Below are 234,632 nucleotides of genomic sequence, written 5' to 3'. Positions count from 1 at the left end.
CACCCCTAGGGGGTGCGTGCACCCACAGGTTAAGAAGAGGCACTGATTTAAGGTAGTAAACGTATAGTCAAATTTATATTTATGAAAAAAATATGAATAGGTTTTACCCTTTCTGGCAATAAAACAGGTGTTAAGATGTTCAAACACCAAAAAGAAACCTTTTGCAAGGAATCAAATTCTAGATTTGAAGCTTTCGTGACTGCAATGATTCATATTCTTAGGTTTTTTCGGTAAAGTCACGTAGGTAAAAACATTAAAAAGTAAAAAAAAATGTTTTTACCTACGTGACTTTACCGAAAAAACCTAAGAATAAGGAATCAAATACTGCTTTAACCACACACATTACTTGTGAACATGCAAACAAAACATGCTCTGATAATACTGTTATCCATTGCCCCCCTTCGCACGTGAAGGGCTCACAAGTGGCATCATCACATCTATCCCTCTACTTAAGGAACGAAACAGGAGGATTTCGCCACAAATCTGGCTGTCCGCCTGATAATGCTAGTTGTAATTATTGGTGAAACGTCGTACTCTGATTGTAAATGTTGTAGAGTTGCTCTCCAACACACCAGTGTGCTGCACTAGTAACACCTTAGTATGTTCTGTTTAGGTGACAGAACATACGACACATTTATATTTACGCGATCTAACCCAAAAAAACCCTATATTATGGATGATATTGGTCGCGAAAGCCTGCTGCGTGTTAAACTGTCTTTGAAACCTATTGGTCTACACCAGAGACAGTCTTTAGGGGCCGTCCATAAATGACGTCACGCACCTAGGGGGGGGGGGGGTCAGACATTTGTGACGAGGGGGGGGGGGTGTTTGAGAAATGTGACGTCAAATAAAAATGCGCAACTTTAAATAAATATAGACAACACGTTCTACTTAATTAAATAGACTTTTTAATAAATGTTTTCTCCTACAACATCAGAGTGCAGCGTCACATTAAATACGCACTACAATGACAACAGTTTAAAGCGATTTGAAGCATGTTTAATATTTTTTTGGGGGGGAAGAGCTTTGTGACGTCATATTTGAGGGAGGGGTCTGACTTTTTGTGACGCCGTGTCCAAAATCGCGTGACGTCATTTATGGACGGCCCCTAAATTGTGGCCTAGTGTCAGACCCAGAGAACAACGCCAAAATGCGAACAGTACAAAGACAATGCCACGTATCAGAGCATCTGTAGCTCGGCGTGAGCAGCTACACAACGGGATACTTTTTTGCCAGTATACAATCAAAAACAAATATTTAGCAAGCAGCAACAGAGCGTTTAGTACCCGCAGATGTGGCCCAAGGGACAATGATACATTTATCCCACCACCCCTCCCCCATCCCTCCCCCACCCTTCCCCATCCCTCCCCACCCCTCCCCCACATCTCCCCACCTCTCCCCCACCCCTCCCCTACCCCTCCTCACCCCCCCCCACCTCTCCCCACCCCTCCCCCACCTCTCCACCCCTCCCCCATCCCTCCCTCCCCCACCTCACCCCCGCCCACCTCTATCCACCCCTCCCCCACCCCTCCTCACCTCCCCACTTCTCCCCACCCCTCCCCCACCCCTCCCCTCCCCCACCCCTCCCCCATCCCTCCCACCTGCTTATTAAATGACCGCGGTCCCTTAAGTCAGGAATTCTCCCTTTTGAGAAAACGCGAGCCGACCAAAATCTTCATCGCTCCTTTTACAAAACGCGTCTATGGTTTATTTGCCTCGTATAACAGGGCCTCGCTAGAGAATGCCAAAGTAAAAATATTTCCTTTACAACATTTAATTTCCGCAGATAGATATTAAAACCTCTAAAGTGTCATCCGTCGTCTCGGGGTAAGCGCGCGCATTCGTTTTGTTGTTTGGTGCCAATGCCATACGCGCCAGATTGATGGCCCTCTGTTAAAGCGGTCGTGAACTTTACTGTTTAATAACAGTCACGTACGTGTAACTAGTTTGGTTAATCCACTGCTAGATGACCCCCACCCCCCCCATCATCGTGCCATACGCGCCAGATTGCTGGCTCTCGAGACGCGTACTTTTTGTTTTTTCGGTAATGTCACGTTGGTAAAAAAATTCAAATAAATTAAATCACGCGTCCTTTAGGTGGGGACAACTTAGCGAAAGCACACCGCTTAAGTGTGTCTCCACCTCAAGAAGGGACGCTTGTGTTGCGCCCGAAACGTCGTGATTTATTTAATTTTTTTTACCGACGTGACTTTACCGAAAAAAACAAATAGTATGAATCCTTGCATTCACGAAAACTTCTATTAAAGCGGTCGTGAATTGTAATATTCACGTAATAGAATCACCGACGTGAAACTCGTTTGTCAATTCACTGATAGATGAACCCCCACACAACCATCCTCCGATATCAAAAATCAATATTTATACTGGAGGAATCCGATGAGCTATAAAGCTCTTTTGCGCAGATGGCTGATGCTGACGTAGATCAACAACTATTTTTTATTTACATTGAGGTGGTTGAGGCAAAGTCATTTGTACCTTCGCCGCTAATGTTCACCGATAGTAATGCACATGAACTTGTTTTTTTCATGTTTAAACCCACTGCATGATAAAGGTTGTTTACACGCTTTTATTTAACTCTGTTGTTGTCGTATCCTCAAATCTTGTAACTTACTTTTAACCGACTTATTTTGAACCATATTTCACAATGGTCACAACGGATTTCTACGGTGCCACGGTGGCGAGATGTTATCTCTGTCGCCTGGTGTCCAGGAGGTCATGGGTTTGATTCTGACCCTGACGCCTGGTTATACATGGTGTTTCAAAAAGATGGACCCAATTTCAAAGATATAGCGATTTCAAATCGGGTCCATCCTTTTCAAACACCCTGTATATTTGGAGTTTTGCGTGTCTCTCTCCGTGGTCGCGTGGATTTTTTTCCGGGTCCTCCGGTTTTCCCCCTTCATTTAGAATCGACATCACGCGTTTAGAGTATTTGGCTGCTATACATTTCCACGTGATAAGCCACTTGAGCTACCATTTGTGGCCAGGTCGCTTCTGAAATAGAGCAGTGTAGCGCAGTGGGCCTTTGTAAGATAAAAAATATATAGTTCAGTAAATAGTTTAGTTTATATATCGTTATTAATCGTGTTTAACTCTTGTGATTTGAAATTTATCTTGGAGCAGGCGCACATGTTCATGGGACTTAAAGCATCATGAGGTTGTGTATGGTATTGTTTGTTTAGCAAACCTGATTCTTTTGATGAGTCCCCCAAGATTGAAACCGGTTCAGAGTTTTCTTACTTAAACAAATGCTGCTCTATGATATTGGTCTCAGCAAAGCCAATTAGCTGATGAATTCAACATGTTTGTGTAAATGTGGAAACATGACCGATGCTTATGTTTAATATACAAGACGTGTGAACATGGCCATCTTGTATTGGGAGCTCATCTCGGAAGACTTTTCATCATTGCCATCAGCCAGCATCGTTCCATTGCTCAATGAACGACTTCCCAAACTGTCGCCATCAATGCACATCATGGTGGATGATCTTATATGAAACTAAATATGATGTAATTTGTGATGTAATGAGAAGGCACAATTGGTGGGTGGCTGAGGAATAGATCAGTATCAGGGTAGGACCAGGGCCGGATGAAGGTTTTGTAGGCCCCTGGGCTACAGGTACTGTGAGGCCCCCAGTAATATTTTCAAAAGGAAAACAAAGTTAATAGAAGAGAACATTTATTTTTACAAGGATAACAACAAATAAAATTTGGGCTGCAGCCCCTAAAGCCCATGCCTTAATCCGACCCTGGGTAGGACCTATAACTCAGTTATGAAACTCTTGAGTTTTTGTGTCAGACCCATAATGTTATCTTACCCATTAAGTATGATCAACAATTAAAAAGATGATCCAGCATGTGTGAAATAGGGAGCTTGGTCAAAAGCCATTCCATGTTAAGTCTCTATGATTTCTCCATGCATTTTCTTCAGAATGGCATGCGCAGTGGCCACCCCGGTGCTGGAGCCTAGTGGGGACTTCCCGGCGTGGCTGGAGGCACAGGGCGTGAACGCGGAGGTGGCCCGGGCCATGCACTCAGAGCTGGGCATCCGGGACTACGGGGTCCTGCGCGCCTGCGTCGGGGACGGCCTCGTGCGGGCCGAGCTGCTGGCCACGGCGCGCGACCGCCTGCCCTTCGGCTTCTACGCCGTGCTGCGGCAGGTGGTGAAGGCCCTGCAGGGTACCGAGCCCCATGATGCTGGGATTCCGCGCTGGGACGACGCAGCTTCCTTTCCCAGCGACGTGTCACTGGGAGGCCTGGTGGAGGTGTTGCTTGCGCTGTTCAGCGGCTTGAGCCGGGAGCTGCTGTTGTCCGTGCAGAGGCTCGATGAAATAGACAATCCTAAATATGTAGTGGCTTCTTCATTGCCAAGTGCTCCCAGACCTGAAGATGGGACATTGGAATTGGACCATGGTAATAAAAGCATCATCATATCAAAAATATTTTAACTTATTCTCCAAAGATTGCATTGCATGCTCTGTAACAGCACAACTTAACTATTACCAGGTGTTGAATTAACGTTTTTTGAGACATGTACGATATGATGGATACAAATAAATTGTTACAAACATGTATTCTACTCACGAAAAGGATAAACAAGTATAAGTAAACAATATGGTGGCCTTCATTAATTTACTGCTGAATGAAGTTCTCTTCATGTTATGTCTGTCACAGGAATCGTTTATCATGGTAGTCTCACTTGAGCCACACAGCTGCACTTTGTTATCACCCGCCTATCTCTGCCAACTTCCCCTTTCTCACACTACTCCCCTTCACTCACTCTCCGTTCCAGCAGCCAACATTTTTTATCAAAACCCCTTGTCAACCTTAATCGGTGGGGGGAGGCATCTATTTTTCTCCTTTGCTGCTCCCAATGTCTGGAACTCCCTTTCCCCAGTGTTCCGTGCTATCAACTCCCCCGCCTCTATTTAAGTCCAGATTTAAGACCTTCCATTTATCCTCTTCTTATGACTGACTTACCTGTCTGTAATTTTGTATTATTATTTTGTGATATTCTATTGGCAGTGGCGCACAAGCACTATCACAAAAGACTCGACACATTTGTGAATAACACTGCCTCAAACGGAAAACTATATAACAGGTCATATTTCAGGCAACTACCATTATTTATGTGATGTGAAGGAGGGCCATTGCCTGAAACGTCATGATTGTATATGCTAGGACCAAGGACGATTGCCCAAAATGTCACCTATTATATACTTTTCCTGCTTTGAGATTGCAGTACAAGAGACATCCATGGCTAAAAATGCAATCCTGGATTTAAAATGTTTCTCAGGAAGTTATACATGTTGAGTAGCATATTGCAGTGGTTTCATATGTTATTATGTTGTGGCTTTTAAATGTGTGCAGATGAGCCAGACCTGAGATCAATTCCAGCCATGGATGAAACCAAACCCAACAATTCAGTGGTGCAGATTAAAATGGAGCCTTTGGAAGGTAGATTACAGATTTCTATGATTCCACAAATGCTCGGCACATTTGTCATGTGTAGTGAATTTGGATGTCTTGTTGCACTGTTTGCAAACGAATATAGGATGCTTATGAATATTTATCCTGATGGTATTTATGTCCTGCCTTTGACCGAAGCATCTGGAATTCATACGATTATGCCAAATTTATGAAGCTAAGTAGGGGTGATTGTAAGAATCTTAGAGTAAAAAGGACATCCATGGCTTCATGTAGAATTCTTGTCTCAAACTGTCTCTCGTGAAACTGTACATGTTGAGTATATGCAGAAGTTTTTACATATGGCATTATTGTGGCTTTGAATTTGTGCAGATGAGCGAGAAGAGAGATTGACTCCAACCATGGATGACACCAAGCCCAACATTGCAGTGGTCCAAATTAAAACGGAGCTTCTGGAAGGTAGAGTTCATGAAGGCCTCAATTTGATGTGCCTGTTGTTTGACATATGTCACCACCCTGGTCAGTGTAGGTTGGTAAAGGGGGGGTGGCCCACGATCGGTTCAGATATCACTGGCCTTTTTAGGTGATCTGTGGCCAATAATCGATCTCAGGTTGTCGAATTTTCTGGCGCGGTTGTCTCAACCATTGCGCCACAGGGTTTTAGAATAGCACGATACATTGTTTTGGCAGATTTTATATTTGCCACGTAACAGTGAGCTAGTGCTGTTTTTCTGCAGAAGGTGCATGTCTCTTGAATGGCTGTCCTGAGCTCATCGTCCAGAAAGCGAAAACTCCACCAGATTTGAGAACAAACCTTGCACGCACAGCCGCCGCCCACCCCTTTGCGTGGCCACAACCGAACGGCATTATAACGGACGGTGAGGAAATGGCTGCAATACCTTCCTTCCAAACACTAATGCAGCAAAAAGATTAAAAATGCATGCGCAACTTAACGATGACCACGTTTTCAGCTGCTTATCAGGCAGTTTTCCTAAATCCTGCCTTGATAGTGCAGGTCTTCTAGTAAAAAGGACATCTGTGGGTACAAACAGATTTCTGGTTTTAATTTGTTATGTCATGAAACTACGTGTTGAGTGTATGCAATGGTTGTATGTATGATGTTGTGGATTTGAATTGTGCAGGTGAGCCAGGAGAGAGGACATCACCAACAATGGATGACACCATATCTAACTTTGCATCCGTACACATTGAAATGGAGCCTTTGGATGGTACAGTGCAACTTTTCCATGATTCCATTAAGCCCTCAACATGACGTGGGGGTTGATATATTAGCCTGGTCAGTGTGGGTTAATGAAATGGGTTGATGTGGGATCAGTTCAGATATCACCCACCTTTTATGTTAGCTGTGGTCAAAAATCAAAACTGAGATTGCTGGATTTATAGTGCACTTGCCTCAATCACATCACTGCTGGGTTTTAGGTTATATTTATACGTTATTACAGATGTTATATTTACCATGTGATGGTAAACTGGTGCGGTTTTTCTGCTTCAGGTGAATGTCACATGGACGGCCGCCCTGAGATCGTCCATAGGACGACATCACCACCAGATTTGAAACGAAATCTTGTGCACACAGCCGCTGCCCGCACATATGCGTGGCCAAAACCTGATGCTGAAATGCACGGCGAAGAAATCGCTGTCATTCCTTCTTCCCAAACACTGACGCAGCAACAGCAACTTGCATTTGCTCAGAGGGAGACAATTGTGAACGCTGTCTCAACGAACAACAGTGCGATGTCTTCCGTCCTCGAGGATGAGACGTTCAAGTTTAATCTCAAAGTGACTCAGCCAGAGGTTGCAGCTGAAAAGCGTCACCGGTGCGAACTGTGCGGCAAGACCTACTCGCTGGCGTTCAACTTGAAGCGCCACACGTACGTGCACACGGGCGCGTGGCCCTGCCGCTGCAAAGTGTGCGGGCACGGCGTGTTGCGCGCTAGCGACCTAAAGGAGCACATGCGCGTGCACACGGGCGAGCGGCCTTTCTGCTGCAACGCGTGCGGGCAGTGCTTCACGCGGGCCTGGCACCTGAGGTCTCACGAGCGCACGCACACAGGCGAGAAGCCGCACCGCTGTGGCTTGTGCGGCAAGGAGTTCACGCGATCCAACGGACTGCGGTTGCACCAACGCAAGCACGCGGGCGACAAAAAGTAGGGTGGCAGAGATGGGTAGGACAACGTGTGCTTTTCCGAGCCGACGACGATGCGGCGTTTTTTAAATTTTTAAAGAGGAGCGTTCGTTTTAACCAAGATGAGAACCAATCCTTGGGACGAGGCCATTCATGTTGGAATGCTTGTCTCTTATTTTGAAGAGGTGGTTCCTTTTGATACATGGGACATCGGAAAGGTAACCAAAAGACGTCCGTAGATTTAGAAAGAGTGGGAAGGGTTTTGTTTTGATGGGTTCAAACTTGTTTACAAATAAATGCCATTTTTTTATTACATGTAGCCATGGTACACAATCGCAATATTATGACGACATTCATAGCCACTTTTTTTTTTCAATGTCTTACGCAAACGTATCTAAATAACGTAAAACCATCACTGACTGGTACATGAATCTAACGTGTCTGCACAATATGTACCATGTAGAATTTTCACAAGTTGCTGTTTTATGGTATTGTGCTATGAAAAATATTAGTTCATCATCGTCGTCAGTCATGATCGTATAGTTGATACAGATCATCGAATTGTACAAAATTATTGTAAAGTGTTTGGTTATAATTGCAGTTGCAGAATAAAATTACATTTAAGTATATCGACCTTTCTGGACCAGTGACTTTTGTTTCAATAAGGCCAAAACCAATGGTTGGTTATGACTTAAATTTGTCAAACAAATGCTTGTTGTGGTGGTTGTGATGGTGGTGGCTGTGATGGTGGTGGCTGCGATGGTTGTGTTTGGTGGTTGAGTTGGTGGTGATGTGGTAGTAATAGCTGCAGAGAAGGTAAAATTTGAAATGAAAATTTGAAAATTAACTTAAATTTCGCTATACATTCCTCACACTCGTAATTCGATCAATATTTTGATGTAGAGTTTCCTTTAAAACCATCTCTTATTGGTATTTACATTATACTGTACCGTAATGTGCAATACCAGATTGAAACATGCGTTTGTATTATTTGGCTGCTGTACATTTCCACGTGATATGCCACTTTGTTGAGCCATAATTTATGACCAGGACACTTTTAAAATATAAGTTAATAGCTCAGTGGGCTTTACCTGGTAAGATAAAAAAATATATAGTTACATTTAATTTGTATGTATATTTTTACGTGATTTGTTTACCTTTCCTATACTTTGCACTCCTATCGTGTTTTTGTATTGTACAGTATGTTGTAACGTTCTGACCTGCCCCTACTGGACATCTGTGAAAAAAAGAGCTTTATAGCTCATCGGATTTCTCCTCCAGTATAAATAAATTTTCTAGAGTTTGCATGTTCTCCCCGTGGTTCGCGTGGATTTTTCTCCGGGTCCTCCTGTTTTTCCCTCCACGTTTAGAATCAACATCGCGCGTTTAGAGTTATTTGGCTACTGATATAAATTTCCACACGATCAGCCACTTCGTCGAGCTATCATTCGTGTTAGCCAGGTTCGCTTCTGCATACCTGTCAACCCGTACGGTTTACCTGTATTCTTGCACAGGGAAATTGAGTTTTCAGGTCCACACGGCGTACAGCCGTTTCAATACGGGCAACAAAAATCTACTTAGTGACATCGTTTTGTCTATTTGTGTTTCTCCCTTGTGATGGGACTTTGCAGGATGACCGTTGAGATTGATAAGGGCACGGGGTGACCAATAAGGTCTGAATTGGTCATTAATAATCAGGTAGGCACCGATAAGGTGTTGACAGATATACTTCTGAAAAATAGCTCCATAGAGCTCAGTGGGGGAGCCTTAATACCTGGAAAAATAAAAATGAGAATTATCCTATGGAATCGCCAGCGCCATCGATTCCTTTGTGGCAGTGAAGTCAAATCAGAATCGATACCCAGCTGGTTGACTTACGTGGGTAGCGTGAGGTTTACTGTACCGTTTACAGTAGGGTAACAACCATCATCTGCTTTAACACAGCTCACGGTTGATTTTTTTCCCCCGTGTGCCTCTGATAACTCCATCAATAACCGTAAACGCAGTAGAGAATTCCCCGGTGGGGTTAAGGTAATGCAGGGGTGGGGAACGTCCGGCCCGCGGGCCGTATGAGGCCCACGAATTAATTTGGTGTGGCCCTGCCAAGCCAACCGCAGGTGGGACTCGAAATTCAATAAATCTCAGGAGCAAACCTGGAAAAGCAGTTGCGAGTAGCAGCAACATCATCAATAGCCAGCTAACATCACCACGCCTCGCCCAAAGAGAAGCAGTTCCAGCCATCGCATTAGGGGTGAGTTAATTAAATGTTTGACCAAATGTAACAGGCTAATTTTTTAAGTTGATAATTTTGTATGGCCCGCCGATGATGTTATAAATATCCAAATGGCCCTTGGTAGAAAAAAAGGTTCCCTACCCCTCTTAACTACATTATAAATAGTGATTATTAACCACGTTATTATGTTTTATTTTTATTATTTTATTACTTCCCTTCTACGTGACTTTACCGAAAGAACCAAGAACACGTTATACCAGCAGCTATTCTGCATTGTAAGAGGTGTGAATGCGATAGCAACTGCAATAGCCCAGCTCGACTGCAATATTGTTAGAAGAATCGAAACGGTGTGTAACAGTACAATGCTGCTGTCACTAACAATACTGGAGCAGCTATAAAACATTGTGTATGTTGAACTTTTTTCGCGCCGTACGTAGCCAACCGTGTTAATCGGAGGTGCAGCGTTGAGTCTATGGGCGGTAGATATGTATTTTGAACTTCTTACGCGCCGTACTATCAGACCGTGCTAAGGGGCCATCCATAAATGACGTCACGCACCTAGGGGGGGGGGTTGAGAAAATTGACGTCACATCAAAATGTGCAGCTTTAAATAAATATAGACAACACGTTCTACTTAATTAAATAGACGTTTTAATAAATGTTTTTTCCTACAAAATCAGAGTGCAGCTCCACATTAAATACCCACTACAATGACAATAGTTTAAAGCGATTTGAAGCATGTTTTATTTTTTGGGGGGGGTGGGGGGGGCAGAGCTTTGTGACGTCATATTTGAGGGGGGGTCTGACTCTTTGTGACGCCGTGTGACGATGGGGGGGGGGGGGGTCAAAAATCGTCCAAAATCGCGTGACGTCATTTATGGACGGCCCCTAATCGGAGGTGCAGAGTGGAGTCTATGGGCAGTGTTAGCCTATGGGCGGTATATATGTATATTGAACTTCTTTCGCACCGTGCATAGCCAACCGTGTTAATCGGAGGTGCAGCGTTGAGTCTATGAGCGTTGTTTGTCTCAGGGCAGTGTGTATGTTGAAGGAATAACTGGGACAAGATGTTGGGGATGAGAGGATGATGATGAGAGGGACGGGAAAATAGCTTCATAACTTCGGATTTCTCAAGAATAAACAAATTCTGATAATTCTAGATTTGAAGTTTTCGTGAAGAGTATAGATTCTGATAAATGGAAGAGAGAAGGAAGGGAGTGAAAAGAAATGAGCTGCACGAAGCGACGTTTGTTTTCACAGGAGGCGGGGAGAATGCATTCAGAATGGGGGTGGCCACGCAGAAGTCACGTGGTTTACAGGAGGCTTGAGCTGATTTAGATTATTTTCAGTTCAATATGTATTAATGTCTTGGCTGTTCAATACACTCGCACTTGCCCATACAGTTACAATAGCTGCGTCGCGTGTTCACGTACGTGTAAGGCACAGTGTTTAATGACACAGACTAGGAGAGCAATTAACACGTTCATCTTCTTGGTTCTTTCGGTAAAGTCACGTAGAGGGAAGTAATAAAATAATAAAAATAAAACATAATAAAACAATTCTCACGACGTTTCGGCTACAACGCAAGCAGCCGTCTTCAGATGAAGAATGAGACACTGCCAAGCTAGGAGCTTATATATAAGCTGAGTTGGAGGTGGAAGAAGAAGAGAGCCTTAACAAAAGAATGTGCATATCAAGAGGAATTTAGCATATTCATGGGAAATGCGTAGGAGGTGGGCGGGGGGGTTTCAAAGTCATATTATGCCCATGCATTATGCAGGATCAGCAGCACCAAAGGGAGGGGGGGTAGCATTAACAAAGGGAGGGCATGTTAATAGTATGTAGAAGCAATGAAACATGTGAATGGGAAAACGGTGGCAGGAGATCCGCAGCGGAGCAAATAATGCATTCCCTGTGGAGAGCACAAGATACACAGTTAATGCCAGTGAGTGGACTGCGGTCTGAAAGTCACCATAAACGTGAACAACAATCAGTTAAGATCCGAAGTGGTTTATTACGTCCTTCCAATGATTGCTGAGCCAGAATCCATCTTCTCGGTTGAAATTGTCTCTGTGTTTGTATATGTGGATCGCCTCATGAACGAATCTCTCATGGTAGCCAGATGGCTTGCAGAGAACCTCTGTCTTGGAGAAGTCAATGTCATGTGAACCCACTGTATTGTAACAGTGATCTGCCACGGCTGAGGTGTTTGTCCTACCGTGTTTCAGGTCAGCTTTATGTTCACGGATGCGGTCCGAGACTTGTCGTTTGGTTTCTCCAATGTAACTGCTACCACAGAGGCAACTTAGTTTGTAGACGTACGTGTTTGAGTTCACTGGCAATGTGTTCCTGGTCGGAGATGCATTGGGCTCTATGGTATAGAGTCTTGATGAGGGAGTTCTTCTGGGATGGATGGTGGTGGGAATCCGGTTTTAGGTAGACATCCGTATGGGTGGCTTTCCTGTAGACAGAATGGCTCATTGAACCATCAGGTCTCCTTTTAATTAGGACATCCAAAAAGGGTAGCTTGCCATTTTTTTCGACTTCCATGGTGAATCTGATGGCTGGGTGTATGGAATTGATGTGGTCGAGAAATTGGTCTAGAGCAGGAAGTCGAAAAAGATGGCAAGCTACCCTTTTTGGATGTCCTAATTAAAAGGAGACCTGATGGTTCAATGAGCCATACTGTCTACAGGAAAGCCACCCATACGGATGCCTACCTAAAACCGGATTCCCACCACCATCCATCCCAGAAGAACTCCCTCATCAAGACTCTATACCATAGAGCCCAATGCATCTCCGACCAGGAACACATTGCCAGTGAACTCAAACACGCACGTACGCCAAGCTCTTAAGGCTAATGGTTACTCCGACTACACAATCCGCAAGGCCATCACTCCAACCGTCAAGAAGGATCCTGCTGAGGAGCCTTTCAAAACCATCACCTTACCCTACATTGCTGGGGTCACAAAAAAGATCTCCAAAATCCTGATTAAACACAAGATTCAGGTACGATTCAACACAGTACATAAAATCCGTGATCTGGTTCCGTCTGTAAAAGACGTGGTTCCAGACATACAGTACCCTGGCGTCTACAAACTAAGTTGCCTCTGTGGTAGCAGTTACATTGGAGAAACCAAACGACATGTCTCGGACCGCATCCGTGAACATAAAGCTGACCTGAAACACGGTAGGACAAACACCTCAGCCGTGGCAGATCACTGTTACAATACAGTGGGTTCACATGACATTGACTTCTCCAAGACAGAGGTTCTCTGCAAGCCATCTGGCTACCATGAGAGATTCGTTCATGAGGCGATCCACATATACAAACACAGAGACAATTTCAACCGAGAAGATGGATTCTGGCTCAGCAATCATTGGAAGGACGTAATAAACCACTTCGGATCTTAACTGATTGTTGTTCACGTTTATGGTGACTTTCAGACCGCAGTCCACTCACTGGCATTAACTGTGTATCTTGTGCTCTCCACAGGGAATGCATTATTTGCTCCGCTGCGGATCTCCTGCCACCGTTTTCCCATTCACATGTTTCATTGCTTCTACATACTATTAACATGCCCTCCCTTTGTTAATGCTACCCCCCCCCTCCCTTTGGTGCTGCTGATCCTGCATAATGCATGGGCATAATATGACTTTGAAACCCCCCCGCCCACCTCCTACGCATTTCCCATGAATATGCTAAATTCCTCTTGATATGCACATTCTTTTGTTAAGGCTCTCTTCTTCTTCCACCTCCAACTCAGCTTATATATAAGCTCCTAGCTTGGCAGTGTCTCATTCTTCACCTGAAGACGGCTGCTTGCGTTGTAGCCGAAATGTCATGAGAATTGTTTTATTATGTTTTATTTTTATTATTTTATTACTTCCCTTCTACGTGACTTTACCGAAAGAACCAAGAAGATGAATCCCTGCAGTCACGAAAGCTTTAAATCGAAATTTAATTGACACGTTCCTTCAGAGTGGGCAGGTAGGAACTTGGTTGGACAACGCATTCGTGCGATCCGTGTCACGCGGCGCAAGCTGCGTGGGGCGGCGCGTCACGTGGTGCTGAGCCCGCGCGAAGCGCTCTATGAAATACAAATCAAGGGCGTGGCTATGCACGACAGACAAATAATCCCTGGTGGGCAGTGTGGAACTGTTGTTCCTACCTGTATAAAGTTGGATACAAAGCCGCATTAGGTACAATTCATATTTTTTCCCCTGACCGTGGGATAGATTTAACACTGGCCAAAGTCGACTTTAACACGGATCCTTTCCTTTTTAAAAGGTACAGTGACTCTATATCTCTGGCCTCTACATGTGCTGTGCCCAAAACCTCGCCTGTTGTTAAACAACAAAATGTTATTCACGCAGTGTTATTGACGAACGTCTGAAGTCTGTTTTGTTATTTGTGCATGTGCACCACTGGCATTGCGGTACAGTTTCGCCCATTAACTTGTTTCATGTATTTTTTAAAGGCCGTCGCTCAACGTTATCGGACGTCCGTCGCAGGCCCAAGGCGGCCAAGAGCTGTGGAAAGTATGCCCCATTGCGCGGCGTTGGGCTGCAGCAACAGCTCCAGGAAAGTCTTTGAGGACAAGGTCTCCTTCTTCAGGTTCCCATACACGGACCCAGGCCTCTTGAGGCGCTGGTGCCTCAACATCGGCCGAAAGAGCTGGTGGCCGAGCCGCTTCTCCCGCCTGTGCTCCGACCACTTCACGCCGGACTGCTTCGAGGCCAAGTTCTACGACGACAGGATCCGAGCCATCGACGAGAAGGACCCGGTCAAGCATCCGAGCTCCAAGACGCTCAAGAGGGGCTCCGTGCCCACACTCTTCCTGAAAGCCCATGCCCGAGCTGTGGACCACAGACACCGAAGGAGACCCTTGCGCGAGTGTGTGCCCTCAAAGGTGAACGGTGCCGGTCTGTTTGGATTTAATGGGCAGAGTAGGGAGAGGTTCCCACCCTAAATTCCAGTTGGCAGATGCTCCCTTTCCCTTGCAGATGCGGAGAGAAAGAAGCAGGATTAGGCACTCATGTCCCGAGCCCCAACCCTAGCCATGAACCCCTGACCCCTCAACTCTTACCCCTAAACCATGAACCTTAATCCTTATCCCTAAAACCTAATCCTCTAAACCCTAACCCTTAACACTAAACCATACATTTAAACCCCTGAATTCTGAATCTTTACCACTGACACTTCTAACATTAAGCCCTAACCCCAAAATGTTCATCACCGATCCCCAAGAAAGGGCTGTGATTGAATACAAATAAAATCTTTGTATACAAATTTGCATGGACAAAAGTGCCGTAAATGCTGTTTCTTTAGCAAATACAAGGCCAGTAGCTTGTGAAAATGTATAAACAAATTAACGCATCGTAAAAGTTGTACAATTTATTTCTGCCCAGCCCATGAAAATGGCGTGCGCGGTCGCTGTACCATTGTTGGACACGACCGGGGATTTTGCGGCATGGCTGGAGGCGCAGGGCGTGAACGCAGAGGTGGCCCGGGCCATGGACTCGGAGCTGGGAATCCGGGACTACGGGGTCCTGCGCGCCTGCGTCGGGGACGGCCTCGTGCGGGCCGAGCTGCTGGCCACGGCGCGCGACCGCCTGCCCTTCGGCTTCTACGCCGTGCTGCGGCAGGTGGTGAAGGCCCTGCAGGGTGCCGAACCCCACGACGTTGGGACGCCGCGCTGGGATGACGACACCACTGCTGTCTCCTCTGGCGACGTAACGCTGGGAGGCCTGGTAGACGTGCTGCTTGCGCTGTTCGGCAGCTTGAGCCGAGATCTGCTGTTGTGTGCACAGAAGCTAAGAGCCATGGATGATCAACAAGATAAAGCAGATTCTCCTTTATCTGCAGGAGCTAAAAGCCCTGAAGACATACCAGAAATGGATCAATGCAACGAGAATGGTATAAAATCCAATAAAAGAATGTTTTTTCAACTCCGAGTTTCACATAAATAAATTATTCTAGCTTGCTTACATTCTCACATTATAGACTGCAACAGTTTAAGACAAAATGCACGCCCTTAGCTAACCATGGTTCATATTTTAGTGTCTGCATGTTCTTGAGCATTTGGTAACCTTAAACTCGTGATGGAAGTTCCAAGTTACTATGGTGAGAGAACATGTATCTGTATATGCTGGCTACTAATGTCTTTCCACTGAGATGCATAGTAGTGCAAGTATGACTATAAAATATATTTCATGAGGTACAAACTGAATTTTGGTTGTTTCAAAACAATTTATTGGAAATATACATGTTAAGCATATCCATTGCAAATACATATGTTGCTGTTGCTGCTGTTATGGCTTCTAATATGTATAGATGAGCCTGAAGTGAGCTCGGCCCCATCCATGGAAGACAGAAAAATCAATTTCACATCGGACCAGATTAAAATGGAACCCTTTGAAGGTATACATTTCATATGATTTAACAGCCACTCAATTTGACATGGAGTTGGTTTGGTTGGTTCAACTAAGTTGCTAACAACTGGGTAAATAAATGGTGCCCAAATTACTTGTGTCTGCATGTCATACGTTCAACATTTGTCGTGTTATTTTCTAGAGTCCGTTGCCGAGTTTTCCGATGCTGTTCTACTTCCTCAACCATCAGAACGTGAGCCGGCAGAGCACACTTCAAGCGAGCCTCTCGGTAAGTGTGAGCCATAGGACAACTCAAACCAAGAAAACGTGTGTATATATATGCGGACGTGTACAACCCTTTTAGTCAATCTACTGCTGGATGAGGGCCTCCCAACATGCGAGTCATGGGGATTTATTTGCTCGTACGTCACCGTGCTGGTCAGTGCTGGTTGGTGAAGGTGGGGAGCATAGCCATGGGAGGATATAAGTATGGTACAACAATAGATGTTGCTGTCCTGCCCTCTGCTGTCCATTATGTAGCCCTCCCTGTATGTCTATGGTCCCTGACTTCACCTGTCCACACTGACCAGCATGGTGAAGTATGGTCAAATAGCCCCCACAACCGACATGGCGTGGGGCGGCCCTCATCAGCCAGGAAGACGCAGCCTCGGTACGTATCTACAATATATTTATTTATGTATTTATGTTTTTGCTTGCATCTTTTAAGTTTAGAACATTTTAAACGAAAACTTTTAACAGGCATACGTACTGGTACCTTGTGCGATCCTCTGCTTACTTATCCCTGCATTTCATTCGCTGAAGGGTCTCTGCCAACTTTAGCCTCTCGAGATGGTGGGAATATTTATGTCTGATGGTGATTATGATCGCCTTGGTGTCGTGGAAATGTGTCACTTGTCAAATAAAAAGCTTGCGTGCCAGACTTGTCATGAGTAACCCTTGTGCTTATTTAACAGGTATAATACCACATTTATGATGAACAAACTAAATATTTATCATAATCTTGAAAAATATATATATTTTTTTCCATAAACCATTGTATGTAGACCTGCATTCATTATGCGACACTCATATTCATTAGCATGTGAACAGTGCCCCATTTGGAGACCTTTAAAATAGATTAATTTGGGATCATTCTTTCCAGCTTATCCCAAATTCTGGCTTCGAAAGGTTTTCCTGTCCGTCACAGAGAGAGAGTTCTAGACAGAGTTCGAGACATAGATATCGAGGAAAGTGTGGCAAACGATGTTCGCTTAAACATATTGCCTATATGGCCTCTTGTTGCAGCAGCCCCTTTTGCCCACTTCAGCAATTGTTTCTTGCTGTGGTTGTCCCACTTGATGACGGACGCTTGTGTTGCGTCCGAAACGTCGTGATTTTATTTATTTTATTTTATACCTACGTGACTTTACCGAAAGTACCAAAGAGTATGGATCCCTGCAGTCACGAAAACTTCAAATTTAGATTAACATATTTTTATGTTTGGAATGATGTGTCTTCTGCTGAAGGTCTTTTGGACGAATCGCCCGAGCTCATAATCTCCAACTTGACCACAATGCCAGATACAAGAACAAATCTTACTTGCACAGCCGACACCCGCCCTTATCCATGGCCGTACCCATCTTTAGGTGAAACTAACAGTGAAGAAGATACAACTGCCACCACCTCTATCACTATTAACACTTCTCAGCCAGTGACACAGCAGCAACGCTTGTTTGTGTTGAGTGACCCAATCAGGAGAACGGTCTCAGCAAACCACAGCCAGAAGCCTTTTGCTGATGAGAGCGAGATGTACGGGTTTCAACTTGCGAAATCTGATCTAGAGAGGCCCCGGCTAGAAAGCACTGGAGAAAAGCCGTACCGCTGTGAGGTGTGCGGGCAGACTTACTCGCAGATTTGTGGCCTGAAGCGCCATCTGCGCATGCACACAGGCGAGAAACTCCACCGCTGCGAGGTGTGCGGGCGCGGATTCCCGCAGTCGAGCAGCCTCAAGGTCCACCTGCGCACGCACACGGGCGAGAAGCCGTTCCACTGCGACGTTTGCGGAATGCGCTTCTCGCAGAAAAGTCACGTGAAGACCCACCAGCGCAAGCACATGGGGGACACGGTCTAACAGCGGTGTAACAGCGGCGCAACGCGTTCAATGGAATCTTTTGAGTGTCTTGCCTGGTCGATGAATTGCCTGGTACTTAGTCCATCCCGTGTCACCGATTCATTTGCGCAGACTGATGCTTGTTCACCCAGGAATGGCTCATTGAGTCTCGATACTTTTTAAGGAGGGTCCTGCCAAGTTTTGACAGCAGCGGGTGGTGATGCTATGTGTAAACCCAATTGAGTCATTTGGAGAGAATTTTTAAGCATTGACATGTATTTTGGCTAATACCAGTTATATTGTATGGTTTTTTTAAGCTATGGGAGGAAACTGGTTAACCCAGAGGAAACATATGCAAAACAGGGAGAGAACAAGCAAACCCCACACAGAAAAGCGCATGCGTTAGCACTCGAATCCAGTCGCTTCTTGTGAGACACGACTGTTACCAGTATACCGTCCTGCTGCCAATTGTCTCCAATGTCACTTGGAGCTCTTGCCACGTAAAATCTGTAAATGTGATATCGCTCTGCGCTCTTTGGTTCCATCGCATCAACGGTATCATTTTTTATTTACAATGTTTCCAGGTCCCTTAAAAAGGGCCGTTCAGCTTTTTTCTCCAATGCCGTGCGGAATTCAAGGCCCAGCCAGTGCAGGCAGCAATCCTTGATGATGAATGCGATGATTGGTGTGTAGACAGACCTGTTGGTCTGTAGACAGACCTTGTTGGCATGTATTGGCATCTGTGACACTATCGCTTGAAGAGAAGTTGCACCGTCACAAATCATGTTCAATTGACGTTTCTCTGAGGTCTGCTCACCAGAATGTTTACAACAATTAGGAGCATGATATGGAGTCCTAAGTGTTCAGTCTTCTTGGAGCTGCTTGTTTGGGCCATTATATCTAGATGTTTATTGCGCCGAAAATACGCAACAGGAACATTTTTATGTTTTCATTTAACTTGTGGGTGACGTGTGTCCGAGTTCAATGCATTACATCTCACCTTATGCCGTAGCTATCCAGTGTGCAGGCGGTGCGACTGTACGGGGGCTTAGAGGCCGGAGGTGCCTCGGTGAAATTTGGTAAAGGGGAGAAATTGGACAGGGGCCCTAATTACGTTTCTTGCACACCAGGGCCAATGCCAACCCAAACTGAAAAGGTCTCCAGTATTTGTGAGACCTCAACACTTGTGAAGGAGTTTGAGGCCCATTTGGGCTACTCTCAATTAACGTAGCGTTTCATGGACTCCACAAAGATGCACTTCAGGAAATCATAAAGGTCTTCCGAAGAGCTTTTACTGCCAAATTGAGATGGTAGCATGGCACCAGACGTCTTTAAAGTAAGATGTATTATTCCTCTCTTGGCATATAAACAACACAATTCGGAGAAATCACTCTGCTTTAAGGTAAATGAGTAGCAAGTTCACATTGTGACATTCCAAGCTGAAGATGCTGCCTGATGAACATTAATGTAAATATTGAAAGCGTGAAATATATTTAAAAGGATATAAATTAATGAGGGATGAATTTAAAATGTCGGCTTAACACAATGGATTTATGGTGCGAAATAAAGACTGGTACTATTAAATGTTCTATGTTTTACTGTATTCTGCAATAATATCCTTGTGATTTTATTGGTATTGTATTTGGTATGTATTAATTCTACAGCTGCCACCGCAATTGCTGCACAATTCGGTGGACTATTATCACTTTTTGCCAAGCAATTTTTGCAAGAATATACATACTTGTAAAATGTCATATCCTTTTTGACTGATGAGAAAATCTTACGGTTATATTGTGTAAAATGTAATTTTAAATAAATTAGATTCCTGTTACTTGTCAATGTTTTATTTTTGGTTGCACATAAAGCTTTGTTGATCACAGTGGTGAGTCCTATATGGGCAGTTCAATGCAAATCTTAAGGCCGAGTGATACATTGAGTCAAGCTTCTTCAGTACAGTACTTGGGGCTGATTTATACACGATGTCACAGTAATCAAGTGGAGGCAGTATGGTAGCTTTTATCAATTCCAAACGGAACACAGGGGGGGAAGCAGTGCTTGTGTCGATATAGAAAACCTATTTTATTTTTTGTCTTTTTCCCAATATAATCAATGTGATCTTCAAAATTCAGTTTTGAATCCAGGATGACCCCAAGATACTTATAGATCTTGACTTGCTCTATTTGATCATTATTTAAGGAATGTAATTGGGGGAAAATTAACTAAACAATCGCTACCACTACGTTCTGATTATTGCTAAGCGCGCTATAGTCTTTCCGTTATTGAGGCATGACTTTGTTGCGTAAAATGTACCCCCTCCCAAGTGAAAACGAGGCAAATATGAGTACTGTACCGATTTTGTATAACATCACTAGCCCCGCCCACTTCTTTATGACCCTTGGGCTACACCCATTTAAAACTTTTAAATCAGTCTGTCTCAACAGCAGACTATGCTTTCCTAGCTAATGACGGACGTTTGTGTTGCGCCCGAAACGTCGTGACTTATTTTATGTTATACCTACGTGACTTTACCGAAAGAACCAAAGGGTAGTAATAGTCTAAATACATCTTCTGATTCTGGCTTTGGTGGACAGGTAGCGGTCACGTGGGTCTGCATCCGGGCTATTGTGAGGCGTCGAGTTGGCGGGAGGCAAGAAGAAGCTGGTTGCAATCCATACTCGTAGGTTTTTTTTTATTGTAATCCGTCGAAATCCTCGCACAAAAGGTACTGTAATTGTAACATCGCACGTTTGTTAATGATAAAAGGTGAAACGGGTCAATATTTACGTGGAGGTTTTTAAAAATCGATTTAGTTGTCATTCTGCGTTGTTTGGGCCTAGTTGGCATGAGGTGAGCCTAAGTTGGGCCTAGTAAACGCGTGGAATTTGCACTTTGTTAATATCGCCGGATTTCATTCGAAAGCAGGAATTATAAAGTTAAAAGATATGAATGTGTGCGATCGTAATTTGTTCATAAATGTTGACTCGCAAATATGGTGAGATGATTTATCGATTGATATCGGCAGGTGTGTTCTTTTTCGTTTGGGGAGTTTAATTCTGGGATTTCTAAGGGAAGTTACGGTTGAGAAGTGTTTATGTTGTATACTAAACTAGCTTTACTACTTGGCTTCGCCCGGGACTTAATTCACCACGCCCGGCCGCCTTTGTCTCCCCAGTGGCGATGTTCACCCACCACACCAGTTAATTGTTTGAGGCTGAGTCGACCTAGGGGAGGCCCAGGACCGGTTCAAATAATCGTCACCGGCCGTGAGCGTAGCGATAACCACTACACTACAATGCGTTACGCTTCCACATGCGCGGGTCACACGACAGATTGACGTCACTGCTCACTTGCTGTGCAAAAAATATATGCATTATTGAGCTCCCCCCCCAAATGCATGTCGGGAAGTACGCTAAACATTTTTCGATTTAAAGCTTTCGTGACTGCAGGGATTCATCTTCTTGGTTCTTTCGGTAAAGTCACGTAGAAGGGAAGTAATAAAATAATAAAAATAAAACAATAAAATAATTCTCACGACGTTTCGGCCACAACGCAAGCAGCCGTCCTCAGGTGAAGACCAGGTCTGTCGGGGAGACAGCGTCTGAATGACGCTGGCTTCAGACGCTGTCTCCCCGACAGACCTGGTCTTCACCTGAGGACGGCTGCTTGCGTTGTGGCCGAAACGTCGTGAGAATTATTTTATTGTTTTATTTTTATTATTTTATTACTTCCCTTCTACGTGACTTTACCGAAAGAACCAAGAAGATACGCTAAACATTTTGAACAGACACATTCACGACTTTGCCTGTTTTATATATATGGAGATATTAATGTTGATTCGTAATTATAGCTTAATAATTATTAAGAGCTTATGAGTGAATCGGTTAAAATTCCTAACTGTAGATTGTGTTTATCAGAAAATTTATTAGACTGGAGGAATCCGATGAGCTATAAAGCTCTTTCACAGATGTCCAGTAGGTTCACAGATGTCAAGTAGAGTTACGGGATTACATTGAGAGTTAAGGGATTTGGTTAATATTCGTGGTGGTTGATACAGCTTTTGTTGTTGTACATGTAAATTTATCAGTGTGAACGTTAATGGGGATAATTCCTCTTCCGATAAATATAGCACTTGTTGCTGAGAATCAGGTAACCGATTAATAGTGAACAAGAGTCGGTGAACGGCGAAAATGGAGAGTTGTCAAGGTTGGGTCGTCAGGTTATAAACCACGTTTCAGGCTTTTGACGCAGTTTCCGGTGATGTCTGCCCCATTCCCGGTTGAATTAAAGGCGTCCAGATTTCATTTCTACACCAGCTGTGTACACAGGCTCCGGGAGAGCGAGAGCTGCGTAAGTGGCGAAATATAAACAGGGGAGAACCATCCCTGTGCGTTCAAAGATCACGGCCAAGACAAGTGAGGCATAGTTGGGCATGGGTTTCATTCACAAACGTGCTTTTAAATAACATTTTTTAATTAAACTAAACAAACTCTCGATTTAAAGCTTTCGTGACTGCAGGGATTCATCTTCTTGGTTCTTTTGGTAAAGTCACGTAAAAGGGAGATAATAAAATAATAAAACATAAAAACAGGACCCTGCGGGGTGGGCTGGTAGGAACGAATAACCAAAGAATATAAACAATGTATTATTACACTTGTTAAGCCAGGAAAGCCCCACTGAGTCAAAAGGTATTTGTAGGGTCCTGCCAAGTGTTTGCAGTAGGGGGCGATGTTGCTACACCTAATCGGACGATACGAAGGGAGAGATTGAGGCCTAGTTCTAGGCTTTAGGCCTAGCTGTAGGCTTTAGGGCGCTGTGAGTTAATTTTTAATTTAAATGTTTTAATGATTTATGTAAAAGCTTTAAATTTAAATGTTTCTATTTAAAAACATGAGGGAATGTAACATTGTTAAACATAACTCCCTTTCACACACGCGGGGGTACGATACGAAGGGAGAGTTTCAGGCCTAGTTCTAGGCTTTAGGCCTAGCTGTAGGCTTTAGGGCACTGTGAGTTTTTTTTATTTCAAAGTTTTAATTAAAAGCTATCTCAGGGAATTATTAGGGTGCTGTGAGTTTTTTTTATTTAATTTCAAAGTTTTAATTAAAAGCTATCAGGGAATTATAAGGGAATGTTACACGTGTTTAGCCAGGAATGCCTCATTAATTTAAATGTTTTAATTAAAAGCTATCTGAGGGAATTATAAGGGAATGTTACACTTGTTTAGCCAGGATAGCGTCACTGAGTCTAAAGGTTTTTGTAGGGTCATGCCAAGTGTTTGCAGTAGGGGGCGATGTTGCTACCAGGATAGCGTCACTGAGTCTAAAGGTTTTTGTAGGGTCATGCCAAGTGTTTGCAGTAGGGGGCGATGTTGCTACACGGACGGACGGACGGACAAACGGACGGACGATATAATCTATTGGTGTCTGGTCCACTTCGTTCCTACCAGTATAATACAATTCTCACGACGTTTCGGCCACAACGCAAGCAGCTGTCCTCAGGTGAAGAACAGGTCTGTCAGCAGACCTGTTGTATTATTTTATTATGTTTTCTTTTTATTATTTTATTATCTCCCTTCTACGTGACTTTACCGAAAGAACCAAGAAGGTAAACAAACTCGCCGCATAAAACAAATGTAACCGTATATCTTTTACCCATCCCACCTAGATGGCGTACGCAGTGACCACCCCGCTGCTGGAGACGAGCGGGGACTTCACAGCGTGGCTGGAGGCGCAGGGCCTGAACGCGGAGGTGGCCCGGGCCATGGACTCCGAGCTGGGCATCCGGGACTTCAGGGTCCTGCGCGCCTGCGTCAGGGACGACCTCGTGCGTGCCGAGCTGCTGGCCACGGCACGCGACCGCCTGCCCTTCGGCTTCTACGCCGTGCTGCGGCAGGTGGTGAAGGATTTGCAGGGTGCCGAGCCCCACGATGACGCTGGGACGCTGCGCAGGAACGACGCCGCGGCCTCCTCTCCCAGCGACGTGACGCTGGGAGGCCTGGTGGAGGTGCTGCTCGCGCTGTTGAGCGGCTTGAGCCGGGAGCTGCTGCAGTCCGTGCAGAGGTTGGATAACGGGGACAATCGGAAACTCCAAGTGGATTCTTCTTTATCAGCAGCTCGTGTTGCTTTTGAAGATGGGCCAGCAGAAATGGATCAATCTGAACAAAATGGTAATGCTAAATTGTACCCCCTTTTTATTGCTTTGCATTGTGGATAATGTAATGTTACTTTACAAACAAAATGGTACTGATAATACTTTGTACCCCTTGATAATCAGCCAATGATACAGCTGTAATTTATTATTTTATATTTTGGGTGTATACAGTAGATTTCTATATGATTTATGTCTTATATATGATTCATATGTGGTTTTGGAATGGTGCAGTGGAGTCGGAAGCAACCTTAATTCAAGCCTCGGATGACACCAACTTCACCATGACTACGAACCAAATAAAAATGGAACCCCCTCAAGGTACAATTTTTTACTTGTTTCAATAATTGCAGGATTTTTTAGATGTACTTAATTTGTAGGTACAGTCCAGTTTATAACAACTAGCGCTTTATTTTGTGCCAAAAATATTTTTGCGTTTGTGTCTGGATGCTATTTCGGCCCATTGTTTTTTTCAGTTACGATTTCCAATTTTGTAAACCCTTTCCTGCTTCTTTGAGCACTGGAGCAAGAATCAGGAGAGTTAAAATGGTTAAGTGCTGATTGCTGATGTTATAACACAAATCTGGTATTGGAAGATCACGAAGTGCAAATACCACCTCCTTGATCCTCTGCTAATGCATTGGTTTGAACCATCCTTGTGCAATTCATTTTTCTCACGTGCAGTAGGAATGATGTGTCAAGGGTTCAATATAAAGTCATGCCTCCAATGAGTTTATAGTAAATTGTGTGTTGCCAGCTGCTAGATTAGTTGCATTGAATATGTATACAATAAAAGCTCATCACAAATAGATAGGTTTTATATATATAAAACACATTTTAAAACACTTATTGCATCCCAACAAGGCCATTATCTGATGTTGCTTAGCCTGATATATATATGCACGAATGCAAGATATATTTCATTACAGGACTTTTGTTATTAAAAGGTTTGTTCACATTAGCCCTCCTGTTCATTATGACTAATTAAATCGGTCGTAATTGGCCAACTGCTCGGCCTGCTGAATGCGATGTCCACGTAAAGAAAAAAAAACTCATTAAACTTCTTTTACACATTCCAAAATTACAATTAGGAATGCTGAAATGTCACCCTGAATCAACGCCCGAGTGATGATTCCAATAAATGACTTCACAAAGCGAATTTTACTTATGTAAGAAATGCAGGATACACTTTGAATTTTTTTTTATCCTCAAAAGGATTATTCACAATAATGGTCTTAATTTTTTATATTACATTTAAAATAGCTAGTAGGCATTTTAAGCTAACCTTGATTTTTTTAAAGATTACTTGGTATAATACAGGGTGCTTCAGAAAATGTTTTACACTTCTGATAATTTTCAACAATACCACAAGAAATGTGCCTCCGGGATTCTGGAGACCACCTGGAGAAGATTCCAGGCATGTGTTGACAATGATGGCGAACAAATGGAGACTCTTTGACTTTTTGAATCTATTAACATACATTTGTTATCATGTTAGAGTGTATTATCCGTTCTTTTTCCATTAAAACGACAGTCCCATATAAGTGTTAAAAAATTGAATCAATCTGTACAATAAATATGTATAGTTTAAATGTGGGCTCTCGCTTTAACTGTTTGCCTTTAACCCACACATTTAAGTTGTGTTACTTTCCACAATCAGTAATAACACTGTACATTAGTGTAAATAATGGAAGTGTCTAAATGTATATGTACAATGTATTAAACTGGTTTGTTTTCTAATGAAGGTGTGCATCTCTTGGACGACCTCCCTGAACTTGAAATCGAGAACGTGACCTCACTCTGCCATGCAAGAGAAAATCTTACGTCCCCAGCAAATAATGGATCCTATTCACAGCAGACAGCAGCTGAAATACACGGTGAAGAAACGGACGCTTCTGATTCTGTTGATGAGAAGCCGTTTCCATCAACAATGCAGCGTCGCTCGATTTTGCGGAGAGACACGACCGGGACGGGGGTCTCAGAAAGCCAGAATCCCTCCGTGAACGTGGGCAAGCAGACGTACAGCTGCAAGGTGTGCAGCATGAAATTCTCCAAAAACGACGATGTGAAAATCCACATGCGTACGCATACGGGCAAACGGCCTTACAGCTGTGACGTGTGCGGGAAGCGCTTTACCGCAAGTGGCCAGATGATATGCCACCAACGAATGCACACGAGCGAGAACACGCACTGCTGCACGGTGTGCGGGGGGCGCTTCTTGAACAAGATCAGCCTAAAAAAACACCGGTGCAAGAGTGAATGTAGCAATAATAGCACCGTTGGACGAAGAAAACGCGATTCCGTTCTGTGAAGAGACCCATGCAAACGAGTGGTGAACATGCCTGAGAGAATGACTATCGTGGAGAGAGCAAGTGATGAGATAAGCTGATTTGTTGGAGCAAGACATTGCACCACAGTGGATTAAGTGGTGTTGGATTATTTATGTAGTAGCATTGCATGTGAACTCGTGTTTGAGCTCTCACTTTAAAACAGCACATTGGTAAAATATTGGTGGGAAAAATATACTTTTGTATTTTGAAAAAAACCACTGATGAGTTTTGTCAATATTCCTGCAGGGTACTTTATTGGTTTAGAACAGAGCCATTTCTGTTAAATCGAGTTTGAAAACATCTAAAATATTTCAGTAAAGTAATATTAATGTGTATATTTTTTGCATGACTGGAAGGGAAACGCTATTTTTAAATCCTTTATATTAAGTTCGCTTGCTTGCTTGCGTGCTTTCGTGCTTGCTTGCTTGCTTGCGTGCTTGCTTGCTTGCTTAGGACCGTGCAAATCTTTCGCTCGTTTTTTAACCCACTTCCCGTGATCCAATCGAGCTGACATTTTCCACACAGACTCGTTGTGCCAGACAATTAATGTTCGTGAAAAAAAAAATTCCCAAAATTTTACACTTTTTAGGCAAAAAAAAACATAATTTCAACCGTGATGATGGGTACAAACTTAGTAATCATTGGAAAGATGTTATTAACCACGCAAAAAAGACTTAATTACACTTTTTTGGACCATCTTATCTGACAGGCACTATTTTACTTTACTTTACCGAGTGTTAACATCCCCAGTGTTTAACAGTAATCTCTTCATTGTTCAGCCAGCATTGGTATAAACATGGGCATTTTCGTTCTTTTCTATCATGTGTATCAGGCCTCCCCCCTCTCTGTTCTATGCGTTGGCGTGTGCAGCAGTTTGTCGCTTGCGCACAATCGCTTCCACGCCGTCGCCCACCCTTTTGGCCCCGCCCCCCTCCCTCCCGATACGTTCCATTCATTGGCTACCACATTCTGATGAGCTCCCCCCCCCCTCTCCTTCCCCCTCAACTCGCTTTTAAGGGATTACATCTTGAATCATTGCCTCACTTGATGCAGCTAATCTGGCTGTGCCGGTCCCACCTGATGACGGAGACTTGTGTTGCCTCCGAAACGTCGTGATCTTTATTTTATTTTTATTAATTTTGATCTTTTACCTACGTGACTTTACCGAAAAAACCTAAGAATAAAAAAAATATTTTACATATATTCAAATAGAACTCATTCATCGCTTTGGCTGAACGTCACAGTATAAGAGCCCAGAGCGTAACCCCTCCACAGGCTGTGGCGGAGTAGCGCAGTTGGTAGCGCCCTCGCTTCCCATGCCAAAGGTCGCGGGATCGATCCCCACGTCCTCCACAGGTGGATATATTTTTAAATCCTGTATATTAAGTTCGCTGCCACGTATATAAAGGATTTATAGTGAAAAACTTTGTTTTTACGGGTTATACTTATTTATTTAAGACACTAAATAAAACATTGTTTTACCGTTTGAAAGACTCGTAAAACTACGAGCCTGAACACATTGCAAATAAACTGAGGTTTTTACTATCATCTAATGCTATTTTGATGTCGAGGTGTTGTGATGATTTCCATCCCGTTATTGTTTGTAAATGAAGCCACCAAAATTAACACAACAGACATTCCACTAATCGTGCAGTATTCGGTGTCTGGAATATCACCTTGGTATGTATTTTCTTAATGATGAAAACTATGTTCCATACTATAATTGACATTTATACATTTAAATGCCTTATCCAAGATGACCTCGAGCACAGACTAAAGCAATAAATATCCCCTTTTAACCCATCGGCTGCACATCTTTATTGGGGTACATCATTTCAGCAGCATCGTTTCAAAACAAGTAAAACCCTGGACTGGTTTCGATATTGCGTCTGATCGGCAGAGCCAGGCTTGCTTGGGCCAATGCTGGTGAACGGCCGATATTACAGGCAAGATATGGACAGACAAGCTCTTCCAACTTGTCAGCTGGATCCCCTTTCATTACCAAGCCGCGTGAACTTTTTCCAGGACTGGGCTCTGTCAGGATACTCGCTTTTACGCAAAACAGTAGCCTGGTATTTTCTTAGTCAGAATGTTTGATGGGCATTCACTGTAGTCGAGCACTGGGAGGTAATGCACATTTATACAGGTAGGAACAACAGTTCCACACTGCCCACCAGGGATTATTTGTCGTGCATAGCCCTGCTCCACCAGAGCCCTCCCATTGGCTCTGGGGCGTCAACCAATGGGAGCGGTGGGTTGGGGGGAGTTAGTTGTGCGGGGGGGGGGGGGCACCGCCGCGACTCCGGCCAATGAGGAGACGGTCGATGTTTCATTCACAAAATGGAACTGGGGGAGGGTGGCTCCGTTCATAAAATGGAAGCCTTGAAAAGAAAAAAGCGGATCATTTTGCCTCGTGTTTCTTTCAACATTCCCAGCCTTAAGGTGATTCAGTTGGGGGTGGGAGGGGTGGGGCTGGGTGGGGAGGGTGGGGCTGGGTGGGGAGGGTGGGGCTGGTTGAGGGGTGGGGTTGGTCACCCCGTGGTGCCTTTATAAAACTCAACATTTAACCTACACACGACATGATACACTACACTTATACAGGTAGGAACAACAGCTTCAACACTGCCCACCAGGGATTATTTGCCTGTCGTGCACGAATGCGCTGTCCAACCAAGTGTGATGCCGCCGCCACGAAGCCGTTCGGCAGGCGCCCAAACCCCCGACTTCGCCACCACCAAGCAACGGAGCCAACCCCGCGTCCCCCTCACCTCACCTCACACGAACACACCCGCACGCATTTCCCCCCCCCCATAGAGCTCCGAGGGGAGGTCACCTGGCCGACCGGTTTTTATCCGAGAAACCCTTATCGGGGTTAACTCTCACGGTTTCCGGCGATCAGGGAATTGGACGGCCTCCCCCGTGCTACGTTGCGCCGCGGCGCTGCGACCAGCCGTAATATGGTGTGGTCGCGGCATGGGGCATTCGGCCACCGCGGTTGAGGTGCATTTTCCCCCCACACACACCCCCACGGGTCGACGGGGCAAGCAGGGGAGGGACGGGACAGCACGAATAGCGGGACCGCAGGAGCTGTTGCGCATAGTCATGGAGGGTTGGGATAATTACGCTTGAGCGCGCAGGCAGCATTGTTAGGGGAGTTTAAGGATAAGGCTATTAGTATAAATAATTGGGAGAGGGGAGGCGCGCGAGGAGCCATGCACAGCTTCCCACGACGGGCCTTTGTGATGGACACCGCCGCATGAACCTCGATGATGGGGGCCTGCGTGAGAAAAGGATTGATTGGAATTTGCGCCGTGCAGGTCGCTCATTGATTAGCGGAACAAAGGCACCGCGGAGCTGCCTGGCCCGGGCGAGGGGGGCGCGTGCCATTGTTTGGAGTTCACGCCGCGCGGACAAAGGATTAATTAGCATAGCAAAGGCGCACGGTGCGTGGGAAGGGGGTAGGGGTCCGGGAATCAGGACAAATGGGGAGCGCAAAGGGGAAATCGGACTCTTCTCTCCAGGCCAGCGGACCCGCAGCAGCTCCAGCCAGCGACCCGGACGTCCGTGCGACGCGTCGAGGTGCGCTGTTAGCACCGGGAGCAACGAACCACCGCGGGCACCAAACAGTGAGTGGGGGGGTGAAGTAGGGTAGCGTAAGCCGATAAATAGGGAATAGGTACAGGTTTGGGTGGAATAGGCCAGCCTCGTCGACTCACTGATTCAACATCAATTCGCAGGTAGCATATAATAAATCATTAATAGCGAAGCGTGGTCTCGCGTGATCTTGTTGAGCAGTGTGTCGCGTGGGGAGCTGCGTGTGTGTGCGTGCGACCACCCCGTGTGCGATACAGGTGCGCGATCATAACGTGAGTTGAGTTGGAGTGCGCGGAGCGGCGTGTGTGTGTGTGGGCGTGCGTACGTTCGCTCCGTGTGGGTTGCAGGCGCGCGATTAGGACAGGGAGGTATCGTAGTAGGGAGGGGCAGAATACTACTCGGTAATTAGCCATGCCGGCTACGCGGACCCGCGGGGGAGGGGAATCCTCGGGCGATGGTTCCCACGCCACGGGTGAGGAACCTAGCAGCGGGGGGGCGATTGATGATGCTAGCCCGGCCGTTAGCATTATCGAGGGAGGGATCTCGGGGGCTAGCGACCCTCACATATTGGTGTCAGAAACGGGACGATCCCCCGCACCCCCAAGGGAAAGAGGCCCCCCAACCCAGATTAAAATCAAATGCACATTTACGGGCAAAGGAATTCCAACATGGAAATCGTTTGCCCGCAGCATCAGGGGGGCGAAAAAGGTTAATGGGTGGTCAGATGAGGAGGCGTTGCAGCAGTTAGAGCTACATTTAGATGGACGGGCAGCTGACTTTGTGGAAGCTTTGCCCGCAAGCGTACAAACTCAGTGGGAAAAATTAATGTGCGAACTCGAACGGCGCTTCGGCGCCTATGACGAGGAGGATGCGCAGGCGGCCTTAGAGGCACGCCGCCGCCAGCCCGGCGAGGATCTGCGAGATTACGCCGAGGACGTACGCATGTTGACCCAGCTCGCGTACCCGGAGCACGAGGCGAAAGTAATTGAGAGCCTCGCCGCCGGGAATGTCCAGCGATATTTGGCACGCACCCTGTGGTGGCAGCCAAATATAGACGGTGCACGCCTCTCCTTTAACACACTTGTCGAGCGCGCGCGTAAATGCGAGAAGCTCTCTGGTGAGCGCGCGCAGCCTCGAGGGAGGGGACGAGAGTGCGCCGTAGCGAGCCTACTCTCGGACGAGGAGGAGGAGCTCGCCATCGCAGGAAGGGGACGGGCAAGGGAGCCCCAGAGACCCAGCGAGACTACCCCGGGGTGGGTAGCCGGGTTACAGACCGGCATTGGAGATATTGCTGGCCGGGTAGACCGAATGGACGGTAAGGTAACCCACGTAGGTGAGAGGGTAACCCAGGTACGCGAGGAAGCAAATAAAAATATGAAGACCCTCCAGTCTGAGATGGGTGAACTACGCTCGACAGTAGGGGGACTAGCTGGGAGGGTGTCCCAATTAGAGTCCGATTTGGGACAACTGCGTACTGGGGGAGGGAGAGGGAGCGGGCAGGGGGCCCACTACGGAGCTGCCCCCCCTCCCCGGGCATGTTATATGTGTGATCGCCGAGGGCATCTAGTGAGAGACTGTCCTGAAATCACCCGAGCTAGGCAGGCGCGGGGGTTAAACTCCAACGCCCCCTAGTGAGCGGACCAACTAGGGGTGCAATCGACGTGGTCCCGATACAAATAGACGATAATGAGAATAATGGCGAGCGAGTGATCTCCACACAGGTTCCAACAACAACGCCCACGGAAACGGTGACTCCTGGCGACTGGCTACGGGAGCTGGTGGCGGGGATCACGGGGGCCACATCGCTGGTGGAAGGGGAGGTAAACGGAGTGCGTACCCGAATTCTGCTGGACACGGGGGCGGTGGCCTCGCTCGTGAGCGCAGCGCACTGCAGCGCGATCGGGGTCGACGTGCATCACCTGCAGGCCCCGGACCGCGCGCTGCACACGGCGAGCGGAGCCGGAATGGGGCTGCTGGGGAGAGCCACCCTAGAGGTCCGCATAGGCAGTCAGGTGTGCACCCAGGAGTTCTACGTGTCGAGTGCGTTGTGTCACGAGTGTATCGCAGGTACCGACCTCTTAGAACGGCTGGGACTCAACGTGCAACCCCGCCAGCGATGCGCCACCATGGAGAGCAACGGCGAGCGGATACCGTTCCTGGGACGAGAACCAACGCGCCCCCGCTTCGCACCTGTGGCCGCTATCCTGGCGACGGCAGTCACCATCGGCCCGCTCACCGAGATGCTGGTGCCGGTGGCAACATCCCCCACCGACCCCGCGCTCCGACCATCAGGAGAGGTAATGCTAACTCCTCACCCGGAGTTGGCAAAACGGTATGGGGTCGTGGGATCCGCCACGTTGGTAAACGCAGATGGGGACCGATTGTTTATGCGGATGTTTAACCCCCACAGTACCCCAGCGATACTGCGGCGGCGTACCCCGATAGCCACCGTACACCCCCTGCACGCACGCCACTCTAACGACTCGGTGTTCGCACTCTGGGCTGAGGACCCCGGGCGTCCTGAGGGTGACCAGGACCTGGCCTGGCGAGTCGGCCCGACTCCCCGAGCCGAGGTCGTTCCCCTGCTCGACGCGTTACATGTACCATGGGCGGATTTACCTAAGGGAGAGGCCGATCGGCTGCGCGAGTTACTGCGGGAGTATGCCGACGTATTCAGTGAACACGACTCGGACGTGGGTCGGACCGATCTTGTTAAGCACCAAATTGACACCGGTGCAGCCCGACCCATCAAACTCCCTGCGTACCGAGTGGGCGCACCCGAACGCGCCCAAATCAAAGAGGCAGTTGGGGACATGCTTCGCGATAACATAATTCAGCCCTCGGCGAGCCCCTGGTCAGCCCCAGTGGTACTAGTGACGAAAAAGGATGGGTCAACCCGGTTCTGCGTCGATTACCGTAAACTAAATGCAGTCACGCTCGGCGATGCCTTCCCCATACCCCGCATCGACGACACCTTCGACAGCCTCGCTGGAGCGCGATATTTTTCCACCCTCGATCTCGCGTCCGGGTACTGGCAGGTGGAGATGGCGGAGGAGGATCGGCCGAAAACCGCATTCACCACCCCGATGGGGCTATTCGAGTTTCGAGTACTCCCGTTCGGACTCACCAATGCGCCCGCGACGTTCCAGCGGCTGATGGAGTTGGTGATGCGGGGCTTGCAATGGGAACAGTGCCTGATTTACTTGGACGATGTGATAGTGTTCAGTAGATCTTTGTCTGAGCATTGGTCCAGGCTTCGAGAGGTGTTCCAGCGACTGCGAGCGGCTCATCTCAAGCTCAAGCCACGTAAGTGTTACATCGCACAACGCGAGGTGGGGTACCTCGGGCATCGCGTCAGCGAGGCAGGTGTGCACACCGATCCGGAGAAGGTACGCGCCGTAGTGGAGTGGCCACGGCCAAGGAATCTGACGGAGATCAGATCATTTTTGGGGCTCGCCACCTATTATCGCCGATTTGTAAAGGGATTCAGCGAGATTGCACGCCCCCTCACCCAACTCACCTCCCCTAAGCACCCCTACCAGTGGACGGGGGCCTGCCAGACGGCCTTCACCACTCTCAAAGACCACCTCACCCACGCCCCCACCCTCGCTTTCCCCGATTTTACCACCGATTTTATTTTGGACACCGACGCCTGCAGCAGCGGGCTGGGCGCGGTGTTGTCACAGGTACAGGATGGGACGGAACGAGTCATCGCGTACGCCAGCCGGACCTTGAGTGGGGCCGAGCTGAACTATTGCGTGACCCGCCAAGAGTTGTACGCCGTGATATTCGCATGTAAGCAGTTCCGGCCGTATTTGTACGGCAGGAAATGTCGCGTACGCACTGACCATTATGCTCTGCAGTTCCTTCTTACATTCAAGGAGCCGCGGGGGCAGATGGCCCGCTGGTTGGCGCAGTTGCAGGAGTACAACCTGCAAATCGAGTATCGGGCTGGCCGGACGCATGCAAACGCGGACGCCTTGTCGAGGCGACCCACGGTGGACGCCGAGACAAGGGCGGAGGAGGCCTGCCCGTGCTTCACGGGGGGACGCTGCCGGCAGGCAACGGACCCCCGAGCGGCCGCGGCCACTGACCCCCCCCCAGCGAGAGAGAGTGCAGTGTGCGCCAGAGGCCCTCACAGGTGGCACCGAGGATCCCGTCGACCGCACGGCAAGCGCGGGACCCGCGGCTCGGGACCCGATCGGACGGATCCAGGAGGACGTCGGCTGCGCCTTCCCGGGCCTGAACGACGAGCAGCTGAGACAGACCCAGCAGCGAGATCCCGATCTGGCGGCAGTGGAGGCGGCACTGCGGGAGGAAAAGAGCGCCCTGCCAGGACCCTGGAGCGGTTTGTATGCCCGGTTGTGTGTGCAGAACGGAGTGGTACGGGAGTTAACCGAGGCAGGCCAGCCGGGGTGCATCTGTGTTCCTGCCCAGGTGCGACCCCAGCTGCTTCGGCTGGTGCATGACCACCCACTCGGGGGCCACGATGGGGAACGACGCACTCGAGAGACCCTGCGTCGCCAGTATCTCTGGCCCAAATTGGCACAAGACGTGGCGGCCTGGGTACAGGGCTGCCGCGCCTGTCAGCAGTGCGGGCCGAAACCGGCACGATACCAGGTACCCCTAAGGCCGTTCCGCGTCAGCCGCACAAATCAGCTGGTCGGGATCGATCTACAGGGGCCATTCCCACGATCCCATCGAGGCAACCGGTATATTCTAGTCGCAGTAGAGTATTTCACCCGCTACCCCGTGGCAGTGGCCATCCCTGATAAAACGGCCTTGGTGGTGGCCCGGGCATTCGTGGAACATTACGTACTCAAGCACGGGATCCCAGAACGAGTCCTCACCGACCAGGGTAGCGAGTTCGAGGCCGAGCTGTTCCAGGCACTGTGCCGAGAATTCGGAATCCAGAAGGACCGAACCACAGCGTACCACCCCCAGGCGAATGGTATGGTAGAACGCATGAATCAGACCCTAGCGGGGAAACTCAAACGTATGGCGGCTGCAAATCAACGGGATTGGGACGAACACCTCCCCTATGCCCTTTTCGCCTACGCCACCACCGTACACACGTCGACGGGGCAAACCCCGTTTTTAATGATGTTCGGCCGTGAGTCTCGTTTACCCGCAGATCTGCTATTCGGCGTCCCTTCCCCCCAGCCGGAGGAGGGAAGCCGCCCCGTGGAACACCTGTTGGAGACCCTGCGAGAAGCCCGAGGCCGAGCATACCCGCAAGGGGAAGCCGCGCATCGGCGGCAGGAACAGGGCACCCGACCCCGCATGGAACCCCCCTTATTCCTGACAGGTGCTAAGGTGTGGCTACACACCCCTCGCGTCGGGGCCGGGCAGGTGGGGAAACTGACGACCTACTGGCGGGGACCCTGGACCGTGGTGCGGCAGATATCCCCCTGGACGGTACTAATCTATGGCGGGGAGAGGGATCGAGAGACGGTGGTCAACGTCCGCCGCTTAAAACCGTGGAAAGCGGCCCCGGCGAGAGAGGACCCCGTCACCCGAAGGCCCCGAAATCCCGGAGTACCCGCACCCCTCGTGTTGGGGGGCCTCGCACACTACATGGGCCCCGCCGGGCCCCCGAGACGCCCCGATCCAGTCCGGAGAAGACGCGGACGACGGCCACTAAACCCTTCCGCTGCTGAGTTTGTGCCCCAGCCCACAGGTGCCGGAGGACGGGGAGAGCCGCTGGAGTGGAGGAGGAGACCGCCGCAGGAGCTACAGAGGACGGAACCACCCGCCCCGAGGCCAGCCACCAGGTCCGGACGGATCCCCCGGACCCCGCAACGTTTCCTCGTGGGCGCGGCCCAAGCGAGGTGCTCCAGTCAACCCGGGACGGGGACTGGCACCTCGGGGGGCTATGTGATGCCGCCGCCACGAAGCCGTTCGGCAGGCGCCCAAACCCCCGACTTCGCCACCACCAAGCAACGGAGCCAACCCCGCGTCCCCCTCACCTCACCTCACACGAACACACCCGCACGCATTTCCCCCCCCCCATAGAGCTCCGAGGGGAGGTCACCTGGCCGACCGGTTTTTATCCGAGAAACCCTTATCGGGGTTAACTCTCACGGTTTCCGGCGATCAGGGAATTGGACGGCCTCCCCCGTGCTACGTTGCGCCGCGGCGCTGCGACCAGCCGTAATATGGTGTGGTCGCGGCATGGGGCATTCGGCCACCGCGGTTGAGGTGCATTTTCCCCCCACACACACCCCCACGGGTCGACGGGGCAAGCAGGGGAGGGACGGGACAGCACGAATAGCGGGACCGCAGGAGCTGTTGCGCATAGTCATGGAGGGTTGGGATAATTACGCTTGAGCGCGCAGGCAGCATTGTTAGGGGAGTTTAAGGATAAGGCTATTAGTATAAATAATTGGGAGAGGGGAGGCGCGCGAGGAGCCATGCACAGCTTCCCACGACGGGCCTTTGTGATGGACACCGCCGCATGAACCTCGATGATGGGGGCCTGCGTGAGAAAAGGATTGATTGGAATTTGCGCCGTGCAGGTCGCTCATTGATTAGCGGAACAAAGGCACCGCGGAGCTGCCTGGCCCGGGCGAGGGGGGCGCGTGCCATTGTTTGGAGTTCACGCCGCGCGGACAAAGGATTAATTAGCATAGCAAAGGCGCACGGTGCGTGGGAAGGGGGTAGGGGTCCGGGAATCAGGACAAATGGGGAGCGCAAAGGGGAAATCGGACTCTTCTCTCCAGGCCAGCGGACCCGCAGCAGCTCCAGCCAGCGACCCGGACGTCCGTGCGACGCGTCGAGGTGCGCTGTTAGCACCGGGAGCAACGAACCACCGCGGGCACCAAACAGTGAGTGGGGGGGTGAAGTAGGGTAGCGTAAGCCGATAAATAGGGAATAGGTACAGGTTTGGGTGGAATAGGCCAGCCTCGTCGACTCACTGATTCAACATCAATTCGCAGGTAGCATATAATAAATCATTAATAGCGAAGCGTGGTCTCGCGTGATCTTGTTGAGCAGTGTGTCGCGTGGGGAGCTGCGTGTGTGTGCGTGCGACCACCCCGTGTGCGATACAGGTGCGCGATCATAACGTGAGTTGAGTTGGAGTGCGCGGAGCGGCGTGTGTGTGTGTGGGCGTGCGTACGTTCGCTCCGTGTGGGTTGCAGGCGCGCGATTAGGACAGGGAGGTATCGTAGTAGGGAGGGGCAGAATACTACTCGGTAATTAGCCATGCCGGCTACGCGGACCCGCGGGGGAGGGGAATCCTCGGGCGATGGTTCCCACGCCACGGGTGAGGAACCTAGCAGCGGGGGGGCGATTGATGATGCTAGCCCGGCCGTTAGCATTATCGAGGGAGGGATCTCGGGGGCTAGCGACCCTCACACAAGTTCCTACCTGCCCACTCCGAAGGAACGTGTTTTCGGACGTCTTTTTTGTTGCTACTGTACCCAACAAGCACCACTGATCTCCCTTGTAAAGTATCCGGAAAACTGGATAAACTGGACCATTCGAGTAATAGCCGCGGTTTGCGACGTTAAATCCCTCGCCTGGTATACAGGAGGTCGTGGCTTCGATCCCAACCCTGACGCCTGCTGTATATTTGGAGTTTGCGTGTTCTCTCTCTCCACGTGGTCGCGTGGATTTTTCTCCGGGTCCTCCGGTTTTCCCCTCCACGTTTAGAATCAACATCACGCGTTTTAGAGAGTATTTGACTACTGCTATATATTTTCACGTGAAAAGCCACTTCGTTGGCGCTATCGTTTGTGAGCCAGGTCGCTTCTGAAAAAAAAAGCGCTGCAACTCAGCAGGCTTTACCTGGTCAAATAAAAAAAAAGTTTAATATTGGGAAAAAAATAGTGTATTACTGTACTTTGGTACTTTAGTCAACTGAACTCTACTCGGATCGCCGCGGTCCCTTCCGTTGAGGCAATTAACATTTTTGTGGTCAAATCGCCACAGGCCCTACTCCGGCTTCCGCTATCGGCTTCAGTTTAATTTAAAGGGACATCAACAGTAACAACGTTAAGAAAAGCAACATCAACAACAGTAACAACAGCAGAAGCCAACAACAACAACAATAGTTCCTTTCACAAGATCAACGCGCTGAGCCAACAGCCATAATCACACCAGGTAAGAAAAGCCTGTCGTGACGACGGTCTTCCTTCATATGGCTGGAGGGAAAAGCAACCTTTGTTATTTAAACGTGTTATAAACAGGAGTTGAATGGCAAGTATTTTTCTCAACCAATCCCGAGTGCCAGTAGGCAGCGGCAGACGCTGTGTGGATCGCAGCTGTACCGCAGCTGTACCGCCAAGATTGTTTCGGAATCTTTATTTAGGCTGGACGAATCCGATGATCTGTGAAGCTCTTCTTCACAGATGTCCAGTGTGAGTTGTTCCACGGATGATCCTGTTTAGCCAGTTTCCAGGCTGTTTGGGCGCCGCGAAGGCGAGATGTTAATTCCCTCGCCTGGTATACAGGAGGTCGTGGGTTCGATCCTGACGCCTGCTGTATGTTTGGAGTTTGCGTGTCTCTCATCATCACGGTGGCTAGGGGATGTTAATTACCTCGCCTGGTATACAGGAGGTCGTGGGTTCGATCCTGACCCTGACGCCTGTTGTATATTTGGAGTTTGCGTGTCTCTCTCATCATCACGGTGGCTATGAGATGTTAACTACCTCGCCTGGTACACTGGAGGTCGTGGTCGTATGGATGTCTCCTAATCTTCCGGTTTCCCCCTCCACATTTAAAAAAACACGCGTTTCGAGAGTATTTTGGCTGCTATACATTTCCACGTGATTAGCCACTTCGTTGAGCTATCATTTGTGACCAGGTCCGCTTCTAAAAATTAGCTCTATAGCAAAGTGGGTCTTACTGAGTAAAATGTTTTTTTTAAGTTTAGCAGACAAATATTCAAATCTTCTTGGTTCTTTCGGTAAAGTCACGCAGAAGGGAAATAATAAAATAATAAAAATGAAACATTATAAAATACAATTCTCACGACGTTTCGGCCACAACGCAAGCAGCCGTCCTCAGGTGAAGAACAAGAAGATGAATCGCTGCAGTCACGAAAGCTTTAAATCGAAAGATTCAAATGTTGAATCGTGACCATTGAATTGTCTGTTAGGTGAATTGTTACGTATGCCTAATTATTATATTCTCCAGTTTCCACAATTTCTCTGCACGTCCCAATCAGAATGGCGTGTGCAGTGGCTTCCCCACTGCTTGAGCCGAGTGGGAACTTCCCGGCGTGGCTGAAGGCGCAGGGCGTGAACGCGGAGGTGGCCAGGGCCATGGATTCGGAGCTGGGCATCCGGGACTACGGGGTCCTGCACGCCTGCGTCGGGGACGGCCTCGTGCGTGCCGAGCTCCTGGCCACGGCACGCGACCGCCTGCCCTTCAGCTTCTACGCCGTGCTGCGGCAGGTGGTGAAGGACCTGCACGGTGCCGAGCCCCACGATGACGCTGGGACGCTGCGCAGGGACGACGCCGCTGCCTCCTCTCCCAGCGACGTGACTGGGAGGCCTGGTGGACGTGCTGCTTGCGCTGTTCAACGGCTTGAGTCGGGAGCTGCTGCTGTCTTTACAGAGGCTGGGCGACGTTAATAATTGGCAGTCTGTCGCTGCAGCTCCTTTATCAACAGCTGCTGTCACATCCGAAGATGTGGAAGTGAAAATGGATCATGTGGAATATGGTAAAAAAGGGCTCATTGCAAAATTGTCGATTTGTGTCCGACTTTACTATTGAATTCTTTATTTTAAAAATTATTGGCGAATTTATCTTGCAAAAATCTATCAGGTTTCATCATGTCCTTGGTAGACCTACAGCATACATGTTTTGTGCGGGCAGTAAATTTTATATATCTTGTTTTGACCTCGGATATGTGCAGTAACATCAAAAGACATCTCAACTCACAGCATGAATGACAACGCAAACAGCCTCACAGAAGACCAAATTAAAATGGAACCCTCCGAAGGTAAAGTTTGTACTCGATTCAACATTATGCACATGACTGGTGTTATTAACTGTAAAATATAATAATTCACAGGTGTTTGTCAAACTACCAATGGATGAAGGGCTCCCCACACTGTAAACAGGACCCATCGATTCTTAATTTTAATCATTGCTGTCCATTCCTGCAGAAGCTTCCAATATGTTGCGAAATGTTGGATATCATGTCAAACACCACACGGTACAACCCAAAAACACATCAGAACTATACTGCACAACTGCAAAAACCTAGATATTCGTATTAATTTTCAAGTGCAAGTTACATTTTTTTCCACAATCGCAGGAACCACATTGTGCGTACGTGTAAACAGTGAAAGTAAATGTGAAAATCTAATTCCGTATACTTAACATTCATCAAACTGGCTTGTTTGCTTCTGAAGGTGAACAACATCTCTGCGTCGGTCTCCCTCAACTCGTCATCCAGAACGTGACCTCATTCTCCAATTCAGGAGGAAACCTCATGTGCGCGGCAAATGATGGACCCTATGCGCCGCAGCAGACAGCAGCTGAAACACAGTGAAGAAGTTGCTGCTGCTGCTGCCGCCGCTTCTGTTGACGAGGAAACGTCTCGATCACTTGCGCAGAGAGACACGACCAGGAGGAGGATGTCGGCAATCTACAGTCAGATGCTCTCTGTCGACGAGGAAGAGTCCAACAAGCTTGAAATTAATAAACCCAATCCCGTAGTGTTGCCTTGGCCAAAATGCGTCGGAAATACGGCACACTGGTGTGAGCTGTGCGGGAAGAACTACTCAAAACCCTACGGCTTGAAGCAGCACCTGCGAATTCAAACGGGCGAGAAGTTGCATCGCTGCGAGGTTTGCAGGCGCACCTTCCTGAAGTTGAGCAGCCTGAAGATCCACGTGCGCAGTCACATGGGCGAGAAGCCCTACAGCTGCGACTTTTGTGGGAAGTGCTTCACCTCAAATTGGCAGATGACGACGCACCAGCGAACGCACACGGGCGTGAAACCGTACTGTTGCACGGTGTGCGGCTACGCCTTCAATCACCAAGACTCGCTGGTGATCCACTTTCGCACGCACACGGGTGAAAAGCCATACAGCTGCAGGGTGTGTGGGAAGGGCTTCGCCAAGGGCAGCGCCATGAAGAGCCACCTGCGCACGCACACGGGCGAGAAGCCGTACGGCTGCGCAGTGTGCGGAAAGCGCTTCTCGAAGAACAGCTCTCTGAAAAACCACCGCTGCAAGCAAGTGTGCAATGGCTTTTAAAGGCAGAATCTGAATAGGTATTGGAGGGATCCGATGAGCTATAAAGCTATTTTCACAGATGTTCAGTAGGGGCGGGTAAGAATATTATAGCAACAAACACTACAAATACATAGTAGTGCAAAGTACAAGAAAGGTAAAAAAATCACCTAGATACATACAAATGCAACTAAGCCATCTCCATCCTACCAGACAAAGCCCACTGAGGTTATTAACTTTTTTTTCAGAAGCGACCTGGCCACAAATGATAATCAACATCGCTTCACCCTTTTTATTTGGCATGAGTAAAAGTTATAAAGATGTTCAAATACTAGGCAGGCATCAAGTACGTCATGGTTGCACAGACACAATTGTGCTGAAAAACGCAAACAAAATATCGCTTTGATAATACATGCATTGCCATTCAAACTGATTGGTCTGTTGTCTCAAAAGCACACGTATGTATGTTGAACTTCTTTCACACCGTACGTAGCCAACCGTGTTGATCTTGAGGTGCGTGGAAGGACAACAAACGAAACACAAAAATCAGTTCTAAACAAATGCGTTTTCAATCGAGATCATTTGAAAGTACACATAGCTACAGTGGCTTCCTAATATTATTTTTTTAAAACATGTTTTTGCATTAAGCTGCTGGAGGAATGGCAAGGGAAATCTTCAGCCAAGCATGCTTTGGATTTAAAAACAGCTTCACTTTCTCCCAAGGGGTGTGTGTTTGTTATTCATCTATATCATTTCGGCAAATGTGTGGCTTGCCATGTTACAGCACCGGCATCTACCGTATTTTTTAAATGTATGCTTATTAATCAATAAAGTTGAATGTTATGAATACCTGTCAAAAAATGTTTTTTATGACAATCTTGTTCAGATAATAAAATAATAACTTACAGCGTTTTGTGAGTCCGCTGCTAGACGAAGCCCTCCCCATGCCGTGCCAGTCATGCGGGTTGTTTAACCATACTTCCCCAGGCTTGTCACTCGATAGGTGAAGGTATTGTGTGCTAATTGGAGGTGCGGGGGAAGGACCCGGTTGACGCTTGATCTACCTCTCGGCACGAACGTTAGCCCAGGCCATTAATTGAAGTATTGAATTATGAGACCTCAATTGCCAGTAGCAAGATATAGTGCACCTTTTGGCGTCATCTGGTCCAACACCATGTGAGACTAGGCTCTAAGAAAAGCAGTCTCGGGCGTGGACCAATCAATTTCAAGGACAGTTCATACATTATCAGAGTTGTCTTTTTGTTTGCATTTTGACCGCAAGTGTTGTGGTTAATGCAAACATGATCCCTTGTATAAAGGTGTCAGTTTTGTTGCCAGGTAAAAGGGTAAAAACCTATTACTACTGAAGTATCGAACTTTCTGAGTTCATATTGCAGTGCGCCAATCACTGCACCACCGCTCCTACAGTTAAAATAATCTTGAAATTATGCAATTGAGATACTTAAAAAAAGATCTCGTGTTTTTATACACCTCCAATATCTCAGGTCAACTGGGCTTATACTGTAAGGGGTCGTCCATAAATGACGTCACGCACCTAGGGGGGGGGGGTCAGACATTTGTGACGATGCGTGATGAGGGGGGGGATGAGAAATGTGACGTCACATCAAAATGCGCAACTTTAAATAAATATAGACAACACGTTCTACTTAATTAAATAGACTTTTTAATAAATGTTTTCTCCTACAACATCAGAGTGCAGCGCCACATTAAATACGCACTACAATGACAATAGTTTAAAGCGATTTGACGCATTTTTGGGGGGGGGGGGAGCAGAGCTTTGTGACGTCATATTTGAAGGGGGGGGTCTGACTTTTTGTGACGCCGTGTGACGAAGGGGGGGGGGTCAAAAATCGTCCCAAATCGCGTGACGTCATTTATGAACGGCCCCCTAAACATCGCAGCGGTCAAATCGCCGCGGACCCCTAATTCACGGCTCTCAACGAGGGCGCTCCGCTCGATCGTCGGCCCTCCTGCCAGAATGCGGCATTCAGATAAGCGAATAAAAAATTGTGTCGTTTTTAAAACAACAACAACGACGACGACGACATTCACGCGCTTAAACAACAACAGCACCAGCACCATTCATCGGCGCTAACGACTAGCGCACGAGGTGAGAGGGGGGGATTTGCGATTTGAGCCGAATTCGTGCGAGTAACAGTGCGCCTATAAACACAAGGTTTGTAAGGTCGTCAACTTATCATCATCATAACTCGGCGTCAGTAATACGTCAGACCCATTATCAGTGCTGCTGACCTTATTACGGACCGATTCAGATCTTGCTGATCACACCCTCGTTGTTGCCCCTTATACATCTCAACGTGCATCCTGCAAAGTCCCATCACAAGGAGAGAAACACAAACAAATAGACAAACCAATTAAATAAATTGCTTTATTGAAACGGCTGTACGCCGTATGGACCTGAAAACTCAATTTCCCTGTGCAAGAATACGGGGTAAACCGTATGGGTTGACAGTGTATAGTGTATTAAGTGTAGTGTATAGTAATGTAGTGTATAGTGTAGTATATAGTGTAGTGTATCGAATAGCCTGTCAACCTCTTATCAGTGCCCGACCTTATAACAGACCAATTCAGACCTTATTGGTCACCCCGTGCCGCTTATAAATCTCAACGTTCATCCTACAACGTCCCATCACAAGGGAGAAACTCAAATGTAGACACATTTTTTTCCGTATTGAAACGGCTGTACGCTGTATGGGGCCGTCCATAAATGACGTCACGCGATTTTGGACGATTTTTAACCCCCCCCCCCTTCGTCACAGCGTCAAAAAAAGTCAGACCCCCCCTCAAATATGACGTCACAAAGCTCTGCCCCCCCCCCTCCCCAAAAAAATAAAACATGCTTCAAATCGCTTTAAACTATTGTCATTGTAGTGCGTATTTAATGTGGCGCTGCACTCTGATGTTGTAGGAGGAAACATGTATTTAAAAGTATTTAATTAAGTACAACGTGTTGTCTATATTTATTTAAAGTTGCGCATTTGATGTGACGTCACATTCATCAACCCCCCCCCCCCTCGTCACACATCGTCACAAATGTCTGACCTCCCCCCCCACCCAGGTGCGTGACGTCATTTATGGACGGCCCCTATGGAATTGAAAACTCGATTTCCCTGTGCAAGAATACGAGTAAACCGCATGGGTTGACAGCGATGGCATCATCATCATCATAGCTCAGCGTCAGTAATTGTAGCTCATCAGAAGTCATCAGCATCATAACTAATTCGTAAATCAGTAATCGCCATAACTCATCATCCCTCATCATTTTAACTCTCATAATTTTAACTCATCATTAGTAATCGGGGTGGGCGATGAGATATCACGGTGTCACATGAAGGACCTGGATTTGATTTTTGACTGGGGCGCCTTTTTGCGTGGAGTTTGTCTGTTCTGTGTGGGTTACCTCCAGGTTCTCGGGGGTGGGGGGGGGTGTAACTGGCATTGGTCAAACGTCCAAATTTTGAAAAATAACCTGCAAATTACTCATTTTAAATGTACACATATCAACATCACCACCAATTAGCACGACTGGCTACGTACGGTGCGAAAGAAGTCCAAAATACATACTTCCCATAGACTAACACTGCCCTTATACTCACTTATACTCAACGCTGAACCTCCAATTAGCACAGTTGGCTACGTACGGTGCGAAAGAAATTCAACATTCATACATACAAAACTTGGGCAGGATCCTCCTGAAAAAGTCTTGAGGCTTTCATGGGTAAACAAAAAAACCAAGGTAAGCTAAACTCAACATAAGTAATCAGAAATCATAACTCATCATCAGTATCAATCATTAAGGATTCTAAATCGTTATTAATATTGTACAGTAAAACCTTGGTTTGCGAGTAACTTGATCTGCGGGTGTTTTGCAAGACGAGCAAATTTTTGAAATAAATATTAATTTAATAAACGAGCGAGTAGTACGTGTATAATTTTTGTCTGCCGAGCGTCACGTGATCACAACTGATATACGAGTGCTTTGATATACGAGTGCTTTGGATTACAAACACGTTTCCGGAACGAATTATGCTCGCAATCCAAGGTTTTACTGTACCAGCAAACATCAGTATTCTTCAAATGTATGTTGAACTTCTTTCGCACCGTAGGTACCCAAGTTCGCATCCTGTCATTAGTCGATTTAGTCCATCATCCGGGTCCGATTAAATGGGTACCACATTGTGAGATATCAACAGTGGGCAGCCTGTGAGAGAAACTGGCCCTCGCCATGGAAACGTGAAATTTTCACCAGTATCTCAGGATTCCAAACGGTGAAGTGCAGCGCCCCTACAGTTATCTTCATGAGGGAGACATTTTGACTCTGACTTGACTTTGGTGAAGCTGTTATATTTTACACTTTAATTTCATGATATCACAGTCTCCTATATTCAGTTATTTATCTGCAATTTTCATCAGGATGGCATGCGTAGTGGCCGCCCCAGTGCTGGAATCAAGTGGGGACTTCCCAGCGTGGTTGGAGGCGCAGGGCGTGAACGCAGAGGTGGCCCGGGCCATGGATTCGGAGCTGGGCATCCGGGACTACGGGGTCCTGCGTGCCTGTGTCGGGGACGGCCTCGTGCGGGCCGAGCTGTTGGCCACAGCGCGCGACCGCCTGCCCTTCGGCTTCTATGCCACGCTGCGGCAGGTGGTGAAGGCCCTGCAGGGCGCCGAGCCCCATGACAAGACTCCGCGCTGGGATGCTGCCGCCACTGCCATCTCTTCTGGTGATGTGACGCTGAGAGGCCTGGTGGACGTGCTGCTCGCACTGTTCAATGGTTTGGGCCGGGAGTTGTTGGTTTGTGTGCAGAGGCTGGGTGCTGTGGATGGTGGGAATATTACGGCGACCTCCCATTCGGCTACGGATGATGCCAGTCCCGACGACCTGATCGATGACATGAATCACCACGTGGAATATGGTAAGGTGATGGGGCCATTAAGTGTTCTGATTTCAAAATGCCTGTATTTAAACAAGGTATTTATACTCTGAAGTTTTTTTCAGGTTATACCACATGTTGTTCGGCATGATGTTTGACATTCCATAATAGAGTTTTTTTTGGGTGAGATCGCATAAATATCGAAATGTGTTGTTAACGGCACATTTATATATTTATATGATTAACGATACATTTATATATTTACGCGATCTAACCCAAAAAAACCTCTTATGGATGATATTGGTTGCGAAAGCCTACGTGTTTTACATTCTGCTTCACATGCTGGGAGCTTATTCAAGAAATGAATTCATTTCCAGAGGAAGCTTCCGGCACTGGAGAAAAATGTCGGACATGATGCCAAACATTGTGTGGTAGGGCCTAAAAACGCATCGGAGACCTATGTGCAACAACCGAGAAGACATTCAGAAGTTATTGATGCGGTGTTTTTGTTTCGAACAGAAGAGGCGGAGGAGACCTCAACTCGCGTTGTGGAGGATTCCAGCACGAACCTAACAATGCAGCAGATAAAAACAGAGCCCTTTGAAGGTGAGGCTTGAGTTTAAAATCATGGTTTAAACACCACAAGCTAATGTTGCAATGATGCGCAATCAGCCGCATACAAAATAAGTCCTAACCAAATTTCGATTTAAAGCTTTCGTGACTGCAGGGATTCATCTTCTTGGTTCTTTCGGTAAAGTCATGTAGAAGGGAAGTAATAAAATAATAAAAATAAAACATAATAAAATAAGATTATCTACGTGACTTTACCGAAAGAACAAAGAAGAAGTCCTAACCAAGTTAAAGTGAGCTCTGATATTTTTTTTGGCTCTAAAATCAAGTACTTGTACACCTCAGACTTTTTTTTTTTATCAAATCCAGTTTTCCCATGCCCCCACCGTGAATGTAAAGTGTGATTTGTAAGTACAAATAAGCCCATCTCTTCTCTTTTCGATGAACGTTCATTGCCCAATACTTTAGTGGTGTAGCGCAGTGGACATACGTGTGTATGTGTAATGCGAGCAAGGACAGGGTCACGTGAGTGTGGGCGGAGTCAGGGTCACGTGAGGAGGAGGAGTCAGGGTCACGTGAGGGGGAGGATATAAGGGGAGAACCGGAAGGGGATCGGGAGTGGAGACAGGATAGAGAAGGGAGAGGCCACGCGGAGTGCTGGCGAAGAGTGGTGCGATTGCCACGAGGCTGGAGTCACGGCACCGTCGGCCAGCGGTGTTCGTGGGGCAGCGGGGGTGTCTCCAGAGTGTGCGGGAGCACACGGAGCAGCAGAGTGGCTGCTGAGTGTGCGGAGTCACACGGAGCAGCAGGGTGGCTGCGGAGTGTGCGGAGCACACGGGCAGCGGTGTGGCTGCAGAGAGAGAGAGAGAGAGCGGAGGACTCAGACGACGTGCGGAGGCACGAGGCGGAGAAGGTGCGGGTCCGAGCGGAGACATCGTGGGGTGCGAGCAAGAACCCAAATAAAGGACACGGAGAACAACATCGCCTGAGAGTCTTTTATTACATATGTATATATGTGAACTTCTTTCGCACCGTACGTAACCAACCGTGCTAATCAGAGGTGCGGAGAAGGACAACAAACTAAACACAAAAAGCAGTTCTAAAGAAGTTAGCTATCAATCTAGATTATTTAAAAGTGCATAGCTCCAGTGGCTTCCTAATATCAGAAGGAAGACCGTTGCAGACGGCCACAAGAGATTCAATGGGTCCCCCCCCCCATCAAATTTCTCCCCCGCTTATTAATCCAGAACCTGGGCCCGCCTACGGTCTATGGATCTTGGTGCACATAGCCTGCACGCTGAACGATAGCTATACCACTGAGCCTATAATACCTTACAGTGTATTTTTCCATTTTAAGGCTGAGGTGTTGACGAATGTTGGCGAGAGCTTTCTGTGTTTGTGCTAGAGTACTGCTCCAAATGCAGTCTGTTAACTTTTCGTCTAAATGTCTAATCTTAATTTCATCTGCTCTGAGAGTTATAACAATTACAATGTCCTCTGCTGAAAAGCACCTTGGTTCTGTGCCATCACGGCGCACTCACCTCACAATCAGAAGGTCGCAAAATACACATTTTACCAGGATTGTACTCAGTCCATCGTCCTGTTGTGGTTGATACAATTTTGAACCACATAGTCTGGAGTTGACAACAGTGGCTGTCTCTGCAATAGGGTTGTGGCATTTTCACCACTGGATTAGGGCCGCGGAGATGTTCACGGCCACATGTTCAAGTGGGAATATAAATTGTACAGCACAACATTGCGTATTAGACTAGCTATGGACTTAGGTACAGATGGATATGTGAAACCTTGGATACGTGATTATCTATAGAAAATGACAGTTGCACAAGGAGCAAATACATTACTGGGTTAAAAAGAAGCACAAACTGCTTTAAACACGGGGAAACGATTTACTCTGCTTTTTAAGTACGTGCAATTGAATGTATGCGACATTACGAATGTGCGAAAAGTCAGATTGTGAATATATACAGAAAACGAAGGGGCTGTTTAAATAGTCAGAGCAGGTCCAATATGCGACATACTGTTGTATGTGTCGGGTTATGAAATTTTGATGAAAATAATAAAAATTAATAATTTTCAGAAAAATGCGCAAATTGCATTAATTATGTTAATGTGTGTATTAACATGCATAAATTATGATAATGTGTGTAATTATATGCATAAATTATGATAATCGCGGAGATAATCGTAGTAATTTATGCGGATGCTTGCGGTTATGTTAATGTGTGCAGTTGTGATAATTAGGCTTAGCTTCGTTTATCCAGAGTTATATCAATCAGGATAATACGATTATCATCGATTAAACGTTTACCGATTATCTTAGTGTGTGTTATGATATTTTAGGTCTCCATTTTCATATCTCATCGCAGGATACAGTTATCAAGAATAAGATAGTTTTGCATGGACTTGGAAAGAAGCACTCGAACAGTTGGTGATAAGCAATTTTAATTCTAAACAAGCACATGACACTCTCTTATGCGAAAGCAGGTATACGTCAATAAATTCATGGACAAGATTATGCAGTAACGAAATTGAATGACTAAAAATACTTCTTCATTGACGTGATTATGCAGTTAACGAAAATGAATGACTGAAACATTTCTTATTCATGTAACTCGACGGCAGCAACTGCTTTGCACGATCAGTTGATATTGAACGCACCACCTCGAAATGGCAACCCTTTCTGAAACGCAATGACAATTTTCTTATTCGTGTGCGTGCTGTGTGTGCGTTGTCCCCTCGTAATATTAATTGTGTCGTTAGCTTGTGTGGTGTAGGAGGATACAACCAGCGGCCAGAAGTTCTCTGGGTTGGGCGTGGCCGCTGCTGCTCCCTCGCTCAGCGTGTCGCTCGGCTTGTGCGCTCTCTCTCTCTACCGCTGGATGACGAGTTGGCACGACGCTCGGTGACGCCCGGTGACGTCCGAGTCGTGCTGCTCTTGCGCTCTCTCTCCCTCTGCTGGATGACGAGTTGGCACGACGCTCGGTGACGCCCGGTGACGTCCGAGTCGTGCTGCTCTTGCGCTCTCTCTCTCTCCACAGCCGTTTGACCAGGTTTTCTCCACTGCTTCGCGCTCTCTGCTTTGCACGCTTGGTCGACGCTTGGCGATCTCCGCCTTTCCTGCGGGTTGTTCGCTGGTCGTCACTCTGACGAGGAGCGATGCTTCGTTCGTGGCAGGGTGGACGTTGGCGTCTTTGTTGGCTTCACTCGCAGCTCGGCGACTCAGGGTAGCGATTTTTCTCAGGTGGTGCAGACCTCGGCTTGTAGCGGCACGTCGCTACCCCGCGAACCTCGTCATTCTGGATGACAAAAACTTCTTGACGATTTCTGGTGGGGCCCGTGGCCCGGACGATGTGGGGCTCAGAGCCCCTGGCGATCTGTGGTGGGGGCCAAGGCCCCTGACGATCTGAGTTGAATGGATTTTTCCCCGGCTTATATTTGGAAAATCCACTCAATCTTCCCGAGTTGTTTGAAGGCTGTCATATATCTTTCTGTGGGTTGAACACATCTGCGTCCGTGTGTTTCATGTGTTTATTAGTGAAGACACAGCTGTGTAACCCTTCTGGGAGGAGGGGTGTGGAATATTATTTGCTTACGTGTGCAAATCTTGCTGTTTGTGCTCAAAACGTGATCACCCTCTTCTCTCTTTTGCGAGAGAAAAACAAACTAAAACAGAGCGAGAATAAGCAGACATCCCCGCGTCCCCTCCTCGCGACCTTCCTAACCCTCCAAGTATTCATGGGCCATCTGTTTGTGCTGCGGGGAGACAAAGGCGGCCGTGTTTAACTCCAGCGTGAGCACCCTCTCGTCTCTCCGCGTCTCTTGCGAGAGAAAACAAACCATGTCAGCACGAACCCCCCCCCTTTGCGACCTCTCTGCTCCCTTCTTGCCCGCCCCGCGCGGGTCATTCCGAGGCCAGACCCCGCTGGAAGACAAGGGTGGCTGAGGAGATGTTTGTAATACATTAATGTGGTCCTGTGTGTTACATTTATTCTTGAATTATATATTGTGAGTTCCTTCGGTCTTAGTATCGTGGTTATCATTCGTCTATGTTTAATGAATTTCGTAATGATCCTCTTCACATTATTATTTTGGGCTTCGCCAAGTTTAGTTCTGCAGAGATTGGTGTTTTTATTCTGAGTTATTATTTTTTTTTTAATGTCCTGAGGTTAAATGTACTATGCACTTAAGCTTTCTGGAATTCGTACTCTTTAGTTTTTCGGAAGGTCGTGTAGATAGGAAACATATACTTCTAAATAATATGTATGCGGTGAATATAAGGGGATTACTAATAAAAAATTATTGTTTGTTGGTTAATTATCTATGTTAAGTTTCTACTTTTCGGTAAGGAAAACGTTAAGAAAACGCGAGTTTCAACCGTTGTTTGCTCTGCACCTTATCTGTACATCTCCAGATGTCTTTGGGAGGTTAGTCCATACATCTTTGTCCATCTGGATGTCTATGACCTCTCTGTCACCGACTTCTTACCAGTTTAATGGCCGTTTCACAGATTCCTGGTGTGTTTGTAGTGAGTTGTTTTCATTATTTAATTAAAAGGTATATATAGATATAATAAAAAGAGAAATCGTTTTTTTCTTAATTATTCTTAATATTAATAACGGAAAACAGGGCATAGATCCAACAATACTGTACCTATATTTTACGAAATACGTTGTAAAGCAGCATTGATGACAAGCGTTGTCTTTTCTCAGACAAGGCGGAACAGACCCCAGCCCACACGTTGGACAACTCAAGTCCCGATCAGACGATTGACAGAATAAAGACAGAAACACGTAAAGGTATTAGAGAGCCACTCGTATTGGTGTGTCGTACCGCATGCCTGCTACAGAACACAGCACCACAAACGCCGGTGCACGCACGGAGAGCGATACCGGTGTCAAAAGTTGTCCGTACAGAATTACACTTGAACATGTAAAGCATGTTGTCAATCCACTGCTGGATGGGAGCTTCTCCTTGCTACGTGGTTTTGTGAGGGATATTTGATCATACGGCACGCTGGTTAGTGTGGAGTGGTGATGGAATGGTGCACAGATGTGAAGGCATATAAATACAGTCCGACATTTTACTTTGTTGCACTGCCCTCTGCTGACCATCACGTAGCCCTACAGCAGCCTATATCAATCTGCTGTGCATGGTGTTTGCCCATACATGCACGACCCATGATCTCAACCCTGTTTGGCTTCTGAGATCTGATGAGATCCGGGTGATTTGGCCATAGGCTATGTTAACTACCTCGCTTGGTATACAGGAGGTCGTAGGTTCGATCCCGAACCTGACGTCTGTATATTTGGAGTTTGCATGTTCTCCCTGTGGTCGCGTGGACTTTTCTCCGGGTCCTCCATTTTTCCCTCCACATTTAGAAACATGCGTTTCGAGAATTTAGCTGCTAGAAATATCCACGTGATAAGCCACTTCGTTGAGCTTTCATTTGTGGCCAGGTTGCTTCTGCAAAAACGATATATAGCTCATTGGGCCTTACCTGTTAATGTAAAAATTGTTTGACTGTTGTGGCCCCCACCCTCCCACCCGTGATAGTGGTTGCGGGCTCCAAAAAAACGAGTGCTTCTCAATGTTCATTTGAGCATTTTATTGTAGCAAGGCGGAGAATATTACAATTAAAAGTCTGCTTTATGAACAACTATAATGCCATGCGGTTACCCAGGAAAGCTTTGCCGAGTCTCAAGACTGTTTTTACAGGGGGTGTCTTGCTATGTTTGGATAGTTGGCCAGTTCCACAAATACGTGTTTGGCTTCATGTGGGGAGAAACTCTGCAAAAACGCACCATGCATAAGAGGGGGTGACACTCAACACTGCTGTCTCCTGGCGAAACCTCTCAGCTCTTTTAAACGTACAATCAAATACTGTTGAGTGAGTGCCAATTTATATTCCTGCATTGATTAGCGCAAGGATCTTTCACATCCGAAACAATTTTTGTGCCTGGCAGATGAACGTCCCGTCGAAGCACGTCCAGGCAACTTCGCCGAAGGTGTGAACTCTGTGCGCGATGACACCACCGATGTCGCGACGACATCTGTGGGCGCCGTCGCCAGAAGCCACTCTCCAGGGCCGGCAGCAGTAGTGCCATTGCACGCTGAGCAGCCATCGGCGATCAGGCCTGGCAATGGGGAGGCGAGCTGCTGCAAGCTGTGCGGGCACACCTTCGCACGGCCGTGCGGCCTGACACGGCACCAGTGCTCCCATGAGAGGCCGCACTGCTGTGACGTTTGCGAGCTGCGCTTCTCGCAACACGCCCACCTCGAGAGCCACAGGCGCACGCACACGGGCGAGAAGCCATTTGGCTGCGACGCCTGCGGCAAGCGTTTCTCGCACAGCACCAATCTGAAGAACCACAAGAGGACGCACACGGGCGAGAGGCCCTACATATGCAATGTGTGCGGGCAGAGTTTCACGAAGAGCAGCACCCTCAAGAACCACCTGCACACGCACACGGGCGAGAAGCCCTATGCCTGCGCCGTGTGCAAAAAGGCGTTCTCGCAGAGCGCCACGCTCAAGACGCACATGCACACGCACACGGGCGAGAAGCCGTTCCGCTGCGAGATCTGCAACCAGGGCTTCACGCAGAATGCCACGCTCAAGACGCACCTACACGTGCACACAGGCGAGAAGCCGTTCCGGTGCAAGGTCTGCAACCAGGGTTTCACGCAAAGCTCCAAGCTGAAGGTTCACCTGCGCCTGCACACGGGCGAGAAGTCCTACCAATGCAAGATCTGCAACCAGGCCTTCACGCAGAGCTTCAACCTGAAGGTCCACCTGCACACGCACACGGGAGAGAAGCCATATCGCTGCAGCGTGTGCGACAAAGCTTTCGCGCAGAGCTCTACGCTGAAGACTCACCTGCGCCGGCATGCGGGAAAGAGCCCCTACCAGTGCGGCGTGTGTGACCGGGAGTTCTTGCTCAAGACTCACCTGAGTGCCCACCAGCAGAGTGCGCATGCGCGCGAGGGGGAAGTCCTGACGGTGCAGCCGATGTGACGGCAACCAGTGACGGACGGGCATGCCGTTTGTGGCTGCTGGTAGAAGGGGGATCTTCGTGTTGTGCTCCCACCAGCTTGCCTTGGCCGTCGTCTCCTGCGCCAGAACATTGACTGGACCCTGAACAGATCTCGCCTTGACGGGCATCGTTAATCAAATGAGAATCAAGGGTTTAGCTCGAGCGATGTGTTTTCGGATTGTATCGACAGGAACTCTTCAGGTCAGTTCCTGAGAAATTTCCCGGCGCGTGGAGTCGAACATCGCATCGAACAACACGCGATACAACCTGAAAAGACACCATAGAGTTATATAGCACAACCACAAAACTTTTGTAAAGTGTCTTTTTTGCTCTGTCAATTTTTTTTCATCACATTTAAGTCATTTGGTCTGTGAACTTTCTGGACCAACGTTTTCCAGTAGTTGCTAATCAGGCAAAGGCGAAGCGGGAAAATTACTCGACTGGTTTTAACTTCTCTGAGCTCCTCAGCAGTGTGAGGCAACAATTGCTGCTGGCTTGCATGATGTTGTAGGAGAGAGCTGTCCACTGACACCACAGGGTCAATGCTATATGATGTGATATACTGTGTGGGTTAAGATATATCTATCAATCGTTACAATGCGTTATACATTTTGGCACATTTCAGCTGTCATTTGTGATTGCCGAGGTCTTATCAACATGTGGCGGCCCATGTGACCATGGATTACGGTACCATAGACACCTTAAAAGAAAATAAAGTTAAACTTTGTGGCCAAATGACCCGATCACACTGTGGTGAAGCTCACCAGACTTTTCAAACTTGATGTTCGATTGGGATGGGCGCTATTTACTGGTGCTGTGGACATGAACTTGTAAGCACTACCAACCATCTGACTACGAGTTTATAGCATATTTAGACCATATTTAGTTAATATGCTATGAAATGCATGGTCACTTGTTAATAAGAGTGAGCCTATCTGTACCTGGTATGCCCTGCAGCTGCATTCAAGTTTAAAACACTAAAGTGCATCCTACACCTGTACACTAGGTACAGTCGCTACTGTTTAGTGTCTCTGGGCACTACTCAGTTAATGCCTACCCTCGTATTACCTAATACACGTGTGCATCTCAATTCAAATCGTCTCCATTGAGCAGCGCTCATCTCCCGTTATTGGCAACACTGAGCCAGTGTTAGAATAAAAGTGCTTTTATATAAGAGTGGGATAGTGCTTCGAGTGTTCACCATGCAAAACTGCAATATCACGTTGTCTTCAGCAGAGGGCGATACAGAATAAGTACTGTAGTATTTTTTTTTACTTTTTTTAAAACACGCTTTAATTAAATGTACTAATTAATGTACTATGGAAGAACTCCACGACTCTAGGAAGTGGCCCCGAAGCTTGCCATACCGTAAGGGACCGTGGTGATTTACAGCCAACGTCAGTTTACCGTGGACTATTAGACCCAAACCGAAACATAACATATACAAAATAATGTTTAAAAATTTGTTTATTTTTTTTATGATAGAGTATAGTATTGTCATCAGTATGACATAGGTATACCAAGTTTGCAGTCAATTCCACATTGGGAAGTGGGCTAAAATTGAGTTACAAGATTTGAGGATACAACAACAACAACGACAACAGACAGAGTGAGTTAAATAAAAGCGTGTAAAAATAAAAATGCACTCTGCTCCCGCCTATACTGTATGCGTCTCGCCTTCACCAAAAGCAAATTGACCAGTATGGTCAAGTCTGGTCGAAAAACCCCCACAGCCCACACGGCACGGAATGGCCCTCATCCAGCAGTGGATTGACAAAAGGGCTGGATAGGTAACGGGGACAATCTGTCCATGGGACAATCTGGGATCACACATTGGTGGTTATTTTATTAAACTTCGACTCTTCGGGGGATGGTGGTTTGAGCCGATTCAAATTGTGATTTTAACTCACGATGTTCCGATTGCAAATCATGTGCATTAACCACAGCACTTCCCGGCTCGGTAAATGTGGAATATTTAACTTACAAATACAAAATCAGTGTTACAATGTATTGTATCTGTACCCATGTATTAAATCCGGGCATGCTTTGTAATTTTTTGTTTTTTACTTTGTCATAATGTGCGTGTTTTACAGTCTGCTGCACACTTTGCGCTTTAGGGATTGTGGATTACCTTTTATTTAAGTGCTGCCTCTGACCAAATCACTCGGAATGTGCCTGATCTTGTTAGATATTGGAACCTAAGCAGAGCTAAGCCTGGGACACGCTTTGCCTCTACCGCAATGGACCACAAGCTTGCAACACTACATGCCTGATTGTTATTTGCAGGGCCTGACCTCGAATTAAACTTGCAACCTTGGCTTTGATTTTTTTTCATTGTGTGATGCACTTTATATGTGGGGCCTGAGTTACATGACAGTGGAAATTAAGATTTTGCTGCATTGTTGGTGTAACATCTGCAAAATTGATGGCAAGAAAATATCTTAGATGTGGCTGTGACGACAAACATGATCTCAATTTCTCTCTCTATCGCCACCTGCACACATCCCACACATTTGTATAATCATCTCTTGTATCCCATCAGGTTCACATAGATGCTTATTCTGCACTTGACCCGCAAGCTCTCCTATAGTTTGCACAGCACGGTGCTATGTGTTCTTGTCGTACCTGTTAATTTAACACTTGTCTACTTGTGTTGTATATAATGTAACAACAAAAAGTGCATGCCATTAAAGCTAACTGTAGACTTAAATTGGTGTGCACTATCTTATTGAGTGCAAGACCTGAAGCCAGATGGTATTTGGCTGCTATACATTTCCAAATGATAAGCCACTTCGTTGAGCTATCATTTGTGGCCAGGTCGCTTCTGCAAAAGAGCTATGTAGCTCAGTGGGCCTGACCTGGAACCAGCAAAAATTTTAGTTTTGAGTAATTTCCAGGTATTTTATCAGCATTGGTATGTTTGGCCAATTCCAGTTAAATGGTATATATTGTTATAAGCTATGGGAGGAAAAACGCGGAGGTAACCCACGCAGAAGAGAGGGGATAACATACAAACTCCACACAGCAACCAGAGTCGGAAATCGAAGCCAGGACCATTCTGTAAAGGCACACGTGGTATCACCGCACGACCCTGCCTCATATGGACTGGAATTGTCGTAACCTGGGAAAGCAATGAATGAGCTATGGATGCAATTATAATTTTGGTGGAAGACATTTTCACATTCAAACACGCAGGGCAGCTGGGAATTTCGGAAACCCATTGGGACCTTTGGTTTAACGAACGAGACGTCTCAACTCGAGCAAGGTGATTGTAAGCGGTCAACTTAATCTTCAGCCTTTGGTCTATCCACTGCTAGATGGAGGCCTCCCCACGTACGCTGTCGCCATATCTCACGATTTTGTGATGCAGCAATCCATCTAAAATGAGAACAAAATAACAACCTGGACACGAAGCTGGTGGCATCGCTCCATCTCCGCACTGGACGTTCTCCCCAAGTGTGTTCTCTCCTTTGGCTGTCATTTCGTCACCATTCTCGTCCATCGGCCATCAACCCCCTCTAGCAATGTCCATGGCCACTTAAATTTCGTAAACAGATGCATGGATTGATTCACCTTTGTTCCCAAAGTGCGCGTGTGTGTGTAAATATAGATATTTTCCATTATTATTGATCGTATTCGATTCAGGGTCACCAATAATAATGACCAGTTTGTGCCTCCCCTAGGTCGACTCGGCCATAATTGGGTACCTGGCATGGTGTGTAAACATCAGCACTGGGGAGACAAAGGCGGCCGGGCGTGGTTCGTGCCATACGCCAACACCTCTTGGGCAGTGCCAGCCTTCATAGGCGTGCTCTCTAACCAGCACTTGCCCAGCAATCTGTTTTTCAGTTTCATTTATGTAGTATAGCCCTGTGAGCCATTCGGCTTTTAAATCGGGTGCAACCGCAACAAACAAAAAACAAAAACATGAACAAGAAAACATCTTAAAGTGACTATGTGACTATGCGCAAACAGAAAAATCCAGGAAAAAAGTGCAAAGTCTTCCAGAAAAAGCACCGTACACCAACGCTGTGTGCAAAAATCCCAGTGGGATGCAAGTCAAACAACAACCACAAGACAACATAGATTAAAGCCATCAGTCTAACTCCGTACTACAACAAACAAACATGGCCAAACCAAAAAACTTTTCTAAATCACCAAAATAAAGCCATAAAAGCAATGTAACACTGATCATAGGAACTGTGACCGAAATTTCCATAAAAGCAATGTAACACTGATCATAGGAACTGTGACCGAAATTTTACAATAAACAACATAAACAACATGTACCACCAAAGGCTATACGGAGGTATGTGTATTTATGTGTAATAAAACATACTTAAGTTATGGTGATTTACAGCCAACGTGAGTTGAGCGTCGACAATTAGAGCCGTACAAAATATTTTTTTCTAATTTTTAATGATAGAATATAGTATTGTCATCAGTATGACATACCTATACCAAGTTTGCAGTTGATACGACATTGGGAATACGGTTGAAATTGAGTTACAATATTTTTGGATACAACACACAGGGTAAGTTAAATAAAAGCATGTAAAAAGTAAAAAAAATAGATTTTTTTAATGATAGAATATCGTGTTGTCATCAGTATGACATACCTATACCAAGTTTGCAGTCGATAGCACATTGGGAAGTGTGTAAAAATTTAGTTACAATATTTCTTTTTTGAGGATACAACAGACGAAGTAAGTTAAATAAAAGCGTGTAAAAATAGCTTTATAGCTCATCGGATTCCTCCAGTCGAAATATATATTCTGATTCTCTTTCTGTGTTACTTGACCATAACCTCACGACGCCGCATGGCTCACAGCGCTATACCTAATAAATAAAAACTTGAAAACTTGACGCCGGCCAAAGCGGTTTGGTGTAAACTTAAGGTTTGTGATGCAGGCAAACCAGCACTTTTTATGGGATAATAACAACACATATCTCTCTATTTTACAGTATTGACAATTTTTAATTTCGCGCGTTCGTTGTTACAATAGCACAAACAGTTCTCGTCGGGAAATACGATAAATTAATTAGAAATGCAATTGGGCGACTGCACCGATATTTTACACAACGCACGATACGATTATCGTGGACGCACTCTATATCGTGCGACGGCCACGATATATCGCGAATTGTGTTCAAATCGCCGCGGCCCCTAAACTCGCAGATTTTAATAAAGAAAAAAACATTTTTGCCGGTGCCCCTTGCGGGGAACGCGGAGCCGGAGTTTGTTGATGCGGCTCGCGCGATCCTTCGTCTTCTTCTTTCTTTACTCGCTTCGCAATTGAATCGCTCCCCCCTCTCTCCTCATACTTTACGAAAGCTCCGAGCGAAGGTGAACGACGACGACTACGGCGGTAAGAGGCGCGGTGGGCGGCCGTGTTGGGCGACGCGACGGGGAGGCCCGGGCGGGCGGGCGGGCCGCGTTCATCGTCGCCGATTCTAAATTAACGACGTCCAATTCTCGCCCCGATGGCCGGGATGTTGTTGTCTTTGTGTGTGTCTTTATGTGTTGCACCTGGATACTGCCCCGTGACTTCCTGCCAGCGGGCGTTCGACACTTCGCGTGGCCTCAAGGTGCACGTAGCCTGGCACAAGCGTCGTGGTGACGTCACCGCCACTTAGTGGCGAATGGCGGTTGTTGTTGTTGAGTTGTTTAGTGGGGAGCTGCACTACGAACCCGGCGACACGTGTTCGATCCCCGCTCACGGCCAACATCAGTGACGATTATCTGAACCGGTCCCTTGGCCTCCCCTAGGTCGACTCAGCCACAAATGAGTACCTGGTGTTGTGTGTAAACATCGCCACTGGGGAGACAAAGGCGGTTGGGCGTGGTGCTGGCCACCCACCCCCTCGAGTACCGTTGTGGCCTTCATAGGTGCTCGCTAACAGCACTTGCCCCAACAGTCTGCTAAGGCTGTTTGTGGGATCTTTGTCTATTTGTGTTGTATTTCGATTTAAAGCTTTCGTGACTGCAGGGATTCATCTTCTTGGTTCTTTCGGTAAAGTCACGTAGAAGGGAAGTAATAAAAAAATAAAAATAAAACATAATAAAACAATTCTCACGACGTTTCGGCCACAACGCATCGACAGACCTGGTTTTCACCTGATGACGGCTGCTTGCGTTGTGACCGAAACGTCGTGAGAATTGTTTTATTATGTTTTATTTTTATTATTTTATTACTTCCCTTCTACGTGACTTTACCGAAAGAACCAAGAAGACATTTGTGTTGTGTTCAAGGCGACACGACAACGCGAAACAGGTTGATTGACCGTGCAACTCATTATGTGGACCGCATAGTGAAACCCACAGAGATATGTTGAGTCTCGTAGAGATACGGAGCTACACGTGGATACGTAGAGATGCCTACATGAATGCGGAGATACATAGAAATACATTAAACACAAGCCACGGTGGTAGCGTGTTTGTGGACATGTATCCCAAACTATGGACCGTATCGTAAACCCACAGTAGTCTGCGGACCTTCACCGGAGGAAGAGGAACAGCAAAACGACACGAATGTTGTTTCTACTGAAGCCCTCTCGTCGTGTCAAGAGACCGCGACGTTGACATTTTTTTTAGCACCTGAACCATAATACAATTGGTCTTAGATGCTGCTGTTCCCTACCCCTAAACTACTAAACTATTTTACCAGGTAAGGCCCACTTAGCTATATAGCTTTTTTTCACAAGGGACCTGGCCACCAAATGATAGCTCAACGAAGTGCCCTAATCATGTGGAAATTTATAGCAGCCAAATACTCTACAACGCGTGATGTTGATTCTAAATGTGGAGGGAAAAATTGGAGGGCCCAGAGAAAAATCCAAGCCACCATGGGGGGAAAGATACCGCAAACTCCAAATATACACGAGGCGTCCGGGTTGGGATCGAATCCACGGCCATCCTGTATACCAGGCGAGGTAGTTAACATCCTGCCACCCTAACCTATAAACCATAACCCCTAGCCACTAACCTATACACCATAATCCATATCACCTAACTCTAAACCTGAATCATAAACCCCATATGCCTAAACTTTTTATCGGTAAACCTTAACACCTAACTCTAAAGCCCGAACGCGTAATCCATAATCCTACACAAACCCTGAAAAAGCGTCTTCCATTAATATTTTGTCAACAAATAAAGTCAGCGGAATTGAAAAGCACCTCTTAAAGGGTAGGCACAGAGCAGTAAAGGTCTGTGGTTAGAGGAAAATCTGGCCTGTGATTGGATATATGTATGCAGGGACAATGGTCACTCCAACTGGACAACCCAGGCTACCTACACGAAGCTATTACATCGAGCTACTTGACAGTCCAATGTTTATAATTTCCCACAGATTACCGCACAATGAACCTTAAATAGTTTCATCCACTTGATCCATCTACTTTCGACAAAACTCACCATTGTTGACTGAGTTTTTCTTGGTTATCAAGTAGTTTTTTCTACAAAACATCATATTGTCTAAGCTACGCGATCACTCAATTAGAGATGGCTGGGTGGCTCATGGGTCAGAGACATTGTCTTGGCACTGCTGAGATTCTGGATTTTATTCCGATTAAACCGTGTTCTTAAATGTAGCAAGTTGGCCTCAGCCCATTCACCAATTGCCCTTAAGTGGTCCTTAACCTTTACAGCAGCCTCCACCCCTTTGGTTCTCAATCGTTAAAAATATATAATGTTAATAAATACATCGGTTCGATTAAACAAAGTAGTTGTACTTGCGTGCCTGTGCTTAATTTGTGTTTTCGATTATATACCTTCTAAAAAATCTGGCCATGTCTCGCACCCACAAAAAGGGAATCTTGCACCCCCAGGGTGTGCGTGCACCCCAGGTTAAGAACCACTGAATTACCCCTTTAAAAAACTCATGATACTCGAGTTTGCTGTTTTATAAAATGTGGCTTATTCCATCTCTGAGAATTAAACATTTTCGTTTGACATGCCATGAACACTCTTTGCAGGGCATTTAAAAGGGGACACCATTAGTGTTGTTAGAGGTACCTACAGAAAGTACCGCGTGAATCGTGTAATTTTCTGTGGCCTTTCCATTCGGAAATGTAATATTGTAACATGATACTATTAGCACATTGAATATAATTTCGAAACGAACATTAAAACGCCTTAACAGTTTTTTGGAGATACATTTCGGATCATGGCCAGACAGGGATGAACAAATGGATACTGAATGTAACATTTCCAACACTGGCCCAATATATTGTGTGTAGTAAGCATGAGTTTCTTTTTGTAGAAACGTGATTTCAAGGAAACAGAAGCAGGAGCATGTCATACTTAAGTGTGATTCACAGGGACAAAAGGAACCACCCACTGCACATCTCCGTCAAGATGGCATGCTTGGTGGCTGCCCCGGTGCTGGAATCGATCAGGGACTTCCCAGCTTGGTTGGAGGCGCAAGGCGTGAACGAGGAGATGGCCCAGGCCATGGACTCGGAGCTGGGCATCCGGGACTACGGGGTCCTGCGCGCCTGCGTCGGGGATGGCCTCGTGCGGGCCGAGCTGCTGGCCACGGCGCGCGACCGTCTGCCCTTCGGCTTCTACGCCGTGCTGCGGCAGGTGGTGAAGGCCGTGCAGGGCGCTGAGCCCCACGAAGCTGTGACGCCACATTGGGACGCTTGTGCTGCCGCTACCGCCACCATTGCTACCTCCTCTGCCGGCGACGTGACGCTGGGAGGCCTGGTGGATGTGCTACTCGCGTTGTTCAGCGGGTTGAGCCGGGAGTTGTTGGTTTGTGTGAAGAAACTGGGTGCTGTGGACAGTGGGAATATTACAGCGACTTCCCATTCAGCCACAGATGATACTAGCCCTAACAACATGATGGATGACGTGGATCACCACGTGGAATATGGTAAGGCTATTCGGTGCATTAAGTATTCTGATTTGAAAATCCTGTATTGAAACAAGGTATTGATGTGTTTTTTTTTTTTTGAACAGAAGAGGCGGAGGAGACCAACATCCAAGATGTGGAGGATTCCAGTCTCAACTTAACAATGAAGGAAGTAAAAAATGAGCCTTATGGAGGTGAGCTCTTGTGTTTCAAGGTTCAAACACACAGGCGTTTCTCTGCTAAAACATTCACTGGAGTGGCACTCATCTGTGTTGGCAGTCCTGAACCAACCTTGAACATTCCATATACTCATGATGAGGCCAATCTTTTTAAAGGACAACCACACTTAATTTTCCACAAAACAGTACTCATGTTGGTGACCCTGGAGGGATAGTATGGTTGGAGTCAGCCTGTTGATTGTGAGTCAAGTGCCATATTTCTGGACTAATACACTCCAACGCTCAATGTGATACTTTAAAGTACTATTTTCTGGCTTTCCATTAAGAAGTAGGAAAGTAATAATTCTCATAAATATTGTGCTGTTATTTTTATTTGAATGTAGAACATTTCATAACCAGCAGTTGTGTTTATCTCCCCAGACAATGAGACGGAGACTCAATATCCAGAAGCGGGCGACTTTATTGACAGTCACTCGGTGTCCGACTTAAAGAGAGAAAAGGTCGGAGGTAGGTTTTGCAGAGCAGGACAACACAGATGATTTGTATAGTGGCAATGCTCATCTGTAGCTTCGTGACTTGTATGTACAGTTGGTGGATCACAGGAAATATATAACCTCTGTGAGACACTGAACTACATTACAGTGAGGTGCTTGTTGTAGGAAGCAGTAGAGCAAGTAGGCATCTGACAAATTTGTGCAGAGAGGGTTTTCTACAGACACTGCAGATTACTCATTTAAAATCTATACTAATAAGATCATCCTAATAAAATGTATGTATGAGACTCGGCGTGGTTTTCCTGCAGTAGTTAAAACAACGTGTTACTATTAGAGACTCAAATGCTGGTGAAGTGCGCTGTATGAAGTCGAGGCATGGAGTGAGATCAAGCGACGATTGGAAGCATCCAGCAGGCTGGCCTCATCACACCTGGCTGTGCTATATCTGGATGGACCCGGGGCTGTCTGCTGCAAAAGCGTGGACAGCTGGTGCAAGTGACAAAGCCATGGTGGAGGGCACTTACGACCCTTTGCTGGTCACGCACAAGCGTAGCAATAGTAGTGCAGGAACCACTGCTTTTAACATTTCCGTTGAAGAGCATCCGCCTTTAACATCTCAAATGTACGTTATCCTCCCACAGATGAACCCTTCCTCGGAGCCCATGCGGGGATTTCCGTCCAGCATTTGGCCTCTGTGCAGGGTGATGCTGACGTTTCTGCCATATCGCCGGGCATCAATCACACACACCATCCTCTCGCCGAGGTCGCTGGCATCCATAACTCGGTGCCAGACGTCCCATCGAACGCCGGGCACGGGCCATCCGCTGCAGGGCCACCTGCCCCTGGACGGATGCCATTCATCTGCAGGCTGTGCGGCCGCAACTACGCACGTGCCAGCATCCTCCGCCACCACCGCTGCCCACGCTGGCGGCATCGACTTGGTGACGCGCGGCTGGAGCGACCTCCCGCGGTGCTACCACCGCAGACGCAGACAGACCTGCACGGGCACGCCAAAGACAAGCCGTTCTCGTGCGACGCGTGCGGCAAGCGCTTCTCGAGCAACTCGAACTTGTGCAGCCACAGGCGCGTGCACACAGGCGAGAAGCCGTACCGCTGCCCGGTGTGCGACAAGTCGTTCTCGCAGAGCGGCACGCTGAAGAACCACATGAACACGCACATGGGTGAGAAGCCACACCGCTGCGACGTGTGCGACAAGCGCTTCACGCGCGTCTCCAATCTCAATGTGCATCGGCGCGTGCACACGGGCGAGAGGCCGTACCGCTGCACGACGTGCGGGGAGGGCTTCTCGCAGGGCGCCAAGCTGAAGGCGCATATGCTGACACACGGCACGGTGGGGTCGTCGGGGTCGGGATCGGGGTCAGAGAGTGGAGTGGGTGCTGAGACTTGTGAGGCCAGGGCACCTTGCAGCGCTTCAGCGTGAACAGCATGAGCTGTGTTGGGAAGACTCACACTTGAAGATGCGTGAATGAGAGTGCTGAGGGAGCCCAAGGTCTCTAGAAACGTAACAATTAGAGAGCTATTAAACCATCTAACCTATAAATGTCATTGTTTGTCTGTGTGTCTGTCTGTGCGGCCGAAACTTGCGAAGGATTAGGCTAGGCAAACCGTGGGGTTTACGTAAAAAAAAAATTGCCAGGTACCACGCTGTAAGCCCCCCCTGGTAAGCAAGCGCTATTTCCCATCCGTCAACTTTAAAGTAGTTTAATTAGTGATTTAGTGCTGTTTTCGTTTAATTATTTATTACACTGAGCGCGCTCGACCATACCAACTCACACACCTTCGGTGGGGGGGACGGCCCCTACCAAGGCAGGCGTTTGGTGGGGGTGAGGGGGACATTTTCTTTCGTGTTAAAAATGCCATAAAAATACACAACGTTGAGGTAAATTCCTCACTGTGTGGTGTCCTCTTCTCCCCCCCCCCCCCCGATGTGTGCAGTTACAACAATACAGTCAGTAGATGCTACCACTATAGGCCGTAGATATTACTGCAGAGTGTGTGGGGGGATCGTGGCTGGGGGGGGGGGGGTAGCAGCCGTCCTCAGGTGAAGAACACGCTGTCTTTCCAACAGACCTGTTCTTCACCTGAGGACGGCTGCTTGCGTTGTGGCCGAAACGTCGTGAGAATTGTATTTTATTATGTTTTATTTTTATTATTTTATTATTTCCCTTCTACGTGACTTTACCGAAAGAACCAAGAAGATGAATCCCTGCAGTCACGAAAGCTTTAAATCGAAAAGCACTCAAATCATTATTTTTGACCAAAAATATTACTTAATTTCGCGTGACATGCTCGCACGAGACTTCACGCGTTGTATGATGTTATGTCATGCAGATTTGACCAAAACTTTTTGCGAAATAAATACTTTTAAGAGGGCAAAGGCAAAGCGTTGCACAACCCACGCATATGCATGTTTTCTCTTGTCCATATGTATCAAAAAAAGTTTTAACTTGCAAAAATAGTTCCATTTTGTTTCATTAGGATTTTCTTTACCAATCCCTTCCAGCGGGCAAACGTCTAAGCAGACAAATCTCAGCCCAGTTTCAATCTCCTGTCTCATCTTTCCAACCTGTTAACCAATTGCAGCTAGGTTGGCACATCAGTTTAAAGCACTTAATAAGCACACGCCTTATGTCTTATTGTTGCATGTTATGTAATGAGTACGTGTACCGTATGCTACGGATTCAAAGAGGTTCTCCCCCCCCCCCCCCGCCGTATTTAAGGGCAACATTTTGGGGGGGGGGGTGCGTCTTTTCCTCCGATTGAAGTTCGTTTGGGTCAACATTTGTGTGACTTTATTGACACTGGGCACACGTTTAGGAAGCACATACTTTCCACCTTTTTTTCTAAATCCAAAAGAGTACGGGGACTACTGCAGATGAAGCGTTGTAATTGACTGCACGCTGTAAATTTGTAGACAACCTGCCGACTCAATATAAATGTAAGTTGAATACTATTGCGTACTGTCATTTATCTCTGTTGTATTTGTTTCTGCGTGGTGCTTGCACATACAAATTTAATGTAGCGCTGCACTCTGATGTTGTAGGAGAAAACATTTATTAAAAAGTCTTTAATTAAGTAGAACGTGTTGCCTACATTTATTTAAAGTTGCGCATTTTGATGTGACGTCACATTTCTCAACCCCCCCCCCTCGTCACACATCGTCACAAATGTCTGACCCCACCCCTAATTGCGTGACGTCATTTATGGACGGCCCCTTGTTGGCCCATTCCACGCTCGCCACAAGGCTGCTGGAGGGGCTTCTTTTTTCACCGCGCTCCCTTGAATCGTCGCGGTCAATTCGCCGCGGTGCCCGGGAAATGCCTCCATTCGGCCGCTGTCTTGATTCGCGAGGGCCGAAACAGGAGCGAGCGGCTCTCCAAATTTACTTCTCGGCTGCGTTTTCGCTGTTAATTTAAACAACAACAATAACAACAACACCCCAACCCGTGCCTCGATTAAAGCGGTCGCGACGCACGTCTTAAGGCGGCGGCGGCGGCTGCAAGTGGGCAGACTTCGCGGCGCGATTGATGATTTGTAGCGCGGTGAAAAAAAAAATCGTCGTCCGCCTTGTTGACGTCTTCGTTGCAAGAGCGTCGCCCTTTTAAACATCTCACGGGTGCGTTTTCCTCCTCTTGCACATACGACGCTTCCCTTCGTCGGATTCCACTCTGGTGGATTTCCGTCCAGCGGTTTGGCCTCTTGTGTAGGGCCATGCTCACGGTGTTTTTGCTTGTTACGTCTTCGGGGGGCATGGAGGAGGGGGGTGGTGGTGAAACGTCGGACACGCGGTTCGTCGTTAATGTCCACGCCGTTGTTGCTTAACGCATCTGGTTCCCGTCGGTAATGACAGCAACGTTCCGAAGCCTGGGCGCTGTGACCTTAACAGGCGGTGAGAGAGGGGGGGGGGGGCACGCCACACGTGGGCGAGATGTTGACGACCTCTCCTGGTGTACAAGGAGGAGGTCGTGGGTTTGGTTCGATCCCGAAAACACGAACCCGGTCCCGTGGATTTAATTCCTCCCCCCCCGGGTCCCTCCGGTTTGTTCCCCTCCACATTTAGAATCGGCGTGCGTTTGAAGAATATTTGGCTGCTACACATTTCCACTGCGTTTAGCTCATAATGTGTTAAAGCCAGGTCGCTTCTGAACAAAAAGAGCTGCTTTTTAGCTCAGTGGGGTCTTACGTAGCGAAACAAAAAAATAATTGTTTAGTTTCGATTGAAAGCTTTCGTGACTGCAGGGATTCATATCATTGGTTCTTTCGGTAAAGTCACGTAGAAGGGAAATGATAAAATAATAAAAAGAAAACAATTAAATTCTCACGACGTTTCGATTGCAACACAAACAATCATCATCCATTGTGAAAACCACAGCAAGAAAATTAAAAAAAAACAAAATAAAAAAACATTCTTGCTGTGGTTTTCACACCTGATGATGATTGTGTTGCAATCGAAACGTCGTGAGAATTTAATAGTTTTATTTTTATTATTTTATTATATCCCTTCTACGTGACTTTACCGAAAGAACCACGAATATAATTGTTTAGTTGTAGCGTTCACCGCTCGTTGCAGAGCCTCGCGGTTCGAATTCAGCGGCCCACCCGGGTTATTACTGCCCTAGCATTATCTATGTCATACCGAGTAGGGAGGGAGGGGGGTTGAAGATCCCGTGACGCCATTGGCAAGAGAAACGACATTGGCAAGCTAAAAACATGTAGAGAGGAGAATGCCGTACTCGCAAATAATTCCCTTGCGGTTGCGATCGGTGGCAATCATCGCCACCTACTGTGGAAACTTGGCAAAATAATATAAAAAAAAATTAGTCACGATACCCTGCGACTCTGCGAGACACTCATGGGTAAAACAACCGTTCACCACGTCGTGCCGAAATGCATCTAAATCTGGGCACAACGCCGAAGCGAAGTTGGGTTAAGCCTAAGGGGCCGTCCATAAATGACGTCACGCACCTTTGGGGGGGGGGGAGGTCAGAAATTTGTGACGATGTGTGACGATGGGGGGGGGGGGGGTGGCGAGAAATGTGACGTCCGTAAAAATGCGCAACTTGAAATAAATGTAGACCACGTTCTACTTAATTAAATAGATTTTTTAATAAATGTTTTGTCCTACAACATCAGAGTGCAGCGCCACATTAAATACGCACTACAATGACAATAGTTTTAAAGCGATTTAAAGCATGTTTTATATTTTTTAGGGGGGGGGGGGGAAGCAGAGCTTTGTGACGTCATATTTGAGGGGGGGGGGTCTGACTTTTTGTGACGAAGGGGGGGGGGGGGTCAAAAATTGTCCAAAATCGCGTGACGTCATTTATGGACGGCCCCTAACCGGAGTGGTTTGCAAGCACGGTTAAATAACTCCCAATGCCCACACGACACATCTAGCCATGGATTGACGAAGAACTGTATTTTATAGTAACCTATTTGCTGTCTTTTTATTCCAGGCGAATTATTTGGTGCACTGGTGACGGTCATTTAAAATGTTAAAACCTCAGGCCAAACGAGCGAAATGAGTGGAACCTGTCAATCAAACGGGGCGTAATTCGGTTTCCTTTCGCGTGTGACGCTAAAGCCAACACTCGCAGCTGATGAGCTAGTTTTTAAATAATCCTTGTATTTTACATTGTAAGGCAATGTAGTATAAGGGTTATTATATTGTGTGATATATAAAGTCGTGTCGATTGACTGGCAGACATGAATGTGTAATTCCCATGATTGAATATGGGTCAAAATATCTACATTTCTATGGCAGGGACAAGTTCACTCGTTTGAAAACACCAGTTTTGACTTTCCTTTCTTGCAGCACGATGTTGGTGGTGTTCGCCGGTGTTCTTCACTGATTTTCAGAGGGGGGCCCATTTTTGCCGATAAGAAGTCTGTAGGGGCCGCCACACATTTTAAACCATTTGGGGTTTGACAGCATAATGCGGTGTTTTCTCATTTGTGTATTGTCAGGTGGCCACAGTAAAGGCCACCAGGGGTCGCCAGTGGCCCGCGGGCCCTCCAATGAAAAGCCACTGGTGCTCACGATCAGCACGTGCTGACAGTGAAGAGTATTGAGGCTCTTTTGTTGTGGTGTAGGCGGGGGTCGCTCACGATGACCGGGTTCAAGGATATCGACGATTTACTTAAACGCAACTCTTCCCGTGACGGTCACCTCGACGCCTCCTCGCCTCAGCCGCAGGTCAGACACGGCAGGGCAGCAGTACAGCCCAAGCTCACGACACATCTTGAGAACCTGGGCTCAATCCCAGCCGCAGGCTGGATGTCCCACTTCTGGTGCACAGAATAAAAACAACTGATTCTGGGGATTATTTTTACATACACGTACAGCCCTTTTTGTCAATCCAATTTTGGATGAGGGGTATTCACATGCCATTCAGCTCGTGCCGGTTATTTGACTATACTTCACTATGCTGGTCAGTTTTGGTTGGTGAAGGAGGTGGAGGGGATCATCGATTTGGCTACAAAAAGGCAGAGTCATCATCACGATCCATTGGCAGATAGTCCACAGGTGTCCACTGCACATTTCGTCATTTGTTTCCACTTTCCTCTGTCTTGTGCCAATATGCATAAAGTAGTGACCACATCTTCCTGGCACCAATCTCTTACGTCGTCGTCGTCAAGCCATTCTTTGTCAGATCTTCCTCTCTTTCCGGTTCCTTCCATTTTTCCCGAACAACACACTTTTAATATTCCTGTTTTTCTTCATCCTACATATGTGTCCAAATAGTGTCAGTTGCCTTCTTATCACTGCCTGCATCAGTCACAGCAATGGATTTTGCTCTACTATCCTTTGATGGCCACCACATAACCCCACAGCCCTATGACAACCTGTTTAGGCATGGTGGTCGCCAATTAAAGCACAAGGCAGGCTTAACTCTGCTTATCTTCCAAGATCTGTCGAGTTCAGTTACATTAAATGTCATAGGCAAGTTTAAACACTGATCCCAAAATCAAATTGAAAGCATGACCTTGGAAACTGTATGTAAAGACGCCTGGGGGAGATGCATGCTTGGAATTTCACTGACGAGTTTCAAGATGCCGAAGGATTCTTGTAAGCTGATCACGATAATCGTTTGCAGGAGGGGTCATTTGTGCTGCTCACAGAAGACCAGACAGACGGAGGATTTCTCATCCATCACTTCCTTTCCTCCTACATAAAAGGTGGCCGATAGAAGTGTTGCTTCACTGACGCCTCACTTAACATAAACCGATCCAATATGCTCTTCATATGAATGGTCGTGAATAATTGCTTCTTATATAGTTCATTTTAGAACCGCATTGAATGTTCAATGGATTTTTTAGTTATTTATTATTTTTGTAAAGCACCCTGGGTTGCTTAGCTTGAAGAGCACTATGTAACAGAAACTTATCATCATCTGTCTGGGATTAATAAATGAGTACCACATTGTGGGAGGGCAGCAGTACTCATCTTCTAAAATATGATTGACTCTCATGGGAGAATACGCCGAGGCAGGGCGTAGCAGTATCCATCCTCCAGCCCCCATCCCTAGGGTCCCTCCTGGCAAAGCCCCCATTGCGAGCTCCTTGCTATCAAGCCTTGACAGTCACCGTCGATCTGGTGCAGCCACGAGGCCTATGGCCGATCCCTTAGCCTCCTCGACCCATGAGGATCTATCGAACAGAGAACCTGGTGGGCAGGATCAACCAATAATAATTTTGTACATTTAGTGTTCATATAATTACATAGCGATAAACTATCATGAAGGATGGTACTATGTTTCAAAGACATAGTCTGCAGTAGTTTCACAGTAGGAGTCAACGATGCTGTGTGTAATCCCAATTGAGTCATCTTGATGGAATGTTTCGAATTTGGACCGTGATGTTGGCAAATGGCCGATTCAATTCGAATGGCGTCATGGGATTTTTGACGTCCACTGTGAAGCAGACAGTGTGTTTTTTTACGGTTATAACACCCGAATTAATAACCAGGGCATCCTGGATTCAAATCGCAAACCTCTGAAGCAAGCAGAGAACGTGCTACCGCTGGGCCATGTAACGGCCAGATCCAAATTTAACGTGATGGGTTTTTTTGTGCAGTAATTTTTGATCAGGCTGAGAGCCATCAACTCGCAACATTTGAGAACCCAGTTTAACCATAGGCACAGTGGCCTGGATTCGAACCCAGGCTTCGAATCCCAGCGCTCAGATCTACGAGCCATGCAGCTTAATTGCTTACGTGTCCTCTCCTCACAGATGGCTGGAAAGTGTGTTTTATTGCGATGGCTCAATCTTTCCACCACTACGCGACAGTCGCGCAAAAACTGGTGAGTCCACTTGTTAACCACAACTCAAGGCCCCACATTCACCGCACTGGGTGGCTGATACCCCCTGCCTCTTCAAACACAGGTTCTCAACATCGTGTGGTCGATGCTCTACATGATTCCATTATCATTGGGAGCCTTAGTGAGCTGACTCAGAACGAGAGAAGTGCCTGCTCCCACATAAACACTTACTTGAATTAATTGATTACTTGCGTAACTCGCTGACACGGAGCAGGCACGCCTGAGACACGTGGCGACTGCTTCTTGGGCGCGCCGATTCCAGAGTTTAGGGACCGCGGCGTTTTGACCTACCCAAATAAATATTTTATTAATAAGCCATCCATACAAAATGTTAATTGCTTTAAAAGAGCCAATTAATTGATTAAATGATGTCGATTTTGATACAGGCATGCATTGTCACCGGATCTGAGTATGTGTGCAAAATTTGGAATTCATTGAACAGGAAGTAGATTACATTTTGATTACAAAACTTGACCACGACAAACATAGGAGTCAAGTTAAGAAAAACATCGGAAAGCTATAAAGCACAACCGCAAAAACCAACGTAGCAGTAGCAATCGATGCGTCGTTGCACCTCGACGCTTCGTTTCAACACAAACATTTAGAAATTGTTGCCCCCCTTTGATGTGACCCCTGACCTTGGGGCTGTGTGTTGCGAGCAGGGTGTGAACTTGGGCTTGGCGCGGCGCGACGGGCAGCTCGTGGTGCTGGAGGGGCTCACCGCGCTACGGGACCTCACCCTCGACCGAGCAGGGGAGCGTGCCGAGCCGGCTTTCCCCTGCAGTGTCCTGCGGTGAGCCCGATATAACCGCACCTTGTTACTCTGCGTTGAGATATCCCGCCTCTCCCTCGGGCTTTGCTTCTTAAACTCGAGTCCCCGCGACACACTGCAGCCAGCCTAAAACCTTAAGATACTAATTGAATCGGTCGGACAGCATTATCTTTTCATTGGCTGCGTAAAGTTGTAATGGAAGCTACTTGGCCGATTGTTATGCCCTCTGTTCTCTACGTTTGCAGAACGTGGACCCTTTTAAAGCAACGTCTGCACTGGTTGAAACCTTCAGGCTGGCCTGCCTATGTACCATCCTGGGTTTAACCAAGCTGAATTGTGTGAGGAGCTCAGTTCTTTGAAAGGTCTGAACACAGCCTCATTAGTGAGCTCCTCTGGGCTGTGTTGCCTGGACCATGTAGCCCAGCAACTGTATGCCCAAGCAGCTTCTCTTTAAATGGGTGCAGGCTTGTGGAGGATGCTAGTGGGGAGTTTGGAGGTAGTTACGCTCCAACAACAATAGAGTGCGGAGGAGTGCTGCTCATGACAAGGATCGCAGTGCCAGGTGGCAAAAATGCTGAGAGGTGGCATAGTGGGGAGCACAGGTGTTGCATCTGTCAATCATCTCAGGCAGACAACCCCGTTTGGGTTGTCTGCCTGAGATGTCTGACCCTTTTTGGGTTGACTGGCTGGGTCTGTCCCGTGACTTGCCAGTGAGCTTTCAAAGCTTCACATAGCTTGACACTAGCACTATGGTGACATCACGGCCACTTTGCGGTGAATGAGGCTGTTGTATGTGTTGTATGTGTGTGTGCGTGTTCAGCTCAGATTCTGAAAGCCTGCGGGATCTCTACACCTCCGTTAAGCACTGCCTGTCGTCTTCGGAGCCCGGGTCCCCGGTTCAACGCCCGGTCCTCATTGTGGACAGCGTGAACTCACTCTCCGCTCTCGGCTTCTCCGTGCCGGCCACGCTCGCATTCCTCCACTACTGCCGCGTGCTGCTCAACCACACACTGCACGTGAGCGCGCCTCTTTAGTTTACTAGTTCAGCATCGCCGCAATGTATGAATGGTGAACGGTGTGCAATCTCCTCCACTCCTCGCTTCACTTTGCTCAACAATACGGTGTTGTGCATTCTCTTCTATTCGCGCATTATCTATTGGTTGCAACTCGCAGAAGGCAGTGAGGTGGTGGTGTTTCTTTTATTGTGGTTGCTGTGTTGTTGTTTTTGCTGCTATAAATGTCCACATGATGAGCCGCTTCGTTGAGCTATCATTTGTGGCCGGGTCACTTATGAAAAAGAAGCTAATACCTCAGTGGGCTTTACCTCGTAAGATGAAAATAGTAATATTTTTATGTATATTTTAAAGTGATTTGTTTATCTTTGTCGTCAGGGTGGCTGCTGTGTGGTCGAAGTAATTCTGCGCGTTTGGCTGTGACAGGGCGATGTGGTGGTGCTTCTCTCGGCGGACTCGGACGTGGACGACGCCGATGGAGTCACGCTGCACCGCTCCGTCGCGCACCAAGCCCACACGGAGCTGTGTGCCCAGGCCCTGCCCAGCGGAGCCGCGCGCGACGTCGATGGCCTGGTGCGGTTTCTCGCTCCCGTACAACGCACGCGTGACGGTGACGGTGTGGTAGGGGGATGGTTTTGGAGGTGGTGGTGGTAGTGATTGTGCAGGTGATTGTGGAATGTGGTTGAGGTCGTCAGACTTGTCCAGCAGAGCCGTCCAGCAGAGCCGTGCGCGACGTCTCTAGTCTGGTGCAGCTCTTACTCTTCTACGACACAAACTACAGTGGCGAGATTTGAACTACCTCGCCTGGTATACAGGAGGGCGTAGGTTCGATCCCAACCCCGACGCCTGCTGTATATTTGGAATTTTTTTAATTTGTTGTGCTTATATAGCTGGTGCTGGTGTTTGTGGTGGTGGTGAACCAGCAAGGATATACAAACACCCTTTCTTTGCTGTAGGACGGTCGCACTGTTTGTATGTATGTTTACCTTCTTCCGCACCATACGTAGTCAACCATGCTAATCGAAGGTGCGGGGGAAGGACAACACACAAAACACAAAAAGCAGTTATAAAGAAATGAGTTTTCAATTTAGATTTAAAAGTTCATAGCTCCAGTGACTTCCTCAATCGGAAGGAAGAGCATTCCAGATGACCGCAAAAGCACATCTGAAAGCATGCGATGCAGTGATCGTCTTTGTTCAATAGTTAGCCAAAAGCCGCTGAAAGGATTACCAGAGTTTACGTGATGGTTTATGCTCCTTTACGAAAATAGCAAGATGTTGTGGTTAATTTCTGGCAAGCACTATGTGTGTAATGAGTGTGACCTTGTAATGTATGCGTTCAGCAACGACTAAAAATTGACCGAATGTGTCGTAGAGCCCTGATATGAAAATTGTAGGACGATATTTTTGCACGTGGCGATTAAACTACATAAGCCGTAGCATTGCGGTTCCCTAATAGAGGTTCTTTTTGGGTTAGATCGGGTAAATATAAATGTGTGGTTAAACCCACCACCACCCGACACAGCCAATTAGTTTGTCATGTAAACAAAACATGCCAATTCGTTGGTGTGTTGAAGAGTAAACCCACAACATTTGCAATTCCCACTTGGTCTCTTTCCAGCTGACAGTATGGACGCGCTTTCCAGACCAGGCCCTGCCCCGCGCCTCTACTAGGGGCCGCTACCGTTACAAACTTCACGAGCGAGGACTCACCCTGTCGCCTGCACTCGATTCGTGACGACCGCAGTGGAAAAAGCAGCAGCAGCCGTGGTGGTGGCACCGTGGCGGTGGCACCGTGGCGGTGGTCGTGTGGGCGGGGTGACGTCTTGTTATGAAGCCACGTCCTGCTGATGATTATCGTCAAAGACTATACTACCACCTTGGATTTATTGTTTTTTCTGCAGAACTCTCTGATGTTTTCAGGGTGTACCACGTGTTTTTCAGCATGGCGCCCTGCGTTTCGATCCTGCAGAAGCTCCCAAAATGTGGAGCACAACGTCGGACATCATGTCACACAACGCTCCAAAGATTCTTCAAACAGCAGTTATCATAGCTTAATTTCAGCCAGAAAATCACGTTCAGTAAACTTCTCACAATACTATCTACATTGTTCTTTAATCTTCACTACCTATGTTATTATCACCATCACTCTCATCATTACTACTATAACTATCATTCCCATCATCAAGTTCACTAACATCACCATTACTATATTCATCACTATGTCCATTGTCACCACTATCACTATAAAATCCACCACCATTATTATCATGATCACGAGCATCACCTGCTATATCACCACTTTTTTCACTTAACACATATTTTTGTTGGCAGTATCACGATTCACATTTGACATGTGGGTTTGACCATGTAATGATCTCCAAATATGTGTTGTGAAACCCTCCACCAACCAAACAATAAAAATGTTCACATGTATAAGTCTTTGTCACATCAGTTATTGTTTTTGGTCACCAGCAAGATGACAGGAAATATTCACGACAAAATGTGACAATAGGCATGATGCTTCATTTGTAAACATGCCAATCATCAAGTAAAATTACATAACTCAAAGTGTCTTCAATGCTGGAAGTTTCCCCCTAATGTTTGGCATATTTCCAAATGAAACATCCTTTTTATTGCTAAATTTGGTTGTGAAAATTACCATCATAATTTACCACCAATACCACCTTCAACACTTGCCACTAGGAAAAAGCATTCCCACTTACACTAAAGCACCATTACGACGATTATAGTCACCACCACTGCAGTAAACACTTCCATCACCAAAATTCGGATTTATGTTGAACGTCGTTTGCACCGTATTGTAGCCAACTGTGCTAATTGGAGGTGCAAGGAAGGACAAACTAAACATAAAAAGCAGTTCTAAAGAGATTAGTTTTCAATCTAGATTATTTAAAAGTGCATAGCTCCAGTGGCTTCCTTATATCGGAAGGAAGAACGTTCCAGACTGCTGCAGAAGCGCATCTGAAAGCACGCGATACAGTGACCGTCTTTGTACGATAGTTTACCTGGCAGGGTTGAATATTTCTCTTAACATGTGAGAAAACACTGAAGTGTGGACAGTCGGCCTTTTGAGGAGCTGCAGCTCAAACGCAAGTATGGGCTCGATGAGCTGAACTCACGGAATGATCCAACAGGCTTGTGACACCTGCTGGGATGTGATACATGCCTTGGTTCTGCTGGGGTCGGGAGATTAGGGGAGCGGATCGGTGGGTGTGTGTAAAAATATTGCCTTATGACATCACTGCCATACTGAGTCAAATTAATTTTTGTTTTCAGGAGGGTCCTGCAATTGGGATTTTATTTTAAGGATGTTTTTTTTGCCAATCAATGACTTTTTCATGTGGGAGGAAACTGGAGCACCCGGAGAAAACCCGCGTGTGCAAGGGGGTAACACTATCCCTGTACAGACGAAAAACATGGTGATCGGTAGACTTGCTGTACCGCCTTCTCATGGAGAGCCACTACGGTATGGCACCTCGACGCCCACGTGAACATTTGTGCGACCCACCGACCCTCGCCTCCACAGTAACAAGGTTACGGGCACGCATCGCCACAACCACTCAGCATGTCAAGGCAATGAGCCTCTTACATTCAGGCTCTGGGTTCAACCACGAAGTGGGAATGCCGGTGCTTCGCTCCCAGATGCCGAAGTGTCTGATGAGCAGGGCGTGGAGCCACGGTGGCGAGATGTTAACTACCTCGCATGGTACGCAAGAGGTTGTGGGTTCGATCCCGACCCTAATGCCTGCTGTATATTTGGAGTTTGTGGTGTCTCTCCCCATGGTCGCGTCAATTTTTGTATCCGGGTCCGGTTTTTTCCCTACATAGAATCAACACCACGCATTTGGAGTATTTGTCTGCTAGACACTTACACATTCTATGCCACTTCGTTGAGCTATCATTTGTGGCAGGTCACTTCTGAAAAAAGAGCTGTGTAGCTAAGAGGGCCTTACCTGGTTAAATACAAAATTGTTTATCGTTTTAATAGTATCATTTAATTAACCCCCCTCCCATCCACCTTACAGCCCAGATCTGTCACCCTTACATTTTCACGGGGACAAACTAAACGAGTGACGGAGAAACGAATGCCATGAAAGATGCCATGCCACCCAATTATGCACAACCCTGCCAAGCCAGAAACATGCTCCCTGGACAGAAGCTTTCTTCTTCACCCTGCTGTCCGGATATGGAACTGCCTTCCTGAACACATCGGTGAAATCACCGATTCTAGTCTTCAAGGCCTGGGATATCTCTTAACTTTACACACCTTTGTAGCGACAGTCTTTGAGCTACAGTGAACTAATGATTATGCCGATTTAGATGTATTTAATGTCTGATATGGCTATTGTTCACAATTGCACTCACTACAAAAATGTGTCAGGCTTTCAAATGACGGGCACACACGGGATATCTCATAACTCTAGCACACGTCTTTGAGCTGCTGTGAACCAATGATTACGCGTATTAGATAGATATATTTAATGTCTGATATGGCTATTGTTGACAACTTGCAACCCAGTGACAAAAAAAAATATGCTCCATAGAAATGAATGGCAATTTTTTTAAATAAAATATGTGTGTAGGTCAAAAACGCCGCGGTCCCTAAACTCTCGAATCGGCTCGCCCCAGAAGCAGGCGCCACGTATCTCAGGCGCGCCTGCTCCGTGTGAACGAGTTACGGACATCCTTCGTACCACGCACACAAAAGTTGAAGATTCATTTATAAAGTAAATCAATTAAAGTAAGCGTTGACGTGGGAGCAGGTGTCGCATCATTGACGTACTTCTCGAGGGTGAGTGAAACGAAGTTTTCTAAAAGAAAAGTTATTCTCAAAGGCGAGTTTTTAGGGGTACAGTAATCCCTCGCCACTTCGCTGTTCAATTTCGCGGCCTCAGTGCATCGCGGATTTTTCAAAAATATTCATCGAAAAATAAAAATTCAAAAATACTGCCATATCGGCAGCCGTATTGCGGAAAGCAGCGTTGTTTCATCGTGATGCGCGAGAGAAACGGTTTCCCAGGATGCCAGACAAAGAGAGAAACTCTCTCAGAGGCTTTGTACATACTGTACCCACGGGCACTCAGACAAGGCACGTGATTGGTTCCCGGCGCGAGATCGACGAATGAGAGCACGAGTGGATGTATCCCGTGAGCTGATTGGCTGCGCATCATCGCATCCTCTCCCAGCTTCTTCCCTTGTTGTACAGTGATCCCTCGCCACTTCGCGGTTCAAGTTTCGCGGCCTCAGTGCATCGCGGATTTTTCGAACTGATTTAAAGGCCTCATTATACCTGTGCAGTAACACCATCATCATCATCATTCATCATCACATTTATCGAACTGCACAGGTCTGTCATCGTCGTCATTGTCATCGTCGTCATTACTGGAGTCAAGTCTCAAGATATTACTGTCATTGGTGAGTGTAGAACACCATAATACGTATCGTATGAGAGAGAGAGAGAGAGTGAATGTATAATATTAAGGTTTTATAATTAAATAGATTTAAGTAAAATATATATATAAAGTATAAATATACATATTTTAAACATTCTGGTACCCACACACACATACGGAAATTCCAAGGGGGCCAATCCTACTTCGCGGATTTTCACCTATCGCGAGGGGTTCCGGTCCCCATTAACCGCGATAAACGAGGGATCACTGTATCTCACCACTCGTTCACGCTGTCAACTGTGTCTCGCGTATCTTAGTGTTGTGTTCGAAATTAACTTTTCGTTAAGCCCTTACAATGCCTCCTAAGCGCCGTGCCCCTGCGAAAGATTCCTCTAGTGAGCCCAAGAGGAAGAGGAAGATGATGACCATCAGTGAAAAGGTCAAACTTTTAGATATGTTAAAACAGGGCAGAAGTTATGCCGCGGTGGCACGCCATTATGGAGTGAATGAATCGACAGTGCGCTACATCAAAAAAGACGAAGCTGACATCCGCAAAACTGCTGCAATAAGCTTCAATAAAGAAGCGAAACGTGTGGTAACTCCGCGTAATAAGAGAATTGTGAAAATGGAAGCTGCATTAGCCTTGTGGGTTGCTGATTACAGGAAAAAAAACGTGAGTTTGGACACTAATATGATCAGGACAAAGGCCAAATCTCTCTATGATCAAACCTTGCCCGATGACGACGACAAAGGAGATGCTGAAGAAGCCGCTGAAGATGATCCTGACGAACTTCAAGCCAGTACTAGCTCTGCCACGAGTGATTCGCCTCCTCGAGGACGAGGCTTTACAGCCAGCAAAGGCTGGTTCGATAAATTTCAAAAGAGATACGGCCTCAAAAGCGTGCCTTTGTATGGTGAGGCTGCCTCTGCCGAGACCGATGCTGCTCGTCGTTACGTGGAGGATGAGTTTCCTAAGCTCATCAGTGATGACGGCTACCTCCCTGAGCAAGTTTTTAACATGGACGAGACAGGCCTCTTTTGGAAGAGGATGCCTTCTCGTACATTCCTCTTCAAGGATGAAGTGAAGAGGCCAGGCTTCAAGGCCCACAAGGACCGTGTCACTCTCATCATGTGTGGCAATGCTGCAGGCTTTATGCTTAAGCCAGGCCTTATTTTTAAGGCCAAAAATCCACGGGCCTTAAAAAACAAAAATAAGGCTCTGCTCCCCGTGTATTGGATGCATAACTCTAAGGCCTGGATAACGAAAGCCCTGACCCTCGAATGGTTCCTCCATTGCTTCATTCCCCAGGTGAAGCTGTATCTGGCTCAGAAGGGCCTCCCTTTTAAGGTCCTTCTCTTGATGGACTGTGCAGGAGGCCATGCAACAGACCTGCAATATGATGGGGTTCAGATCGAGTTTCTGCCCCCTAACACCACATCGCTAATTCAGCCGATGGATCAAGGTGTCATTCGTGCCTTTAAGGCACTCTACACTCGTTCCACGATGGAGGGCCTCATCGCGGCAGTTGACGACGAAGAAGGCTTCACCTTGAAAAAGTACTGGCGTAACTACAACATTGCGTCGTGCTTGACTAATATCCAGCAAGCATTGAAGGACATGAAAACTGAGACCATAAATTCTTGCTGGAAGAAATTATGGCCTAACGTGGTGCATGACTATGCAGGCTTCACTCCTGACGAAGTTCATCACTCGGCGGTGGAGAAGGCGGTGAGGCTGGCTCGCATCATCAGGGATGAAGGATTCGTCGACATGACGGAAGAAGACGTCAACGGCCTTATCGATGCCCACTCGGACCCACTGACAGATGAAGACCTCCTTGAGATGACGAAGTCTGCAAGTGAAGAAGAAAGCGAAGAAGAGCAAGATGAAGAAATTGAAGAGCGTGGCCTTACCCTGGAGAACCTGCAACAATTGTGCAACATGGCAAGGGCAATGCAACAATTTGCACAAGACATCGACGATAATATGGTTCGAGCTGTCGAGTTTAGCAACCGTGTTGACGGGGTTATGTCCTTGTACAAGGGCATTTTGCAGCAAAAGAAAAAACAACGACAGCAACTACCCATCACCATGTTCTTCTCCAAGGTAAAAACCCCAGTGAATAAAACCCCAGTGAATGAGAGAGAGAGAGAGTGAATGTATAATATTAAGGTTTTATAATTAAATAGATTTAAGTAAAATATATATAAAGTGTAAATATACATATTTTAAACATTCTGGTACCCACACACACATATACGGAAATTCCTAGGGGGCCAATCCTACTTTGCGGATTTTCACCTATCGCGAGGGGTTCTGGTCCCCATTAACCACGATAAACGAGGGATCACTGTAGTGCGTACTTGCGTTGAACGCCTTCAAAGTACAGTCATACCTCGGTATACAACCGCTTTGGAATACATCGAATTTGGTATAAGTCGTGTTTTGACGAGAAAAACATTTCTTGGGATACGACATCTCGCTTGGGATACGACGTCTCGCTTGGGATACGACGTCTCGCTTGGGATACGACATCTCACTTGGGATACGACGTCTCGCTCGGGATACGATGTCTTGCTTGGGATACGACGCGCTTGCTAGAGCTTGTATGGGTCGGGATGAGTCACCGCGTACTGGATACGACTAAAACAAAGCTCCTCAGTCTGCCTGTGTAGATCTCGTTCAGTGCACAACCCTTTCTAGAACTCTCCCGTGAATTGTCACGTGTTTTTTGTGTCATTTTAACGTGAATTTTCTTTTGCCAATTCATTCAAGATGGGCCCTAAGAAGGTTCGTGAGAAAAGCCAAGCTACAAAGAAAATGGTTAGGATCACTATTGACGTGAAAAAAGAGATCATAGAAAAGTATGAAAGGGGCATGCGCGTCACAGATCTCGCGGTGGCATACCGTATGCCGAGAACGACAATTTCGACGATTGTGAAAAAAAAAGAAGCCATCAAATCAGCGAACGTTGCAAAGGGGGTGAAATTTATATCAAAACAAAGATCACAGACATTAGAGAAAGTAGAAAAATTGTTATTAATATGGATAAACGAAAAACAGTTGCCCGGCGATAGTGTTTCAGAGGCTATAATTTGCGAGAAGGCTAAGATGTTGCATGCTGATCTTATAAAAGACATGCCAGGAACGAGTGAAGATGTTAGTGAAGTGTTTAAAGCCAGCCATGGCTGGTTTGATAATTTTAAGAAGAGGACTGGCATACATTGTGTCATGAGGCATGGGGAGGCGGCCAGTGTCAACAAAGACGATGCAAAGGAATTTGATACCGAGTTTGGGGAGTTTGTAGAGGCCGAGGGTTTTAGTGGAAGGGGACTCTCCTTCCCAAAAATAACATCTCCTCCCCTTCCTCACCACCATCCTCGTCGGCCATCAACTCCTCTCTGCAAGGTAAAGTGATGTTAAATTGTATTTTTATTTAGTTTTATTTATTTATGCATTTATTTTAATTTATGTATGCATTTTCGTAATAAGCAGTGTCTAAATTATTTTATACAACCCCGTTAATGTATAATATGCCGTATAAAATCAAATTTCTTATTCTCTGGAACGGATTATTTCCTTTCCCTTTATTTCTTATGGGAAAAATCCGTTTGGTATACGTCATTTTCGGTATGTTCTACCTTCTGGAACGAATTAACGACGTATACCGAGGTACCACTGTACAGTGGTGACACGTAGTCCTTGTGGTGAAGACATTCTCTGGTTTATGTTTTTGTTTGCACGTTCACCACAGGTACTGGTGTGCAGTTAATGCAGACACGGTTCCATGCGAACGTTTTCTGTTTGGTGTTTGAACATCTTCTTAACACCTGTTTTATTGCCAGAAAGGGTTAACCGTCTCGCGTGTGAATGAATTACCATTGTTAAAAAGTTGAAAACAGTACGTTGATATAAAGTCGTGGAGCACGGCATTTGAGTGAATTGTATGACGCAATGTATTGATTACTGTAAACCAAAGCAGGAGTTCCTCGTAAAGCCTGGCTCTGCCACTGGAACGTGGAATTACCATCGTTGGCTTTGGCCCACCATTAGAGATGAGCAACTCACCCCTATGTTCACTTGAGTAGCGAGACATTTATCCTTTGGTGAACCAAACTTATACAGCAGTGCCTTAATGCATCCATGCAACCACCCCATTTAGTTTACCATAAAGTATAAACAATTGACTTGGACACAGTCTCTCTTTGGATCCCACCAGGATATGGCGTGCGCGGTGGCCACCCCGGTGCTGGAGCCGAACGGGGACTTCCCGGCATGGCTGGAGGCGCAGGGCGTGAACACGGAGGTGGCCAGGGCCATGGACTCGGAGCTGGGCATCCGGGACTACGGGGTCCTGCGCGCCTGCGTCGGGGACGGCCTCGTGCGGGCCGAGCTGCTGGCCACGGCGCGCGACCGCCTGCCCTTCGGCTTCTACGCCGTGCTGCGGCAGGTGGTGAAAGCCCTGCGGGGTGCCGAGCCCCACGATGGCGCTGGGACGCCGTGCTGGGACGACGCCGCTGCCTCCTCTCCCGGCGACGTGACGCTGGGAGGCCTGGTGGAGGTCCTGCTCGCGCTGTTGAGTGGCTTGAGCCGGGAACTGCTGTTGTCCGTGCAGAGGTTGGATAACGGGGACTATCGGAAACGCCAAGTGGCTTCTTCCTTATCAGCAGCTCGTGTTGCTTCTGAAGATGAGCCAGCAGAAATGGATCAATTTGAACAAAATGGTAATGCAAAATTGTACCCTCTTTTCAGATTTGTTTTGCATCGTACAGTGCTTTTGATTATGTAATGTTACTTTACAAACTGTAAATGTAATTGATAATACTACGTCGTGCCCCTTGATAATCAGCCAATGATACAGCTGTAATTTATTATACGTTTTAGGGAAAAATGGAGTGGATTTATACATGTAAAATATTATTTATATGTTTCCGATGTGGTTTTGGAATGGTGCAGAGGAGTCGGAAGAAACCTTAATTCCAGCTTCGGATGACAACAACTCCACTATCACTGTGGACCAAATTAAAATGGAACCCCTTCAAGGTACAGTTTTTACTTGTTTTAACAATTGTAGCCAGCATTTCTTAGCTACGTTTTGTGCCAAAATTATTGTATCGTTTGTGTCTGGATGTTATTTAGGCCCATTGTTTTTTTAAGGCATGATTTCCAATTCTGTGACCCCTTTGCTGTTTCCTCAAGTACTGGAACAAGGATCAGGAGAGATGACTTTAAACGAGCTTCATGGTAAGTGCTGATTGCTGAGCTGGGAGCTGCTACTGTCCATGCAGAGGCTGGGACTTGGGGACGGCCAAGGGGTGTACACTGAGGGCTTCACCTGAAGCTGATCGGGATCGTGATGGAATGAAATCTGATATAAGTTTACGTGTTGAAAATGGTAACTTACTTTTGGACACAAGTCCATCAAACATTGATAATGAATGTGTCATCGTATTTAAGGTGGCCGTAGGGTTGCTACCTTTCCAGGCTTGACCCAGACGGTCTGGAAATCGGCATCTGTGTTTGGGTGGGAGGAATTAATTTGTAGCGAGATCAGGTATATTGCTGAACTTCATCGCATATACTGCACGGTTATGGTAGATCTAGGTTGTCTGAGAAATGCATCTGGGATTGTTCTGTGGAAAAGGTAGCCACCCTACCTAGGTGGCTGACTAGGTCAGCAGTCAGAATCTTCACCACTGGTTACAGGTACTAGATGGACTGTTGCATTGTGGGACTAATAAGGATGGCCTTCATTCAGCAGCAGACAGATCATGGCTTATGATGACGATATCAGCATTGATGACAGCTGTGTTTTTCATTTCAGACAAAATGGGAGTGACCTCGGCTTCAGTCGCAGACGACTCGATGGTGCAGATAAAAACGGAGGCCCCAGAAGGTAAATGTCCACATACATTCATCACAAATGGGCATTCACACATTAACAGTAGACTTGGAAGTAGCCAATCAAGCATGTTATTATGGTACTCCAGTGACATTTGTTGTTTTAACAATTGTAGCCGGCATTTCTTAGCTACATTCTGTGCCAAAATTATTGTATCGTTTGTGTCTGGATATTATTTAGGCCCATTGTTTTTTTCAGGTATGATTTCCAATTATGTAACCCCTTTGCTGTTTCCTCAAGCACTGGAGCAAGGATCAGGAGAGATGACTTTAAACGAGATTCATGGTAAGTGCTGATTGCTGAGCTGGGAGCTGCTGCTGTCCATGCAGATGTAGGGGTGTTACGGGAGGGAAACGGACAAGCACACAGGGGTGCCCACGTCCGCAAATGGTTACCATCCTGGGGGGCTGTGGGGGGATGCTGGGATCCCACACAGCCCCACCCCTCGGTGGCAAATTGGTATAAAAGGCGGGGAGTGAGAGGGCTCGTGGTCCAGTGTTGGGGAGCTAACGAGTGAAGAACCAGTGAAGACAGAAGACCTGCAGATAGGCCCTGGAAATCCTCTGACTCGCCGTCCTTCTCAGGACCGAGCAGCGCAAGCCAGTGGCGCGGCCCCAGAGCCTCAGAGCCGATGTTCTTCTAAGAGCCGAGTCTGTCTGGCTGGGTGTCGTGACCTGTGCCTTGACCAGGGCCGGGTCTCAGATAGCCTCCCTTATCACCCTTACCGGAGGACCTGGGAGCTGACCAGTTAGGCAGATAGCCTAAGGGTGTGTCCCAGTCCAGTACGGGTGAAGGGGCCGTTACCCCTTCAAGTGTTGTATACGTTGGCCTGTGCCGAGTGTAAAGTTATAAATAGTGTGCCTCGACTACACCGTCTCTGTCACTTGTGAACCCACTACACAGAGGCTGGGACTTGGGGACGGCCAAGGGGTGTGCACTGAGGGCTTCACATCTGAAGCTGATTGGGATCGTGATGGAATGAAATCTGATATAAGTTTACGTGTTGAAAATGGTAACTTACTCTTGGACACAAGTCCATCAAACATGGATAATGAATGTGTCATCGTATTCAAGGTGCCCGTAGGGTTGCGACCTTTCCAGGCTTGACTCAGACGGTCTGGAAATCGGCATCTGTGTTTGGGTGGGAGGAATTAATTTGTAGCGAGATCAGGTATATTGCTGAACTTCATCGCGTATACTGCACGGTTTTGATAGATCTATGTTGACTGAGGAATGCATCTGGGATTGGTCTGTAGAAAAGGTAGCCACCCTATTGAGGTGGCTGACTAGGACAGCAGTCAGAATCTTCACCACTGGTTACAGGTACTAGATGGACTGCTGCATTGTGGGACTAGTAAGGATGGCCTTCATCCAGCAGCAGATAGATCATGGCTTATGATGAAGATATCAGCATTGATGACAGCTGTGTTTTTCATTTTATTTCAGACAAAATGGAAGTGACCTCGGCTTCAGTCGCAGACGACTCGATGGTGCAGATAAAAACGGAGGCCCCAGAAGGTAAAGTGTCCACATACATTCATCACAAATGGGCATTCACACATTAACAGTAGACTTGGAACTAGCAGATCAAGCACGTTATTATGATACTCCAGTGACATCACTGTGTAATGTGTTGCTAGAACGCTATAATGGTTAAGCCTTTTTTTGCCTCTTTAATGAAGCTTTAAACTTGGACCATAGTCAATCCTAGGCACGTAGCTTCTGGGACGATAGCAAAACTGGAACATTATTAAAAAGTTGGCAAATAAAGAGGTGGCCAAGTGGCCTTTAAAGGTCAGTACTAACCTGGCACAGTTGGGAACCTGAGTTTAAATACAGGCAGCTTGCCTGTAATTAAACCGGTTTCTTAAGTGTAGTGAATTGAAAGGCTCAGCTTGGTCACCGATGATTGCACACTCAATAAAAACATTACACCAAACATAGTTCTGCACATGTTCTCAGTAGGAGGGTCTGTGAACAATTTGGTGACTTAAAGGGTACCATTGAGGTATCTGTTCAAGTGACTCATTATCAGCAGAGGGCAGTGCAGAAACATCCATTGTATGGTCCTGTACAGTGCTCCAACGTCTGTGCTCACTACCTTCAACTTGCACTTACCAGCGTGGCAAAGTACGGCCAAATAGCTCCCACGTCTCGCACGTATGGGCACGGTATAGGTAGGCAGTGATCAAGGCAGTGGATCGACAAAGGGTTGTAATCCACGTGTACCTAATCTGACTTATGTTCACCTAAATTCACACTGATGATTAGATTGATCGGTGGTTGCCGTTTTACGATTGCCATGGCCACCGTTCCTTTCAAGCAGAAGAGGCATTGGTGTCAACGCACTGAGACGTACATTGGAGCGACCGTGCCAAGTGCGAGGAGACGGGGGCCAGGGACTCTGTGGCCATTCCTGCCCTAGAGCAGCAGCTAGGTGAAGAGCGATGGGGAGGGAAGATGGGGGCGAGAGGGGAAAGTGAGAGGAAGTCAAATTGAATAATAATTTCATTTATATAGCGCCAAAATTTGTAAGATTTTAATGGTGCATGCAGATTAATTCGTTTGAACTCTTGAGATTAATCAAGAGTCGCGATGGACTGTCCACTCAAAAGCGGTAACCCCAAGCCTAATTTGAGTTCCGGACGGGGCATATATGAAACTCCACTCAGCTGTGAAGGCATTAGTTTTCATCACTTCCATTGATGGCATGGCAGATGAATACAGCACACAAGGAATACAAACCTTTAGCCTGTCAACTGAGGTATGATGGTTTTCTGGATGAGCTGATTTTGTAAGTCAGAAGTGGCAGTTTATAGTCTGCAAATGTAACTGTTTCCAAATATATTGAGTTAACGTCTTGTAATTGTATATTATTTGCATAAATCTAAAATTATTCCTTGCACACGTGATTTGACACATGCTTCGTAAGTATAAAGATCAATCTAAATAAATTGTTCCATTAATTGTCAAAGATTCGGGGACACAATTCAATAATCGATTAATTCCGTATTGTTTTTACGGTCTCAATTGTAAATCTCCATTAGATCAAAAAGCATAGTTTCTTTGACACATGATTTTAAATGGATTTCGTGAGTGCAAAAATCTATTTTTAATCAATGAATTGATGCATTGTGACATGCCTCGGGCAGAACGAGGGTGGACGATGATGTGGAGAAAGGCGTGGATCAGGATTTGTGCTTGAAAGCGCATTGGTGCCTCATCCTTATAGTGTCTTGAGATCCGATCATATTGAGATGCTTTACAAACCAATTTTTTGTACTCTGAAGTGAGACTTGTGGAAGCTTATGATGCATTCATTTTTTTTGCTTTTTTATATCTCCCTTGTATTCCTTTTTGCCAGTCGACTCATGTCAGACAGGAACATAAAATAGAGTACGATCCAAGATTGATAATTGTACTAGGAACCGCATCATTATCGATGTGTTATATAGTTGCATTTCATAGTTACACAGCAAGTGGCGATCCTTTGTTTATCTGCCACTTTACAATAATTTGGATTTTTCTGATGTACAAACACGATCTTCTTCTCAGACGAGGAGACTGTTGAACCCTCTTCGGGTTTCATCATCCGTCTCGTGATGCCGATGCAAGTCGACAGTCAAGTCGTAACCTCATCATCCCCACACGACGGAACCACACAAGGTCTGTCTGCTGGTAGCCACGTTTCCAGGACAGTTCCGTCAACGACAGCAACGATAACACCGCCGCCGCCACCGGTAATAACGGCGGTAACAACAATGACCGGCAACGGCACTCATATTGACCGCTGCTTTGCGGAAATGAAACCAGATATGCAAGAGCAGGTCGCTCAGCCCAGAGCTTCGATCATCGCACAACAGCCAGCCGCGTCCACCAGAGGCAACAAGCTGTACTTCTGCAACCTGTGCGGCCAGGGTTTCACACAGAACGCCATGCTCAATATCCACCTGCGCAAGCACACGTGCGAAAAGCTCTACATATGCGCCATGTGCGGCCGAGGTTTTTCCAGCAGCACCAACCTGAACATCCACGAGCGGACCCACACAGGCGAGAAACCATACCGCTGCGGTGTGTGTGGACAGGCGTTCACGCAGCCCAACAGCCTCAAACGACATCAGCGCATGCATACCGGCGAGAAGCCATACCGCTGCGGAGTGTGCGGCCAGGCATTCACGAGCAAGCCCAACATGATATACCATCAAGGCAAGCACCTGAGCCAGACACCACCACAACCTCTGCCACCGCAGTGATGCATGGTTGTGCATTGTGCTGATGCGTACCTTCAAACACGAAATGGGTTGTGTGTGACCTACGGTATTAATACTGAGACAGGGATTTCCATCACTACCAGGGGTGCTGCCCTATGCAAACTTTCCTTGGTTATCACCTCTACCTCCCTGTTCTATTTTCCAATTTAATCTGCTGTTGGTAAATTCATCAAGATGTGATTGCATTTAGATACTATGTAAATTGAAATCGTCATTTGCACTGCCTTTTTGGAAATGGCTGTGGTGGCGTGCATATAGTCAAAATATATTAATGAAATCATGTTTGGACATTGCAAAAACTGGATTTTTTTTCAGAAAGTTGAAAAAAAGCTATTTTTCTACATACCATGTTTCCTAGGATTTAGGGTATAGGAGTAAATGTCAGGGACAAGTTTTCTAATCGATTAAGTTATTTATTGGACAATTTTATAGCATGAGTTATGTGCGACTGGTTTTGTCAAATTATAAATCGTTGTTACAAACGTTTACAAGGAAAGTCACACATTGCTTCTCCCTAGATTATCTTTCAACCCACTTTCTTTGGCCAATGGTTTGGAAAAAAATCCCTTCATAAAAAAATCATTAATGGTTGCTGTTATCCTGAACTACAGTAATTTACGTAGTTTGCAACCCTTTGTAAATCAATTGCTGAATTAAGGCTTCCCCACACTGTATCAGGCAGGTTAGGTTAGCGTAGGAGGTGAAGGTCCCAGGACTGCTTCAGTTATCACACGCCACTAATGTTGGCCACGGCCGAGGATCGGAATTCGGGTCGCCAAGTTTAAAACACAAACACTGCATCATCTATTCCTCCAACCAGCAGGGCCAAATACAAGATAACCTGCCTTTGCCACCACACTTCTACTTTTGGTTGTCCACCATATCTTCACTCCAGTCACCCTATACTACAGCTCCACAGTAGAACTCCCCACAGTGCCACTCAAAACCTCCTCTCTATACCAAGGATGAGGGCCGTCGCTGCCAGGCATCGTTTCTCCGTGGCAGCCCCCGCCGTCTGAAATGCCATCTCCGCTACACATTCGCAGCACATGTACTGGTTAGAAATTGCCTGGCTTTAGTCACATGTAGCTTGGCTCCGCGCCTCAGTCACTCATGTCTGTAAAATATTTTGCGCAGTACAAATTTGGTTATTTATTCATTTATTTCAATTCCAATAGTAACAATTTTAATGATTACAACGATTTGCCATGATTCTGTTGCACTTTACATTACATTACCATTATTCTGATCTCAACAGCAAATATTTTACGATTGTCATAAGTTAGAAAAAAATTAAATTCGTCAACCAGATTCTACACTTAAAAAAAAATCCACATTGGATTAAAATAAAATGCAACCAAAAGTTAATTTTGAGGCATTCCAAGGCTTTGTTTGGAACTGAGCTTTATTAGACACTAAGGTGTCACTGCTGTACCATTTAACAAATCTTCATCAAGGCAACTTCATGCTGGGAGCATGAGCACCATTCACAGATTTTGTACGAATTTGCCTCGACTGCCAAGTGAATTGCTTTCATTTCAACTGGCATTGTCCTGTTAACTGCCCCTGTTACTGATAGTCTTGGGCTGGTTATCCTTTTAACAGAGCTGCTTTGCTCAGTGGGCCTTGCCAGCAGAAATAAAGTCTGACAGCCAGAAAAAAGCCCTGATTCACATTTTTATGCCTGGCTGTGGTTTAGTTGTGTCAAAGCAGAATGCTAGTCCACCAGATAAACATGCCCCCCCTGCTGACATGCATCACATGATTGTACTCCCTTTTACTGGTATCAATGAGTGTGGCTGTAGTACAACGCAGGGTTATCAATAAGAAAATTACATCTGTACAGCAGGGAGGCCCGTGTCTCTGTCAATCTTTCTCCGCGCATTTCACGGGACACTGCGCACGAACCCACTACATGCACACCTGTCTACCACACCATTGTGCCAAGAGGTGGCATCACTGTGGCAGCGCCATTCCCTCGTGCTTGCTTCGATGGTACTTCATGTTGCGCTTGTTCGTGAAGGCCTGTCCACATACATCACAGTGATAGGGCTTCTCACCCGTGTGCGTGCGCTGGTGCCGCTTGAGGCTGCTGAGATGTGAGAAGGTCTGCGCGCATATACTGCAGCAATACGGCTTCTCAACCATGTGTGTCCGCTCGTGGACATTCAGGCTGCTACTGTTTGAGAAGCACCTGCCGCATGTGATGCAGCGGAATGGCCTCGTGGCCATGTGTGTGCGCAGGTGCACGTTGAGGTGGGCTTCCGATGTGAAGGTTTGTACGCACATCTTGCAAGAGTAGGGCCTCTCCTCACCCCACTGAATGACCCCCTGACCACCACCACCACCACCACCGCCACCATCAAGAGGGTGGTACTGGGGGATTGGCATCATTGGAGGCCCCACGGTTTGCCGGCCTATGCCCGCCCATACCTCCTCACCAGCCTCCGTCATCTGCAGCGATGTGTGAGAGATGCAGCCCATGGTCGTGTTCATGGACTGGAAGCCAAGATCTGAAGGTCGTCCATTTATGTACATGTCTGCGTTTATCATGAGGGAGATACACATTGAACAAAGTTATTTTTTTTTACTTTATGAAATTTAAGGCAGCAGATGATAAGCATGTGCCGATGCGTCTCCGATGGTGTTACGAGCTGCATTAAAAGCGCGTCATTCCAAGTAGCCTCAGGCCATGACTCCTTGTAAAAAAGGTGTCAGTTTTGTTGCCAGATAAAAGGGTAAAAAATAATTATCATATTTTGCTACTGGCAAATGAGGTTCCAATGGTGTAAATGCTTACCCCGAGCTCTCATACTTTGATGGTGCATTGTCCTTGAGTTGTGCGCCTTTTGGCGTCATCTGGTCCAACACCACGTGAGACTAGGCTCTAAAGAAAGCTGTCTCGGGTGTGGACCAATCAATTTCAAGGACAGTGCATACATTATCAGCTATGTTTTTTGTTTGCATTCCGACTGCAGGTATTGTGGTCAATGCAAACATGACTCCTTGTAAAAAAGGTGTCAGTTTTGTTGCCAAATAAAATGGTAAAAAAACAATTATCAGATTTCAGAAATGTTTATGCGACATCTTCCACATGGCAATGTACTGCTCACACTGCCTGTGTTCTAAATATAAAAAAAATTTATCGAATGTTGCCAGTGAGAATAATTGGAGTATAACCTGGGATAAAAGTGAAGATTTTTTGTACTTTTTATAAAAATCTATATTTCAAATGGATTGTTTCTTACCATCTTGGTCTTCCAATTTTATTTTGTGCAACGGCTTGTTTCGACTGGAGTCTTCGGAAACCAAAGTTGCAACTTCTCCCGTGTATTCTGCACAGAGCCACATGTTCATAAATGGTTATTTGACGAAATACACAATAATTTGGCATTCTCTCCTCAATGTCGACTGAGATACATTGCACATTAAAAGCATTTTTTCCACTTGGAAATGTGTATGATGACCGAATTATTAAATACAGATATTGTGCAACTGTCGGTTACCTTTATTTTACCAAGTGAGAACCCACGAAGACTGCAATTATTATTTACAAGGGAAACGTGAGAAACAAAATACTTTTAAGCACTGAGCCAGTTAGTTTGTATACATATGTGAATTGTGTTATGCATGTACATATTGTAGCATACGTGTAGTGTTGTGGCTTTTTTGTATAGAAGGCTCCGCGCGCCTCGAGCTGTAGACAATTATGTTCAGGAAATATTGGGAGCATTATAAATTGCATTATTATTGTTCTAAAACAAGGTCAATAAGGTCATGCAGGAGGTTCTTGGGACAAGAGCTGGATTGATAGCTGAGTAGTTATGATTACAGTATATTATCCCCCCCCCTCCACTCCCGCATCCCTCTTGCTATAGGCATTGTCTATGGTGCCACCCCATTCAAGTCATGATCAACTGCATTGACTGGAGGTGGATATATGTTACTGGAGTTTATAATTTTTTTTAACTAAGTAAGAACTCAAAAGACCAGGAGAGTCATTTGCAAGATTGACATCTGAATCAGAATCTTTAGACTGGAGGAATCTGATGAGCTATGCAGCTCATTTTTCACAGATGTACAGCACAGCTGCAGACGTGGCTGTGAACCGTGACCACCAGAGATGCTCCTACATTGTGGTAATCGGCAAGACTTGAAACCACAGCATATGGCCATGATGCAAAGCTTACTTGGACCAGAAGACAGACAAATTAAAAAGCAGAGATGAGGCATCTTCAGGTAAAAAAAACTTCGGTTGCTTGGCTGGGCTCCTGATCTGTGTTTTGAGAGAGAGTGGTGGTAGATGCACCTCGACTCATCGCAAGTGCCGTGGTGACGTTACCACCACTTAGTGGTGAATGGCAGCTGCCATTGTGAGTGGTAGATGCAAATACATCACTTCCCACGAGTGTTTAACTATTTGTATTGGCTAAGTTGTCGCTTGGAGTGTTGCGACCTGCTGTCATGGACTGTCATACCTGATGGCAAGATGACACCATGACGATAACGTGTGTAATATACCATGTTTGTGTATAGTGTATTGTGACGATATAATAATTTGTTTAATCGTGTTGAAAGTGTGTCGCAAAGTGCAGTGAATGGGCCGAGACTGTCAAACTCGCCACGTGAGGATCATAGGTTATGAAATGACAGGTTGTTAGCTCTCATATAAACCCATGTCTCCATATTAAAAACAAGAATTTTAGTCTCAATGGGCTCTAATTTTGTTATATATATATAAATAAAGAACATTTACATATTGGTGTATGTGTGTACTTGAATTTGTGAGTGGCCATCCCATCATGAAGTTGTCCTTTAACCTGGCAAAGGGTGAAGCTGGGGCTGGAATCTACATCTGGGATCTGGACTGTAAACTCATCTGACCGCTCCATTTTCTTGGGTTCCAAATGCCTTATGGAATAACTGTGCACAATGCATTTGATTTGCTATTTGCATGGCACTATGCCCTAGTATATAAAATATAGGGCTGTAAATCATGTGCTACAAGACCTGCAACTTACTCAGCTGGTGAGATCTGTCGGGGCAGCAAGTGGACTCTGGACTCATATCTGTAAAATGTTGAAGATCATTCGTTTGTACTCATGGGTTTTTTTTGGGCACTCCAATTTCTTTCCACTTTACGAAAGAACTGGCCAAACGTGAACAAGAAGGACTCAGTGAGGCTTTCCCATGTACATTAAATTAGTATTAAAGGTAGATTGGTCCCTGCCATAGTGTAAAAAGTATCTACTCGGACAAAATTAGTCTCTACGTGACCTCTGCAAAAGATTACTAAGTGGTCTCATCTCTAACAGTCATCACACATATAATCCCATGAGGATTTTAGGGCATTACCTCTTTTCAGCAGGTGCTCACTGTGTATGGATAATTCATTCCTCTCCTCTGAGGGCAGCTCTTTATTGACTGCCAGGTCCTTGTATTCAACATCCGCTGTAGGTGGAGTGCAGTCAGCAACGCAAATTTCAGGGTTCTCCATGGCTCCCAGCCTCTGCACAGATAGCAGCAGCTCTCGGCTCAAGCCGCTGAACAGCGCGTGTAGCACGTCCACCAGGCCTCCCAGCGTCACGTCATCAGGAGAGGAAGCGGAGTCGTGGGGCTCGGCGCCCTGCAGGGCCTTCACCACCTGCCGTAGCACGGCATAGAAGCCGAAGGGGAGGCGGTCGCGTGCCGTGGCCAACAGCTCGGCCCGCACGAGGCCGTCCCTGATGCAGGCGCGCAGGACCCCGTAGTCCCGGATGCCCAGCTCCGAGTTCATGGCCTGGGCCACCTCCTCATTTACGCCCTGCGCCTCCAGCCATGCTGGGAAGTCACTGCTCGGCTCCAGCACCGCGGTGGTCACTGTGTACGCCATTCTGATGGGATGTAGTGGGCAGTTCCAACAAGAAAATACATGTAATGCCTCGGGTAATTATTTATTTTAAGCATCCCGTTTGGGAAATGCCATGAGATTCCAGATTTTGTTTAAGTGACCAACTGACTCTGGTTTTAGGCCAGTCTGTGCTGTAATCGAGCGAATTAGAGTTGGGACTATCGACCGACTACTTGACTATATTTTCATCTACTACGTTTTTGTAGTCAATTACTTAGGGACGTTTAACAATGGCAGCTGCCCCCACATTCTGCCTTCCGAAGGCAGAATACCCCTACAAGCCAAATCCAGTGTTGCACGGCTCGCTATGCCAAGCCAACACACGTGGGAGCAGAGGGGGAGCTTTTTACCCCAATTGCTATGTGATTATTCGGATGATCAAACCTAAATCAGTAATGAATCCTCCAAAATAACCCAGCCGATTCTCAGCTATAGACTGAATTGGCGTGAGCTGTGGATACGATTGTCTGGGTTACAATGATTTGGGGATGCTGGAAATGTAAATCTACGCTTGGTTAGAATCGACTCAATCTTTGTGAGTCACGAATGTGTGATGGGGAACCAATTAGGGGGAGGCGAGGCAATAAAGTGATTGGGATGTGGATGTTAGATTACACTATTTAAGGGAAGTGAACGAGTTGAGATCCTATCTTAATCTGGCTTTCTAGCTTCTGCCTGATCCCGCTGCTGCTTCACAGTAGATAAGCAACATCAAAAAAATCATCTGCCCTAACAGTATCTGGCCTTGGTCGCTGGACTCTTTGTCTTTACCAGTGTTCTTCACGAATTTTCAGAGGTGGTGGGGAGGGCACTTTCGCCTATAAGACATCAGTGTGAGGGTCGCCGCACATGTGAAACCATTGTCACCCCACCCCCTCGTCTGGTATAAATTAGGTAGAGTTGCAAGCCCTGCAATTGTTCTTGCTCACGCCGCTGCTGGCAGAAGGGCTTTAATTCTACGCTGGCGCAGACGATTTCTGAAGAGGTCAGAATCTGAATTATGTATTCAAATCGTCGGAATCCGATAAGCTTACAGAGATATTTATTCACGGATGTCCAGTAAGGTGGTTGACCCCACCACACACGACCTGTCCCAATGAACCGTAGCTTGCGGCGTGGGTCCCCATTCATACTGCAATGCTGGGTGGCCAGAGGCGGTGTGGGGGATGGGGATGAATGTGGTTCGGAAAGGTAAACCTCTTATTCCAATAGCCGCAAGCCTGGGTGTTCGAACCTTGATTGGCAAGTTCGGTGACCTTTAACCTATAAGGATGAATTCAGCATCACACGACGTCAAATTACACCGTCGACCAGCGACCACTTTACGGTTATATTGTCAATGAAGTCCAGTAAAGTGTAAGACAATGGGTTTTTTGATCGCACCATCCCCTCTGCCGCCCACCACCTAGCCCCGACGTCACCAAAGCGCAACTATCCCAGGCTCGAACCTGTCTGGCTTCAGGTGCCATCATTCCAACGGCAAAATGAATTAAGCCGAGTAAATATGTTAACGGGGGTTTTAAAAGAATATAAAATCAGATGCAAGTGAAAAAAATCGCTTACCTCGTGGAATGTCTTTTTTTGGGTTAAAAAAAAAATTGGTGTAAATATTTGTTGTTGTTGCTGCTGCTGCGGTAGCTTCCAACGCAATAGAATAAATCCCTAAAAGGAACCCCCCAAAGCCTTTAGGGCTCTGCGGAGAATCCTCGGCCTCCTCGTCTCGTGAACAGAGACGACGGCTCGGACTGCAATTGGTGGACTGGGGGCGTGACGTCATCGTGACGCGTGCGAAGAGCGGCGCCACCTTGCCTGGGGGTTGGTTGGAGGTTGGTGGGGGGAGGGGTGGAGGGGTTTTGGGGGGTTAAGGCGGGGGGGAGGTTGGAGGGGGCGGATGGAGACGGGGGCGGATGGAGACGGGGGCGGAGAGGGATGGAGGCGGAGGGGATGGAGGCGGGGGGGATGGAGGCGGGGGGGATGGAGGCGGTGGGGTGGAGGCGGTGGGGGGGTGGAGGCGGTGGGGGGGTGGAGGCGGTGGGGGGGTGGAGGGGGGGGGGGTGGAGGCGGTGGGGGGGGGCGGTGGGGGGGGGCGGAGGGGGGGGGGCGGAGGGGGGGGGGGGGGTGGAGGCAGTGGGGGGGTGGAGGCGGGGGGGGTGGAGGCGGTGGGGGGATGGAGGGGGAGGGGCGGAGGGGAGGCGGAGGGGGGGCGGAGGGGGGGTGGAGGCGGCGGGGGGGATGGAGGCGGGGGGGGTGGAGGCGGTGGGGGGATGGAGGGGCGGAGGGGAGGCGGAGGGGGAATGGAGGCGGAGGGGGGGGATGGAGGCGGAGGGGGAGATGGAAGCGGGGGGGGCTGGAGGCGGAAGGGTGGGGGGTGTGGGCTGAGGGGGTGGGGGATGGGGGCGAAGGGGGGGGATGGGGGCGGAGGGGGGGGGGCGGAGGGGGGGATGGGGGCGGCGGGGGGGGGATGGGGGCGGCGGGGGGGGGATGGGGGCGGGAGGGGGGGATGGAGGCGGAGGGGTGAGGGTGGGGGGTGGAGGGGGTTTAAGGCGGGGGGGATAGAGGCGGGGGAGGATGAAGGCGAGGGGGGTGATGGAGGCGGGGGGGGTGATGGAGGCGGAGGGAGGATGGAGGCGGGGAAGGTGATGGAGGCGGAGGGGGATGGAGGCGGGGGGATGGAGGCGAGGGGGGGGGCAAGATGAACAGTTGAATTTATGTGCCATTAAAAAGGGCCATTGTCCGAAACGTCACCTATTATATCTTTTTCCACAGTATTATTTACCAATGTGTTAATTGTGCTTGTGGGTTCGATCCCAACCCTCACACCTGCTGTAGATTTGGAGTTTGCATCTCTCTCTCCCTGTGATCGCATGGATTTTTCTCCGGGTCCTCCGGGTTTCCTCTCCACATTTAGAATCAACATCACGCGTTTAGAGTATTTGGCTACTGCTATATATTTCTACGTGATAAGCCACTTCGTTTTGCTATCGTTTGTGGCCAGATCGCTTCTGAAAAAGTGCTTTATGGCTCAGTGGGTCTTACCCGGTAAAATAAAAACAGTTTCGTAGTTTAAAATAAAGATTATTTAGGTCATGCCAATAAAAAAAACCCACTGCTCTCCAATATTGGGTGGCTCCTATGAGGCAGTCCTGTCCCATCACAAGAGAGAAACTCAAACAAATAGACAATACTTTTACTGGTAGGAACCTCCTGGTTACACCAGCCCACATGGGATTATTGTGTCCGTCCGTAGTGCAGGGAGGGGCTGGGTGGGGAGGGGAGGGTGGGGAGGGGCTGGGTGGGGAGGGTGGGAGGGGTGGGGCTGGGTGGGGAGGGGCTGGTCACCCCGTGGTGCCCTTATAAAACTCAACGTTTAACCTACTCACGCCGGCTTGTGCCCGCCCTCACAGTCGGGCATATTTGCGGAATACACCACGCCGCCGTTGACCCTGGCCATTGACCGAGCAACCCAACGTTCCTACCAGCTCCCTTCGCAGGAATGTGTTTTTTGCCCGTATTGAAACGGCTGTATGGACGTGAAAATGTAATGTACCTGTTACAAGAATACGGGTAAACCGTATGGGTTGACAGCTTTTGGGATGTGAGCATCTGCCTGCTGATGATCTGGGATTTTTGCACACAGTGTTGGTGTACGGTGCTTTTTCTGCAATATTTTGCTGTCTTTTCTTGGCTTTTCTGTTTGCACATAGTCACATTAAGATGTTTTCTTATTCATGTTTTAGTTTTTTGTTTGTTGCGGTTGCATCCGATTCAAGAGCCGAATGGCTCACAGGGCTATACCTAATAAATTAACTTGAACTTGATTGATGGTTACACGAGCATCTTCGAGGAGGAATGTCAAAGCCAGGAGCTGTGCGATGGTTATTTGGGTCTCGAATTAAGGCAGAATGTGGTGAAGGCAGAATGTGGTGATTTTTTTAATTTGTTGATATTTTTTATGCGCGACACCGCCAACGTTGCAGCAAAAAACAATTACAAGAGACCCTTGAATATCGCGGGGTTACTTTCATGGGAAGTGCCGCTTAAGTCTTGTCTAAATTAGTGGGTTTAGGTCATCATCATCGTCACGATCCATGGGCAGATTGGTCGCGATAGTCGATGGCTCGAAACCGCGAACGACGCACCCGCGATATTCAAAGGTCACCCCCTAGGGGCCGTCCATAAATGACGTCACGCACCTGGGGGGGGGGGGGGGTCAGACATTTGTGACGATGTGTGACGAAGGGGGGGGGGGGGTTTGAGAAATGTGACGTCACATCAAAATTCGCAACTTTAAAAAAGATATAGACTTCACGTTCTACTTAATTAAATAGACTTTTAATAAATGTTTTCTCGTACACCATAAGAGTACAGCGCCACATTAAATACGCACTACAATAACAAGAGTTTAAAGCGATTTGAAGCATTTTGATTTAAAGCTTTCGTGACTGCAGGAATTCATATTCTTTGTTCTTTCGAGTAAAGTCACGTAGAAGGGAAATAATACAATAAATGTGTATTATTATTATTATTTTATTTCCCTTCTACGTGACTTTACCGAAAGAACCAAGAATACGATTTGAAGCATGTTGTTTTTTGGGGGGGGGCAGAACATTGTGACGTCATATTTGAGAGGGGGGAGGTCTGACTTTTTGTGACGCCGTGTGACGAAAGGGGGGGGGGGTCAAAAATTGCGTGACGTCATTTATGGACGGCCCCCTACAGTAAAACACTGTTGCGGTGGCGTGGGTGGCGTGGTTCATATTCTTTTTTTTAAGTAAATTGCCACGGTCCCTTGGTATCCAATTCAATAGTAGGAGGGAGGAGGAAGAGACTGCGGGTGTCAGCATCACCGCGACCCCTGACCCGACCAGGAGGGGGGTCGACCCGAGCCTCATTCTGTTGCAGCCACCGGGCGACTCTAAACGACACCGTGAGGGAGGACGCCGTGGAGGTGAGGGGGGTGGTGGTGTGGAGAGTTTCTTCCTTTCTCGGGAAGAATCGTCAGCTGTTGGTGGTGGCGGTGGTGGCGGCGGCGGCGGTGGTGGTGGTGGCGAGGCGACGGGTTGGTGGTTTCCACTCCCATCGACCCACCCACTCACCCATTTAATTTGTGGGTTTTTTTTCAATCCCAGAGTTATCGTGGCAGGCACAGCTGTATCGGCTCTCCAAGGTCCTTCACCTACCCATAGGTAAGATTGTTAATGGGATCCGCCTCGATGTTTGGGGGTTAAAAAAGTCTTAATCGCGGCGTTATTGCAGCAACAACAACAACCCTCTCGCGCAGTCTCCCATGATCATAATCGTTCGCTATGGGTCCATCCACTGCTGGATGAAGCGGATGGCCACATCTCTACGATGCTTCGATGTTGTAACTAACAATACCCCCTCCACCCCGACCTCCCCCTTACCCCCACGACACCTTACACACATTTTTTTTTTTAAAACAACCACGAATTAATGGGTTTTAAATCAGCCCCGTGGGTAGTTGGGGGGGCCTTGTGAGATGGATATCGCTTTCGTGATTGCGTCCGTGGGTCAGCCCGTGTCCAATTGCGTTCGGTCGAAGACGTTAAACCTATAGGCGACTTGGGCAATAAAAATGTAAGATTATGAAATCGCACACGGTGCCGTTTTGATCGCAAGGCCTTTTCCTTCATGGTGACGTGCTCGGGGAGGGACGAGGCCCTTTCTGTACTGCAGCAGTGGATTGATCATGGCTGGTGCTGATGGTCGTACATGTACACGGCAGCAGCATTGCTAATCAGCTCTGCGGCTTATTGACGAGCTCCGCTGGTGTGCCTCTCATTTCAAAGTCAAGTCAGTCGTGCTGTCTCCCTGCCTCCACTGCGGTCGTTAATCTTCCAAAGTTTCTCACATGTTTTTGTGTCATGTCTGTGTGATACGTCTGTTCGTTGTTTCCCGTCATGTCTGTCGTTTCGTCATGTAGGTCCGTCTGGGCTCGTCTGTTTGTCAGGTCCGTCTACCGAGACGTCTGTGAAAAATGGCTTTATAGCTCATCCGGATGCCTCCCAGGACAAATAAAGATTCTGATTCAGTCATTCGGTCTGCCCTGTCTGTTCGTCAGTCCGTGTTCGTCTGTCCGGCTGTCTAGCTGTCTATTGAACTACTCTTGTTGCAGACCTCACCGTCTATCATCACAACTGATTACAACTTGCGGGGTGTGTTTTAAAAGTGTGCTGATAACAGCTTGGCACCGTCAGAATTCCGTTGCTGATGGTGATTACATACATCATGGGACCTCCTGCTCACCCCGAGCGAGCTCTCATTACTCTGATAGTGATTGTCTTTGTACTGTACGCCTTTTGGCGTCCTCTGGTCTAACACCTTTTGAGACTAGACTCCAAAGAAAGCTGTCTCTGGTGTGGACCAATCAGTTTCAAAGACAATGCATATATTATCAGAGTATGTTTTGTGTTTGCATTCTGACCACAAGTATTGTGGCTAATGCAGATATGATTCCTTGTAAAAGGTTTCAGTTTGGTGTTTTAACATCTTAACACCTGTTTTGTTGCCAGAAAAAAAGGGGAAAACCTATTCTCATCGATTACATACATGTCAACTCATATGGGTTACCCGTATTCTTGTACAGTACAGGGAAATTGAGTTTTCAGGTCGATATGGCGTACGGCCGTTTCAATACGGGCAAAAAAAACACGTGTTGTATATTTGTGTTTCTTCTTTGGCATGGGACTTTGTAGGATGAACGTTGAGATTTATATGGGCATGGGGTAAGTGGGTGACCAATACGGTCTGATTTGGTAGGCACTGATAAGGGGTTGACAGGTATGTTATTAGATTCACACAATATTATTCATTTTCCAGAAGGATGCATACACAAATATCCACACTACTTATTGCAGCTACTGCTGGTGTATCCTGTTGCCAGTGATTATTCTTGCATTTTTTTGCCTTCACGCGGATAATCAAATGATTGTCCTGTTTCCTCATATCCACAAACAAATGCGTATTGAGTCAGGGGTGCATATAATTTGAAGGGCAGTTGGTAGGAGGGCGGATAGGATCAGTTTCACTCTCATTGGCAAACGAGAAGCAGAGTACAATTCAAAAGGAGTGCCGATTTAACCTCCGATTAGTGCGGCTGGCTACGTGCGTTGCGACAGAAGTTGAACATACATATACATGTATGATGTGGGGTGATAATAATTTAACAGCAATACTATAGTGATAAACCTCAGCTTTTGTCAGTCTACACTGGTCAAGTAAAATTGTTGTTTAGAATAACATAACCGAATACAACCATATGTTGATCAATGTGGCTTGGCGAAAGTGGGGCCGCAAAGCCGGTTCGGATATCACTCCCCACTGATATTAGCCATGGCAGGGTATCGACTAGGGTGGCTGGGTACACAGTGCAGATCGCCTAACCACTGCTCCACTGCTGAACCTATTTTGAATGATCCTAGTTTTGTTTGGTGTGTGTAGAAAACTATAGTGAGTGGAGAAAACCACATGTATGAAAGGAGAGCATGCAAACGCGATATAGCAATGTTTGAAAGCTGACCTGGTTTGTTACTTAAAATAAATCCAATAACACTCAAATCGATGGCTATGTTTTATTATCGGATTTTCCTCCACACCCCATCAGGATGGCGTGTGCAGTGGCCACCCCGGTGCTGGAGCCAAGCGGGGACTTCCCGGCATGGCTGGAGGCACAGGGCGTGAACGCGGAGGTGGCCAGGGCCATGGACTCGGAGCTGGGCATCCGGGACTACGGGGTCCTGCGTGCCTGCGTCGGGGACGGCCTCGTGCGGGCCGAGCTGCTGGCCACAGCGCGCGACCGCCTGCCCTTCGGTTTCTACGCCGTGCTGCGGCAGGTGGTGAAGGCCCTGCAGGATGCCGAGCACCACGATGGGACACCGCGCTGGGACGACGCCGCCGCTGCATCCTCCCCTGGCGACGTGACCCTGGGAGGCTTGGTGGACGTGCTGCTCGCGCTGTTCAGCGGCTTGAGCCGGGAGCTGTTGTTGTCCGTGCAGAGGCTGGGGGCCATGGATGGCGCCGGTACATATGTTGAGCCCTCGAGTCCACCTGGGGAGGAAGTTCAACACCAGGATGACGTGACGGCGTGCAGCGCGGCAACGGAGTTGCTGGAAGCGAGCGAGTGTGAACCCCCACCTTACAGTGAGTTTGTACTTTTCTCATTTAATGTATTGAAGTCCTCACCCATCGTAATATACGTGTAGGTTTTCAGAACACACTGAAACGGTGGTGGCTATGCATTCCTGTAATCCAGCACAGTGGAGACAGGGTTGGTGGATCGAACTAATCTTGTGACACTTCCTGTGGGGGTGTGGAGGTGCCATATCCTGGCTCGCCAGGAGATGGCATACAGCAAAAATATGGACTCCATCAGTTCCATCTGTACGGGATAGATTGCTTCCCCCTCGTACACGTGACTTTTCTCCAGGGATCGAATGCACGACGTCCTGCATACCAGGCAAGGGAGTTAACATCTCGCCACTGTAGTGCCAAGAAAGATCCTAGAATGGACCTAGGAAGATCCTTGTTGAACCACGAGATAGACCCCCACTTAAATTACACTCTTACTGAAACCAAAAAGAGTGACGTAAGCGGGAGAGATCCTGACTGAAACTGAGAATAGACCCTCTATTCAACCTAGAGCGGTGTTTCTCAACTTCAATTCTCGTTACCCATCCTTTTTGTGGTTACCAGTATTTCTGTTCTCTCCCACTTTAGTCCTTTGCTAAATCGCATATCTTTTGCAGAAATTCCCTCAATCCCATTTTATCTTTGAGCGTTCTTCATTTCACTTTATAGACCCTTTCCAGTTGTCAAATCAGCATTTTTTTCTGCCTTTTTTGTCCCCTACATCCTTGCAGTCCTTTCTTCACCAAGCTGTCACATCATAGAATGTGCCAAACTCGCATATGTATATTATTGTGCACATTGATCTACTGCACACTGCATTGTACCTGATGGTTGGTAATCAAGGGCATGCTATGAAGGGCTATTTCCCAAAACGTCGCCTATTATAAACTTTTCTATTTAAGGCCACAGTGTTATTGACAAATGTATTCAGTTTTTTGTTCTTTGTACCAGTCGGGGTCGCAAGGACTGAACTTGAGAAACACTGCCCGAGAGAGAGAGGGACCCCTATTTAAATCAAGAGACTCCTACCAAAGGCACAGATATTGTAAAACTTGTAATTGAATGTGTCTTTCGGCAGATGAGACGGGGGAGAATCTGATACCGAACGTGGACTTCACCGGCTTGGAATGGTCGGGACACATCATTAAAATGGAGACTTGCGATCACGGTGAGGTGTTCCGTGTGCCTGCACAGATACCGTGTATATTGCAAGGGTGGACCTATAGCCATTGCACTGTGGAAGTCAACACAGGTGTCCTGACTTTGAGTGTGCATTTCCAGACGAGGTGGAAGAGGCTGTGGACGATGGTGACTTGATTTACAGAGAGCGCACACTGCAAATGGACCCATCTAATGGTATGATGGCTGTGCACTCGTGCAGTTCAATTGTCCTTTAACACCTCTTTTCCACTGGCACATCTGAGCTGCAACAGTGCATGTGAATCAGAATCTTTATTTATCCTGGAGAAATCCGATGAGCTATGAAGCTCTTTTTCACAGATGTCTGGTAGGAGCTGGTTAGAAAGTTATAACAACAAACAATACAATCAAAACGACCAGTACAAAGTTTATGTGACATCAGTCAGGGGCATGGCTGGCTTCTGCAGTGGAAAATCAATCAGGGGCCTCCTGGAGCTGTGCCGAGGTGGCACAGCATGGCCCTGGAACCTGGCTCGGTTAACCTCCCGAGGGTCAATTGAGGTTCAGCGTCTCGTGCGGCAAGCATGGCTCGCGTAGTTGTCATCGTCAAACTTGTCTCCCTGCTCAAATGAGCCGGTCTAGTGCCAGCAGTGAAAATTCCACATTCCTATGTTGGGCATCAATTGCTTCATGCGACGTCCACTGTTGACTTCCCACAAAAAGGCTCCTTTACACCTACTCTTAACAATCGGTGCCAGAGCAAAGCATGGACCAACTGACAGGATGGTATTGAATTTAATAATCAAGGTATTTAAATGGAGCATTTAAGTTAATTTGATATCAATAAAAAATACCTTGAATGATACCACCTGGTCCTCCTCCACCTCCACTATCAACTCCTCTTCATTCTCCACTTCTTCCATCCATCATCTCCTCTTCTACCTCCTTAAACTCCTCCGTCACCTCCGTCGTCATCTCCACTTTCTCCACCTCCAGGCCAAAGCTCCTCCTCGGCGGGCTTCATCATCAAGGACGTCACCTCGCTGCAGGACTCTGCCTGCCAGACGCTCACCAACCTCTCGGGCCGCTATCCCCGTGCCCGCCGATCAGCCCCACCACGACGCCGCTCCAAAGCCACCATCACCACCGCCACAACCACCACCATTGCCTCCTCATCCGCCACCACCTCCTCCTCCTTTACCTCCTCCGCCCCAGCATCATCGTCAACGACATCGGGACCCTTCTCTCCTCGCAGCAACACCGCTCTGCGTCCGATCGCCAAACGTTGCGCGCCCGTGCCAACGCACACATCAACGTCAGCGCCAGCTTCCACAAACTACCGGACGCCCGTGGCCTCTGTGCCCAAGTACAGGCCCATCAGGCCCAGGCCGATGGATCCGTCGAGGGAACGCTCGCGTCCATTTGACGCTGCTGCTGCCGCCGCCGCTGCCGCCGCCACCATCGCTAACGTCGCAGCCGGCCCAGCCCTCGCAGAGCAAGGCTCGCACCGTTACCAGGTGTGTGGGCGGCAGAACTTGGTTGTGCTGCCCAGGTACTCGTGCGGGGACAAGAAGCCCGAGGGGTAGGGTTGCCGGGGCCCCTTTTGTCGGCTCGCATGTGGGCTTGTTCCTTGGTTATCTAATTAGTTCGAATCTCTGCACGACCATTCCTATGGTCCATTTGGCAGAATGCCATTCGGGTACGGTCACGAAACTACTGGGACTGATTTCTATGGTTTGTATGACAGGGACTGCCGTTCGTATGTTTGAGTTGCAGTGATGCCATTACCCTGTACCCACAGCAGCGTGTGATTGTGCTTCTTTCATGATATACGCATGGCTTTAATTTCAGTTGGGCCTGTCCGGGTCCGTGACCCGGAATATATTTGCATACCCGGCACACCACATCCAGTATACCTCTTGCAATAGCTGTGATTGCTAGTCACGTCCATTTTTGGTCAGAAATTAAGTCCTGGATGTGATTCGTGGTTTGCCATATTTATCCAATATTCACTTCATTTTTTTTTTATTTTGCGGTGAGATGTATTGGCCACTAGCGGCAGCAGAGCTAACGTGAACCCATTACGTGCAAAGGTGTATGAATTAAAAAAAAAATGGATTCTTGCATGTACGATCCATTTCATGTATCATGCGTCCAGCTGCCGGTGGTAGTGATGGTGACAATGACGATTATGATGGTGATGTTTATTCGAGGATAAATTATGATGGGTTGAGTTGACTTTATTGAACCTATTTTTACAGTCACAACAGAGGACACGCGTATATGCAAGTAGGATTGGTAGTTCTGGAGATTGTGCCCTCTGGGGGCTGAGCTGACTGTTAAGTGTGATTTGACCTTGAAACCCTTCCCATTGTAAAATCAAGAGTTATTTTTTAATGTTGATGTTGGTTAACTCCATGAATACCTTTGTGAAATTTGACCAACCAATTTCCTTTTTTTATTTGATGCTATTTGGGTTATAATGAGGTCGCGTTTGTCTGCATTTGTTAACGCAAATGGCGGGTGAAGCTTTGAACACAAAGCTTCCCTATTGAGCCATTTAGAGCTTAAGTGCAGATTAGGGAGCACCTTAATAGAGGTTTTTTTGGATTAGATTTCGTAAATATAAATGTGTCAATAAACCCGCCACCACCCGACAGCCAACTAGTAAGGTTTGTCACGTAAGCAAAACGTGCCAATTCGTTACTAGTGCAGCACACCGGTGTGTTGGAGACAAACCCCACAACATTTACGATTTGAGTACGACGTTTCGCCAGTAATTACAACCAGCATCATCAGGCGACAGACAGATTTGGAGAAATGCTTCTGTTTTGTTCATAAATAGAGGGATAAATGTGATGTCGTCACCTGTGAGCCAATCAGGTGCGAATGCCAGGGGGGTTTAATGTCTGCATATAAATTACAATGGATATCCATTATCGGTTGGGTTAACGACACATTTTTATTTACGCGATCTAACCCAAAAAACCTCTTATGGATAATATTGATCACGAAAGCCTACGTGTTACACTCGGGAGCACCTATTAAGGCCAGCATGGCACACAGGGAAATGGCGGGGGTGTGGCCACCACTACACCAATCACCTATGTCTCCCCAATGCTGATATTCACATATACAACACTACCCGCTGACCATTTAATACTCATTTAGCTTAGGAGTGGCTAAGGCCAGGGTGAGATTCCAGTTGTCACTGACGTTTTCAGTGGCTGGGAATCGTACCCAGGTTGGAATCGCAGTGCCCTGTGCAAACTATTGCAATTAAGAGTGACACACGATAACAACCACAGCGACCATCTGCCACTAAGTGACGGTGATGTCACTTGTACGCTTATGGCAGCCTAGGTGGACTGTGATGCCATGTAACATGTCGAAAGCTCACTGGCAGGAGCTCATGGGACATTCCCAGGTTATATGGGTTAACTGACTGAGATGACTGACACACACAAGCTACGTTTCACAAATTTTTATTGTGTAGTTTGACATGTTTGGTTTTCTTGTTTGCTTCGCAAGTTGGAAGATAAAAAAAGTGTGACCGTAATTGTTGCAACATCAAAACGAACCTGTAACATATTACATGTGATAAATAACAATAAACTCAATCAATGGAGACCATTGGAGTGTAGCGATCTTAAATTTAAAGTGCACAAAAACGTTTTGACTCCTGAGCGAGTGAAGGAGACAATAATGAATTTAAGTTCTAAGTTTATTTTGTTTAACCACGTGAGAACTCTGAGACCAGGGTGAGTCTCATTTGCAAGAGTGACCTGGGGCATTAGCCAGTAGTGGGCGACAATTTATATGCTTAGTCTCAAGGTGTTTGCAGTGGAACTTTCGAATTTGGCAAAATGCTGACGCCAGCACGCAATAGCCTCTTGCAAATGATGTCAGGGGATCTTTAATGTCCACTGTGATGCAGACGGAATGTATCAAGATGGTTATTACACCCTCAGTCTGTTATCATTATATTACTCAAGAATAAGTCTTCGTTTCACCAGGTGAAAACAAATTGAGATTGGAAGTCTTTTTGTAAGGCTGACATGGATCAAGGACTGCTGACGGTGCATTGCATTTCAGACCTCCAAAACGTACACCATTAAAGAGGCCAACGAGAGGAATTCAGGTTGCACATGAGAACGAAACACAGCATGTGAAAGCATGCGGAACATACCACAGCGATTATCGTAACGGGCACATATCATCATGGTGTACTCTACTAACAAACACAACATTGTCATGAAAAAGTATACAATTTTAATCGAATGAGATCATGCGATGAGAAACAATTGAATTAAAACTTTCCGAGGACAAGACATGTATTAATTATATACAGTTGGGAAAACATCACCCAAGCAATGTTTTGGCTATTTTGTCAAGATGTGAATGTTGAGATAGGGTTGCATTTAGACGCTTTATAAAGCCAAAGAATATTGTACCAAATTTGCCCCTGTTAGGATAAGTGATGTGGGAGGCACTGCTCTTTTCAATTAACAGCCCTAAGCTAATTGTGGAAATTCCATATTCCCATTGCAGTAGCTTTTCTCTACATAGAACACTCACCATTGACTTTCCACAAAATGGCAATAATGTAACCTCCTTGCAGGATGATGATGATGGGCTGAGGGTGGCTGCCACCCCGGATTTGAATTTGTGAGCTGCGGATTATGAGTTGACCTCATTCAAATGTGTCCATTTGTGTACATTTTAATAGTACTATCAATGAGTGTCTCCTAGTCATGTGTACATTTGAATAGAACAATTAACAAAATCGATGTCTCCTAGTCATGTACCGATTAATCCCTCCAATGTTTGGATGAATTGTCACGAATCATGACACGAATAGATTCTATAATTCTCCTTTCAAAAATGGTAAAAAAATTATTGATTCTTTCACGCACGACTTGTTGCATACAAAGTTATCGTAAGAATCTATTTTAGTTTATGAATCAATGCATCCTTACACGTGTAGTTTCTCCCAAATTGAATTGGCCTATAGAAATGGATATTTGGTCCAGAGGACAAGTGATGAAGACAATGCTGATATTACATATTTGAAATGAAGACTAGGGTCATGTTGGAATTGGTAGCGAGAATGGTGGTGGCGATGACAACTTCGCAACAATCGTTGCAACAGCACTAAAAGATAATGACGATTATGACGATGATTGACAATCGTCGTGAAGATGATGATGATGACGATCATAACGACAGTGATGATGATCGTGATGATAACGGCGACACTGTTATTTCCGCAGGCGGTCGCCGCTAACTGCCAGAGCGCTGCGGGGACCCGGGCACCCCTGAACCTCCGCGCATTCCTGCAGAGGCGCGCGCCACACCTCTTTGAAGCGTGCCAGAGCACAGGCATGTTATCGCAGTCCTCGAGGAAGGAATTGGTCAAATTGGCCGTTTCCCACCTGGTCGAACGGCACGGCTTGTACGTATTCCTGAGCAGTTCGACAGTGTCGCGGTGTGGTGAGGTGTTGTCTCCCAATCAGACGGACGGACATATGCATACAGATATACAGACAGATAAACAGGCAGGCAGAGTTAGAGAAAGGCAAGAACGCTGGCAGGATTGACCAGACACGTATGCAGACATGCGGGCATGCAGGTAGTTATGCAGGCAATCACGCAGGCAATCACGCAGGCAGAAAGACAGACATACAGGCAGGTTAGCAGGCAGGCAAGCAGAGAGGCAGACGGGCAGAAGAGAAAAACAGACTGAGGAACGGTAGGCACACAAGTAGATTGGCATGCAGGCGTATATATAGAGACCTATAAACAGGTAGATGATCCAGCAGACAGACAAGGCACACACACAGACACATAGATAGAAATAACAGGTAGACTGTCACAGGCACACTGATTGGCAGGCATAAAGGCAGATGGCCAGATAGATAGCTAGACATACGGACATACGCTAGGCTGTTGCTACGTAGATATACTCATTGTTCGGGATAAACTATCTGTTGTGTTTCTGTGTTTGTTACACGTGTGTGTGTGTCCTCGTGTGCTGTGGCAACCGTAATAGTTGCTCACTAACACCATTTTTAAGTGAGGTTCGTGAGGCTGAAGAAGTCCTTGTCTTGGCAAATGTGCAGTTAGTGTGTGTGCGTTTGTGAGGAGTGGTGGTGTAGTGGTTCGTGCACAGCACTGCAAACCTGTAGACAGGCGTTCGATGCCCAGCCATGGATGACATCAGTGGCAAGTGGAATCTGAACCTGGTCTGGGTCTCCCCTAGGTGAACTTTGCTTTAAATAAGTAGCTGGTGCGGTGTGTAAACTTTAGCACTCGAGAGACAAAGACAGCAAGGCATGGCACTGGTCACCGCCTTCACGTACGCGATATGACCTTAATAGGTACTCGCTAACGGCATTCGACCACTCAACTAATAAGGCTATATAGTGATCTTTATGCAGTATATATGTGCGGTTATATATGCGAAAGCAAGATGTATGTGTGCATCTTTGCACGTATTGTGTATGTGTAGTCCTGGGCGGTAACCGGTTCGTGTAATTCGATTACCAAAGACCAGCACCAGTAGTCCTATATTATTACCAAATATAGATATGTAGACAATATGTCTCATAAAGCTGTCTCCACTTAAATAAAAGTAATGTTTACACAACCCATAGGTCCCACGGACTTCTGGAAGCGAAAGATTTTCAGCAGCGTTGATTCATTGCAAGCAAAACTCTGAACCAGTTTTAATATAAGTGTCTACAGAGACAATGTATGTCTCTGTACACACTGAGCATAGTGCTGTCATTTATGAATTTAAATCAACCTAGCATGCGTTGATTTAACGATCCGTGGATAGCCCTTTGTTATTATGCTGCAGGATTGGGCCTCCCCACACTGTGCTTCCCATAACATAGTCCCACAGCCTATAGTCACCTGCTTTGCACAGTGGTGAACCATCCCAAGTACTATCCAGGCTCAAGCCTGCTTAGATCTGTCAAGATCGGGCATGTTCCGAGTTGATTTTGCATTAGGTTGATTTAAACGAAGTAATTTTAAACATAGTCAAGTAATTAGGTTATGTTACTTTTAAAATTACAGATATGGAATTTTATTACGATATTTCTAAAATACTATAATCAGCAATAAGGGGCAAATTACATATGAGGTTAAACTCCCCTTAACATTGGCTTAAGTCCATGCTTAGTAAGGTAAATTAAAAACTCTCCAGCGTGCGACTGTGGTCATCCAGAACAGACCGTACAACATATAACAACGCAATGCACAGTCCACAAATACGAAGGAGACATCACAGCGATCCACTCCGCTACTACTGACCTGATTATCTGGCTTAACCACCTGAATGTAAAATTGTAGTTGTTGCTCTGCATCTACATAAGCCATACGCAAGAAGAAGAATACATTGCATTGTTTTAAGCATGGAATTGTGGGATAAAAGTCTTTGGAATCGATGTCCGGCCTGCATAACTTTACAGGAAGAACAGGATGGATACGGTATTTGTTTAATTTATTAGAAGAAAATCGCATTAGTTTATTGTATGGTTTGAAGCATAGCTAGCTACTAGGCTTGTTGCAATTCAATTTCAATTCAATGCATGGTCATTTATTGACACATTTTAGTCTCATTTATCGACACATTTTAATCTAATTTAAAGGTCTACTTTTCATCATTTGAATGGTTTATTCCGTCTAGTTATGTGTCCCCTTGGTTCAGTTAGTCTAGGTGTACATTACAAACATGTACAAATTGATACATGTGTTATGAAAACCTGAGCTCGAATACAAGTTTCAGCCGCACGTGATCAAACCGGATTCTCAAGTGTTGGGAATTGATGGTCTTAGTCCAGTCACTGTCAAATTGTTTGCTTTTTCACCTACTTTGGCTATCTCTGATAATAATTTGAAAAAAAAATCGATTTGAAAGTAATGCGAACAACATTTATCATTCACAGGGAATGTGGGAAAGTGAAGCAATACACCGCTCGGCGAGAGTTCCATGACATGATGCATAGAGCAGAATTGGGAATACAGTAAAACCTTGGATTGTGAGTAACTTGGTCTGCGAGTGTTTTGCAAGACGAGCAAATTTTTTGAATAAATATTAATTTGATACACGAGCGAGGTCTTGCAATACAAGTTGTACGTGTATACGCTTTGTCTGCCGAGCGTCACGTGATCACAATTGATATGAGTGCTTTGATATATGAGTGCTTTGGATTACAAACACGTTTCCGGAACGAATTATGCTCGCAATCCAAGGTTTTACTGTAGATTGTTGAGGGGAAATATTTTTTCGTAATAAAACCAATTTTAATACGTTAAGTATTACACTGCATGTATCAGGCATTGAGGCATGGTTTTGGGGGGGGGGGGGGCTTATCATGACGCCGCATGGGTCTTTCTGTGCTCCCCCAACTCCCTCTAGCTACCCAAGTTCCGTGGAGAAGACGAGCATCTCCCAGGAAATAATCGACATCTTCCCGTCCCAGAGACTGGACATCGGGGGCTCTAGTGTCACTGGCCATGTGAGTTTATTTACCTAATCTGCTGGTTATATTCTCGGGTAGATGAGTGAGTTAAGCAAGCAAGTGAGTGAGTGGGTATGTGACCGAGTATGTGGATATGTTATTGGTTGAGAATGTGAGCGATTATGTTGGTGGTTGAGTAAGTTGGTGAAAGGGTGGGTTGGTGAGTACGTATGTTGAACTTCTTTCTCACCGTATGTAGCCAACCGTGCTAATCGAGTAATTTTGTGCGTACGATTGTGAGCGAGTGTGTTGGCAAGTAACTGTGTAAGTGACTGAATTAGTGAGTAGGTGCGTAAGTATTGTGGGTGGGTAACAATGTGGTAAGTAAGTGGGTGAATAAGTTTGTGGTAAGAATGTGAGTGGAAAACATTACATTTATTGCAAAAGACATTGACCAAACAACCCCATGCAGCATCCTTCTGAAAATGAGTCTGACACTGAGTTAGGATTCAATAATCGTCGTTAATATTATTTCAGTACAGGGGTGGACAAACCACAGCTCAAAAAGCCGCATGCGGCTCTTGGATAGTTTAAAGTGTGGCTCAAGAGAGATACAATTGTATTACTTTTCAATGTAACCTCATTTGAAATAGAAAAAATCTGCAGAAGCAGGAGTGGTCCGGGGCACTTGCACCTGGCAACAGAGCCAAACATGATTACTCCTGGGGAGCTTTCACAGATGCACACCGGCCCCGCAATTGCTGCTCTCGGCCATAAGAAGATTTTTTGCATGTGGCATGTACAGCGAGGAAGTTTGGCCACCCCCGTTACAGCATAACAAATACGCACGATCCGCATCGAACAATCTTGCGCCCGTGTCTGCCACAGGAACATTTTTACGACCCTCAGGGCCACACGGGATTTGTAGAAGTCCGTCTGCGGAATCTGCGGCGCAAGCTGAACGCCGACCAGAAAAAATTCTCGAAAAGGCACAAGCGGAAACTGGAGGAGGGCGGGTGCGGCATGGCGGCGGCAATGGCCGTCAAGCGGAGCCGGACACTGCTGCTGGACCCAAGCGACGCCACGAGCGACCCAGAGCAAATCCCGCGAGATTTCCAGCGCCTGGTGGCCATTCCCGGTCTGGTGAGTTGAGTCAGATTGCGGATGGTGGTTGTGTTGGTGGGTGGGTGGGTGGGTGGCTGGGTGGTGTGGATAGTGGTTGGATGAGTTTTTGAATGAGTGGGTGATTTAGTGAGTAAGGTGAATGAATGGGTAAATATGTTAGATGAAATTGTGATATCGTGGGTTATTGAGTGTTGGGCGATTACGTGGGTTTGTATGTGAGTGTGAGTGAAAGAGGCGATGAGTGAGTGTGAATGGGTGGGTGAGGGTGGTGTGTGAATGAATGTGTATATGAGTGGGTGTGTTTATGCGTGAGAATGTGATGAATTTGGTCATGGAGTGATTAGGCAAGTATGGGTGTGTATTTGAGTATTTGAGTGAGGGTAGGTTGGTGGATGGGTCAGAATTCAGGTGGATAAGTGGGTGGATGGTTGTATAAATATGTAGGTAGGATGCATGTGTGAGTGGTTGGGTAGGTAACTGCATGTGACTGTATGGGTGAGTGTATTGGCAATGCCATCAATGTTTAGTGACAATTGCAATAGTCTAGAGATAATAATAATGACCCTAATTATTATTTGATTGATGACAACAACGACAATAATGGGGGGCACCTTTGACCCCGCTGACGAACATCGCGTTCAAGATCGCAAAATTGTCCCCCTCGCCCAGCTCGATGCGGAGTTTGACAAAATCTCATACGGGAAGGGACGCAACTTTGTGGAGCGGTGGGAGCACACGTACGTGCCTAAGCTGCGCCGGCTCGCCGTTCACGAGTCCGAGGACGTGAAGATCCTCCTCCGGGATGTGGAGGTGGCAGCTACCCCCGGTGAGCACGGTCCACACACACCCCCGCTCTATCAGCCACAGAGAGACGCGGCTGCAAGGCAGTCCCCTCGAAGGGAAGGCGCAAACAGAAACGAGTATGTACGTGTGTATTTTGAATTTATTTCACACCATACATAGCCAACCGTGCTAATCGGAGGTGCAGAGCAAAAAAAGGCGTGGATTTACATGATGCTTTATTACAGTGCAGGGGTGGACACACTTTGCACCTCCAATCAGCACGATTGGCTACATACGGTGCAAAAGAAGTTCAGCATACATACATACATGCTTTACAATGTACGTGCGTCCGCGAGAGTATTTAATTCTCAAAAACTAAATTACCTGGAACACACCCGATCTTGTCAAGATCTCGGAAGCTAAGCAGGCTAGCTTGGAATGGAGACCACCATGCACAGCAGGTTGTTATAGGGCACGGGGTTGCGTGGTGGGCAGCAGTGAGCAGTGCAGAAAAATCTATTGTAGTACGAAACAGTAATTTATTAACACAGAAGATGCATTCCTGCAAAGTGCTGCATTAAGCGCTGAATTATTGACTATATATATACACACTACGGGAATGAATAAATAAAAATTGCAAATTTGAATCACATTTGCACTTTTAAATAATCCTGCAGTTATCCCATGGCAGAGCAAATAACTGAGATGAGGGTATGCCGCATAATGTATCATTCCACGTACTGTATCATTCTGCATACAACATCATACAGCTTAGCCGCGCAGCTCAAGAAAGTAGTTCATTGTCGACTGCTCAGAAACTGCGTCATAACGGGGGGCGCGTTCCACTCTGTGTGAAAAGTGTAACCCCCATGGAAGAACCTCGTTATAGCAAAAGCGCATTTTAGGTAGGAACACACGTTAAGTGAGGATTTCACAGTGCTTCTATATTCCCACATCTATACTCTCTGCCATCACCAACATCACACTGACCAGTGTGGTGAAGTATGGTCATCCCCACAAACCCACATAATATGCAGAGGCCCTCATCCAGCGATGGACTGATACAGGGCTGTACATTTACTATATTAAAATGTTTGGCCAATTATTTTGCAATGAGTGTTTCATGTGTGTGGAGAAGCAAACCCGCATATGGTTGGGATAGCCCTCAACATCTTCCACAAACGGGTACCCACCCGCTTTCTGTAACGATTTTTACTCAGCAGTCTCACCAGCCCAATAGGTCAAGAGTTTCACAGCATGTGACGACAATCTACGCCTGATTCACCGACCCCACCTCCCTTTCCCGCATTCAAGGGCCCGTAAACATGTGCACGTCACCTGACTCCGTTTTCTTTTTGCTATCGTTGCCTCCATGTACGATTCCTTCTCATTCAGATGAAGTCTGCTTCACGATGCTCAAAATCTTGACACACCTGCTCCCCCCGACGATGGCCGGCCCAGCCAAGGGCTCCAAGTGCAGCATCAAATGTGCGCTTCCTTACCTCGTCGACTTTGCTCCGGTGAGTTATACGCCAGGAATAGAATGGGGGTTTTGGCGAAACCACCTGTGATTAAACTGGGTTCTCGGGTATAGACGTATGTACGTTGAACTTCTTTCGCACCATATGTAGCCAACTGTGCTCATCGGAGGAGCAGCAGGTTGATGGTCTCGGCTCGGTCACCAATGGCCGCAACGATAAAAATCGTGTTACATTTGGCAAAAAATCCATCTCTTGAGAGTGTTAAATACCGGTTTGGTTGTCATGCGGCACACATTCCTCTCTGTAGCGGGGATGCCTGGAAGAAAGCTGCACACTAATTTGTGGATAAGAGGTCACTATGAAGATATTTCAGGAGTGGTTCTGTAATATCTCTTTCCATGGGCCATTCTCTGACATGCGGGGGGTGCTGCGCTGCTCTGTGAGAATTTTGAATGAATTAATCTCATGACAATGTTTAATTTATGATAGCGTCGTTCATGCAAATTGCATCTCGCCACGCTGAGGAACCAACCAAGCTGGAAAGTAGCTATGACCCAGATGGTATAGGGGCAAAGCCTACCGAGGTATCGGGTCAATCATGCAGTGCAGCTCTACTAATAATTGTTCTAATCAAAGAATCACCTTAAAATGTAGGATTGGCTGCTGTGTTAGCTTGTAATATTTCCATCCGCCCAAGTGCGCTCTTCCGAGCTTGGCCACGTGTTGTGCGTATCTTCTGTCAAGGTTTTCGCCACACAATACTGCGGGGATTTACCTTAGTTCCTGAAGAACTGATGTGGGCATCTCCTTGGTTCTTTCGGTAAAGTCACGTAGAAGGGAAATAATAAAATAATAAAAATAAAACAATAAAATACAATTCCCACGACGTTTCGGCCACAACACAAGCAGCCGTCCTCGGGTGACGCTGTCTTTTCGACAGACCTGTTCTTCACTTGAGGACGGCTGCTTGCGTTGTGGCCGAAACGTCGTGAGAATTGTATTTTATTATGTTTTATTTTTATTATTTTATTATTTCCCTTCTACGTGACTTTACCGAAAGAACCAAGAAGATGAATCCCTGCAGTCACGAAAGCTTTAAATCGAAATGATGTGGGCATTTTCTGGAGTTGATGTTGATGCCTGCAGTAGAGGAGTAGAGTGTGGCAGAAGCTTGACAGAAGAAACCCCCAGCACATGGCCTGACCTGGAAGACCACACTTAGATTACGAGTGTCTGCGAAAACCAACTGACTAAACTTTATTTCAGTTCTACACTACAAATGTACATACCTGTTCTGTGCTGTATAAATGTATTTGACATTGTATAAACGTATACTGCATGCATATTTTAACATGTTTCTATAGGTCTTTGCCATGTTTGTGTCACTTGAAACCTGCCTTGTAAAGGAGATGTTCCATATGAAGGGATAAATCCGGGTTAAAATATTGAAATCGGCAAAATACCCACGTACGAATCGACAGGTGGGCACGAGCGCCAGTGCGCTGCTCGACGACGCTGCTGTCTTTCCTCCACGGACTCAGCCCTTCCTCGTCGGCCTTGGAGTCGGAGCGGTGGCGCCGGCGGCGGCGGTGGGATCTGGGCGTCCGAGCTACGCGATTGTGGCACGCGGCGCCGGCGTAGCGCTGCCGCTGCGGCAGTCGACACTGGTTGGAGCGCTGGACCAGCTCTTCAAGCTGCTCTGGGTGTGCGGGGTGCAGTACCCGGCGCAGGTGGCACCCGTCTATGGCTTCCTCGAGCACGTGTATGGCATGCCGGCACCGCGAGCACTCTGCAGGAGGAGCAAGGTGTTGGAGCTCGTCGGAAAGCTGCAGCTCATGTGAGCCTGAGGCGGAGCGATCGGCAAAGTGCGAACAAACGTACAGCGGTGGCCCGTGTCCAAAGGAATCCTTTGCATCGTTGTGCAGGAATGGACCCTCCGATGGTGGATGATACAAACACAGCAGTGCCCTGTATCAGTGTCTAGGAATGGCATGGCCCTCCAGTAGTGCCCGCTACACACATCAGTCGTCTATATCAATGTTCAGGAATGTATCGGCCTCCAGTGATGTCCGCAACACACTAAAATATCCTGTATCAATGTCGAGTAATGTTTGGACCTCCAGTGATGCCCACTCCGCAATGTTTCCTGTATCAGTGTCCAGGAATGTGTGAACCTCCAGTGATGTACACTACACACAGCAGTCCCCTGTGACAGTGTCCCAGAATATGTGGACCTACAATCGCATCCACTCCACACAACAGCGTCCTACATCAATGTTCAGGAGCATATGGACTTCCAGTGATGTATACAACACACAGCAGTGCTATGTGCTCTCCAGAATTGTATAGACTTCCAGTAGTGTCCACTACAAACATCAGTATCTTCTATCAATGTTCGGGAATGTATGGATCCCCAGTGACATACTACATGCAGTATTCCCCCAAATTAGCATCTAGTAATACATGGACTTCCAGTGGTGGTCACTATTTACACACACACACACAAGTCCTCCGAGTCGTCAGATGTGGACAGAATTTCATTGCTTTTGTATCAGTGTCGAGGAACGGATGGAACTTCATACGAACATTATGTGTAATGGTATCAATGTGCACATGAAACATGGAAGGTGAACCTATAACAACCCTATCTTCTATAATATTGTCCGATTAATAGAGCGCGGTGTAGAACTCGTGCAGCGAGTCACTCACAAGTCTAGAGCACACGGCACAAAGCCCAAGTGTCGCCCAAATGCTCTTTCATACAGATATATCTTCAGCCGTCTCTTGAAGACTAGGCGATCGCTCATTGCGTATTACCGCAAGGAAGCTTACTCCACAGACGCAGAGCGGAGATGGTCAAGCGACATTCGGCGAGCTCGGTTGCGAATGGTCTCCTGATGGTAGATCCTTTGCGCCTCTGCCACATTTTATGACGCAAGAATACATGATGCTGCCGTGATGGAATGGTTTGCAAATTGAACTTGTAATCTAGAGGTTGTGGGTTGGGTTTGTTGTGATCTCCCAACGTGGCAGGTAAAACAGTGAGCAGGTTTTTTAAATCTCCAAAAGGTGCGGCTACTCCGACCTCTTCCAAGGAATCTGACCAGGGTGAATGTGGACCAAATGCCCTCCTAGAGCAGTGGTTCTCAACCGGGTGTACGCGTACCCCTGGGGTGTACGTGGCAATGTCACAGGTGTGGTGTTTATAACTGTGTGAAATTATATCATACATGCGAGTCATTGGTGAATAATAATTTATGAATCTGCCAAGATAAAATAATACAAATAAATTCATATAACCTGGAATGATATAAAAGACCTTGCTAAACTCATTGATCGTAAGTAATGTGGGGTTTCAAAGGGTAACCCGCGAGCGCGAACAAATGGCGTCATCCATGCAGAGGGTCCGGTGATTTTTTTGTATTCGCTTGCAGTTAATAGCAAGTTGGGATACCTCACAAAATGGACAATTGGTGAAAATATGTTCATTATTCATACATTTCTCAACCATGTTGGGCCAGGAAAGGGGGTTACTCGGTTGAAACAAAATTCAACAAGGGGGGTAACAGCCAAAAAAAAGGTTGTGAACAACTGCTCTAGAAGGGCTCTAGAGCTCCCTCTAATGGAGGTCCTGCCAGCAGTGATGTGAGCAAGCAATTGCAGGGCTCCACCTTTACCTTATCTTTTACATTACTCTGTTACCAGGAACTCTCTTACTGTTGATTTGGTTGTATATCTGGAATGGATGTAATATATTTACGACGTTGTGTATCGTTATTATCCAACACTTGTTGCGGTGTACTTTATGCATAGCCAAGTTAAGAAAATCTCTCACGGGAGACATTCCAAACTCTCACGTATACTGATGGTTTTATGATATATTTGTGTATTTTGCATTGTTTGCTGTTTTATTCCCGTGTCATGTACATGCAAACTTAATGATTTGCATACATAAGGCATCATATTACAGGTTGCATATTGGTACCGTCATCTGGAGGCACCTGGTTTGATTCCAGGTCAAGGTGGTATAAACTCTCGAGTGCGAGTTTGTTATGGACAAGCACTTCTAAGTGCTGTACGCTCGTTACGTCTGTTTGACGGACTGCCTGCGAGGGGCAGCGGTATAACACGTGGGTATGTCCACCGCACGATATACTCCAACCCCTGTAATCGGTGTGGTGGATAAGACACATAACAATGGAGATTTACAAAACTGTGCTGTGCATCTGACTGGACCCTTTAAACATTGAGAAGACTGAGATTTCTAAGGATTATTTAACTAACATCGTCGTCATCTTCCTTCTGGGAAGGGTAAAATGTGCACCACTTGGTGCAGCAAAATCAATAGGGTGGGGGTTGTGTTTTCATTAAGGATTGTTCCTGGGAGAAAAATGTGGAATTTCCAACCTTCGCTGCAGAAATCGAAAGCTGTTGATTGGACCTCAACTGAAGGAAAGTGGGAATTCCACCACTGGCGAAAGGCCAGCACGAATTATAAAAAGCATATGTAAATATAGGGATACTTAGACTTATAACAGGTGTTGTATTGATTAACTTTCAGTTACGCTTCAAAATGTACCTGATGCAGTATGTACTCTTCATATAAATTGTCTAAATAAGTTGTCCATTCTGGTCATTCTGTAATCCTGGGTTTTGTTACTGGTAACATCGAGGGTCAGATGAGGCCCATGATGGTTCTTGGAAGTGACCCACCAAGCTATTGAGTGGCCAGAGATATGGTCACGGAGACAAAATGTAGATTCTAATCTTGGTTCTTTCGGTAAAGTCATGTAGATAGAAAATAAAATTAGAAATATTTTAATTCAAAATAAAACCAAAAAATCACGACGTTACGATCACAACACAAGCGGTCTTCATCAGGCGGATGAAGACCGCTTGTGTTGCGATTGAAACGTGTTTTTTTTTTGCTTTTATTTTTAACTTAATTTTCTATCTACGGGACTTTACCGAAAGAACCAAGAATATGAATTCCTGCAGTCACGAAAGTTTGAAGTCAAAATTTTAAATGTAGATTAGTGAACTGAAAGGGATTTAAATTAGATAAGAGATGACATTGCTACAGATATAAACACAAGGATTTGTAAGTTGAAAGATAAATGAGACCGACGAACATAAGGTACAGATTAGTACTCGGATGTAATGTCACATGGCATCATAACATCTTGATGTCATCAGTTTTAATAGCTGTCCTAGGTATACATTCTGATGTTTTCCAGTTGTCCTTCCAATATTTGAAGTGTTTGATTAACTTTGTCTAACGACCTTGTTTTTTCTCATTTAACCCAAACACAAGCTTTCAGACTTTTTATTAAATCATAACTTTTCCCTGCAGGTCATCTCCATCTGACAACGGTCATATTTTCTGTCATCAGCAAATATGAGATGCTTATGTTTCTCCATGAATATTTATGCCTTTTTCACGAATACAGTCAATAGAAAATTATTTCTTCTGTCGATGTTTATAACTTCCGTGAAAAGGTATCACCTAGATTTACTTTTGACACTACGCAGAAAATAGTAATTTGTGCATAGTGCAAATATATATAATAAAAACTGCTTCACACTTTCCATGGAAAACACTGCTCAATATTAATTCGAAATATAATTCTGAACAACACTTAAAGGCATATCCATCACACCGTTCAGTGAAGATCCTTGAATACAGAATGATGTAGGGGGAAGCGATCGGCAGATCCTGCTATCCACACACAGAGCTTCAGTTCGTACAGGTGTAGTGAGTTCCGGAGACACTTGTAGAGGCGACGCGTTTATTATAACGCACAACAGTAACGGACCTTCGTATACAGAATAGGGACTCAGCCTACGTCTAGCGTGCCTGACACCGGCTACGCTCTCAGGTCCTCTGGCTTCGAATTACCTCGGGGAGGCTAACCCGACCCAGCCAAGGTGCGGGTCTAGACCACTGGCTTCCTCGGACCTGGCCCTTACAAGGATGTCAGGCTGGGAGTCCCAGGGTCCCACCACTGGCCCGCACAGAGCCCCGGCTTTTACAAGGACTGCGGGGTTAGGGGGTCCAGGGTCCTAAGCTGGCTGGCCTTCTGTCGACTGGACCCCGAACTAGAGGCCGACCGAAACAGAATTTCTGGTTTCGGTCGAAACCGAAACCAGACCGAAAGAAAAAAATTTACTTTTGGCTGAAACCGAAAGTTTAACTTCACTTTCGGCCGAAACCGAAGCCGAAACCGAAAGTTTAACTACACTTTCGACCGAGACCGAAACAGAAAAATATATAACCGAAGTTACCGAACACAAGATTTATGAAATACTGTACTAGCTTTACTACCCGGCTTCACCCGGGACTTGGATTCACCACGGCCGGCCGCCTTTGTCTCTCCAGTGGCGATGTTGACACCACACCACTTACTCGTTTGAGGCTGGGTCGACCTAGGGGAGGCCCAGGACCGGTTCAAATAATCGTCACCGGCGATATATATCAGTTTCGGCCGAAACCGAAAGTGAAAAATTTACTTTTGGCCGAAACCAAAAGTTAAAAATTTACTTTCGGCCAAAACCGAAAGTATGCCGAAAGTTGGAAATTGGCCACTTACGGCATACTTTCGGTCGGCCTCTCCCCCGAACCTTTGGAGAGGTTCGCTTATATTCACCTTCCCCACCGAGGGGCGGGGCTGCGTGGGATTCTGGGGCAGCGGGGGATCCCAGAACACCCCACAGCCCCTCCTGCCTTTGGGCTGAGCAATGCAGCAACTCCCCTGCCGGTACGAGGTACCGCCCTTGGTGGGCCCTATTGACCACTGTAGGTAAGTGTGGCCCATCTCCGGCGCTACAACGAAGCGCGGATAGACGCAGATAATTGAACTTAGAAAATTTCAGCAGTTCCAGCTCCGCGCTCTTGACCTGTGAGCCACCCTCAATGAAAATTGTACATGCAGAACTCCGTTTGGTGTCTCCACATTTAAATTAAAAACAACTTTTAATCAGAGGTCTATTTGTTTTCCCGACAAAAACGATGCATCGACATATGTTGAAGCAAGCAAAATCTGGACTAGTTTAAACCTTCTGGGTCTCATCAGCAGTCAGGCTTGTTAAATACTGTAACCTCAACAGTGCCTCCCCCTCTTACATCCGTGACCTCCACCCATGACCTCCACGGCTCCACCCATGTCCCAACGCGAGTTCTTGGGTCGTCTGTGTGTTATTGTGTGCCGAAGTCGTACCTCTGTTCAATGGGTGACCAGGGTGGCCTTTTACTGTGGCCCTTAAACTGTGGAATTCACTCCCCATCCGATATCTGCTGAGTCCCTCGGTTTATTTAAATCCCGCGTTAAGATTTTTTTTTCTTAGAGGCCTTTTCTCTTTGTTAATTTGGTTGTGTGTTTTGGGAGTGTGGTGGGGGGGGGTATTTGTATCCGTGGTTAAATCAGGAGTTATTTACTTGCTTTTAGCTTTGTACAACCTTGCGACCTCTGGGTGAAACGCACTTTCTAAGTGTAAATTACGATTATTATATGCAAGGAGGCCACTGGAGCTTTGCACTTTTAAATCTAGATTTAAAACTAATTTATTTACAACTGCTTTGTGTTTAGTTTGCCGTCATTCCCCCTCAACATTAACACATTTGGCTACATATGGTGCAAAAGACGTTCAACATACATACAGGCAAGAACACTCCACCAAAACCATGGCCCTGTTCAACGCAGAAATAGCGTTATTAATATTACAGACTAATCAACTGAAGTCGTAGACCCGGCTCGTTCGTGTAGCCCCGACATTTCACTCGCTCACGGGCAGTGTTCCACGTCCGCACACTGGTGGAATCGCAGCATGGTAGAGCGCGTGAACGTCTTTCCGCACACGCCACAGTGGTACGGCCGCTCTCCCGTATGCGTGCGCTTGTGCGACCTCATGTGGCAGCTTTGCGAGAACGTCTTTCCGCACATGTTGCAGCGGTACGGCCGCTCGCCCGTGTGCGTGCGTAGGTGGCGCTTCAGGTTGGAGGTGTGGGAGTAGCTCCAGCCGCACAGCTCGCACTGGTACGGCTTCTCTTTGGTGTCCTCCAACTCAGCCGCCTTCGGGCGTTTTAACACGTACGGTCCATTCTTGTCGACGGAGGCGGCCCGGATTCCCGGGTTCGTTTTCCTGTTGCTCGATGCAAATGAGCGTTGATGCTTCGGTGGATGGGATTTTTTCTTGGCGGCAGTTTCTTCACCATATGTTTCAGCCGCCTCCTGCTGAGGCCACAGATAAGGTTGAGTGAACGCAGCGGTTGTGCCCGATGCTGGCAGTGAAGTCACGTTCTGGATCAAGATTCCGGGCTGGTCAGCCAAATGATGTTCACCTTTACCAGAAAGTCAATCAAGATGTCATCATGGCCAAAGCCGATGCCACCAATTAGATTTTGCAGCAGTAAAAAAAACTACAATGCATTTATGTATTTTCATAACGAACGCCGAGTACAGACTCCGGGGTCCCAAAGACACCAGATAGTCAGCAATAAATAGCATAATTTAAGCTGTAAAAGATAATTAGTTATTGAGCAAGGTTATAAGAACTTGGGAAATGCGACGATAGCAGTGGTATTCCAAAGACAAGCAGTGCAAGGAAAGAAGCAGAAAGAGCAGCATTTCCACAAGCAGTATGATGGCAAAAAACAGTGGTAGACCCAGTCCTCAATATTGGTGGAGGAATAAATGAATGAAGTTCGGAACTTAGTCGGAATGATACAATAAGTGATGAGGTCACCGACCATCGGTGAGTGACTGAATCAGTAAGTGCGCATATATATTGTCCATATACTTGTAAAAATCCTCTATAATATACACATACATGTAATGAGCTTGTTATGAGTGGGAAAAGTGAGGAGATGCAAGCCCAACATTTAAGATCCTATGTTAAAACTACACCTATTGATTAGAGATTGGTGGGTATATAATAGTTTGATTGAAACAAAGTCAGCTTTTCCATGGGTCCGGCTTGTTTTTTATAAATATGTAATCATAGTTCACATCCCTTTGTTAATCCACTGCTGGATTAACAAAGTGTTCTTCCCAAGTGTCATTCACTTGGGTTATGTGACTGTACATCACCACACTAGGTGCGAAACAAACTCAGGTCGTAGGGTTAATACTGGTAGGAACGAAGTGGACCAGCCACCAATAGATTATTTCGTCCGTCCGTCCGACCGTCCGTCCGTGTAGCAACATCGCCCCCTACTGCAAACACTTGGCATGACCCTACAAAAACCTTGACTCAGTGACGCTTTCCTGGCTAAACAAGTGTAACATTCCCTTATAATTCCCTCAGATAGCTTTTAATTAAAACATTTAAATTAATGAGGCTTTCCTGGCTAAACACGTGTAACATTCCCTTATAATTCCCTGAGATAGCTTTTAATTAAAACTTTGAAATTAAATAAAAAACTCACAGCGCCCTAAAGCCTACAGCTAGGCCTAAAGCCTAGAACTAGGCCTGAAACTCTCCCTTCGTATCGTACCCACGCGTGTGAAAGGGAGTTAATGTTTGACAATGTTACATTCCGTCATGTTTTTAAATAGAAACATTTTAATTTAAATCTTTTACATTAATAATTAAAACATTTCAATTAAAAATTAACTCAAAGCGCCCTAAAGCCTACAGCTAGGTCTAAAGCCTAGAACTAGGCCTCAATCTCTCCCTTCGTATCGTCCGATTAGGTGTAGCAACATCGCCCCCTACTGCAAACACTTGGCAGGACCCTACAAAAACCTTTTGACTCAGTGGGGCTTTCCTGGCTAAACAAGTGTAATAATACATTATGCTGATATTCTTTGGTTATTCGTTCCTACCAGCCCACCCCGCAGGGTCCTGTTTAAAGCGTTGCGCTAACCATCACTCTGGCCTCAAACCTACTCTCAATGAGAAAACATTTTCTGGGAGAGGCAATGCGGTGCGAACACAATCTCGCGATGATGCTGGTGCTGATCTGCATCGAGTCTCATGTACTTAAAGTCACCCTTTAAACTGCATCGGTGTTGCACGTCTGCAACCTAACTCGATCTCTTACCGAGTGGCTCGTTTGTAGTATGCGCTTCAGAGTTGCACTGCGACGGTTGAGGTATCAGCACGGGATTTGTGAAATCAGTGACGGCATCTGGAAAACGCGTCGGACAAGACCGAATGACGGTCAGACAATACATGCCACAAAAATGTTTCAGGCAATTTGCAGGCTGTCATTTGTCTAACCAAATCGCCTAGAATGCACCTGATCCTGTTAGATCTCAGAAGCTAAGCAGGCTCTTTGGACCTAGACAGTGGTTGGTTGTGGTTAACCACCATAACAGTTTTTTTTATATATACTACAGGGCTACGTGGTGGGCAGAAGACGGCAGTGCAGCCAAATCCATTGTTGTACTGCACTGTACTGCCACGTTTATTTTCCGCCCGTCATCAACCTGCACTGTGCAGCGTAAAGGGTGGTCAAATAATTACCATGATTCGCAGAGTGGGGAGGGGCCCTCATCCAGTTGTGGATGGGAAAAGAAGTACATGTACATTTCAGATACTTCATTGATGGAAGTCAGGGAGTCATAGGCAGAGAAGAGGAAGGTCTTGGAACTAGGTTCACAAAAGTTTCTACATATGGTGAATATGTTGCATATTTGATTAATCAAGCAAGGGCTGTACCTTGAAAGGGCTCCATTTTAAAAATGTTCACTGTCAAGTTATTTTTTGAGTCATCACCGACTGCATCTTCTATCTCTTCTGGCTCATCTGCAACAAACCCAAATGACACATCGACATGTTTTATATAGACAGTACGGTCGAAATTGATTGAGGGAGTGATTTTTTCTTAGAATGGAGTAAAATTCTAGAATGGCTGAAAAATTTGCCAGCACTTGGGAGAAAAATTCCAAACATCATGCGGTACAACCCCACATCACATTGGAAGGCTGCAAAATATGAATTTTAGCAAAAAATATAGTTTTGTCTGTGGTCAAGATTAAAATGATAAAATCATAACAATTTACGGCCCTTTGCCACTCCAGTGCTGGATGGTGCTCTACGTCAAATTTTTCAATGGGGCTGTTTAACCATACGTCACCTCGGTATAGACATCACTCGAAGCAATTTTGAGCCGTCACTGGAATGGCGAGTTTTGGGCTTGTTCTCTCCTGACATTGTCACTTAATTTTAAAATTGACAAATCACAAGAACATTACTTTATAATGGATGCTGCCATGGTGTAATGCTTGGCACACATGACTTGCCGGTTCGACTCGATTTGCGAGAGTGCGACAGCCGAGGTGATTGCGAGAGTTTATTAAATCACGATGCCTCTGTCATTAGAATGGGTACACCACAGTCCATTGGCAAGCTGCGTGCGGTGGGATAAAGTGTACCTTATCTCACCTCTGGTAAAATCTCTGGCCAGTGTGCAAGATTAGGACATGTTCTTGATGAGGGGTTCTCTAGAGTTCCCTCTAATGGAGCTCCTGCTAGCAGTGGCGTGAACAAGTACAGTAATCCCTCGCCACTTCGCGGTTCAAGTTTCGTGGCCTCAGTGCATCGCGGATTTTTCAAAAATATTAATCGAAAAATAAAAATTCAAAAATACCGCCATATCGGCAGCCGTATTGCGGAAAGCAGCGTTGTTTCATCGTGATGCGCGAGAGAAACGGTTTCCCAGGATGCCAGACAAAGAGAGAAACTCTCTCAGAGGCTTTGTACATACTGTACCCACGGGCACTCAGACAAGGCACGTGATTGGTTCCCGGCGCGAGATCGACGAATGAGAGCACGAGTGGATGTACAGTATCCCGTGAGCTGATTGGCTGCGTGAGAGAGAGTGAATGTATAATATTAAGGTTTTATAATTAAATAGATTTAAGTAAAATATATGTGAGTGAGTGTATAATATTAAGGTTTTATAATTAAATAGATTTAAGTAAAATATATATATAAAGTATAAATATACATATTTTAAACATTCTGGTACCCACACACACATATACGGAAATTCCTAGGGGGGCCAATCCTACTTCGTGGATTTTCACCTATCGCGAGGGGTTCCGGTCCCCATTAACCGCGATAAACGAGGGATCACTGTAATTGCAGTTTGCACCGTTATCAATTTTATCTGTAATATTAGTAGCCAGCATGTCCTTTTAGACATGAACGTCCATCCCTCCAGCCAGCATGAATAATTTTTTTTCCAATATAGCATGATTGTATGACAGTGTATCCCGTGCATTTGCACAGGATACACGTCCAGGGTGGAGGGTGCGTGGGGGGGGGGGTGTGACGTCAGCACACACACCCGGCTCAAAAGCTGTGGGTTACGGGTGACGTCACCACCGTGCCCGATCACTTGGCTGAGCGCCAGCCAGAAATCCCGGCAGGAAACCAAACAGAAAAGTGTTTCTTATGTAGTATGATATTATTACTGACAGGGTAATGTATAAATACCATGTAATAGATCATCTTCCATTTCAGTTGTCAATTCTTCTTTACTGAACACATCTGTGTCTAACGAAGCTTTAGGATATTGAACTCCATCCCAATCACTCAGCCTCTGCACGGACAACAGCAGCTCCCGGCTCAAGCCTTTGAACAGGGCGAGCAGCACGTCCACCAGGCCTCCCAGCGTCACGTCGCCAGGGGAGGAGGAGCCGGTGGCGTCGTCGTCCCAGCGCGGCGTCCCAGCGTCGTGGGGCTCGGCTTCCCGAAGGGCCTTCACCACCTGTCGCAGCACGGCGTAGAAGCCGAAGGGCAGGCGGTCGCGTGCCGTGGCCAGCAGCTCGGCTCGCACGAGGGTGTCCTCGACGCAGGCGCGCAGGACCCCGTAGTCCCGGATGCCCAGCTCCGAGTCCATGGCCCGGGCCACCTCCTCATTCACGCCCTGCGCCTCCAGCCACGCCGGGAAGTCCCCGCTCGGCTCCAGCAACGGGGTGGCCACTGCACATGCCATTCTGTACGATTCGTCTGTGGGGAGAAGATGTGGATATTCAATTTCATTGGTTTACATTCCGCAGTAGAAGCGGAACAAACCAAACCTCATGTGACCTCCAAATACTCCAAATGAATACAAAACCTACCTGTACTCCAATCCCATTACGACCTCCCCCATTCCAATCCCAGATAACTTCCAGAACCCGCTCACTATATTCAAGCCCTTTGATGGACTCGCCCCTGCCTATCTCTCCCATTTAATCTCCCTTTACTTCCCTCTCATCTCACTCTGCTCTCTCCACGCACCCTTAACCGCTCAACTCACCATACCCCCCTCCACACACACTCTCAGCTCCAATAACCAAGGATTTTTGTCCAAGTTCCCAGTCAATCTTTACCGAGTGGAAGGATGTGCCCACTTTCCTCTGCTGTCTCCATGATCTGGAACTCCCTAGTATGTATGTACCTATGTTGAACATCTTTGGTGCCGTATGTGGCCAACCGTGCTAATCAAAGGTGCGATTAGCACTGTCGAGTACAGAGAATCCTCTACTTAGGAACATTCGACTTACAAACTTTCAGAGATATGAGCCTGACCGTATATCCAGTTGCCTGTTCGGACTTAAGAGTCGTAAGTTCAACCGCTACGCAACAGATGGTGGTGGTGGCGGCATCTACATCTGCAGAACATTAAGAACTAGCGGCATCTACATCTACAGATTATACAACTTTTAAATCCATTCCCCGTGTTTAGCGTACACGTCGTACACCATTTTAGAATCGACTGGAGTCAAGTTGGACTTACGAACAAATCGACTTACGAACAGACCTCTGGGACCTATAACTCATTCGTAAGTAGGAGTCCCCGTACTCTCTGGCCCTGTTCCAAGATCAAGCGCCTATTTTTTTGCTGCACACGACTGACTGCCTCATAGTTCTTCTATTCACGATAAATATGCCTCCTTTCGCCCAGGATCTTCGTGTATCACTCCTTTTTGGGGGAAATGTCTTAAAATACGACTGCACGTGTACGATAACAAAATCACGGGGGGGGGGGGGGGGACGCGACCGATCTCGTGAGATCCGAAGCTGGAATGCGGTTGTCCTAGAATTCTACTTGTCCAGGTAACCACCAGGCATAACGCAGGTGTTATAGGCTGCGGAGGGGAGGGGGGGCACACGGTAGGCAGCAAAGAACAGGGCATTAAAAAAAGGTGTACTGTACTTTTATTATGCTGCCCGACATGTACGTTGAACTTCTTTCGCACCGTACGTGGCCAACCGCGCCTATCCGACGAAAGAGGCCCCCTCATCCAGCAGTGGAGTGATATGGCCGAATGAGCGTTTCAAAACATGATATAACTTCGTTTCAATCACCAAATATAAACCTTTTGCAAGGAATCAAGTCTGCATTTGACCATTCCTGTCAATCTCCTTATCAGTGCCCTCTCTTATTACGGACAAATTAAGATCTTATTGGTCACCCCGCGCCCTTAGGAATCTGAACATTTATCCTACAACGTCCCATTACAAAGGGAGAAACACATATAGACTTTATTCGCCCGTTATGAACCTGAATACTGTACTCGATGTCCCCTGTACAAGAATACGGGGTAAAAAAAAGCGTACAGTATCACCGCGTTTGCATTTCATAGACCCGATAGACCTCGGGCGGTTTGTATCTCGCAGACCGCATTGACTGACGTGCCAGCGGTCGCATCTCACGGGAGGGCATCGGCGGGCCCTGGCTCGGTGTCTCCACCACTCACGTCGCTCAGCCCCCGGGGAGAAGGACGAGAAGACGGGCGAGGCCCCTTGGTTTTTCTTCTTCCTGATTCCGCGCGAGTGAAGAAGGCCCCAGCGCGGAGCGCGAACGCAGCCTGCCCAGAGGCGGGACCCTGGAAATGAATGAGGCGGGGCCCCTTACCTCCCACCCCCCCACACACGCCCCGCCCACACGCCCCCCCCACACCGGCCACATGCCCCACCCCGTCACACACCCCGCCCACACGCCCCCCACCTCGCCCACACCCCCACCCCGTCACACGCCCCACCCCGTCACACGCCCCGCCCACACGCCCCCCACACCACCCACACGCCCCCCACCCCCCCCCACACCCCCATACGCCCCACACCCCCACCCCGCACAGGCTCCACCCCCCACACGCCCCCCCACCCCCCCACACCCCCATACGCCCCACACCCCCGCACAGGCTCCACCCCCCACACGCCCCACACCCCACACGTCAACAACAACCGCCATTCGCCACTAATTGGCGGTGACGTCACCACGACGCTTGTGCCAGGCCATGTGCACCTTGAGGCCACGTGAAGTGTCGAACGCCCGCTGGTAGGAGGTCACGGGGCAGACCCAGGTGCCACGGGTCGACTGACCGAGATGACCGAGATGACTGGCTGATGCACCCACCTGTGCCCCCTACTGTGCCAACTTGCTGTGCTTTAGCCACCCGGCGCTCCGCTCGTTGTTGTGAGCGTCGCTCCTCCGCCCTCCGTTGTTGTTGGAGGGCGACTGCCTCCAACTGCCCAGTAGCGTCCTTCAGAATGGATAATTATGTTGGTCATGATTGTGTTGATAGTGGTAATGGTGCTGATAGTGGTCGAGAAGCTGCTCTTAGCTCGTGTTGCGTGTTGTAAGTGATGGTAATTTGAAGATGGTAAATACGAGTGGGATGTTGGTTGTAGAGGTGACGGACACCCAGAAATGATAGTGATACTATTCGTAATGACTTTAGTCATGAAAATTGTGGTTGGAAGATGTTACCCACATGCCCGATTAGCATGGCTGACTGTACGGTGCGAAAGAAGTTCAACTTACATCCACGTCGTCGGTGATGATAATTGTGGCGATAGTGATGGTTGTAATGTAGTTAATTGTGCTGGAAATGATGATGGATGAGTTAACGGCAGTGACGATACTGCTAAAGGAAATGATATCAGCGATGGTGTTACTGGTGGCAACGGTGATGATCGTCATGACAATGATCATAGTGATCATAGTGGCAATATATACACACTACATTAAAGGCAAAACACGTGCATATTCATTATACTAAATACTGTACGTAAAATTATTACAAGCGCACGTACTGTAATGTAATTATCCATATGGGGGGGGAGGGGTTGTGTTGCATGTGTACGCTTATTAATAAAAGTTGACACATGTATGCACATGTATGTCTATTTCCATACGTGCAAATCCATATTTTAATATTATGTACCCTCATGGAATTACGCACATATTCAAGCACGCATTGTATACACACAACGCATCGTGTATATAATACACATTACATTTCTTAAGCACACGTAAAACTATTGCAGGTGCATGTACGTATTGCTGTGTAATATCTAGTGGGTGGGTTATGTTCTACTTAAACACAGGGGACCCACGAGTCCAGGCATTGTGTGACGTAACAATCCTCCTAGGGCCCACGTGGTCTTTCCACTCTGGGCAGTAACCCGCGTGCAGTGACGTCACCACTGACGTCACTAACCTGGCGCTTAACTTCGTAAGAAGGCACGCGGTTCGAGCTACAGCGCCACCTAGATACTCGCTCTTCCACTTGTGAATGGGAGTTTCTCTACGAGACATTTATCCAGGGTAAGTGATGGTAATGATGCTGAGGATGGTACAATGATGTTTGTCACGATCGTGTTGATTCTAGTGGTGAAGGTGCTATTGGTGTGGAAACTGCTCTTTATTCGTATTGTAAGTGATTAAGAGGTCGTATGTGGGTCTCTCTGCGCTTCTGTGGGTCTCTCTGGGTGTCTGTGAGTCTCTGTGTGTATCCGTGAGTATCTCTCGGTGTCTGTCCGTCTCTATGCTGTCTGTGGGTCTCTGCACTTCTGTGAGTCTCTGTGGTCATCTGTGGGTATTTGTTCGTGTCTGTGGGTCTCTGTGCGTGTCTATGGGTCTTTGTGGATGTATGTGGATGTATATATCTGTGTGTGGCTCTCTGCTCCTCTGAGAGTCTCTATGATCTTCAGTGAGGTCTCTGTATGCGTCCGTGTATGTCTCTGCGTAACTATGGGTCTCTGTGTGTGTTTTTGAGTCTCTGTGTGTCTGTGCGTTTCTATGAGTCTATCTGGGTGTTTGTGCGTCTATGTGCGTGTCTGTAGGTATCTGGGTTCCTGTGGGTCTGTTTGCGTGTCTGTGGATCCCTGTATGTGTCTGTGAGTCTCTCTGGGTGTCTTTGGGTCTCTATGTATGTATTTCGGTCTCCGTGTGTACCTGTGGGTCTCTGTGCGTGTCTCTAGGTCTCTGTATTGTCTGTGAGCCTCTTTGGGTGTCTTTAGGCCTCTCTGGGTGATTGTGGGTCTCTATGTGTGTCTGTGGGTCTCTGCTCCTGTGTGAATCTCGGTTATCGTCTGTCGGTCTCTGTGTGTGTCTGTGAGTCTCTGTGCACATTTGTGGGTCACTGTAGGTTCCTGTCAGTCTAAGTGCATCTGTGGGTTTCTGCGCGTGTGTGGGTTTCTCTGCGTGTCTGTGGGTCTACGCTCACAAGTGACAGAGCCAGATACTGGCTCTGCCACTTGTGAGCATATTGAATGTTATTAAATGTTATCCCATACTATACGTAAAATGATTACAAGCACATGTACTGTAATGTAATTATCCATATGGGAGGATGGGGGAGGGGTTGTGTTGCATGTGTACGCATATTAATAAAAGTTGACACATGTATGCACATGTATGACTATTTCCATACGTGCATATCCATATTTTAATACTATGTACCCTCATCGAATTACGTACATATTCAAGCACGCATTGTATACACACAACACATCGTGTATATAATACACGTTACATTTCTTAAGCACACGTAAAACTATTGCAGGTGCATGTACGTATTGCTGTGTAATATCTAGTGGGTGGGTTATGTTCTACTTAAACACAGGGGACCCACGAGTCCGCAGGGAAATGCACCAGGCATTGCGTGACGTAACAATCTTCCTAGGGCCCACGTGGTCTCCCACTCTGAGCAGTAACCCGCGTGCAGTGACGTCACCACTGACGTCACTAACCTGGCGCTTAACTTCGTAAGAAGGCACGCGGTTCGAGCTACAGCGCCACCTAGATACTCGCTCTTCCACTTGTGAGTGGGAGTTTCTCCGCGAGACATTTATACAAGGTAAGTGATGGTAATGATGTTGAGGATGGTACAATGTTTGTCACGATCGTGTTGATTCTAGTGGTGAAGGTGCTGATATTGGTGTGGAAACTGCTCTTTATTCGTATTGTAAGTGATGAAGAGGTCGTACGTGTGTCTCTCTGCGCTTCTGTGGGTCTCTCTGGGTGTCTGTGAGTCTGTGTGTATCTGTGGGTATTTCTGGGTATCTGTGGGTCTCTGCACTTCTGTGAGTCTCTGTGGTCATCTTTGGGTATTTGTTTGTGTCTGTGGGTCTCTGTATGTGTCTGTTTGTCTCTGTGCATGTTTGTAGGTGCCCGTTAGTGTCTGTGGATCTCTATGCGTGTCTGTGGGTCTCTGCATAATTATGGGTCTCTATGGGTGTGTATGGGTCTCTGTGTGTTTTTTTGAGTCTTTCTGTGTGTCTGTGTGTGTCTATGAGTCTATCTGGGTGATTGTGGTCTGTATGCGTGTCTGTGGATCTCTGTATGTGTCTGTGAGTCTCTGTGCGTGTCTGTGGGTCTCTCTGGGTGTCTGTGGGTCTCTATGCATCTATATGGGTCTCTGCTCCTCTGTCAGTCTCTGTGGTCATATATAGGTCTCTGTATGTGTCCGTGGGTCTTTGTGCGCGTCTGTGGGCCTCTGTGGATGTATGTGGGTCTATGTGCGTGTTTGTGGGTCCCTCTGGGTGCCTGTGGTTCTCGATGCGTGCCTGTGGGTCCATGTATTTGGTATCTGTGCATGTCTGTGCATCTCGCTAGGTCTCGATGCGTGTCTGTAGGGCTCTGCTCCGCTGTGAGTCTCTTTGATCGTCCGTCGTTCTCTGTGTGTCTGTGGTTCTCCATGCGGGTATGTGGGTTTCTGTGCATGTCTGTGCATCCCTGTGTGTGTCTTTCTGGGTGTTTGTGCTTTTATAAGCGTGTCTGTGAGTCTATACGCTTCTGTGAGTCTCTGTGGTGGTCTGTCGGTCTTTGTGCGTGTCTGTGGGTCTCTGTGCGCGTCTGCGGGTCTCTGTTCATGTCTGTGGGTCTCTCTGGGTGTCTGTGGCTCTCTAGGTGTGTCATTGAATCTTTAAGTGTGTATGTGCATCTCTGTACGTGTCTACGTGTCTATGAGTTTCTCTGGGTGTTGTGCTTCTCTATGCGTGTCTGTGGGTTTTTTCTCCTCTGTGAGTCTCTGTGGTCGTCTCTGTGTCTCTGTGCGTGTTTGTCAGTCTATGTGCGTGTACGTGGCTCTATGTGCGTGTATGTGAGTCTCTGTACGTGTCTGTGGGTCTCTGTGTGTGTTTGTGGGTCCATGTTTATGTATGTGCGTCTCTGCTCTTCTGTGAGTCTCTGTGGTCGTTCTGTGTGTCTGAGGGTCTTTGTGCCCATCTGTGGATTTCTGTGGGTGTCTGTGGATCTATGTGCGTGTCTGTGGGGTTCTGTGTGTATGTGAGTTTCTGTGCGCCTATTCGGGTCTTTGTGCTCATTTGTGGGTGTCTGTGTGTGTCTATGGGTCTCTGCATTTCTATGGATCGTTGAGTGTGCCTCTGGGTCTCTTTGGATGTCTGTAGGTCGCTGTGCGTGTCTGTGGGTCTCTTCGATGCCACGGTGTCAGATGTAGAACGTCCAGTTTGGTCTGAAGTCTTTGGGGTGGGGGGTACTAGCCCTGCACCCCCCTATGGACGGCCCGAGTATTGGGTGATAGAGGAGACAGTAGTGATAGGAACGCTCATAGGATAGTGGAGGTAGTAGTGACAGTGAGGATTGTATTGGTGATGATTCTGAGCAGAATGAGGATGCTGATCAATGTACGTATGCATGTTTAATTTCTTTCGCACTTTACGTAGCCAACCGTGCTCATCGGAGGTACGGAAATGTGACTGATGAAAGCAATTGTGATGATGTCATGATTTTGATGATTTCTTTAAAAATATATGTATAAGTTGATGCCACCTATTGATTAAAATGCATCAATGTTTATAACTCTATAATTGCATAACGATAAAGAGATATAACTTCTCCATAATACAGGGCTTTTTGGGTTAGTTCGTGTAAATATAAATGCGTCGTTGAATCTGCCACCACCTGACGCAGCCAATTAGTAAGGTTTGTCACGTAAACAAAACGTGCCAATTCGTTACTTTTTCAGCACACCGGAGTGTTGGAGAGTAAACCCACAACATTTACATTTCGAGTACGACGTTTCGCCAGTAATTACAACCAGCATCATACTTACGCGATATAATCCAAAAAAATCCTCTTATGGATAATATTGACTGCGAAAGCCTACGTGTTAAACAGATACATAGTGGATGTAACTGTTATCACAATTAATTGTAATCACTCTACTAAATTGGCTAAATCAATATAAATTTGAAAGTTTTTATGCATTATCTTCTTGGTTCGTTCGGTAAAGTCACGTAGAAGGGAAATAATAAAATAATAAAAATAAAACATAATAAAATAATTCCCACGACGTTTCGGCCACAACGCAAGCAGCCGTCCTCAGGTGAAGAACAGGTCTGTCGGAAAGACAGCGTCTGAATGGGCACCACCATGCTTGGCAGCGTATATTTAAGCTGGGTTGGAAGGGGGAAGGGGCGCCTTGACAAAATAATTTGCATATCAAGAGGAATTTAGCATATTTGAGGACGGCTGCTTGCGTTGTGACCGAAACGTCGTGAGAATTATTTTATGATGTTTTATTTTTATTATTTTATTATTTCCCTTCGACGTGACTTTACTGAAAGAACCAGAAGATGAATCCCTGCAGTCACGAAAGCTTTAAATCTTTTATGCATTAGTTATGTCCATGCATCTGTAACGAAGGGCCACTATATAACTCGTAAGAATGATCTATTATTAGGTACTTGTCGTATGCCCTTTAGAAAACGTCATGAAATGTTTCGTACAAGAATAAATATGAGTTTGCCGCAAAAATAAATAAATAAATAAATAAGGCTCGGGAATAACTTACTTAAAACAAAATTAATATACATCACAAGTTCGCGTAACGGCGGGAAACATATGAAAGACAAGCGGATGAGAGTGGGTTTGAGTTCTTTTGGAAAACTGAACTTGATTCTGATTAGAAACAAAGACATTCGCAACGAAAAAATGTGCAGCACGACCACCAGGAGATTGGCTCGTGTGCAGATGATAGTTGGATTGTTACATTGCAGGTTTGTGAGAGATGCTGTCAGCTTGGGGGAGGGCCTTCGTCCAACAATGGCACTTTATCATGGCTGCTGATGATTATATTACCGTACATTAGAACTGTGGTTTTTTATCTTGACTGCAGCCTTGCACCCCTTTGGTTCTAAATCGTGAAACAAAGTATAATTTAAAAAGAAATACCTAGGGTTGATAAAACAAAGGAGTTGTACTTACGTGTGCGTGCTTAATTTGTGTTTCGATGATTTGCCTTCTAAAAAAAAATCTATCTTGGATGTCTCGCACCCCCAGACATGGCATCTCGCACTCACAGGGGGTGCGTCGTGCGTGCACCCCAAGTGAAGAACCACCGCATTAGAGTGATGGCCATTGCATGCCATAACATTTTCGCATACTGTACCTCAACAACGAGTGTACTTTGCTCATCTCTGATGGAAGGCCTTAGCAAGTGATAAAAATTCAATATTCCTAGAGGACATTGACTTTTCACAAATTGATATTCATTTCATCATGAGCCTTTCAATGATGATGGGATGACTGTCAAATGTTTCCGATATTTGCATTCACAATTTGTTGAGAGGTCTGCGGCAGTGCCACTTGGACAAATTTCCTTTGCTACAGAGAAAATGAACCTCCAATGTACTGCAACCTGGTAAAATGAAGGACACTGATGCGTCTTCTTGGTTCTTTCGGTAAATTCACGTAGAATGGAAATAATAAAAATTAAAACATTATAAAATAATTCTCACGACGTTTCGGCCACAACGCAAGCAGCCGTCCTCAGGTGGAGAACAGGTCTGTCGAGGAGACAGAAACGTCGTGAGAATTATTTTATTATGTTTTATTTTTATTATTTTATTATTTCCATTCTACGTGACTTTACCGAAAGAACCGAGAAGATGAATCCCTGCAGTCACGAAAGCTTTAAATCGAAATTTAAGACACTGATGCGGTTTGAGGTTTTGACACGAGTTTTTGTGCTTTGTGACAGAATCATCTCTGGAGATGAACCGCAAGAGGAAATACGTAGAGGTACGTGTTCACCTAAAATTTAAACCGATATGAAGTCACTTGACGGTAACACTCCTTCCTGAAAGATGCACTTCACAATACAGACTCCCGCTTACTTTACAGGACGTAAATAATAGTTTCATGATATTTAAAGTGACATGCTCACCACACAGTAATAACAAGGCTACTCGCTCAATTCACAACATGGGTTCTATTCACAATTCACATACCTATGTGTACACAATGTGTTACATGATGCAGATGCGAAGAGATATGTATGTCTGCATGTCCGTGTTTTATCTCTGTGTGTCCATGTATCTGCGTTTGGCGCTCTGTCCTATGAACCTAGCAACCCCAGTTCGATTCCCACTCACGACCAATAAGTGGCGAATATCTGCACTGGTTAATGACCTCCCTTAACCTTGTGTGGTGTGTAAAGATCAGCATTGGGCAGACAAAGGTATCTGGGTATTTGTGTTAGCCAAACAATCGAATGTGCTGTGCCAAACTTGATAGTTGCTCACTAACAGTATTTGCCCCAACAGTCTGTTCGGCTATATGGGAGATCTTTGTCTTCGTCCGTAAACGTATGTGTACACGTATCTGTGGCTGCACCTCTGCGTGTGCACCTGTGTTCTTGTGCGTGAGCCTGTGCCACATCTTTGCATCTTTGCGTGTTTTCTGTGTCACTGTGATATCTGTGTGCACCTAGGCATGCTCACGTGTTTCTCTGTGTGTATATGTAATGCATTATTAACACAGCCACCTGCGATGGATGGAGTCAACTTCTCGGTGGCAGGGAGGAGCTGCACACCACAAGGTTCGAGTGCACTAAAATTCAGCATCATTAACCACGTGATTTACCTGCACACACACTCATCCAAAGGTTCACATAACCAGAGTCAACCCTTGAATGGTTCTGTACCTCCATTATAGACCGCACACATTTGAAGTTTTCATTATAATTCTTGATTGCTTTCTGATTGTAGTTGCATGTGCTTGTTAGACATGTATGTGTGCATGTGTAGTGGTGATACGCGCTGGGTGTATATGTCGTGTGCCAGCGCGTATGTACGGGTGTGTGTGTGGTGACGCGCGCTGACGGGGAGGAGCAGGCGTCAGTGCGCGGGTGGGGGTAGTGCTGCTGATTGGCTGTGTGCCGGTGACGCGCCCAGAGGGAGTGATCGGGTAGCAGCGCGGTGTGATTGGTCGGAGAGTGGAAACACGCGCTGAGCGGAACCGGATCGTGGGGATAGCGCGTGGGGATTGGGTAACGGAGGAGCGGTGCCGACGTTGAGGTCCGCACCCGCTCCGTCTCCCGGGAAGAAGGGGTATATAAGGTGATGCACAGAGGAGCAAGGGGCAGAAGTGGAACCATCTAAGAATGAAGAGGAAGGTGCAGAGATAGAGCCCGGAGAGGAGAGTAATGGAGAGTAGAAGCTGAGTGATGTATAGTGTGTAGCCAGCGAGATAGAACGGTCTACACGAGCTGAGTGATGTATAGTGTGTAGCCAGCGAGATAGAACGGTCTACACGAGCTGAGTAATGTATAGTGTGTAGCCAGCGAGATAGAACGGTCTACACGAGCTGAGTAATGTATAGTGTGTAGCCAGCGAGATAGAACGGTCTGCACGAGCCGAGTATGCATACGGTGTAGCCAGCGAGAGAGAACGGTCTGCACGAGCCGAGTATGCATACGGTGTAGCCAGCGAGAGAGAACGGTCTGCACGAGCCGAGTATGCATACGGTGTAGCCAGCGAGAGAGGAAGGTCTGCACGAGCCGAGTATGCATACGGTGTAGCCAGCGAGAGAGGTGCGAGGTCTACACGAGGCGAGTGGAGAGTGTAGCAGAGGCGCAGAGTCTACACGAGGCGAGAGAGGAGTGTAGCCGAGGCGCGGAGTCTACACGAGGCACAGAGAGCCGGCAGCACAGAATCCAGAGTCAAGAGAAGTGCGGTGTGAAGAAGAGAGGCCACGCGTTGTATTGTTACAAGTCAAGATTTAATAAAAGAAGTGTGTTCCCGTCAAGGAGTTTCCTGCCGTCATTTTCCAATACTTCATCTGGCGTCAGAAGTGAAACGGGCTTCCAAGTATGGAGACGAGGAAGACCCGTAGGACCCACGGGATTGACCGCGAGGAAGACCTGGACGACTCGGAGCCGCTGGTGGCGGGGGGTGAGGAAGAGGACTTGCCCACGCTGCAGGGTCCGTCGACGGCGCCGGCCGAGCGACCGGGGACAGACGCCGGGCTTCGTGAGGCGCACTCCCGACTGGCGGAGCTGCTGCTCGCCGCCGCGTCCATCTTGGCGGAGATCAGCTCGTCGGGAGGAGCGGGGACGGTGGGGGACATTTTACAAGGTCGCCCCGCAGATTCCCGCCAAAACGAATGGGGGATTCCCGCCATGGCGCCTGGGCCTACTTTTGGCGGGAACGGCGAGCGCCACGTGGTGGTGGGTTCCCAAGCGCGCGCATCGACTTCATCAGCGCGCGAGGGGGTCCGCCATCTTACGTCTGCTGCTGGAGCCGCCATCTTAGACACCGACGGACAGGCGGAGAGGAACCACGAGGCGGATGACTTCATTTTTCAGCAGCGCCTGCCCACGTTGTCAGCCTTCAAGGCGGAAGGCGGAGACTGGGGCCAATTTCAGCGAAGGTTTTTGGCGCATCAAGAGATGTCAGCGTGGTCCGATGCTACGGCGCTGCGGTCATTGCCCGCCATGCTGGACGACGATGCGCTCGCGGCCTTCAGGGCTGCACGGAAGTCGGACCGCTCCACGCTGAAGGATGCGCTGGGTTTGTTGGCCAGGGTCTACGGGCCTCCCTCTACATGCCGCCATCAGTTCTACGCAAGACGGAAAGCGGCCACGGAGACCGCGCTGGCCTATCGCACGGCGTTGCTGGCTCTTGCTGATGCTGCGTTCCCTCGGATGGACGAGGAGGGCCAAGACGCGATGGTTTTGGAGCAGCTGCTCAAGTTGGCGCAGGACCTGGGGGTCCCTATCAACACAGCTGACGACATTGATATTTCTTCTTTGAGAGTCGCCACGAGTATTCAAGCGCACGAGGCCCTACAACGGAAGCAAGGCGTTGGTTGCAACGCTGCTGTCGTCGCAGCCCCGGGATTGGTGGTCGCTGAACCCCAAGTCGTCAGCCCACGAGAGGAGGCGTTCGCCACGGGACGACCAGGGGACTGGAGGCCGGGGGCCCGGTCGCCTCTGCGATCGGCCCGAAAGTCGGAGCAACCAAGATCTACTCCGACCCTCGTCACGTGCTATAACTGCGGCCTCCGGGGCCACGTGGCGTCCGGGTGCCGCGCTCCGCGGCAGCGCGCCATGGGAGCTCGGCTGGACGACGACCGAGAGCCCAAGTCATCTCTACAATCCCCGGCAAGTCGCGGCACCTCACACGCTCGGCCTGTTTATTCGGCACACATGGGACGCCGCGTTGCGGCGGAGGAGGGCCGGTTAAGGTTCGGGGATTCGGTTCGGCGAGGGGGGTTCGGCCGGGACCAGGGAGACATTGAATGGGCGGAATTGGGGCATAGAATTGTGGCTGCTTCGGCGGGTTCGTCCGTTGTTACGGGATCTATTGATGGGGTTGAGATTAGGGTGTTAGTGGACACGGGGGCATCGGCAACTATTATATCGGACCTCATTTATAATATTCTTCCAGTCCAATGTCGTCCGCTGCTTCCAGTGGATGTGCCATTTTACGCCGCTAATGGGGGATCGTTGGGCATTATCGGTCAGGTTAGGGCGTCCATTTGCATTGGAGATATCAAATTGTCGGGGCCCGTTTTCGTTTCGTCTTCTTTGGCAGTTCCGTGTCTTTTGGGCACTGACTTTTTGGCTAAAATGCCCATTAAAATTCTTATCGATCAACGATGCATTGAACTGCCATCGGGTCGCCGGATTTCATTTTTGACGGGCCCTACTGACATTCGGACGGCGTGCGCTACGATACAAGCGGTGGCGACGCAGACAGTGCAAGTGCCCCCGGGTTCACAGATGTTGATTCCCCTCCGGTTGCGAAAACCATGGGTGAGGGAGGCTTCGGGACAGAGTATGCTTTTGGGTCCTTCTAACAAGGCTGTTGGGGGTCTTGATTTATCGGTGGCTCACACTTTGGTGCGGGCTGACAGGGATCCGTTTGTGATGGTTTTGAACGCGGGGTCGCGACCAGCTGTCATCCCGCAGGGCACCGTGCTGGCTCATGCGGCGCAGGTTCCTGGGGATGATGGGTTGGTTGCGCAGGTGGGCTCGAGCCCCGCGCGGAACGTTGAGCCAAGGGAAGACCTTGAGTGGGTCCATTCGTTATGTGCCGCCTCGGACGATTTGTCGGCGGCGCAGTTGGGTGCGCTGCGCGAGTTGCTCATTGAATTCTCTGATGTATTCAGTAAACATAAGTATGACATTGGGTGCACGGATTTGTTGCACCATCACATTGAAACGGGCGATGCGGCGCCGGTCAGGCTAAATCCCTTCCGACTGAGTCCCGTGGAGAAGGAACATGTTCAGTCGGCTGTTAACGATATGCTAGAAGCCGATATTATTTCACCCTCCTCTAGCCCGTGGGGAGCGCCTATTGTGCTGGTTAAGAAGCAGGACGGGTCCCTGCGATTCTGCGTTGATTTCCGTCGCCTGAATAAGATCTCTGTGGCTGACGCGTATCCGCTCCCCAGGATGGATGAGTCCCTCGATGCATTGTCTGGTGCGCGATATTTTTCGACTCTTGATTTGTTATCGGGGTTTTGGCACGAAGAGTCGAAACCTAAGACAGCATTTCGGACTCCAGGGGGGCTGTTCCAGTTTAACCGGTTACCCATGGGACTTCACTCCTCTCCAGCGACGTTTCAGCGACTTATGGAGCTGGTTTTGTCGGGCTTGCAGTGGGATACATGCTTGATTTATATGGACGATGTCATTGTTTTCAGTAAAACGTTTGAGGAACACCTCCGGCGATTGAGAGGGGTGTTCTTGCGAATGCGATCGGCTAAGTTGAAATTTAAACCGGCCAAATGTCACCTCCTTCGTAGGTCCGTTAGATACTTGGGTCACATTGTCGATTCTTCGGGGATCTCCACCGATCCCGCGAAGACGGATTGTGTCGGTTCGTGGCCGACACCTACGTCCGTTTCCGACGTGCGTAGTTTCATCGGGTTTGCTTCTTATTATCGGCGGTTCGTTGAGCACTTCGCCACTATTGCAAAACCCTTGCACGCTCTAACGGCGAAGGGAGTGAAGTTCAAATGGGGACCGGAGGAGGAGGCCGCGTTTCGCTCCCTCCGGGACGCCTTGGTGGGTGCCCCACCCTTGTGTTATCCCGATTTTGCCAGTCCCTTTTTGCTGGACACGGATGCTAGCAACACGGGCATTGGGGGGGTGCTATCCCAAGTCGTTGGGGGTGTCGAAAGAGTTGTCGCCTACGGTAGTAGGGTGTTGTCTCCGGCGGAGCAGCGCTACTGTGTCACCCGTCGCGAGCTGCTTGCCATTGTTTTTTTTGTGCAGCAGTTTAGGCCATATCTGTATGGTCGTCACTTTACAGTCCGAACGGACCACGCGGCGCTACAGTATTCATTGAGGGTCGCCCAGCCCTCGGGCCAGTTGTCGCGTTGGTTGGAAGTCCTCCAGGACTATCAGTTTACGACTACGTACCGTAAGGGGTTGCGACACACGAATGCCGATTGCTTGTCGCGGTTGTTGCCTTGTGATGAATGCGCGTGTTTGTCGGGATCGGCGCGCTGTAAACCGACGCTTGCGGGGGAGATGGGGGCACTGGCTGCGACAGCGGGCGCACCGAGTGGGGATGATTCCACTGCCTCTCAGGGTCGGGACTCGCTGCTCTCGCTGTCGCTCAGCGAATGGGGCCGCCTCCAGATGGCGGACAGCTCGCTGCTAGCATTGCGCCGCAAGGTTGGGGGTCCCGAGGGGGACCAGGAGCGTACCGGCTCCTATGTACTTGAGCGGGGCGTGTTATTGAAATGGGACAGTTTGTCCCGGCAGAACGCACTCGTGGTGCCTTCCGCTGTGAGGGGGAGGGTTGTCTTGGCGGCACACGAACGCCTCTTGCACTTGGGAGTTAACAAGACGCTTGCCCTGCTTCAGCGTGACTATTACTGGCCGGGAATGGGAAGTGATGTGGTGCATATTCTGAAGGGGTGCGTTGAGTGCGCCAGGCGTAAACCACCGGCCGTGGCAGCTAATCCACCGCTGCAATCTATTCAGGTCTCGCGTACCAACGAGCTCGTTGCACTCGATATTTTGGGGCCCTTCCCAGTCACGCCGAGAGGGAATAAATATTTGTTAGTGGGGGTCGAATACTTTACCCGATGGCCTATGGCGTGGCCTCTCGCTAACCAGTCGGCAGCGGCTGTGACGGATGCCTTCGTCCAGGGCTATGTCCTGGACAAGGGGGCTCCCGAACGCCTGCTGACCGACCAAGGTAAAAATTTTTCGAGTAAATTGTTGCAAGAGGTGTGCGATCTGTTGGGTACCAAGAAGGTGCGTACCTCCCCGTACCACCCGCAGACTGACGGGATGGTGGAGAGACTCCACAAAACCTTGACTTCCATGCTGTGCCAGCAGGTGTGCGAGGCACATGTAGATTGGGACCTGCAGGTCCCGGGAGTCCTTGCCGCGTATAGAATGGCCCCCCATGCAGCTACGGGGTTTTCCCCATTCTATTTGATGTACGGTCGGGAAGCTGACCCGCCAATAGAAACGCAACTTGGCCTGTCCGCTTCACGAACTAATTCTAATTTGGCAGAACATATTAAGTTTAATATTCATAAGCTGACAGAGGCGAGGGAGGCCGCACGGCTTAATTCGCGGGCTCGCCAAATTGCTAATGAACGGTTGCGGGCACGGAAGGTGTCCATGCACGAATGGAAACCAGGTGACAGGGCCTGGCTGCATTGCCCTCAGGCACCCTTGGCTACGTCGCCTAAATTGTTGAGACCGTGGAGGGGACCCGTGGAGGTTGTGCGCGTTGCACGGCCCCAGTGCGTTCAGATAAAGTGGGGAAAGCGCCGGTGGTACGTTCACCCCTCCCGACTGAAACCGTTCTCGCCTCCATATGGCCTCCCCTTGTGTCGTGATGGCCGGGCGTGTGACGTGACCGGCGACCCAGAGGGGGAAATGTCTCTGCCTGATCCACACGTATTGTCGCCTGATCTGCTCCCAGGTGTCTCGGAACTGACAGCTGCCGATCACCGGCGGCCGGATCTCCGCGGCGGGGCCGGCCCTTTCAGGCCCGTTCCGCGCCGTCTGGAGCGGCCGGAACCGCCGGACGGTCGTCAGTGTCCCGCCCCATACGATGGACCAGCCAGACGGACTCGCGCCAGGTCGTGCTACTTTGCATGACCTGCCTCGTGAGGAGTCGGGGCAGTTGGAGCGCCTCGTCACTGCGTGTAGTCGCAGGGACGTGGGGCGCGTTCGTTTCGAATTTGCTCGTATCGTGTTATTGTTGACTTTTCGCGTTCATTGTCAATCTGTACATAGTTATTCTTGTTGTTGTTGTTGTTGTGTTATGTTACGGGGCACACTCGGGGGGTTATGGGGTTTTTTTTTGTTGGTTGTCGTTTTATCGTCGTGGTTGGTTGTTGTTAGCAGCCGGGCCGGCTGCGAGCTATGTGGGAGGGGGTGATGTAGTGGTGATACGCGCTGGGTGTATATGTCGTGTGCCAGCGCGTATGTACGGGTGTGTGTGTGGTGACGCGCGCTGACGGGGAGGAGCAGGCGTCAGTGCGCGGGTGGGGGTAGTGCTGCTGATTGGCTGTGTGCCGGTGACGCGCCCAGAGGGAGTGATCGGGTAGCAGCGCGGTGTGATTGGTCGGAGAGTGGAAACACGCGCTGAGCGGAACCGGATCGTGGGGATAGCGCGTGGGGATTGGGTAACGGAGGAGCGGTGCCGACGTTGAGGTCCGCACCCGCTCCGTCTCCCGGGAAGAAGGGGTATATAAGGTGATGCACAGAGGAGCAAGGGGCAGAAGTGGAACCATCTAAGAATGAAGAGGAAGGTGCAGAGATAGAGCCCGGAGAGGAGAGTAATGGAGAGTAGAAGCTGAGTGATGTATAGTGTGTAGCCAGCGAGATAGAACGGTCTACACGAGCTGAGTGATGTATAGTGTGTAGCCAGCGAGATAGAACGGTCTACACGAGCTGAGTAATGTATAGTGTGTAGCCAGCGAGATAGAACGGTCTACACGAGCTGAGTAATGTATAGTGTGTAGCCAGCGAGATAGAACGGTCTGCACGAGCCGAGTATGCATACGGTGTAGCCAGCGAGAGAGAACGGTCTGCACGAGCCGAGTATGCATACGGTGTAGCCAGCGAGAGAGAACGGTCTGCACGAGCCGAGTATGCATACGGTGTAGCCAGCGAGAGAGGAAGGTCTGCACGAGCCGAGTATGCATACGGTGTAGCCAGCGAGAGAGGTGCGAGGTCTACACGAGGCGAGTGGAGAGTGTAGCCGAGGCGCGGAGTCTACACGAGGCACAGAGAGCCGGCAGCACAGAATCCAGAGTCAAGAGAAGTGCGGTGTGAAGAAGAGAGGCCACGCGTTGTATTGTTACAAGTCAAGATTTAATAAAAGAAGTGTGTTCCCGTCAAGGAGTTTCCTGCCGTCATTTTCCAATACTTCACATGCATGAATGCATGCGTTTATGTTTTTGTTCATGTGTCTGGGTGCAGAAACCTTGGCAAGATTCAAAAAGAGGATGACGATACTTGAACAGAATGAAATCCTGGAATACGATGAGATTTTTTATTTTAAGATTCGCGACACACGAAATGGGATTAATAATTATGGCTACGACGACTTAAATTACCACTACATTCCGGTAATACTCTCTTTCGTGGGTGCCGTGGGTGCGAGATATTAACTACCTTGTCTGTTATACAGGAGGTCGTGGGTTCGATCCCGACCCAGACGCCTGCTGTATATTTGGAGTTTGCATGTTTTTCCCTTGGTCGCGTGGATTTTTCTCTGGATCCTCCGTTTTTTTTCCCCTCCACATTTAGAAACATGCGTTTGGAGTATTTGGCTGCTATACATTTCCACGTGATAAGCCACTTCATTGGGGTATCATTTGTAGTCAGGCCGCTTCTGAAAAAGGTCTATATACCTCAGCGGGCCTTACCTGGTAAAATAAAAAAAACGAAATCTTTTTATTTTAATATGGTCCATGTTCATTCTAACTAGTCCACATCCCACTGAAACACATAAAACGACAGGAAATTGCCTGATGACACTGGCTGTAACGACCACAGAAACGTTGTACCAAGTTGTTAAGTGTTGTGAATTTCTTTCCAACATACTGGTGTGCTGAAGTAATCATAACATTGGCATGTTAGTGCACGTGACAACTGTATTGATTTGGCTGTGTTGGGGTGGAGGAGGGTGTACGACACACATTGGCATTTTATTCACGAGGCAAACTGACCCAAAATTCTATTATAAATTATAAAATTGGTTCGAAAGCCGATGTGTAAAATTCGTAAAATACATTATGAATGTGCATACATGACTGAAAACTGTTTTGGAAAATAGTTAGATTTGAATGGTGGCTCAGAGAAGTCTTGCCTATCAAATCACTCGTATAGAATCTCTGAGGTCTTGCATTTGAAATCTGGAAAATATTTTAAAAAATGACAATGTCTCCAGTGGAGTTGATGGCTTCAGCTGGTCCCCGATCAATACACACAATTAACGTCATTCTGCCAAGCTCTGAGCAAAATACTTCGAAACTTATCAGACGGAAGAAACTCTATGACTCACACTTTACATATCATGGGGAAGTGATATCCAGTTTGGGGTAGCAGGCATTTGGCAGATACATCACAAGTATCTCGGATATTGTTATTTGCGTTTGGATATACAGTAAATGTAAAAACAATAACCAAACGCGCACTGATTGAGCGATGCTTTAAAATTGAGTCATGATTTAGCACTAAATGAGGGCACTGATTGAATAGCTGAACTGAACTCTTCTTTAATCTTGTTCCAGGTTGTGAACGGACACCTGGCGTACCGTTACCAGATACTAAGTGTACTTGGCAAGGGGAAATTTGGCCAAGTGCTGCTTTGCCAGGACCATAAGACCAAAAGTAAAGTGGCTTTGAAAATGCTCCAGCACTCACGGTAAGAGTTGCATAGTGGCAATGACCACATTTATATATGGATGTGTAATAGAACAATACATTTTGAGAGAGCTAATGGGTGTTACGCTATGATATAAGCAGAGGCAACACTATACGGTCTAAATAGTAATCAGAAGCTGATGTTTTCCATATGAATTCAATAATAGATCGTGAATATTATCAAGCAACATCAGAAATAATATTTATGTTTTGTGATTGAGTGTTTGTGTATCGCCACGCCTCTAAACGTACAATACTGGTGAGTGGGTTGAAATATTTTAAAAGTTTCGCTCTTAAACAACTCTACAGAATAAGGCCTATTGCCTGAAACGTCCCCGACGATATGTCTTCCTCTTTCGGGCAATGTTATTGATCACTATGTTCGAGTTTGTTATATTTGCTTGTGCCCTCCTGCCACTGCATTGTCACATTACATCATGGGACCTCCTTTGCCAGTACCAAAATATGAGAACAGCTTTTCCCCTTTTTTTCTGGCAACAAAACAGGTCGGTTTCAGTTTGGTGTTTTAACATCTTAACACCTGTTTTGTTGCCAGAAGAAAAGGGGAAACCCTATTCTCATATTTTGGTACTGGCAAAGGAGATCCCATGATGTAGCTGCTCACCCCGAGCTCTCATTACTCTGATAGTGCTGTTGTCTTTGTGCTGTACGCCTATTGGCGTTCTCTGGTCTAACACCGTTTTGAGACTAGGCTCAAAAGAAAGCTGTCCCACTTATATTTGTTTCTCCACAGCACCAAAAACCCGAATGGGGACCACGAGGTGGATATAATGAATGCCCTGCAGTCCACCGATGAAGAAAATAACCACATCATCAGACTCCTCGACAAGTTCACATTCAGGGGGCATTTTACTATGGTCATGGAGCTCCTTGTGTGAGTATAATCACATCTGTCTAAAGCTGTCGCGTTCGTTTATTCACACGAGTTTTTAAATATGGACGACAGGTTATTGAGTTTGTTTTATGTACCAGCAATTTACTTTTTAGATTGTCTTGGTACTTTGTAGAATATTAGCAAGCCCCTGGAGCTATGCACTTTTACATCTAGATTGAAAATGTATTTATTCAGAACAGTTTTTTGTGCTTAGTTTGTTATGCTTCCCCTCCACGTCCGATTAACATGGTTGGCTATGTACGGGTGCGAAAGAAGTTCTACATACACATGTACAAAAGACACATGTGGCTCTTTAAAGATACACAGCACTGTTTACGATGCTCTCCTGCCTTACTGGATACATATTAGCTGAGTGACACCATTGTACAAAATGCAATACATTAACATGAGACGTTTTCATAATACAAGACTCCTCTTACTTATCAACAGTCGACTAACAAACTTTGAGATATGAATAAACCTGCCCGTATGTCCAGTTGCCTGTTCGAACTGAGAGTCGTATGTTCAACTGCCACAGAATAGATGGCGGGTGTGGTATCTCCATCTGCAGACCATGAAAAAGCAGTGGCATCTACAGGAGATTATACAACTTTTAAAGCCATTACCCTGTGTTTAGTGTACATTCCATACAACATGTTTGGAATTTGAGAAAAGGGTTTTCCCCATTTTCTGGCAACAAAACAGGTGTTAAGATGGTAAAACACCAAACTGAAACCTTTAACAAGGAATCATGTCTGCATTAACCACGTATACTTGTGGTCAGAATGCAAACTAAAAACATACTCTGATAGTATATGTATTGTCTTTGAAACTGATAGGTCCACACCAGAGACAGCTTTCCTTCGAGCCTTGTCTCAAACAGTGTTAGACCAGAAGACGCCAAAAGGCGTACAGCACAAAGACAACACACTATCCGAGTAATGAGAGCTCGGGTGAGCAGCTACATTATGGGACCTCCTTTGCCAGTACCAAAATAGGTTGGACTTACGAACACAAAGAAGATGAGAACTAACCATCGATCGTGTCATGTCTTGCAGTGGAGACCTGAGAAAGCAGCTCATGCTGAAATACGACAACGACTTTCCCATGTCAAGAATCAGGCTCTATTGTCAGTCCATCCTGAAGGCTCTTGTAAAGTTCAGGAAAGAGGCCATCATTCATGGGGACCTGAAGCCAGTAAGTGAACAACACCAACCTAATGCATCCCTTCATGAATTCATCTGTTTGTATGATTGCCTTCGTGTAGCTGTGGGTAAATATAACTCTCATAACTATTTCATGAATGTGTAGGGGTATCAGGGGAAGGATTTCCACCAATAGGAGGGTTAGCGGGAGGGGTAATCGAGGAGGCATAAGGGGAGAATGGAAGGGGCTTTTGGCGGGAACGAGATTGGGATGGCTGGGGACAGGTGTGGATGGGAGGAAATTATTAAAAGACGAACCCCCCTGCAATCTTGTGTCTGCTCTCCTTTACAAATGCACAGATAAAACTAAGACTTGCTTTAATTTAGGACATTTTGAAATCTCTTTGCTTGCTCTGAAGTACACTGCAGATTATTGGAAATTACATCCATAGCAATGACAATGTTCTGAGCAATAATTACGACTGCCAATGTTCTATAAAAGGTATAAAGGTGTATATAAATGAAGGAGTGAACCGCCAACCAATTCACAAAATGAAATCTTACCTTACAAACTCCATGTGGCCACTGCGCTGTCTGACATTGACATGCTAATCTCTCACAATACAATGGCCACCCCCTACAGCTCCGTAGTACCTCCCACCAGAGGTCGCAACCGGGTACCCGATACCCGTACCCTACCCGATACCCGGCTACCCGTACCCGGCCGGGTACGGGTACCCGTTTGCGACCCTGATGTGGCCGGGTACGGGTAGGCTGTGAGTCACTGGTGAGTAACTGTTTGTCACTCATTTTCCAACGTCTTGTCTCTTCTCACAATTCAAGTTCCTAGAATCAACCTACCCGCGCCTGCAACATGGCTTCATCCCAGAGGTCGCAATCAGGTACCCGATACCCGTACCCTACCCCGTACCCGACCGGGTACGGGGTAGGGTACGGCCGGGTACGGGTACCCGTTTGCGACCCTGGTGCGGCCACACATTGGTATTAGCTGCCCCGCCCATCTCTAAACCATTTGTAAACAGCTCTTTGATTGGTGTAGACCGACTGCAGGTTACAGAGACCTCTCCAACATTAACATTAGCTGCCCCGCCCATCTCTAACCCTTTGTAGTAGGTTCAAATTAGGTGTACACACACGCAACTAGGAGGCAACACTATTTATTAAACGGTAAATAATATAACACTCTACATGAGGTGGTGACCACCTTCCTCAACTCACTAACACTCTGGAACACGACACAGACTGGACCAGGCAGGCAACGGCCTGCCTGGCCCAGGACGACGACTCGGGACTTGACGACCGAAGATGTCTTCACCTTGGAGTACAGTACAACAGCAGCCTCGCTCTGCGTTCACACCCCGCTTATATTTGGTTTGGCGTGGCTGGCTCCGCCCCGGCGTGGCTGGCTCTCTTCAGGCCACGCCTCCCTTCCCAGGACACGCCTCACTTCCCCCACCTCTGGGAGGGTCCGGATCCCTCCACCACGCGACCCCCCAGGCACCCCCTTGGGGCCCCCAGCCTTCGTACGGGCCGACACAGTAGTGACCTTTCTCTGTCACTACATCACCCCCCCCTGTATAAACACACAGCCGTCCCCGGCTGTAACACAACTGTGAAACATCGAAAAGGTGTGCCTCCGAACCAACAACATCAATAAATGACCGGCGACCGATAAGAAATACAATCACGTAATATATACAGAATCGACGAGGGTAAAAGGGAACCGCATAGAAAACGGGGAATTAACAACAATTATACATGAAAACTGGCTAACCCACTTACGCTCCAGCACAGCCCCCCCCCCCCCCGTTAGAATCACGCATGCAATGACAGTCACCCGTTAGCACCCCCCCGCCTTTCCGACGTGGCGTCACAACTAGTAGCACGCGTCGGCCATATCGGGGGGGGAATTTCCATGTTACCACCCCACCGCCTTTCCGACGCGGCGTCACAACCAGTAGCACGCGTCGGCCATATCGGGGGGGGAATTTCCATGTTACCACCCCACCGCCTTTCCGACGTGGCGTCACAACTAGTAGCACGCGTCGGCCATATCGGGGGGGGAATTTCCATGTTACCACCCCACCGCCTTTCCGACGCGGCGTCACAACTAGTAGCACGCGTCGGCCATATCGGGGGGGGAATTTCCATGTTACCACCCCACCGCCTTTCCGACGCGGCGTCACAACCAGTAGCACGCGTCGGCCATATCGGGGGGGGAATTTCCATGTTACCACCCCACCGCCTTTCCGACGCGGCGTCACAACCAGCAGCACGCGTCGGCCATATCGGTGGGATTTTAACCCAGTCTCTCTCCAAGACTCGCATCGCAGCATATAGCTGTACCGACCAAGCCGAGACGACCCATCGTTCACTCACTGCACAACATGCACCCTAACAACCGAGGGATACAGTCTCAACGTAACAGGACAACTCCCCCTGAACCTTACGAATCTCCAGCCCACTGTTTCAACGCGCCTCGGAGGGTCTCAACCTCCGAGCCGTCAGGTCAAGCTGTCAGCCATAGCATGACGGGACCACACTCTCTGAGCCATGTGAGCGCACAGCCCACAAGGCTAGACAAGCCACAGAGTGTCTCGATCTCCGGGCTGTCAGGTCAAGCCGTCAGCCATTGCATGACGGGACCACACTCTCAGAGCCATGTGAGCGCACAGCCCACTAGGCTAGACATACCACGGAGTGTTTCAATCTCCGGGCTGTCAGGTCAAGCCGTCAGCCATTGCATGACGGGACCACACTCTCCGAGCCCTGTGAGCGCACAGCCCACTAGGCTAGACATGCCACGGAGTGTTTCAATCTCCGGGCTGTCAGGTCAAGCCGTCAGCCATTGCATGACGGGACCACACTCTCCGAGCCATGTGAGCGCACAGCCCACTAGGCTAGACATGCCACGGAGTGTTTCAATCTCCGGGCTGTCAGGTCAAGCCGTCAGCCATTGCATGACGGGACCACAACGTTCATGTTAGACACGCAACACTCACTGGGCCATCCTGGTCAGGACCTGCGCCCCAAGATAGGTGACAGCCAGCAGCACAATTCCAAATCCCTGGCCGCATGTCACCATCGCAATTTAACACCATCACAACACATACAATTTGAATTATGATCCCCCACAGAACTGATCCAATGCCGAACAGGTACGCACAATTTGTGACGATCCCGAATATTCAATGGGTCACAACAATACACCTCACATCCCGTATCCGTACACATCATCTCCGAGACTCGCATTGCAGCATGCAGCTGTACCAACCGAGTGGAGAGCAACGCAATTTGACGGCAATTAACGGAAACGCACCCCCGATCCATGTAGAACACAAGGAGCATTCTCGCACAAAAGACATCATCTGTGCAACAACGGACAGGAACCAACCAGTGAGTTTGAAACGAATCGAACCTGTCATTTCAAAATCTCCTTCAACATTAACCATGGGACTCAGGGCATTCGAATTTTGAGAGCAAAAAAACTATACACAAACCCCAAGAATCGCCAAATTGATTAATACAGTATATGCAGTATATGAAATTCGTACAGTGAATCATTTGGCGCAATGCTCCATCCAGTCCCCACATGGCAACACACACAATCAATACTCCAGACAATCCGTACATAGTAAATAATCACAAGCAAGTACCCAACATTCCATACACTGTTAACAATTCCAAGCAAAGCTCCATACGGTCTGTACCTTGGCAACAATGACGATCAAAGTTTCTTACAGTTACACGTGGCAATCACGAGCGAAACTCCATACAGTATACACAATAACAACGGCGATTTCGCAACAAAACGATGTAACAACACGAGTCATTAACACGGCAACATACAGGATATCAACGGAGCTCGGGACACCAACACGAATTAATCATTAACTACACCCAGAAGATACCGATCTCGACGCCGTATTTAACAACAACACTTGTTACAAGCAGAAACCCGCATGGTCGCCGCGTCACTTTATCACGCACACAACCGGACGAACACGCTCCGCAAACCAGCGAGTTAAAAAAAAACACACGCGATCGCAACCCGGCGCACATAAGATGGGTGAAGATTATTATTATTTTTCTTGGGGCCGGGTGCTTGTCATGTCACGACTCGCCTGGCAAACTGTGAATAGCGGAGGGCGGCAAGGTGGAGCACTGGAACGGCCCGAAGAATCTTTCATGGTGAACACGGCCTGCTCTTGCGAACCCATCCACCTCTCGCGCTCGAGCAGAAGGCTGGAACTCCCCCTCTGCAGGCGTTGATGTCGGCGGAAGCGGCATTTCGGCAGCAGGAGCGGCGTTTTGGCGGGAACCGCGCCCCGACCAGCCCTCGAGTTGGCGGGAACCGCGCCCCGACCAGCCCTCGAGTTGGCGGGAACCGCGCCCCGACCAGCACCTCGAGTTGGCGGGAACCGCGCCCCGACCAGCCCTCGAGTTGGCGGGAACCGCGCCCCGACCAGCCCTCGAGTTGGCGGGAGCGGCGTTTTGGCGGGAACCGCGCCCCGACCAGCCCTCGAGTTGGCGGGAGCGGCGTTTTTGCGGGAACCGCGCCCCGACCAGCCCTCGAGTTGGCGGCCCCACCGCGTGGCCCGCATGCCTGGGCCTCCCCCCGCCAGCCCCCGCAGAGACGACGGTGTCCTCTCCCCGCGGCTCCATCGCTCCGTTCCCGATGGCGGCGAAGCAGCGGTGCGATGACAGTCCCGCCGCTCCGCGTGCAGCGCCATCTCTCTCCCTCTGTCACCGGGGCTGCCATCCCCGGGGCTGTCCGAAGGATGGTCGTCACACCATCCCCGTCGTACGAAGGCGTCCAGATGAGTTTTGTCTTTGTTTTTCGTGTGCCCATTTTACTTCCCTAGGATAACACCTAGCAATATTTATATTTCCACAACTTCTGACGCCAAATGTAGTAGGTTCAAATTAGGTGCACACACACGCAACTAGGAGGCAACACTATTTATTAAACGGTAAATAATATAACACTCTACATGAGGTGGTGACCACCTTCCTCAACTCACTAACACTCTGGAACACGACACAGACTGGACCAGGCAGGCAACGGCCTGCCTGGCCCAGGACGACGACTCGGGACTTGACGACCGAAGATGTCTTCACCTTGGAGTACAGTACAACAGCAGCCTCGCTCTGCGTTCACACCCCGCTTATATTTGGTTTGGCGTGGCTGGCTCCGCCCCGGCGTGGCTGGCTCTCTTCAGGCCACGCCTCCCTTCCCAGGACACGCCTCACTTCCCCCACCTCTGGGAGGGTCCGGATCCCTCCACCACGCGACCCCCCAGGCACCCCCTTGGGGCCCCCAGCCTTCGTACGGGCCGACACAGTAGTGACCTTTCTCTGTCACTACACCTTTATAAACAGCCTGCCTTGGCAGATTTCACCCTCTTTTTTCACCTGAAGACGATTGCTTGTGTTGCGATCGAAACGTCGTTATATTGTTATTATTTTGATTATTTTTTCTATCTACGTGGCTTTACTGAAAGATCCAAAGAATATGAATACAAACTGCATACTTAAGAGCTGCATGTCAATAGGACTTTTAACAAAGAAACCACTCTTTGTTTTTTTTCTCTTCCAGGCAAACATTCTGATCAAGAACCATAAAACTGGCAATGTCAGGATCACTGACTTTGGCGTCAGTGTCAAACTTGTGTCTCCAAGTAAGTGAATTAACCTGGGTGTCTGTGTGTGTGTGGCGTAGTCAAACAGTGTTTAGCACTTCAGTATACTCGTAGTTAACCCAGTTTCAATTCCAACCATGTAAAACACTGCCAATTGGTATTGGAGCAGGGCATAGGCCTACCCTATGTAAAATTTGCCTAAAATATAACAATGGTTGGTGCAATTGTGCCCTGTCATGTATACCTTAAAAGTCGAAGAATATCATGGAGTGATGTTTACGTATTGGCGGTTCTGGACCAGTGGGGGAAATTCCACATTCCCCTGTCAGATGCCATTTTTAATTGGTACGACTACTTTTAACAACATATAAAATGGTAATTTTACCATCTCCCGACCAGGATTTCAACTTACAACTTCCCAAACTGTCAGTCGTCAAGTGCTTTAAGCACAGCACCACATGGCTGGTATATTGGCTTAAATGGTAGAGACGTGTCCTGTGCATGTGTGTGTTGTACTTTATCTGTGTGGACTGTCTAAACCAGTGTTCTTGACTAATTTTCAGAGGGGGGGGGGCACTTTTGCCAATAAGTCATTAGTGTGAGGGCCGCCACACATTGGAAACCATTGGGTGGTTTGACACCATGACGGGGTGTTGTCACTATTTGTGGAGTGTCTGGGGGCCGCACTAAAGGCCACCAGGGGCCGCCAGTGGCCCACGGGCCTTGCATTGAAGAACACTGGTCGAAGCAAACAGTAACACGCACCCCCCTGCGTGCTTGATTGTGCCAATCTGTGTGCGTGGTGAGCAGTTTTTCAACGCTTTGGAACGTGCCCATACATGGCGCCCGAGATGTTCCTCATGCTCCAGATTGGATGCTCGGTGGACATGTGGTCCTTGGGCTGCGTGATCGCCGAGCTCGTCTCTGGGTCCAAACTCTTCTTCGGCAATAGCGATCACATTGGCCGTGTCATCAAGGTACTATAAGCATGAGGGTGGCATACAGAATGTTGTGGGTTTTAATGTAAGGTTGAAATCTTTCAGTGGAGCTGTCTTTATCCTCTGGACCCTTTCCCTGGCAAAAACGGTGTCCTGCTGCCAGTACATTTATGTTGAATGGGCATCGTCTTCATGTGAACAGATACCATTTGGGCAAGCAGAATTACATTGGAGTTAATCGATCATCTCAAACAGATTGCCACTCTTAAGATACTTAGTTTTTATTGCTCATCGCAGAGGTCACATAGTCATTTTGAAGAGTAATGTTTGTTGATTAAATACAAAAAGTATATCTTTTTATGTAAAAACGTGTGCAAGACACGCAGATAAAATATCAATTTGAGAGATATTCAAGATATGATATCTGTATTTACACTGTGCTCACACTCAATGTATCTGAACTCAACTCTGTGCAGGTATTGGGCGTACCACCATTGTGGATGATCAACTCCTCAGGCAACCAACTCATTACCATTGGTGAGTAGAGGGGAGGTGTGATTGCTACTTTGGTTGCTATATTTGTCAGTTAAACACCACTCTCATGTGCTCGTAATCCTCAACAATAATTCCCTATTATGTGTTTTTTCTCCGTAAACAGACAACCAGGGCCGCCCCATTGTCAAAGGCAAGGCCATCGTCCCACACAGCATATCTCTTCAGACACTGCTCAAAACTAAAGACAAGGCGTTGCTCGACTTCATTCAAGGTTGCCTTGAGTAAGAGACATACTTATATTGTCTATGCATTGTCGTGGATAATTATTTTCGTGTCTATCATCAACACCGTCTGGAAAATTTGTACACAGCTGAGGGTGGAGTTTATTCAGCCCCTCTTAGTAAACTTCACTCTCAGCTGTGTGCACTTTGTCACATCAGAGCAATATTTAAAAACGTTGTGCCTTCTTACATTAATTAACTTTTTCCCATTCCGAGACGACTGCAAGTTTTAGGGCGGTACCTGTTCACCGCTGAATCCTGGAACACGCAAGCGGCTCAGCGTTAATTTTATTTAGAGAGGCGTAGTACCGCCGTTGTTTTTAAAGACATTGTACTCACTGCAGAGAACCGTAGTGACAAGACCGCACTCGACAATAGCCGGTGCCAAACTGTGCCATATGCCCTTCCATGTGGCTTTGTGGGAGCCTTGGTACCGATAAAGTTAATTTATATGTTCTTTCGATTCCGTTCTGATGACGTACACGTACAAAAAACGGAAGGGAAAAAGGTAAAAAAAATTAGGATATGGTGGGTAATGTATTGGGTGTGTCTTAGCCCCTCCCTATGAGTAGAATAAATGTTGGTGATAAACGGGCCCCTAACGATCCCCGTGTATATCTTGGCAGGTGGGATCCCGTACACCGGCTCACACCAGAGGAGGCTTTGGAGCACGACTGGGTGCAGGACAGGAAGATGGCCAAGAAAGATGCCGCGGTGCCAAGCGGCAACGTTCGACTCCACCACACTGCGGCACCACGAGAACAAAGCTCTTGGTCAAATGAGACCCATGAATCTTATGATACTCCAGGGGGATGCGGCACCTTATCGCCAACAAAATGCATGAGCCAGGAGCGTGATGGTGATCACGATGCTGGGTCAAGTCTTGAAGAATTTGTGACAGCCAGGAGCAAACAGTGAGTTTCCACATGCAATTGCACATATGAAGAATATTTGGGTTGGTTGTGCTATTATGCCACATCAAAACACCTACCTACTCAAATGAGCATTGGATAATTTTCACCTCCATCTCCAACTCTAACTCACTGGTGGAGATTGTACTCTCCTGTCTCTTTCAAACATTCACTGTTGATTTCCCAAGAGGTTATATTCATGCAGTACATTATTTAGAGGTAATACATCAGTGGCGGCTGGTGATATTTATTTTTGGGGGGGCGCATTTTTTTTATTTTATTGAGGGGGGCAAATAAATATAAAGCAGTACCAAAAACCATTTTGACTACTTGAATATAAATTTTGATGATCTTTATTTACATTTCAGACCAAAAGAAGTACCAAAAAGCATGTTTCCTACTTGAACATAAATGTTTCTCTTTTATATACATTTCAGACCAAAGTACCAAAAAGCATGTTTCCTACTTGAACATAAAAACGTTAGATTCATGCTATTATCAATATGGCTGCGGCTACTTTCATGACGTTTGCATTTGTCAGAGAGATGTTTGAGGTCTCTTACCCCCGTCGTTGTCCACAAAACTTCAGTGCCGACACTTTGAAATAAAAGACAGGGAGAACAAAAAAGAGAATTGCTCACATCACATCCAGCCAGCCACCTCCGTTTCTCATAACAAGCGCGGGTGAAGCTTCGTGTGTAGCTTCGTCCTCTGTCACTGGCCTGCTGCTGGATTTGTAAATCGGGTTGGTCCGGTCCGAGATCCTTTATCTTTTTTATTTCTTCCAGCGAAAGCCTTGTGAAAGGGTTTTTTTGTAAATAAATTACAGAATTTGGATGAACTGCTGCCATTGTTTACACAAAAAATTTGATCAGCCTAGCAAGTGTCGAAGTGGTGTCGCCTGCGCGCTCGCAGTAGTGGCCCAGAGCGTAAATTTGAATGACAGGTGACGAGAACCAATCAGATTGGATAAAATAACATGTATCCAATTCTGATTGGCCAGGGACGCAACGACTTGCGCCCCGAGGAGAATCTTTAAGAAAACAATTAGAGACCAGCTTCAGGTCACATGCTGTCCGAAAATTTAAAGTCTCACATAGACATCCATTTGTCCGGCGCCCCGCATGAAACACATTGAAAAACATAGAAAATAGTTGACCGATTAAAGCCAGTTTTTATTAAATGCTGATGCTTTTCTTACTACCAGCCAGCACATCGTATGAAAAAAATATTTTATTTATGTATTTTCATATAATTTTTGTATATGTATATTCTTGAATCTTGATGGGGGCGGCGCCCCTGCGCCCTCTATTGACGAGCCGCCACTGTAATACATGTACATCGTTAAGCCAAAGTACCATCAACAAGATTAATATTCTGTATCAAAAGAGACCAAAGATCTGCATTGGACAGGATGAGGATTCTATTTTGTAGCAGTTTCGATTTGGTATATGTTCTATAATGCATTTACATTCAACTCTTCAATCAACTTAACTTAAAAATACACAATTATCTCGAGAAAGTTCCATAATTATTTCATCACCCAAAAAACATCTTTCCCACCATCTTTTGTTTTATCGTGGAGGAGATGAATCCAAATAATTATTGTACTTGATCTGGCTGGTTGGTTCTCCCAATAGTGTTCCACTCCCTTGTCCCACTCATGCAGCATCTTAAGACACGACTGCAATTAGCTGCTTATATGAATTTAAGTTGTAAAATGTAACATTGGTTTTCAATATAGATTGGTCCCTGTCATGCGAATGTGCAATTTACACCACTGACCCCACTGCCCGTTTGGGGCGTGGAAATGCTTTGAATCTGGAGTTGCAATGCAGTAGGAAAGTATAAGCACCCCTAGCAATGAGTAAAGGCAGCCGACGCGTAACAATGGCACGCATGTCTATCTTCCAGGTTGGATTCTACTCTCTGCCCTGGCAAGGAAGATCAAGAGAATGCCGAGAATGAGGAGAAGGAGAAAGAAGTCATCGTAATTTCAAGGATGAAGCCAGGAAAGGGACATACACGGGGACTTGAGCGCGTGCGGCAGCGCTTACGGGCATTTATCCGCATCAACCGGAAGCGCTGCTGCTGCGGCTGTGATGTAGCCGAATAAAGACTGTTACAGAGCTGGTTTGCCTGTTTCGGACACAGATCTCTCCTATAGAATATTTTTTGGTATATTTTGGTACATTACAAATTTAACAAAAAAATGTTGTGCAAGTGCTGTTAACGAGCACCTATGAAGGTCTGCACAGAACAGTGGATGGGCTGCTAGAATCACACTGGACTGCCTTGGTCTCCCTTAGTAGCGATGTTTACACGTCACAGCAGGTACTCATTTAAAGCCATGGGTGGAAAAAACCCGATTTTTCCAGCGGGAGGCATCGGGTTTTTTCTTTAATACAATTAAACCCGATTTCGGGGAATTAAAACCTGGTTTAATGAATACGAAACTCTGATCCAAGGCTTAAGCTGCTTCCTCGTCGGTGCTGCTATCGTACTCGGGGCCGTCGGGCACGGGGCAGTCGTAGAATGCGGCGGGCAGGTTGGTCTTGATGAACACGAGCTTCTCCACAATCGTGGGCGCCAATGAGTTTCTTAGCTTGGAATGGATGAAGCCCATCGTTGAGAAGTGTGGTTCTGCAATTAGAACCAATTAAACCGGATTTCTCCCAATCTCTGATGATCGGGTTTAATATAAAAAGACAATTAAACCCGATTGTAAAAAAACCCGACTGTGCCACCCTTCACTATGGGAACCTCATTTGCCAGTACAAATATGATAATTGTTTTTTTACCCTTCTATCTGGCAACAAAACTGACACCTTTTTACAAGGAGTCATGTTTGCATAGACCGCAATACCTGCAGTCATAATACAAACAAAAGAACATAACTCTGATAATGTGCACTGTCCTTGAAGTTGATTGGTCCACACCCGAGACAGCTTTCCTTAGAGCCTAGTCTCACATGGGTTGGACCAGATGACGCCAAAAGGCGCACAACTCAAAGACAATGCACCATCAGAGTATGAGAGCTCGGGGCAAGCATCTACACTATGGGAATCTCATTTGCCAGTAAAAATATGATAATTGTTTTTTTACCCTTCTATCTGGCAACAAAACTGACACCTTTTTACAAGGAGTCATGTTTGCATAGACCGCAATACCTGCAGTCATAATACAAACAAAAGAACATAACTCTGATAATGTGCACTGTCCTTGAAGTTGATTGGTCCACACCCGAGACAGCTTTCCTTAGAGCCTAGTCTCACATGGGTTGGACCAGATGACGCCAAAAGGCGCACAACTCAAAGACAATGCACCATCAGAGTATGAGAGCTCGGGGCAAGCATCTACACTATAGGAACCTCATTTGCCAGTAAAAATATGATAATTGGTTTTTTACCCTTCTATCTGGCAACAAAACTGACACCTTTTTACAAGGAGTCATGTTTGCATAGACCACAATACCTGCAGTCATAATACAAACAAAAGACTGCAGGTATTGCGGTCTATGCAAACATGACTCCTTGTAAAAAAAGGTGTCAGTTTTGTTGCCAGATAGAAGGGTAAAAAACCAATTATCATATTTTTACTGGCAAATGAGATTCCCATAGTGTAGATGCTTGCCCCGAGCTCTCATACTCTGATGGTGCATTGTCTTTGAGTTGTGCGCCTTTTGGCGTCATCTGGTCCAACCCATGTGAGACTAGGCTCTAAGGAAAGCTGTCTCGGGTGTGGACCAATCAACTTCAAGGACAGTGCACATTATCAGAGTTATGTTCTTTTGTTTGTATTATGACTGCAGGTATTGCGGTCTATGCAAACATGACTCCTTGTAAAAAGGTGTCAGTTTTGTTGCCAGATAGAAGGGTAAAAAACCAATTATGTGCCACCCTTGTTTAAAGCTTAGTTGGCCTTGCGGAGGCCCAGGACCAATTAAGATAATCGTCACCAGCGTTGGACATAAGCGGGAATCGAATTGTGGTTGCGGCAGACTCCCCAGGGTACGAAAGCTCTTGGGTGCCCTGTCCCAAGCTAAACCACGCTGCACCTGAGTTTGGTCCCAGAATAGGTGATGCCCACCGCGGGATGTCTACAATTGAAGAGGAGGAGACGCAGACCCCAAGATGTGGCCATCTTGCAACCTACCCACCACGCCACTTGCACACATCCCACGCACACCACCCACACACGTCCCATCCACACACAACACCCCACGCACACATACCACACGCCCCACACACATCCATCCCATGCATACACACCCCACACACACACTATGCCTACACCCCACGCATACACACACCACACACACCACTCACACACCCCACGCATACACACCACATACACACACCACACTCCCCACACACACATACCACGCATACACACACCCCACACACATACCATGCACACACCCCACGCACACACCCCATGCACACACCACGCACACCACCCACACATGCCCCACCCACACACAACACACCACACACCACGCACACATACACCCCACGTATACACACACAAACCACACGCCCCACACACATACATCCTTATACACACACCCCACGCACACACCCAGACTAGCCCTTAGGTCAACTGCCACGCACAAATCGAACCTCTCCACCTGGGTTTTTATCCCGGCAACCTAATGTGTGACCTTTTTAACCCATATATAATAAGAACTGTATGTATATATATTAGTTTAGTTTCACCATGTATTGAATTTATAGAAAGATATTCTCACAGTGACAGTATTAATGCAGAAGATTTAAATGTGCAATACGTCTTGCTTTCACGCAAGTTTTAAAACAAGCATTGTGTTCAATAACGAACACCAGTAGCGGTACTATATTTTACACGGTGTATATTTTGTAAATATAATTTTTCATTTGGAGCAATGTTTTTTGGTATTCATGTTAATTGTTGTAACGTTTATTAAGATTGTTTACTTGCTTGTACCACACACACGCATACACCCCACACATGCACACACCACACAACCCCCACACACACACCACACACACACCACGCACACATACACCCCACGCATATGCACACCACACACCATGCACACATACACCACACACACAGAATGCACACACCACACAAACACCCCACAAATACACACACCATGCACGCACCCAGACTAGCGATTAGGGAAACTAGAACACACAAACCGAACCTCTCCACATGGGTTTTCATCCCGGCAACCTAGCCAGTGACCTGGCCATGGGTTTCCCCTGTGAGAGAGAATTGGCAAAGTTCAGGGTCAGATGGAGGCTCCCGGACCCTGTGGTAAAACATGGGTGAGTTTGACGCGAGACCACCTCCAGGAGAATCCGGGTGATTGTAAAAGCAATATGGAAAATAGTGTTTGACGGACTGTATGTGATGGTGCACCCAGAGACATGAGCACACAATGGGGGTAAGGTGGAAAGGGCAGGTGCCATTGTAATTCAACAATACAGTTTTTTTTCTGAGACGATCAGATAATGCGAGTGGAATAATGCATCGCGCATCTAAAATTATTCTTGATTATGACAATAAAAACCGTTAGAAGTGGAGCAGTGTGGCCCTGACATTGTGTGTGTGTGTTGAGTCGTGTGCGGAGCGGTAGTGTCGTGGTGAGCGACCCGATTTCAATTCCCCTCTCATGCCCAACACCAGTGATGATTATCTGAACCGGTTCTGGGCCTCCCCTAGGTCGACTCACCCTCAAATGAGTACCTGGTGCGGTGTGTAAACGTTGCCACTGGGGAGACAAAGGTGGCTGGTGTGTTTGCCACCCACCCCCTCGTGGCAACACGTTGACCTTCAGCCGCAGCGACTGCTCACAATCCTCTGATGTAAATAAATCCGAACTATGAACATGAAATGAATGCAAAATAGAGGTTTTTGTGTTAGATCGGGTAAAAATATAAATGTGTCGTTAAAACCCGCCACCACCTGACATAGCCAACTAGTAAATGTCACGTAAACAGAACGTGACCAATTCGTCACGAGTACAGCACACCGGTGTGTTGGTAGAGCCAATCCATAACATTTACAAACTGAGTACGACGTTTCACCAGTAATTACAACTAGCTTCATCAGGCGACAGCCATATTTGTGGAGAACTCTTACTGTTTCGTTCCTTATATAGAGGCAATCCCCCCCCCCCCCCCCCCCACAATGTGCAAGAGCGCAGAAGGGTGGTCAACACATCTACATTGTCACCCTCTCACCCGACAAGGGCAATGCCACTGTCATCATGGATAAAACCACTTACAACAACAAAATTCAGGACCTTCTTAATGATGGCAGCTATACCAAAATCAACAGAGATCCCACTAACCGCCTAGCTACAAAAACCAACAATATCATCACTAATTCCACTTCTCTAATCGATTCGACCAAGCAGCGTTCTCTAAAACCTTCGGCTGCTAGACCACCCAGATCATGGGTCGGCAACCAAAATAACAAGAAGAGCCATTTCTTTCCAATTCGGTACAAAATTCAGTATTTCAAGAGCCGCAATGCATCTGAGTACATGCTGTACATACGCACATATCGTCAAGAAGCAGCCCGTAAAGAGCCGCATGCGGCTCCGGAGCCGTAGGTTGCCGACCCCTGACCCAGATTAACTCACCCACCTACAAACTGGCCCGATTTATGTCTGAGACCCTGCTTCCTTTCACGGGCAAGACCACCTCAGCTGTACTTAAATCAGCTCACTTGGTTTCTCTAATCAAGGACATTTCACTGTCTCCAGATGATTTACTTGTCAGTTTCGATGTAGTCTCTCTGTTCACCAAGGTACCTATACCTGACACAATTGCAATCATTGAAGACTTGGTCCAACAGGGACTGAATCCAGATGTACCAACTTTGGTAAGGCACTGCCTTACCAACACTTACTTCACCTGGAATGGTACATTCTACAAACAAAAAATTAGGGTACCCCAATGGGTTCTCCCTTATCGCCAGTGGTAGCGAATGTTTTCATCGAGAAATTTGAGACAGATGCCATTCAGACATCCACCCTACGTCCTTCCTTGTGGAAGAGAATGCGTAGATGACACGTTCGTCATCTGGCCACATGGCCTGCCAGCACAACCAATTTCTCAACCACATCAATTCCATACACCCATCTATCAAATTCACCATGGAAGTTGAAAAGGATGGCAAGTTACCATTCCTGGATGTTTTGATCGAGAAGAGACCTGATGGCTCGTTGGGACACTCTGTCTACAGGAAATCCACCCACACGGATGCCTATCTAAAGCCTGACTCCCACCACCATCCAGCCCAGAAGAATTCCCTCCTCAAAACACTACACGATAGGGCCCGTTGCATCTCCGACCAGCACCACCTAGCTGGTGAGTTGGAGTACGTACGCTAAGCCCTCAGGATGAACGGGTATTCTGACCGTACCATCCGCAAAGCTGTCTCCCCAGCCATGGAGAGACAACCATCTGAGGATCCAACCAATACCATCACTTTGCCATACATAGCAGGGGTTACCAAAAAGATTTCCAAAATCTTAAACAAACACAAGATCCAGGTTAGTTTCAACACAGTACATAAAATTCGTAATTTGATCCCATCTGTAAAGGATGTGATTCCTGACATGCAATACCCTGGTGTCTACAAACTGAGTTGTGGTTGCGGCAATAGTTACATTGGGAAAACGAAACATGTCTCGAACCGCGTTCGTGAACACAAGGCAGATCCGAAACACGGTAGGACCAATACTTCTGCCGTTGCTGATCATTTTTTTAACGCTGTGGGCTCACGAAATTGGCTTTTCCAAGACTAAGGTACTCTGCAAACCTACCGGCTATCTTCAGAGATTTGTTCATGAAGCCATCCAGATATATTAACACAGACACAACTTCCACCGAGAAGATGGGTACAAACTAAGCAGTCATTGGAAGGACATTATTAACCAGGTAAAGTCTTAACTGACTGTGATGTTTCCATCCTACCTGCCTATGTCAGCTGTTATTTCCGACTCTCTGTGTCTTTCTCTCTCTCTGTGCATCTCTCTCCGATCTCTACTCCAGTACTCCAGTGACCCGGGTACTGCCGCAAGGTCCACTTTCTGCCCTGCCTCCTTCCCCCCCCCCCCCTTCTCTCTCCCCCCCTGCAGCCGATATCTCTAGAGCTGCCACGGTGGTCCAATTATTGTTCTACCTACGGGGAGTTTACCGAAAGAAGCAAAGAGTATGGATTCCTGCAGTTACGAAAGCTTCAAATCAAGAATATATATGCTTATAATGAGTCTGAGTGACAGGGGTGGTAAAAGTTGTTTTCTCTCTCTCCAGTCACCTGCTAAAATTCATTAGGCAGACTGAGTGGCACATCGTCTCTGCGTGGCGCACGGACTGAGTGTCAAATAGATGGGACAGTGAGCACAATTTCCAACTTAGGAATCCGGGTGTCATTTTGCAGTGCCCACATACCTTCCACCCCGCCAAATATTGTGTTGACATACAGTGGATCATCGATTATCCAGCTGCTTCCAACATTATCTGGCAGTCCCAGGGCCGATCCGGCTAAACTGCTTCAAAGGCTGTAACCCAAGGCCGTAATAATAATATATATTGGGGGGGGGGGGGGGGGGACACATCCCCCCCCCCCCAAATTCAAATATGCTCAAAATGTCGCCCCAATATATTGCTATAAAAAATGGCTATGCTATGTAAATAAAAACAACAATTTGCTAAACCTTGGCCACAATATCTGGACTTGTCTTCATATAACAATGCATCGATTTCTGTTTATATGATTATGGTTGTACTTTATCGATCCCTAGTCTATGCCATTATATACAATGAAACAAGGAAAGGTAAAAAAGTAAAAACAAAGCAATGCAATACAATACATTCTTAGACATTATTGTAAAAAATAAATAAAAAGTCCATCCCATGTGTTAGTTAATTTTTTTATATTTTAGGCAGGAAATTATATTTAGATATTTTTCTGGGTTGGGACCCCCAGACACCCTGGAAGATTTCGTCCCCCTTAATGTTGACTCCATGGCTACGGCCTTGCTGTAACCAGTCCGACAACAATAAAAAGTAGCTATGCTTGATTTCAGTGTCCAAGGGGCCGTCCATAAATGAAATCACGCGATTTTGGACGATTTATTGACCCCCCCCCCCTCCTTTGTCACACGGCGTCACAAAAAGTCAGACCCCCCCTCAAATATGACGTCATAAAGCTCTACCCCCCCCCCCCCAAATAAAACATGCTTCAAATCGCTTTAAACTATTGTCATTGTAGTGGGTATTTAATGTGGCGCTGCACTCAAATGTTATAGGAGAAAACATTTACTAAAAAGTATATTTAATTAAGTAGAACGTGTTGTCTATATTTATTTAAAGTTGCGCATTTTTATATGACGTCACATTTCTCACCACCCCCCACCCGTCATCACATATCGTCAAAATGTCTGACCCCCCCCCCCCCCCAGGTACGTGACGTCATTTATGGACGGCCCCAAAATCTATCAACGATTGAAACTGTTGCCCCGTGTTACGACGACCGGGACAATCGGCTGTTTGACGCGGTCCCTTAGCAGTCGTCACTCAACCCCCCCCCCACCGTTACTCGCCGTGCGCCCGAGGCCTACCTCTCTTTGCGTTCGCGTGGTTTTTTTCTTCTTCTTTTTCTTCTCTCTTCAATACAAAAATATTTAAAGAAAATAAAAACAAAATCCACGCAAGATTTGCACCTCCCCCACCCGCCAAACCGAAGCCAAGTTTCCGTCGGTAAGATTCTAGAGGTTAAAGAAACACAAAAGCAACAACGGAAACAGAATCGACGAGGGAGCCTTGCGATGTGTGCGTGCGTGCGCTGCACAGCATTTAAAGTATTAAACGTTTTTACATTTAAACAAAACCTTATGAATCGATACCGTAATTATAACCGATCGTTTAATGTGCGAAACTAACAAAACAATGGGACAATTATTATTTCATTGTATTTGCATACCGATCCAGCAGTGGATTGAACCACGTGTTCGTTTTTTTGTTTGTTAACAAAACGTGATTTTAAAACGAAATGTGTGTTACTGTACTGTACTTCTATGCTCTACGTCTGCGAAGCGAAGCGTGGTTGATGGGCGGCCGCCATGGGGGTAGTCGAGGGGAGTAACAACAACAAACAACAACACCGGTGGACTTTTGTTATCCGTTACATGTCTCGCCCCTGTGGTAGCTACGAGATGTTAACTACCTCGCCAGGTATACAGGAGGTCGTGGGTTCGATCCCGACCCTGACGCCTGCTGCTGTATATTTTGAGTTTGTGTGTCTCTCTCTCATCATCACGGTGGCTAGGAGATGTTAACTACCTCGCCAGGTATACAGTAGGTCGTGGGTTCGATCACGACCCTGATGGCTGTTGTATATTTGGAGTTTGCGTGTCTCTCATCATCATCATCATCACGGTGGCTATGAGATGTTAACCACCTCGCCTGGTATGCAGGAGGTCGTGGGTTGGATTGTATTGTCTCTCGTGGATTTTTCTTCGGGTGCTCCGGTTTCATTTAGAATGAACATCACGCGTTTAGAGTATTTGGCTGCTATAAATTTCCGCGTGATAGGCCACTTCGTTGAGCTATCGTATGTGGCCAGGTCGCTTCTGAAAAATGGGCTAGATAACTCAGTGGGCCTTACCTGCTAAAATACATAAATTAGATGCCCCTCTGCTTTCACCAACCCGCATTGACCAGCGTGGTGAAGTATGGTCAAATAACCTCTCACGACCCAGCACCGCATCGAGGAGGCTGTCATCCAGTAGTTGGTTGACAGAGGAGCGGCTTGTGTACGTACATTGATTTAATACTCGAGCTTTGAACCGTATAATTCACATTTGCTCAAACTACTATTCCTACGGGGTTGTGGAAGTGAATAGTACTCGGTGCTTTTATGAGACTGAAATACGTCGTGGGAATGTGGCTTTTCCTGCACTGGATCAGATCCGCCAAGGGCGATAAGCTCAAACCCACTGTCGTATGAATATGGTGACGCTGTCACTTTGATTCAATACAGTTGAAAAAAATCTATTCACATCACCTGTCTCCCCCCTCAGCGATTCAACGGATAGCCACAATTCGATTCAAGATTTAATGTACAGTTTTATATTTTCAGTAATTTCTTCTCAACGTTATCACAATTTTGCAGTCGCTGTTGTGTCATGATGCCAAAGCGTGCTTTAGAATTTCTCGTACAACAATGCAACCATTCGTGTTAGAAAACGGCCCTGAGAAGCAAGTATTACTGGTAGGAGGAACCTTCTGGTTACACCAGCCCACGGGATTATTGTGTCCATCCGTCGTGCAGGGGGGGGCTGGGTGGGGAGGGAGGGGCTGGGTGGGGAGGGAGGGGCTGGGGAGGGGCTGGGTGGGGAGGGTGGGGCTGGGTGGGGAGGGCCTGGGTGGGGAGGCTGGGGTGGGGTGGGGCTGGGTGGGGGCTGGGTGGGGGCTGGGTAGGGAGGGGCTGGTCACCCCGTGGTGCCCTTATAAAACTCAACGTATAACCTACTCACGCCGGCTTGTGCCCGCCCTCACAGTCGGGCATATTTGCCGAATACACCACGCCGCCGTTGACCCTGGCCATTGACCGAGCAACCCAACGTTCCTACCAGCTCCCTCCACAGGATTGTGTTAAAGAGCTACCTCTTACGTTCTCCTGAAGTAATCTCTGGTCAACACGGTAGAGGGCAACACTTCCCCACTCGCTTTATGCACGACAATCAAATTTAGCTGTATTAACCCTTTCCCGTTCCGAGACGTCTGCACTTTGCAGGCTGTGGGTGTCCCCTTCACCGCTGAATCTCTGAACGCGCAAGAGGCTCGGGGCTAATTTTACTTGGACATTCATAGTAGCGCCGTTGTTTTTAAAGACATTGTGCTCGCCGCAGAGAACTGTAGCGACACGACCGCACTCTACGATAGCTGGTGCCAAACTGTGCACGCGCCCTCTCACGTGTGCTTTTTGGGAGCCTCGGTATCGATAAAGTAATTTTTTTTCCGGTTTTGTTTAGATGGTATATACGTATATCATCGAAACGAGAGGGTTTAAGTGCATAAGCTAATTTGGTGTTGATGGTTTTTTGTGTAGTCATTGGTGACCTGAATGAGATGTTAACTCGCTACACTTGAGAACTCGGTTGAATAACGCCTGGCTGCACTGAATTCGAACCCAGGGTCTCTTGCAGTGCCAGATCAGTGCTCTGAACCTCTTATTTTTGTTGTCGGGTTCATAGTGTTTCTCATTTATTTGTTTCACTCATCTATCCTTTAGCCTAAATGTAACATAAGCATAACATTTGCCTATAACTGAAATCGGAAATTTGTGCAGTTGTAAATGAATGTTTTGTGGGCCTTTATAATACATTTTTATTGTTGAATCGGTGCATCACTACACTCTTTTGTTGTGACTAAACTAGTTTAACATGTAGGCTTTTGCGACCAATATCCAAAATAGAGGTTTTTTTTGGTTTAGATTGTGTAACCCAAAACCCCAAAAACCTCTTATGTAACTAAACTAGTTGGTCATTTTATATATGGAAATAAACTTTGAGCACTCTAGTCGACTTCAACTATTATTTCCGTTCCTTTGCGGGTCAATAAAGTAAAATGTGCATTTATATATCATCTCAAGGCGATGTACAGAAACAGTGGGACTATTAATTTTTTTAGAGGCTCGCAGTCAAAGGCCAAGATAAAATGGAAGGTCTTGAGCCTGAACTTGAACCAGGAAGTTGAGAGTATGGATCATATGAGAAGGGCCTTCCAGAGAATGGGGACAATGTAGGATAACGAGCTAACCTCCGCTGAGCAAGGGTTGACTTGGGGGTTTGCATAGAACGCCATGGTTTCTGGAGCGGAGAGTACTTAGAAGGGGAATAGAGGGAGATGAGACTAGAGCAGTGGGTAGGGGCGAGTCCATGCAGGATCTTGAAGACCGTGAATGCGATCTGGAAATGTATGCAGCCAGTGGATTGATTGCAGTATAAGCTCTCTCGTTAACTGGTGTGATTGAGGATTTTGGCAGCAGCATTGTGTACTTGTGATAGTCACTGTCATGTGGATAAACTCAGAGGAATGTATGGAATTGTAGAAAATCCATGGTACTTAAGCACTGCCACTCTGTCTATTGAGCAGGGAGGCCCATTAACTCTTCTCTCATTCTGCAGGCTCACAAAATGGCATGCGCAGCTGTGCTGGAACCGAGCAGGGACTTCCCGGCATGGCTGGAGGCTCAGGGCGTGAACGCGGAGGTGGCCCAGGCCATGGACTCGGAGCTGGGCATCCGGGACTACGGGGTCCTGAGCGCCTGCGTCAGGGACGGCCTCGTGCGGGCCGAGCTGCTGTCCACGGCGCGCGACCGCCTGCCCTTCGGCTTCTACGCCGTGCTGCGGCAGGTGGTGAAGGCCGTGCAGGGGGCCGAACCCCACAACACAGTTACACCGCACTGGGACGACGCCGCCGCTTCCTCCCCTGGCGACGTGACGCTGGGAGGCCTGGTGGACGTGCTGCTCGCGCTGTTTAGCGGCTTGAGCCGGGAGCTGCTGATGTCTGTGCGGAGGCTGGGAGTCATGGACGGCCCTGACATGGGCGTTGCTGTCTCCAGTCCACCTTGTGCAGGGGTTGAACACCAGGACTTGATTGCTGTCGAAGAGGAGCTGCCCTCAGAGGAGAAGAGTCAATTCTCCAATCACGGTGAGCTCCGACAAGAAGGAGGAAACGCCACAATAATCTCCAGGGATTACTCCACAAATTATTGAGCAAACCACATAGGAATATCACCCTTTACTGGCAGACGAACTCCCATTTGCAGGCCGGTACTGCATTCACCTTGTGAACAGGGATAATTTCCACATGCCGAGCACTGCCATAGGGTGTCTCAAGATGTACTGTATGGGAGGCGTGGTATACATGTTAAGTAATGGTGAGGTTAACATTCTGTTGTGATGGCTGTGTGAGGTAGGTGATGATTACAGCTCAGGAACCTAGACTGGAGATGATATTCTATCATTTTTTGACATGTGCAGAGTGCTGCTCATTTGAATTATTGGTCCTGAGTCGGTAGGGAAACTCCACACCTCAGTCTGCCTTGAATACTATTTTCATTTACATCACAAAGCCTCACTGAGTATCAGGACTTTTTTTCAGACGGATCCTCCACGAGCAAGATTGGCAAATGCATTTTTTTCACGCGAGCGGAAACTGCCACTTGCTGATTCCGCAATCCCCCAGCTCCTGTGATCTCCTGCCCGAACAGTATCCAACTATCTGGTGGGATCTTTCCCTTGGTCGCAGGACCCGTTCAGGCCGTACTAAGGGACAGCGCACGAAAATCCACGCAGATGAGTCGGGAACCCCGCTTGCTGTACTGGCGTCTTCTAGAAATTAGTAAATTAACTTTGGCCGATGTTCACGTTCGAGAAAAAATGCACTGCAACCTTTGGCTGCAACGGTGGTCATTATTGGAAGCGTTCTTCTTCCTCATGAAAAAAAAAACCACCATTGTACTTCACATAAACCACATTGACAAGGGTGTTCAGTGCCAATTACATTTGTAAATTAACCACCACTGTTTTGTTTTTATGGTATAAATGAGCGTATTGTATGATGGGTCATTCCTTAAAATAAGGTATTTCCTGTGAATGTCGCCTGTTGCAAAGTGTTTTTTGTGTACTACCCAATCAGGCCATTGTCACTTTCTTTCAGATTGCCCCATGGAGTTCAGAAATTCTCAAGTCCAAACGAGCGTTACCGGAGGAGGCGGTGATGGTGAACAACCATTGGGTAAGATATCCTCACTTTGTCTTTAACAGCAAGAAGCTTGGGTATTTACAAGCAGAGAGAAGTCACATATAATAAAAATCCTAAGCCTCTAACAATTAACACCCCGCACCCCCTTCATTGTGATACAAAAATAAATTGTCATGATTTGGGGTCTATTCAAGAATCTGCGTTTTATCAGAGTTATTGGGTTTAATTCTAGATTTGAAGCTTTCGTGACTGCAAGGAATCATCTTCTTAGGTTTTTTCGGTAAAGTCACGTGACTTTACCGAAAAAACCTAAGAAGAGTTATTGGGTTGTGTTGAAAATTAGATGCCCAACTACTTGGGTAGCCCAGGGGTTGGCAGAGGAGTGGGCAGGGCACATCAGTTGGTGGTGGTGCCAGTGTCAGAAGGAGGAGAGGCCCCTCACTGTGTGGGCAGAGCTCGTGGTTGAGTGGGCATGGCTATTGACGATTGGGTGGGATTTATGGAGGGAGGGACCGCTGGTTCACTGTGTGCCCCGGTTGAGTCTCCCAGAAATCGAATGGCTTTGCATGTCACACATTGTCTTAAATACTAGAGCGAGTATAATTTTATTTTATAATCATGTAATATTGTAGTCCTTTATTTACCCAAGCATTTCTGAGCCTCGGGATGCTTTTTCAGGAGGGGTTGTCATTCAAATGTTTAGTTAAGAGTGCTAGATTCACAACTGGAAAGTCACATGTTTAAATGCGGGTTTGGAGGTGGAAACTCAACCTCTTAGCCCTATGAGGTTCATAAAATGTGTACCACTTTATAAAAGGACTGGTCCCTCTTCTTGGTTCTTTCGGTAAAATCACGTAGAATGGAAATAATAAAATAATAAAAATAAAACATAATAAAATAATTCTCACGACGTTTCGGCCACAACGCAAGCAGCCGTCCTCAGGTGGAGAGCAGGTCTGTCGAGTAGACAGAGGACGGCTGCTTGCGTTGTGGCCGAAACGTCGTGAGAATTATTTTATTCTGTTTTCTTTTTATTATTTTATTATTTCCATTCTACGTGGCTTTACCGAAAGAACCAAGTAGATGAATCCCTGCAGTCACGAAAGCTTTAAATCGAAATTTGGACTGGTCCCTGTTATGGGAATGTGGAATTTTCACTGCTGGCTTAGGTGAGTAAACATAACATTGACATCCATCCGTAACCTCAACATTTGCAAATAATCAAGTTGTATTTTAGTCATTACAGTGCTCGTGCTGAGTCATAATCTCTTCTCTCTCCCCAGACGAGGGAGGGAACAGCCCTTCTACCGAGGCGAACTTCAGCCCCGTGTGGCAAGAGGTCAAAGTGGAGAGCTGCGACGGTGAGTGCACATTGACACCGACATCTTCATCATCAACCTTTATTTGTAAAGCGTCCCTGATTGCTCAGCGAGCACAGCATGGTGATGCATCCCAACCTAAGGGATGGAGAGATGTTAACTACCTCGCCTGGTATACACGAGGTCGTGGGTTCGATCCCAACCCTTACACCTGATTTATTTTCAGAAGTAATCCTCCAAGTCAAACAGAGTCGTCCTTTTGAGCGACTGTGCCCCTTATAATGATTCTGTAATGACGACCAAAAATGTAAAATTTCCCCATGTTCTTCAACCTCAGCTGCGACTACACTATTTTCACATACAAAAGCCAGGTATTTGGAGATTTTAAAACGAAGTCTTATTAGAGGGAGGTCGTGGTTACATTAGAATTGAAGTAAGCACTAAGACATTGGCGACTTACAACACTAAAATTTGGATCTATATAGCATATCGAGGCATCCGCATATCAAGATGCTGTACAGAGACTGGACATATTTGTATGGCAAGAATAAGGCAATCAGTCGAAGACAGATCTTGAGCCTGGACCTGAACTGGGACAGAGTCGACAGCACTGATGGCTGGTGGAAGAGAGCCTCGCATGACGGGGGCAATAGAGGTAAACGTGTGACCTTTCGTTCAGCAATGGTTGACTGCTTTCAACAAAAATCCTTGGTTACTGGAACATAAAATGTGTGAAAAAAAAAGTTTGGCTACATATGGTAGGAAATAAATTCTACATACATGGGTAGGACCATGCTTTATGACGCATGACATAAACCATTAAAACAATATATGTCGATTTTAAAGACCAATGAAGCAGGAGTGGTGCAAAGTGTGTTGGTGCATACATACAAAACCTGCACATTCTGACAGTGTTGAACCGTGCTTCTCGGCTGCTTTTTGACTGAGGGCCCTTTGCAACTGCTATGACAATCGGCCTGATCCATAGAACTTACGGCCCTTTATTGATCCATTAATTGATGAAGATCTTCCCACAAAGTGTTGGTGGTCATGCTTGACCCTACTTCATACTGGCTAGTGAAAGTCGGTGAAGTGGGACGGGGCCAGCACCGGTTCAGATGTCATGCACCACTGACGTTTGCCATGGCCGGGAATCAAATCCAGGTGGTCGGATTCATAGGACGGTGCGCCAACCACAGCGCCACTGCCCCACCCCGTAAATTTCAACATATTCAAGCATTTGTGACTACACCATTGAAGACAGACAGGAAGGGGGAGATTTGGTGACCGGACCTCATTGGAAGTGCTAATGTTTTCATGGATGAACCTTCAAGTGCATGTTACCCCTCCGGGGTCCACAGTGAACAATGTCAGGTTCACGTGCTAACACCAAGAGCGTCAGTGACCTGTAATCATGTGTTCGGAAATGATTTTGGGTAGTGTTCTTCATCTGGTGACCCGTGGGCCGAATGGCCCGCAGAGGCTCTTGGGAGTGGCCCACCGAGCTGTGGTCCACTCGGACACAGATACCGATTAGTGAGATGAGAGATAAATAAGAAATTTAGATTGAGAGATTTGTCAATAATAAATAAAGATTATTGAGATTAAGTGAGGTAAACAAGACATGAGTAGACCTGGAGACAAGAGAGTGACACATTTTTGGTCATTTTTATAGACGCTATGCCGTCACATGGCCCACCAGCGCGCAGTAATTTTATAATGTGGCTCGCTGGAAAATAAGGTCGAAGAACCCCGATTTAGGATATTTATAAATATTATGAATACAGAGTTGTGGTGCTGGGGGACTCGTCCTGGCGTTAATGCACGTGTGGAGGCTGCCCTATCGTATCAGAAGATCAAGACCACGAACGTACCACCCTGGTACAGAGGCGAGATGAGGATGACAAGTCGCGTGTGTCAATAACTGTAGCGTCTATTGTCGACATGCGATTGGACTTGCAAGGAACGAGAGCCAGGGGAAATTTTCCAGTTCCGCCTATTTGTTACCCCCGGCGTTTCCTTCTACAGGTAAGAGTGAGGAATGTCAGTCTGGATTCATCATCGGTGACGTGACATCACTGAAGGGCGTCCAAGAGCTCTATCCTCGGTCGGAAAACTCGAGGGGTACGGAGCGGCCACGGCAGCCGCGAGCATCCAGAGGAGCCCGGGGCGCCAGTGGGAATGTCAGCAGGAACGTCGCACGAGGCGCCGCCGCTTTCGCTGTCGACGCGGCCTCAACACGCTCCACGACGGGTCACGTCTCACAGCAAGGCCCAGCAAGCCTGCGGGTGGTCGTCCAATCCGCGGCGACGTCGGCGGCAACGGCGGCGGCGGTGCCCGAGCCTAGCGGCGGACCGAGAAACAACAGGCCGTATGCGTGCGAGCTGTGCCGTCGACGGTTCACGAGGCACGACTACCTCCAGAAGCACATGCGCTCGCATACGGGAGAGAAGCCGTACTGCTGCGAGGTGTGTGGCCACGGCTTTAAGCGCTGCGCCGAGCTCAAAATCCACCTGCGCATGCACACGGGCGAGAAGCCATATGGCTGCGACGTGTGCGGTCAGGCCTTCTCGCAGTATGGCAACTTCAAGCGCCACCAGCGCATGCACACGGGCGAGAAGCCGTACCGCTGTGACCTGTGTGGGCGCAGATTCTCGCAGTGCAGCAACTACAAGCGTCACCAGTGCCACCATTCGGCAGCAAGTTGATTATCCTGTCGGCGTTGTTGACGTGTATGTATGTGTGTCGAACTTTATTCGCAACGTATGTAGCCAACCGTGCTTATCGTAGGTGCGAAAACCATTTTTCTTTAAGTTGGGAATTTTTCTCAGGATTTCTTTTGTCAGATGGTGCATTACACGGTTGGGTTAGTTTCTGGTCCATTACCAACTCGGCCCCATCGTTTATCTCAGGTCAATAAAATGAATACTGCCTTTTTCAAAAGTCAACTGGTTGTCTTCTCAAGCGACTGCTCCCTCCAGATATATGGAAATGTGAAAAGAACACCAATGCTACGAAAACAATCGTACGACCAGGAAGACACTTTGCCATTTTGACATTGAATAGTGCGTTGTCCGATATTCATATCAAGAAATTCTGTCGCAGTCCTGTTGATGTGGAACTTAAAATGAAAACACTTTGGAGGTGGCTGCGTGACTCATGGTTCAGACCACTCAGATCAAATGGCCTGATTTTCTAATATTCCTTAAATATACAGACAGTATATTCATGTGGTACTGTGTCAAGGTTTCCCCACTCAAAATATTGATATTTGCAAGTTCAAATACAGATAGAGGGTTAACTCAACCCACTGTCCGTTCACCATCTCTCGTGAAGTTGATTTATCATTAGAACAGTTTTATGGAATTGCGAACCATTTCATCCGATGTCTTTGGGAGAAATTGGCTCCCACCAATGAAATGTGGAATTTCCAAGGTGGCTCAGCAGCTCGGAGCTGCCACTGATGAAACTTGGGGTTCCTCAATCAGGTTTCAGCCATTCATGATTAAAGCCGGTTTGCAGATGTAGTGCGTTAGCCCCAACCCTGTTGCCAATGATTGCACCAAACGTGTGTTTCACTCGGATTTTTTTTAAACACCAATTGCAATAAACAAATATATATGAAAGGCTTGTAGAATGATACAAGCGCAAGCATAGTCGGACATTACGTAACTGTATTCCGAGAGGGAAATTTTACATTTTTTTTAAAGGATTTTCTCCATAATTTTTTCAAGATGGGGTAATGAAGCATGCAAGCATTTTTTTTATGATAAACTGTTACAATTTTGCCTCATTCTATTCAGGAATATATTCAAATAATTTGATCTCGGTTGAATTTCTTTTCATTGTCTCGTTTGTACAATTGTGTTAATGCGATTAGCGGAAATGTGTCTTTACCATTGTTTACAAATCGCTCCATGGTTCTGCCCCACCCTATCTCGCTTCTCTTATTTCTTATTACGTCCCATCTAGGCCCCTGCATTCACAATTTATATTGTCCTTCACTACACCCCCCCCACCCCCTCCCTGTGCTCGTGCATGTCTCCGCTTCTTTTTCCTCCTGGCTCCCCTTTCCATTGGAATAAACGCCCACTCCACATCAAACGGGCAACTTCACTGGCAACTTCACAGACTAATCTTTTTTCAAGAGCGTATCCCTCTACCAATTTCCTGTCCTTGTCCTTCAAACCTTCTTAACCTCGCCACTCCCTTCCCCTATCATCACCCTTCCTTACCATTCTTTCCCTTCCTAACCTCACCCCCCTGCCTTTCTCTATCATCACCCTTGCCATTATTTCCCTTCCTAACCTCACCCCCCTGCCTTTCTCTATCATCACCCTTGCCATCCTTCCCCTTCCTAACCTCACCCACCTCCCTTTCCCTATCATTGCCCTAACATCCTTCCTAACCTCGCCAGCCCTCCCTTTCCCTATCATCACCCTTCCTTGCCATCCCTTCCCCTCCCCAAAACGAAAATCCCATCCCTTTTTTTCATCAGCCAATACTAACGTACCATTTTTTAATTCTTGTGAAGCACTTTGACAAAAGCGCTATATAACATTCTAGATAAGATCAGATAAATGTTTTATTGGTATGTCCTTGGCATTTAATTTACATGTCTATCATGAATTCGCATGCACGATTCGATGCAAATGTCATTGAAGTATAAAATTCAACTCTAAATTTGCTCAATGCAACGGTACATGCCTAATACTGTATAAAGTGATTGTAACCCTTAAGGAAGACCAGGCAGAGTTCATAGTTGGAAGAACAATAGACCAGATCTATGTGATAACGTCAAATAACTGAAAAGTGTATTGAAGACGATTCATAGATTTAAACAGGCTTTTTTGACAGTTTCTGGCAGGACGGACTGTGGAAGAGCCATTGCATCTCGATTTAAAGCTTTCGTGACTGCAGGGATTCAAGATGAGCCATTGCATCGCAAATAATATTGCCAGAGCTGATTATGTTAATAAACCACTCTATGAAATATTATGTATTGATTGGTTCAGGATAAATATTGGCATCGAGCATGGAATGCATATGTCCTCCCCTGTACTTGTTGGAATATATTTTGGAAGTAATAATGGAGCAGTTATCAGACAATACTGACATGAATTTGTGGCAAATTGATAAAATGATTTTTTTACAGTTTTGGAGATAACATAGAATTACTTGCAAAAAGTCAAGATTGATAAGGCCAGCTCAGATTTGGTCCTGATTATATTATTATTTATAAATTAAAAAGGTTTGACTGTTGACAGAGAAGATAAAACATAAACATGTTAATAAAGGGAAAGCATTTGAGTACGTTTCTGAATGTTTATACCTCAGTGGTTTGATACTAGTGAACGGTGGATGCACAGGTGATTTGCAAAGGAGAATAAAATTGGGACTATCAATCATGGGGTAGTTTTAAATGACCTGGAAAGTGAAATACTTAAAAACAAAAAGCTAAAATTACTCGTGTATGGCACACTTGTTATGCAATTGGTAGTATTACGTGGCACAGTAATCTGGACCCAAAGAAGACAAGAAGAGCCTATGGAGTTCAAAATGGAAAGAACTATCATAGAAAGGATTGAAGAATAGGCATCTCTGCAGTCTGTGATATGGACTTATTATAAAACAGCTATCTTACGGACTTTCAGCCAAAGCAATGACAACGATAGTTGAAGGTGACAGTCCATGAAAAAGGCGGACTGAAGCTGTTGTTCTGCTGGCGTTGGGAAGAAGAGGACTTACATGAATGCAATACTGACGGCTCGTTTATGACGGGCGGATGGAGGATTACTGCTTGTGGCCCATGGACCCTGCTGCCTCTTTAAAGGCTTTAAGGGAGAAAAACCTTCAGCAAGTACCTGGGTGTGCTCAGATAGTTTTGGTAGTTCCAGGTAGTCTACTGGTAGTGTTGTGCGGTCTAGTGTTAGGGCTAGGTGGTGTCGTGATCGACTTTGTAGGATGCTTCTGGGGTTTTAGTGTCTCTAGCATAGAACCAAAGCTTGCTTTCTTGAGCTGCAGCTCATGTCCTCAACTAAGGTGCTGCTGAAAGTACCCGAGCAAACGCGTGATACTTAGACGTTATAAGGGCATTGTGCTGGTACTGTGTGGTCCTTTGTGCAAGTGATGGTGCAAAACCGTATTTAATAAAAAAAAATGTGAATCTCACAAAGCAGTTCTTTGTCATCTCTAAACATTTTTTTAATAATAATTTTGTAAGGTTATCCCCATTTGTGATTTCTCGTTGGTCAATTGTATTTTTTGTTGTTGTAATGTCCAAACACTGTCTTGAATAAGTCTGCCTCCCAGCAAATTAACATATATTGGTTGATTGATATGAGGTAGATAAAAAAAAATACGAGCAAGAAAGGGGTGCATTTAAATAGATTATCACACATTTTAGTTTTTTTTTATATATAGAAAATGTTTCGGCATGTGTTTAAAAAAAGTTGTGTTCGGAATGAAAACAAGTCAGGTTAAAGCAATACTCAAATTAACACGTATGTTGTCAGCATATCCTCTTGCTTAAAGTATCATCTTTCCATCCAAGGGCAAAGAAAAGCTGACTTATAATAATGATGACATTATCCTTGATCGGTAATACCATTATTTCAATAACTCAATAACTTATTTCGCACCGTGCGTAGCCAACCGTGCTAATCAGAGGTGCAGGGGAAGGACAACAAACTAAACGCACAAAGCCAGTTCGAAAGAAACGCGTTACACTCGAGTGTCGAACGCATATTCACTGAAGGCTATCGCACTCACACAACTGCGCGTGTTCTCCAGCAGGCGAGGAGGTGCCCTGCCAAGCCAAGTTCTTCCTCGAGGAAGAGGTCCCCTTGATCACGCCCGCTTGGATGCAGCGGCAGGCGGTCGCCACCGTGGCCCAGGCTCGCCGCGTGGGGAACGACGCGAGAAAGCACTCGCCCAGGATCGTGGCGACGGTGGCAGCGGCGGCAACGATGGCGAACGGGGAAGAGCATTTCCCCTTCACCTTCGAGCGAAGCCTCTCGCTCGGCAGGACGAACCAGTCGTACACGCGCGGCGGTGGCGGGGTCCTCGGTCTGGGATCGCCACCGGGGTTCTTGATTGAGAACGTCGCTTCGATGCGGGCGGCGGTGGCGCCGCCGCCGGACAGGACGGCGAAAGGATCGGGATACGCCCAGTACCAGCGACACGCGGTCCGCGGGAAGCACGAGGCCGAAGGCAACGCGACCGCGAGCTCGACGCATGTTTACCCCGCTGCGCGGGGCGACGCTGCGGATGACGACGACGACAACGCAACGGTGGCTGCAGCGGTGGCGGCGCCGGAAGCGATGGTGCCGCCCGAGGAGTCGAGGCCGTACCAGTGCCGGCAGTGCGGGCGGCAGTTTGCACGGTCGGATGCGTTGCGGAAGCACATGCGCATGCACACAGGCGAGAAGCCGTACCGCTGCGAGGTGTGCCTGCGCCCCTTTGCGCACTACTCCAACTTTAAGCGGCACCTGCGGCTGCACACGGGCGAGAAGCCCTACAGCTGCGACGTGTGCGGCCGTGCCTTCTCCCAGTGCTCCAGCCTCAAGGACCACCGTCACATGCACACGGGCGAGAAGCCGTACCGCTGCGAGGTGTGCGACCTCCACTTCTCGCACCGCTCCATCCTCTGGTCTCATCGGCGCACGCACGCCGAGTAACGCGGGCGTGAACTCGGCGCCGGGGTTTGCGCGGCGTTCGCCAATTCCGAGCGGTGTTTTTTTTTGTGGTCCCGAGTCTCGTGAGGTCATCTTGGCTTGGCAGACAAGTGTGGTGTCCCGTCATATCACTGTTTTGCAAAATGTCTCCAGCTGCGTAGATCGAGCCGGATGACCGCTGTGGTTTGGGCACCTTGAGTTACAATCATTTCCATGTACAGTCCTTTTGTTACTGCATTGATGGATGAGGGCCTCCCTGTATTTAATATGCGGGTCATGGCGGTTATATGACCGTACTTCACCACGCTGGTCAGTGTGGGTTTGGTGAATGCATGGAGCATATGCTTGACTGCAAGTACAGTACAATAATGGATTGACCTGCACTGCCTCTTGTTGACCGCCACGTAGCCCAGAAGCTGTCTCTTGAAAGCCTATGCATGCATGCATCGTAATCACCCATCCAAGTGCCCTCTAGGCTCCACTCCTGTCTGTGAGCTCTGATGATATTTGGGATATGCCAGGTGATTTGGTCATAGGTGGGTTACAATCAGTAGGTTATCAATTTATTTTTCGGTCGGTGATTGGGAAGCCAAAACAGTGGTAGCCCTGCGGAGATTTATATCCCCACTTATTTTGACGGGCAAAATATGTAGTGTTGGGTTAGAGCGCTATTTAAGTGGTGTTACATTGTTGCCAACACAGCAAAACCCATTATTGTACTGTACTTATATGCTTCCGTGTCCTATGTCCCCGCCTTCACCAACCTGCACTGACAAATGTGATAGTGTGATCAAATAACCCCCTTGACCCGCAGTGTGAAGGGAGACTCATCCAGCAGTCGGTCAACAAAATCGCCGTGCATGTACATTTAACTGCTTTTAGTGCTGTGGTCATCTTCACATCTTATTTTGCTGAGTGTCAAAGTGCCCAATGATGTGTCCTCTACAGGCTGCGAATAGGATTATTATTAGTATTTGACTGTCTAATGGCCGAGTGTTCAGCACCCCCATCATTACCGCTCCAACTTTGACGGAGTCAACAGTTCAAATCCTGCTACAGTTGCTCTAACTTCTGCAAGGAATTAGTTGACTCGCAAAAGCACACTGCCCTTGGTGAAAAGGACATTAAAAACCCAATGGCATGGTACTTTGCACGAGTAGGTCAATGTGTACATGTACTACTAGATTAGCGCCCTCCCCATGCCATGTGGGTCGCGGGGACTATTTGACAATACATCACCATGCTGGTCAGTGTGTGGATGAGGGAGCGTAGAAGCACAGTACAGAAATTGGATCATTTCTGTAAGATCGGGCGTATTCTGGGTGATTTGATCATCAACGTATGGATCCAGACATTTTAGAGCACCATTGGAACCTCCTTTGCCAGTAGAAAAATATGATAATTCTTTTTTTACCCTTTTATCTGGCAATAAAACTGACACCTTTTTTATGTGCGCCTTTTGGCGTCATCTGGTGCAACACTATGTGAGACTAGGCTCTGAGAAAAGCTGTCTCGGGTGTGGACCAATGAATTTCAAGGACAGTGCATACATTATCAGAGCTGTGTGTTTTTGTTTGCATTCCGACCGCAGGTATTGTGGTCAATGCAAACATGACTCCTTGTAAAAAAAGGTGTCAGTTTTGTCGCCAGATAAAAGGGTAAAAAAACAATTATCACATTTTAGAGCTTCAAGAGCTGTGACCTTCGCATTTTATACTCCAAAATGTCTCGATCCCAATTGAATCTCCGACCTTTCGCAGCCTTTCTGATGGGTCTCATAGGAATCCGCAAGCTACCGGCGTCGTAGTGAGTTCAAAACCCAAAGCTGGGACTGCGAGTTGACTTTCAAACACAGTGGATATTAAATGTTCACACGGCATCACCCTTGTATAATAGAGTAACGCTCACACGTGGCACTGTAAGCTGGTTAAGCTTACAATCGATGTTGTGAGTGCTGTAATAGTGTGCATGCATTGCTGTTATTGTATGATCACTCTTCAGGCTATTAGGCCACTCAAGCACGTTGTAGACTGCAGTACATATTCCTCACATTTCAGACATGCAAAGTCAATCATCGTTGAACTCTCTTGAAACGTGAGCTCAGTCAAAAGTGCAAGTGTCTTTGCTGTCGTAGATTATTTTTTTTCCTTTCGTGCAATTAAAGTGCTATTTCTGTCACGGTGCTTGAGTGTTTATTCTCTGCTGTACTTTTATAGAATTGTGTGGTCCGCATACTCTCCGTTGATATTTCATTCACAAATACGGCCAGTAACTTCTTTCACAATACGTTTATTTTGCACGAATGTGGGCCTATTTTAAGGTGCTATCGGCAACATTATCGAGTGTTTATATGTGGGAGGAAATTAGAGCACCCGGAGGGAACTCATGCGTGTGTGGGGGAAACACTCTATCCCATTCGGACGTGACGGGTGGAGTCCACATTTGCTGCGCCGCCTGATATTAGGAAGCCACTGGAGGGAGCTATGCACTTTTAAATCTGAATTAAATTTCTTTAGAACAGCCTTTTGTTTTTAGCGTGATGGCCTTCCCCCGCACCTCCGATTAGCACGTTTGGTTACACATGGTGCGAAAATAGTTCAACATGCTACATGCGAGCCAGGGTATGGCTCCCCCTTGACGTCTACCTACCTGATTACAGACCAATTCAGACCTTATTGGTCACCCCGTGCCCTTATAAATCTCAACGTTCGTCTGACAAAGTCCCATCACAAGGGAGAAACGCAAACAAATAGACAAAAATGATGTTACTAAACAAAAACTTTTTACGGATTAATTTTGATAATTGGTGTCAATTATGCTATTTATCATGCTACTGTCTGTGATGTTGCATGCTTATGCTGCTGCTTGCTGGATGTGGATGCACACACATGTAGCAAATGTACAATAAACAATGATTTTGTTGGCTCGTATTGAAACGGCGGCTGTACGCCATGTGGACCCTAAAACTCAATATTCCTGCACAAGATTACGGGTAAACCCATATAGGTTGACAGATATGGTAGTTTCACAGCATTTGTACGATCCACCAACAGTCGCTACTACCTGCACGATACTAGAGGACAGGCGTGGACCACCAAAGCCCGGCTTTCGTGTTATCGACGATTTTTTCCGGCTTACATTTTTTTTAACGGACAAGGACAGATGCCAAAATGCAATGAATTGCAAGTTAAATAATTTTGAAGAATGGACAGTGCAGCATCATATTGTGATTTACACCGAAGAGTTGGCCAAGCAGCAGACGTGCAGATCTCAAAATACTGTGTGAGAGCTGGAGAGAGTTGTCCGTGGAAACATTGGCGCCTCCACAACCCCAGCAGTTCCAGGGGCTGATGCATTGGAGGGTTACGATTTTGTCACGAGTTATTTGCGGTTGAAATTCACGGCCAAGGTGTGAGCAGGAAAAAAAAGTAATAACTGATGAAAGATAACATAATTAGGTATAAGATGGGGGCAATGCCACTACCCTTGGTACGCGGTGGGAAGATGTTAACTACCTCGCCTGGTATGCTGGAGGTCGTGGGTTCAATCCCGGCCATGATGCCCGCTGTATATTTGGAGTTTGTGGTCTCTCTCTCTCTACGTGGTCACTTGGATTTTTCTCCCGGTCCTCCGCGCGGGGTTTTCCCTCCACATTTAGAATCAACATCACGCGGTTTAGAATATTTGGCTGCTATAAATGTCCACACGATGATGACAATGAGCCCACTTCGTTGAGCTATCGTTTGTGGTAGCCAGGTCGCTTCTGAAAAAGGAGCTTACAGACAGCTCAGTGGGGCCTGACCTGGTAAAATAAAAAAAGAACATTCGTTTTTTAAAAATAGTTTTAGTTCAGTCTCGTGGTGACATTGCTTTTGTTTTAGGGGCCGTCCATAAATGACGTCACGCACCTAGGGGGAGGAGGGGGGTCAGACATTTGTGACGATGTGTGACAAAGGGGGGGGGGGGGGAGAAATGTGACGTCACATCAAAATGCGCAACTTTAAATATAGACAACGCCTTCTACTTAATTAAATAGACTTTTTAATAAATGTTTTCTCCTTCAACATCAGAGTGCAGCGCCACATTAAATACGCACTACAATGACAATAGTTTAAAGCGATTTGAAGCATATTTTATTTTGGGGGTGAGGGCAGAGCTTTGTGACGTCATATTTGAGGGGGGGGGTCTGACTTTTTGTGACGTCGAGTGACGAAGGGGGGGGGGGTCAAAAATCGTCCAAAGTCGCGTGACGTCATTTATGGACGGCCCCAAAGTCACGTAGAACAATTTTTTTTACAAAAAACTACGACGTTTCGATCGCAAACAAAGCAATCGTCATCAGGAGGACGATTGGACGATTACCTGTGTCATCGGGATGACGACAACGATTGCTTGTTGATGACTATTGCTTGCGCCGCGATCGAAACGTCGTAGTTATTTTGTTGTAAAACATTTTTGTACTCCGTGACTTTACCGAAAGACCCAACGATGATGAATTCCTACAGTAAAGTCTCCCCTCAATCGTCGCGGACCCTAAATCTCGAATCTGCTCGGCTCGGCAAATGGAGTGAGCCAAGGTCCCTCCTCCCTCACCGCTCGATTGGAGCTGAACCGCGTAAAGTTTTGCTGCTGGGAGGCTGCTACACGATTAGGCTCATTGCTTAAACGTCTATTTGTTGTTTTTTTTAAAAAATATATTCTTTTTTTTTAAACCACGCGACGTTTATTTAACTGGCGCGGGGAAACCGAACACAGTCGCCGTCCGCTGCAGAGGACCCGGCGAAGGTAAATGTAGCGTGGGTGGGTTGTTGTCAACAACAGTGGATGATGATGTGCTTTGGTAGAATGTTTGACACTTTATGGCGATAAAACAGGAGGTGTTATGATGTTCACACACCGAACGGAAATCTTGTGCAGGGAATCGTGTGCTGCATTAACCACGCACGGTACTTGTGATAAACATTCAAACAAAAACGTAAGAAAAAAAAACAAAGGTTTTGATTTAAAGCTTTCGTGACTGCAGGGATTCATCTTCTTGGTTCTTTCGGTAAAGTCACGTAGAAGGGAAATAATAAAATAATAAAAATTTAATTTGTACAATTTAAAATAAAATATTTAATGAAGTTATTTGTATTATTTTATTATTTCTCTTCTACGTGACTTTACCGAAAGAACCAAGAAGAAAAAGCTTGTTTTTGTTTGCATGCTCTGTTTTGTTTACGTTTTCGTTTTTGTTTGCATGTTCACACGTATGGTGTGTGGTTAATGCAGTACAATATTCCCTGCAAAAGGTTTCTGTCTGAACATCTTGACACCTGTTTTGTTTCCAGAAAGGGGAAATCCTATTACACTTTTACACTGGCAAAGAAATGTACCACGTGGATGTTCTCTGGCTCGTCACAGTTTAGTGGAATGTGGAATTTCCACTGCCGGTTTCACAGCTAACCGGTGGTGGCCCTGAGTGATGTGAATTCCACGTCGGCATGAACACTCCTGTACTTAATGCCGACAAACTGATGGTTTTGCCAACAAACAAATTCTTGGTTACTTGTATCCGTACATAAGGGATTTGTGATGAGTCGAGCTCAGTGCTGTATTTTTTTATTATTCACTTCCATGCATCACTAAGTCGGTAGCTATCCGAACGGTTACATTTATTTTTACTTAATTGTTTAAATGCATGCCGATACAGGCCACCATACTTCAATAGGGATTACCGCTGGTACGGCTATTTTAGTACACACAATGGGACAGGAAGGACAAGATCAATGGGCTCGCATAATGCGCATGTATAATGTGCGTTGACTCATTAATCCCATCCCCTCCCCCGCACACTTTGCGCAAGAAGAGCGCACAAATATTGCCATCACATCTACGCCTCGATTTGATGATTCACTTCCACGCAGAAATAAGTCGGTAACTATCCGAACGGTTAAAATTATTTTTTATTTCAAATAATACATTGTTTAAATGCATGCCTATACAGGTCCCCAAACTTCAAAAGGGATTACCGTTGGCACGGCTATTTTAGTACACAACTGATAGGAAGGACAAGATCAATGGGCTCGCATAATGCGCATGCGTAATATTCGTTGGCTCATTAATCCCTCCCTTCCCCACTTTGTGCACAAGTGTGGTCATCACATCAACGCCTCTATATAAGGAACGAAACAGGTGGACTTCTCCAGAAATCTGGCTGTCGCCTGATGAATTTAGTTGTAATTACTGGCAAAACGTCGTATTAAGATTGTAAATGATGTGGCTTGGCTCTCCAACGCACCGGTGTGCTGTACTAGTGACGAATTGGTGACGTTCTGTTTACGTGACAACCCTTACAAGTTGGCTGTGTCGGGTGGTGGCGGGTTTAACGACACATGTATATATTTATGCTATCTAACCCAAAAATACTCTATTATGGATAATATTGGTTGCGAAACCCGCTTTATGTTTGTGGTGGTGGCGTCAGCTGCCCCATACTGAGACCCACAGAGAGTGCGGCTGTGATCTGTTTTATTATATGTGATTGCACATCTTTTCAGAATGGCGTGCGCGGTGGCCACCCCGGTACTGGAACCAAGCGGGGACTTCCCGGCATGGCTGGAGGCGCAGGGCGTGAACGCAGAGGTGGCCCAGGCCATGGACTCAGAGCTGGGCATCCGGGACTACGGGGTCCTGCACGCCTGCGTCGGGGACGGCCTCGTGCGGGCCGAGCTGCTGGCCACGGCGCGCGACCGCCTGCCCTTCGGCTTCTACGCCGTGCTGCGGAAAGTGGTGAAGGCCTTGCAGGGCGCCGAGCCCCACGACGCTGGGACGGCGCGCTGGGACGACGCCGCTTCCTCCCCTGGCGACGTGACGCTGGGAGGCCTGGTAGACGTGCTGCTCGCGCTGTTCAGTGGCTTGAGCCGGGAGCTGCTGATAACTGCGCGGAGGCTGGGAGCTATGGACGCAACTGGTGTGTACCATGAAGGTTCCTCTATGCTCAGCACCGAAATTGAGCCTCAGGACTTCATGCCAGAGGATGCGTTTCCTCCAGAAGAGAGGAACGAGTACTCAAGTCACGGTAAGTCCCTGGCACAATTTGGCTCAATAATGAACTCATTTAATTTCTGTTTACAGCCCTTTGTCGAGCCACTAATGGATAAAGGCTCCCGCCCACCTTGTCGGTTACGGTGGTTGTTTGACAATACTGTATGCGATGTGATTGTCACAGATTCCCCAACCCTAATAATTATTATTTTAAACCTCGTTTTTGTGTAAATCTGCATGTTGCTCGTCTCAGCACATGGCGACATGGAGTTTAAGAATTCAGAGGCCGGAACATCCGTGCTTGGAGACGAAGAGGAAGATTGCGAGCGACCCGTGGGTGAGAAAATCTCGTCGGCTTAATTTGTTCTCTATAATCTGTCCAGGTGTGATGATTAGGATGATGCTGCTGCTACTGCACACCAGTGATTTGGAGGCACTTGGTAAATTACACTTTGAATGAGCGCAGTGACAGCCCTGAGACATGCACCTGCGGAGCAGTACAGCAAGCAGGTTGTCGACAGTCTGTCTAAACTGCGTTTCAGTGTTCTCCTATACATGTATTTTTTCTGCGATCACATCAGTTTCCTCATCCTGACAGACTCTTCACCCACAGCCATCAATGAAACATTACACTGATCGCTGCACTAGCTCCAAATTAAATTCCTGAATATATTTTAAGATCGCAGTCATCATAATGTACAATATTCTCTGACACGTGTCGTGACGGGTATTGCAAGATCCGACCAAGTTCGCCCACAGCTCACCGAGCTGCATTGGCTTCCGGTTGCTGAACTAATACATTATAAGGTCACATTCATTACAGACAAAGTGTTTGCTGACCTTGTCAAGAAGCATAAACCATCGTGCGAGCTCTGGTCATCCTCGCAGCGACTTTTAGCTGGCCATCAAACCAAGACGGTCACCCCATCGAGCGCTTTCAAATGTGCTTCAAGGGCAATCTGGGACGCTCTTCCTTCCGATATTAGGAAGCCACTGACGCAATGCATGTTTAAATCTAGATTGAAAAATAATTTCCTTAGAATTGGCTCATTGTGTTTAGTTTGTTGTCCTTCACCTCCGATTAGTACGGTTGGCTACGTATGGTGCGAAAGAGGTTCATCATACATCCTCTTCGAACTCCTGCTTACCTCTCTGCTCTTACCTAACTCTACTCTCCTCCAATGCACTCTCCTACCTCGCCCCTCTCATCTAACACACTCCCCTTCACACACTACCTCTCTCCTCTCAACAAACTATCCTCAAGCTCAAGACCGTCATGGTTTTCCTCTGCCTATGACTGACTGTCTCTAAATTATATAAGCCGACTGTTTCTGTACAGTTTTTGGAATCCACTTAGTTTTTTTTACGATGAACTTACAGCCATCCCTTATACAAGCTGTATAAGGGATGGCTGTTGAAAGTGTCAAGTCAGCGAGGGTGCCACGGTGGCGGGATGTTGACTACCTCGCTTGGTATGCAGAAGGTCGTGGGTACAATACCGACCCTGACCCCAGTATATTAGGAGTTTGCATGTTGTCCCCGTCGTCGCGTGGATTTTAATGCGGGTCGTCCGGTTGATCCCTCCACATTTAGAATCAACATCACGAGTTTAGAGTATTTGGCTGCTATAAAATGTCCACGTAATAAGCCACGTCGTTGAGTTATAATTTGTGGCCAGATCGCTTCTGAAAATTAGCTATATAGCTCAGTGAGCCTTATCTGGTAAAATAAAAAAATATCAGTATATTTTGGGGCCCAGTGCTGGGACACAAGAAACAAGGAGGAACAAGCTGTGGCAGTCACAGAGATGAGGATGTTGCGGTGGATGTTGGGTTTAACAAGGAAGGACAGGGTGAGAATTGAATAAGTGAGAGGAAAACTCAAGGTGATACAAATCACAAAGAAAATGAGAGCGAAAAGGCTGTCGTGGTTCGGTTACGTGACGAGACAACAGGACAATTATGTGGGTCAGAAGGTGCAAGTGATGCAAGTGGAAGGAAAGAGATCAAGAGGAAGGCAGAAGAAGAGATGGGGTGGGCGATGTGGTGCGATCGGACATGGTGGCCCGAGGAGCGGAAAGAGAGATGGCGCAGGACAGGTTAGCGTGGAGAAGGTTGGCAAGGACAGTGGAACACCCCCGCATGAGTGGGACAAACACGTGGAAGAAGAATATCAGTATTAATAGTAACATTTCTGGTTTTCTGCAGGCGAGGGAGTGGAGGAGAGATCGCCCCTGGAGGTCGCCTTGAGGCCTCCTATCGCATGGCGCGTCATCAAAATGGAGGCTTGTGACAATAAGGACGTGAAGCGTTTACCAGGTACGAAATCAAAGCTGGTTATGGGGGCGAACGTTGTTTGTTGACCGTGTCTGTTATTTTGAGCAGATGTAAGGTTTTGTTGTTGTATTGAATAAAAATACATATATATAATGATAAATAATAATGTTATTTTCATGGGTGGAGTTTGTGGGGGGGCAATGCCCACCCAAATTGGACACCTTTATTAATTTATTTTCAGTAGTTTACAATTAAGTTAAAAAAATTTAATTATCTGCACCCGTGATTCCTAAGCGAACCCCCCCCCCCAAAATATAGAAGTCAAACTTCACCCATAGTTATTTTATTTAGCATCGTTCATGCAAATAGCTGCTGAAAATTCTGAACATTGTGAATAACATATCCAAAATGGTACGAGAACACCACAGAGAAACAATGTATATTACAAAAAATATACAGTAAAAGCTTCAATACAGTGCGGCTCATCACACGCTGGATTTGGATACACCGCGGATAAAATAATGTACACCCCTGAAAAAACAAGATGCAAGGATGTAGTTTTCTCAACCGCGCAAAACCAACCGGGCTATTCTTGTCCTGCAGGCAAGAACGAGGAGGATCAGTCTGGGTTGATCATCGGAAATGTAACGTCGCTCAAGACCGTCGAACAACTCTACCCTCGGCCAGAATTCTCGAGGAACGCGCAGTGGTCACAGCAGTTACTAGCGTCCGGGGTAGCACGGGGCATCGGTGGGAACATTGGTGGGAACGTGGCACGAGGCCCCGTTGCTTTCTCCGTTGACGCAAACTCGATGCGCCTACCCAGGCCGCCCAACGCAACGGGCTGCGTCTCGGAGCAGAGTTTGGCGAGCTGGCGGGCAATCATGCACTCTGCGGCGGCGGCGGCGACGACCGTGCCGAATGGAGGCAAGAGCCAGCACGGGCAGTACGTGTGCGAGCTGTGCCAGCGGAGGTTCGTGAGAAGCGACTACCTGCAGAAGCACATGTACACGCACACGGGCGAGAAGCCGTACCATTGCAATGTGTGCGGCCGGGGCTTCTCCCAGCGCACCAACTGCCAGCGGCACCAGGGCCAGCATTTGAAACCCAAGTGGTGAGACCTGAGGGAGGAGATGTTGGTTATCGAGCCCTGCCCCGGTTTCGTGTATTGTCCTTGACTGTGAAGAGAGAAAAAACGGAGGCACTGGCCCCCCGATTCTCATCTCGAAGATTCTTATAGCGGTTCGCCAAATTGTGCGGAATTTTGAGCACCATTGGCTATATTTTGCAGATTTTTTTTTAATGCTGCTGATCAGTTTGTTGAACATTAACCACCCAGTTTTCAGTCTATTGGCAGTTTCACCTGCCCAATTGATCGGCAAGTGAAGAGGCAGTGAGAAAGTTAGGGCTGAGGCAAGCGCATGTAAGGGTAGCAGGCATGCTTTGGAATTGTCGGATTTCTATCTTCACAATAGCTAAGCCTACTGATGTCTGGCCCCGCCACAGCTGATATAAGTAGATGGATTCAGGTATGTGTCTGCGAACTACTGGCCGCTGACGAGTTTATTTTATTAAAGCCTTACCGAGCCTTTTAGTTCTTGTTTCAGGAGGGTCCTGCCAAGTTTTTTCACACTAGGCTTATGATTGCTGTGCATAATCCCAATTGAGTAAATTGCGGATAATTGTGCAGATTTGGAAAACTTGGACCGTGTACAACATCCCTGGGATTCTTTTAACGCTCCCCGCTGCGAAGTAAACGGCTCGTGTGTATTTCCTTTCATGGTTAATACACCTGCAGTAATAACCAGGGAGGCCGCTTATTTACAACGGTGAACTTCGGCGACAAGCAGCTGATGCTTTGCCGCTGGGCCATGTCCACCACCTGGCGGTGAGAGTGCCAGGTGAGAGCCTGGGGCAGCCTGGAGCCGGCGGACCTTCAGGATCAGAATCTTTATTTAGATTGGAGGAGGAATCCGATGAGCTATGAAGCTCTTTTTTTCAACAGATGTCCAATACGGGTGTGGGGTCACCAAGTTAAGACGGCAAACATACAAAACAAATGATAGGAGTGAAAAATAGAGACAAATGGTAAACAAGTCGCGAAATATAGTTGATAAATTATTTGAGTCCGACTTATCAAGATCGGGCAAGGCACGTCAACAAAACGGTCCCAGACCACACCAAGATAACACCACTGTAGTAGTCCCTCAATTAAATGGCACATTAACATTTAACTATAATACTGGTATTGATCTTGACGCCGGGGCATTCCACCATTTGCCGGCAAGTGTCCACTGCGCCCGTGCCAGGCTAGGTGCACTCTACTACCCTTGCACACACTGCACTCTCATGCAGTACAACTGTGATGTCACACAGCTGCTCGAGGGTACCGTACAGCAAGAAGTTCCCTGCCTTATTTATACATACACAATTCTCAGTGCACCTTGAGAAGCTTGTGGTTCTGCCCACATTTAAGAAGGCATGCAGGATATAACTGATTTATTATCATTGGTTATTTTGTTGCTATTACTGTTACTTTTGTTATTATGCACATTAATGTTGTCTGTATTACAATTGTTAGTATTATTCACGTTACTACTGTATTACATGCATTGCATGTTAAGAATTCCCTCTATGAAGTGTGTGAGTCAGATAATCACTCAATTAGGTATTCCAGGGGACATCAGTGGGAACCATGGTGGCGAGATGTTAACTTCCTCGTCTGGTATGCAGGAGGTCGTGGGTTCGATCTCGACCCTGACGCCTGTGTATTTGGAGTTTGCATGTTCTCCCCGTGGTCGTGTGGATTTTTCTCAGGGTCCTCCGGTTTTTCCCTGCACATTTAGAATCAACATGCGTTGAGAGATGTTTTAGCTGCTATACATTTTCGCACGATAAGCCACTTCGTTGAGCTCGCATTGTGGTTAGGTCGCTTTGGAAAAAGAGCTATATATAGCTCAGTGGGCTTTACCTGGTAAAAAAAAATTGGGTCTTTCGGTAAAGTCACATAGATAGGTGGCTATGTTAATGTGAGAGATTAGCATGTTAATGGCAGATTGCTGAGCATCCTCCAGTCACAAAAGCTTTTAAGTCAAGATTTAAAAAAATATATAGTTTAGTATAGTAAATTTGCAGAACAGCCCTCACCATCTCTCCCCACAGAGGCTGAGTGCTTTTGCAGATGGGAGAAGGTAGCCTGCTGGTCATGTAGTCCCTTTGGACTGCAAAATCCCAGTCGGTGATTCAGTGTCCATATAGACTTTTGAGATAATTCCGTGGTGCATTCTCATGTCACGACACATCACAAAACTACTGAGCTATAAAGAAGCTGCCCCACCGTGATTTGCCTTCGATACAGCTACGCGGTTTATGAGAGGGTCAGCTAGCAGGCCTGGCGAGTTGACAGGCCCTCCCTCCATTACTCCACCCAATTTTACATAACCACACCCACTTAATCACTAGCACCGCCTTGCTCTTTCCGACGGGCCCCCATCTATTGCTAATGGGCCTTGGCCTACTCTGCCAACCCCCACCCACTACTCAGGTAGCTCCACCCTTTGCCCATCTATATGATTTGAGCTTGAGGTCAAAACATTTTTAACTGGGACAAAATCCCAATTTTCACAAATGCTTAGGGTGGGGGATGACGGGATGGGGACAACGGGACAAACTTTCTGAAACTGTGGCTATCCCCGCCAAACATGGACGTTTGGTAGCTGTGACCATCGAGTATCTTGTACCTTTTGTAGCCCAGGATTTAGAATTTTATATACTTTTTTTTATCTAACGTATTTGTCAAGATAGGAATCGGGAAGATTTACAATTTTATCGCTTGAATACTGGATTTTATCTAGGGTACAATATAATTTTCTTTTATATAAACCAGATATCCAATAATTTCGCGAACCAATTACCTGCGAGTCTCTGTAATTCACGTATTTATGACGGTTCGCGACTTATCTCATAATCCTCGGCATGCCGCGGCGGATTGAAAACGCTTCCTAGGCCACAAGCAGTGATCCGTAGAAGTGAGCTGCAGCTAACGTGGAGCTGTAGGAGAGGAGCTTCAAGGAAACGTGGAGGCAATTTTTTTATTTTCCTTTGCAATATTCATTACATCAGCGCAGACTAGCTGTGCCGACGTGAATTTTTGTTTATTTATGGAGTTGCGTGGCTAATTGCTCCCATATAGGTCTAACCTCCGTGGTGGACTGCGGATTATAGGATCCGTGATACAGTTCCCCCCCATAACAACACGGGTTATGGGATTCCTGCTGTGGTACTCTTCATGCACAGCATTTTAATTTGAAGCTTTGCAATAAAAAAACGACAAGCCAATGACTAGTCAAGCCAGCTCAAGGATAAGCTAATCTAATCGAAGATAAGCTCATGCTGAGAAATACTTTATTTAAACTTGAGACAATAAGGTTTGTCACGTGAATAAAACATGCCAATATGTTACTCGTGTAGTGACTAACTCGGAGACGATAAGACTTGGAGGAACTTTTATTTAACGAGCACCATCGGTATAACACACACCGTACGTGGGTACACACTCCACAGTCACTCGCCTATACACAACTCTACGTGGGTACACACTATTACTGTTGCTAGCCTCTACATAACACTAACCGTCTAACACTGACGGCGTTGAACCGAGACAGCCAACAACTATCGAGCAGCACAATATCGAGTGAAGACGACAGCGACGAGACGACAGCGACGAGACGACAGCGACGATGACGATCTTGAACAGCACGACAGGGATCCCACTCCAACAACAGCCACAAGGTCCCTCACAGGGGCCCCTCTTATACTCTCCGCGTGGCCTTGCTCCGCCCCGCTAGTAGGTTCTCTGGAACCTACTAGCGGGTGCCCGATGGGTCCCCCTCTGTGACCTTTCCCCTAGATGACCCCCTCTCGTGTCTTTCATGGCCTGCTGACTTCAATACTGCCGTACACCACAGTTCCCCTTTTTCGCCAGCAGCCAGCACTATACTCTTCTTGCGCGAAGTGGTGGGGGGGGGGTTAATGAATGTGTTGTGGTGGAAACTACGACGCAGAGGCAGGTGAGTTGTAGGGGGCTCACAGCGAGCTGGCGGGCCCGGGGCAGCCAACGGAGCGGAGCTCCGGGCCTTCGAGCCCACACGGCGTCGCAGCCTCAGCAGATAAGAATCCTCCATCTGCAACTTGGACCATACCTCCTGGGGGAGTCCCAGGCCGAAATCAACAGGCAACGCCACACCAGGAGGGGGTGCTGCTTCGGCCGATGCGACCAACTGGGCCGCGGTGTCCATTGGGGCCTTACAGCGGCTGGAACCCAGGGCACAAGCGGGCCCGCCGTTCGTATGCAGTCTGGAAAGGCCATCTGCATTCCCATCCTGAGTCCCCTTCCTGTGGATGACATCGAAGGGGTACTCCTGGAGCACCTCGAGCCAGCGGGACATCTGACCCGAGGGTTGGTCAATTCGCAGGGAATACTGCAGGGCTGCATGGTCAGTTCGAACGGTAAACCGGCGACCATACAAATACGGCCCGTAGAGTTGGATAAAAAAAACAATAGCAAATCTAGGGTCGAAAAGAACCGCGCACCCGAGAGAGCATCCAGGGAATCATCCATGCGAGGCAATGGATATGCACCAGCCACCGAAATCTTGTTTAATTTGCGGAAGTCGACGCAGAAACGGAGACTCCCATCCCGTTTCTTGACCAGAAAAATGGTCGGTACCCCACGGGCTAGTGGATGGGGAGATGATGTCCGCCGCCAACATCTCGTAAACTGCGGAGCGGACATTATCCTTTTCCGCCGGACTAAAGCAGTGCGAATTTAGCCGAATAGGGGCCGAATCGGCCGTATCAATGTGATGATCCAGAAGAGTGGTACGACCCAAATCGAATTTACTCTGGCTAAACACATCGGCGAACCTGACGATGAGGTCGCGGATCTGCTGGCGCTCCGTGGAGGACGAGACATTCTTGTTGCAAGACGCATCGATCCACGATGCGTCGATCCTCTCCGGGCAGCACGCCTGCCACCACCCCTCCCAGCGGCCTAGCGCCATCGGCCGTAGGGCCCGGGGTGGCGTGTGTGAACACCGTACCCACCGGGACGACGATCGGCGAGGGCCCCGAATTCAGGACTTGTAAAAAAAGGTCCCGGCCCGTCGACACGGCCGTCAAGGCGCCCACCAACCCGTCGGACGTAGAGAAATAATTGGAGGGAGACAGGAGGATGTTTTTCTCCGGGGACTCAAATTTCAATGGACTGCGCAGCCTGAGGGGTAGCAAGAACTGAGACCCAGGTGGAACCGTGACAGACGCCATGGTCAGGGCCCGCACACTAGCGGCTAAGGGTGTCAACACAGAGGGGGATTGCAGAAAATGCAACCGCCCTCCCGACGGCATTTCCACACACCCTTGGTCGACCAGAATCCGCACGGGCATCCTGGCCAAAAAATCTGTCCCCAGAAGGCACGGCACCGCCAAGGTCCTTGAGACCAGAATGGGCCCCACCAATTCAATTTCGCCGAGTGCGATGGAAGCGACGACGTGACCCATAATATCCAGGCTGCCCCCGTTCACGGCCACACAAACCCCGCGAACCGGACGCAGCGGGCCGATGCTGCATGGCAGCAGCCGATAAATGGTCTCCGAAACCATGGTGGCAGATGCACCTGTATCCACCAGGATCCGCACATCCACCCCCTGCACGCGTCCCACAACGGCAGAGAACCCCGGAGCGGCAGCCACAACGTGATGCGCGAGGGCCCTCCACTGGTGGGTCCGTCTGGGCCACCCAACCGATGTGCACGACCGCGCGGCCCCCGAGCCCGACCCCTTAGAGATGAGCCCATGAGTTTGGACCCTAACCCCGCTAGGTGCGTGAGGTGAAGGGAGCGGCCGCGCGATTGATGCGTCGTGACTCGCCTGTGGGCCCAGAGGTCCCGCCATCGGAGATCCCGTGGCAGGAGGGGAGGCCTGTACGAAGGCCCCGGGGGCGTTATTACAGCCCCGCTCTAAGATCAGAAGCAGGTGACTTTCCCCGCACCTTGTGGACGAGCAGGTCTTGCCCGCCACCGCCTCTCCGGCCCGCGAGCATCGGCGCTCCTCCCGCGGCGGTCGAAGGTGGCCACGGCTGTGAGGGTGCCCTCACCCTGGGCCGTGACCCCCGCCGGCGGTAGCGGGACGCCCGCGCACGCCTCCAACGTGGCCGGGCATCGCAGAGCGAGGTGCGCTTGCATGTTATGCGCCACAGCCAGCGATGTTATCTTGGCCTCCTCCGGGATGGACAAAACGATGCCCAGCTCACCCGCGAGGGCAAGCAGCCTCTCGAGGGCCAAGGAATCCAAATCCCTCCCCTCCAGGTCGGGGTAGGCGGCTTTAGCCAGTGCCAGGAGCGAGCACCTGAACGCCAAGGGCGACTGCCCCTCCTCCCACCGGCGCGTGGAGAATTTGAGGCGCACGCTCGACGGCGGCTCAAATACAGCTGCCATCTGCTGACAAGCCGCCTGGAGCGTCGCCCTGTCGCTTGAGGCAACATGGTTATTCAATATAACTGCGGGATACACGGGTCCCTAACACAGAGGGGTAGCGGCCCCTCTACCCGATACCCAAGGAGGTATAGCCTCCGGGCTAGCGTGTCCTAATCACTGGGACTACACTCACGTTCCTCCGGCTAAGGGGACCTAGGGGGAGGCTATCTGACCCGACCCAGCCAAGGTCCTCGGGTCCCGACCACTGCCCACTCGGTCCCGGCCCTTAGAAGGACGTCGGGTCCCAGGGGTTTCCAGGGTCGACCACTGGCCCACTACAGCCCGGCCCTTAGAAGGACGGCGGGTCTGGGGGTTTTCAGGGTCCTAGCCTAGCTGGTCTTCTTTCTTCAGCTTGACGAAGACCGCCGGACTCGTCCAGAGGTCCGGCTTTTATACCCGTGCCCGGGTCTCTCCACCCCTGGCCACGCCCCCCTTCTGGAACTCTCTAGGGGTCTCTGGAATATCCCCCCCAACCCCTCTCTTGGGGTTGGGAGAGCCTAGTGTCCCAACGGCTCGGCTCATCCTGCCTATCCCGGGTTACCACCCCCTATGGACACATGTGTGCTACTACAGGTAAGTGTCCATAACAATGCTATATACAATGCCTGACACCGACGCTACACGTATAAATGAGTGGTTATCCATTGCCCTTTAGGTTAATTATATGGTAACACTAAGTAACACGATTTTTGACTTGATGTGAAGGAATGACACAAATGCACACGTTTTCTCAATGAAAATAGGTAAATTAAAAAATATCACTGTCCTGGTCACAAAAGCAAGGTTTGTGGGGAATAATAGCCATTTTACGTACTTTTGAGGCATAATCAATTAGGAAATAACACTACCCAGGAACAAAAAATAAATAAATTTGTCACACAGTGTTATTAATGGAGTGGATTATTAACTTTGCTTTTGTGTCCTGGTCACAAAAGCAAAGTTTGTGGGGTATAATAATAGCCACTTTCTGTACTTTTGAGGCATAAGCAATTAGAAAATACCACTTACTACCCAGGAACGAAAAAAAGAATGGGCATACATTGTACAGGCGCATTATGCGAGCCCATTGTTTTTGTATATCCTGTCGATTGTGTGTACTAAAATAGCCGTACCAACGGTAATCCCTATTGAAGTATGGTGGCCTGTATAGGCATGCATTTAAAGAATGTATTATTTGATTATTCGCTTCCAAGCAGCACTAAGTCTGTAACTATCCGAACGGTTAAAATTTTACGGCTATTTTAGTACACTCAATCGACAAGAAGTACAAGAAGAATGGGCTCGCATAACGTGCATGCATAGTGTACGTTGATTACCGTATAAATAACCCATATGGCAATGGATACCCATAGTCATTTATAAATATGCATTCATGAATCCCCTCCAAACTTCGCGCAAGAAGAGCGCACAAGTGTTGTCATCACATCTACCCCTCTATTTATGGAAAGAAACAGGAGCACTTCTCCATAAATCTGGCTGTCGTCTCATGAAGCTAGTTGAAATTACTGGTGAAACGTCGCACTCAGATTGTAAATGTTGTGGCTTGGCTCTCCAAACTACCGGTGTGCTGTACTAGTGACGAATTGACACGTTCTGTTTAAGTGGCAAACCTTACTAATTGGTTGTGCCGGGTGGTGGCGGGTTTAACGACACATTTATATATTTACGCGAAAGCCTACCTGTTAAACCGTTTTATAATGGTTACTTATAATTTGCATTGGAGAGAAAACCGGGGTTCCTGAAGAAACCTAGTGCACAATATGGGATTAGCACTACTCTATCGATACACCTAGGTGGTGACTCAATGCGAAAGCTGGGACTTAAAATGCTGGTCAGGGATTAACAGCCAATGATCTTTCCAGGGTGAAGCCAAGAATGTTAATTGTTTGGAAAGAGTGACCCCCCCTCCAAAGGAATGTGGAATTTCCACCAATGGCTCTGCTGGGCTGCTAAATGGAGATTTGTTTGTATCAGTCAATATTTTGGGGACAGCGACGCTGTTCTCATCTTTGGGAAGTGTTGAAGTGGAGACATATGGCTTTGTTTTTCTCAAGGCAGAAATAATATTTCAAAATTCTCCAATGCTGAAGTCTGTTACTTTCACACTGTATACACATTGCTCATGTGCAGTTTGAAATTTGTTCTTAACGCATTTTTTACACAATTAAATACAATTTAAGACTCGAAACAACGTGCGTTTGATTTTTTGTGTGTCAACGAGGACATAAATCGGGGACAATCTGTCAGATTACTCATCGACGGACTAAATCTCTTATTCTTCCAGAAATGTACCGTCAACTGCTGGATGAGGGCCTCTCCACGTCGTGTGTGCCATCGCCCTTCAAAGAAAATTGTCACCTCTTAGAATGTTGCCCAATCCACATCTTTGCCTTATCTGGATTGTTCCTTTGTTTTTTAAATATGTATTATTCACCTTTTCCGGCAGATGGTAAATTTCCAACAATAAACATTCTACTGGAATTATGTACTTCTGAATTATTCTTAGAGTTTCCATCAAATGTATTTTCTCCATTAGCCATCATCAGCCATAGTCAATCCACCGAACACATCGAGGAGGCCTTTAGATGTTTCTTGAAAGTCAGAGTGCATTTGATGTTGCGGATGTGCAAAGGGGGACGGAGTTACACATAGGACGCACCCACAACTCTTTTTTCCCTTTAAAACACAAATTGGGGAAGGGGGAGGAATTTAGCGACAATTCCTCGCTGCTGATCTTTCGTCAAAGATCACAAACCAGAGCATAAAGAACTCCGGTCATCCTCGACAGCAGCAGCGGCGGCTTTTGGCTCAGCCGTCAAACAAAGACGGGCGGTCACCGCATCGCGCGGCGCTTTCAGATGGGCTTTTGCGGCCGTCTGGAATGCTCTTCCTTCCAATGTTAAGAAGCCACTGGAGCGATGCAACTTTTAAGTAATCTAGGGGCCGTCCATCAATGACCTTACGCACCTGGGGGGGGGTCAGACATTTGTGACGATGTGTAACGACGGGGGGGAGGGGTTTTAGAAATGTGACGTCACATCAAAATGCGCAACTTTAAATAAATATAGACAACACGTTCTACTTAATTAAATATACTTTTTAATAAATGTTTTCTCCTATGACATCAGAGTGCAGCGCCACATTAAATACGCACTGCAATGACAATAGTTTAAAGCGATTTGAAGCATGTTTTATATATTTTTTTGGGTGGGGGCATAGCTTTGTGACGTCATATTTGAGGGGGGGTCTGACTTTTTGTGATGCCGTGTGACTAGGGGGGGGGGGTCAAAAATCGTCCAAAATTGCGTGACGTCATTTATGGACGGCCCCCTAGATTGAAAACTCGTTTAAATCCGGACGATTTTGAAAACACTCCGCAGCATAATCATTATCATGCTGTCACCCCGCCCCCCCCATGCTTTCAAATTTGTGGCGGCCCTAAAAAAATAAAATTTGACGATGTCTTATCAGCGAAAGTGTCACCGCCTCTGAAAATTAGTGACACTCACACGCGCACACACGATTCATATCCTTGGTTCTTTCGGTAAAGTCACGTAGAAGGGAAATAATAAAATAAAAAAATTAAAACAAATTCTCACGACGTTTCGATTGCAACACAAGCAATCACCATCAGGTGTGCTTTTCACACCTGATGATGATTGCTCGTGTTGAACTTTTATTATTTTATTATTTCCCTTCTACGTGACTTTAACGGTCAAATTGCCACGGACCCTCCCCCGTAGGGTCGCGAATCAGCGGTGCGGGAAAAAAGTGATTGTCGATTGGGTGCGGCGTTGTTTACTTTAACGGGAGAGCCATCACGCGTGGACCGGCGTGGTGAAGTATGAACAAACCACCTGTCATCCCTCTCCTTATCAGTGCCCTACCTCATTACAGACCAAACTCAGACCCTATCGGCCACCCCGTGCCCTCTTAAATCTCAACGTTCGTCCTGCAAAGTCTCATCGCAAGGGGAGAATCACAAACAAAGACATTTTTTTTAATTGTTGTTTTGCTCGTATTGAAACGGCTGTACCGCCGTATGGCCCTAAACAACTTAATTAACCTGTTACAAGAATACGGGGTAATCCGTATGGGTTGACAGGTGTGTGGACGAGACGGCGCGGTGAAAAGCCCTCATCCAGCAGGGCATTGAAACAAAAACACAAAAGGCTTAGTAGGGCAGTCTTCAGTAAATCGTAAAAAACGACGAAGTATAACGCAGCTTACAACCATCACCCCCCTCCTCCCCCCCATAGTCATCAACTTGCTCGACCGCTTGAACTCCTTCCACACAAAGGTAACTTCGTCTGTGCTCGGTTTAATGAGGAACGGATTTGAGAATCGGCATCTTCACTTAAGAATAGAGGAGGAATCCGATGAGCTATCAAGCTCTTTGTTGTTGTTTACAGATGTTCAGTGTGGGGCACGGGGTGTCAGCAAGTTAACAGCAGCAAACAAATAGAAAAAAAATGGTAAGCATGGTCACGAAATAGACGTAAATCGTGACTGCGTTATATGCAAGTTCGAATTATTAAGCGTGGACAAGGCAGCCTGATGATGCTGGTTGTAATTACTGGTAGGAACCTCCTGGTTTTACCAGCCCACGGGATTATTGTGTCCGTCCGTCGGTCGTGTAGGGAGGGGCTGGGTGGGCAGGGGAGGGGTGGGGAGGGGCTGGGTGGGGAGGGGAAGGTGGGGAGGGGCTGGTCACCCCGTGGTGCCCTTATAAAACTCAACGTTTAACCTACTCACGCCGGCTTGTGCCCGCCCTCACAGTCGGACATATTTGCGGAATACACCACGCCGCCGTTGACCCTGGCCATTGACCGAGCAACCCAACGTTCCTACCAGCTCCCTCCGCAGGAATGTGTTTACTGGCGAAACGTCGGACTCAGAGTGTAAATGTGGATTTGCTCTCCAACGCAACCGGTATTGCTGTACTGGTAACAAATTGGCCACGTTCTGTTTACGTGGCAAACCCCTTACTAATTGGCTGTGTCGGGTGGTGGCGGGTTTAACAACATTTATATTTACACGATCTAACCCCCAAAAAACCTACATTATGGACGGATTTAAGTAATTTACCTCGAGCAGCGCCCCCAGCATATTTTTTTTGTTTTTTGCATGGTGCTGGGGTGCACTCAAATCGTCAAGATTGAAATGTCATTTCTTTAGAACTGCTTTTTGTTTGTGTTTTAGTTTATTTTGCCCCCCCCACCTCCCAAATAGCACGGTTGGATGCGTACGGTGCGAAAGAAGTTCAACATAATGTATGAAAAAATAAGAATAGGTTTTTACCCTTTCTGGCAATAAACAGGGTGTTAAGATGTTCAAACAGCAAATAGAAACCTTTTGCAAGGAATCAAGTCTGCATGAACCTTTACCTGCTAACCCCTTATCAGTGCCTACCTTACTACAGACCAATTCAGACCTTATAGGTCACCCCGGTGCCCTTATAAATCTCAACGTTCACCCTACAAAGTCCCATCACAAGGGAGAAACACAAACAAATAGACATTATTTTGTTGTTGCCCGTATTGAAATGGCTGTACGCCGTATGGACCTGACAACTCAATTTCCCTATACAATAATACGGGTAAACCGTATGGGTTGACAGGTATGTAATAACCACACGTACTTGTGGTGAACATGCAAACAAACACAATTTTAAATTGCAAATCTTATTCAAATTTGCATAGTTTTTTATTCATTCATTCCCTGTAATTATTGTAAGATATATAAAACCAGTAGATCCTTGCTGAACGTGGCACTTTAGTACAACAATACATGTTGCTGTATTTCTCTCTGCTGCCCACCAATGCAGGCTCGTGCCCAATAACAGCCTGCTGTGCATGGTTGTGCTAATACAAGCTCAAGCATGCTTAACTTCGGTTGGCTACGTACGGCGCGAAAGAAGTTCCAACATACAGGTGGCTCTGTGGTTAGAGCCGCTTGTTATCGTCCTTATTCAGGTCCATAAAAATAGGTACCGCTTTGTGGACGTGAGCGGTGATTGTCAAATGGAGACATTGGGTCCCGCCATGAGAATGTGGAATTGCCATTACTAGTTCAGGGTTCTTACTGAAGATGAACACTCCTACACTATGTATATAAAAAAAAGTAATATCACCGAATGTTATATTTATAGCATGCCTTCACTCAAAGCGTTTGATATGGTTTAAAAAAAACGGTGACAGAATGCAATTATTTAGATAACAGGGGGTGTGTAAGGGTTGAGGAATGAGTGACTGCAATGGAGGGTACTTGGTTCACAAAAGGGTAGGAGAGGGATGGGAAGGAGTAGAGGCACCAGGGAATGGAAGAGGAAGAGAATGGGGGATAAAAAAAGAGGTCAGCTTTAAAATGGAAAAGGCCAGTTCATACACAACACTACATTTTATTTAATGCATGCCAATATAAATACGTTTCATGATTATTCTGCTCATCCCACTAGGATGGCGTGTGCAGTGGCCACCCCGGTTCTGGAGCCAAGCGGGGACTTCCCGGCGTGGCTGGAGGCGCAGGGCGTGAACGAGGAGGTGGCCCGGGCCATGGACTCGGAGCTGGGCATCCGGGACTACGGGGTCCTGCGCGCCTGCGTCGGGGACGGCCTCGTGCGTGCCGAGCTGCTGGCCACGGCGCGCGACCGCCTGCCCTTCGGCTTCTACGCCGTGCTGCGGCAGGTGGTGAAGACCCTGCGGGGTGCCGAGCCCCACGACGCTGGGACGCCGTGCTGGGACGATGCCGCCGCTTCCTCCGCTGGCGACGTGACTCTGGGAGGCCTGGTGGACGTGCTGCTCGCGCTGTTCAGCGGCTTGAGCAGGGAGCTGATGCTGTCCGTACAGAGGCTGGGAGCTATAGAAGGCCCTAGGACATGCTCTGAAGCATCCTTTCCACCTGCCACTGACGGCAAGCCCGAGATCGTGATTAAAGTAGAAGAGGAATACTGCCGTGGATGTGGTATGTGGTAGAAACTACAATGATGAACTTAAGCAATACGGTTCTTCTAATCTATCGTGTGCGTTTTCAAGCGAGTACTGACGGAGTGTTTGTGCTTTTTCCAGACTCGCCCACAGCCGAGTCCAGCTTCATCCCTTTCCAGACGAGCGGCGAGATGCAATTGGAAGCGTGCGACAGCAAGGGTGTGTATAGACGCTACACATTAAACACGTGGGTTCTTCCACCATCCAATGCATAACTATTACCCAAAACCAGTTTTGTTTGTTCTTGAACCTACTGGATATTAAAATAGAGATCTTGCACAATGGCCACCTTTATAACTGCCCTCAAGCAGGTCGCCGCCTGAGTGGGTAGCCAAATAGTTGTAAGCAAAGCAAGCGGCGGTGGTGGCAGTTTGTTGACGCGAATTTGTCGTGGCCTGGAGCGAGTACCGGTTTGTGGGGTAGGGGTGGGCAAATTACAACATTGAGTAATCGTGATTACTGATATCTTTGGATCGAATAATCGATATGTAATCGATTACTGGGTACGGCAATACGAGGTGACTTCAGTGAGTAGGAAAGGAGGGGGTGGGGGTTGGCTATAGGGCATGTAAAATCCTAACACACTCAGAATCAGAATCCTTTTTTTATCCTGGAAAAATCCGATGAGCTATGAAGCTCTTTTTCACAGATGTTCACTTGTTCCCCCACCCACTACCACTGCCGCCCCCTCCCCAGGCTCCCCCATCACAAGTGTGAGCTGTTAGCATATGAACGTGTATGGAGGTTAATTTTACCAGCAGCAGACACACAGATACAATGCACACACGCACCAGGCGTCAAAGTTCTTCTCCCCATTCTCCTCCAGTGTCTCAATCAATATTTTATTAAAAACTGTCCAGTGTGCAACTGTGGTCATCCAGAACAGACCATACCGCATATAACGACGCAATGCCCGATCCACTGCTCCTGACGTGGTTGTCTGGCTTGACCACCAGAATGTAAAATTGTAGTTGTTGCTCTGCATCTACATCAGCCATACGAAAGAAGAATAACATTTTAGTAAAATCTATCGTTCGTTTCTCAGTCTGCTTGTCTGGGTGAGGGTCGTGGCGGCAGAATGTTGAGTAAGGTTGTCCAAACCTCCATTTCCTGGCGACTCAGGCATTCTCAGGCTAGCCGAGCGACATAGTCCCGCCAGCGTGTCCTGGACCGGCTGCGGGGTCTTCACCCACTGGGACGTGACCGATACACAGTTCCAGGGGGAGTCTACCGGGGGGCATCCTTACAAGGTGCCCAGACCACCTGGCTCCTCTCGATCCGGAGGAGCAACGGCTCGACTCTGAGGCTCTCCCTGATTACCGAAATCTATTGTTATTTTCCATATTCGAGAGGAATCGTTCAACTAATCGATGAGTGATAAAGTAATCGATTGCTGGAAAATTTCTTAAGGCAATCGAAGTAGTCCATTTGAAATAAACGATTACTCCCATGCCGAGTGCGGGGGCTGGTAAAGGTGAGCTGGACATTTCGGGAAGTTTGGAGGTATCATTGTGAAGTGTAAGCAAGCACACTATCACTTTGATAAATGAGTTGCCAATTTCGCTCTAGCAGGAGGCAATTAGAAGTTAGTGTGGTTTTCAGCTGCATTGGCGACAACTGAATTGTCTTAACGTGTAGATAACAATAAAAGGAGCATACGCTGGATGTAATGCAGCTTAATCTGTATAGGTACAAACCTTTTGTCGTTCCAGTGCTGGTTGAGGTCATCCCCACTGCGGCCAATGGGGATTATTTGACTGTACTTTATGCTCGATAGTGCGGGGTTTGGTGTAGACAAGGAGCGTAGACGTGCAGCCCTATGACAATCTCTTTATTCATGCGGTCACCCAACTAATCATGATCTTAACAAGCACTATCGAGGTTTAACCCTGCTGAGATGACAAGGTGGGGCACATTCTGAGTGATTTTGTCATAGGCCTAACTCCATAGTGTGTGAAATTTCTGCATCCTGTAGATAAAGGATCCCCAGGGGAAGACCCCGGCATCTTCATTCAAGCCGTGACTTCGCTGTACGAGCGAGTGGGGCTCCCCTGCACCGCCAAACCTGGCCCACCTTCGTCACCACAGCAGGACGCTGCAGTCGAGCTCAAAAGAGAAATATCAACTGTTCCTTTCGAGCACACATCTCCGGCAGTGGCAGAGGGATCAACATCATCGCTCCGGGGAACACCGTTGCCCCGACTAAACACCGCGAGCCAGGATAACGAGGAACAGCAGCAGTGGAATGAAAGCAGTCTGTCGCTTGCACATGGCACGATTGGACCATGCTTCCCAAAGTTGAGCAACGCTCGGTTCGTTTTAAATAAACGGACCGTGACGCCGTATCGATGCGAGCAGTGCGGTCGTGGCTTCTCGCAGAGCGGCTCCCTCGAGCGCCACCGGCTCACACACGCGACGGGGAACCCGCACGGCCGCAACGCGTACGGACGCGCATTCCGGAGCCGCTGCCGGAAGACGCGCGCGCGCGAGACGGGAAACTTGTGCCAGTCGGCGCACATGCAGGAGAGTCCCTGCGATAAATCTCAATGCTGGTCGTCCCAGCTGAGAGAGCACCTTCACACGGGCGGGAAGCCGTACCGCTGCGATTTGTGTGGGCAGGCGTTCGCGCGGGCTTTCTCGCTCAAGAACCACCTGCGTGTGCACACAGGCGAGAAGCCCTACCGGTGTGGCGTGTGTGGCAAGACGTTCTCGCAGCCCGCCACGATGAAACGACACCAGCACGTGCACACGGGCGAGAAGCCCTACCGGTGCGACGCGTGCGGGAAGACGTTCTCGCACACCGGGACGCTCAAACGGCACCAGAGCATCCACACGGGGGAGAGGCCATACGTGTGCGAGGTGTGCAACCGAAGCTTCGCCCGGGACACCACCTTGAAGAGCCACCAACGCGTGCACACGGGTGAGAAGCCGTTCCGCTGCGAAGTGTGCGACCGAGCGTTCTCGCACCCCACTACCCTCAAGAACCACCAGTACGTGCACATGCAGGGCAAGCAGCACCAGTGCGAAGTGTGCGGCAAAGCTTTCTCGCGAGCCACCACTCTGAGGAAACATGAGCAAACGCACGGGTTACCGCCCGGACAAATGACGCAGATCGCCGCTGCCCCAGAGTTTAGCGGGCTGACGACCTAGTGGTTCGCGATTCGGTGGCGGTGCAGAGTTTTGGGTGTACAGGCAGTGCGACTGTAAATGGGGCCCAGGGTCCAAAGGTAAGGGGCCTAGGCACTGAGAAATGAAGAGGGGGAGAAAGTTGAAGGAGACCCCAATTTATTTCCTTGCACCAGGGCAAGTGCCGACCCCCGCTGTGGTACATCTGGTAAAAAGTGGAGAGAGGTGAGAAGATTGGACAAGGCGGAGGTTCAGCATATACATGTAGATAGAGAATGTTTCCTGAGGAGAGGATTGTCGCAACAATTAAGTGACTTATAGAGGAAGGTTCAAATGCATCGGAGTATAAATTATAATTATTTAAAAGGGAAGTTACATTGTTTGCCTAGGGCACCTTTAACGTAAAGACCAGTCCGGACAAGACAAGACTCAAATGTTTTGGCTGGTAATATTATTTATCACCCCCTCTACCCCGCCTGTTATTTTGTACACAAAGCACTTCTAAATCAAAGGTTGTGGTCGTCTGCTCAGATTGTCTTTATCCATGTGCATCAATTCTTTGCCTCTTCCCCACCTGTCATATCTCATTCCACCCTTCAATCTCACCCCCGGGCTCCCTCTTTTCCTGTCCTGCACAGGTGGCGTACATCTTCATAGCCCTTATACACCAAAACCTTGCCCATCACGGCGGTTACCTTCTTGAAAATAGCTGCAAATCAGCGATCCTCAAACTCGCAGGCATATGGAAAAAAGAGGGTTTGGTTCACGGTTCGTAATACGACACCTCGTTATTTTGTTTTATTTGACTCTGCAGTAACCTAAAAATGAGGTCAATGACATGTACAGTAAATATGCAGTTTAAAAAAGAAAAAAGAATTTACTATGATTGATGATGATCGCGCATGTATTCTGCATCGCTCGCTTTCAGATGCGCTTCTGTGGCCGTCTGGAATGCTCTTCTGATATTAGGAATCTAGATTGAAAACTTATTTCTTTAAAACTGCTTTTTGTGTTTAGTTTGTTGTACTTCCCCCGCAACCGCGATTAGCACGGTTGGCTACGTATGGTGCGAAAGAAGTTCAACATACAAGGATTCCTTTACTTACGAACGAGTTAGGTTCCAAAGGTCTGTTCGTAAGTCGATTTGTTCATGAGTCCAACTTTACTCCTATTGATTCCAAACATGTTGTACGACATGTACACTAAACACGGGGAATCGCTTTAAAAGTTGTATAATCTCCTGTAGACATAGATGCCACTGATTCTTCATGTTTTGCAGATGTAAATGCCACCATCTATTGCGCGGTGGTTGAGCTTATAACTCTCGGTCCGAACAGGTGACTGGACATACGGACAGGTTTGTTCGTATCTCTGAAAGTTCATAGGCAGAGGAGTACCTGTACATACATTCTTCCGCAGCAGCATCGTTAGCAGAGTGCAGTTGGAGTCCAGTACTTCTGTACGATGCATACTGTATAGGAATCTCACACTCGAGCGTAAATGGTCGAGAACCTAAGGAGCTCCATCGGCGAACTATACCTCAACGAAATTGACGCGAATGGTTAAATCCACGATGGCAAAACCCGCGATGGATAAGGTTTTGGTATAATCAGATCTGTATTGTCCCTTCTGAACACATGCCCGAACCATTTAGGTCTGGCCTCCCTTGCCTTTTTGAAAATATTATAAACCTTTACTTTGGAACCTGTTAATTTCCTCCTCCTTTGCACCTCTGATTTCCCCGCACCTCAGATGAGCACGGTTGGCCACGTGTGATGCGAAAGAAGTTCACCATACCTACATGCATACAGAAATCCCAATATCCATCTCGGCATTCTCATCTCTATCCTTCAAAGGTATCCTTATTGTTGTCTTCCTGAGTGCCCACGTATAACAGCACTACTGGTATCGCTGTGCTGTATATTTTCTTTTCACTTTTATTTGTATTGGTCGTATCGTATACAATTCCTGAATTGTCTGTTTCCATCCTAATAAATGTAAACATACAAACATATTGTTTATGCTTGGCGCTGAATACAGACTAGAATTAAGGTGTACGATATAATGCATTGTGGAAAGTGCTGTTCAGGGTGATCCAGATGTCTAGTGACGCCCCCCCCCCCCAATTAATTGACCCCGAACATATTTTTCCTTTGAATTTTCTTTAATGTTTTAAATCAACATTACTTAATACAAATTTAACATTTTTGAGAATTTAATGAGAGTCACAAGACATTTGGACCACCCTTTAAATTGCCATTTTCGAGCCACTTCTCATATTGCCGCTCTTTATTTCAGGTTCATTCTGAATGGGTGTGAGTGCACGTCACAATAAATGCAGTATGTACATGATTGTCTCGTGAGTTCCTCACTTTGGAATATAATCGTCAGCCATGGTCAATCCACTGCTTGACGAAGGCATGTCAAGCTGCTGCGGTGCTATAATCCATCTCCCTTTCAGCAGATGGGCTAATCTAATTGCTCCATCTCCGCGATGGTCGATCCTCAGGGACGTGTTCCCTCACTTGACTCTTAAGCGGGGTTACCCGGCAAATTTATTCTATTATCCGCAAGTCTTCACCCCCGTTCGTTTTCCCACGACATGGGCGAATTCGCAAGTTTTCACAGGTAATTGAAGTTCGTTGGCAAATCGATCCGATTACACTGGTCTACACATTTTTAGACGTCGTCTGCTTCAGAGATAAAATGTTCTCTTTCGGTAAAGTCACGTAGGTATAAAATAAATTAAATCACGACGTTTCGATTGCAACACAAGCAATCATAATCAGGTGGGAAAACCACAGCAATAAATGTTTTTGCTGAATTTTCTTGCTGTGGTTTTCCCACCTGATGATGATTGCTTGTGTTGCAATCGAAACGTGATTTATTTTTATTTTATACCTACGTGACTTTATCGAAAGAACCAAAGAGTATGGATCCCTGCAGTCAGGAAAACTTCAAATCTAGAATGAAATGTGCTGTTTGTTATGGATTTTAATGTGCTGAATGCAAACATGACAATTAAAAAAAGTGATTGTCTCCTGTTCCCAAAATATTTAAGTATTTACATTTTTCGTCAATGTATATTGTGTAGATAGAGTTTTACTAATAAATTGCCAACCTATGTCTTGTCATGTGTTTATGGTTGCTTTTTATGATAACATATCACCTGTCCTGTTCATATAACACTTAAACAATCAGAAAAATGTATTATGAAACAAAAGGCAAAAAGCTATTATGTATATATAAGTACATAGTTTAGTCCTTATTCAGTGTCTACTCGGCGCTTCTTGGCTTGTCTCTTGTATTCATTAAATGGAGCGTCTCTTGTCATTCTCCAGCGTTAGTCTGCAAGCATTGATGGGCTCCATTTGCCCTGATAGCGTTTCTCCATTGTTGCAATGTCCTGGTAAAATCGCTCGCCATGCTCGTCACTCACTGCTCCGCAGTTCTTCCTTGATTCAACAAGTGGTGCATACTGAACACTTTTCCTCCCAGGCTCCAATGACTGTCGGAGTGGCCAATCTATCTTAATGTAGTGGGTATCACTCGCACCACTATCCCATTCGCAGAGAAACAGCAGTACTTTGTGTATCCAGTCTGCAGACCAAGCAAAAGAGCAACAACCTTCAAATCGCCACAAAGCTGCCACTGATGTTGGTCATAGTTTATGCACCTCAAACGTAGTTTAATGTTGTCATAGGTTTCCTTCATATGGACTGCATGACCAACTGGAATTGATGGCAAAATATTTCCATTATGCAGCAAAACAGCTTTAAGACTCCTCTTCGATGAATCAATTAACAGTCTCCAATCATCTGGATCATGAACGATGTTGAGGGCTGCCATCACACCATCGATGTTGTTGCAGGCTATAAGATCACCTTCCATGAAGAAGAATGGGACAAGATCATTTTGACGAGCATGGAACATGGAAACCCTAACATCACCTGCCAGGAGATTCCACTGCTGCAGTCTGGGTGGTTCCAAATCCTTGACAAGGTCTTTCAGTTCACCTTGTGTTATGAGGTGTGGTTGAGAGGAGGATGGCATAAAATCTGGGTAATGTGACCTTGATGGTTTAGGACCAGAAGTTTCATCCTATTCCTTGTCTGACTCAAGTGAGAATGATTCTGGTGCATCAGGAACCGGCAGTCTTTCTCCGTGTGGTACTGGGCATATAGCTGATGGAATGTTTGGATAATGCACAGTACACTTATTCTTTGACACACCTTTCCCAACTGGAGGCGCCATGCAGAAGTAACAATTGCTGATATGATCTGTTGGCTCTCTCAAAATCATTGGCACTGCAAAAGGCATATATTTCCTTTTCCTGCTCAACCACTGGCGAACTTTTGTTGCACAAGTGTTTCAGCATGTGTGTAGGGCCCACATCTTGTCCTGATCTCCAATTTTGCAGCCAAAATAAAGGTGATAGGCTTTCTTAACCGTAGTGGTTATAGTGCGCTTTTGTGATGCAAATGTCACTTCACCACCAAACATAGCAGAAGTTACCTGCTTTGTTCACCCAAGTACGAGGCATCTCTGCTCACTTTGTCCTTTTGCAAAATCATACACTGACAAATAAGAGAGCATGCCACTGCATGATTTCTAGAGCTTATATAGGGCAATTTGTTCAGCAGAGGGATGTAAGCCTAGTTATGATTGCATCATCCATGACTTCTAGGAATAACATGATGCAATTCATATCATGTATGATGCAATACCAAGTTCAGATTGCATCATTCATTGTTTTGCTCAAAAAGCAAGTACTGTCCAAACCCAGTCATAGATTTATTCATAGATCCAGTCAAAGATGTATTTGAGTAATTTCTGGTTTAAATTGAGATTCATTTCCTTTATAACTCACTTATCCTCCGCAATTCTCAAGTCAAGGGTCGTATATACTGACCCAGTAGCATATCTTGAAAACTCGAGCCAATCAACAATTTTAAGCATCATTTTCATTCTCAGTGACCCAGAATTAGTAATGTTGCACTACATTTATTTCGGAAGCATTTTGGCTGCAGACCATTGTTATCCGTGATTTTTCGTTCACGTTTAAACGGGGTAAATGGGCAGATAACGAACTCTGTTTGTCTTGCGAATAACAGTTTTACAGTTTTTTTTTACGCAATTTGGGGGACCCGGCTATAATAATAGCAGCAATGTTTTCAACGTCGGTTTATATTCGTGCAATACTTTTTTTACGTGACCACCATTGTTTTTGCGCTCATTGATATTTGCTTCATCGCTGTACTTGTTTTTGTATTTGCAACATTGGTGACCGCCTCTGGTCACACTTTGCAACTGGGTACTCCTTATCCCCTGGGTCTGTTGACTTCACACGTTAAAAACAAGTCAACGCGGTGTTCAATCCACAGTGGTGGGTTTTTTTGGGTCAAATCGCGCAATTACAAATGTGTCGTTAAACCCGCCGCCAAGCACCCGACACCGACAATTAGGCAGGGTTTGTCACGTAAACGACACGTGCCAATTCGTTACTACTACAGCACACCAGTCGGTTGTGTGTTTGAGAGCAAATCCACAACATTTACCATTCTAGTACGACGTTTAACCGGTGTTTACAACCAGCCTCATCAGACGACAGCCAGAGGTTGTGGAAAACCTTACGAGAGTTGCGACAAAAACCTTCCTAATTGGTGGTGGCGGGGTTTTTACGACGCACATTTACGACATCTAACCCCGAAAAGAAATGCCCCTCCTTTGGATAATATTGGTCACGAAAGAAAGCCCTAATCCTGACTTCGCGTTAAACTGGCGGAGTTCAACATCGCCGCGGTCCCTAACCCTTCGAATCGGCGAACTGCGAGTAGCACGTTGGTTGCCGCCATCAACAACAACAACAGCTGCTGCTGATGCTTCACCAACGTGGCCAATGCCTCATGCCCCCTCTACCCTGGGCCTCTTTTTGTTTAAAGTGAAGACTTTATTCCTCCTCAAGGCGAGTGCGTTTTAACATCTGTCATAGCTTTCGAGACGTCCAGTCAACGTCAGGCAATACCTGTCAACCCATACGGTTTTACCTGTATTCTTGTACAGGGGACATTCAATGTGCAGGTCCGTACGGCGTACAGCCTTTTCAATATGGGCAAACATTTGTTTGTCTGTGTTTCTCCCTTGTGATGGGACTTTGCAGGATGAATGTTGATATTTATAAGGGCATTGGGTGACAAACAAGGTCTGAATTGGTCTGTAATAAGGTCGGCACTGATAAGGGGTTGACAGGTATGATATACACTACACTATATACTACACAACTATACACTACATTACTATACACTACTATACACGACACTATATACTACACAACTATACACTACATTATTATGTGCTACACCATACCTGTTAACCTAGACCAGGGGTCGGCAACCAAAATAACAAGAAGAGCCATTTCTTTCCAATTCGGTACAAAATTCAGTATTTCAAGAGCCGCAATGCATCTGAGTACATACTGTACTCACGTACATATCGTCAAGAAGCAGCCCGTAAAGAGCCGCATGCGGCTCCGGAGCCGATGGTTGCCGACCCCTGACCTAGACGATTTACCCTTATTCTTGTACAGGGAAATTGAGTTTTCAGGTCCATACGACGTACAGCCGTTTCAATACGGGCAGAGAAAAATAATCATAAGGCCAAATAAAAAAGTAGCTTAACCCTTAATAGTTTCCTGTGTTTATTGTTGTACATTTACAATGTAAGTATGTGCATTCACATATCAAGCAAGCAGGATCAGCATGTAAGATGATAAGTAGCATCGTTGACACCCAATTATCAAAATTAATACATGAAAACCATTTTGTTTAGTAGCATATTTTTGTCCAATTGTGCTTCTCCCATGTGATGGGACTTTGCAGGATCAACGTTGAGATTTATGAGGGGCACGGGGTGACCAACATGGTCTGAATTGGCCTCTAATAAGGTAGGGCACCGATAAGGGGTTGACAGGTATGGCAGCGTGTGGAAGAGTAGGCAGACACACCAACTAAATGTGGAGGTGATATCCGTCGGTAGTGGTGCGGAGCAAGAGATTTCAGGGTTTCACTTTTGATTATTTCCCATTGTTCCCCCAGATTGTCTCATAATTATCTACACCAGGGATGGGGAACCTTTTTTGTGCCAAGGGCCATTTGGATATCTATAACATCATTCGCGGGCCATACCAAATTATCAACTTAAAAATTAGCCCGTTATATTTGGTCAAACATTTAATTAACTCACCTCTAATGTGCAATGGCTGGAACTGCTTCTCTTTGGTGAGGCGTGTGATGTTAGCTGGTATTGATGATGTTGCTACTCGCAACTGCTTTTGCAAGTTTGCTCCTAGATTTATTGAATTTCGAGTCCCGCCTGCGGTTGCCTTGGCAGGGCCACACCAAATGAATAAAATGTGTTTTGAAAATAAGCAGGACATAAAAATGTAAACGTCTTCTAAATATTCCCATCAACTTGAAAATAGTATCAGAATTTGGAAGCCGACAGGACGTTGTCCATCTAATCCATCGACCCTGCCTTCAAAGCGCCAGGGGTGTGTCACCACGCGTCTCCCTAGACCCCTTTTCTGCCGGCAAATCTGAACCAGTGGAGGTGGTTTTTCCACTGGCTTTTGTAAAACTAGAACCAAACCATGATATGCTGGCCTCACCAGACACCTCAATTCGTGAAGACAAAGTGTCACTGCGCCATCGAAGGTGAACCTTATGGCGGTACCCCCGGGGCACCATAGTACCCCGGCTCTCGCATAATCTCCGAAATGCAGTCATCTTTAGTCTGTTGATGGTCGGCGATGCGGTAATTGACTCATCTCGACGAGCTGTACACGATGCACTATGGTGCATATGAGCGTTCAGGGTTTCAGCGCAATCGTCCTCGCTGTATTTCGACATCACGGCATAGCACTGATTTCACAGAAATAAAATCTTTAATTGCCTCGGCAATTTTGTATTTTTCGATTTAAAGCTTTCGTGACTGCAGGGATTCATCTTCTTGGTTCTTTCGGTAAAGTCACGTAGAAGGGAAGTAATAAAATAATACAAATAAAACATAATAAAATAATTCTCACGACGTTTCAGCCACAACGCAAGCAGCCGTCCTCACCTGAGGAAGCAGCCGTCCTCACCTGAGGACGGCTGCTTGCATTGTGACCGAAACGTCGTGAGAATTATTTTATTATGTTTAATTTTTATTATTTTATTACTTCCCTTCTACGTGACTTTACCGAAAGAACCAAGAAGATGAATTTTGTATTACTTGGTACCCCGGGGTACTGCCATAAGGATCACGTATCTCTACTCATTCATTACATGTGTAGTGGTGATACGCGCTGGGGTAGCGATCAGGTGCCAGCGCGTCGTGATTGGATGTGTGTGTGGTGACGCGCGCTGACGGTGTGGGAGCAGGGGTCAGCGCGGGATCGTGGGTTGTGTGGTGCTGATTGGCTGGGTGCCGGTGACGCGCTGGTGTGGGAGTGATCGGGTGGCAGCGCGGCGTGATTGGTTGGTGAGTGGAAACACGCGTTGGGGAAAAGAGGATCGTAGAGATAGCGCGTTGGGATTGGTTCACTAAGAAGCGATGCTCGCATCGAGGTCCGCATCCGCTCCGTCTCCCGGGAGGAGGGACTATATAAGGTGATGCGCACAGGCGCACGGGGAGAGTGTAACCAGCGAAGACTGAAGACGGGAGGAAGAGATAGGGCCCTGCAGTACCTAGTCCCGCTGTCCTGTGAGGACCGGGACTCTGTGTAACCCAGAGGCGGAGTGTAGGGGGAGCATGCAGTGTCAGCATGCAGAGTGTGTAGCCAGGGCCTAGAGTCTACACGAGACGAGTGATGTGGGTGTAGCCAGAGGCATAGGGTCTACACGAGACGAGTCTACACGAGAAGAGTCTACACGAGAAGAGTCTACACGAGACGAGTGATGTGTGTGTAGCCAGAGGCATAGGGTCTACACGAGACGAGTCTACACGAGAAGAGTCTACACGAGACGAGTGATGTGTGTGTAGCCAGAGGCATAGGGTTTACACGAGACGAGTACAGTGTGTTATAAGAAGAATAGAGGTTACGAGTTGTACCGGTGTCTGGTGACCGTACTCGGAAGAATAGAGACCACACGTTGTATCGAGATAAGCGAAGATTTAATAAAAGAAGTGTGTTACCCGTCAAGGAGTTTCCTGCCGTCATTTCCAATACTTCACATGTGATAACAGCGGCGTGGGTCGGCTTCTGCAGTGGAAAAACAATCTGGCCCTTGAGCTGCACTGAGTTGGCTCAACATGGTCCCGGTGGGCCCTGAGTTATGCAGTGGAAAAGAGATACGTGCCACAATTGGCCTGGGATGTCTGCTTCTGAAAATAGAGAAGAAACCCACTTCTTTAACACTTGCCCTGAGGTTTGCAGGTCTAGGATTTCCATCAGAACAGCTCGAGAATTGGCCATTGTGTTATTGTTGCAGGAACAAATAAAACAATGCCCACTAAGGTTTTGCCTTCGGGTTAACACAATTGTATCTTGTGCATTTTTGTATTGCTTTGAAGGCTATGTCTACTTTGAATGTCCATCAGAATGGCATGTGTGGTGGCCACCCCAATGCTGGAGCCGAGTGGGAACTTCCCGGCGTGGCTGCAGGCGCAAGGCGTGAATGCGGAGGTGGCCCGGGCCATGGACTCAGAGCTGGGCATCCGGGACTACGGGGTCCTGCGCGCCTGCGTCGGGGACGGCCTTGTGCGGGCCGAGCTGCTGGCTACGGCGCGCGACCGCCTGCCCTTCGGCTTCTACGCCATGCTGCGGCAGGTGGTGAAGGTCCTTCAGGGCGCCGAGCCCCACGACGCTGGGACTCCACCCTGGGACGACGCCGCTTCCTCCCCTGGCAACGTGATGCTGGGAGGCCTGGTGGACGTGCTGCTCATGCTATTTAGGAGCTTGAGCCGGGAGCTGCTGCTGTCTGTAGACAGGCTGGGAGCCATGGACGGCTCTCGGATGTACACTGAGGACTCAACTCCACCTGCCAATGAAGGCAGTCCTGAGATTGTGATGAAAGTGGAAGAGGAACACCTTTCGGAATGTGGTAAAAAAATTACATATCTTATAGAGTTTCCATTCACATGATGTCTTATGTGTGTCAGTTTAACACGTAGGCTTTCACGACCAATATTATTCATAATAAAGATTTTTTACGTTAGATCGCGTAAGTATAAATGTGTCGTAACCCTCCACCACCCGACACAGCCAGTAAGGTTTATAAAGTAAACAATGCGCCAAATAGTTACTACTTCAGACCACTGGTTAGGATATAATCTCCAACACACAGTATAGATTTACTCTCCAACACACCGGTGGGTTGAAGTAGTAACTAACTGGCGTGTTGTTTACGTGACAAACCTTACTGGCTGTAAATCTTGACTTACAGCTTTCGTGACTGCAGGGATTCATATTCTTTGGGTCTTTCGGTAAAGTCACGTAGATAGGTTTTTGTTATTTTCTTGAAACCTATCTATGTGACTTTACCGAAGGACGCCCAGGGAATACTTACTGGCTGCGTTGGGTGGTGGAGGGTTACGACACATTTAAACTTACGCGATCTAACCCAAAAACCCTTATTATGAATCTTATGTGTGTGCTGAAGGTGCTTGTGTTTATTTCGTTCAGATACTCCTTCCACAGAATCCATTTTCATCCCCACCAAAGTGAGTCATCAGATTAAAGTGGGAGGCCCGTGACAGTGAGGTGCAACGTCGGTCACAAGATGGAATTATCTGTTGTGAGTTACAGTGTCGATAAAACCAGATGTAAGAGATCCACGGAATCAAGGAATTACTGCAAATCAATGAGGGAGGATGTAATACATTTAGGTGAGATCAAATAAGTCAAACGTGATAATTGGGTTTTTGCTTTGTCATGAGTAAACAGTGACGCTTTTAAACTTCAATGTACCACATTTGTACATGTGCGTTTTGTGTGCATTTTCCATAAATGAACCTTAATTACCAGGTGACCATGTAATGAATGCGCAATTAATATGGGTAATGTATCTTTACAATGTCTTTTGTTCAGTAGGGGAAGGAGTTTCTGAGGATGATTTTGGAATCACCATTCAAACTGTAACCTCGCTGCACTCCGAGCAAGTGAGCCTCAACACAGCTGCTGAGCCTGACCCGTCTTCATTGCTGCAGAACGAGGCAGCTGCCAAGGTGAAGAGGAAAAGAGCAGATGCTGTTACTGGTACCGAGTGTACAACCCTGCCACTGTCAGTAATAAGATCAGCTCATCACAGTACTGTGAGCTTGAATGTGGAGCAGCCAAACATCAAACATAGTTCGGAGCTTGGTGCAGTGCTGCATCACTGTGATCAATGCGGACAGAGCTTTTCACAGAGCGGTACTCTCAAGCGCCACCAGCGTATGCGCGTGGGAGTTAACGCCCGTGGCTGCTACGCGTACGGCCAAACGATACGCAGCTGCAGAGACATCGGGCACCACTCGAAGATGCACACGAATGACAAATGGTGGCTGAATGAATCGGATGACAAATCGATCTCGCAGGATGTCCAGCAGAAGCATCACACATTTAATCACGCGAGGGAGAGGTCCTTCCAGTGCGCCATTTGCAGCAGAGCCTACACGAGTGCCTCTCAATTAAAGGATCACAGGCGCATACACACGGGCGAGAATCTTCACCGATGCAACGTTTGTGAGCAGGCCTTTTTGCGGGCCGATCACTTGAAGGACCACCGAAGCGTGCACACGGGCGAGAAGCCGTACGAGTGCAAGGTGTGCGGCCAGTCCTTTTCGCGCGCCACCACGCTCAAGCGTCACCAGCTGGTGCACACGGGAGAGAAGCCATACAGGTGCGAGGCGTGTGGCAAGGCGTTCTCGCTCGCGGCGGCGCTCAAGGCCCACTGCTTCTTGCATACGGAGGGGAAGAAGTACCAGTGTGGCGTATGTAACAAAGCCTTCGCTCAACCTGATTATCTACGGAAACACAGGAAAAAAATGCACGTGGGGGGTATGGATATGAGACGAAAGAAATAAGGATTGTACTCTTTGGTTCTTTCGGTAAAGTCACGTAGGTATAAAAGAAAATAAATTAAATCACGACGTTTCGGGCGCAACACAAGCGTCCCGTCATCAGGTGGGACAACCACAGCAAGAAACAATTGCTGAAGTGGGCAAAAGGGCTGCTGTAACAAGAGGCTATATAGGTAAGAGAGGGGGGAGGAGCAAGGGGGGAGAGATAGGGGGGAGTAGTGCTGCGAGAACGTTTAGAGGACGAGCAGACAAAATGCCGTGGGGTAGGGGAAGTGGGGCGCTGCATGACATATTGGGCCGAGGACCTCAGGGGTTCGTGGCTTGTAGGGAAATTGGTAAAGTTGGACCGAGTTAAGTCAAGTTTATTTGCTTAACCATTTAAGAACTCGAGACCAGTGCAGTCTCAATTTGCAACTGATCTGGGTCACCAAATTCACAAAATTAAAATAGAGTTACACTGATGAAGCAAGCATGTATCATATCAAAGGCAAGAGTAAAATCGATTCGTTTTAGACTGATCATGGTGTATTTACTATTAAGCTACAGAAACGTTACACACATCTAGAGGAGTAGTGAGTGACGTCGGGGGGAGTGACGTCAGAGGAGACCTTGGGGGGACGGTGACGTCATGTCCCAAGGGGGTATTTAGGGGGAAGCCTGTGACGTAGGCGGGTCGCCGTGGGAGCCGGGAACGAGAGAGGTTATAGGTTGGGACCCGGGGTAGTGGATCCTGAGTACCCTGTCCCCTGGGGAGTTATAGGCCAGTAACCTGGTTAGGCGTAAGCCCGGAATAAACTTGGCTTGAGCCCCCTACAACTCACCTTCCTCTGCGTCATAGTTTGCACCACAAGACATTTCGGGTGACTGTTGTACTGCCATGTAAGCAGGCAAGGATATAATGATGTTGAATGTAACTGAAAGTATGGTTATGAATCGACAGCTCGGCATGAAATTGTGATTGAGATGGGAGAGTAACCGAGACATTTTTGGAAGCGATGGCATTCCAGGTGATTGGGGCATTCCCACATAATGAGTGAGAACCCCACGTGAGTTTTCATTCTCGGGACAAAATGTCCCATTGCAATTGTTTTCCTCCCACACTGAGCAAATAACTAATTTGCACATGAAGGCAGAAAACAGTGAGGGTGGTCGGGGAAGTGACGCAGTGGTGGTGTATTGGGTTTGGGGTTACTGTTTCCATCAAGTTTATATTCCTCTTGGTGTTGTCGTGCAGTGTCTTTTGAAAGAGAGACATGGGCCAGGGATGTAAGTGGGCAATAAAATGTGAAAGCATAAAAAATAAATTTTGTACTTTTGAGCAGGGAGTACTGTACTGTGATTAAAGTTAATGTCTTGATTAACTGCTTCATGTGTATTGCCTCTTGAGTAACGCGAGTTGTTTGCTTAATGAATACTGTAAGGGGCCGTCCATAAATGACGTCACGCACCTGGGGAGGGGGGGTCAGACATTTGTGACGATGTGTGACGATGGGGGGGGGGTTGAGAAATGTGACGTCACAACAAAATGCGCAACTTTAAATAAATATAGACAACACGTTCTACTTAATTAAATATACTTTTTAATACATGTTTTCTCCTACAACATCAGAGTGCAACACCACGTTAAATACGCACTACAATGACAATAGTTTAAAGCGATTTGAAGCATGTTTTTTTGGGGGGGGCAGAGCTTTGTGACGTCATATTTGAGGGGGGGTCTGACTTTTTGTGACGCCGTGTGACGATGGGGGGGGGGACAAAAATCGTCCAAAATCGCGTGACCACATTTATGGACGGCCCCTAACTATCCAATCCACGTATGGTGGAACTACATCGGATCTGAAGGTGTGGGGAAAATGTGCATCACCGTCCGCATCAAAATACTGTTTCAATACCAATACCCGTCAGCCACTAATCGACGGTTACGTCACAACGGCGCCTGTGCCAGGCTAGGTGCACTTTGAGGCCACGTGAAGTGTCGAAGGCACGCCGCTGGCAGGAGGTCACGGGACAGACCCAGTAAGTGCCATGAGTTGGCTGATTGAGATGACTGGCAGATGCACCGGCTGTACCCCCTCCGGCACCAGGACTGCATCTCACCCTATCGCACCAGCAGTTCCCATGATCAAAAAAAATGTGACAAGCACAAGACAAAGGAGCAGTGGCACAGTGGTTAGCGCACTGCACTGTGAAACCCATAACCCAATCTTCGATTCCGGGCAATGGTGAACACCCTTAACCAGCCGCACTGACCAGAAGGGCAAAGTATGGTCAAACAACCCCTATGACTGACGTGAATCGTCAAAGGTTTTGTTTTAAATGAATTATATTATCAGAGCATATATGTTTTGCCACACGTATGTGTGGTTAATGTAAACTTGACGCCATGCAATAGGAATATATTTGGTGTTTGATCATCTCAAACACCTGTTTTATTCCTTTGTGTACATTCTAATTCTTATTCCACGTCTACCTAATTTTTGATACTGGCAACAAAAAAATCCTAAACATAAAACAAGGATATACTTCAATTAATAACTTAGCGTGCATAAATGACGGTTCTAACTTCAGTGCCTCTGACTTTGGAGCCACATAAATAATAATTAATATCTCAACTTACAAATCGCCACAAGTTAATGCAGACTTGACGCCATGCGTCAAGTTTGAACATCTCAAACACCCGTTTTATTGCTTAGAAAGTGTAAAGTCTGAATTCTTTTTTTTACCCCCGTAATTTTTGATACTGCCAAACAAAGTTTCCCATAGATATAACACGGATTTTAAATTTTAATTAATAACTCGGCATACCTGTCAACCCATACGGTTTATCCCGTATTCTTTGTACAGGGAAATTGAGTTTTAATGACCATACTGCGTACAGTCGTTTCAATACGGGCAAACACGTTTTGTCTATTTGTTTGTGTTTCTCTCTTGTGATGGGACTTTTATAAGAGCACGGGGTGACCAATATGGTTTGAATTGGTCTGTAATAAGGTAGGCACTGATACGTGGGTTGACAGGTATAGTGTAGTGTATAATGTAGTGTATTGTATAATGTAGTGTTTCATGTAGTGTGTAGTGTATTGTATAATGTAGTGTATTGTATAGGATGAACGTGAGATTTTAGGTCACGGAGTGACCAATAAGGTCTGAATTGCTCTGTAATAAGATAGGGCACTGCCAAGTTGCTTGACAGGTATGGTATAGTGTAGTGTATAATGTAGCGTGTAGTGTATTGTATAATGTATTGTATAGGATGAACGTTGAGCTTTATAAGTGCACGGGGTGACCAATAAGGTCTGAATTGGTCTGTAATAAGGTAGGCACTGATACGTGGGTTGACAGGTATAGTGTAGTGTATAATGTAGTGTATTCTATAATGTAGTGTTTCATGTAGTGTGTAGTGTATTGTATAATATAGTGTAGTGTATAGGATAAACGTGAGATTTTAGGTCACGGGGTGACCACTATGGTCTGAATTGGTCTGTAATAAGTAAGTGCACTGACGAGTGGCTTGACAGGTATGGTATAGTGTAGTGTATAATGTAGCGTGTAGTGTAGTGTATAATGTAGTGTATAGTGTATTGTATAGGATGAACGTTGAGCTTTATGATGGGCACGCGGTGACCAATATTGTCTGAATTTCTCTCTAATAAGCTAATGGCACCGATACAAAGTGGGTTAACAGCTCTGACTCGGTGTGCAAACCACATCCTCCGTGGCATAATAAATAAACAACATCTCCACTTGCAAAATCGACGCAGTCCCTGCCCCCTGCCTCTTGCCACTTGTACCTCCCATAGCCCCGTGTTCGTCGTCTTCTTCTTCTTCCGACACTGACAGCTCCATCCGGAGAGTGACAATTGGCGACGTTTCTTCGTCCCCCCCCTCCGATTCTTGTGAATTCTCCGTGTGGGAGGCTACCCCCCCACCATCTCCACCACCATCTCCACCACCTCGCTCGCTGTGGTTCGAACTCCGAGGATGTTCTCTTGAAGGAGACTCCTGTGGAAGGCGAGTGATTATGCGCGTGTGTGTCACTGTGTGTGTGTCTATCTGTGTGTGTCTCTGTTGTGGTGTGTGTGTGGTGTCTCTGTTGTGTGTGTGGCGTGTGTCTATCTGTGCGTGTCTCTGTTGTGTGTGTCTCTGTTGTGTGTGTGTCTCTGTTGTGTGTGTCTGTTGTGTGTGGTGTCTCTGTTGTGTACGTGGTGTGCGTGTCTATCTGTGTGTGTGGTGTGTGTGTGTGTCTCTGTTGTGTGTGGTGTGTGTGTCTATCTGTGTGTGTCTCTGTTGTGTGTGTGTCTGTTGTGTGTGTGGTGGTTCTGTTGTGTGTGTCTCTGTTGTGTATGTGGTGTGTGTCTGTGTGTGGTGTCTTTGTTCTGTGTGTGGTGTGTGTGTCTATCTGTGTGTGTGTCTCTGTTGTGTGTGTGTGGTGTGTATCTGTGTGTCTATCTGTGTGTATGTGTCTCTGTTGTGTGTGTGGTGTGTGTCTGTGTGTGTCTATCTGTGTGTGTGTTTGCGTGTGTGTCTGTGTGTTTCTGTTGTGTGTGTGTGGTGTGTGTCTGTGTGTGTCTCTCTGTGTGTATGTGTGTGTTTCTGTTGTGTGTGTGTGTCTCTGTTGTTTGTGTGGTGTGTCTGTGTGTGTTTCTGTTGTGTGTGTGTCTCTGTTGTGTGTGTCTATCTGTGTGTGTATGTGTCTGCGTGTGTGTGTCTCTCTCTCTGTATGTGTCTGCGTGTGTGTGTGTCTCTGTTGTGTGTGTGGTGTGTGTCTGTGTGTGTCTTTCTGTGTGTGGTGTGTGTGTGTCTCTGTGTGTGTGTTTCTGTTGTGTGTGTGTCTGTGTGTGTGTGTCTCTCTGTGTGTGTCTATCTGTGTGTGTGTGTGTTTCGTGGGGAGCGGTGGTGTAGTGGTTAGCGCGCTGTGCTACGAACTTGGCGACCCGGGTTCGATTCCCGCTCACGGCCAACATCAGTGACGATTATCTCAACCGGTACTGGGCCTCCCCTAGGTCGACTCAACCTCAAATGAGTACCTGGTGCGATGTGTAAACATCGCCACTGGGGGAGACAAAGGCGGCCGGGAGTGGGTGTTGGCCACCCCACCCCCTCTTGTGCCGTGCTGGCCTTCATAGGTGCTCGCTAACAGCACTTGCCCCTACAGTCTGTTAAGGCTACACGGGGGATATTTGTCTTTGTGCGTTGTTCAAGTCGTAATGTCATCCGTTCGCATTAGACCCCGGTAGCGGGATGTTAACGACCTCAATTGGTATGCAGTTGGTCGTGGGTTCCATTCGCCGACGCCTGTTGTATATTTGAAGTTTGCGTGTCTCTCTCTCTTTTCACCGTGGTCGCGTGGATTTTTATCTGGGTCTTGCGGCTTTTATCCTCCTCCACGCTTTTGATAAACATCACGCGTTTAGAGTTTTTGGCTGCGATACATTTCCACATGATGATAAGCCACTACGTTGAGCTATCATTTGTGGCCAGGTCGCTTCTGAAAAAGAGCCATATAGCTCAGTGGGCCTTACCTGGTAAAAAGAAATAGTTTAGTTTATATAATGGGTTCACCACTATTCTATAAATGCTGTAGGTCGTGTGCGGTGGGTTAAAGTGTGGGTGGGTACTCTCATCTCTTCCAAGACATCTGGCCATTGGAGTAGACAAAATATCCTCTGGAGTGACTCCCCGGACCTGTCTCTAGCTGAGGCCCTTCTGCCAGCAGTGGCGTGAAGAGACAATTTAAGGACTGCACCTTTAACCGAATTTCGAGGCCTTAATTCTTCGAAGAGGAAGTGTATGTATGAATGTTGAACTTCTTTCGCACTATACGCAGCCAACTGACAGCTTTATAATCTTTCGATTTAAAGCTTTCGTGACTGCAGGGATTCATCTTCTTGGTTCTTTCGGTAAAGTTACGTAGAAGCTTTATAATCAGCTGTTGTGCACAGCACTGAGTGCTGTGTCTATCGAATGTCCTCCACATCCCATCAGGATGGCGTGCGCGGTGGCCACCCGTGTGCTGGAGCCGAGCGGGGACTTCCCGGCGTGGCTGGAGGCGCAGGGCGTGAATGAGGAGGTGGCCCGGGCCATGGACTCGGAGCTGGGCATCCGGGACTACGGGGTCCTGCGCGCCTGCGTCGGGGACGGCCTCGTGCGCGCCGAGCTGCTGGCCACGGCGCGCGACCGCCTGCCCTTCGGCTTCTACGCCGTGCTGCGGCAGGTGGTGAAGGCCCTCCGGGAAGCCGAGCCCCACGACGTTGGGACGCCGCGCTGGGACGATGCCGCTTCCTCTTCTGGCGACATGACGCTGGGAGGACTGGTGGAAGTGCTCCACGCGCTATTCAGCGGCTTCAGCCGGGAGCTGCTGCTGTCCGTGCAGAGGCTGGGAGTCATGGATGCTGCCGTGACCTGCATTGAGGGCCCTAATCAAACGGCCAATGATGGAAGTCCTGATAATGCGATGAAAGTGGAGCAGGAACACGTCTCAGAATGTGGTAAAAAAAAAGTGAACACAGTTAATGTAGTTGCCATTTACATGATCTCTTACGTGTGTGTTAAATGTGTCTGAATTTTTATTTTCTTTCAGATACTCCTTCCACAGAGTCCACCTTCGGCCCCACCCAGATGAGTCGGAGGATTAAAGTGGAGGCCCGTGATGGTGAGGCTTAACATGGTATTCCAAGATAGCATTGTCCGTTGACCTACCTACACAATCACGATATGACAAGGTTTAGAGTGTTGCCAAACAAGTGAATTGGAGATTACACCAGTTGAGATTGATCGATGGAATCAAGGACTGAAATCAATGAAGGGGGATTTTATGGATTTAGGTGGGATCAAATAAGTACAAAATAAAATTTAGATTTGGCTTTGTCATAAAAAAGTGATGCTTTCAAACTTAAAAGTAGCACACATTTGCACATAAGATTTGTGTGCATTATCCCTGTATTCACCTTCATTAGCAGGTAACCATATAATTCATACACATTAAATATGGGTAGTGTAGCTTTACAATGTTTGCTTTGTTTCTGTTCAGCAAGTAGCGGAGTTCCTGAGGAGGTTTTTGAAATCGCCATTCAAAGCGTGACCTCGCTGGAGCCCGAGCAAGTGAGCCTCGCCACGGCTGCCGAGCCTAATGCATCTTCATCGCTGCAGCATGAGGCAACTGCCACAGTGAAGAGAGAAAGTGCAGATTCCATTACTGGTACCGATTGCACAACCCTGCCGCTGCAAGATGGAAGATCAACCCGTCAGAGTACTGTGAGCTTGAATGTGGAGCAGCAGCCAAACAGCAAACATGGTTCGGAGCCTGGAAAAATACTGCATCTCTGCGATCAATGCGGATGCAGCTTTTCACATAGCGGCACTCTGAAGCGCCACCAGTGCCAAATGACGCAGGGCTACAGAGACATCGGGCACCTCTCGAAGATGCGCATGACCGACAAGCAGTGCCTACGTCAGTTGGACAAGTCCGTCTTGCAGGATCCCCAGCGGAATTGTCACGTGTTTGATCACCAGAGGGGGAGGCCCTATCAGTGCGGGATTTGCAGCAGAGTCTGCACGAGTGCCTTTCAGTTGGAGGATCATGAGTGCATACGAAAGGACGAGAATCTGCACCAGTGCGACGTTTGTGAGCAAGCCTTCTCGCGGGCCGATCACCTAAAAGACCACCGACGAGTGCACATGGCCGAGAGGTTGTACGAGTGCATGATGTGCGGCCAGGCCTTTTCACGCGCCACCACACTCAAACGTCACCAGATGGTGCACACGGGAGAGAAGCCGTACAAGTGCGAGGTGTGCGGCAAAGCGTTCTCCCAGCGCACCAACTGCCAGCGGCACCAGGGCCAGCATTTCAAAGCGAAGTAGTGAGATCTGAAAGAGAAGAAGAGGGGAGGTCAGAGGTCGTTGGGCAGTCACCGAGTCCTGCCCATTTTCTCTTTGTCCTCAACTGCGCGTTATCTTTAACCTTTTCCCGTTCCGATCACATGCGTGCCCATCATCAGTTTTTCTTCCTATTCTGTTCCGATGACGAACTTATGGTCAAAACAAAACCAGAAGAAAAATAAAATAAAATTACTTTAGTACCGAGGCTCCCACAAGGCCATGCGGGAGGGTGTGTAGCACAGTTTGGTGCTAGCTATCATAGAGTGTAGTCGTGTCGCTACGGTTTTCTGCAGTATCTACAGTGTCTTTAAAACAATGCCTCTCTAAATAAAATTAACGCTGAGCCGGTTGCGTGTTCCGAGATTCAGAGGTAAACGGGACACCCACCCTGCAACTTGCAGAAATCTGGGAACGGGGAAGGGTTAAATGCCTTGTCGCACACGGCGACGCTAATTCAACACAAGCACATACACACGAGTGGGAGGCCGTACCAGTGCAGCGTCTGTGATGAAGCCTTCTCAGATATGAGCGCCCTCAAGGCTCACCGCTTCTTGCATATGGAGGAGAAATACCAGTGTAATGTGTGTAACAAAGCCTTTGCCTCTGTGAGAAGGGGGGGGAGGGGGGACTGCGTTCCACGATGGGTACTTTTCATACTATACTATTTTAACAAAGTTTTGATGGCTGGAGGGATGGACGGAGGTCTAATATTTCTGTGGCTGTTTTACCTGAATATGAAAAATCAGTCATAAGGCCTTGAGGTCAAGTGCATATTCACATTGCTCTCATGACATCGATGAATTTTACTTATTGATTAACGTGTGTGGTAGTGAAGTTGCAGTGATATCACTGGAGTTCTATATTGATCTGCTCAACCGTAACGTTCCTCGTGAAGGAAACCATAAACTCGCGTCGGAGCACCAGGGAATACAAATATCGACACTTGTCTTTAAGATGAGATCCGCTTGGGTTTTGGGTCAATGTTTCTACCAAGTTTCTAACATTAATCTTGTAACTATATAAATCAGATATTGACCTCATAACTATATGAATCAGATTGGTTGTTCGTGTGAGGTCATGACACCCATTTAAGAAGCAGAGTGTGGTGATACGGTCAGCGGTTCTGACTTCCCTGATTGTTACTTCTGACTTCCTGGATGTTATCCTGATGATGTTTGTACGTATTTACGTGGAACTTCTTTCGCACCGTACATAGCCAACCCTGATAATGTTTGACGGAGTCTCAAATGAAACGTCGTGTGTGTATATATATACACAAAAAAAAACCTCACTATGCACGAATTCTGGGTTCGCAACATTCGAATATTCGCGGGTTGCTAAATGCATTTGCGGGTGTACGTAGTGCTAGACCACCTGTACGAGAAGATTTGCCCTCCGTCTCGCAGTAAATTTAGTTTTTTGTTACTGTATACGTACTTACAGTCGACTCGTTTATACATTTTGGTGTGTAAACGAGTGGACCGTGAGGTCCATTAAAAAGAACGCGAAAGCAAGCGGGCAAAGTGCTAAAATAATAAATACGCTGTTATCAAACAGCTGCATTACCCATGGAGTCATCCTCCTGAATTTTTCACCACCACCTCCATCGTCATCAAATCATCATCATCAAAGGTAATAATAACAAAATATTGTTCTTAAGAACTTATTATTTATTGTAGTAATTGTTATGATACATTTACCATTTCCTCCCCCTATGTTCACTCGTACCAGGAACGTAACCCCGTTTTTCCCATTGGAACAAGGTTCCTGCATTTGCGAATTCTGCATTCGCGAGTGTTTTCAAGAGCGTAACCCGCGCGGATCGAGAGAGGATTTTACTGTAATTGCTGTAGAGTTTTTTTGTTTGTGAGGATTGTTCTTCAACTTACCCGGTGTGAGCTGAAACAATAATAATTGGCGCATTAAACCCCCTGTACACGTGACATTTTCTCTGTTCGGCTATGTCTGGTGGTGGAGGGTTCTTAATGCTGCACATTTGGTCAGATCATTATGCACGTGGCCTAACCCCAAAACATATATTATGCATCGTAGTACTGTATTGGCTACCATACATCTACGTATTGAATTAGTGTTGTAAGGAAATGTCTGATAAAAGAAAACCTCAGGTACCAATGCAAATATATTAGATACTGTGCTGGGATACAAGTGGACAATAGAATGTGCAAACATAAAAAAACACACATTTTGTACTTTTGAGCAGAGAGTACTTTATTGTGATTAAAGTTAATATCTTGATGAATTGGCGCATGTGTATTGCCTCTGAGAAATGTGAGTTGCTTTATAAATACTTGTACTGTAAATATTCAATACACATACGCTGGTATAAATAGACAGGAACTTGAGGTGTGGGAAAAAATATGCATTAGTGTCAAAATATTTTCCAGTTTTTTGTACTGTTTTCCACAACAGTTCACAATCTAAACATCCCCACACGTGTCACAAATATTCCAAAATATGGGCCAACAACATAACTCCATAATTCCCACCCATTTCACCAGCCACCATACATTATCATCACAACCACCACCAACCACAGACACACTCCACCACCCACCTACAAACTGGCCCCATTTCTGTCTGAGAACCGACAACCATTCACTGGTAAGACCACCTCAGCTGTACTTAACTCAGCTCACTTGATATCTCTAATTAAGGAAATATCACTATCTCCAGGTGATTTGCTTGTCAGTTTCGATGTAGTATATTTGTTTACCAAAGTTCCTGTGCCTGACACCATTGCAATAATTGAAGATTTGGTCCAACAAGGACTGAATGCTGATGTACCGGCCCTGGTTAGACACTGCCTCACCAACACTTCACCTGGAATGTAACATTCTACAAACAAGTTTAAGGTACCCCAATGGGTTCGCCCTCCAGTTGTAGCCAATGTTCTCATGGAAAAATTTGAGACAGATGCCATCCAGGCATTCACCCTACGTCCTTCCTTGTGGAAGAGATACGTAGATGACACGTTCGTCATCTGGCCACATGGCCTACCAGCGCTGGGCCAATTCTTCAACCACATCAATTCCATACACCCAGCCATTAATTCACCATGGAGGTGGAAAAGGATGGCAAGTTACCATTCTTAGATGTGTTAATTGAAAAGAGATCAGATGGCTCATTGTATTTCTGACCATCACCACCTAGCCAGTGAACTGGAGCACATACCCCAAGCCCTCAAGATGAATGGATATTCGGACTACACAATCCGTAAAGCCATCACCCCAACTGTTGGGAAAGAACCATCTGAGGACCCAATCAAAACCATCACCTTGCCATACATAGCAGGGGTTACCAAAAAGATTTCCAAAATCATGAGCAAACACAAGATCCAGGTTCGATTCAACACAGTACATGACATTCGTGATCTGATCCCATCTGTGAAGAATGTAATCCCTAACATGCAATACCCCGGTGTCTACAAACTAAGCTGTGTCTGCTGCAGTAGTTACATTTGGGAAACTAAGCGACATGTATCGGACCGTGTTCGTGAACATAAGGCAGATCTGAAACACGGTAGAACCAATACCTCAGCCATGGCTGATCATTGTTTTAACGCTATGGGCACAGACGAAATAGATTTTTCCAAGACGAAGGTACTCTGCAAACCCACTGGCTATCAACAAAGATTCGTTCATGAAGCCATCCAGATATATAAACACAGACACAATTCCACCGAGAAGATGGGTACAAATTGAGCAATAATTGGAAGGACGTTATTAACCAGTTTAAGTCACAACTGGCTGTGATGTTTCCATCCTACCTGCCGATGTTTGGCAGTTATTTCCGACTCTCTGAGTTACATACACGCTAAATGTCTTACTAACACAGCCACCGTTGCTCCTTGTCCTCGAGTTGGTGGTGTCCCTCGTTTTTTAACGAGCTGGATGTCTCACTCGCACAGCCACCATTCCAGTGGTTCGCTTACATTGACATGCTAATCTCTCACAATACAATGGCCACCTCCACAGCTGTGTCATCGTGGAGGTATATCAGCTCTCTGATCTTACATTTACATGCAAATTCCATCTCTAGCCCACCCACTTACCCTTGGGCTAATCCCATCTCAAACCAATATAACATCCTGCTTCAGAAGCTCTCCCACTATTAAAAAATTTCATCTGATGACGATTGCTTGTGTTGCGATCGAAACGTCGTGATATTTGTTTTAATTTTTCTATCTACGTGGCTTTACCGAAAGACCCAAAGAATAGCCATTGTTAAGACTAAATAAATGTTTGTAATATTTGAATAAATAAACGGTGCTCATTTTATAATGGCAATAATAATTGTAATACATAATATATTGTATCAACATGATATGCCTGTCAACCCATACGGTTTACCCGTATTTTTGTACAGGATGATGTAGTTTTCAGGTCCACACGGCGAAAATCCGTTTCAATACGGGCAAAAAAGGTGTCTATTTGTTTGTGTTTCTCCCTTGTGACGGGATGAACGTTGAGATGTATAGGGTAGGCACTGATAAGGGGTTGACAGGTTTGCTATACACTACACTATACACTACTATGCACTACATACTATACGCTACACTATACACTACACTATGCACTACACTATACCATACCTGTCAACCCATACGGTTTACCTGTATTCTTGTTCATGGAAATTTAATTTTCAAGTCCATACGGCGTACATCCGTTTCAATACGGGCAAAAAAGGTGTATATTTGTTTGTGTTTCTCCCTTGTGACGGGATTTTGTAAGATGAACGTTGAGATGTATAAGGGCACGGGTCACCAATAAGGTCTGAATTGGTCTGTCATAAGGTAGGCACTGATATAAGGGGGTTGGCAGGTATGGTATAGTGTAGTGTATAATGTAGTGTATAATGTAGTG

At 47.1% G+C, this 234,632-nt stretch overlaps 16 protein-coding genes across 31 annotated transcripts; 14 read left to right on the top strand and 2 right to left on the bottom strand.

Annotated features, from left to right (window-relative positions):
• Nucleotides 1-1,591: 1,591 nt before the first annotated feature.
• LOC144717288 (uncharacterized) lies at nt 1,592-8,906 on the top strand. Of its 5 annotated transcripts, XM_078592728.1 has the most exons (7): nt 1,592-1,827; nt 3,953-4,434; nt 5,392-5,478; nt 5,821-5,907; nt 6,186-6,326; nt 6,591-6,677; nt 6,962-8,906. In XM_078592728.1, exons 2-7 carry the CDS (start codon nt 3,954-3,956, stop codon nt 7,618-7,620), a joined length of 1,542 nt encoding a protein of 513 aa, XP_078448854.1. In that variant the 5' UTR covers nt 1,592-1,827; nt 3,953; the 3' UTR covers nt 7,621-8,906. The 5 variants fall into 5 exon arrangements, with proteins under 5 accessions (XP_078448854.1, XP_078448856.1, XP_078448857.1 ...); XM_078592730.1 differs by lacking the exon at nt 5,392-5,478; XM_078592727.1 differs by lacking the exon at nt 1,592-1,827 and having other exon boundaries at nt 1,844-4,434.
• Nucleotides 8,907-9,405: 499 nt separating this feature from the next.
• LOC144717284 (uncharacterized) lies at nt 9,406-20,140 on the top strand. Its single transcript, XM_078592716.1, has 6 exons — nt 9,406-9,845; nt 14,309-14,740; nt 15,240-15,747; nt 16,165-16,251; nt 16,405-16,491; nt 17,729-20,140. The coding sequence occupies exons 2-6, from the start codon at nt 14,372-14,374 to the stop codon at nt 18,331-18,333; spliced, it is 1,656 nt and encodes a 551-aa protein (XP_078448842.1). The 5' UTR covers nt 9,406-9,845; nt 14,309-14,371; the 3' UTR covers nt 18,334-20,140.
• A 385-nt stretch (nt 20,141-20,525) lies between these two features.
• On the top strand, nt 20,526-28,592 carry LOC144717322 (uncharacterized). Its single transcript, XM_078592804.1, has 4 exons — nt 20,526-21,034; nt 23,977-24,478; nt 24,694-24,780; nt 26,205-28,592. The coding sequence occupies exons 2-4, from the start codon at nt 23,977-23,979 to the stop codon at nt 26,768-26,770; spliced, it is 1,155 nt and encodes a 384-aa protein (XP_078448930.1). The 5' UTR covers nt 20,526-21,034; the 3' UTR covers nt 26,771-28,592.
• A 9,165-nt stretch (nt 28,593-37,757) lies between these two features.
• Nucleotides 37,758-42,480, top strand: LOC144717329 (uncharacterized). The gene is made up of 4 exons (XM_078592812.1): nt 37,758-38,489; nt 39,556-40,053; nt 40,249-40,335; nt 40,751-42,480. The coding sequence occupies exon 2, from the start codon at nt 39,557-39,559 to the stop codon at nt 39,962-39,964; it is 408 nt and encodes a 135-aa protein (XP_078448938.1). The 5' UTR covers nt 37,758-38,489; nt 39,556; the 3' UTR covers nt 39,965-40,053; nt 40,249-40,335; nt 40,751-42,480.
• A 1,030-nt stretch (nt 42,481-43,510) lies between these two features.
• On the top strand, nt 43,511-56,817 carry LOC144717279 (uncharacterized). Its single transcript, XM_078592705.1, has 5 exons — nt 43,511-43,706; nt 46,031-46,530; nt 47,008-47,094; nt 51,789-51,875; nt 53,043-56,817. Exons 2-5 carry the CDS (start codon nt 46,032-46,034, stop codon nt 54,089-54,091), a joined length of 1,722 nt encoding a protein of 573 aa, XP_078448831.1. The 5' UTR covers nt 43,511-43,706; nt 46,031; the 3' UTR covers nt 54,092-56,817.
• A 2,495-nt stretch (nt 56,818-59,312) lies between these two features.
• LOC144717291 (uncharacterized) lies at nt 59,313-66,737 on the top strand. Of its 5 annotated transcripts, XM_078592741.1 has the most exons (6): nt 59,313-59,479; nt 59,670-59,699; nt 62,433-62,989; nt 63,076-63,162; nt 63,568-63,654; nt 64,283-66,737. In XM_078592741.1, the coding sequence occupies exons 3-6, from the start codon at nt 62,470-62,472 to the stop codon at nt 65,080-65,082; spliced, it is 1,494 nt and encodes a 497-aa protein (XP_078448867.1). In that variant the 5' UTR covers nt 59,313-59,479; nt 59,670-59,699; nt 62,433-62,469; the 3' UTR covers nt 65,083-66,737. The 5 variants fall into 5 exon arrangements, with proteins under 5 accessions (XP_078448867.1, XP_078448866.1, XP_078448864.1 ...); XM_078592740.1 differs by lacking the exon at nt 59,670-59,699; XM_078592738.1 differs by lacking the exon at nt 59,670-59,699 and having other exon boundaries at nt 62,375-62,989.
• Nucleotides 66,738-66,888: 151 nt separating this feature from the next.
• ELP6 (elongator acetyltransferase complex subunit 6) lies at nt 66,889-76,206 on the top strand. The gene is made up of 8 exons (XM_078592809.1): nt 66,889-67,278; nt 69,756-69,858; nt 70,760-70,841; nt 71,895-71,965; nt 72,646-72,776; nt 73,576-73,771; nt 74,195-74,341; nt 75,389-76,206. Exons 2-8 carry the CDS (start codon nt 69,772-69,774, stop codon nt 75,503-75,505), a joined length of 831 nt encoding a protein of 276 aa, XP_078448935.1. The 5' UTR covers nt 66,889-67,278; nt 69,756-69,771; the 3' UTR covers nt 75,506-76,206.
• A 2,212-nt stretch (nt 76,207-78,418) lies between these two features.
• On the top strand, nt 78,419-94,117 carry LOC144717289 (uncharacterized). The gene is made up of 8 exons (XM_078592732.1): nt 78,419-78,583; nt 83,405-83,909; nt 84,142-84,228; nt 84,385-84,429; nt 85,010-85,081; nt 85,286-85,372; nt 86,534-86,605; nt 88,643-94,117. Exons 2-8 carry the CDS (start codon nt 83,408-83,410, stop codon nt 89,338-89,340), a joined length of 1,563 nt encoding a protein of 520 aa, XP_078448858.1. The 5' UTR covers nt 78,419-78,583; nt 83,405-83,407; the 3' UTR covers nt 89,341-94,117.
• On the bottom strand, nt 90,502-96,980 carry LOC144717317 (uncharacterized). The gene is made up of 4 exons (XM_078592796.1): nt 96,812-96,980; nt 94,714-95,231; nt 92,607-92,693; nt 90,502-91,898 (listed from the first exon to the last, which is right to left on the bottom strand). Exons 2-4 carry the CDS (start codon nt 95,228-95,230, stop codon nt 91,315-91,317), a joined length of 1,188 nt encoding a protein of 395 aa, XP_078448922.1. The 5' UTR covers nt 95,231; nt 96,812-96,980; the 3' UTR covers nt 90,502-91,314.
• Nucleotides 96,981-100,055: 3,075 nt separating this feature from the next.
• LOC144717271 (uncharacterized) lies at nt 100,056-121,985 on the top strand. Of its 3 annotated transcripts, XM_078592687.1 has the most exons (12): nt 100,056-100,196; nt 100,378-100,434; nt 102,873-103,408; nt 104,475-104,564; nt 104,678-104,752; nt 105,533-106,053; nt 109,810-109,991; nt 112,965-113,064; nt 113,896-114,150; nt 114,802-114,958; nt 116,311-116,435; nt 117,878-121,985. In XM_078592687.1, the coding sequence occupies exons 3-12, from the start codon at nt 102,874-102,876 to the stop codon at nt 118,235-118,237; spliced, it is 2,400 nt and encodes a 799-aa protein (XP_078448813.1). In that variant the 5' UTR covers nt 100,056-100,196; nt 100,378-100,434; nt 102,873; the 3' UTR covers nt 118,238-121,985. The 3 variants fall into 3 exon arrangements, with proteins under 3 accessions (XP_078448813.1, XP_078448810.1, XP_078448812.1); XM_078592684.1 differs by lacking the exon at nt 100,378-100,434; XM_078592686.1 differs by lacking the exon at nt 100,056-100,196 and having other exon boundaries at nt 100,290-100,434.
• Nucleotides 121,535-131,218, bottom strand: LOC144717315 (uncharacterized). The gene is made up of 5 exons (XM_078592794.1): nt 131,093-131,218; nt 128,841-129,356; nt 127,059-127,145; nt 126,439-126,525; nt 121,535-124,734 (listed from the first exon to the last, which is right to left on the bottom strand). The coding sequence occupies exons 2-5, from the start codon at nt 129,340-129,342 to the stop codon at nt 124,178-124,180; spliced, it is 1,233 nt and encodes a 410-aa protein (XP_078448920.1). The 5' UTR covers nt 129,343-129,356; nt 131,093-131,218; the 3' UTR covers nt 121,535-124,177.
• Nucleotides 131,219-134,349: 3,131 nt separating this feature from the next.
• On the top strand, nt 134,350-161,439 carry LOC144734610 (dual specificity tyrosine-phosphorylation-regulated kinase 2-like). The gene is made up of 13 exons (XM_078616880.1): nt 134,350-134,479; nt 138,626-138,666; nt 139,408-139,465; nt 147,335-147,483; nt 148,651-148,784; nt 149,538-149,678; nt 150,737-150,875; nt 156,444-156,525; nt 157,297-157,463; nt 157,901-157,961; nt 158,083-158,200; nt 158,827-159,114; nt 161,026-161,439. Exons 2-13 carry the CDS (start codon nt 138,640-138,642, stop codon nt 161,225-161,227), a joined length of 1,566 nt encoding a protein of 521 aa, XP_078473006.1. The 5' UTR covers nt 134,350-134,479; nt 138,626-138,639; the 3' UTR covers nt 161,228-161,439.
• A 7,253-nt stretch (nt 161,440-168,692) lies between these two features.
• Nucleotides 168,693-185,816, top strand: LOC144717290 (uncharacterized). Of its 3 annotated transcripts, none has more exons than XM_078592734.1 (5): nt 168,693-168,872; nt 172,304-172,829; nt 173,841-173,918; nt 175,169-175,246; nt 182,000-185,816. In XM_078592734.1, the coding sequence occupies exons 2-5, from the start codon at nt 172,313-172,315 to the stop codon at nt 182,881-182,883; spliced, it is 1,557 nt and encodes a 518-aa protein (XP_078448860.1). In that variant the 5' UTR covers nt 168,693-168,872; nt 172,304-172,312; the 3' UTR covers nt 182,884-185,816. The 3 variants fall into 3 exon arrangements, with proteins under 3 accessions (XP_078448860.1, XP_078448859.1, XP_078448861.1); XM_078592733.1 differs by having other exon boundaries at nt 181,997-185,816; XM_078592735.1 differs by lacking the exon at nt 182,000-185,816 and adding an exon at nt 177,233-180,514.
• Nucleotides 185,817-187,186: 1,370 nt separating this feature from the next.
• On the top strand, nt 187,187-212,957 carry LOC144717276 (uncharacterized). Of its 3 annotated transcripts, XM_078592700.1 has the most exons (5): nt 187,187-187,665; nt 189,420-189,940; nt 190,160-190,243; nt 192,114-192,224; nt 192,786-201,902. In XM_078592700.1, exons 2-5 carry the CDS (start codon nt 189,421-189,423, stop codon nt 193,298-193,300), a joined length of 1,230 nt encoding a protein of 409 aa, XP_078448826.1. In that variant the 5' UTR covers nt 187,187-187,665; nt 189,420; the 3' UTR covers nt 193,301-201,902. The 3 variants fall into 3 exon arrangements, with proteins under 3 accessions (XP_078448826.1, XP_078448825.1, XP_078448824.1); XM_078592699.1 differs by lacking the exons at nt 187,187-187,665; nt 189,420-189,940; nt 190,160-190,243; nt 192,786-201,902 and adding exons at nt 206,172-206,677; nt 206,782-206,859; nt 208,676-212,957 and having other exon boundaries at nt 192,119-192,224; XM_078592698.1 differs by lacking the exons at nt 187,187-187,665; nt 189,420-189,940; nt 190,160-190,243; nt 192,114-192,224; nt 192,786-201,902 and adding exons at nt 203,387-204,014; nt 206,172-206,677; nt 206,782-206,859; nt 208,676-212,957.
• A 2,360-nt stretch (nt 212,958-215,317) lies between these two features.
• LOC144717295 (uncharacterized) lies at nt 215,318-223,229 on the top strand. Of its 2 annotated transcripts, XM_078592751.1 has the most exons (3): nt 215,318-215,791; nt 219,406-219,908; nt 220,895-223,229. In XM_078592751.1, the coding sequence occupies exons 2-3, from the start codon at nt 219,407-219,409 to the stop codon at nt 221,869-221,871; spliced, it is 1,479 nt and encodes a 492-aa protein (XP_078448877.1). In that variant the 5' UTR covers nt 215,318-215,791; nt 219,406; the 3' UTR covers nt 221,872-223,229. The 2 variants fall into 2 exon arrangements, with proteins under 2 accessions (XP_078448877.1, XP_078448875.1); XM_078592749.1 differs by lacking the exon at nt 215,318-215,791 and having other exon boundaries at nt 217,999-219,908.
• Nucleotides 223,230-225,628: 2,399 nt separating this feature from the next.
• LOC144717306 (uncharacterized) lies at nt 225,629-232,009 on the top strand. Its single transcript, XM_078592779.1, has 4 exons — nt 225,629-225,882; nt 227,857-228,359; nt 228,452-228,523; nt 228,902-232,009. The coding sequence occupies exons 2-4, from the start codon at nt 227,858-227,860 to the stop codon at nt 229,729-229,731; spliced, it is 1,404 nt and encodes a 467-aa protein (XP_078448905.1). The 5' UTR covers nt 225,629-225,882; nt 227,857; the 3' UTR covers nt 229,732-232,009.
• Nucleotides 232,010-234,632: the final 2,623 nt, after the last annotated feature.

Source organism: Lampetra planeri, chromosome 3 (assembly GCF_965212315.1).
Source record: "Lampetra planeri chromosome 3, kcLamPlan1.2.h2, whole genome shotgun sequence".
Taxonomy (NCBI): domain Eukaryota; kingdom Metazoa; phylum Chordata; class Hyperoartia; order Petromyzontiformes; family Petromyzontidae; genus Lampetra; species Lampetra planeri.
This window is presented reverse-complemented; position numbering and strand designations above follow the sequence as displayed.

What these genes read in the sequence shown, in the direction of transcription:
- LOC144717288 (XM_078592727.1), top strand. Translation starts at nt 3,927, where the DNA reads ATGATTTCTCCATGCATTTTCTTCAGAATGGCATGCGCAGTGGCCACC. An exon ending in GACATTGGAATTGGACCATG is followed by an intron (nt 4,435 to 5,391) that starts GTAATAAAAGCA and finishes AAATGTGTGCAG; the next exon opens with ATGAGCCAGACCTGAGATCA. An exon ending in TAAAACGGAGCTTCTGGAAG is followed by an intron (nt 5,908 to 6,185) that starts GTAGAGTTCATG and finishes GTTTTTCTGCAG; the next exon opens with AAGGTGCATGTCTCTTGAAT.
- LOC144717295 (XM_078592749.1), top strand. Translation starts at nt 219,395, where the DNA reads ATGTCCATCAGAATGGCATGTGTGGTGGCCACCCCAATGCTGGAGCCG. An exon ending in GGAACACCTTTCGGAATGTG is followed by an intron (nt 219,909 to 220,894) that starts GTAAAAAAATTA and finishes TCTTTTGTTCAG; the next exon opens with TAGGGGAAGGAGTTTCTGAG.
- LOC144717317 (XM_078592796.1), bottom strand. Translation starts at nt 95,230, where the DNA reads ATGGCGTACACAGTGACCACCGCGGTGCTGGAGCCGAGCAGTGACTTC. An exon ending in TGAGCACCTGCTGAAAAGAG is followed by an intron (nt 92,694 to 94,713) that starts GTAATGCCCTAA and finishes GGCTCTGTGCAG; the next exon opens with AATACACGGGAGAAGTTGCA. An exon ending in AAAATTGGAAGACCAAGATG is followed by an intron (nt 91,899 to 92,606) that starts GTAAGAAACAAT and finishes TGATAAACGCAG; the next exon opens with ACATGTACATAAATGGACGA.
- LOC144717290 (XM_078592733.1), top strand. Translation starts at nt 172,313, where the DNA reads ATGGCATGCGCAGCTGTGCTGGAACCGAGCAGGGACTTCCCGGCATGG. An exon ending in GAGTCAATTCTCCAATCACG is followed by an intron (nt 172,830 to 173,840) that starts GTGAGCTCCGAC and finishes ACTTTCTTTCAG; the next exon opens with ATTGCCCCATGGAGTTCAGA. An exon ending in CAAAGTGGAGAGCTGCGACG is followed by an intron (nt 175,247 to 181,996) that starts GTGAGTGCACAT and finishes CGTGTTCTCCAG; the next exon opens with CAGGCGAGGAGGTGCCCTGC.
- LOC144717306 (XM_078592779.1), top strand. Translation starts at nt 227,858, where the DNA reads ATGGCGTGCGCGGTGGCCACCCGTGTGCTGGAGCCGAGCGGGGACTTC. An exon ending in GGAACACGTCTCAGAATGTG is followed by an intron (nt 228,360 to 228,451) that starts GTAAAAAAAAAG and finishes ATTTTCTTTCAG; the next exon opens with ATACTCCTTCCACAGAGTCC. An exon ending in TAAAGTGGAGGCCCGTGATG is followed by an intron (nt 228,524 to 228,901) that starts GTGAGGCTTAAC and finishes GTTTCTGTTCAG; the next exon opens with CAAGTAGCGGAGTTCCTGAG.
- LOC144717284 (XM_078592716.1), top strand. Translation starts at nt 14,372, where the DNA reads ATGCCCCATTGCGCGGCGTTGGGCTGCAGCAACAGCTCCAGGAAAGTC. An exon ending in GCGAGTGTGTGCCCTCAAAG is followed by an intron (nt 14,741 to 15,239) that starts GTGAACGGTGCC and finishes ATTTCTGCCCAG; the next exon opens with CCCATGAAAATGGCGTGCGC. An exon ending in CACTTCAAGCGAGCCTCTCG is followed by an intron (nt 16,492 to 17,728) that starts GTAAGTGTGAGC and finishes CTTCTGCTGAAG; the next exon opens with GTCTTTTGGACGAATCGCCC.
- LOC144717276 (XM_078592699.1), top strand. Translation starts at nt 206,173, where the DNA reads ATGGCGTGTGCAGTGGCCACCCCGGTTCTGGAGCCAAGCGGGGACTTC. An exon ending in GGAATACTGCCGTGGATGTG is followed by an intron (nt 206,678 to 206,781) that starts GTATGTGGTAGA and finishes TGCTTTTTCCAG; the next exon opens with ACTCGCCCACAGCCGAGTCC. An exon ending in GGAAGCGTGCGACAGCAAGG is followed by an intron (nt 206,860 to 208,675) that starts GTGTGTATAGAC and finishes TGCATCCTGTAG; the next exon opens with ATAAAGGATCCCCAGGGGAA.
- LOC144734610 (XM_078616880.1), top strand. Translation starts at nt 138,640, where the DNA reads ATGAACCGCAAGAGGAAATACGTAGAG. An exon ending in GCAAGAGGAAATACGTAGAG is followed by an intron (nt 138,667 to 139,407) that starts GTACGTGTTCAC and finishes TTATTAACACAG; the next exon opens with CCACCTGCGATGGATGGAGT. An exon ending in GAGGAGCTGCACACCACAAG is followed by an intron (nt 139,466 to 147,334) that starts GTTCGAGTGCAC and finishes GTCTGGGTGCAG; the next exon opens with AAACCTTGGCAAGATTCAAA.
- LOC144717329 (XM_078592812.1), top strand. Translation starts at nt 39,557, where the DNA reads ATGGCGTGTGCAGTGGCTTCCCCACTGCTTGAGCCGAGTGGGAACTTC.
- LOC144717279 (XM_078592705.1), top strand. Translation starts at nt 46,032, where the DNA reads ATGGCATGCGTAGTGGCCGCCCCAGTGCTGGAATCAAGTGGGGACTTC. An exon ending in AAAAACAGAGCCCTTTGAAG is followed by an intron (nt 47,095 to 51,788) that starts GTGAGGCTTGAG and finishes GTCTTTTCTCAG; the next exon opens with ACAAGGCGGAACAGACCCCA. An exon ending in AAAGACAGAAACACGTAAAG is followed by an intron (nt 51,876 to 53,042) that starts GTATTAGAGAGC and finishes TGTGCCTGGCAG; the next exon opens with ATGAACGTCCCGTCGAAGCA.
- LOC144717289 (XM_078592732.1), top strand. Translation starts at nt 83,408, where the DNA reads ATGGCGTGCGCGGTGGCCACCCCGGTGCTGGAGCCGAACGGGGACTTC. An exon ending in TAAAATGGAACCCCTTCAAG is followed by an intron (nt 84,229 to 84,384) that starts GTACAGTTTTTA and finishes TGTTTCCTCAAG; the next exon opens with TACTGGAACAAGGATCAGGA. An exon ending in AAAAACGGAGGCCCCAGAAG is followed by an intron (nt 86,606 to 88,642) that starts GTAAAGTGTCCA and finishes TCTTCTTCTCAG; the next exon opens with ACGAGGAGACTGTTGAACCC.
- LOC144717322 (XM_078592804.1), top strand. Translation starts at nt 23,977, where the DNA reads ATGGCGTACGCAGTGACCACCCCGCTGCTGGAGACGAGCGGGGACTTC. An exon ending in GGATCAATCTGAACAAAATG is followed by an intron (nt 24,479 to 24,693) that starts GTAATGCTAAAT and finishes GGAATGGTGCAG; the next exon opens with TGGAGTCGGAAGCAACCTTA. An exon ending in AAAAATGGAACCCCCTCAAG is followed by an intron (nt 24,781 to 26,204) that starts GTACAATTTTTT and finishes TTTCTAATGAAG; the next exon opens with GTGTGCATCTCTTGGACGAC.
- LOC144717271 (XM_078592684.1), top strand. Translation starts at nt 102,874, where the DNA reads ATGGCGTGTGCAGTGGCCACCCCGGTGCTGGAGCCAAGCGGGGACTTC. An exon ending in GTGTGAACCCCCACCTTACA is followed by an intron (nt 103,409 to 104,474) that starts GTGAGTTTGTAC and finishes GTCTTTCGGCAG; the next exon opens with ATGAGACGGGGGAGAATCTG. An exon ending in GGAGGTGGCAGCTACCCCCG is followed by an intron (nt 114,959 to 116,310) that starts GTGAGCACGGTC and finishes CTTCTCATTCAG; the next exon opens with ATGAAGTCTGCTTCACGATG.
- LOC144717291 (XM_078592738.1), top strand. Translation starts at nt 62,407, where the DNA reads ATGTCATACTTAAGTGTGATTCACAGGGACAAAAGGAACCACCCACTG. An exon ending in GGATCACCACGTGGAATATG is followed by an intron (nt 62,990 to 63,075) that starts GTAAGGCTATTC and finishes TTTTTTGAACAG; the next exon opens with AAGAGGCGGAGGAGACCAAC. An exon ending in AAAGAGAGAAAAGGTCGGAG is followed by an intron (nt 63,655 to 64,282) that starts GTAGGTTTTGCA and finishes ATCCTCCCACAG; the next exon opens with ATGAACCCTTCCTCGGAGCC.
- ELP6 (XM_078592809.1), top strand. Translation starts at nt 69,772, where the DNA reads ATGACCGGGTTCAAGGATATCGACGATTTACTTAAACGCAACTCTTCC. An exon ending in CCTTTCCTCCTACATAAAAG is followed by an intron (nt 70,842 to 71,894) that starts GTGGCCGATAGA and finishes CTCTCCTCACAG; the next exon opens with ATGGCTGGAAAGTGTGTTTT. An exon ending in TTCCCCTGCAGTGTCCTGCG is followed by an intron (nt 72,777 to 73,575) that starts GTGAGCCCGATA and finishes GTGCGTGTTCAG; the next exon opens with CTCAGATTCTGAAAGCCTGC.
- LOC144717315 (XM_078592794.1), bottom strand. Translation starts at nt 129,342, where the DNA reads ATGGCATGTGCAGTGGCCACCCCGTTGCTGGAGCCGAGCGGGGACTTC. An exon ending in GGAAGATGATCTATTACATG is followed by an intron (nt 127,146 to 128,840) that starts GTATTTATACAT and finishes GGTTTGTTGCAG; the next exon opens with ATGAGCCAGAAGAGATAGAA. An exon ending in TACTACAAACGAGCCACTCG is followed by an intron (nt 124,735 to 126,438) that starts GTAAGAGATCGA and finishes TTTCTGGTAAAG; the next exon opens with GTGAACATCATTTGGCTGAC.